Here is a 254,133-nt window from a genome sequence, read left to right as displayed (position 1 = left end):
CGGTTCTAGTTACGGGGCCGGATCATTGAAGTCCAGTTAATATCAGACAGAAGTGTTATCTCAGTGGAACGGGCGGGTTCAAAGGCCTGCACCCAGACAACGCAGTATTGTGAGTTTAGTGGTATTTCTTACTGCAGTGATTGATGACGCTTGACATTTTTTAACACGCATTTCATGGCACAGTGACGGTTTATTCTCATTTTAACGGGCTGGTTGTAAAACCCCGGGCACTGAACAGTTTTAACTTAACCCGGATTTTAAATCAGTCCAGACTCAGTATACAGGTGTGTTTTATTTTGTGTTTTCACGTATTTTTAAGGTTGAGTTTCAATAGAGAAATATTCTAATAAATTCGGTACAAAAGGAAATTTTAATTGTTCATAGTATTTATTTTATTTAGACAAACACTGCTTCTGCAGAACAACAGGTAATAAAAACCTTTAAACACAGTTATCATTAGCCTAATAATTGCTATTGTATTTTTATTTTGTATATGTTTGAGCCGTGATGGAAGTCCTCCTATCGGCTCCTATCGGCTCTCTCCGGGTTGAGGCCTCGTATCTCCTCCAACACGGTGACCGGAAGCACCGCGTGGCCTCTAATCGAGCTCTGCATGTGGCGCTTTGATTTCCTGCCCCAGGACAGCAACTTCCGCCGGAAACTAAAAACACATCTTTTGTTCCCATTATACGTTGAATAAAACCAGATTAGCGCTTCAGTGGCACTTGAATGGCACTTACTTATATTATTGCTTATGGTATTACTTATGGCATTACTTATATGGTATTTTTGTAGTTTGGCTTTCTTGAAGAAATATTACTTTCTTTATTCTTGCTGTTCTGAATTTGTACTCATGGTTGATGCTCTTATTGTAACTCGCTTTGGATAAAAGCTTCAGCTAAATGACATTTAATGTAATGTAAATGCATCTTTGTGATCTTTTAACGAAAAAATAACAACAAATACATGACGTCATTGGTCAAATCTAATACGAAGAAAATAGAAAAAGCTCATTAGTATCGTATCTCCAATCAAATATGTGAATGATTGTATTAGTTGTGATGGTTATTTTCCTCTAAATAATCAAAGTCCTCCTCACTGCATCGCTAGTTGTGGGATGTACTTGTTGCAGCTGCAGTGGATCAAAAGGCGCCAGGACGCGCGACCATTGTCCGGTGCGTAATGGCGCTTAACCTGCAATCCGCGTCCTGGCCCAACACTAAACAAATAGTCCGTTATTTAAATCTTCTTCCTTTCGAACATAAAGCCCAGGGTAACGTGAAACTGTCACCGCGGGCGGGGCGGCGGCGAGTGTCTGTCACATAATTGCAGCCTGCGGCACCAACCGACCGCCCGACCGGGACGAAGCTCCCCCGAACCCTGTCGTGTGTGCGCGGACTCACGGAGCCTGAGATCCAACATATGGATTAGTGCCAATTATTGTGTATATGATGTTATCGCATTATTATGGTGATATTAAGCAGAAGAGGACAGTTGAGTCAGAGTTTCCCCCGCCCTGTGATTATTATTCGTTGTTTACCATGCAGACACCCTGGGGTGCGCCTTCGCGTTTCCTTTGCCTCTGTCGGTTGGAGCAAGGCGCCGATAAGGCCCGTCTCGCTTCTCCTGATTGCCAAGATGGAGACACGAGCTGCAGTCTGAGCCGAAGGGGGAGCGTGGGGGGGGGGGGGGCGGGCTCGACTGTATACACACAGACACACACATACACACACGCACACAAAGTTCAGAAATTATGATTTTTTTTGCATTTATTGCACCTGTATTTGAGGAAAGAAGAGAGACTAAAACACTAAAGTGGCCATTATTATTATTATTATTTTATTTTGTTCTCAGCGCACTGAGCGGAGTCTTAGTGACACCTGTCCGCGCAACACCTGGCAGACGGGGCGGACCGTGCATGTGCGCATGCTCCGTCGTGTCCGACCTCTCTCATCTCTTAAAGCACTTGGCACGCGCACCTCCCTGTCAGTGGAGGTCGGGTCTTTGCTGGGTTCAGAGCAGCAGCAGCCGCCGCCGCAGCAGCATCCACCCGCGGGCTCTCCTCTCCACAGCTGGATTATATTTCTCGGCGCTTCGTCCGCTCCCGGCTCAGAGATGCCGCGCTCCTTCATGGTGAAGAGCAAGAAGGCGCACAGTTACCACCAGCCCCGCAGTTTGGAGGAGAACTACAGTCGGCTGGACACGCTACTAGCGCATATTTGCTCAGGTGTGTGCGAACTGATTCAGTTTTGTTGTTTTTTTATTATCTTTACTGCTTCAAATATGTCATCCGATGTTCCATTTCACTTCTTTTTTTAAATGCATGGCAACGATTGTAGAGGTCTTGCAGGAGAATTAAAAGATGACACACACAAAGGGTTGTTGCAACTATACTGATGGCAAGTCACTGTTTTTTTTACAGGTTAAAAGGACTGTTAAAAATGTCGAGTAGTTTATTGAAATAAATATTAAATAGTTTTCTGAAAAAAATGCGTGAACAAAAATCAAAGTGTAAATTCTGATGTTTATCCAGCTGGTCGATTTTGAGACTCCACGCTAATATAAAACAGTGATAAAGCTCTATATTCACTCTTTAATCACTGTTTTAAGAAAAAAGTACAATATATTAGGTTATATTGTCTTAACCATTTGGTAATTTTGCACACCCAATAATCCTGTTCCAAATAAAATATTATCGTGCCATCCTTTTAATCCAAGTGACCTTTATTATGATTTATAATATTGTTAAACCTCCAATATTATAACCGAAGATCACAGATGTGCAGTAATGTTTAAAAGCCCCCGCCCCCCCCCCCCCCCTCGTCACGATGCTGACTGCTTGTCCTCCCTCAGAAGCGGATCAGCTCCAAGACGACTCCGACGTGTCGGTGGACCAGTACGGCCTCTCTCCGGACTCCCACCTGGCCGACGCCGCAGATTTCTCCCCAAAGTCTCCGCTGAGCTGCGCCAACAGCATGTGCGGCCGCTCCCCGCTCTACGAGGACTTCTGGAGGCCTCCGTCCCCCTCTGCGTCCCCGGGTATACGCACCGCCAGCACACGGGCACATCACATCCTCATTATTATTATTTTACATTTTAATACTTGTTTGTTGAATTCGGATGATCACAGATCAGTTCCCTTAGAAAAAGTACATGGGGCCTTTGGTCTGTCACATTGTATATGGTCCTTATGGAACTATAGGCTGCTTTTAGGGTTTGATTGTTTATTTATAGTTGTATTTAAGCCTAAATATCATTATTATACAGCATACATCTGATATTATATCTAAACGGGATCGCCATCTGTGAATTCTCTGGAAGAACATTGGACACCTCTGCTCCCGGAAACGCTTTTTCATCTCTCCTCTTGTTCCTCTCTCCAGTGGATTCTGAGAAATCTCTCTCCCCGCTGGTGGACGAGACGCAGCCCTTCGCCATTCCCTTCCGGCCGTATGCCTGGAGCAGCTACCCGGGGCCGGGGCCGGGGCCCCTGGTGCAGCCGAGCCCCCACCCGGGCATGGAGGTGGAAAGGGGTCCGGCGGCGTTGTCCTTATACGGGGACCGGAGCACCCACTCGGCCCTGTACGCAGACCGGGCCCTGGTCGAGGAGACGTACGGGGACTACAGGAGGCACGCTGCGGCGCTGCGGTTCCCCGAGGGGGGCCTGCTGCACGGAAAGGGCCACACCGCGAAGGCCCCGTCGGACCTGCTGTGCTCCAGTCTGATCCTCAATGGCGCGTTCAAGTGCACCAAGTGCAGTAAGGTGAGGGTGGAGGCGCATGTTCTGCTTTGTGGGGATACATACATGGATGGGTAACGCAGCTTATGAACCGCCAGTGCTGGTCCTCTAAAATAAAAATAATATTTATATTGGTTTACGTAAAAAAAAATGGCGCTGCTTAAAAGAATGACATGATGCAAATGGTTGACTTTAAGACACACATGCTGACCTCTGACCTCAACGACAGGATTATTTAAAAGATATTTCATATCTGGAACTGGCCACAGGTTCAACTTAAACTCTCTTGTTATTTTGCAGGTGTTTTCTACTCCGCACGGGTTGGAGGTGCACGTGCGCAGATCGCACAGCGGCATCAGGCCGTTTGCGTGCGAAATCTGCGGCAAAACTTTCGGACACGGAGTCAGCCTGGAACAACACAAAGCCGTGCACTCTCAGGTGACCTCTCACACACAAATACACCCCCCAACCCCCCCCCCCCCTCACACACACTTTGAACCGCTTCCTGCAGCTCGCGCGCACCCCCTCCTCGTGTTGTTGTCAGTCTGCTTTTTCGGTCAGGATGGGCACGCTGACTCGAAATCATGACTAACCAACGCCCCCCCCCCTTCATGCGTCACCTTTCAGGAAAGGAGTTTCGACTGCAAGATATGCAGTAAAAGCTTCAAGAGGTCGTCCACTCTGTCGACGCACCTGCTCATCCACTCCGACACGAGGCCGTACCCCTGCCAGTACTGCGGGAAGAGGTTCCACCAGAAGTCCGACATGAAGAAACACACGTTCATCCACACAGGCAAGTGGAGAAGAACCCATAATGCAACACATGTAGTCACTATAGTGTTTATGTTTTCTTTACGCTTAAAAAATCTGTGCGTCATTTGCGCGTAAAGTCCCAGATTTTCCCGATGCACGACAAATGACGACATCATTTAGCTTCAATGAAATATACAAAAAAAGAGCCCCTTGTTTACATGTTTCCTAATTGTGTTGTGCAGGTGAGAAGCCACATAAATGCCAGGTGTGCGGCAAGTCGTTCAGCCAGAGCTCCAACCTCATCACGCACAGCCGGAAGCACACGGGATACAAGCCCTTCGGCTGCGACCTGTGCGGCAAAGGCTTCCAGAGGAAAGTGGACCTGAGGAGGCACAAAGAGACGCAGCACGGGCTGAAGTGACGCGCACCGTGCGCACACATGACGTCATCATGTTATCGGACTTCAGTATTTTTGAGTCGTTGTTCTCGAAAGGAGTGAGAGACATCTGACAGAGACGATTTTGTTCTTCTTTCTTGGATCAAGACTCACTTTGTAAAAAAAACAAAAAAACAGACTGAAAGACTGCGTTGGATATATATACTTTATATATTATATATATATATAATTATCTCGTTCGATATGCAGATTATTCATTTATTTTAATAAAGAAAACGAATAAGACGTTTGCAGACACTGATGATTCTACCATCCTACTGCTGATTGTTCTAAAAGTCCAGAAACCCAGAGATAAGCTGTGAACTGTGAATGAAAATGAAAGGTGGTGTTTGTTTTGAGGACTGATGTGAATCAGCGTCGGGGGGCCGCGGCCAGCTGTGTTCCCCACAACGAGAACCGAGTCGACGGTTTGAAGCCGACAGATAGAAATCTGCGCTTCTTCAAAAGAATCGAGGCGATTTGTTGTCAGTGCGGAGTCGTGCTGGCAAAACACACTTTGTGATTTAATAAAGAGTTACCGCCTCGCTCACGGAATTTTCCATTTTGCACCATGTTATTGTCAGAATCAACTTTTTTTGTCGTGAAGAATATATATGTACATATATATATATACATATTTAAAGATATATATTTGTTTATATATATTTATATATGTATGTATGTATATATATATATATATGTATATTCCCCCTCCTGGAAAGACAAGTAGAAAATAACTATTTGTTTCTGTTATTAACATTTTAAATGCAATAAAATATGAGAATTTAAATGATCAGGATGCCTTTTTCCTCCAATTGAAGGCTATACGTTTAGATCTCCACAGACTGAATATAATAATTAAAAACAGGCATAGCAAGTATAGCAACAGTTACCAGAATGTGTCTTTTATATAATATAAATGCTGCCATTGTTATTACTACCAGAAACGCATTTCGCTTTCCTAGTAATTCATATGTAATTAAACTGCTTCTTTATAGTCCGCCACGACACTTAAGAAGTGTTGAGGTGAATTACAGTTATTCTGTGATAAACATACAAACAAACACACAAAGGGCCAGGACGTTAAACACGCTGCTGCCGTGATTGTCATTTCCCCAGAGGCGACCATGTTTGTTTTGACCACTACAGCATGTGTTTGAACCCAAAACAGTCTGAGCAGATTTAACCGTCAACCAGATGGTTTTTTTCTCTCTCTCTCTTTTTTTACCCTCATCGCTGTTATTTAAAAAACGAAAAAAACTAGTTTTGTCAGTAAGCTGCAGACAAGCACCCACATGCAGCAGCTGCGACACACGAGGGTTTATGCTGGCAGAGAGTTTGAAATATAGTTGCTAAAATGTTATAAATGAGCCGACATATTTAATCCGAGGGGCTCCGGGTGGATTACAGGACATCCGCTTGAAATGAGGAATTAATAAAATCCCATTAAAACACCGGCAATTAAATCAATTTATGGAAAGTGGCCCAAAGAATGGATCCAAAAGACTTCCAATCAGTCATCATCAGAAGGTCATATATATATATATATATTCATAAATATGAAACAAATTAATCCATAAAAAAAAAAAAGCATTACCAGATAACCCCCCATCATGTTTATTCTTTAAATTTGTTTGCATTGATGCTTTAAAACTGCGGACTGGGTGAGTTTACACATTTTATTCTGGAGCCATCTCGAACAAGTTTACAAAATAAAAACCAAATAAAAAGCAGGAAGCAACAATCTGTTAGTCATCTTCCTTCAACATTGATTGAAATCACTGAATCAAAATGATTTTTTTTAATGCCTCACTTCCCCATCCCCTCAACAACACAAAAGAATCGTACAACATTCAGAGGCCTGAATATTTTAAACCCCGAGATGAACAGAAAAGGAGAACAGGGAGGCTCATTTGAGGCGAGACTTAATGGAGCGGAGCGCGTGGGCGCATGCGTCATTTTTCTTCTTCTTCGTCTCTTTAAATAAAAATAAGGTCGCCCTCGCATCAAGCCTTGACATAAAGGAGACACGACGCTGCAGTCTGAAACGTGTCCTCCTGTTGGACTCACGAGGTTTCCCATTAACCCTTAAAACAATCTCAGGTAGCCAGTGGGGTCACGTGTCCGGTGGGCGGGGCCTATTGGACACTACTATGACGCACACCAAACCGGAAGTCTCGGAACATGATCACTTATTGAAATGGTTTTTTTGGTGTGGAATAAACATACTTTTTTAAACTATAATGACAACATGTTATTTTTTGTTCCAAACCCTGATGAAGATATTGCTCTTATCAATGTTTACGTGTCGTATATATTCCCTATCGTGTCCCATAAAGTACAGGTAGGTGTGACGTCACTTCTCACAACTTTCTCTCAGCGGCTTATTGAAGAACCCGGATCAGAATGCAGACGCTCCCGACGCACAATCACGGAGAGAAGTCTTTCCAAGCAAAAACAATCTTCAAACGCGCCATTAGGCTGACCACATTTCCTCCAAGGTCACGAGTGGATTCCTTCCCCCTTAAAGCTTCACGCCACTGCCGCGAGGCATATCAAATATGAATAGAAGACCGATCGATCGGCGCGGGCGAGCAATCAGAGCCTTGCAGTCGAAAGGCTCCAAAATCCAAGCCTGCGTCTTGGTCCGTAAAGTGCACACACGTCTGTGCACACGGCCCCACATGCATACACCCGGACGTGCGACTGGATTAATGTCTCTTGACAGACATAGTTGTGCAATTCGAAAGTTCAGCGTCTGGGGTTTGTGGGTTTTTGTGGATGATTTATTATTAACACAAATTAAACATGAATAATGAAAGAGAAATTTTAGAGACACTTTGCTGTTTGATTTTTTTTCTCCTTTTTCTTTTTTTTAATAAACATCTACACCTTAATCTAGTTTCATTCTGAATCTGGATTGAACAACTCGGGCCTTTTATTGTCAGACAAATACCACGTAGAGGCCAAAAAGACACCAGGAGAGAATCTGATACCGCAGAGAAGAATACCTTTACAAATAATATTAACGTTTAGTTAAATTTAGTTAAAATCCCTGTCACACCCAAACAGCTGACAAGAGTAAATAGATAGAATCAGGCACACCTGGTGAATAGACAGAATGGTGCTCTGTGTAGATACGGGAAGACGCCACGAAGAGAGAGAGAGAGAGAGAGAGAGAGAGAGAGAGAGAGAGAGAGAGAGAGAGAGAGAGAGAGAGAGAGAGAGAGAGAGAGGGCACTGGTATTGTTTCCCTGAGGGCGAGCAGAGCTGTTGTGTATATTGTAATAATAATGTGGTATTTGCTCTTCAGCTGCGATCAGCAGATTTCACACAGGTCTGACGGGTTGCAGAGCGAGAGAGATAACCTGAGAGGGAGAGAGAGAGAGATTTCTATCAGCAAGCGTTGAAGAAAGAAATACAGATTATACATATACAGGACTGTCTCAGAAAATTAGAATATTGTGATGAAGTTCTTTATTTTCTGCAATGCAATTAAAAAAACAAAAATGTCATGCATTCTGGATTCATTACAAATCAACTGAAATATTGCAAGCCTTTTATTCTTTTAATATTGCTGATTATGGCTTACAGCTTAAGAAAATTCAAATATCCTATCTCTAAATATTAGAATATCATGAAAAAGTATACTAGTAGGGTATTAAACAAATCACTTGAATTGTCTAATTAACTCGAAACACCTGCAAGGGTTTCCTGAGCCTTGACAAACACTCAGCTGTTATAAATCTTTTTTTTACTTGGTCTGAGGAAATATTAAAATTTTATGAGATAGGATTTTAGAGTTTTCTTAAGCTGTAAGCCATAATCAGCAATATTAAAAGAATAAAAGGCTTGCAATATTTCAGTTGATTTGTAATGAATCCAGAATGCATGACATTTTTGTTTTTTAAATTGCATTACAGAAAATAAAGAACTTCATCACAATATTCTAATTTTCTGAGACAGTCCTGTATATGTAAAATAAAACTGTTCTCTTATATTCTGTTTGCCTATTTCCTTTGAGGAAACTTTCCGCACCAGAGAGACCTTTTCTGCTCACCTGTCCCCCCCCCCCCCTTCCCTCCCTCCCCCCCAGAGGTTGACACGCCAGCTAAGCTGGGACAGATGAAGGGAGGCAGGGCACATATAGGACATGGCTCTTTTGTTGCAGAGGCTTATTCATTATTCACCTGATCTGAGAAGAGGGAGAAAGAAAAAGAAAAAAAACAGACTGCAAAACCAACTGCACAGCTGTCACCGAGCAACAAGGCGGAGGCACAAATTATTCATGACTCGGCAAAAAAGAAAAGGCAGAAGAATGAGAGGAAAATAATAACAGGAGACACCAGCGAGGCAGCTGACAGGCTGAACAAGTGTGTGTGTGTGTGTGTGTGTGTGTGTGTGTGTGTGTCCATAGCTACACTGTCCCAGGACCCCAGCTACACACCATGCAGACTTTTTTAGTGTGGCATGTTTGCTGAGGACTTGCTGTTACATGTTTACACCATAAAAATAAAAAAAACATGTTTCCTAGTTTCACTTAGCTTGTGATGTTATAACGGCCACATTTAGGATGTATACGATAAATCTCACCCATTGCATTCTGGGTGAACATGAATTTGAACAGAATAAGTTGTTTCAACAATAGTTCACTGTACGATATTCACAGCATTAATATAGCAGCTATTTGCCGTGTAAAGGTATTGGAGTAATATCTACCTGATGGGAGAACGTGTGTCCCGTGTTTTAACCCGAGCCTCTCTGCTTCGTTTACAAAGCCGGATCTCGGAGGTGTGTGTCAGGATTATATTTCACCTGTTTTATCTTCAGAGACGATTCAAAATGTGATTGCTAACCTTTAAGGCGCTGACGAGGCCTCATATCTATTTTGAACCTCTTTTATTACGGTTCACCCTGACTTCCTCGACTGTTACCCATTTTATTATTTATTTTATTTGTCGTTTCTTCATGTCCACAGTCGTCTTTTATATTATATATTAAATCATATTTCATTGTTGTGGTTGTCTGTTCATAAATGCCCTCTATACATTTAGTGAAACCCCTTCCACGCATTTTCAATAATAATAATAATACCTTTCAGTTCAATATAATCTGACATAAATGCAGGCCGATGCAAGCGTGTGTGTGTGTGTGTGTACAGTGTGTACACAGTGTTGTTGTTTTCACTTTCCGGGCCTGTTTATAATGGCGCGTCCCGAGGTGTTTGTGTACGTGTGATTCTAAAGCCATGACCACACACACACACACACACACACACACACACACACACACACACACAAAGATGGCGGAGGCCAAATGAGTACCGACATCTTTTTTCTCCAGCCGCCGTGAAAGCTTTCCATTAGCCGGGTTCTGTTCCGAGGGAACAGAACAGCATGAGTCCATGGGGGACTGGTGGTGGGGGTCAGGGGGGCGGGGGCAGGCGGGATAGGGGGCCCACAGGTTTGATGAAAGAGTGTTAGGGGGGGGGGGGTGCTCAGGCTGCCTGTTCATTTAAAGACATGTTTATCCGGTTCATTTAGCATTACATATCACTCCACAATATGGATGTGAGCTGTCACTCAGGAATAAAAAAGGCTGCTCTGCCTCCGCTCAGTCAGAACGTGTGTGTGTGTGTGTGTGTGTGTGTGCGTGTGCTGCTCTCTGGGTGTTTTTTACACATATCATTTTATATTCTGAACTTGTGTTCAATCCTTTTAAAGCTTCTCCTCCTACACCACACACACACTCTCTCTCTCTCTCTCTCCCTCTCTCTCTCATCTCTTATCCAAAGTCATGTCTCTTAACATATGGATCCTGAAGGTGACATTAACAGGAGCCGCTCCGGCTAAAAGGCCCGGCAACACACGGAAAGCAACTCTTCTGAACACAAGTGACAAGATGGAGAGTTGTCGAAGCCTCAAAGGTTTTCCATGGCCGTGTCGGATGTGTGTGAGTGTGAAGCGTTACATGCTGTACGGTTAATGCGAGGATACGACTCTTCACTGTGCAGTGAAGTACTAATTAGGCTAACACCTTTATGGGAACGGTGGAAACTTTGAATATTAAAAGAAAATCGAGGTTGGCACACAAATGATACAGAGCCTTGTGTTCCGAAAAGTATTCCCCGTCATCTGAAGATTTCACATTTGACTGTTTATAATATTAAATCAAAGTATAAGAAAAGAAAGAAATGTTCGCTTTTATTGAACCCTTCTCTGGATTTGATCCATCCTTAGCCATTAGGGAGCAGTGGGCTGCAGTGAAGCGCCCGGGGAGCAACTGGGGGTTCAGTGCCTTGCACAAGGACACTTACGACATGCAACTAATGGGGAGAGCGGGGATGGAACCGGGTACGGGAGGCCCACTCCCCCCACTTAGCTACAGCCGACCCGTAACAGAAAAAGACAAAGTAAAAACGGATCCCGACAAAGTCATCCACACATCTTCAGAATTCCAATTCGCCCGAATCTGGAGGGTCCGACCTCTGGGGGAGTTGAAAAAGAAAAAAGAAACACTGAACGTCCCGCCTGGAGTCAAATCGTTAAGAAGATGGGAAGAGTGTGACGTGAATATGACTTTTTGTCCTTCACCAAAATCACGTTGCAGGAATCTGTTTCGCTCGTTGTGTTTCTCCGGGTGTGAAAAAGCCACATTGAATCTACTTTGATTCCTGTGACTGAATAAGTAAATAACACCTTTAAATGACCTTACATAAAGACACACATATATATATATATATTTTATATAAGGGCGAGCGAGGCGATGGGGGTTTCTATAAGAGGAGTACAAAATGACAAAGATTTTCTTCTCGGCCGCGATCAAATATTTATGCCGAGGCATTTAAGTAAAGTTACTTTTTGTGTTCTGATTTAATGAACGATTTGCGCGGTGGCGGTGCCGCGAGGCGCCGATGTCGGGTGTGCTGAAGCCTGAGCTAATGCCCATTCGGGGGTCTGCGTGGTCATGTGTCAGACTGCAGCAGGATCAAAGCGCAGTAATGACATTGCGGGGATCGCAGCATAAAGGAGGAGGACGGTAAGCACTTCCACAGCCCCAGAGGTTTACACCGGCCCCGAGGTTTTGGGGAGGATGAAGCGAGAAAGTGGCGGAAATAATGACTATATTTACACTACCGTTCAAAAGTTTGGGGTCACTTAGAAATGTCTTTATTTTTTAAAGAAAAGCACTGTTTTTTCAATAAAGATAACATTCATCAAAAATACACACTATACATTGTTAATGTGGTAAATGACTATTCTAGGTGGAAGTGTCTGGTTTCTAATGAAATATCTCCATAGGTGTATAGAGGCCCATTTCCATCAACGATCACTCCAGTGTTCTAATGGTACATTGTGTTTGCTAATCGCCTTAGAAGACTAATATCTGATTAGAAAACCCTTGTGCAATTATGTTAGCACAGCTGAAAACAGTTATGCTGGTGATATAAGCTATAACTGGCCTTCCTTTGAGCTTGAAGTTTGAAGAACAAAATTAATACTTCAAATATTAATCATTATTTCTAACCTTGTCAATGTCTTGACTATATTTTCTATTCAATTCATTTGATAAATAAAAGTGAGTTTTCATGGAAGACACAAAATTGTCTGGATGACCCCAAACTTTTGAACGGTAGTGTATGCGTTGTTGTCTTCCTGCTGGAGAAAATGTGTTTTTTTTCTTCTTTGTGAAAGATTGAAAGATGAAATGAAAGATTCATTTTTTTAGTCAAAATGCGAGCCGACGTGGGAAAAAGAACCGAAACGTGAACCCGGTCATCTCTTAAATCTTTTCATCGCGGGCCAGAATGCTGCCGATCACTCCACTTAGAGACGAGCCACTTTACAACCGGCCTGCGCTGGGTGGGATTGATCCAGAATGACAAAGCCACGGTCAAAGGAAATGGATCCCGGCGGTGGACTCCCATTCTCCCTCTGGCATCCCCTGAAACATTAATGACCCCAAGCTGAATCTGATCTGGCCTTCTTTACTCTGTGTTGTATCTTTACTCACTTAGCGTCATCTGAAGCAAAGAGAGAGAGGAATACTGATAAGCTGCGTCCCATAAACTGGGCCATGAACTTTATTTTTAGGATATTTAAACAAGATTAAAGTCCGCGCAAAATGTATAAATGGGAAGTAATACTAATTCATAATATAATATATGTGAAAAAAAAATTGATCTTCACGAGAAGAAGTGAAACAAAAGATTCCACGTGAAGTTTTAAAATTCAGAGAAGGGTTAGGGTTCGGAGATGACCTGAAAGGAAGCTGTGAGTGGGCAAAATGTGCCAGGAGACATCCGTGGCAGGTGAAATAGGAATTCTAACACTTGAGTGAACATTTAAACGGATAAAAGGAGTTGAGGGAGAAAAAAGAAAAAAAAGAGGCTAAAAGCCTCCATCGCTTCCAAACAAGACATCGGTACCCAAAACACAGTGTGTCAGCATCTTTAAACACCGGAGAGAAGGGGAGATGACAGAATCGTTTTGACAGCCAGTTCACATTGTAACATCTCCGATTCGTCCACCTTGGGGAGTTGCCGGGCAGCTTTGCAGCCCCCCCCCCCCCCCCCACGCCCAAGCAAACCAAGCCCCCGTGTGTGTGTAGGGCCGAGCGGCCACTTATCGATCCGAGTCCGACAGGGTGTCAGTCTCCACGGCCCAGAGACACAGCGAGGCCGGCAGCGGTTATCTGTGTCTGCGGAGGCGTCCGCTCTGTGTGTATTGATCGGGAACAACTCGACACAGGGACTTGTCATCAGAATGCCGATTCACAAAAGGCTGAGAAAGGCGGCGGATTCCACGTTGGTCCATCCAGGCAATATGGATTTGTTCCCCCCCCCCCCACACTTTCCCCCAGCGATGCTCAATACCAGAAACAGGCTGCAGCTCAGGAAACACTGAGGCGGCCTTTGTCTCACCTGGGGAGCTTTCACCTCGTGGTACACTGGCACATAAAGCGGCCTCCAGCCGTGTTGAGAGACTGGACGACATCAGCGCGGCAGCCCTTTTTTTTTTGCCGGAGCAGAAACGAATGTTTGACGAGACACGCTCGCACACTCAGACTGCCCCCCCCCCTCCCCCGCCATTGTTTGCTACAAGGGGCAAAGCTTTTACAAAAAGGGGGCCACGGTCAAGATCTTGTCCTGTGAGACCACCGTCGCCATTAGCTCACGGTTCACCGGGGTATCTCTCTGCCCCCCGAAAACACGTTGAGATATTCCAGACTCCACTTCCAGAATAGAAGAAATAGAGGACAAACGCAAATTGACCTCCACAGAACGAATGTGTGGGATTTAGGATCTACAAGAGAACTGAGAACTATGGTGGCCTTCAGGAAACATAAAGAGTGTCTGGTTTGGCAGCTTAACCCTTGTGTTGCCTTAGGGTCATTTTGACCCGAATCAATATTACACCCTCCCCCCGCCTTTGGGTCATTTTGACCCGATTCAATGTGTCACCCTCCTGTTACCTTTATATTTACTAACATATTTTACCCTTTGGGTTCAATTTGACGCCAGCAATTAAAACCTCCAGAAAATTATTAGAATTAATATTGTTTTCCAAGTTTAAGTGTGAGGCACTTTATGTTTGTTTGTTGACTACCGAAAGAACACCGACATTAAACATTGAATGGGGTCAAATTAATCCTAAGGCGGGGGGAGGGTGTAATATTGATTCGGGTCAAAATGACCCTAAGGCAACACAAGGGTTAAGAAACTCCATGGAAGAGTCTCCCTATAGATATGTATAGTTCAAGGTCCCTATAGATATGTATAGTTCAAGCTCCCTATAGATATGTATAGTTCAAGGTCCCTATAGATATGTATAGTTCAAGCTCCCTATAGATATGTATAGTTCAAGGTCCCTATATATATGTATAGTTCAATGTCCCTATATATATGTATAGTTCAAGCTCCCTCTGTAGATATGTATAGTTCAAGCTCCCTCTGTAGATATGTATAGTTCAAGCTCCCTGTATATATATAGTTCAAGCTCCCTGTGTAGATATGTATAGTTCAAGCTCCCTCTGTATATATGTATAGTTCAAGCTCCCTGTATATATATAGTTCAAGCTCCCTCTGTAGATATGTATAGTTCAAGCTCCCTATATATATGTATCGTTCAAGCTCCCTATAGATATGTATAGTTCAAGCTCCCTATAGATATGTATAGTTCAAGCTCCCTCTGTAGATATGTATAGTTCAAGCTCCCTGTATATATGTATGGTTCAAGCTCCCTCTGTAGATATGTATAGTTCAAGCTCCCTATGTATATTTGTAAAGTTCAAGCTCCCTCTGTAGATATGTATAGTTCAAGCTCCCTATGTATATTTGAAAAGTTCAAGCTCCCTCTGTAAATTTGTATTGCTCGGTCCAAGCGAACAAAAACACAACACACGAATGAAAACATTGTTATTATTTTCCATTTCTGCAAATAAGTCCCACTCCATCTCCTGTGTGGCCCTTTAAGTACGTCACACAGTGTGTGACTCAGATGGCTCCAGGAACGGCCGTCCATTGTTCTTTTCCCCGCTTATTGCTTCCTTTAAATGCACGGTGAGCCACACCAGTCGGGCTAAATGAAAACAAAAGACATACTTTCTGCGTGATTTGGAAGACATGCGAGATCCTTTAAATCAAATACAGTAAAGCGGCAATCACAAAAAGCAAATCTGAACGGTTTAAAAACACATCCGGCTCAGGAAGCAGGCAGTGGAGCTGAAGCAGGGCCCCGAGGGAGAGGCCCTGAACATGGCAGTTTTTCCTGACAAGCACAGCGGGGCCTGGGGAGGTTTTTTTTGGGGGGGGGGGGGGGGCTGGATAAATAGTTCACTTAGAACCTCTTGTTCTCTAAGAGGTCACCAAGGAAATGTGGGATGGAAGAACGGAGAGTCTTTATCTCGCTCTCGTAGGATTGCTGCTGGTTTGTACACTCGACTGCTCCACGAATAAATACTGCACTAGCCGCTGAATTTATATTCAGTCAATCTTTCAATAAAAGCACAAACTAATGCCACTGTGGTTTTGACGTGGAATTCAGCTAAATACAAACTCCGTCAGAAAAAAAGTGCATTTCATTTGTTTAAAAAAAATACTCACCCGGAGCTCATCAGGTGTTTGTTGTAGTCCAGCAAATTAAATATGAATGGATATGCGATATCGGTGACCCGAGATCCCCGTACGGCTGTGAGCGCCGCCGGCCGCTCCCCACACGCCTCCACGGCACGCGGAACTGTCACGCCGTGTCTTCACCGAACTTGAGGATCGCTCACGATATTCATTCATGGAAATGGATACGTGACTCGGGGGCCACCGAATAAATGTGGCCCGCAGGTAAATTGCAGGTGTCAGATTTCACGCCCGAGCAGATTCACCTCCTGACACAGTGGCACGGCTAGAACTACACAATAATAATCAGAATCATCATCGAAGCAAACCAAATCTAAGAGAAAACATTTGCCGACGTACAACAAAATAAAAGATTATATATATATACACATGTATATTTTCAAATGTATATATTGACTAACCCCAAAGGCAAAGCACCCCAGAAAAAAACCCTCTGGAGAGGTGTAGCTTGGATTTAATTCAGATTTGCACTAATATCTACCTTCACATCTGCAGTATAATAATAAGGATATCTGGAATGATAAGGATATCTGGAATAATAAGGATATCTGGAATGATAAAGATATCTCGAACGATAGGATATCTGGAATAATGCGGATATCTTGAATAATGCGGACATCTGGAATAATGCGGATATCTTGAATAATCAGGATATCTGGAAGAATAAGGATATCTGGAATAATAAGGATATCTTGTCATGGCTTGACAATAGACATTTAGTAACAGAAATGTTTGTCATATTCCTTTTATCCAAAACATTAAGGTACGAGTAGCACCCAAAAAGAGTGCTATTGTTTTACAAGGTTTCCCAAAAGTTCTCTTTAATCTCCCCCACCCCCCCAATATTCTCATTTCTTCATCTTTAAAAAAAATATTGTTAATCGTTTCCTTTATCCACCTGCTGTGTGTGTATCTGCAATGGAGGCTTGGATTGTGTGGGAGGTTAATGCTGGTTACCTGGTTACGATGAGTAAAGCTCATGCAGGCACTTGGGTCAGCTCAGGGGGCAGAGGGGGATTCAGTTGGATGCAATCTGCAACCTCACCACTAGGGGGCTCTAAATACTCCACAGTGGTCCTTTAACCTGGAGGTTGGCGGTTCGAGCCTCAACAGACGCTCTTAAATGCTAAAGATGAGTGATGATTTTAATATAGTTACAATTTTTTTTTCTTCAATAGCATAGAATGCCATAAAAAGTCACAAACAAATGTCAGTATACTAAGTTCATAAAATTCATAGTTTGTTTTCAATACAACCACTAAGTTGGTCCAAAATGAACCCAATAAAGAACTCAAATCTGTGAATACCAGTTCTACAAAGCTCAACTTGTAATTTAACCTTTATTTATTATTTATAGTTTGAAGCTTTCCGATTGGTTGGTTCTTACAGCAGCGCTCTCTATGACTCCCACATTTATTTATTCATGACTTTGTAGGACAGATTTTTTTTCCGGGAAAAAATCCTAGTATTTTAGTGACTTTACAGTGCATTAATTTCGCCATATATATACTGTATATATAACAATATAATATATATATGAATATACATATATATATATATATAAACTATATGTATCAGAAAAAATATATATAAAATAAAAACATATATAAAAATAAAAACATATATATAAGAAAATAATATATAAATATGTATGAAAATATGTATAAAAAAACAATATGTCTCAGAATATATATATATATATATAAAATAAAAATATTTATAAAACTAAAAACATATATATATATATATCAAAGTACATTCTATACTATGACTATATTATTATATTATAATATCATTGACTAACTGTATTCTGTATTTTGGCCATCGAGAGCCAAAAGAAGACATGAATAATATAATAAACACGTACCGATCCTCAATGTTATTTACTTTTTTGTGTTTTTATGCACTCGGCATCCACTGTCAAAACAAAGGCTCGTCAGCCGACAATTAAAAATGACAAAAATCAGGGACAAACACGGCGCACGCAGTGGCGTGCGCCGTGTTTGCTCTGCGTGGCCTTTTGTCTCCCGCTTTCATCGCTCAGCAATACGCAGAGCAAACCATGAGCGGCAGATGTCGGCTAAATCCGACCGTTCAAACACGCTTCTCCCTCTATTCATCTCTCAAATCAGGACTTCAGCGGCTGCTCTCGTGAAGCCGTCGGGCCGCAGCAGTCAGTCAGTGATTGTACTTCTATCATATTACACATGCACGCGAACGCTGGGGGGGAAAAGATGATCCCAGCCTTTGAAGCCTTTGTGCTTCCAGAGAGCAGCAATATGTTGTCATTAAGGCCGCCACGGAAAGGCATTCCTAATCCGACGGGCTCCTCCATTTAATTAGGAAATTAGAAAACTCAGCACCAGTCAAAAGGTGAATTTATTTGTCTGATATACTTTCAAAGCACAATGAGGCTCAGACCAGAGAGGCTCATGTTCGATAACAACACAAATGTCCCCTCTCTCCCAAAATCTGATGCAGAGGAACAAAGCAATAACTACAACACATACATTGGATTATTAGTTGAGCTTCTCCCAAATCCTAATGTTGTAATGCTCACTGAGAGGCCTTCCTATGACGTACAGCAACGTGTATTTGACAATAACAGAATCAGACATGATGGCTGGCTGATATGGACAACATTTTCTATCCGGATATGTCTTAAGGATGATGATGTATATATATATATATATATATATATATAAATATATAAATAATTAGCAGAAAATATGCTGAAATGTGATATATATATATATTTTTTTCTTCCTCCATTGGCCTACGTGTACACTCAAAAAAACGATTCAAGCCGTTCTTAGAGGTGACACATTTAAATATTGTTTGATACATTTAAATAAATCAATTACAAAACGAAGATATTTATTTTTGAATGGGTGTAACACAAAATGTATGAATACTTTCATTTATTAGATTTATTTAGGTTACACTCACAAAACCGATTCAAGCCCTTCTTCGAGGTGACACATTTAAATATTGTTTGATACATTTAAATAAATCAATTACAAAAATAGATATTTATATTTAATGGGTGGAACACAAAATATATGAATTCTTTCATTTATTAGATTTATTTAGGTTAGATGGTGTGCATATCAACTCAAAATAAATGTGTTTCATTGAGGACTACTCTTTGCGCATGCGCCAGCTGAAAATCAGTTGTTTACAAGGTGAAGACACTTTCAGGGCTGTACGGTGGTGCAGTGGCTACCACCATCGCCTCAAAGCCAAAGGTCTGTGGGTTCAATTCCCAGTTGGGGCTTTCCTTCTGTGTGGAGTTTGCATATTTTCTTAGTTAGTTAGTTTATATTTTGAGTTGGACAAACACAAATTAATTTAATTTAATGAATATCGTTATTTTATTTTAGATGTATTTGATACAAATGAGTTAGACTAACTTAATTACATTGTATTGCACTGATGTGCTAAATTTGAGTTGGAGTTGCATATAATTATTGGATGGAAAACCTGCCAACAATTTAATTGAGTTCATCCAATGAGTCATTTCTTTGAGTGTATGTACTGTATATATATATATATATCATTTAAATGGAGGAGAAAACATGCTGAAATGGGATAGATATATATTTTTTTCTCTCCTCTATTTAAACATGTATATATATATATATATATATATATCACATTGCAGCATGTTTTCTGCTAAGTCAATAATTTAATAGTCTATATAAAATAACCACATGGTAAATAAAGCCCCTTTTTTTTCATACGTGTGAATTAAAATACGAAACAACTGCAAACTACTGAGTATTTTCGGCACAGCGTGCAGCATTTAGTAGAATCTATTGGCAAACATGGAATTTTATATGAACAAGTATGTTTTCTGTTGTGTATAATCTCGTGAAAATAAGAAAAGTTTTTTTTTCTTTTTTTCTTAGAATGTGCCGTTTAAATCTGGAGTGCCACCGCTAATGTTGGACGGTAGCCCAGAAGGGCCAAACCAAACACCGGCTCATATTTCCCCGTTGGCACCTTCGTCCTCTGACATGCTTGGAGAGTTCTCGCTGGTCGCCTTTAAAAAACAACTTTAATGAAGGAAGCCGTTTCATATGAAATTATGGGATGACAATACATATTTCCAGTTATGCATTGACTGTTTGTGAACAATGCACATAAAGAGTATTTCAATCAGTTTGATTCAAACACAATCGGGCGTTCACCCATCAGCAGAATTATTATCAATTCAGATTTTCAGAGAAATTACAGTTAGTATGTGCTCGTTGTTATCGATTCGGCCAACGTAACGGTGTCCATGTCAATTACCCTGGTGCAGATACTGTATATTTGGGGTCTTTCCACCACTGCACTGAACTGAACGCGTTTGTGACAACTCCACGGCCGTCACCCACTCTCAACTGCTCCTTTTATGAGAGCGGCCTCGGCTGCTGGCTGATTGGCAATCAGCCAGCAGCCGAGGCCTAATCCGAGACTCCAATCCCAGAGCTGCCACAGCGTTATTTAATACTGATGCTTCCAGATGGTCGTGGCCACACAGAAGTGCTCTGGTTTAATCCTCTTACATGCCGAGCACAAAGGGAGATAAGAGGTTTATGTTCTGGTTCCTTACAGAGTCTCTCTCTTTCCCTCTTTCTCTCCCTCGCGTCACCAGGAGAGCCGCACATTTCATCATTTAGATTCCGCTGTATCTGGTTCTTATAGTTGCCGTCGGCCTCTATTGTGGAGCCTTGAATAAAGACATCCAATAGGATTGCCTGCGAGGGCGATGGAGACACCGATGACCAACGAAGACCAGGTGAAGGACATAATCCACCGATGGGTAAGTGGCGAGTATCATTTTAACACGGTTCAGATGAGGCCGTTAGAACTAACTCATTGTCGCCTTTTACGACGACAGAGGGAGACGACCTTCGAGCGACGGGGACTTTTGCGTGCACTTTTAAGAAATCGATGGAGATAAAACACCCACTTTGATCCATTAGTTGCTGGCAGTTTGCGTCGTGCCTCACGGCGTCCTCCTCGTCCGCTAACGAGGCTTATCAGAGTACCCCACCACCCAAAAAAAAGAAGAAAATAATCCGTTTCATTTCAATATTTGGCTCTTGTCCATGCTGAGAATACAAATCTGGTCCAACTAACAGGTGTTCTACCTCAAATTTTTTTTTTTTAAGCGAAATACCCCAGAGGATAATTTGAAGCCAGAGGACTACGAGCAGTTCAAGAGTTTAGGATCTGCCAGTCTCACGCAGGGGGACGGTGCACAACTCCTGGAATTCCTTCAGGAGGAGAAAAACCAGGTACCAGCTACACACACCTCACACACACACACACACCTCACACACACACTGCCGACAGCGGCGTTTTGGTGTTAAACTGTCACACAGCGTGAAAAAAAAAGTCCATGGTGTATGCTCTAATTGCAAAAAGTAGAAATTTGAATAACTACCATGACAATTTGTATTAATCGTAGTTTAAATGGGGGGTGGGAGGTTCTTCAAGGACTTTGTTATTTCCCGGCGTAACGAATAACAACACATTCAAGGCACTCCTTTTGGACGTTAGCATGAAAGTCTAACTCGTGATTACGTAATACATCGGATTCTTCCCCCTTCCACTTAGGGGATGGTGAGGTCGATGGGATGCGTTCTCATGGCGCCTCTTCTAACCCGAGTGGTTAAAAAGGAGGAGGAGAGTCTCGACCACTGCCAGGCCGCCATCACACACCTGACCACGGTACGGCTTCAAACCATTCTTCTAGAAACAATGGGCGCCTTCCTCCCCTCTCGATGTAAAGTCTGTTCTGTTGTGCAGACTTGCCGGCCAAATCCACTCGTGCACAGCTTGCTCGAACTCATTGAAGACATTGACCCGGGGGCCATTTCCGACACCGTGTTAGCCGTCATCCCGCACCTTCAAACAGGCAAGACGTTCACGCAAGAGACACCATTTTCTACATCAGAGGCTAATATTCTAAGAATTGTTAACATCTCCCACCGTACTAAATAATATATATATATATATATATATCTTTATTCCAGACTCATGGGTCCATAAAACAACAAACACAAACACAACAACAATATATAAAATACAATACGAGGACACCGGTCCAGCCATTGCAGCCAAAAAAAAATCACTCGGGATTAAAAAACATACAAACATTTGTTCCATTGCTTCCAGAAACAAGACGAATACCTGGTATCACTCCGTGCTGGGTCAGCCAAGGCTTTTATAACTACATTCTCTGAGACATTTAGTCGACATTTAAATTTATACATAAAATTCCTCAAAACAGCATGAAAAGTGGGAACATTCCGGCTCACAAACATCTGACTTGCACTTGTCCATCTCGGAAGCTTGAGCAGGATTCTGAAGGCATCATAGAAACACTTGTACACCTTTCAACAAAAAACCTCAACACAGCCTCCATGAAGGGAGGACTGGTGGCCGGACTTTGGTATACAGCTAATTTCTTCGTAATGTGGGGGTCTGTCGCCCCCTGCTGGTCATTCATGGGAACAACACCTCTCCTGCGTCCACCAGTGCTGCTGCAGCTGGACGGCGACAGGAAGGCGGCCTCTGTGGGCTCGGCGCTGAGCGGCCTGCACGGGCAGCTGGCCCGGCTGCCCGTGCCGTACACCCGGCCGCAGGAGGAGGCCGACGAGCACGGCCTGTGCCGCGGCTACGGCGCCCTGGCTGCGCTCGCCCGGCCGTTCGTGGAGGAGGTGAAGGGCGGAAACGGAGACCGCCACGAGGAGGCGGAGCTGAGGACGGAGCTGCTCAAGTTGTAAGCGTAGGAAACCCTGATCGGCTGGATTTAAAAGCAGAGTGATGGGTTGTTGTTCAATTATTATTCGAGGGGTTTTCGACTTGTTTGACATTTTGTTGTACTTTATTCATCATCCTCTATTTATGTGTCAATCTTTGTTTTTTACCTTCGCATTGAAAATGCGGAAGGTTATGTTTTGATCGCCGTGTATTTATTTATTTGTATGCGTGTTACTCGCAAAACTCAAAAGGTATTAAACCGAATCGCATGAAATTAGGTGGGATGATTGGTTATTATCCGGGGACCATTTGACTAGATTTTGGGATCGATCGGGTCAAAGGTCAAGGTCATGAAAAGGTCAAAATCTTCTTGAATCGCATGACATTTGGTGGGATGATTGGTTATTATCCGGGGACCATTTGATTAGATTTTGGGATCAATCGGGTCAAAGGTCATGAAAAGGTCAAAATCTTCTTTTTACCATAGCGTGGTCAATTTGTATCCAATTGGCATGCAACTAATGCAAAAATGTTCATAATTCAATACCCAATCTTGTGATATGCGAAGGTATGCGCTCTACCGAGTGCCCATTCTAGTATTTACCTGTTTTCGTGTACTTCCTAGGGTTAGAATCTGTGATCAGCACTAATGAGACTTATAAAAATGGCCCGCTTGTGACCTCTGAGGCACATTTGTGTTATTGGGCGAAAGAAAATAAACTGAATTGAATCTGCAGCTGCATGAGGAGCTTGAGGGAGCCGTTGCTCGAGGCTGAACTGAACCGGGACAGTAAATCTCCGTTGTGGCTCTTCGCAACCGAGATAATGGTAAGAGAGAGTTCCCGCGAGGGGGGGAGGGAGGGGGGGGGGGTCAGTTGGTTTTCCTCTCCAGCTTCCCGACCTCTGTTGTCACTGTGCGTTCGCCGCAGCGCTCGCTGCCTGCGATCCAAGAGCCCCCGTCGGAGCTCCTGTTCTTCAGCCCTCCGAAGACGAAGAAGAAGAGGAGCGCCCAGCTGGACGGCGCCGAGGCCGAGGAGGCCCGAGCCTGCGCGGCCTACCTGCTGCACGTGCAGCTCATCGGCATCGACAGCTTCCCGGCCGTGTTCAGGTGAGGCCGCGCTGCTCGAGCCGCGAACGCCGACGCACGGCGACCCCCCCCAAAAAACCCCACCCGTGACGTTGTTCCTCGCTTCCTGTCGTTCCAGCCCTCTGTTTGTTCTCCAGCGCAACCTGGACTACGTTGGTCAGCTCCTCAGTAGGTACGCCGTCGAGTACAACGAGAGTACGTCGCTCTCTTAAAGCTCGACTGAATTTCATCGTGTAATCTGTCATCTTGTTTCCCCCCCCCCCCCCCCCCCCGCTCCCCCGACAGCAAAAAGGAATCGCACTTGCTTAAAGGACTGGTAAGGCCACGTCCGCGCGCATACATAATAATGTAAAAGAAAGCGGAGGGGATTTTGTTCTTGGGCAAAGTCGGGTCTATTTGTTCCACACAGGCGCTGTTTGCCAAAAGCTTGGAGCGAGTGCCGGACCACAGCCTCGCCGTGGGTCTGCTGGAGCTGAAGAGCTTCTACAGCGCGCCGCGGGTAAGGCCGGCATGCCGCCGGGCCTCTGGTTCACGGTCTTTAAAAAGCAGCATTGAACACATCGTTAGAACGAGACGGCCGGGAGCGCTGATCTACGGATGTAGCCGATTCAATGTGTGTGTGTGTGTGTGTGTGTGTGTGTGTGTGTGTGTGTGTGTGTGCTGTTCATTCACAGAATCTGAGGGAAGTTCTTACCGACTGCCCGATGCAGCACTTGGTGAGTTAAAAAATTATGATTACGATGAGCCCAACGTGGTCTACATCTGAGGTCATGTAACACTCAATTTGTTGACTTTCTTTGTGTGTGTGTGTGTGTGTGTGTGTGTGTTCACCGCTTCCCCAGAGACAATCGGGACTCCAGGTCTTCCAGCTCTTCATCGATAAGTTAGATGCCGAAGCGAAGCACAAGTTCTTCAGGTGAGATATTTTACACATGATTAAAATTATTACTCAAACTGCAAACGCATTCTGCACCTACTATATATTGATGAATCTCTCATCCATATTCACATTTTTGGTAATTAGTTGGACTGCTTCAGCAGTCCAACTAATTACCAAAAATGTTAAAGGTGTTAAAGGTGTCATGTTAATGTTCACATAGCCTTCACCTATTACTGTATATTTTCAAATATTTTTTATCTTTTCAAATTTTCAAATGATTAATTTTTTTATGGAATAAAAAATGAATGGGATCCAATGGTGGAAATCTTCAAATCCGCTTAAACTTGTTCAACTTTAAAAGCTTACAATATCAGCATACATTCAGCTCAAGAAACAATTCCACTGTGGCAGCTATCTCCAATTTGGCCTTGGCTGCTGGTGATTGGCAATCAGTCAGCAGCCGAGGCCGCCCTCATCAAAGCTCTCAGGTGAGAGTGGAGCAGGAGAGTGAGCAGAGGCACAGTGTTGCGGTCGCTCTGGGTCGTGTGAACCACAATAAAGAATATGTTGTCAAACGGAACCTCTTTGGTCTTGGCTGATCCTTGGTGCTTTTGGGGGAAACCCACGGGCAACGGCGTGAGAGCTGCTACATCCACCTTTAAAATGTTGACTGAAGTGTTAGCTATAACTTTATAATTCATCTTCCCACAGTCCAAAGACATGCTCATGTTAATTGATCTCTAAATTGCCCATAGGTGTGAGTGTGAGTGTTTTTTTTATACTTTATTACATTTTTAATACTTTTAAACTTTTTTTATAACTTTTTACATTGTAACTTTTTTATAACTTTTCAGTACTTTTTTACTACTTTCTATCTTTTTTATTACTATTTAACTTTTTTATATGGAGGTTAGTTTTTTAGGTCAGATGGGTGGGGCTGCACGGTGGTGTAGTGGCTAGCACTGTAGCCTCACAGCGAGAGGGCTGTGGGTTCAATTCCCAGTCGGGGTGGTCCTTCTGTGAGGACCTTGCATGTTCTCCCCTTGGCAGCGTGGGTTCCCTCTCCAGCTTCCTCCCAAAGACATGCTCATGTTAATTAGTTGGAATGCACAATGGAGAAAGTCTTCAACTTTAAAAGCTTCTAAGATCTTCATATTTTCAGCTAAATCAATCTTTTTTTTATTTTATGTTCACAGAGCCTATTACTGTATATTTTCAAATATTTGTTATCCTTTCAAATTTTCAAATGATTAATTGTTTTATGGAATAAATAATGAATGGGATCCAATGGTGGAAATCTTCAAATCTGCTTAAACATGTTCAATTTTAAAAGCTTACAATATCTAGAGAAGCCTTAATGAGGGGAGAACTCCACCTTTCTGCTCAGTCATCTCCATTGAAAATCTGACAACAGTTTAACTTTTTTAAAGCAAACAGGAAAACTTTCTGAACTGTGATTAAACTCTCATTTCTAAACCTAAAAAACATGTTAGCCTAAATAACATGAAAGCCTTTAGGATCAGAGTTATGGTTCTCTGTCAAATCCAAAGGTTTTGACACGTTGCTTTGATCAGATTCAGAGCTGTCTGTCTCTGTCCCACAGGTGTTTGACGTTAGGCTAATCAGTGGCAGATCTCACACACACTCTTGTTTATCATACATTGCAAGCCACACACGCACAGACCAACGTTTGTGCGTGTGTGGCCCTGTGAGTGTGTCTTTAAATGGAGAGATATCAGAGGAGAACCAGCGTCAGAGTTTCTCAGGTCACATTTAAGCCACAAAAATAACAAACATATCGGCGCGTTCGGCTGAATCTTTCCTCTCTATTGATTCTACTATTTTAGTGATTTGATCATGTTTTGTTGACAGGGTTTAACAAATGCTTTTGTAGAATATCCACTCAGTGTTTAGATCTCATCTATCCTTCACCCTGGTTTCTCCCTCTCTATTTTTGTATTTATCTTTCTCCTTCTGACTCAATTTCTTTCTCTCTCTTGTTCTCATGTCTGACGTTTCCCCCTCTCTCTCATTTCTTGGATTGTGATTCATATCTTTGAATATTTAGAAGATAAAGTTTTGCTTATCTTTTCCAGTTATACATTTCAACCCAATATGTTTGTGCTTCAACATTTTCAGCTGGAAGTTTCCCTTTTTGATATGTTCAGATGTTTAAGCTATGTTCAGCCTATTTCAGCTGTTGGCAGCTATTTCCAGCTATGTTCAGCTTTAAAAAAAAAAAAAGAATTCAGCTATTTTCAAATATTTTCAGCAATTTATTTTGTCTTTTTCAGCTTCAAGCTTTCAGATGTTAGCATTCCAACGCATTTTCAGCAGGAAATGCATTTTCTAGTTGTTGTTGAACACATTACTCCCATAATAAATATCTGTAGTTTTCCACCCACTTCGAGCTCAAATCAATACATTTTCCTAATTGTATCAATATACCAGTAAGCGTGCTGCGGTGTTTATATTTAATACTATATTTCAATTTATGTTGTATTTTTCATTGCTGTATTTTCTGCTGCAACAACAAAAACAACACATCCTGTTTTCTGTTGCAGGTGCATGTTGAAAACCAGCAACCACGCCGGAGTGGAGAGTTACATAATCAAGAACATCAGGAATCAAGTTGAATTTTCTATGAAGGTGAGATTAAAAAAACAAACACAAAAGGAGACTTGCCGACATCACATCACCGTCCTCTATATTTGACCCTCGTATCTATTTCTGAAGTGACGCATGAGCTTCTGATTCCATTCAGTCGTTTAATCCGTGTCAACTCTCCTCCAGCCGGGGAACGCCGATAAAAGCTTCCTGGGGGCGGAGCTCCTCCCACTGATGGGTCTGGTGTTGTGCTTGCCTCAGGGGGCAGAGACCGATTTGCTCACCAGTATGGACAGGTAGGTAGCGGGCCTGCTCATACAGTACATGCTCTGGCCTACGTAAAAGATCATCAAGCTACATTCATGTTTGATTGAGGTGTAAACCTCCGTTACACAATACACTTCGGATCGAAATCCGGTTCCCGACCTCTGCGGCTACTCGCATTGTTTGCAAACCGTTCTTGACCTCCTCAAAGTTTGACTTCCCTGCAGAGATGCAAAGACGAGATAGCTTGTGAGGAGTGGAACGCTGCGTCCCGACCGAGCCGCTGAGCAATGCCCATGTCTTGTGTCTGTCCAGGATAATGGAGAGCCTGAATCTCCTGCGCTACCTCCTGCTCAGAGAAGCAGACCTGAGGAGCACCGTAAGTTTCAGACCTACTCGCAACACGCCCACAGCTCCTCCGCCTGGTTAACGCTCCCCCCCCCCACCCCGCCCGCCCTCAGACAGATGTGTGGGAAGAGCTGAGCGGGATCAAAGACGAATATCTGACGGTGCTGCGCGTGGGCCTCGGCATATCGAGAGGGTGTTACTCCTCTGAACTGAAGGCCCTGAGGGAGGACCGGAAGCTGAAAGCAAGAGGTTAGCTTTGGCTGCCAATCTGAGCAAAACAAAGCGACATTTAAATAACCGTGCACACCGACGGCTGAACAACAGACGAGTTTTTCACCCCGTGAATCGTCTCCGTTCTCCTCTCCAGAAGCCAGAGAGGCTTCCAGATCCAGCCGGTTGTTAAAAAGCATAACGGTGAGACACGAGGAAGGGTCCAACATGTCCCCAGAGGCCCAGCACCAGGTGAGGACACTTTCGTTCCTTTTGAATCGTTTAGATTTCGACCTCTTGTTGTTCTCAGGGTCAGCAAGCTGACTATTGCCGTGTGTCACAGGTGCTGCAGAGTGCTCTGGTGACCTTCGACCTGATGGAGAGTCTGATCTTCCGGATCGAAGAGATCGCAGAGGAGAAGCTGAAGATCCCAAACTGAATGCAGGGACCCAAGCGTCACTGAAGGCTGCCGGTTATTTTGAAGAAGAAAAAAAACCCCACCTTTTTATTTATTTTTTAATGATAAAAAAAAAAAGCATAAAACATTTTTTTAATGCCGAAATGTAAAAAAAAAAAAAAAACTGTACTAATATTGGAACTTTTTTTTAAATGGGCTTTTGTGTGTATTTACCAAGTCGTACTTGTACTGGGTTGGCATTAAAAAAAAAAGCGAGTGTTTAAGTGTGCGAGACGCTTGCTGGCTCACACATCAGAGGACGTCTCGGAGCATCTCCCACACGGGACTGCTTTCGATGACGCGAGCCCGAGCCCGAGCCATCCGGTCGCGGATGCTGTCCGCGTGGGGCTTACTGGTGGCCTGCACACAAGAGGGCGAACTTCAAAGCACCGCACGGGGACAACGGCTCGTCCAAAACATCAACGGCGACCAGATGACCTTTAGGGGGCGCCGCCCGTTTCTTTTACCTTGGCGATGGTCAACATGCCTTTCACGAGCTCGGTGTTGTTTCGCACCGGCAGGATCCTGAGATTACTGCCGAAGAATCTGAGAGGAGGAGGAGGAGGAGTACAAATAATGTATTGCGATGTTACCATCGCCACATTAATGTAAGTCCAGCTTAATCCCTTCCAGACGTACCTGTGTTGAATCATCGATAAGATCTCCAATTCCCTTTTCCCGTTAAAGGGGGAGTTTAGGAGCAGGAAACTGTTCCTGTGCACCTGCACAAACTTCTTTATCCTCTCAATCAGTCCGGACTCCTCAAAATGCTCGAGGAGGTCTTGGGGGTCGACCAACAGAAACGCGGTACCTGGTCGAATGACAAGCGGTCGCCGTTACTCGACCGCACGCAGAATTAAACCAGTTTACTGGGAACAAATGCACGTGTGTGTGCTCCGTCTGCAAGACGAGCACGTCAAAGACACACTGAGTGAATGCTCAGTGTGGTTAAAGGTCAGGCCAGTGTATTGTTCTTTGGGGTTAAAGGTCAGTGTACAATGCTCAGTGGGGTTAAAGGTCAGGCCAGTGTATTGGAGAGGGCTCAGTGAGGTTAAAGGTCAGGCCAGTGTATTGGAGAGGGCTCAGTGGGGTTAAAGGTCAGACCAGTGTATTGGAGAGGTTAAAGGTCAGGTGCTCCAGTGAGGTTAAAAGGGGTTAAGGTTGTATTGGAGAGGGCTCAGTGGGGTTAAAGGTCAGGCCAGTGTATTGGAGAGGGCTCAGTGGGGTTAAAGGTCAGGCCAGTGTATTGGAGAGGGCTCAGTGGGGTTAAAGGTCAGGCCAGTGTATTGGAGAGGGCTCAGTGAGGTTAAAGGTCAGACCAGTGTATTGGAGAGGGCTCAGCGGGGTTAAAGGTCAGACCAGTGTATTGGAGAGGGCTCAGCGGGGTTAAAGGTCAGGCCAGTGTACGTTGTTCTTTGGGGTTAAAGGTCAGTGTACAATGCTCAGTGGGGTTAAAGGTCAGGCCAGTGTATTGGAGAGGGCTCAGCGGGGTTAAAGGTCAGGCCAGTGTATTGGAGAGGGCTCAGCGGGGTTAAAGGTCAGGCCAGTGTATTGGAGAGGGCTTAAAGACATGTCGGGTTTACCTGACAGAGGGAAGATAAACGCTCCAGACTCCACACCGTCTGAAAATCGGATGCGGTGCTGCTGCGCGCTTAAAATCCGGGTCGTGTCGTGGTTCTGGTGTAAAACAAATAAATATCAATAGGAGGGAAGTTGAAACTGGTCAACGTTTCACCAACTGTAGTTTTTTTTCTCCCTCGCACGCATTTAGCGTTTAGTTAGTTGTTGGTACTATACCTTCAAGCTAGCTCCGTCAGTTAGTCTTCACACCTGCCGAGAGCAAACTAAGACGAAGAGAGACATAGAACCCCTACCTGGAGAGACGAGCTCACTATAATCGTTGTTCTCCACTGAGGAGTCGTTTCCGCGTGTGACGCCATGACCCACAGCTCCGTGAAGAAGAGTGTAACGAGTTCTGATGAGACCCCTCCACCTGTGTGGGGGGACCGCGGCACGAGCGCCAGGCTGTCGTGCCTACAGACGGCCACCAGAGGGCGCTGTTTCACCACTCAGCGTGTTGGCCGGAATGCAGGTTTCTCCACAGGTGTTTTTTATTTTTACGGTTGATATTTTGAGGAGACCACAGACGTTTCTTTATTAGTTTGGATAATTTCAGTCGTCAGTGTTTTCTTTTTGTCTTGTAAAGCATCTGTATAAACATTTTAGATTTGAACTTGCACAAGTGTACGATAAAAGCTCCACACCTGTCTCACGCAAACTTATTAAATATGCATGTACAACCAGTAAAATCAAAATGAGAATAAAGTGTCATTGACCCAACAGTAAGTACCACTTGTTTTTCTTCAATAAACACACATTTTTATTTTCAATATGACACTAAATGCAAGCCAGTAGGCCGATATTATTTTTTTCTTTAAGAAACTTCCGTCAACCATTTTCTCGGAAGACTGCCGTGAGAAAGTGGCTTTTTTTCTTACTCTATTCTTTTCTAGAGCTTCGAAGCAACATCAATTAAACAGACATAGAAAAATATCAGCATGCATAATAGCCCATTTGTCCAACAAAAAAACACACACAAAAAAAAACAGTCGACCGAGGGCATGATGAGAAATGCATACAAGCTGCTGCAAAACCCAGAGCTCTGCAGAGTCCAGGAGACAAATAAATAAGACGTGTCATAAAGAGAGATAGAACATTATAAATTATAATGAATTCAGACAAAGTTGATGTACAGACGTTCAAAGTTTGGAGAGACGGTGTGAACTGTCCTCTCTCTCTCATTGTGCAGTCAGTGATGCGTCTCCAGCTCCACGATGGTCCACTCCCCCTGAGGGGAGGCGGCGTCCTCCGGGGAGAAGCTGGTCACCGTGATGCTGGTGGACGAGTCCTCCATGGGCGAGATGAGCTCCGCCCAGCGCTTGAAGGTCTCCGGGGACAGGAAGCCCCGCGCGTCCAGGCAGTCGCGGGACAGCGACAGCGTCTGCTGGATCAGGTACTGGGCCAGGTTGAGCTCCTCGGGCACGGGGTGAATGACGCCCAGGTTGGACTCGCGGTCCGCGAGAAGCCGCCTGAGCAGGCTCCAGTCCCGCTCGGCGAACCCATCGTTCTCGTCGTCGTCGCCGCCGACCCCGACCCCGCTTCGCTCCTCTTCCTTCACACTAACGTCCCTGTCCGGGCAGCGCTCAAACGCTTCTCCCACATCCGTCTCGTAAATGGGAGAGAGGGCTTTGGACGGCCGGCGCTCATGTTTGCAGGTTTGATCCAATCTGTCACAACCATTGTCCCCTAAAAACAATCGACAATACTGCAGAGTGACAAACTGCACCACTGCTCCACAGTTCTTCTACACACACACACACACACTTCAGAGACTAGACGCTGGCCTCCGACAATAAAAACACAGAGAACCCGAAAGGTTTACCCTTAATGCAACTGTGTCCTTTCAAAGACAATCCACAGGGAAGTCGGGCGAAGACGGCGCAGAGCGGAAATCGGTGACTTTTTTTTTTTAATCCATTCGTCTGATAGTCACCGATTTCAGATATGGAAGTCGCCGGTGTACAGTTGCCTTAAAGGTAAAGCGAGTGGACCGCCAATCCGAGTGCATCTCTTTATCCACCTGTTCAAACAAAGTACGCCATGCACCGGTGAACTCGACCCTCCACGTGTCAGTCAGTAACAGCGTTGTGTGTGTGTGTTGTTTTTATATTTACATGCAGGTCTTTGGACCTAAATACTGTCACAAAAAAACTAGAAAAGATGTCACGCCACCGAGTTTCTTTTGGTAACAGGTCACCGTTTGATACCAGTGGACATGTTTGGGTGGACTCGAGGCAACGGGGCGGCGGCATTTTCTTTTTCTGAAAGTGGTGAAGTGAAAAGAGCGACACGGCCGGACCACGACTAGAGACACACACTTTACAGAGGAGGCGACTGGCACCACACACAGCTACTGAACAACATCAGTCTTCTTCAAAAGTAAAAGTCTATATATCCAGACACGTATACGTCTACTGGGTACGACACAAGGTAATGGAGAAGAACAAATAAAATAGAAATCATACACAAAAGTGATTGATGGTAGAGGGGAATGTAAAAATAATTTAATAATAATAATAATAAGCATGCATGTATGGAGTGCAGCGCGAAATAAAAATGTACAAAATAAACAGAAATAAACCTCAGGGACAGGTACATTCTCCAATAGGAATAGAAAATAAATTGAAAAAGAATTAACAGCAAGGAGATGCAAGGAGAAAGTTCCCCATACAAACACACTTTTCTGAGAAGCAGTGGCAGTTTAGCGTCGTCTATTCTGTGCCGTCGTTTTTTTAGGATTTAACCTGAACGTCACTCAAAGGAAATATCAAGGACATCTTTACATGTTTGTTATTTTACCTGAACACAAATGTAAAAAAAAAAAAAGGAAGTAAAAAACGTGTGCTACATATCGCAGTTGAACATCAACGCATCTTTTGAAATTCATTTCCAGATGTTCGTGTAATTACCGTCGACCAACAGACCATCGCTGAGAGCCAGAAGTTTGTGTTTCTTAAAAATGGCAAAAATACATGAAAAGCCAAAACACAGAAAAAAAAGCAACAGTCATAGCACCGTCTCCTGAGGGAGGGGGGGGGGGGGGCACGGGGCACGTTGACCACATTTTTAAGAAGCGCAAGCTTTTTAAATCGTCACCGCTGTCAGCTGGTCGATTTAATAGTAATTATACCGACACGCGACAATTGATTTGGCAACGATACATTGATGTTAAACGTGTATTTAAAGCACCTTTGACGATGTCAAATTATCTTCGGCGTAAAAAAAAAAAAATGGGCCAAAGACTTCCAAAAAAAGGAAGAACAAAAAATCTTATGCTTATGTACATACAAGTGCATTGGTATGACTATGTCACACGCCTTGTCGCAAGGCAGATACTGTATGACAAATACAAATCTATGATCAATCTTAATCAAACGTGCACTGCCCCCCCCTGCTTCCCGTGTTGTTGTTGTATAAACTGAGTTCCCATTGGCCTTCGTGCCCAAAAGGTCGATCGGTTGTTTAAAAATCTACAGTTTAGGTTACGTGTTACGACGAAACCACTCCATCTTTAAAAAGGATATGGATGTCGCAAATTCAAATTCGCAACGGCTACACGACCGCTGGGTGGAAATGAGCGGAAGCGTTAAGCTATGAAAACACGATGACGTCGTTTGAATTTGAACTCGTGGTTTTGAATGAGTTGCTGCTTTATATCCTTTTGCTCTGAAAGAGAGGGATGGGTAAGCTCTCGGGGTCGGAGCAGAGGAGGATGGGTCTGGCAGGGTTAACTAAACCTGCACTGATGGAGCTTAGGGATAAGAGATGGCGTTTAGGGGGGGGGGGGGGGGTCCGTAGATCATACATTACCTGCTGGAGATTGTGCATCGTTTACAGGAGAGTCGCCTGTCAGCTGAGGCTCATTTAAGTCTAGATGTAAATCTGCTTTCTTGCTCTCTGAGGGATTGGCGTGATTTCTGCGCGGCCCTCCGTTGTATTGTTCGGCGTGCCGCAGGTCCAAGTGGCACGGGCGCTCCTGGGGAGGGAGTTCCCTGGCGTCGGCGTCTGGGAGAGGCGGGCCCCCGGGCTTCCCTCCGCCGTCGCCGCCCTCCGCCCGCGCCGGCTCTCGGATCTCCGTGAGGAACACGGGGGATTTCTCGCTCTCGCCGCGGTCGGTCCGGGGCGCCGGCGGGTCGGACTCGAACACGTCGCAGGGGGTCGCGCCGTCGTCGGGCCGCCGGGGCGGAGTTTGGACGCCGCCCTCCTCCGAGCCCAGCTCCTCGCACTCGTCGACGGAGAGCAACACCGAGCGGCGGAAGCCGGACGTCGACTGGTAGTCGGGCTGCGGCTCGCTCTCCTGGTTCGCGGCGTCGTCGTCGAAGGCCAGGTTGACGATGCCCTGGAACAGCGGCGAGGGCTCGGTCGGCGGCGGCGGGCCCGGAACCACCTCGACTTTGGACCTCTCGTCTTCCGTTGCCTCCTCATCTTCGTCCTCCTCCTCAGAGGAAAAGCGCTGCGGGTCGGGCACGCTTTTCCCAGAGGCCTGGACCTCGGAGTGCTCCTCCTGGACCTCGTCGCGGTGCAACCAGGAGCGAGGGTGCTGCCTCGCCGCCGCCTCCTCCTCGCTGGTGGTCTCCGCCTCCCGCCCGCGCAGCCGCACCTCCACCCTCAAGCCGCCGTCGCACACCTTCAGCTCCTCGGGGGTGCTGGTGTCGCTGCTGCTGCGGCCCAGGAAGTCGTGGCAGCGCATGGTGCCGCATTTGGACACGCCCCTGTCGTTGGAGCAGTCGTCGTCCTGCGAGCCGCCGGCGTCGTAGTCCTCCGAGCGGGGCTTGATGTCGTCGGAGGACGTGGTGTGCGTGCTGCCGGTCTCTGACTCCGGGCTGACCTGGTGGTGGCCGCCGCTCCAGGAGGAGTCCTCTCCGGGAGCGCCGGTGCTTCCGGCGCCGCAGGGCGTCCCGTCGGCGGGGGGGGCTCCGCGTCTCTGGAGGAAGAGTTCGGGGAGCCGACCTCGCGAACCCCGCTGATGTGAACTGGGAGGACGCCGCTCGGAGACCGTCTGGCTTTACCCCCGTCGGCCGGTCGGCGAGCGTCTGCGGTCGCATCTTTGCCATGGGGCGGTTTGTGGGCCGCCGGGGAACTCGTGGCGTTCCGTGACTGGGCTTCAGACTTCCGCGGGCTCTGCTTAGGGCTCGCTTCTAGTTTAAGGCGGAGTGAATCCCCCCCGCCCTGGCTGGTCGTCTGTGCCGGCTGGTCAGAGAGCGCTACCTCTGTGCTTCCTGTATGTGCCGCGACATGCCCGGCGGCGTTTTCAGCTGGCGCGAGCTCACTCTGACCGTCTGAATTCTGACCGTTCGTCGCCTCTTTCCCTTTCGTTCCAGATTTCTTTGAGGCCGACGAAGCCGAGGTTCTGGAAGAAGCTTTCGGAGAAGCTTTCGGAGAAGCTTTCTCCGCGGATAAATCAGTGGCGCTTTTCGGCTTCGGTCCAGACTTGGCAGCCGCCGCTGATTGCTTTGAGGGGGATTGAGAGGCCTTTGGTGGTTTAGCGCTGGATTTAACGGACGCTCCAATCGCCGAAGCGGGTTTCGTGATCTTCTTCTTTTGAGCTTCGCTGGCTGCTTTGTCCGCCGCGGAGGATTTCAAACCATCTTTGCCGTCCTCTTTCCTGGGGGAGGATGGCTTTTTCACGGAGGACCCGTGCTTGGAGACTAACACAAAGACGGAGCAGGACGTTAACACATCGCACCAGGACACTGACGTGGGAATCGAGCCGGCGTGGGACCATCTCACCATGGTGGTCCGGTGGGCCTCTCCCCTTGGCGTCCGCCTTCGCCGCCGTCCCTCCGGTCTTTACTTTGGCACTTTCTCTCACACTTGACTTATTGGTAGGACTGTGATTGGTTGGATGGAAACAAACACCAGTCACCACACACACATCTTTACCAGAAGATCCCACATAATGAAAGCCTCTGACTCGCATCATCATTAACCCTCCTGTTGCCTTTAGGGTCAATTTGACCCCATTCAATGTTTAATGTCGGTGTTCTTTGGGGTCAATTTGACCCCAGGCTGTTTTTCACTGTGTCAAACATATAAGAAATTTCAACTTTTTTATATTTAAAGGGCTATTTAGGTAGTCAACAAACAAACATAAAGTACCTCACACTTAAACTTGGGAAACAATATTAATTCTAAGAATTTTCTGGAGGTTTTAATTGATGGGGTCAAATTGACCCCGAGGATAAAATATGTTAGTAAATGTGAAGGTGACAGGAGGGTTAAACATTATGCATGTTTGTATGTTACGGGGATAATAAACCACAAATTAACATTCATCACCAGAGGGGGGCAGCAAAGCCTTTTCTCCCTTTTTTTTCCCAAGGACAAGCCCTTTAGACATGAGCCGACTATCAATGCAAAGAATTTCAAGTTGTTTCTTGTGTCCTTGGGAAGGATGTTCCACCCTGATTATTTAAAAAACACAACTGGAGGATCAGGAGGAGAGAGAGCACATTGTTACAGTTTGAGATGTGCTGCGTGCCCAAGGTTGATGGGATTTTCATAATCGGACATCTTTGTTTACCCAGCTACAGTTTGATAGAATCTCCCTGAGGTTGTCCCGATAGTACGAATATTACAAGTCAGTTTTGACTAAATACATCATTTACAAATCATATATATTGCGTCACAAGTTGATGATAGAGGGGAGTTTAATGTCACCTGCTCTCCCAGAGTACCGTCACTCTGATGCGGCATCGAGCTAACTTTGGCTCTTACGCGTGCCATCTGTTTCTTTACACAGGGCGGCAATCAAAAAAGGATTTTGTTAATCTACCGGCTATTTGTTGGCTACCTTGCACTGTTTCCAGCTGCTTTCCAGGAAGACAGTGAAATATTAATGTGCTCCCGGGACGGTCGGCGTTAGGATGATGCGGCTCTTTTTTAAAGGGATACTTTTAACATCTTTGAAGGACAGATAAGAGGCGTGTTAGAAAGAAACGCGACACAGATGCTTTTTAACCTCCTGGTAAAAAACAACAACCAGGTGATACCGTCATCTTATTCGTCTCACATTCACAGGACCGAAGGTAGGTTTGGTTTTGCGTCCTCGGCCATGAATTAGTTTAGTTTAGTTTATTTCGATCAGCAAAATACACAAAAATCAAAAAGGGTCAAGGCTGAAGCTATCAAGCTTATAAGTGCTCTAACCTATGATTTCACGAAAAAACTTATTTCAGAGAACCATATACATATATATATATATATATATCTACATAAACATATATACATATACACATGTACATACATATACATTCACATACACATATACCTATACACACATAAATACACACACATACATATTTATGAATGCTTTAAGCGAATGGAGTTGCGTGTACTGGCATTGAGCTCATATTGCATTGAGGCCTGGCCATGTTAAAAACTGCATTGAGGATGCATGGCACTTAGACGTGTTCAGACTAAACTCAAATTCAGCCTTACGGGCTGCAGCGTGACCCGAAATCAGTCATTTTAGAGTCGGACCGTGGACCACAGTAAGACGTTTTTGTAAAATGTTTGGTACAATATTAGAAATAATTTAGCGATCCTTCAAGATTTTGATTCTTATGATATATCTTTGGGTTACTTAAACTTTTGTCCTCGGGATAGCGTCTGTATTTTACAAGTTCCAGGCACCGTTGAGTTCCAATTGGCCATATTTTGTCATTTTAATGCAGCCTCTTCAACAGAGATTGGTACTTATATACATATCAGATAGAAGGAATATCTCAAGTGAGTCATTTATTTATTTTTTTCCACAGTTGTATGAATCCCTTTCATTCATGTTGGCTTGAGAACAGGAACCACAGAAAATTGCCGGATTGTTAACTTGCTCCCTAAACACTTAAAAAAAAAAAAATCTCCCAAATCCTCAATTTAACTAAATCGCTTTTTAAAGGCCTCGGTCGGTAGAATGGCATTTAAGGTGGATCCACTCAACTGGAACACCACAGGGGAACACTTGGAGCCTTTTATCGTTGCAGCTCGCATTTGACTGACTGAATACACGAGACGCCGTGAGAAAGCAAACTGAAAAGCACCATAAAACCAGGGGTACGGCTCACCTGCTGATCTTTGCTGCATCGGATTTCTGAGGAGGTTTCGTGAGGGGGGATTTGGTCACCGCCTTGGCCTGGTGTCTGGGCTTCGCACCTAAAACACAGAAAACAAACCACATGCACAACCGTTAGTAGACGTTCGTCTAAGGCAGATAGTTTTGAGAATCAACCGACCCCAGTCCGACACGTTTGAACCTTAATTTACTGAAGAATTAAGAATGTGATCGTCAGGGTAGCGGGGACACGTAGTCAGGCAGGGCGACGCGAACTCACGTCACAGGCGAGTCCAGGGTGCAGCACAGTGGCACATACTGCGACAGGAAGCTTAAGGCCTACTAATATCATTCTGGTCCCCCTCCCCCTCCTTAAACCATCCTTAAAAACACCCCCTTCCTGTGGGTAAGCCCGACAGGCTTTGACCTCTGCTGTGAGTTTCTGCACTGCGTGTCATTTCCTCGTGAAAGCAACATTCAAACATGCCACCGCGCTCGTCTTTCACCAAGCCCTCTGGGCCACAACACAACATTCATCATACTAATGAGTCTGCGGATCCCTTCCAGAGCTCAGCTCCGGCGTTATGCCTGGGGGGCCGACGTGTCGACCCTTTCGCTCGTCTCCTCCGACGTCCTATATGGTAATCGGTGTCTGTCGCAAACGACGAAGCGTAAGGATGTCAATAAAGAGCGTGAACCTGGGATGGAGTGGGTGTCGTTGCGAGGGCTGCTGGCGCCGTTCTCTGGCGAGGCGCTGCCTGATGTGGATGAGGTGCTGGCCTGAGCTTTGCCGGTCCCAACGGAGCCCTCCGCCTTTCCCGCCGAGCTCTTCTGAGCCCTCATGGCTCCGGTCTGGCTCGTCGACGTGTAGCTCGGGGGAGATGTTTTCGGCCTCGCGCCGGAGTTCGACTTCTTTTCTGGCTCTCTGGCGCCATGCGATGAGCTTCTGGGGCCGTTGGCGCTGGCGACGTCCCGCCTGGCCCCCGCGGCACCTGTGCCGTTGACGACCGGCGCGGCGGCCGACGGCGCCTTTGCTTTTGCCGCCGCGCTCCGCTCTCCCGGCTTCTTGGCCTTGGGTGCGTGACCCTCTACCGGTTTGGTAGCCGTCTCGTCAGACTTCATGGCCGACGCGGCACTGCGGGAGACGGATGTCGCGTTGTTCTCGGACACCCTCTGTGTCCTGTGCACAGGAGGACTCTCAGGTGCAGACGAAGGGCATTTTACAGCCCTCGACTGCAAGGGGGGAGAGACAAAATTAGTCACGTAACCGCGAGACCGGATTAATCATCAAAGAACCAGAGCACGGTCAGATGAAACGGAATAACATTGGTACAGATTCCCACGAGGAGCAAACTACAGGAAAAGTGCTGACTAACATCACCTGAAAACCTCTGTGCTAAACATCCTGTTGGTTTTTTAAATTTTTATCGACTTGTAACAATTGGTTTCTTACTTTACGGGTGCATTAGAAGACACAGTCGCTCTTTCTTTCTACTTTGTGTCGTTCTGGGAACTTTTGCAAACGACCTGAACAAACTGGGAACTCATAATTGCCGATTGGTGTCGGCGCATAAAGCCTGAAGACGGGCAACGTTTGGGTTTCGACTGCATCGAGCCGCTTTGCCAGAGATCTGGAGGCGCTCCACTGCTCACGCCTCACATGTTGGCAATCCCTCTCTGGATCACTTCAGCCGGGCTGTTTAGAGAGGCCCTGTTGCTAATTCTCTCCTGTATCTCTCAGGGCGGGGCATTTTTGACATATGGCATCGGATGGCCACACACTGCCATCGCTGTCAGGGATTACACTCACATGGAATTCTCTGAGCTAAATATAGCCTCAAAAGTTGACATCGTCACGCTAAATCAGTCAGAGTGACACACTTCATTGTTTTCTCGTTTCTGAATCCTAATTATACCATAAATACAACATTAAATGTCAATGCATGGTTGAAAGATTACCTGCGAGCTAGTAAATACAGGCTTTTTGCCAAGTCTTCGATTGTCCCCTTTATCAATGGCATCTGTCGAAACAGGATGAGAGGAAGACCAAAGATCAGCCGTTAGCATGTGGCCTGCAAAACAAACCAAAACCAAGAACAAAGAAAAACAAAAAAAGAGGAAAAGGACTGCACCAATTGTACTTCCAAGACGCTGCTTGTTATGCGAGTTAGAGTCTCCATTCCAGTCATTCACAAATACCCATTTCCACCCCCTTTGTTTACCCTTTAGGAACCAAACAATTAATCACTGGATCGATCAGTCTGACAAGGGCTGCTCCAAACAAAGCACGGCCATTTCTATACCCAATATGGTACGATTTGAGAACAAACAGATTGTATTTTAGAAATCAAAAAGCAAAGGAGGTGAAATTGACTCTTGTTTGCATGAGAGACCTGGAATGCGATTTTACTGGCAAGAGATGTAGCAGTAATCACAACACGCCGACACCGGCAGCCAGATAAATTATTCATGCGGTGAATTTCAACAGATTACAGCAAAGAAAACAGCGAGATTGTGGAAGCTTCCAGTCGTGTTCAGAAACCACAAAGACTCCCACCCAGGAGAACTAGCATGGCGTGTCTGCTGCATTTACCGCGTTAGCAGACGCTCATCAGCCCAAGACAGTAAAAAAAAAAAAAAAGGTTGCTCACACGAAGAAATACATTTAAATAAACAGCACTGGGCAAACTGTAAATGGTCATGTTAGTCGTAGCCGGGCAGCTACGGAGAGAGAAGTCATTAAGTATTAAATCAGGCAACAGCGGATGCTCCGAGGGCTTCGGTTCATCTCCAATGATGCAGAGCCGCCGCTTCAGCACCAGGTTGGGGTATGGGAGGGGGGGGGGGAATATATACAATACACACATCCACACTGCAGCATTCATATCCTGCTGTGAGCGTCGGGAAAAAGAGACTTCCTCGCTCACCTGCCAGTATCCTCTCTCTGTGTTTGGAGGACAGGGTCTCCCATCCCTGCGTGTGGCGGACGGCGTAAAAGGTCTGAAGCAGGAAGGTCCACAGCCGACTGCGCAGCGTACAAATCTGTTGCCTGAACGGCTGACGGTAACACAGAGGAGAGGGAGTGAGAGGGAGGGAGGGAGGGGAGAAGAATGGAAAGGGGTGCGCTGAGGCACAAGCGAATCAGCAGCTGCTTGGAGAACCTTTCACCATGGCAACAAATACCCCTCCCTTCTTTTATCTGTCCTCCTCCCTCCTCCCTCCTCCCTCCTTCCCTCTCTGTTGCAGAATCCACTTGAGCTCCCTTGAGCGAAGTCACTGGCTGATGCCCATTCTCCCGTCTCCACGCCGGATTATAAAAATAGGGCTGGAAGGCAGGGGGAGGAGCCAGCTCCACCTCCTCCACTGCACTGACCACGCACACACACACAGATTAGTGAAGGCTGTGTCCCTCAGCCTAATCCATTCGGCCATCGCGTACGGTATTTACTGGGGTTATGTGCTTTAACTTGTGCAGCCAGGTCACTTTCCCCTGGAAGTCAGCGCACAGGGTTAGCGCTATACATTGCGTTAGTCTTTTAATCTCAACTGTTTAACGGATACGATTTTACAATTATTTTTGCCAATATTGACAACGCTTACAGCTTGAGACTTCAAATGTATCGTGTCAATTCCTCACTCGACTGCCATGTGCCAACATTGACACACTTGTTGACGCACCAACAAGAAATAATTGCGATACTGTCGGCACATCTATATTTAAAAAGACTTCCGAGGTGATGCACGAAGTTAACGGTTTGGAGGAATGATGCCATCTGGCATTCAAACAAACTTGTCATCATCAATCGCTCAACACTTAAGAGTTCTCAATAAGCAGAACTGCCACAGGTCAAATTCAAATGAAACACGTGATGACGTTCTCGAGACTTGATGGCCGCGTCATTTGTTTCACGTGTCGTTAAAAAGTCACCGGTGGAGTTTTCAATGCTTCGAGGAGTATTGTTTTCTACCAGTGTCTCCCGGTGTCGTTTATCCGGTGCACTGAAATTGTATCCGTGTCCATCGATAACCGACTCACTAAATATGCGTTTTAAGACTCAGAGGAAAATTAATAACACTCTCAAGAAAGCATTAAAATATCCACACGACCTTTGTGCTCCTCCTTATTTGACATTTGTCACGAAATTCCACAGTTGCCTAGTTTACATCAAACATTAATTCAACAACTGGTGGTACACCATAGAAAATGTATATGGATAATAATGTAATTTGTAATAGAGAGCAAATTAATGTATGGCTTTCATGCTTTCATACATTCATAGATATATATATATTAGGGCTGTCAGCGTTAATCTATGCGATTAATTTGGCCGCGTTAACGCACTAAAATATTTTAGCGCAACTTTGTTTACTTCCGGTGTGCCTTGAAGTCTTTACACTCCTGAGTGTCAAACCGCGGCAGTACGGTTTAACACTGTTTCTGTTATTTAAAAAATTATTTCTTTTTTTTTACTCATCTGGATGTTTCACTGAAGAAACAATTTATCATACACAATATTAAATACCTCGCTGGCACTTTATATGTAGGAGCCTCTTTAAAAACACAGCTCTGTGTGAAGTTTTGTCTTTAAAAAGAAAAAGAAAACAACTTTTAATCGCGATTAATGAATTTCAAAATGTGCGATTAATGAGTAAATTTTTTTTAATCGATTGACAGCCCTAATATATATACATATATACGCATATGTATGTATATATACATACATATATATATACACACATATATATATATATACATACATACATATATATATATATATATTCATGTATGGCCCAAGAACCACCATCATAGAAACCCTTTCTTGCCAAAGCAGAGCAGCGTTGGACCGATTCCACATCCTAGTTCGGAGCAGAGGTCAAGTCATGCTGACCCATTCAGACCGACCCTAAACACATATTTACCCCCAAGATCTGAAATGTCAAGTAAATGTGAGGATTGCAAAGGGAAAAGTTTTCACCTTTTATATGGCTGTCCACTTGTTTGCTTTGCATTGTTTTGCAAACTAGTGAAAATGGCATCCCGAGGATATGCAGTGCAGAGGACACGGATACATTTGGGGTAACGCGGATATTCAGCTGTAAGAATTAGAGTCGGCGGATGCGCGGCGACAAGAGGCCGAATCTGCGGCTGCATTGGCCGTAAAACAGGATCTGGCCGGCGGGGAGAACTCAGCTTTCTGGTCGATAAAGCGCGCAGTGAGAAATGAATTGTCTCGTGGACACATCTATCCTCCCTCCAGGCATTACAGCAATATTGCGTTCATGAGGATTGGACTACCCGAAAAATAATACGGATAATCCTTCCGGCAACGGCTGCCGCAGAGGCATAGCTTTCTTTTTTTTTAAGGCCGTTTCAAAGGCATCTCAGTCTTCCTCTGCAGAGAGAGTTAGATGGTGAAAGTTAGTTTACCTGGGGATCTCATCACTGTTGATGGTGAGAATTCACTTTACAATGACTTTGTTCTCACTGGTCTTAATGAACAGGACTAAATGGGACCAGAGCGGAGATGCGAGCGCAGCCTTTTTGGTCTCGGCGTGATGTCGGACTATGAAAAAGACAACCGGCTTCAGACACAGAGGATGTGCTTTGTGTCACCTCCTCTCGTTTTTGGCCCCCTTCCTCCTCCACGCCATCTCCCCACAGCGAGTGCACCGCAGCGTAAAGATCACAGCAGTTGTCGACGGTCACGCCTTCTCGGATGGCCGAACACAGCTTCTTCAACAACGTGGGCTCGCGGGTGATCTCTTCCCTCTGCAATGGAAGGTAACAAAGACACTCGTCAAAAGAGAAGGACGGAGCAACCTTCAGCAGAGTTGCGTCACTCCCAAGTGAAAGTGAGTGCATCGGCGCCGCCTCACCCTGCAGAGGTCCTGGAAGGCCCGAGTGAGGATGACTCCGGGGAGATGCTGGACGATGACATGCAGGCTCTCATCCTGTAGCTCTGTGGCGAGACTCCTCACCTGCTGGGCCCACTTGACTTCGGGGAGGCTGCCGATCAACTGCTCGGTGCCACAGAGCATCGTCACCGCGCTCTGCACCGTCTAAAACGGAGAACATCTGTCGGATGAGGAAACTCAGGCGAAAAAAACACAGAACAAAGTCAAGCGAACACAAGCCTGAACTAGAACGGGCACTCGATAGAGCGCATACCTTCGCATATCACAAGATTGGGCATTGAAAGATGAACATTTTGGCATTAGTTGCATGCCAATTGGATAAAAATTGACCGCGCTATCGTAAAAAGAAGATTTTGACCTTTTCATGACCTTGACCTTTGACACGATCGATCCCAAAATCTAATCAAATGGTCCCCGGATACTAACCAATCATCCCACCAAATTTCATGCGATTCAAGAAGATTTTGACCTTTTCATGACCTTGACCTTTGACCCGATCGATCCCAAAATCTAATCCAATGGTCCCCGGATAATAACCAATCATCCCACCAAATTTCATGCGATTTGGTTTAATACTTTTTGAGTTATGCGAGTAACACGCATACAAATAAATAAATCAATAAATAAATACACGGCGATCAAAACATAACCTTCCGCATTTTCAATGCGAAGGTAATAAGAAGCCAGGGTTTTTCCTGCATAGAGAAAATTTGGGCGCGCGCCTAAGCCGTTTTCCCGAGCGCCTATGACAAATCCCGAGCGCCTAAGGCAAAAAAAAAAGGTCCGCGATGAAAAAAAATTAATAAAAACTGTGTTCATCACGTGCATGTCAGCGAATATGGTTTCAAGTTGGCTACAGCCGAACCCTCGTTCTGTTTGGATCAATAGTAATCGAGTTCAGTGTGTCCCCTAGGTTTACAGCTTCAGAGGGGCGGGACTAGTGCCGCTGGCCATGTTGGTGCCCTAAGCTTAATTTAACACTGAGGTGTGCTCACCTGTGTGCGCGCATCACGGCTGAGCGAGGCGCGCGCCGGCATCGGAGCTCTGGCGCGCGCGAGCCGAGAAGAGTTGTTAAAAGGGGGCGGGGGGGGATGCGGAGATTTCACCCTGTTATAATGGTAGGAAATGGACCGAGCGGCCAGCTGCTGATCACTCACTCACTCAACAGCCCGACGTGCACGAATAGATGGTGCGCACCGAAGACCCATTTTGACCCAGGAAAAACCCTGGAAGCACTCTTTTTCTGTCTGGCATGTGACTTGTTGATCGGTGGAGGGGAGTCCCAGAACGTGTGCGATGGTTCTTGGCCAACTATGAATTTTAATATAGTACTGCCTTAGTACCCGCAGAGTGCACCCCTAAAAACTTTGATGGTGATGAAAGACAGACGCGAGATTCAATTACCAATTACACGGCTGGAATCACTCCCCGCCAGTCTGCATCCACATCATATGCCTAAATTAGTCCATCTTTAATAACTGAAAATGTAATAAAGGTCATGTTTGATTGGGTTATGTTTGGATTTCCTTCCTGTGGAGAACGGCTTGATGATATTTGTTGAAATTACACGAGCGCGGCCCTGCTGATGACTCTGGGAGGGAGGAACTCACCATGGTTTCAGCTACGGCCGTTAGACAGGCGACGTGGAGCTCCGGGGACAAGAGGGAGAAGTTCCTCTCGCACCAGGTCTTCACATAGTGATCAGCCACCCACCTGGAAATACACATTGTGTGAGGAGTATCTGTAGATCACTGCGTCTGGAGTCTCTGGGCAATATGACGATCTCCACATTAAAGCAGTCACACTTTTTTTTCCTGCAGTGAGAAAGAAAAAAAACCGGGAGTCTCGGGCTGCGACCCGCAGAGCGTTGCTCAGGAGAGGAAGAAAGAAGAAGAAAAGGATGAGAAGGTCGGTAACGCACTGCTGCACTGAAGCTCGATTCACCGTCATACTTGCATGATTCATCAAGACTCAGCCCAGACCCCCCCCCCACCCCACACACAATCATGAGCATAATTCAGAAGAATCAGCTGCAGGAGAGCTCACAATGAAATGTTCTCAATTTGTGCTCACAGGAAGAATCGAAAACAGGTTTCCAGTTGCATCTCATCCTAGGGCACGGCAATATACTATAAATAATAAAACATTGTTGACTGAACAGCAATCTTTCGAGAGATGCCGTAACTCCGATTCACTTCATTTAAAGGGAAGCGAATTTAAGCTAAAACACAAATTAGTGAGCAATTCATTTTAAAAAGCCTAAATATTGATACGTTTTTACGTCACAGAGTGGTGCATTGAATTACATAAAAGCAAATCACATTACACGACTAACCCCGAGAGACTTATAACACAGAAGTCTGACGCCGCATGCTGGTTACCAAGCAACAAGATGCGGAGGTAACTGTAGCGAGAATGGCGACAGGTTAACGCGTTGCCCTTTTGGATTTTTAAAGCAGCTTTTCAGGTCAAGTTTGACGAAAAAAGAAGGGGAAAAAAAAATCGCATTTCAGGAGCGTGAACCGATACATGGGGACTTTTCCAAATGATCGTGTTGATCATCTGAAACACATTTTAAGGGAAGCGACGACAGACACTCACCTCTTACACAGCATGTGGAGGTTTTGAAGGCCTAAGGTGTGCGTCAGCGACAGGCACTCGAGAACCGTTTTCTGAACCCCGTCAATCGGCTGCTGTGAAGTGAAAACAACGTTACTATTGACTCGGAGCATGCAGGCGCTTATAAAATCAACAAGTGTGAAGCCAAAGGAATAAAAACAACAAAAGGGGGGGGGCGGGGGGGTCGGAGGGATTTGTTCTTTGTGGTTTCAGCTGCGACAGTCCACAAACTGCCATGTCACTGTTGTTCTGGACTACAGAGGGATCACTGCACTGAAGTGATCGGATATATACGGCTACATGATGAGGTGCGATAAAGACACTTTGCATTCAGAGCGCGCGCGCGGCGCGGATCACGTCGAGGCCTCTCGGTATTGGCAGGTGGCTCATCAGCCGTTCTCTCCCGATACGGATCGTCTCACCTGAACTCCGGCGCTCTCTTCTACTAGATTTAAAAATCTGTGCAGCTCACTGTGTAGAACTTCCTGGAAGAATTTTACACGCGAGTTAAAACCCAGAATTATTGTGGTGCAACAAAACTTATTCTATGGCCTGACGGGAATAAATATATTATTCAATGTCTTTATGACTTTGACAAACCAAGGAAAACTGGACTGGTTAAATCACGGATGAGACCCGATCCACTTAGTGAAGTCGGGTTTGGCCCAAATTCTCGAGCAGTGTGGAATGAACCTGTTTTCGCGAGCACAAGCAGCATGTTTCACAGGGAACCGGCGTTAAATATTTTAATTTGGCCACGCGCAATGGTGGCATATCAAGTCTAATTTTATTCGTGTTTGTGTGGGTAGTACACTTATTTGATGTGAAGAAAAGCCTGAATTTAGATTTTTTATTTAGATTCAAAGACTTTGATTCAAATGTTTAAAGAGCGCAATATGAATGTAAAAGAATACATTTATTTTTTCTTAAGAGTGGATATGTGTTTCTTATGTGTGGATATTGAAAAGAACTATATTCAACATATTTGAAGAATCAAAAATGCTGCACATGTGAACCTACCTGACACATGCCGATAGAGAAGCAATAATAAGCCGGTGAAATCCCTCTTTTCACCTCTCACATTCGCTAGTTTTCCTCATGTATAGCTGACCTTGGGGAAGAAGCGGCAGTAGTCTCGGGTCAGAACCATCTCCACCACATCTTTCAGTCCCTCTAAACCCAACATGTCTGCTGCCAACACCACCTGACTATGGGGACAGGGGACACCAAACGCAGATACGGTTGTATTTTACGGCCCTGTGCGCAAATAACAGGGGACGGTCCACTCACATACAGTACCTGGCACTGGCTCCAGGCGGCAGATCCACAATGGCTCCATACATAAACTGGAGCAGGATCTCCATCTCATCCGGGCCTAAACTGGAACGGCCAACAAAACAACGCGTTATATTCTAATATTGTCTTTGTGTTAACATTCAGAGTTGTCCAAAGGCACCAGTCTAATATTATCTTGGTGAATTCAGGCAGAAATTTTTTCATTCCGTCGATACTGGAAAACACGACTGAGGACGCTGTAAACAACATACATATATCATGCAGCACTTAAGCCACGTGACTGCAGCTTGAGGCCCCCCCCCCTCCCCCCAGCACATCAAAGCGGCGCTCCTCACTCCGACAGCCAACAAGTCTTCCCCCGTTTCCCTCAGATCAGTAATGCTGAGACGGGTGACACGTCTCTCCCTGGAGGAAAAGAAATGGGCCGCATTCGCCTTTCCCCCGCTCTGAAAAGAGACTGGTGATGGTGGTGAGGCCATGGGTGGTGGTGGTGGGGGCTCTTCAGCAGAGAGTGGATGAGAAGACGTTTATGAGCTACCTTGCTTGGTAGAAAGTCCATTCGTAATTCCACCGGCAGTGGGTGGCTGCGCGTGGAGTTCAAACATGGCAATGTGAGTGAGTGAGTGAGTGACCCCCCCCCACCCCCCCTCCACCTCTGTTTTGCGAGGCCTGAATAATTTACGCGGCGCATGCAGTAATTCAGCCACATCGTTTGGGGAATGAAATGTCGCGCTGCTGCACCCGGCGTGGAGTCGTCGCCATCCGTTCCCCGGGCCCTGCTCTGCGAGAGGCCGACGCCGACGCCTTACCCTTGCAGAGTGATGCGCTGTCTGGAGCTCTCCATCCAGCTCCCGCTCAGCATGGCTCGGAAGTACTGGGACCGCGCGCACAGGATTGCCCTAGAAACCCAATAAAGCAGGCAGCGGCACGTCAGATCCACCCGCCGTGTTAATATTTCACATGTCTGTGAAGGGACATAAATATAGTGTGTGCTCTGGAGTGTTTCCCCCCCCGTCTCTGAAGATTGTGCTCCCAGATTTGGAAACATACTACTTAATTAGCTCCAGTAAAGAATAAAGCAGGTGATATTCTCAAGACGCAAACCAACAAACCACAATTGATCCACTGAGGAAAATTCGTAATTTGTGATGGATAAAATAAACTGAATTGAATCCCTCCAACAAGTACTACGTGCGTCTCAAAGCCGGATGCATCTCATTTCACTGGAGCTCCCGTGAAGCGATTAAACGCTCAATGAGACGTATCACGGGGCGACGTGAATATGACACTGTTGTTTACTACAAACACTGTCCTGCTGTCAGAAATACTTACCAGCAGGCCACAAGTAGAATAACCTGCAGCTGATTATTATGCCCAGTTTACACACCTCCTTGTTTGTGTAAAGCTTGCTAAATAGAAAGGGCAGTGCCCATCTGTTTTAAGAGATGGCTCAACTTAACCATTAAGTCTCCAGTAGGAACCAAAGGGCTCGAGGCCGAACGCCACGGACGGAGCAGGACATTCCCACGGTGCTGGGAGAGCCACAAACATATTGTTATATAGGATAACACAAGCTGTATCATCTTGAAACTCTTTACAGTGTGATGGGAGTCAGTGAAAGTATATGAAACTGAGGAATAATTTACGACAGTTAAATATCGGCCCACGGCAATACAGAGAAACCCACATACTGTGATCTCAGGTTCAGAAAAATAACTGCATACTGAAGAATAAAACCTAGGTATCAATATCAGTGCTACGAGAAACATATTAAAAATAACATTTAAAAGACATCACGACATTTTAACCCCAAAAAATGACAATAAATTGTATGCCAGAATATGGATGATATATTAAATTCATTGCCACGCTCCATTTTCTACGATGTGGAGCCGATGTGTTCCTTTCTTAGTAAGATAAATGAATCACTGAGCGGCAACATGTGTGAGAGGCGAGCTTTCTTCTACAAACCCAGATTGGAGGAAAAAGAGAAAACTCTAAGTCCACTTTTTTTTGTAACATGATTTTAGCAGTCCCGGATTATGGATGAGCGACTGAACACGCACGCATCAAAGGGTTGTGTCAACCAGCGTAGAGATTTGAAAAAAATTCAAATCAGCATTCAAACCCCTCATTCAAAACCCGTCCTGTGGACAATGTGACTGTTTAAGAGCGCTCTCTTTGACGCCTCTTGGGTCCTCTGTTCTTGTGTCGTGTTATTTCACTGTGCTCTACGCATTGGGCTGAGAAGCCTTGATCCCGTTCAAGAGATCACTGCTGCAGAGCAACCCCAAAAAAAAAAAAACACCCTCTGACGAGCTCTTGTTGGCTTGCTGCTCCCCTGAGCTGGGAGAAACCTGTCTCCATGGTTACCAGCGGCTACTCGACCTTCGCATCACTGAATGACCACGCACCGCTGCGAGTCGACAGGAGATGTGCGACCTCTGCAGTGTTTTGCACGGGATGCGATGTGCTGAAGGGAGCGCGCTCCCACGACGATGCCTGCCACATAAGATGGCTTTCATAGGAAAATAAAAAAACAAACAGAGTGCGCTTTGGGCTGCCAGACAAACGAATGAAATGGCTGAGGCCGCCGGAAAAGAAAGCTCTACCTGTGGCAGGAGAAGACCTGGTCTGCTACCTGGATGGTGATGTCACACTGCTCCCCCCTCTGGTACAGATCCAGCAAGTCCGCTCCGAGGCCCGAGGCCGGCTCGAGAGCAGCGCCTGGAGTAAAGGTTGAGACGTGTGATGAGGAGGGGGGGGACGGACGTGTGAGACACATGACATGGGTATTTATGTGTGCGTGAGAAAGTCCACTGAACCACTAAATATACTGCGAAGTGAACAAACTATGGAAAAGTATCCATATTGTGTCGGTAGCGGCAACTGGGATCCAAAATGAGATTAGCACCTAATTTGATTATGGCTGAGAATACATGATGTGGAGGGAGGGGGGGGGCACATAACCCAGAATAAACTTAACGGTCTTTAGTCTGTTTACCTGAGTCAGAGGAGCTATGAAGGTCTACCGGATCGGGAACAGGCGAATCACTTTTCGGTACCGAGCCCTCCGTGTCTGGGTTTATTTCAGACGAGCGTAGGCTCTGCTCCGCTGTGTACAGTCGCCTGGGGAGGGGGGGGAGAGAGGTAAAGGTTAATTAAAACTAGGCCTTTCTCACAATCACTTAAATTACAGTCTGACTTGATGCAATTCGACTTCAGTGACACAGAAAGCAAAGCCACAAGCCTGAGCAGGACTTTCTTTTTCGCCTGAGTGAAGCACATTTGGCATGAAGTACGTCTGAAATATGCAGCGGCATCCCAGCCTGTCCTGCCATGAAATAATAATAATCGCAGGCAACAAAAAAATCAAACCAGAGCTCTTTGTTGCATGTCCTTCCCCATCTCTCTCTGTCCCCGACGCTCCCCGTTGAATTAAAATGCAACACAAAAATAATTTCTGCTCGTGCACCGAGACGTTTCATTTGTTTTATACGACGTTTCTGCTTGAAAAAACATGTTTGTATTCCTAAAACCAAAGTAAAAAGGGTGTGGTTTTGATATCGGTCTACAATTTGAATGGAATCGTGACTAGCTCCTTTATCAAATTTAAATAAACAAATTCCGTTTTTCATGCAATAACATCTGTCTTACATGGACAGGAGAAAAGAGGTGAAAAGAAGTCAGACTTTGCAATAGTGCAACCGAACAATGTCGACTCTTTCTTCTTTCCCCCCCGATTATAAACCGCTAACGAGACACGAGCCAGTCGATCAAAAATGCTCAAGAGGCGCCGCACTGCAGAACCTCGACGAGACACTTACAGATGACTACAAACACCGACACACTTCAGGGCGCGCGTGCGTTTCAACGCTGACGTGAGAACGAAATGTTTTATTGAAGAGCTGCAGCATTTGCGACAGCCCTTGAAAAAACAGCAGCAGACCCCTGCAGACTGAAGATGGTGCACATGGCGCCCTCTGTCAGAGGGTCTGTGCAACTGCAACACGACAGGAGAGGGGAAACATGACCGGCGTTTCTCAATTCAAAGTACACGAGTACAGACTTGTGTTCTTTTGGACTCTTGGGAGTCCAGACTCCGGAGGACGGGACGACGGTCTTTCTGCGATTGGAACAGCAGCTGACTTGATGACGTCACCACATCAGCTGTTCTTGCTCCTGGGTTTACTCTAATTATTCACTGTAAATTATTTTTTACAGTCAAATAAACAAAACATCCTAAAATTACATTCCGTGACTCAACAACAGGAGTATTTATAAAAAGTCATCCGTCAGTAGTTTATTTTCTCCTCCGCTACTGTTTCCGGTTGCTGGTGAAATGCATTCTGGGATATATGCTGGCCAGAGTACGCACAAGTCTCCTCTGATGCATCCTCCGGAAAGTGGGAGGATCAAGTCACATCCGGGCATTTTGACCGTGCTTTGCGAGAAGCGAACTTTGAATTGGAACATGTACTCGGGCTGAGACTGATGACATTTCACGAGTCACGAGGACACAAGTAGAGGAAAGTACGCACAAGTATGCATATTGAGAAACGCCGAACATCTCTTCAACATCACCCACAAGAGAGCAGATGTGGAGTTTTCGCTTCCCGTGAAACTAGCGAGTGGTATTCAGAAAAGTTGTTACAGATTTTATTTTTTATTTCTCTCCAGGGGCAAATAGCGAAGTCTAAAACCCCAAAGCGGAAAAGAAACGGAAAAATATAAGCTGTATTTGACATTTCACCGCCTACCTGAGGAAATCTTTCAACCCGGACAGCTCATAGCCGGACAGGTGAACGATGGAGGGATCTTTGTGCGTCTGCCCACGCAGGACATGAGGAGCTCTGGCCAACAGCACGGCCCTGTGAGCTCGGAGAGAGCCAGACGCAGCAGACAGAGCGACATCGGCCTCCAGCTCCTCCTGCAGCAACCTGGGGAAACGCATTACAACACTGTATCGGGGGCAAATCCCTCAAAACTCTCTTTTACTCACGGATTAAAGTGTCTCCGATTGCACGTACATTCAAAAGTAAACATAAAAAGAGCTACTCGGCCAACCTCTACAATAACTATTTTACCCACTGAAGACGAACGCGAGCGCAGTCAAGCGCCCTGAGGCAGTCCGTGTCTTCTTCACCATCATCGTTATCTCTCGGCCCATCTGGGTGACCCAGAAACTGGGCCGCTAAAGGCCAACGGGGCGGTATGAGACTCAAGTGCTGGTGTCGCGTCCATTACCGTCAACCTCTCGTGAAAGTTGCCCAAACTGACAACGCACCGGTGCAACAAGCGGACTCGCTTCCAGTCATCTTGGTGGTTTACTTTGGCGTTTGCTCGAAGCCATGTTGTACATCCCGGATCCACTGATCCTGATATCTGAGGGGAGCCCCCCGCTCTTGTCTAATAACGCTATTCTGAAACAAAAGCGTGTTACGTGGCCCGAGTTCTAGGATGTAGACCTGTATGACACCTGATTATTGCACAGAATTTACACCTTAACTGATAGGTCTCATTTCTCCCAGTGAGGGAAACGTTTTATTAAACAATAGCGTTGCTGTAAAAAAAAAATCTTTGTAGGTTTCCACAGGATTCCTGATATTTTAAAGCGGTTTGACAAAAAGAAAAAAAATATTACGTTGCGGTCTAACTACTAGCGTAATTAAGTTTTCAAGTAGATCTTTGTCTTTCTCTGCAGAAGTTTACATAATATAAACTAGAATGGGCACTCGGTAGAGTGCATACCTTCGCATACCACAAGATTGGGCATTGAATTATGAACATTTTGGCATTAGTTGCATGCCAATTGGACACAAATGTATCGTGCTATGGTAAAAAAAGATGTTGACCTTTCCATGACCTTGACCTTTGACCCCAAAATCTAATCAAATGGTCCCCGGATAATAACCAATCAACCCACCAAATTTCATGCGATTCGGTTCAATACTTTTTGAGTTCTGCGAATAACACGCATACAAATAAATAAATAAATAAATGGCAATCAAAACATAACCTTCCGCATTTTCAATGCGAAGGTAATAAGTATTTAAAGCAATAAAAATAAGTAAAAGGTTATTAAATAAGTAAAAGTCATTTTGACGGTCTGGTTTATATTGCACTTCTTTTATAAAGTTCGGGGATCCACAAGAGAGATTACACACACTAAAGCATCGACGCTCTGCCTCTAGAGGATCATGCTGAACAGTGTCTAGGAGTTGATGACTGTGGTAACGTGAGCCACAGAGTGCAATAAAACTACAGTGACGCCGTTGGCCTCATTCAGGGACCACCCTTACCGTAATGACGCTATTTAAGGAGCAACGGAATCCGGCGGCGCCACGGGTTTTTGCACTCTGGGGCTCATGTTATCGCAGTTTCACGAGTGCTTTCATAAAGAAAGCAAGAGGCTCTTGCAACACAACTCTGTGAAGAGGACTCCTCCCGATCGGAGACATGACGGGCTCATTCTAAGCTTACGAAAAAACAGCGTTTATGGACACTTAACGATAAAAAAAAATAGATTTGATGTCTTCAGTAAAGGCTGATAACCCCTGAGAACGACATCATCACAAGCCACACAAGAGTTTGACACTCTTTGTGTCAAGAAAACTGAACTTAATGACTGAAATGTGCCCTTTAAAAAGAGTAAAGTGTTTGTATTTATTTATGTCAAACTTGTTTCATATGAGAGCAATGATCCCGATAACACTGGATGAACGAGCAGGTCTTTAAACCAGTTCAGTCATTCACAGGCTCCAGATAAGTTTTTTGCCTTTTACAGCGCGCATTGCTTTGTGTAGAGTGGGAACACTTTATGACACAGGCCTTTTCTTTATCTCCTTGACATTTGTCAATGATCAATGTTTTAATCTGTGCTTTTTTGTTTTGTTCAGTCACACGCCTCACCTGTAAAGGTCTGCAGATAAAGCCGATGATAAACATCTCCTCAGCTGCTCTTTGTGTTTGCGTTCCTTGACCTGGAGCTCCCTTGCGGCCTCCGTGGTGATCATAGTTCATCGGGTTCCCCGGCACAGAGACGAGACGCCTGTGGACTGGAAGAGCAGGGATGGATAAATCCTGGTGGCAACATTCAGAGGACGAACAAAACAGACACAACGAGCCACTTATGATGCAATTTAAGGCTTTCATATTCTGTAATCATCATGTCAACTTCACCTGACCCCCACCCGAGGTGACGCGACATGATTGGCTCCGCCGTCAGGAGTGCAGTACCATCTGTCACCACACACACTGACTTAGGTTTACCACCGATTGCAACCCAGAGAGGCGCTGTTTGCCCATTTGAAGGAAAGATCACGGCACATTTTGACAGGACGGGATGACCTCGGCAAACCGACACTAATTAATTAATTATTATTATGTGTGCGACGCAATTATTTAACCGTAACGTTATTGTTAAAATGGCCAAAACAGCTTGGCTATTAGAACACCAGCTTCCCCTCATCACCGAGGAGAAAACAACACCGATAACATCACCCAGAGTAGCCAACTCCCCTTTTTCAATATACAAGTGTCATGTATTACTAAATAAAACACACTCCGACACACTCACACGCACGCGAGGTTACCTACACTCACACATGTATCAGCGGTTCTCTCTGCTCGACACGTTATGTGCCGTAAGCTGAAAAACGTGACTCTCATCTTCCTCTCGTGGCTAGCATGCTAGCTTAGCTAACTCAAGCTACCGTTGCCCCGCTAGTAGTAGTCGTTTCTTTGACCCCTAAACGCTGAAAGACTGGCGATAAAAAAAACAGACCAGCCGGAATGAACAATGGCAAATGTCAGTCCTGAAGTGTGAGGTTCCGTTCCGAGGTTGAGTATCCCCATTGGGCTGACCCACTGACCGATGTTGTTGACATCCCCGCTACACGCTGTTCGCCACACAGCAGGACCGTATTTCGGAGGGGGAGTGGACAAGTCGTCACACCCGGAAGAGATGGCACATGCGCAGTGCAAACAAGGGAGGCTCCGTGCCCATGTGGCTTTCAATGCTGCGTTCGTGTACTGCAAACTGACCTCGTAATGTTAAATACTGTTTCAAAATGAACGCCTCTGGTCTGGTGGTAATGAGAAGGTTACGCGATCTGTCACCATCTATGAATATACATGTTGTATGTCCATCTGAATTATTGTACAACAATCTATATTCAGGTTATTAGTGAATGTAGGAAGCATTCAACACTATTTTCAGAAACAGTGACAATACAAATATGATGGCCTTTCATGTTTATGCCAAAAGAGTAGCAGGACACTGCAAGGAATCGAACCCCATCCCAGTAAACCAGGAGTACCATTACCAGTGCCCCTTTTCTTTCTTTTTGAGGCTTGTAATCTGTATGATATTCATATCGTCTGCCCTGAAAAACATGTTCCGATATTTCCGACTGCCATGGAAGGCAACAAAAGAGCTTACCCCTGATGTCATTGGCCTCTACTGCATCATTACTCCTACCCTATGTCAGCGAAAATGTAATTGAAAATGTTTGAATCAGCGTTAAAACAAAACACAGAAGATGTCAAACATGGTTTGATAGTGAGAACTACTGCAGAGTGATTTGGTGCAATGTTGATTTTTACAACTTTCCAAAGACATACTTTATAGGATTATGCAGAAACTAATGGGTCCATTAATTGTTAAGACAATTAATTAAAGCTTTATAAATGATAGAATAAGCCGCTAATGAGGAAAATATCCTTGAATGGTTTATATTGTTTCTGCTGGTTTGACAAAGACTTAATCATGTATTGCTTGAATGATCTCTTTGCTAGTGCAGCACTTACAAACCTGTTCATGTAACACTGATGAATACGCACCTCAGTGTAATTCCACATCAACAATTATGTTGGCATATAACATTGTCAAGAAGGAATATGAAAATCTAAATAAAGATGTTTGTTCTCCTGAGGAGACCCAAAATAACCCAATGCTGTGCCCCTCAGCTGTGCTAAATTTAAAAGTACATCCATTGCTATTTCTGGTGTTTTTAATTTCCTCTGTGTAAAATCTGGGAGTGACAGTAACACACAGAGGTCAAAAGGGCACGCCGCACAGCTTGAAACGCACCACTGTTATCATCCCCTCAAATAAAGAGCCGTGTGGTCCCAACAGATAGACACTTAGTTTATTCATTAAAAAATCAAATAGTGTAGACTTGGCTCAGTGAATTTTCAAAATGCAGTGTGTGCAGGAATAGATACAAAAAGAGTACAATAGACAGCCACATTTCTATACCGGAAGATCCAGATAACGACATTCTCTACATTTGAGTATCTGAGCAACAACAACAAAAAAGTATCCAAAATAAAAGAACTTCCTCAGACAACACAACCTGATCAAAGGGACACGGAGAGTCACAGCTACCCAACGGACTGCGGGCCCTAAGGAGAGTGGAGCGACCCGGTGAAACGCACAAGTACAACAATCTCTCAGGACATCTTTACAACACAAAAAGTTAAAGTTAAAAAAAGGCACCATACAATACAAGACACAAGGAGATTTGTTTGCCACACATTTTGAGATGCTGTAACTGACGAACTTTAAGGCGGGCGTCATGTGCAAAAGAAACATCTGGACTAAATGTGTCACCCATATGCTGCTCATGTGTCATCTCCAGTGACGTGTGCTTTGATTCTTTTCCTTTATTGACCAAAGGGATATTTGAATTGTGAACGATTTTAAGTAGGATTGCATTTTCACTACGTCGCCGGCATATTCCAGGCTTTCCGGGTGTGGCAAGCGTGGTGAGTGGTGGTGGTGGTGGGGGGAGGGGGGGGTGGGCTGGAGGAGGCCTCGCTGTGGATTTAGTTCCTGTGGCTTTTGCGTCCCTCTCCCTCCTTGAGGAAGGTCCATATGAGGGTGTTCACAATGTCGGGCTGGTCCTGCTGCAGCCAGTGGCTCGCCCCGGAAATGATGTTGAGACGGAAATGATTCCGGATGTACAGGCGGCATGCCTCGGCCATTTCCTGCTCCAAGAAGGCATCCTCCTCGCCCCACAGCAGCAGCACGGGAGACCGGACATGATTCTGGCTCAGGGGGAGGGAGCTAAGGAGAGGGAAAAAGGGTGTGTGTGTGTGTGGGGGGGAAGACCAAAAGGTTATTTTTCATGATAGATTTTAAAAGGGAAAATTCATCTTTAACCCTTGTGTTGCCTTAGGGTCATTTTGACCCGAATCAATATTACACCCTCCCCCCGCCTTAGGATTAATTTGACCCCATTCAATGTTTAATGTCGGTGTTCTTTCGGTAGTCAACAAACAAACATAAAGTGCCTCACACTTAAACTTGGAAAACAATATTAATTCTAATAATTTTCTGGAGGTTTTAATTGCTGGCGTCAAATTGAACCCAAAGGGTAAAATATGTTAGTAAATATAAAGGTAACAGGAGGGTGAAACATTGAATCGGGTCAAAATGACCCTAAGGCAACACAAGGGTTAAAAAGGTTAATATCTACAATTTAGGAAGACATGTTTTCACACAGGGTCACAGGATTGTTCATGCTGGCTCACTGTCATGACTTCCTGGGACACTTGAATCGAACAGGGCCGTTGTTAATATGATTAGCAACGAGTCTGGAAACACCTGCAGAGCTTGAATGCGTCTCCCCGAAAGTCACGAAGCTGAAGTGGAGCTACATAAAAATGCATGGTTGGCTGATGCCATGTGTTCACGTATTTGTGTCCCTGACGCTTATAGGTACAGAATGCGTTGCTTTTGCGGACTAATTGGGCACGAGTCATTGAAATCTGTTTTACATCGGCACACAACCGCTATTCTGAGATCACTCATTGCTCGAGAAGGGAGCAGATGGCGTGCAATGTGCACTTCACGTGTCAGAAATACATGCGCTGATATTCTTTTTCCTTTGATCCGCTGTGTGGCGTATCACTCCGAGCCAGCCAGCCCAGCCTCGCACGTACAGATGAAGGCGAGTGCGTGTCAATGGGTGTAAATGTAAACGTCCGCAGCAAAGACTGGAACGTCAAAAGGCCTTCGCCGGGCTCGGCCCGTTGGCGGGTGAAGAGTCTCTCACCTGAAGACGTTCCTGTAGTAGTTGAGGGCTCCGGTCAGAGCTCCCGGCTGGGACAGTGCATACAGGTAGGCCTCCATGTCCTCCGACGTGAGCCACCGGCCTTTCCTTCCGATGCCGGTGTTGCGGCTGGTGAACAGGGCCTTCAGAGCCTAGAGGCAGACGGAAAGCACCGGGGTGAATTCATGCGACTGGTACCGTCCGACCGAGAAAACATTGAAGAGTCAGAGTCAGGAGAGTTCCTCAGCGGAGGGAAATCGGTCCTCGTGACCTTCGGGGGCGCCGCTCTGGCACTCTGACTTACACGTCATCATGACATCATTCTACTTCTGAAAACTCCAAACACAGACATGAACCAACATTATCCCATAGTGCATATTACAAGCAAATATATAAATTCAACTTCACTCTTGAAGTTGGAATGAAGTTTAAAAAAGGCCAATATACGAGATATAACGTGTTTATTGGCCCGTGTTCCAGGTCATTCTGCTAAGCTAAGCTTTATGCTAAAATAAGCTAAGCTCAGCATAAAGAGATGTGAGAGTGGTGTCAATTGACCTTCATCATGTCATGTGGTCGTATCCTCTCACTCTCGGCATGAAAGCAAATAAGCACTTGGTCCAAAATGTGTTTGTTTTTTAAACACAAAATAAAAATTACAAAAACATAAATTGTGCACATGCTAACAACATGGATACTTATGTTTCAATACTGAGAATAACATTACTGCATTTGGGCCAAATCTATAATTGTACATGCATCCTTTTGTTTAGTCCAACCACCACATGCACTGAAACACACACACACACACACACACACACACACACACACACACACACACACACACACACACACACACACACACACACACACACACACACACACACACACACCACCTTGAAATCATTGATGGAGAGCATGAGCTCCGGGAAGCGGGGAAGCTGGAAGAAGAAGAAGTGGCTGGATTTCAGCAGCTGACTCGGGTGACGCAGAGCGTAATCTGGAGGAGAAAGAGGAGAGAAGTTCAGCTGTTTGTTCGCGGGTTAAACTCGAGGCCTGCGCCTCCCCTGGCTGCGGAGGTCGCGGGCGCGGTAGCTCCCAACGACATTTTTTAAATTTGAGTTCAACCAGCTGTCCCAGCTTCCCATTAGCCTCTTATAATTAGCCTCTCATCAACTTCCCCTTCAGGCAGGGAAGGATTTGCCAGATGGACGCAGACGAGCAATTGGAGTAATGATATTTACTAATGAATCATAATCATAATAATAACACAGGAATAATACAAAAGCCAAACCTGAGACTCTCTAATTAGGATGAATACAACTCTTTCGCAACATAAATAATCTGCTGTCTGGGGGGTGCATTGGAGTCAAAAAACTCACCTGTGAACACGGACGGATGGGGGCTGTTCAGGACGATGAGTTTGGTCACCATCTCTGGGTAGTGAATGGCGAACAGCCACGCTATGGTGCCACCCCAGTCGTGGCCAACCAGGCAACATCTGTTGTACCCTGTGAAGCGAAGCAAAACAGATCAACTGTTATCGTCTAGCAGACGGATATTAAGGCACGTCAGGGCCTGGAAAAACAAGACCGTTCTCACTTCTTTATGGCCGGCTTCCTCCCTCAGAGGACATTTACACCCATCAAATGGATGCATTTCATGCAGTCACGCCAAATGCAGATCAAGGTCAGGGCATCAGTCTGACGGATTCTGATCACATTATTGTTCCAACGACTGCAAACTAATCCTCTTGTACCTTTTACAGCCGCCGGTATGAATCACAACGGCACGTGCTCTTTAAAAAAAGATCGTCGTACAAGCCAAGTCCAGAAAAACACTTTTGGAAAGGGCCGTTTGTGGCGAGGAAAAGGGCAACGCTACTTGCCATGAACGGCGGAAGGTCAATCTTCTGATTGGCCGACTGGGGCGTGGACTATGTGGGCTCTGTGGTGTTCAAATTGCCCCCTGAAGTCCAATCACAGATCAGAGACCAGCAGGCGATCAATGGGAGTCTCCCACTTCCCCTTAAATGAACATTGAGTGAACCATTGGCAGCAATATGCATTATTGATGTTCAGAAATTAGCTTTAGACAGCGAGAACAATACGAGGAGCTTCAAAACATTAACGATACTAGACCTCTCTCAAAAGCACTTTCTCAGAGAGTGTAAATATTGAATCAGTAATGTGCTGCTTGAGAATATTTACACGTCGTTGTGGCTCTTCTGGGCCGGACTTTCGCTCGGTTGAAAACTGCCAAACGCAGACTGCCGTGGAATTATTTAAAGCGGAACGAGCCAATATTTTTATTAAAACCCTTGACTGTGTGTAATGAGCTGAACGGCGTGGCTCGTAGGGATAGTAGAGAAGCATCACCCGTCTCTGTAACAGTTTAGCTCCACACCTTCCTTATTGTATTAGTTGTTTTCATCCTGTCTCACTAACTATCATGTCATTCCAGATCCTGCTTCCCATCTCGTCAGTCCAACTCCCTTCACCTGCCTCTGATCACGCCCTCGTTAGTCCCTCATTACCTTCACCTGGTCTTCATGCCCATCTCACCTGTTGCCCATTCCTTCATTAGTGCCTGTCTACTAAAGTTCCCTCACTTGCCCTCTGCCAGATTGTCTTGTGTTTTCTGACCAAGCCCTCAAGCGTTCCACAGTGTGTTTGATTATTCTGTCTGTTCCGTTCCTGACGACGCTCTCAGTAAAGGATCTTCATTTCCATCATTGTCTCCTGAGTTGTGCATTTGGGTACACCCTAATCCCACCGTGACAGTCTCTGCAGTTCCACTCAGCTTTATAGAGCCTTTCAGCTTGTTGTTTTTGTGCATTTTTTCATAAACCAAATAAATTTTACAGTTTACAGATGCGACAGCCAGGGGGGAAAAAACAGCTAAAAACCCAGCCCAGCACCAAACACATGAACATCTGAGTAAACACCAACGCAACTTCAAATACATGCTTATACATTGCTTGATGTCATGCACCATGTACGATGTTTGAACATGCAGCGGTTTGCTTGTATGCTCGCTTCAAAGCCACGAGACTCCTTTGACAGAAACGGTGTGTTTTACCTTGCGTTTCAAACCAGAGACTTGAAGATCGATGAATCAATTGTGTAATAATTGTTGCTCTCCTGAAGGTTTCTTCCCTTTTTTCCCCCCTGAAGGGTTATTTGAGTTTTTCCTGATCCGATGCGAGGTTTTGGGGCAGGGATGTCTATGTGTACAGATTGTAAAGCACTCCGAGACTAATTTGTAATTTGTGAAATTGGGCTATTCAAATGAACTGAATTGAATTGAATAACACGAAAACAATCAACCCTATGGAGGCAGCGGTAGACCTGTAAAATGACGTTTTTTTGTCAAGGGCCTCTGGAGGCTCCGAAGAGAGCAGAGAGAGAGAGAACAGCTCCAGTTCCCTGAGGGGTTGTCTGGCAGCAGGTGAAAGGATGAAAATATTCTAAATATAGCCGACTTAACTGATATTGATGTTTTATTAGCTTTCTTTCTTGGTGTCTAATACATTTTGCTGCTGCTCGGGCTCTGTAGCTTCCCGCCAGTGTGTCTGCACAATGTGCCTCGTTCACTCACAATGAGCCACGACTGATGACGAGTTAATTTTGTTAAATTCAAGACACTGCCTCCTTGGAGTATTTTGGAGATCGCCAACTTGTTCTCCGCGTTCTCTCACCTAAGTATTCCACGATGTCCTTAACGTCGGTGACCAGGTTGTCGAAGCGGTAACTTTCGGTGGAGAGCGGCAGGTCGGACTCCCCGTAGCCGCGCATGTCGACGGCCACCACGCGGAACTCACTCTTGAACTCGCGCAGCTGGTAGCGCCAGGAGAACCTGCGAGTAAACAAAACACACGCAGTGGATTGCAGATTTATTTATTCATTTGGATTACTTGCAAGAAAATATTTTTAATTGACAAAAAAAATCGATACAGCAGAAGTGGCGATATCCTGACTTGTAGTTCTATAGCGTCAAACACCCAAAAACATTGGTTCATACATTCCCCATGATGAAAGTCAACAGTGTCTTTCATTTATTCATTCCACACCCACGATAACCCCGATGACATCATCAGGGGGGTTTTATTTTTCTAATACCTCCTCCTCCTCCTCCTCCCAGGATGCTGAGGCCCTGCCTGTGATTCTGATGAGTCAGTTTAAGACCCCAGCACTGAACCCTCAGATCTCAGAATACAATAGATGAGGTTTATAGCAGAATAAGCCCCTCGGCACCCCTCTGTCACACGCACACACTCTCTTCATTTTCTGAGCAGGAATTAGCACTTTTTTCTTTTCATAAAGAGTCATAAGAGTTCACCCCGATTGCATCACTCTTCAGCACGTCATCCCTGTGAAGAGTATATATATATATATATATATATACACACACACATATATATATATTCACAATAATAAATATATATATATTCACAATAATAAATATATATATATATACACACACACATATATATATATTCATAATAATATATATACACACACACACACATATATATATATTCACAGGGATGATAATACACATACACACACTATATAGGGGAAGTGAAGCAGAAAGAAGCTCCCCTCATCCGTTAATGAATCCCTGTCCTGTCAGCAGCTCTCATCTTATATTATATGGACGGACTTAAAGCTCTTGACAACCTCTTTGGCCCCGATAGGAGAGGCCCTCTGGACCATCTACTCTCTCTCTCTCTCTTCCATTTCATATCAGGAGGAAGGGATCTCGAACGCTTTGGATCTCCCTTTTTTTTCCGCTGGCGTGCAAAGGCTGCAGAAATGTAGAGAATTCCCAAATAGTCAAAGGGGACATTTTTTAGACCTACCAGAACTCCGGGAAGCCGTGCAAGAACAGCATGAGTGGCTTTCCTCTCTCTCCAGCAGCAACATAGTGGAACCTGAGGCCAGACTCCTGGAGGGGAGAAGAAGATAAGAAGAAAACACACATCAGGGCACATGACTTATCCATCACTTGCACAGCAGGAGACAAGTTGGCCTTTTACAATTACTAGTACTGAGGGAAGCTGCATGGAGAGTAATCGTGTAATTATCAGGAAAACAATAGAGGAAGTTTAGGAAAATAACCGGCATAGCCTTGTGATATCGCATACTTATGATTATTGGACTTCCCCAGACAATTTCATAACATTTTTAGTCCAGCTTCTCGGACACTGGAGACGCGATCTATCTTGGAACGCATCGCACACGCTTTTTTTCTTCTTCTTTATTCCTGTTTTTATTAGTCTGCTTCTTTATGTTTTTACTTTAGCCACGCGCATATCTTCAAAGAAGCATGAATCTTTGAGTCAACTTTCTCAAAGTCATCTCTGTTTTAGTTTTATCTGCATCGTGTCCCATCAGAAAGATCAAACGGGAAGTGGTGCTCTGAAGGAAGCTTTGGTTTAGAGCTAAAGTTATGGATCATATAAGACAGAAGCATGTGACTTAATGCATCAACTCGAGCCTACTGTACCTTTTTAGTCCTTGTACATTACCATTGTCTGCTACTTTGTTCTTCTACTTTGCACCATCTATTGCACTCATGGCTGCATTACATATATCCAACAGCTGCAGTAATGTATTTCACGTAAGATACGGAGCTTATCACACATCATGTACTGTTATTAACAGTTTACAGTAATTAAAATGAGCTCATGGACCAGCATTTAAATGCTTAATATCAACATCTCAATAATCCAATAATACGGGCCAACATAACAACAAATGAAGAGGGGGTACTTTTGGGTATACTTACAAACTATAGCAACACCCCTGTACATTTAGATGCACTGAATTTAATTGCTTCTTTACTATGACAACTGGTTTTGTGTGTGTGTGTGTGTGTGTGTGTGTGTGATCACATAACCGTGAACACATAAAGGTTGTTCTCGTGGCTCGCAGCACCGCCGCATGCTGGAGACGTGACGCGGAGGACCTGTTCTTTCAGCACAATCTGAGCGCAGCGTCAACAACAACAACACAAATAACAACAACAACAAACGTCTGAAAAAAATAAACAGACGCCTCGTGATTTGCTCAAAGATCCGGCCTGATTGTCTCCGCACGACTGCGACACGGCGGGCAGTGTGTTGCAGCATTTCACATGCAAGACACACACACACACACACACACACACAATGGGCTTTAAAAAAAAAAAAGATTATACACCTTACAGGGACCTGGACCAAGTGCACGCGTGCGCGTCTTACCTTGATCCGAACATAACAGTGTGTTCCCAAGGATGTGTCACTGAGACACGCCGGGGGAGTTTCACGGATCGCCCAGTGGAAGGTGGCCGTCGGCCTCAAGACGATGTTCCAGCAAAGTTTCAGCAGGGCCGCGGTGGTGCAGAGAGCACAGTAGCCGTAGATCAGGGACCAGTAGCCCAACACTCGGATCTTCAGCGCAAGTCGGATCAGAAATAACAGCAAGTTGTGTAGCACTCTCGCCATCTTTACATTGCCGCAGAGTAAAAACAAGAAAGAAAGAAAAAGAAGGGCACAACAAAATCAACCCGGATCAAGTTACCTATTGATTGGCTTGTTAATCGCTCGTCCTCGCGGTGTCTTTTAAAAACGCAGCCGCTGTGTGGTTACAGCTCGCACGCGCACTGGCTGAAGGGAGGATCCCGAGCCAACGCGGTTGAATGGGGCGGCTGCGAGAGCCACCGCGTCACTTTTCACGCTTGCGCGTTGAGAGCGGCGGCGCGGCGGCGCGACAGCGGCGGCGGCGGTCGTTCAGCGGGAGGCGGCGTTGTTGACGCTACGAGATGAAGTCCGAAAACGGGCGACGACGAGCCGCTCGGTGGCGTCTGGAGGGAAAGAGAAGAAGCTAACAAAGCACCGGGGGCTTCGCGCTACTGCTATGGCAACAAAAGACGAGCGTGCACGTGCACGTGCTCGTTGTTCCCCGTTATGACGTATTTCCCGGGGGTTTCAACTGTGTTCGCCGAACCTTTCTGGTTCGTTAAGCCGCTTAACCCTTGTGTTGCCTTAGGGTCATTTTGACCCGAATCAATATTACACCCTCCCCCCGCCTTTGGGTCATTTTGACCCGATTCAATGTTTCACCCTCCTGTTACCTTTATATTTACTAACATATTTTACCCTTTGGGTTCAATTTGATGCCAGCAATTAAAACCTCCAGAAAATTATTAGAATTAATATTGTTTTCCAAGTTTAAGTGTGAGGCACTTTATGTTTGTTTGTTGACTACCGAAAGAACACCGACATTAAACATTGAATGGGGTCAAATTAATCCTAAGGCGGGGGGAGGGTGTAATATTGATTCGGGTCAAAATGACCCTAAGGCAACACAAGGGTTAAGCGGTTGCTATAGGCGATCTTAATTAGCAGGTGGCCGTCATGTGACGGGCAGCGCGTGCATATATTAAAGGGGGAGACTTGCCAGGTGAACAGCTGGGGTTAAAACATATGACCCCTGTAATTTACACAATCGATTACCAATTTACATACCTGCAAACTCATGAGGGGTGAAAAGGGTGACAATGGGGGGGGGGGGGTGCTCCACACCACGTTGTTTGATGACACCTCAAAGCTTTTAGAACTACGGTCTTTTGATTGTTCTGACCGCAAATCTAAATAATAATAACAAACATTTAAAGAAAAAAAGGTCCTCTGAATAATTCAGTGATCGGGCCCTAAGAATGGTAATAACAACTTTACATTATCATTATATATAATATGGTTAAAGTCGTTCATGAACCAATTTCCTATTTTTTTGGAGCCTACTTGTGTGCTCTGCTGAGCTTTGAGCCTGTTCCATAATTCTGTTCGATGAGCCTGTTCCATAATTCTGTTCCATGACTCTGTTCCATGACTCTGTTCCTTCGACGTGTCCCATCAAAGATGTTTTATTGCGAAGATCACCACATCGCATGTTCACCTTGTCTCACTCCAATCTCATAAACGCCGGCCGTCAATTTACCCCAAACAAAAACTCTTCGGCTCAGAATCAGAATCAGAATCAGAAACAGGTTTATTGCCAAAGAATGAATGTTTTCACAAACAAACGAGGAATTTTTTTTGGTGGAAGGTGCAACATTTGGACATGACAAACAACAATCAACGCAAGGAGGAGGAGGTGGGAGGAAGAGGGAGGAGGAGGAAGAGGAAGGAGCGGGAAGAAGGAGGAGAGAGGATTTTAGTCCAGCTTCACGGACACTGGAGACGCGATCTATCTTGGAACGCATCGCACACGCTTTTTTTCTTCTTCTTTATTCCTGTTTTTATTAGTCTGCTTCTTTATGTTTTTACTTTAGCCACGCGCATATCTTCAAAGAAGCATGAATCTTTGAGTCAACTTTCTCAAAGTCATCTCTGTTTTAGTTTTATCTGCATCGTGTCCCATCAGAAAGATCAAACGGGAAGTGGTGCTCTGAAGGAAGCTTTGGTTTAGAGCTAAAGTTATGGATCATATAAGACAGAAGCATGTGACTTAATGCATCAACTCGAGCCTACTGTACCTTTTTAGTCCTTGTACATTACCATTGTCTGCTACTTTGTTCTTCTACTTTGCACCATCTATTGCACTCATGGCTGCATTACATATATCCAACAGCTGCAGTAATGTATTTCACGTAAGATACGGAGCTTATCACACATCATGTACTGTTATTAACAGTTTACAGTAATTAAAATGAGCTCATGGACCAGCATTTAAATGCTTAATATCAACATCTCAATAATCCAATAATACGGGCCAACATAACAACAAATGAAGAGGGGGTACTTTTGGGTATACTTACAAACTATAGCAACACCCCTGTACATTTAGATGCACTGAATTTAATTGCTTCTTTACTATGACAACTGGTTTTGTGTGTGTGTGTGTGTGTGTGTGTGTGTGTGTGTGTGTGTGATCACATAACCGTGAACACATAAAGGTTGTTCTCGTGGCTCGCAGCACCGCCGCATGCTGGAGACGTGACGCGGAGGACCTGTTCTTTCAGCACCATCTGAGCGCAGCGTCAACAACAACAACAACACAAATAACAACAACAACAAACGTCTGAAAAAAATAAACAGACGCCTCGTGATTTGCTCAAAGATCCGGCCTGATTGTCTCCGCACGACTGCGACACGACGGGCAGTGTGTTGCAGCATTTCACATGCAAGACACACACACACACACACACACACAATGGGCTTTAAAAAAAAAAAAGATTATACACCTTACAGGGATCTGGACCAAGTGCACGCGTGCGCGTCTTACCTTGATCCGAACATAACAGTGTGTTCCCAAGGACGTGTCACTGAGACACGCCGGGGGAGTTTCACGGATCGCCCAGTGGAAGGTGGCCGTCGGCCTCAAGACGATGTTCCAGCAAAGTTTCAGCAGGGCCGCGGTGGTGCAGAGAGCACAGTAGCCGTAGATCAGGGACCAGTAGCCCAACACTCGGATCTTCAGCGCAAGTCGGATCAGAAATAACAGCAAGTTGTGTAGCACTCTCGCCATCTTTACATTGCCGCAGAGTAAAAACAAGAAAGAAAGAAAAAGAAGGGCACAACAAAATCAACCCGGATCAAGTTACCTATTGATTGGCTTGTTAATCGCTCGTCCTCGCGGTGTCTTTTAAAAACGCAGCCGCTGTGTGGTTACAGCTCGCACGCGCACTGGCTGAAGGGAGGATCCCGAGCCAACGCGGTTGAATGGGGCGGCTGCGAGAGCCACCGCGTCACTTTTCACGCTTGCGCGTTGAGAGCGGCGGCGCGGCGGCGCGACAGCGGCGGCGGCGGTCGTTCAGCGGGAGGCGGCGTTGTTGACGCTACGAGATGAAGTCCGAAAACGGGCGACGACGAGCCGCTCGGTGGCGTCTGGAGGGAAAGAGAAGAAGCTAACAAAGCACCGGGGGCTTCGCGCTACTGCTATGGCAACAAAAGACGAGCGTGCACGTGCTCGTTGTTCCCCGTTATGACGTATTTCCCGGGGGTTTCAACTGTGTTCGCCGAACCTTTCTGGTTCGTTAAGCCGCTTAACCCTTGTGTTGCCTTAGGGTCATTTTGACCCGAATCAATATTACACCCTCCCCCCGCCTTTGGGTCATTTTGACCCGATTCAATGTTTCACCCTCCTGTTACCTTTATATTTACTAACATATTTTACCCTTTGGGTTCAATTTGATGCCAGCAATTAAAACCTCCAGAAAATTATTAGAATTAATATTGTTTTCCAAGTTTAAGTGTGAGGCACTTTATGTTTGTTTGTTGACTACCGAAAGAACACCGACATTAAACATTGAATGGGGTCAAATTAATCCTAAGGCGGGGGAGGTGTAATATTGATTCGGGTCAAAATGACCCTAAGGCAACACAAGGGTTAAGCGGTTGCTATAGGCGATCTTAATTAGCAGGTGGCCGTCATGTGACGGGCAGCGCGTGCATATATTAAAGGGGGAGACTTGCCAGGTGAACAGCTGGGGTTAAAACATATGACCCCTGTAATTTACACAATCGATTACCAATTTACATACCTGCAAACTCATGAGGGGTGAAAAGGGTGACAATGGGGGGGGGGGGGTGCTCCACACCACGTTGTTTGATGACACCTCAAAGCTTTTAGAACTACGGTCTTTTGATTGTTCTGACCGCAAATCTAAATAATAATAACAAACATTTAAAGAAAAAAAGGTCCTCTGAATAATTCAGTGATCGGGCCCTAAGAATGGTAATAACAACTTTACATTATCATTATATATAATATGGTTAAAGTCGTTCATGAACCAATTTCCTATTTTTTTGGAGCCTACTTGTGTGCTCTGCTGAGCTTTGAGCCTGTTCCATAATTCTGTTCGATGAGCCTGTTCCATAATTCTGTTCGATGAGTCTGTTCCATGACTGTTCCTTCGACGTGTCCCATCAAAGATGTTTTATTGCGAAGATCACCACATCGCATGTTCACCTTGTCTCACTCCAATCTCATAAACGCCGGCCGTCCAATTTACCCCCCCCCCCCCCCCCCCCCCCAAACAAAAACTCTTCGGCTCAGAATCAGAATCAGAATCAGAAACAGGTTTATTGCCAAAGAATGAATGTTTTCACAAACAATCGAGTAATTTTTTATGGTGGAAGTTGCAACATTTGGACATGACAATCAACAATCAACGCAAGGAGGGAGGAGGAGGAAGGGAGGAGGAGGAGGAGGAAAGGGAGGAAGAAGGAGGAGAGGAAGGTGGAAGAAGAGGTGGTAGTCCTGGGGTGACAGTCAGTCAGTCCGGGGTCCATTGATGAGCCCGACCGCCGTCGGAAAAAGCTATTGGTGTGGCGGGAGGTCGTGGTCATGATGGACGCAGCCTCCTCCCGAGGGAGGGACTCGAACAGGAGTGTCCAGGGTGGGAGGGTCGGCGACAATCTTTCTGGCCTTCAGTGACCTGGAAGTGAACAGGACCTGGAGGAAGGCAGATTGCAGCCGATAACCTCTCGGCCGGCCGGATGATGCTCTGCAGCCTGCGCGCTTCTTTGGCTGTGGCTACAGGGTGCCAGTCGGTGATGGAGGAGCAGATGATGGACACAACGATGGCGAACTGTACCATCATCTTCCCTGGCAGGTTGAATTTCCTAGCCTGCCTGAGGAAGAACTCGGAAGAATCTGCATCTGCTGGGCCTTCTTGGAGATGGAGATGTTCAGCTCCCACTTGAGGTCCTGGGAGATGATGGAGCCCAGGAAGCGGTAGGACTCCACAGCGTCGACGGGGAGTCACACAGGATGAAGGGGCGGTGGGGCTGCATTCCTCCTGAAATCCACAACCATCTCCACTGTCTTCAGGCGTTGAGCTCCAGGTTGTTCTGGCTGCACCAGGTCACCAGGTGGTCAGTCTCCCACCTGTAGGCGGTCTCGTCCCGCCAGAGATGAGTCCAATGAGGGTGGTGTCATCCGCGAACTTTAGGAGCTTGACGGACTGGTGACTGGAGGTGCAGCTGTTGGTGTACAGGAGAACAGCAGAGGGAGAACACAGCCTTGGGGAACCCGTGCTGGTGGTCCGGGAGCCTGAGACGTGTTTCCCCAGCCTCACGTGCTGCTTCCTGTCGGTCAGGAAGTCTGTGATCCACCTGCAGGTGGAGTCGGGCACGTGCAGCTGGGAGAGCTTGTCCTGCAACAGGGACGGGATGATGGAATTGAAGGCAGAGCTGAAGTCCACAAACAGGATCCTGGCGTAGGTTCCTCGGGAGTCCAGATGCTGGAGGATGTAGTGAAGGGCCATGTTGACTGCATCGTCTGCAGACCTGTTGGCTCTGATGGCGAACTGCATGGGGTCCAGGAGTGGGTCGGTGATGGTCTTGAGGTGTGACAGGACCAGCGTTCAAGGACTTCATGACCACAGAGGTCAGGCGGCCTGTAGTCATTGAGTCCTGTGATCTTGGGTTTTTGGGGACGGGGATGATGGTGGAGGCCTTGAAGCAGGCTGGAACGTGGCATGTCTCCAGGAGGTGTTGAAGATGTCGGTGAACACCGGAGACAGCTGGTCCGCACAGTGCTTCAGGGTGGAGGGGGAGACGGAGTCCGGGCCCGCTGCTTTGCGGGGGTTCTGCTTTTTAAACAGCCTGTTGACTGCTCTCTCCAGGATGACGAGGGGCGTCGCTGAGTTGATGGAGGGTGCTCCAGAGGTGTGAGCCCCTGATGGGCTGGGGGAGGGTGGGCTGATGGTCTGTGGCTTGTTGGTGGGGCTGTGGGGGATCTACACTATTCACGTGGATGACCTATTTTGATTTCAAAACGGCGAATTTCGCCGAACGGTGACAAGTTTGCAGGTATGAATTTACGTTTGCTTGTTACACATTTTAGGATAATGTACGTTTAATTGGTCTGGAAGAAGACATGTTATCAAAGTGAAGTATAGCCCCAAATCCACCTCTGCATATTTATACACACACACACACATATACATCATTTACATGATATATATATATAAGGGTTTATTCATGAAGTAATGAAGATTGCTTGGTGAAAATAGCTTTATTGAGTTTTTTCTAAAAATTGCTAAAAAAGAGAGAAAGAAAGACATTCTTATTTATTTAGCATATACAAACTGTAACATACAGAACATGTTGAGAATCTCCAAAAAATAAACTTTGGAACAGCCAGAACTGTATGAACAACAAAGTGCAGTGTGTGGACAGTTAACACATTTATGGTATTTTCAAGTAGTCAGGCAAATAAGGAACTGAGAATATTTACTTTGGTTCCACACTGGAAATTGTTGATGAGGACCTTCCGACCTTTCATTCAAAATAAGTTTTGATTCTTGTGCAATGAAAATTATAAATAAAAACAAAGTCATACGTGCATTGTACCGTAAAGATATAAAACTGGTGTTTTGTCTCCATATAATATATATATGAAGACTGGTGGTAAGGGTTCATCAAAGTGCATAACGGAGCAGAAGAACGAAACAACACTGCACATTTCAGCAAACAAGACGAGGTGGCAAAGTGTAAACTAAAGTGTATGAATGCATTAATTAGCTTGTCATAAACAACTGTTTTCACATCAACATGTGGAGAAAGAGAGCCGAAAAACACGCCTGAAAGAGAACATCAGGGAAGGAATTTTTAAAGTGCGACACCCCGATCATCTCAAACTCAACAGTGCAGACGCTGACTATTCATTTAAAATGCAAACCAAGGGGCCCATTTATGTTTTATAGAACAGTTAACGTTTTATTTTCTAGTCTCCAGGACGTAAATACGATTGATGCTGAAGTGGTCTTTTGTGCCCGAGAAAGAGCCAACAGCTCGAGCTATTCAACGAGGCCGCGCGCACGGCGGTCTGTCACTCCAGGCCGAGTTCAAATAAGGTCATGATGTCCCGCTGCATAGAGATATCAATCCCAGACATCTAGAAAAGAGGAAGAACAATTTGTAATCTAACAATCAGAAAGGCCATTTCACCGACACCGGAACAACAGAATGGCACCGGGACATGGATGAGGGGAACTCACGGCCTCCAGCCTGCGTCGTTCTTGCTCTTTTCTGCGCGCCAGCTCCCTTTCCCCGTCCACCAGGGACTGTGTGGGGAGAGGCGGAGCTTCTGCGGGGGACTTCAGCTGCTCCGCGTCTTTCGGAGCGTCCAGGGCGGCTTTGGTGCCGAGGCTCTCTGGCGAATTGGGATCCTCCTTGACGGGTTGGGGATTGGTTTCTGCTCTACACGGGCCGGGGAAGCTAGAGGGAGGGAGAATGTCCTCGTTGATGGGAAACATTCCTCTGGAACCCACCAGGTTTTCACAGAGAAATAAAAGAAAAGTCGGACGCGTTCGCCGAATACCTGCTCTTTTCGGGAACCTCCGTCTCTGCGGCGGCGCCCATCAGTTTCTCCTTCAGGGCTTTGTCTTGCGCCTCCTTTTTTATGGCCACCTTGCGGAACTTCTGGAAGCTCTCCTTCGACGACTTGATTGCAGTGACCGACTGCCGCACCACTTTCGCCCAGGACTCTGCATTTTTCAGAACGATGTCCTACACAAGACAAATCAATGGCGTTCCCGACAATGAAAATTCACGTGGACGCCCCCTTCAATTCTAAACAACAACAACAACAGCAAATGTGTTGGTACTTTCAGAGGGAATATACCACGTAACCATTTCCTTCGTCTTTCTTGCCACTCACTGGAAACAGCCATCGACGCATTGTTTAAATGAGCAATACAATAATTCTTCTTTGTAGCCTCCATGTTGTTTTCACAATATATCATGTGGATATATATAAGCACTATGACTTAAATAAAGCTCATGGGAACTTCTGAAGAGGTAACACTCGTTTGTAATCGTATAAGATGCTGACCTTTTTGGGAATTGGGATTTTCCCCTCTCCGGCAGAGTTACTCGGTGTGTTGGTGTGCAGCACATTGGTCAGTTGTCTGCTGAGGAAATCCTCAGAGTATCTGGAATCTGGCACAATCCATGTAAAAATAAGTGTCCTTCTGAAGGATTGGTAACAAATAAAAAAAAAGTAGATCTCAGACTCACGGTTTTCCGGTGACCTACTGAACCGGGTTTCCTCTTTGGACCGTAGCGGGCTGTCTCTCAGAGGGGACAGCACCGGGCCCTGCTGGATGGGAAAGATATGGTTCAGATTTAAAATATTTAGGGAACATTGCAGAATATTAAAGACCAAACAAACTGAAATACTACGCTTATCATAAAAACGATCCATGACATAAAACTGTGAAGAAGACTTCGTATAGGAACATGCTACTATATGTCCTGTTGCTTTTTGAAATAAATATTTTTACTTTCTTCAGATATTCCTTGAATAAATTCCTACAAAGATCATTTAACTTATAATTTTGTGTTGTTAGAAATAAACAGAATGTTGGCGTGAATACTGAGACACAACTTAACACTGAAGTAGTGACACTGCCAAAGAAATTGTAGACATGTTGGCAATATATAGATATAATTTAAGATTATCTACTTAATATAAGGACACTGTGATGCACCCGATCTGAGACTTTCTGTTGCTCTACTATAAAACAGAACAAGCTTTTTTGTTGTTGTTTTTGCTGTGTAAGCACAGCCAGGGCCGGCCTCTGTAAATGCAGCTTGATCTGGCGTATGATACAGCACGAACTTGATAGCTACCAGTATGTATTGTTTTTCAGGTGCAATCACACTGTAAGATAATACTATACCAGGTCAGCACAAAGGACACAAAGAACCTCTAGCAGTAGACTAACTGACTTGTATGATACACGGAACAAGACTCATCACAGGAAGTGTGCGTCACAACATTCATTTTCATTACAAGTACCTCAAACCTGGTGGGATTCCAGTCCAGCAAAACTCCCGGAGATGCCATGGGGGATAAAAGGGCAGCCAGATCTATCAAATGGCAAAGGGCAGATATTGATATTCAGCGCATGGCGAGCCTTCACACGCCTGAGAGCGAGAGCTAGCGGACAGTTAATGAGACGGAACGTCGCCGGGTCGATGGCTCACTGAACCGTAGCTCTCCTGCTCAGCCCTGTTCGAAGCGAGAACAGGGGTATCGCTGAATTAAAACCCCAAAATACTAATACTCGTGTAAATTGTTCAGAGTCAATAACTATTTAAACGGCCTTAATGGTTTCCACTTCAGCACCAATAAGAGAAACAAGTAACCTGATATCACATTAAAGCATTTCTGAAGGAAAATAAATAAATAAATACTGTTGTTAAAATCTTTTTTTGTGACAAATCTTAATTCGCTCTTAGTTGAGGGAGGGATGCAAGCAGTACCTGTGGGATATATATTCAGCTCATGGTCTACGTTGCGGTGCGTTGGGTGGCATTTGGCTTCGGTCACTGGGGGCTGCGCGGCAGGAGAGGGCCGCTTGCTGGAGGCGGAGTGGCTCACCTTTGACTGAAGGAGAAATGAAATGTCTTACTTTTCATGCCAATCAATCAGTACGGCGCTCTCGCCGTGAAACTCTTTATTACGGCTGAGTTCACCTCCGTCTTCACCTTTTGGCAAGAGTCTTTACTTTTTGTCTTCTTTGACTTTGGCACTGAAAGACATGCAGTCATAATTCTCATCAGTAATGTGGACGGACATCTATACATCTAGCGGACAGGTACGAATCTATAAAATCGCTAAAAATCGATTATTAAAATAGTTGGCAACGACTTTCATTATCAACTTGTTGTGTGGCGCGATTATCACGCCACTCAATCAGTCGCAGAGATGTTTGAGTATAACAATTTTTTTGTTGAGCGCAGAGCATAATGCTGAGTTGCGAAAGCCAGTCAGCAGTGAGATGCTCCGCCGTTGGTGCATCTAACCGGCTGCTGCTGCTCTATTGGCGCTGGAGGCGGCGGTCATCCAGACGTAGTCGGTGAAAGAGACCGAGCCGTGTGAGCCTACGGGTGATGTCATGAACCCAAACACGAGGGCGTTAGATGTTCCGATGTTTGTGGGATGTCCTCAACAAGTATAAAGCAGAACTAGTGGTTAGTTCTTCAAGGGTGGATGGAGGAAATGATAACGGTTTTCACGGAACAAAGCAACAGAGATAAGCCCCGCCCCCTTTTACGATGCAAACAAATCAGATAGTCGGGCGAATAAACTCACGCGAGTAAAGCGATGTCAGTTCTGGTTTTGAACAAAGGGTTGAAAAATAATGTTTTCTAAAATTATTTATCCCATTCATTGATTAATAGGAAAGAAAATAGTTGCAGCCCTACATATATCCCTGATGTAACACAACAATTACCTGACAAGGATCATTGGCGAAATAAAGTAGACAACTATTTCCAAACACAAAAGAAAATAAATAGATAAACAGATCACTAAATCCTATATTAGGATTTACACTTGGACTTTTGTATACAAAACTCCCTGGATTCCCTAAATAACATTTATATGTGAACTTGATTCATCTTAAATTCAGCGAACCGGATTCAGAGTCACTGCTATCGGACGAGCCGGAATGGCTGCTGCTGCTGCCAGAGCTGGATGACGAGCTGCTGCTGCTGCATTCACTGAGGTATGAAGGGCAGCCAAGGGCAGGAGCTGCTATGATTTGAGCTGGTAACAGGGGGGAAAAAAGATCATTTATAATTTTACACTCACATGTGGAAGCGTAGAATAGTAATAAAATTCAGATCTTACGTAATGGCTTTCTTTTCTTAACCAAGTGCTGCTCTTTGCTGGCAACCTGCGGCGTCCCAGCATCCTTCAGTTTGCCAGTCGGCAAAACTCCTGTGGGCTTCACCGGCTTGTTTTCTGCAGGACGGAAGAGATAACAACCCTCCGATCAGGGCTGCTCCCGCATGTTGTTTACATGTTTTCACCGCTCAATAGTGCCGTTTCCTGATTCAGTTTTAAGATTTCTTGGGTAAAACGCTGCATTTGTCACCGATACTTTTTACCCAGCTGCCCAATCACAGTGGAGGAGGGGCGGGTATATAAATTGATCTGAACCTGAACCAAACGATTGTTTCCAAATTCCAATAACCAAAGAGCGGCAGGCCCTCTCTCCCTTCGTTCTCATCCTTGTGCCGACATTTGTACTTCTGCCAATATTCCGCACCACAACAACTAGACGCAGCCGGAGCAGCTGATAAAAATACTGCGCCAGCTAAGCACTTTCAACTGGGAAAAAATTTATAATTTTTAAAATCGCTTTGGACACTAATTGCACATTTTATGTTTAAATCTAAAAAACAGTTTAAAGCTAGAGAGCAGGAGTTTTTTTAACATATATATCATATTGCCCTGAGACAAATTAGCGTGCACAATGCTGAATGAGCCGACCACCGCCAGAGAAAGCTCTCTAGATTTCCTTGTGGTGTGTGTGGCGTCTGTCCCACTCTAGCTTTAACCTTTGGGTCAATTTGACCCCATTTAATGTTTAACGTCGGTGTTCTTTGGGGTCAATTTGACCCCAGGCTGTTTTTCACTGTGTCAAACATAAAAGAAATATCAACTTTTTTATATATTTAAAGGGCTATTTAGGTAGCCAACAAACAAACATAAAGTACCTCACACTTAAACTTGGAAAACAATATTAATTCTAATAATTTTCTGGAGGTTTTAATTGCTGGGGTCAAATTGACCCGAGGGTAAAATATGTCAGTAAATATAAAGGTAACAGGAGGGTTAAACATTGAATGGGGTCAAATTGACCCGAAGGTAACAGGAGGGTTAACAGAGCCGCTGTGAGCTGTACTTACTGCGAGTGTCCTTGTTGCACTTCTTCAGACATGCTGCAACAAACCTCTGCAGGGCTCTCAGCGTGGAGGACTTGAGCATCTCAAAGTCCACCTCGATCTCCTCCACATCGGAGTCTCGTGGGAAGGACTCCCGGGCGTGAATGATCGTCACCAACTTGCCCAGTTTGTCACCGGGCAGCTGGTCGATGTCCAACTTCAGCTGTTTCTTCTCCTGGTAGGTGACCGGTGTTGATGCGACGTCATCCTTGCGCGTCGAAGTCACGCCATGACTGCTGTGTCTGCCGCCATGCCTGGACATTAATAATAAAACATCTAGTGTTATTTGTAGCACATGAGGAATACTTTGTTCAACAATATCAGAAACCATATTAAAACTCACAAAGTAGAGCTCTTGCGGTTCGCCAATTTCTCTTCAACAGACTTGTGTTTTGAGGACTTGTGCTTTAGTCGAGCGATATCCTTGTCTTTGGCTCTTTTTTCCTTTTTCAACTTGTCCTTCTTCTTGGGTTTAATCACGGGCACTTGGGTGAATCTCTTCAGCTCATTGTGGACAGATTTCAACTGAAAAGCCAGCCGTCAATGGGCCAATTAGGTCAAATGCACTGAAAAGAATAACTTTTCAAACGCAATTTGCACGGTTTACAGGCATGAATGTATAGCAACCTGCTCCTCCAGACTGGCCAGCTGCAGGGACACCTCCTCGGAGGCCCCCTCTGCCTCCGAGGAGCTCTCGCTTTCAGAGGCTGAACTCTGACACCTGTCTTTTTTTCCATGGTGAACTCGCTGCTGAGGTCTGGGACAACTCTCCTCCTGAGTGACCTTCAGGTATCGGGCCTCGAAAACTTCCTGTTGATACAAACACCGATGTTATTGTAGCGGATTACAGAAATGATCATATTGATGCCAATGCATTGACTTAGGGACGGCCTAGAATCACAATCCATATTCCATTTTCCAGTGTGCAGTAGAAATAAACCATGACGTTTCACTGAAAGATGAAAAAAAAATATTGTTCCAAATATTCCTGCCAATAAACACAATGTTTTATGGATCTTTTGACCACTTTGGAGCAATTACTTCACATTCTGTTGATGTTTATTTAAATTGTTGATGTTTTTAAGTAAAATGATTTGCCGGCGGGTCACCATTTCGGTAGTAATGCGTGTGATGTGATGTACGGTCCCTGCTGACGGTTTCACACGATACTGATCCAGTTAGTGGTGGTTAAACGCCAGGAGATGGAGCAATGTGCCAACAAAAAAAGGCAAAGGAGGAAGGAGCCTGCCACAGGGTTCATACACATTTTTGACCGAAGGTTTCCCATGACTTCAAACCAAATTTCCACGAACAAACATTTTGTGTATCTCGGCGTATCCATAAAAAAAGTGAGAATTTAGTATTTAAACTAACAATGTGAATTCCAAGGCATACAGTATAAACTTTAATGACACAAATGAATCAGAGACAATAGTTTGATTAAAAGAATAAACATGTGTTTTTTCCAGTTAAGGTGCGTTCACAAATTTCCACTGAAAGTATGAGTGTGTATGCCGCCTTATATTTTGAGCATCGTTCTTTTAAAAGCATACTAATTATTTAAAACTCAGCATAAACGCACATAAGAATATAACAAATGTCCATGACTTTTCCAAAGCTTTTGGGATTATTTTTTTTCAGGACTTTTCCTGGCCTGGAAATAAACATTTACAAATTCCATGACTTTTCCTGGTTTTCCATGACCGTACGAGCCCTGCTGCTCGCAAGCACGCAGGATGTCAACAATATAGCTTTCAACATGTCTGGGATGGTTTTTGAAGAGGAGAGTACATCCAGCACACCTTTTAGGCTTCAAGGACACTGAATGCATTTTTGGTGGGAAACATTGAAAGTACAATCTATACCTGCAGTTTCCGTGCCTTGTCGGCCACCTCGTGCATCGGCGGGTTGTATTTGTAACAGTTGGAGAACATCAGTCGGACATCAGCGGCAAACTCCTTTGCGCTTGCATACTCTCGTTGATCCATTTTCCTCTGAAGAAATGACACTTTGTTATTAAAACTGATCGGACTCGGATAGAAGTGTTGTAATGCGTGTCGTAAATCATCCTACCCTCATGCTGCTCAGATCCATAGGCTGCTTGATGATGTCATGGTAGTCGTGCAAGCCAAACGTGTGCGCGTCAACGGGGGTGTAGAAGGGCCACGCATACGCATAGTGTCTCTTTGAGAGCATCTCCTTCAGGATGTCATTACAGCACCGGAGCTGCTCAGACAGTCGGGTCTTTTTGCTCTCAGAGGCAGGCAAGTCTTTCTTTGGGGGTTTGATGGGCCTGTTGCTGCCTCTCCTTGAGAATAACATGCAAGGTGCCGAGTGATCCTCAGCAAGGGAGGTGTCACCGCCGGTGATGACTGAGTCCGCTTTCCTCTTAAAACCCTTTTTTATCTGAATATTCGGAGAGAGAGATTGAAAAAACCCCATTGAGGACAAAGAATCAAAAAATTGGTTGAGCATTTTGACTTTTCAAAGTTTGATTCAAAGTATAGTAAACGTAAAGTAAAAATGTAATTTTTTTTGGTAATCTGGTATGAATGTAGAGTTTTGTGTGTTTTGTGTTCTCGCCACGCCACCACAAAACAAGCTACTAATGGCCTGCGGCATCAACACTTTTATTTGACCTATTTTCTTCAAATAGGAGGGGAAATAACAACAACAATTCAACTAGGATATTCAGGTCAACATATTTTGGTTTCTTATCTTACTGAAATAACAAATCAAGCATCAAACCTGTGTCATAAAAACTAGGACAACCACTCCTAGTGACAATCTGGTGTTTTCACACCCTTAGAAACAGTCAATTTCATTGTTTAAAGTCAGTTATAAACCAATAAATTACTCACTGTTGCATCAATTTGAGAGAGCTGAGCGGGTGGGATGTATTGACTCATCTCAGGCTGAATGACCATCACAGTCTGCTGGAGAACAACCTCTGACACAAGGGACCTCTGCTTTAGAGCATCTGCATGACACCAGGGAGAGTGAATAAGTGCACAGGTAATTGGATAAAAAACATTTTAATTGTGAAATTAGGCTACACAATTAACTTCCATTAATGTTTGGGGCAGTTAATAATCCCATGTTGTAAGTCATTTTGTTATTGTAGAGCAGGTCTAAGAGCAATATAAATCCTGTTAAAGTATGGAAACGCTCAATCCATGGAGATATCAGAAATTAGCGACCTAAGATATCAGAAATTCACTACCTAAAAATAGGCTCACAAAAAGTATATACATATCAGCTATTTTTAGAATATGAACTGAAATTTAGCTTGAGTGTTTTTTCCTACGATCTCTTCAAAGCTGGTAGCTTTAAAGAGATTTTTCTTTTTCTAAACATTTTGCTGCTGCCCCCCATCCACAGCACGAGCTGACCGCCATCTACCGTGTAAAACAATAACCACGGATAAGAACCTCGTCAACCCCACTTCAATTAAGCCAACTTCTCCTTTAAACACACCTGCAGTAATCAATCCAGTATTATACTTTGAACAAATATTGGTAAATACTGCTACTAAAAAAAAATATATACACACACATAAAGATATATATACACATACACACCTCATTGTGAGCATCTTCAGGGAGTGTTAATGTGCAAGATACCTGCATGAGTCTTTCTCCCCTTCACTGCTTCCTTCGTCGTGATGGCTCTGGTGTCACACTCATCCTTGGGCATCGTGGACAACTTCTGCAAAAAAAGCTTCTCCAGAGTCTGTGCCATAAAAACAATGTCATCTCCAGGCTGTGAAAAGAGAATTAATTTATTATAATGCAATGAAAAGCATGATGCATGCCTTCTTTTGCCTCGCTCGCTTGAACAAGATATAATCTTCAGCCGTGCAAAAGCCCATAAAAAAAAACAAAGTCATTAAAAGTCATTTAGGGGCAGGTGAGTATAAATGACCTCATCTGCATTCGGGATTAGTGAACAATGTCAGTTCACAGGCCTACTGTTACATTACTAATCTTGCAGTACGAGCATGTCGGGATGGACAGTATCCTCTTACCCGATTGTACACATAGCAGTTGGTGAACATGGTATTGAAGTCTCGGATACACGGAAGTGCTTGCCAGTAGTATTTGTTCTGAAGGCGCTTCTTAATAGTAGTCAGATCCATCGGCGTCGTTACGATCGTATAATAATCCTGAAAGACAACAAATACGTTGGCATGAATACACCCGACGCATTTCCTTTCCAGACCCAGAGATGGGTTGGATGCTGCAATAACCAGCGTGTTACTTACTGGGAGACGCAGTGCCACCGCATCCACTGGCAGGCGAAAGGGCCACGAAAGGTTATGTTTCCATAAAGCTTTGATCACCACCTTCTCCAGGTACTGGAGCTGGTTGGTCACACGTCCAGGACTCTTGGGGTTCACGACCTCGGGCGGAGGCGGGTTTCCGCCGACAGAGGGACGGACTTTCACATCAGTCATCGTGTTGTCCGAAGGCCATGAATGGGGAAACGGTTGGTCGTGTGCTTTGCTGCAACTTAGTGTTCATCACACGTTGTCCTAGACAAGAAGTGGAGAGTAGTTTCCAATGGGTCAGTGAAAATGTACATTTGGGATTAGTTTGTACATTTCTTTTAAATGTTACGCAATCACAGTCTCTCCATAATAAGACATCAGTGCTGAAACCTAGTCTGCCTTAAATGTGACGTCCTTGAATCTGGCGGTGCCTACGTTACCCACAATGCAACTTGACTGCTGACAGTTCATTACATTGGGATAAATTCTGCTAGTAGCAGCTAATGTAGCCTTAGGGATATTGTGTTTGCCAAATAATCCAGTGAGAAGACCAAAATAAACAAAAAAAGATGCTCATTCAATTTGTTTAATTATGTAGAGAAATCACAAATTTATAGAATTAGCATATTCATTATTTGGTTATGGCCAAAATCAAAAGGTCAATGTGACCTTTAACCACCAGATATCTAATAAATTCATCACCGAGTCCAAGGGGACATTTATGGCAACATTTAAAGAAATTCGCTCAGGGGCATTCTGGAGATTTCCCCGAGAATGTGCTCGACGTGAGGTCAGTGACCTCGAGCTCCCAAATCTATATCAGTTCATCATCTAGCCCAAGTGAACATTTTTTAGCCATATTTGAAGGAAGTGTTTGAGAAATGTGGCCTCTGGCCACAACATGCATACAAATAGAAATGCTTATTTGTGACCTATTTCTTTTGTCGAGTAGGGAAATCAAAGTTGTTGGTTTTGGGTTTTCCCGATAGGTTTTGCAGAGAATAACTCACACAAAAGTATGAAATAGTTTTAGGTTTGTCCAGCGTCTCTCCTAAAACAGTTGTTTTTGTTTTATTTGTTGTTAAACTGTGTTGAACTCATTTAGCGGTACAGGATTTCAGTTGGGTACGACTTTAAGAAACATCTCTCGTAATACAAAGTCTGATCCTAAACCAGTTCAACGCGAGACAAGTACGGATCAATGAGCCAGCAGCTCGGATGTGATCACCGATGGGCATATTATATATTTATATATATATTTAGACTGCAACAACATCCCAAAACACCTGCTGGTAAACTGAAACCAATAGTGAAAAACGAAAAAAAGAAAATAAGTACTTGAAGTTCAAAGATATCAACAATTCCCCAATATGTCTTCATTATGTCTGTGCACTTAAAAACTCCCTGAAAAAAACCTAATAAATCTCAGAATGACACTAACGGTATATTTGAATTGCCAAACACAAGCAGTGAGCCCAGGAGCATCTTTCCTGTTAAACACGGGTAACAGTGCCACCTAGAGCACATGTCAGACAGTGGTCCATTCAGAAGTGCATCTCAACTAAAACTAACAAATAATACATGCATGTTTTGAACAAGCGTTTGAGACACATTGACATATAATTACGTAAAAACATGGTTCAAGTGTATTTCTGCCTTCTGGAAACTGAGGTTTTTAAAAAAAAGAGAGGAAAAAACAGCCGTTTTTAAAAAATACACCTAAAATACTAGATACACGACATTCAGAATCCAAATAACAGTGCAGGTCCAAAAAAGAAAGAGAGGGCCCGTAAAACAAATACATTTGTATTGAAGACTTTCAAAATCATGGTTCTCACTCTGCAAGTCGAAAACAGTCTTAAAATAAATATTTTCCATAAACAAGCAAACCAAAATAAGTTTACATTGCAAGTTGTTTTTTATTTTCTTTTTATTCTTTAAAAATAAAAAAAGACAAGAAAATACTTTCATACATTAATAATTTCCAGTGAAGTCCAGCGCATCATAGTTCTGTCCATTTGTTGGGCGCACGTGACCCACACTTGGGTGATTAAATGATGAGTTCCTCAGTTTCACATGTCTTGCTGTCACAATGATCTGCTCACGAGTTTGTCATTAACTTAGGACATCGGGAGTCAAATGCTATTTGACGTTCACAATTATTTCACACAGAAGGCATTATTCTGAAAATGTCAAAATAAATAAATAATAAAGTACTCATATTCTAATAAGATAAGTTTAAGTAAAATTGCTATACATTTACTGGTTATAATAGTTATTCTTAACACTGTTAATCTCTTACTGTCCAGTATTCAAAAGTAGCAGATGTAATTTGGTAAATAGAGACTGCGATAAGCTCTGTCTCCAATCAAAGAATCAACATACCAACCAATCCAACCAAAACGAAGACAGTGTAATTGTTCAAATATGATGTCATAAAAATAACTGTCTAATGGATAAAGGTCTTGTGACACACATGATGATAGGTGCTGCAACATATATGTTGTAACATTAGTCAAGGAGGTAAGCTTCGGCAGACTGGACAATGTCAAATTCAACAAAAGGGAGCTATGACAAAACTTTGAAATGGAAAAAAAAGCATCAGGGATATTGAAAATGTAGAAAGTTAAAGTGACTTTATCACAGATATACGAGACATGAACTAAAGTGGTGATGGCAATGCTCAAAGCAAAAAGTGGTGGAACGAGCTCCCCACTGACATCAGGACAGCAGAAAGTCTCTACAGCTTCCGCCGGAAACTAAAAACACATCTTTTCCGACTATATCTGGATTAAAACACAGATTAGCACTTCAGTGGCACTTAAATGGCTCTTATTATGGTACTTTTGGAGTTCGCCTATGTTGAGGAAATGTTACTTCCTGTATTCTTGTTGTTCTTAGTTTGTGCTCTAGGTTGAAATGCACTTATTGTAAGTCGTTTTGGATAAAAGCGTCTGCTAAATGACATGTAATGTAAAAAAAAAAGCAATGGAAACATTCCAGTGATTTAATCATACACTTTTACAATTCTCTCATTATGTTTGTTGTTTAACTGTATTATCACATAAAAAATACCCACAGCTTGCAAAAATGTGTCCTGCATTTGAATACAAACCTAATAATCCTGAATGGCATTTAAATGACCAACCAGTACGTGGGAGACGAGTCAGAAGCGAGCAAGGTAACTCAATAACTTCCATGACAGCAGACTGTGTTGCGTTCAGAGTTCCCCGCCAGCGCAATGGCGATGTTACAAACCATACGAGACTGAACCACAACTTCACCTGCATTTAAAAATTAATAAAAACTACGTGACCCCTCGAGCCGTAAAGCAGGGAAGCAGCCTGCGCTGTTGACAGCGCTGTGGCACCACGTGCAGCCAGCGCCACGCCCACCGGCTACTTTAGCAACACGTGTTAGCCACTGAGCTCCACATAGCCGACAGCCTGTTACCGCTAACGAGGGCATTGCGCTTTTTAACGCTTAGTTTTGAAAAAAAATAAGATATATATATGTTAACAGTGACTGTTTAATACAATTTCATCTGACTAGTCATGTATAAAGGACGAAATAGTGTCCCGCGCAGTCACGTCAACTAGTTTGCTATGGTTAAGATATTTAATAAATGCTAAAGTTGAGAGGGAAATTTGACCACATTAGCCTGCGTGCTAGCTAGCGCTAACTGAAATAGCCGTAACATATTACTTTAGCGATTATCTTGGCAACAGCCACGTGTTTTACATTTGCACCCGCTGTAATACTTTGTTGTGTCCACCTCAATAAGGCCGGCACTCATCACTTTACGCGAGCATAGCTTACCACCGTTAGCGTTAGCTTAGCTAGCCATCGGTTGGGTTCACCTCACGGTCTCGTTGACAACTTAAGACGGGGTTTACAGAGGTTTCGCACGGCAGTATGTCAACACGAGCAACCGCGACGGGAGCTCGCGTTTGGAAAACAAGTCATTTAGTGAGCAATAATGTTGTCGTGCTAGCATTACCTGACGAGATACCTCGAGCTCTTGCGTTCAACTCTTCAGTTGCAGACGTCTCTACGGCAACTGCCTCTCATTTATACCCCTGTGTTCGCGGCGCTACAACTGATTGGTCAAAACACTACCTGCACGTGTTACGTTCCTTTTCTGAAGGAAAAAGAGCGCCTGGAACATTTAGTTTCTTGCAACAAGAAGAAAAAAAAAGCAACCCAGTGTGTTTCCTGCAGATGTGAAGCCACCTTTTTTTTAAAAGCATTCAATAAACATTTTTGTTAAGTTGTTTCAAACAAAATAGCAACTCGATTGCATGGATGCATCCTGGAGGATTATCGATTGGTACGAATACTGACTGATCGGAGTAAAGTCACCGACCCTTCCGAAAATAAAGCCACTCGTTGGGGTGCCTCCCCGGTGCAGACTGACTGAACGTATGAGTCGGTCGGGACGGAAGACTGCATGTGGGCGGAGTGGTGGTTTCACGTGCTGACGGAGAAGCGGAAAACTCAGATTCGCTGAACACGTTGACGTTACCGGCCTCTATCTACCTGTAAAGTCACCTGAATACTTGTGTGATATGCCTTTATTGTGTTATCCTATTACAGGTTATAGAAAATCACACATTGTATGCAATAAATAAACATCTTCTGTGACCCCTCAAATTAGCATTAAAGATGACTGCATTTTTAGATAATTTGTTGTTCTTTCTGGTACGGTTAAGTCGGGAAATGCGAGACGTCAGAACGAGCATGACCCAGCATGTATAATCACGAATGTTTGAGGAATACTATTTCTTAGTATTGCATGTAGAGTTCACAGTATTTACATTATTGGGGGGGTTGTGTGTTTTCCCAGGGTAACCAGAACGAGGCATGCGTTTACTTCCTGTGAGCTCGAAATACGGAGAAAATCCTGCGTTTTGCTTTTGAAGAAAACACGATCACCCACGATGGTGAGGACACTGGATTGAATTTAGAAACTGTTATGTAATTGTCACTATACGTCAATAAGTATGCCAAGATTGGTGAAACCAGCTTATGCAAAATACAACATTGATGAGCACAACTCCTCCTATGCATTCTGAAACAAGAGGAACTTTGATCATAATGTAATGTTATATTTCCTTGTAGGCTCTTCATGAATTAAATGTGAAGATCTCATTTTATCATATGTAGGCTTTCACTGTCTATTATCAACACATTGAAGAATAACAAAAATAAAAACGTTAAAGCTCGGGCAATATCCAACATTTTATGTAGCTACAATAGAAAACTCTTAATAAATCAAAGAGGCTTGCAAAACTTTGCCCTTGTGAAAACCCAATATTCTTTGGTATAAATGAAAGGACTTCATATTTAAGATTATCATGATCGTTTACATCTTTTGGCCGCCAGATGGAGCCATGTGCAAAACATTTTTGGGGTTTATAGTGTCCTGCAAAAGAGGTTTGAATGGCAGAAGTCTGTAGAATGTTGTTGTGGTTTTTGTTTCGAATACCCCAAAAAGTGGTTGATTAAAAAAATATGTGCAGTCTTCCATTGTGAAGTGACACAATATTATTTCACTCCCCAAAGCAAACACACAGAAGTTGGTGCATGGCTCCATTGCGGGCAAACATGTTTACCCATTCCTTCATAGCTAACACACTACATGAAATACAGACTGTCCCAAGAAGGATTGGTGCCCCCCCCCCCCCTCCCTCTGAGTCCACAATACTATAGCACAGTACATACATGACAGTGTTGCAGGGGGAGATTTAGAAAGTGAAAGGCATGGCATTATTAGATTTCCTAAATGGGTTTTGAATCTGACCGTTCATACTGACCCAGTGTCTGTTCCCCTGACAATGACAGGAAGCTCGTTCAGAAGGGAGCAGCTCATACAGGAAAGGGCTCTGCCCCCTGATGTTTCGAATGTGAGGAGTAACAACAGCTATTTGTTTTTAAATGAATGCCTATAAACTCCTCACACCAAGTGAGGGAACAAGCGACGCTCAACCGAGTACATTTACTCAAATAAAAAAATACTGTTATTGTCTTGGTCTGCAGGCTCCATAAGAGGGGCAAGTATACTCTTACAGGGCAAATGGAATGCACGTGAAAGTCTATGTGAGTACATTCCACTCAATCTGGTAAGCACAAACATACTGAGCCGGCGGGAGAGATCACGACAGAGATACAGTCAACAAACAATTTTCAACATTTGAATGACGAAACTGGATGCGACAGGGGGCAGTATGAATCTGTTAATATCTGGCTTTATATCTAAGTTTATTCTTAATGTGCCCCACATGTTTGTTTTTGTTGGTAAAAGATGGGGAATCTGTTAAAAACAAAATGAAGATGTTTGGAGTGGCCTAGTATAAGCGTGTGGTTTACTTTCTAAATGAATTAAAAAGACAGTCGGCATTTGAATAGAATCCAGTTGGATTTTTTCCTTTGATTCAGTCCATAAATCTTGCAAGACAAAGAAGAATATGCTGCCCAGCCATGGCAATCATCTCATCTTTCCTGCTACCGATAGGTATCTTCAATCAAAGTGAAAACAGAAACGTTCTACCAAGAGACAGCTGTGAGTACATGCAACACTGGATTTGTCCCTCTCACTGTGGCTGTGATGCGATTAAGGGGCAGCGGATTGCTCTGGAACCTCAATAACTTCCTGTAGCTGAAGTCAGTCGCAGTCCAATAACAACCTCTGCCCAAATCCAAGACATTCAGTGTCCCGAAGACGAGACAAAGAAGAGAAGATTCTCACAGGTTATCCTAAAATGTCTTTTTTTGGTCTATAGCTTTTTTTTATGCCTGTATCTATGTTGTAGCTTGTACTTTCTCCAGTTTTGCCACTCTGTAAAGCGCTTAATTTATGAGACTGTGCTCTAACCCTGTATTAAAACGTTTGATTATGTTTATTAAACTAGTATTTAACTGCATTTCTTTGCCCCTTTGTAAAAATTAACGTCTTGCTTCTTTTTTTCCTTCAAATTCTGACTCAGCAGAATGGAATTGCAGCATATTAAACATGATTCCTATTTAAGTACCTCATTAATTTCTATAAGGCTGTCAATAGAGTCGGCGGTTGAATGCATCGTGGTTAATGTGGTGGTGAATTGATCTGCTATATGTATACTCATTCACGACATGCACTCTAATAGCCATGTACACCATGCCAGTAAGATGAAACATATTGTTAGAACATGAACCCTTATACGTCTATATTCTGTCTTTATTGGCTGTGACACAATCCATCCAAACTCTGACGTCATGTGTTTTTCTATGACCCCTTGGCGCACAGCTCAACCAAACTCACGCGAGCAGGAAGTGTGTGTTGAAGTGTCCCCTCGCCTGCACGCCAAGTTGCTTCTCTCATAGCCATTGGCAGTTGCACGCCTCTGATTGGCTCGCACCCCTCGCCTTTTTTACAGAATGTGTTGAGTTTATTGCTGATGAACAGAAAGTTTGGAAGAGCCATATGCTTCTCACTCAGATGTGGACGTTTATCGTGTTATGGCGGCCCTTCTTTGGGTGTTGCTCTCATATTATGTCACGGCAGTGTCCTGGTCGTGGGGAGAACACTATTTCTTTAAAGGAGACATCATTATTTCCAGGTTCCAATATGTTGGGCTTTCTAATGGAACATGTTTGCGTGCTTGAATGTATATAAAAAAAAACTATACCCCGTCAGCTGGTTGGATTCCGATTCGATTAAACTTTATTCTCATTGCAAGTACGAAGACAACACTATGCAGTTTTAGCATCTAACCAGAAGTGCAATAAGAAGCAGTAAAAGTGCAGTGCAACATCTATTTCTCCATGGATTATATATATATTAGATTAGATTTGATTCGACATTCCTTTATTAGTCCCACAGTGGGGACATTTCAGGATCACAGCAGCGGGTGCACATTAGAGCATTAATAAAAGATATAAATAAAACAAAACACTTATTCTTTTTTTTATATCCTAAATATACTTTTTTATATATACTAAATATACTTTTTTCAGTATTTATGTTGCTGCTTTAAAATATACTTTTTTTTTAAAGACACAGGGCCCTTAAATATATATTCATATGCATTAAACAATATTAAACATTTCCAAATGGCTCTTCGTATTTGAAAAAACAGGTATGCAGATACCTGTTCTATAATTGGCGGCACGCATGCGCACTGAGCTCGTTGTCTTGACAGCCGGTGCAATCAACTGGGTCAATACGAGCTCGGGGACACGCGGCGCATTGAGTGCGTGCTTGATGCCCCGTTACGCTGCTCTCTATTCCCTTTCCCCTCAGCTGTGTTCACAACACTAACACAGTGCAAATAAACAAAGTGGAACACTACCGGAGACATGCATATGTATGAGATGGAGAATAATGTGATCCCTTTGAGCGCTTTTTCTTGTCAGCTCTCAGAAGCGGCATGCAGCGCGCGTGTGTGTGTGCGCGCGCGCGTGTGTGTGTTTTTCCACAACAACATCAACAACAAAAGTTTCCATCCCTCTTGTCACAGGTGCCATCTTGTTAGCGGCGAATCACTGAGCTGACATTTATGTTGTAGGCAGCCTACCCATGTCTCACGCGCGGCGTGTTCTCTTCGCTGGAAGTCTTCGGGTATCACACGCCGTGTTTGTTCATGGAGAGATATCACACAGCAGGAATCACTCCGCACACAGTTTAGCGCCTGTGATTCCGGGTGGCGGGGTGGTGAAAGTTGAAAGCACGTGACAAAAAAACTCTTCTTTTTTTTTTTACATCCTGTGATCCTAATATTAGAATATTTACCCCAGTCACCCCAAATATAACATGCGGAGCCACGATATATGCAATTGATGTTTTGTTGTGTTTACATGCGTAATCATATCCGTTCTTGTATGCACTTCTTGTATTTAAAATAAATAAAAACTCCATTTTCAAAATGGTGGTCTCATCCTTCTTAGTGTTTGAGAAATAAAAGAAGAAAAAACACACAATGAAACAGAAAAAAGAAGACAGGATAGAGGCCAAGTAGCATAATATTTGATTGGCAATATAGTAGTGGTATGACACATAAGTCAAACAGTAATGAAAGCTATCTGCATTAATGGTTTCTACCTCCGCAGTCCATCTCACATTATAAATTACATCTGCACATAAAGTACCAAAAGCAATGATGTACAAAAGTAAATGTGAAAGCATTTATATGGAGGTTGAATTCACTAATTATGGAAGTTTAAATGAGTGTATTGTAAGGGTATTGCTGTGTGTGATGTAACCTCTCTCTGCAGCCAACCCATAACCCATACAGAACTTAAACAGTAAAATAACCACATGACCTCCATAACAATGCCATATGGAAACATAACTTGTGGTTACCTGTGCTCTACTCACAATTTGAGCACTTTAAACTACATAGCAGAAATTCATTATTCTTGATGAATGCTATTCCAGAAGCTGCAGATCATTGGCAATATATTATGTCAAAAAAGGTATTAACCGACATATTTAATCCGAGCATCTCCAATGCTGCCCAGACAGATGTTGCTCTTGGGAAACCCAAAGCATGCACATGTCGGCTCTGTTCTCACTCCTTTGATGGCAAATGGTAAGGCCGAGTGTTATAGAGCATATGGTGTGAGTGTGTTTGTGTGTGCGTGTGAATAAAGTTATTTTAAACAGCCAACATTTTTAATTGTCATGTTAGAAAAAGCCCAGGCTTTGCTGATAACATTAACGATGGCTCTGTCTGGCGGTGACTGCTTTGTGTCAAGTTCCCTACTGTAGTTCTGCCTCTGAGGTTTGGGCTAAAGTCACTTAACTGAAGGTATGAGACAACAGCATCGGACAAGGACTTCAAACAGCAACGCTCAAGGCAGATGATTACACCGATGACGCAAATAAAGTCTGGCCAGTGTTGTTTCTCATGGGCTAATCGTCAAAAAGGTTAAAGGTCACTTACAGTATTCCCTTTATCCTAACTGCACATTTTGAAGTGCACAAAACATACTACTATAGAGTAATACTATTGATAATTGCACTGCAAAGTATATAAAGAAATATACATATATACACTGTTTAGTGTTTTCTTATTTTTCAGGAGTGTTCTTTACTTAATCTTATTGCTGAACCTGCTCTGTGGCACTCATTTGAACAACTTTATACACTAATGGCTGCTTAAAACAAAGCCTTTACTAAGCAGCAGTGTTCATAAGGGACTGTACATGTTTTTAAATGTGGTGATTTTGATGTCTCAATGTTGAGTAAATGTTTGTTTTTGATGTGGTCAAACATGATCAGAAATACACATATGACAAAACATATATTGGTCCCTGAAGGCATCCCATTTGGAAACCAGCGCTGCTTTAATCTGTGGCAATGCATTCACATTTTATAAACAGAATCGATGTGAAAAAGCAAAATGTACAAAATAGTATCCGATCACATGAGGACGCAAAGTATGAATACTCAATTCGAGTAATAACACTTTATTCTTCATAAATGCAGTATGCAAAGGGGTATTTCTTCGCTCAAATGATAACCAGAATTATGTAATTTCCATGCAGATAGACTTTTTCTTTTTCACCAGTAAGCTATGTCAGCAACAATCGGTGCTTCATGGAAGTGTGCAATGATTCGTTAAAAAAAAAAAGACTTCGCCAGACATTCCCATAATCTGGCATCAAGGACCTCCATCCGGATAGAGATCACTCCGTGGGCTCTCTTGTGATAAGAGTGACCCATAGCAAGCCCACACAATAACATTTTTCTTTTTCGTTGAAAGTTTTGCATTGAGTTGCACATCTGGTCTGCACTGTAAAAGCAGTGAGGTCGTGTCAGCACGCGGCCATGCCATGCCTCCGGGACAAAACATGTTGAAACGTGACGATTCAGAAGAAGGGGATCATGGGACCCGCCGCCACCCTCGCAGGGGACTCAAGGAGCCCGCGCACCCCGGCTTTGCGAAGCTCCGCCAGCGGCAGCAGCAGCAGCAGCAGCCCAGCTCGCGCAGAGACCTCAGCCTCCTCCCTCGAAGCCCCGCCCCCCAAATGAAGCCCCCTAGTCCAAAGAAGAAGAAGAGAAGGAGATAGATAACAGTGAAGTGTTAAAAACTTTGAGCGAGAGTGGCCGTTTATGCAGACCGCTGCTTTTACACACACGCATATATAAATATATATATTTATAAAACGCGTCAGCTTTGTCCGCAGCTGTTTTCCTGACCCAACGGGACTGAGGGAGCGTGAGAGCCGAGAGGAGAAGGACTTTTATATCCGCATCCACCGGAGCGACATCGACTTCAACTTCAAGTTTCCTCGCTCCACTTTCTGGAGCTTCTTCAAGGTACGTTCCGACAGACGGGTTTCCACTGAACGTCACATTGTTTATGGATTATATGTGCGATTAAAGAAACCGCCACTGTGCACGGTGCATGTGAATGGTAACACAACTCATTTATATAACTACATGTATAGTTTATATCATTACCTGCTGTGTTAACTCGGCAGCCCGTATAAACCAAGCTGGATATCTGTCCCCTGAATGCATCTTGAAGCTAAGTTTACTGCTGTTGGCTAAGTCACGTTGATATAGCTTTTATTTTTTTAATGAGAAAACGGTAAATAAACACGCAACGCCCCGGCCAAACAGAGTATTTGTATCCAGCGCGTACAGACAGAGAGAGAGATACGGTCCTGCGTGATGAAACGCGACCGACACACATATATTTAAAGATATATTCAGAGATATGTTCAGGGGAAAGTCGACATGACTTTATTTTGACTTGGTGGTGACTACCGCTGTGCATGTATGTAGTGCACAGTGTGGAGACATAGGCAGAGTGTTATGATTCACTGCAGGTTACTGATGCATACTTACAGTCAGGGGTATTTAGGAAGACTCATTTTAATGCAACGTTCTCATATGTGAAACAATCGGTTGTATTCATGACTAATATAGAGCTGCAAACAGCAGTGATTCATATATTGGTATGTCTGTAGGAGGATTTATGTGTTTATTGATGGATCCTTGATAATCAGGGATGTCATGAAAACGATGTAAAAAAAGCTCATGGGGATGTTTTCATGTTACTTTGCAGCAGGTCCTCACATTTGAGAAGATGGTGTGAGCAAATGTTGTTAAAAAAACAAAACAAATATATATATATATATATATATATATATATATATATATATATATATGTATATTTATATATTCTGGGTATATATCTATATATATATATTTATACATATATATATACACATATATATGTATATATATATACAAATATATGTTACAAGTAGATATATATGTGTGTATTTCTTCAATCTGCAGTACTTTAAATCAATATCAATTCTAATACTTTAAAATCACAGAGTATGAAATTATGAAAATAAAATTGTGTTGCTATTATTATTATTCTGACTCGCAGCAAAATGGACCTGTTGCTTGTGTTATAGTTCACACGTATCCAAAGATCTGTCTGCGTGGGGACTCACTTGGCAGAGGTGCACATCATGCCCAGGTGTGAAATCCATCCAGGGTCTCAAAAGTTCTGCTAGAAATGGGGCTACGATAAAGTCTCGCCAGTAAGTCAGTCAGAGAGAGAGAGGAGGAGGAGAGGGGGGGGTGCTGAGTGTCTGTTTTGGTAGGTTTGTCCTTTCTCAGCCTGTGATTGAGGAGCTTGTTTCAGGTTCATTCACCACGTCATCGGACCACAGGCAAGTCCAGATGAAGATGTCAGATACAACAAAAGGCAGCATGTAACACACACACACACACACACACACACGGAGACACATTTGCCGCCACAGCCTTTTGTGCTGCTGCTCTCCTCATTCACGGCTTTGTGATCACGGTAACACAGTATGTGCCCTCTGGACCCGCCAACACTTAACTGCAGCATACGGCGTACGCGATGACACCGACACGAGCCGGGCCCCTAACATCGACGCGACCACAAGTATGAAGCTCGGTTTTCCATAATATACGCTGCTGCGGTCGAGTCCCCAGGTCTTGCATGTTGTGATGTACTTTCCAGATCTTCCAGTTGCTCGGCTGAGACGGTCAGGGTTAAAGAGAAGTCACGTGAGGTGATTTGAGCTGTTGCTGCAACAATACCTTTTTTGGGGGGGGGTACGCTCTGTTGCCCCAAAACGTGACTTAAACAGTCAAATTCTGACCCAGTCTTCACCCGACAGAGCGAGGGACCTCTCACGTTCAGTCTTAGCCTTTGATTTTTTTTTTTTTTTTTTTTACCTCACACCAACTGCACAGTTTGCCTTCGTTCAGTCAAGAGAGGAGATGAAGGTCAACCAGAGGCGTAAAATCAAACAGAGGGCACTGGCTCTCCCCCGACGAGCAGAAAGTGTAATATTTGTCATGATCTTCCAAAATGACTCCCTTGGCCCCGGCAGCTTCCGCGCTGTGAAAGGCCCCTTTGTCCACGTGCAAACTGCGGAGCGCTGCACCTTTTTTAGTGGCTTGTGTGCATCACTTCCCATGCACCCCGCTACGGTTCACCACGAGTTGAGAGAGGACGCACATCTGTTTCTTCCGGGTGCAATTCTTGTCAAGAATATATATTACAACCGGCCTGTGACTAGAATTAGTCAGAGCCCAAAACATATCGCTTAAAATGATTTCACCAGCATAAAGTTGTCCCAGTTTAATCTTTCATTTATCCTTTGATCCTTGATGGGCATAGATTACTAAATCTTTTTTTACTATTTTATATGTAACAGGGTCCAAATGTACACCTTCTTTAATCTGCTCTTTTTGAATATCGGCTTCTCTACTCTGCATCCCTCTGTGGATGCAGCGGCAATGTTATCTTTAAATCTGATGTCTTTCCTCTTTTCTTTTTGGTCAACTTAAAAAAACCCAAAAAAATCTGAAGTGGTGATGTCAAACTTACCGGAACACAACTGGTAGTAACCTCAGCGCTCCACACCTCAGCCCGCGATTAAAATCCCCATACAGAGTGATGCAAGGAGGGCAGTAACAACAGATGGGAGGGGGGGTCAACTCAATGGCGTTCTTAAGCAATCCATGGTTGGTTCACTTTCTACGTGACCACTAGAATCGAAGTGACAGTCGGTTTCAACAAAAAAATTTCACACGAGCAACATTTGAGTTCAACTTAAAATTCATAAAGTCACACGACACTTTGTCGCACAAACTTAGTTGGCGCCTCGTTTAAGAGAAACGCTGCACGTCCTTTTTCGTGGACAAAAGTGCACGGAGCCGTTGCTGCGTCCTGGTCGTCCGAGGTTCGAGGTTACATTAGCAAAGTTAAAGCTGGAGGAGACGTCACGCTGATCGGCGTGGCGGCACTAAGCCGCTTAATTAAAGAGCTGTCATAACCTGTGGCATGTTCCAAAGTGAGCCGGCTCCTCCCAAGGGGAGGTGCTTGCGGTGTCCGTGACCCCTCCAACCCTAATTACCCCCCCCCCCCGCAATATACCCCTACCCTGGCTCCAAACTTCTGCTTCTCTTGTCTCATTCCATCACACCCACAGGGCTTGTAAGATAGATAGATAGATAGATAGATATATACTTTATTAATCCCCAAGGGGAAATTTGTCAAAAGGGGAAATTTGTAAAGCCGAGCCCGGCGCCCCGCCGACTAGTCCTACGCCGCTTCTCCCGGTTGACTTTTCCCTCTCTGCTCTTGTTTCACTTCTTGCAGCTGCGGCTTTGAAGCTCGAATTCCCGACGACCGCTTCGACCGGGGTCCAACCGTCGCGAGGAGGAACTGCTGGAGAAGCTGCCCGATCCGCTCGCCACCCTCGTACCGGAAGCTGCGGGATGGCGAGAAGATCCCCCGTTCCCTGGTTGCTCCTCGCAACCTGCTGCCTGGCGTCTGCAGGTATGTGATTGGATAACTTCAATTCTCATTGGTCACATTTGCAACTGTGGTATCAGGAATACGAGACAGCCCTGTGCTCCGGGCCCCCCGCGGGGATGTGTTGTCAGACAACCGACAACTTCGCCCACACCCCTGCGACTTTCCACTGTTTCTTCTCGCGTGCCTTTCGAGACGGTGCTTGTCAAGAGTCGCAAGCGAGGGGGGGATTTACGTTCAATAAAGCGCTGACAAGTTCAATCTGAGTATACAAACACTCAGCGGGCCTCCGCGTATCTGTCAGATTGGTTGGATTGAGGCTCGGCGACTTGCCAAGTGCCTTTGTAACCTGACAGCAGTTAAACTGGCAAACCGAGAGAGAGGGAAAGTAGCCAAGTTAAAGTGCAACAAAGGCGTAGGCAGGAAGTGTGTGTGTCAGTGTGTCGTATCGGTTACCGTAAGGCCCTGGCACTGATGTCACGACTTTCCCCGTCGGAACTTTATCTCAATTGGTGAGAAATGCTGCAGCTCTCCCTTTGAGGTTGGAAATATTATACTCCCAATCGGTGAATGTGAGCAACAGTTTCCCCAGAGAGCTTAGAGCCTTTTATCCGTAGCACCCTACCACTTACTTTACTTCATCAACTTCATCTTCTCAAGTGTGCTCATCTTACGTTTCTGGCTGCTCGACGGGAGGCAGTGACTGGCCGAGGGACCGACTGACTGCACTGAAACAAAATGATGAATGAATTAGTTTAATCTAATAATAACCCCTCATATACATCTGTCATTCTTTTATTGGTTTATACCATTACACAGTGTTTCAAACTTTTTGAGGATGAAGTCTTTTCCCGATAGAAAACAGACACAATTGGATAAAAACAAAAATGAAACAACATTGGGCCTATTTTTGTCGACCATTCTGAAGCTGCTGTTTGATTGAGGTTCAACGATACACACACTGCACCGTTTACAGATAGCACAGACAATAAGGACGTACAGCTGGACCTAACGTGTCGGTCAAATGTCATTTTTGATCAGACGAAAGGCGGAGAATCACCAAGGTTATCGCAATGAATCCTTTGAGGGGGGGGGGGGGCTGCATCTCATGAGAGAACGTCACGGTAATCCAATAGCTGTGGGTGCATTCCAGTCTGAACCAAAACACGCTGGACTATTTGATTAGGGCACATCATCTGAGGACCATGTATGTTTGCACTAACATCCTGACCCCTGAATGTCAGCCCGCCGGTGGCGTGAGGTGAAAGTCATGAAGTCATTAGGGTGCATCCTCTGGGGACCATCAATGTCTGTGTTCACTTTCAGGGCGAGCCCTCCGACAACAGACATTGCCGGAGAGCCCTGCTGCTCGTGCGGTTCGGAGAAACAAGGCTTATACGTTGCATATTATTGCTTTAACATTATAGCCTTGTTTGGTGTGGTAATAAAAACAGTGGGATCGGCCAATCAGATTTGGCAGCTCTGCGTGGCTCTGCAAATATAGAAATGGCGTATAAATTACATGGCGGAAAGTCCAATTGAAATGGGTCGTTCAAAATTGTTTTTCTCAGCAGTAATGACACAGTTATTATTCATTCTTTATTTCATTGAGTTTCTTATCGCAGAAATAAATGTCCTGCTTTCCAGTGAGGAGTTGTGTTGTGGTCAGAAAGGATTGGAGTTTCAAGTTATCGGTGGAGTTGACCTCTATTATCGAGGATATGTTCCTCATCCACGCAGGCTTTTAAAATGTCATCCGCAGCTGCTTTTCAAAATGTTCAACCGACACTCGACCGCACGGTGTGATAAAAAAAATAAAAAATAAAAAGTGAATAAGAAATCTGTCAAGTTGGCAACAATAAATATCCCACACTGTGAATCTGGTGTGTATACGTTCCTCTTATTCCAGTCGAGATTTTCTTGTTTGCAGAGACTGAGCTCCCTCCGGCTTGAATCTGCAACACCCCGTGTCGTTCTTCCGCGGTGGAACGGGAATAATTACCCCCCCGCCCCCGGGTACAGGAGGAGGCACGCCGCACAGCCAGCGCTCCCAAAAAAAAGTGCTTGCGTTTGTTTTGTTTTCTTGGTGGGCCCTCAGTCTGATTGCCGCCATAGGTTTATTATTCCCAATGTTCGCTTCTATTCTCCGGAGGCTTGAACCCCACCGCTGACTTTTCTCCTCGAAACAATAGCCGTGGAGTGCGTACCCAGCAAACGTCGTTTTCTCCCACAATGCCAGGATCTCCCAACACAATGAAGTCACGCATAACGTTTTTCCCTCTAAATTCTACCTCATACGGCTCAACGCATTGTCGTGGGGGCAGATATTTACAGATAGACATCCAAGTCCCCCCCCCCCTCCCCCCACAGCGAGTTCACTCTGTGATTCAAAGACGAATCTTCAGATGCTCTCGAACAAATATTTAAAGACTTTAAAATCATTCTTCCATCTTCATCAGGTCAAATTGAATTCCACTTTTTTAGTTTCTACCACTTCGGCCTATCTTTCACCTCTCGCTCTCTCTTTCTGTCTATTCCTATCATCTCGCAGCATCTGTGTAAACAGTCACATCTGCCCCTCTGAAATTGTCAGGAGAGCTCTTACGTAATGTTTGGATTAGTCTGCAGCGAGTCTTCTCTCTGCGTAATGCTATCCAGGATCTGGGCCTCCCATAACTCCTAGAAAGTCAGGCCGAGAGCACCTTGACGTCCATATTTCAAGGCTCCGTTCTGCTCCTTCACTCACTTATTTTTTTCTCTTCTTTTTCTTCGCTGTTTATAACTTTTTTCCTCCATGTTCTTACCACCGGTTTGTGGTTGCCTCTCTCTGGCTTGCCAAAACGTTTACTTTCTGAATCCTGGGCTGAGTTTCGGTTTTTCTGAGGAATAGAGAGTCTGGCAGGAGCAATTTGCCAAATATCAATTTGAGGCACTCGCCAGAGACATTAACCGGCAGGATGCTGGTTGTACTGTAGGCACAACGCCGGGCCGGTGACTCACTGAAAAACACTCCAGTGTTACCACTTCCTCCTCCTCCTCCTCCTCCTCCTCCTCTCAAGCCTTTTCCTTGATTTTACTTATGGATCGGTTTGATTACATTACATGTCATTTAGCGACTTACAAGTGCATTGAACCGTGAGTACAAACTCAGAACAACAAGAATCAACAAAATATGATTTTTTCAAGAAAGCCAAACTACAAAAAAAAGTAATATCATAAGTAATACCATAAGTAATACCATAAGTAATACCATGAGTAATACTATAAGTAATAACAAAAGTAATAACATAATTAATAACATAAGTAATACCATAAGTAATAACATAATTAATAACATAAGTAATACCATAAGTAATACTATAAGTAATACCATGAGTAATACTATAAGTAATAACATAAGTAATTACATAAGTAATAACATAAGTAATAACATAAGTAAGTGATATTCAAGTGCCACTGAAGTGCTCATCTGTTTTTATTCAAGGTATAGCCGGAAAAGATGTGTTTTTACTTTCCAGTGGAAGATGTAGAGACTCCTGACGTCAGCTGGGAGCTGGTTCCACCAATGAGGAGCCAGGACAGCAAACAGTCTGGATTTTTTCGAGTGATTAGCTCGAAGTGACGGAGTCACAAGTCGATCGGTAGATGCCGAGCGGAGCGAACGGGCTGGATGTAGTCGGGACCCGATCTGTTCGCAGCACAGTACCCATTTACGAATGTTTTGAAGCGGATGCGGGCAGCCACTGGTAACCAGTGGAGGGACGGAGGAGCGGAGGAGTGTGGGTGAATTTAGGCTGAAGACCAGTCGAGCGGCTGCATTCTGGATGATCTGCAGAGGTCGGATGGCCTTAGCAGGGAGACCTGCCAGGAGGGAGTGACCGTAGTCTAGGCGTGAAATGACCACAGCCTGGAACAGAGCCTGGACCACAGCCTGGACCACAGTCTGGACCAGAGCCTGGAACAGAGCCTGGACCAGGGCCTGACCGCAGCCTGAAACAGGGCCTGACCGCAGTCTGGAACAGAGCCTGGACCAGGGCCTGGACCAGAGCCTGGACCAGAGCCTGGACCACAGCCTGGAACAGAGCCTGGACCAGAGCCTGGATCACAGCCTGGATCACAGCCTGGACCAGAGCCTGGACCACAGCCTGGAACAGAGTCTGGACCAGAGCCTGGAACAGAGCCTGGATCACAGCCTGGACCAGAGCCTGGACTAGAGTCTGTGCCGCCTTCTGAGTAAGAAGAGGACGTATTCTCCTGATGTTGTCCCGTGTTGCCGCGGTAATGTCGGCAGTCTAACACAGAGTTGTTGAAAGTGGTAGTGAGGTCGTGGTTGACCTCTCAGGTCGGGTCGTTGATGAATGATGGAGCTATTAGTGCAAATCTGTCGTCGTCTGCTCCTTGTGGAACCGCACACATTTACAACGGGTTAATATGACAATAACTGGAGAAGGGGAATTGAATTGTGCTCATATATATATATACGTTTCAACCTCCTGCAGCAACGTAAACAACGTTCTCTCCGTTTGCATTTTTTTGGTATACCCTTGGCAGTCAGTCACTGTGATGCCCCCCCCCCTCCCCCCCGCCCCTTCCCTTGTACAGTTGAGTAAAAAGCGTCGTCTCTATACGCGCAATGCTTTCACAAGGCCAGCAAGAAGAGGGGGGTGGCGAGGGGGGCCGTCTTAAAAATGCATTGTGCAACCGCTGTAATGTGAGAGGTGGGGTGGAGAGGGAGGAGGAAGAGGAGGAAGAGAGAGAGAGAAAGAGAGAGAGGCGGGCGTGGGTCGTCCCGTCCAACTCGACACACTCTGCACACGCACGGCGAGCCAAGTCGACGAGAGTCGCTTCCAGCGCACTCAACCAGATGTTGCCCCGTGATTCACGCAAGGAGCCTCAGCGGTTGGGATGTTTACATAGCAACGTGTGTGTGTGTGTGTGTGTGTGTGTGTTTGAGGCCTTTCCGTTTGTGTATTTTGCCCAATGAATATAGGTCACCCTGGTATCGCCCGGTGTAATTGACAATCAGGGTGTGAATTGGATCGGGAGAACGTCCGCTGTGATTTACTTGTCTCTGTGACCGCCGCTCGAGGAAGAGCGAGCGGACAGGTCTTCACTTCACGGAGAGACTCCTCTCTCCTCTCTCCTCTCTCCTCTCTCCTCCCTCCAGCTCTTTCGTATCTCGTCCGCCTCCCGCTAAGGAGACGCTGACGCAAATGTGCTGGAGTAAAACGAATCCCGCCCTTCTTTCCCTCTCTCTCTCTCTCTCTCTCTCTCCCTAGTTCCAGTAAGCAGGCGTGTAAATAATTTCGGTCGGAGACAGTAATGGGAGACAGCTGTGGCGATCGTGTGTTTTCCATTGTGTTTCAGAGTGCTATAATAATAAAAAACTAAAGAAGAAGAAAACGAAAAAGAAAAAAAAGCCACTGGAGCTGGGGAGAGTTAGAGTCAGAGAGTCATGCAGAGTGTTACTTCACTGAGGAAAGAAAGTAGTAATCCTAGAGTAATTGGACTACCCCCCCCCCCCCCCCACCCACACGAAGAAATGATGCTATTGCATCGTGTTGGAAGAGGTGTCGTTTCTTATTTTATTTAACTTAATGAGGCTGCAGAGGTGCCAGCGTTCTCAGCACACACAACTCTTTATCTGCAAAAATGGAGTCCTAATACGGGATTCTAGCCGGAGGCTTCCAGGTGGTGTCTCTCATCAGACGAGCCCCTCCTGGGGCCTCACCTTCCCCGCTCCTTTCCCACCAGACGAGTGCCGTTGAAAGACGTTGTCCCACATTTGGACGGGTCTTTTTGGAAAAACACGAGTGTCCGTCCCCAAAAAAAAAGAACTGCAGTTAAGTTTATGCATTAATCCGTCACTTTGCCCCAAAAAAAGACATTTGGGTTGAATCACACAATTGGAAATGCTCTCTTTTTTCCACTTGTTTGTAAAATCTTTTTATTTCACATTTCTAATTGAGACATCGTCGTTGTGGTCTGTTTGTAGTCGAAATAATACCCATTAGCTACAGTGGTATGCCCTTTTAAACAGCTCTGTAATAGGCTGTTATGGGAGCTGGTATAAAGCCCTGTCATTATTTGAAGCATCTGCACAATAAAAATGTTTTATATTTATAGAAGTGACTATTTAGTGTGTTAGATTCCCTCAACATGGCGTTTATCATCTGCCACCTTTTTAGATCAAAATTTTTTTTCTTTTTTTTGACTGAACTTCTATTCGTAGCGTCTTCATTGTTTAGTGACTGTTCAAACAAGCCTATTATTACACGTCACACTTTTCCGTTTGAGAGCCATCCAGCGAAGAGGCCTCCCCGGCGTCCTCTTGTGCGTGTTAAAACACGACGGCTGCGCGGCATGTGACAGGTCATTCTTCTCTCTTTTTTTTCTTTTCGCCCTCCCCTTTCCTGAAGATGAAGAACCCCGGAGGAATGTAGCTCCCTCCCTCCGAGCTTGTGTGAAAACGCTGTCCGCCGTTGCCCTTTCTCACCTCGCTGGCTCTTTCACACTCGGCTCACACACTGGCACAAAGGGCCACCATTGTTTGGCTCTTCGCTCTCCGCTGATGGCGACCTGCTGCTTCTTCTCAAAAGCCCCCGCTATCGCGTCCGAGCGATGATGTTTTCGTAAAAAGATATCACAGGATCGCGGGAAGGCCTTTCTTTGTAAAGCTGCTATTTTATTGTTTTTTTGTGTTTTTTTTAAACAAGTCACTGCACTAAATCTGCTTGCTTTCATTGATCTAGCTCAATCCTCTCCACATGCCCTCTTGGATGTTACATTCCAGAACAGAAAAGGTCAAATCGGGCTATTTTTGATATCCATAAACGATATCTGTCTGATCTCGATCGAGGCATGGGCGAAATGTGCACGAGTCATTACGAATGTGAGTGCACTGGGATTCTTCAGTGTTGTGCATGATCTACAACATGGCTTCTCTGACTTACAGCCAGGAACTCGACAAGCAGCCTTCAAGCTGTCAGCGAGCCCGTCCAACATATTGACTTTCCATCACTGACGGCGGTGGATAATAAGAATATATACACTTTTATTTATCCCCAAGGGGAAATTAGTTCTCTGCATTTAACCCATCCTTAGTTATTAAGGAGCTAAATACTGCACGTTGAGGATTTAGACCATCCAACGCAAAAAGGAACTAGAACGGGCACTCGGTAGAGCGCATACCTTCGCATATCACAAGATTGGGCATTGAATTATGAACATTTTGGCATTAGTTGCATGCCAATTGGATAGAAATTGACCGCGCTATGGTAAAAAGAAGATTTTGACCTTTTCATGACCTTGACCTTTGACCCGATCGATCCCAAAATCTAATCAAATGGTCCCCGGATAATAACCAATCATCCCACCAAATTTCATGCGATTCGGTTTAATACTTTTTTAGTTATGCGACTAAAACGCATACAAATAAATAAATAAATACACGGCGATCAAAACATAACCGTCCGCATTTTCAATGCGAAGGTAATGAGGCCGGGAACAAGTTGGACAGCACTAGTGACCCCAGGGCACACCTTACCCCCCCCCTTCAACATGCTTTTTGCGGGCATCTGTGATTGATGATGATGAGACGCCCGCCGTTTCTCTTCATCTCCCCGTTTTATTTCTCCCCGCACTTCTGCTCGGATACTTTTTACTCATTTTTTTGTGCCCAGTAAAAAAAAAAATCCAATTTCTATGGTTTTCTATATGCGCCAATCATCGCGAGCGTCCTTTAACGAGCGCAACCCCGTGATTGGCTCACTGCCGCGGCAGCTGCAACCCAGACAAGCAGCTCTGAACACGGAGATGTTTTGAGCTTACTGGGCTGACGGTACGCTTTTTAGTTTTTTTGCAGAGTATTTCTCTTTATCTCACCTCTGGCCACAGGTGGAACACACAACTCACATTCACATGCTATCAGTTTCACTGCAAGGCCACCGGTGCACAGCCCATGTTCATTATCAAACAAAATGAGATGGACAAAAATCTACTTTGCATCCGACGGTGCTCCCTCGCGATGACTTATGAAGAAATATACTTCACGTTTTGACTTTGCTTAACAACTGGAAACGTTGCTACTCCAAAACTGTACAGCTGTAGTTCACTGATACTGAACATATAGGTGCTTGGCTACTTAACCATTTACTGCTTTTTTTTTTAGAGACGCCTACAGCCAGTTCTCGTTTGGTGACTTGTGCTGACAGCTTTTCTTGCTCCCCGATATTAACGGTCCAGACAGCACATGTCAGCGCCCATCAGCAAAGACATGCGGCGACGGAACAGCCAGTAAAGTCTTTAGTCGCATGCACACATGCTCGGCGGTCTCACTTTACACAGTGGCTCCTGTGTTCCTCTGGGAATTAGCCTTGTCATGCATCTCTTCAAAGCCCCCTCTGATTTACGTCTGCATTCAGAGGCAGTGGGAAATGTGCCCGCTTCCATCTCCTCGGCTTGTCTGTGTCTTCTCGTGCCGCTCGTAATTGGCCAGTTTTTAAAAATTTTTATTTAACTAATGGTGATGGTTTACCAACATGTGCACACTTCATCTGTCAGGGCTGATGAATAATAACCAGGCTCACTGTCAGTAACGGGAAGGTGTTGCATGTAACGACTGCATCTTCATTAAACAGAACAGCACTTCCTTTTTGTAGATCAATTACAAATAAACCAAGTACTTTTAAATTTAAAAACAAATAGTTTACACACCCCCCCCCCCACACACACACAAAACACATAACTAAAGCCATTCCTGACAACCTCAGTTGTAGTTTGTGTTTATTGCTACTTAGCAAATGTTGGTATGCTACGATGCTAAGCTAAGATGTGGCAACAAACACACGCCTGCTAAACATGAGCATGTTAGCTCCGCCCCTGTCGTCAGCATTCAGCTGCAGCCTCGCGGAGCCGCCGGCGTGGCTGCAGATGCTTCGTCTTGTTTTTTGGAAAACTATAGCATCATTATAACCCCCCCACATTCCCCTTATTAATAATGTACTACATTGGTATAATCTATAATACGAACATACAGTCACTCTCATGCAATATACATTAATTCTTGCCATTTACATTTGCATAGAGTACACATTACCCCTATGCTTCATAATACATTAATAACAATATCAATATTCTCCCATATATTTTCTATTATAATATCTTTCTATATGTATTAATTTAAAACATAAGACCTCTGCAGATGTTATCAAAGTAAACTATTACAACCTAACAATGTATACCAGCGCAGGAATGAGCATTCATATCTTCCCTTCATATACTTGCTCTGCGTGCACATCCATGCCTCCACATTTCCCATAGAGATTAATTAAAGTCCATTTAAACAGACGTTTTTTTTCTCCATTTGCATGCCAGCTGACAGCATCATGGACCAGCAGAGTGTGCTTTGGGTGTTATGGAGTTCCACACTGGCTTTCCAGGATATGCGACTTCAGATTTCACACTTTGAGGGTTGAGTTTACAACTTCCCCCAGTGGACTTCAGGCTCACCCGTTCCCTCCTCCCTTCATCCCGTTGCAGCTTCCTCCTCTTTTGCCTTCAAGGGATAAATCCTTTTCATCGGCAACCCACACTACCCTTATGATGAAAACTTCCTGTCGTAGTGGCTCAAGATTCAGGGGTGAGTGGGGCTGCGCTAATGTCAACACTGCAGAGCCAGCGATTATTATTTTTTTAGTACAAAGCCCCCTGAGGAAAAACAAAAGCGGGCAGAATGTTACGTTCCTTAAACTGGCTTGTGCGGTTCATGGGAATCATGCCCCGCGGTGAAATAGAAGAGACCAGAGGATTCATTTAATCCTGTAGTTCATATGGAAACTGGGATATCTCAGGTATAGGGACGAGAAATATAGAAACAAAGAGGCCCCTTTGTGCTATTGTAATTAAATCGGCCTTATTATATATCTTTCCATTATTGGACATTCAGTTTCATTATTGTCCTTTTTTTTTCACAATAGGAAATAAAAACATTGTTATTGTCCGTTGACATGTGCGATGTGATCTTCACTGCTCTGACTTTCTTATGAATCTGGAGAAACAAGATTAGCCTGCATGCTAATTTTGGGAACTAGAAACACACACACACACACACACACACACACACACACACACACACACACACACACACACACACACACACACACACACACACACACACACACACACACACACACACACACACACACACACACACACACACACACACACACACACACACACACACACACACACATGTTGGGGAGGTTCTGTTTGTTTATCTTTGGAAATGGCTTTGTGGGAATATCAGATTTGTCCCGAACTGGCACACAGAGTGACATCACGTCCGGTGCCCACAGCGTCTCAGTGTGTGAAGCAACAGGAAGTGCGTTCTTTGGAGGCGGAGACGCTCGTCTCTGGTGGAGATATTGATGCTTTCACCTCACAGGGACGGTCATGCTTTCGTGGTCTCTCAGTTTGAAATTGAAAGATAAATAAACATGGTCCACTTTAGTATTTTAATGTAATTACTTTACAATATTATGTTTTTGAATGTCTGATGTGACAGTAAACTGATTTTTCTTAATGTTTTAGACTTTTGGTTGGGAAAAATAAGTCCTCTGAAGACATCACATTGGGCTCATGTGATGAGCATTCTTCTGTATTTTATAGATCAAATGAAAACATGTCGTTATTAGTCTAATATTTTTCGCAAACACTAATAATGTGAGTATCCTTTGTTGATAACATTGTGTGCATTCTTCAGGTTTATATTTTCTTCATTTTTATGTTCATCTTCTGAGCAAAATAATTAATGTTCCATTATGTTGGTGGAGTAACCACAGCAACCGTGTGACTAATATATAATGTGTGTAGCAATAGGACATCAGCAGACATGTGTGTATAATATAACATATTCAGAAGGACAAACGCAGAACTCTTTGGAGAATTACAAATTCATTGCAGTCGTATTTCTTCTGCGGCTGCAGGCCGGCTCTGCTTTCCTTAAAAGTTCTTGTAATCCTCGTCTGGTCGAATTTCACTGAAGTTTTTCGCAATCGCTGAAAAAAACTGACCGTTCTCATACAGCGATTGGTTTCTTCTAAAAACGGTGGCAGGGATTTGAATCGCTGTCCTTTTATCACACGTTAGGAACAGACTGGAAAACAACATATTGGAAGGACACATCAGCACTTGAATCATAAAAGAGGTTATATGTCCAAAAGGGGGCTGCCAAAGAATGAGAACTGTCTAGTGACATCACCGTCTGGATCCCACATTGTTTAAATATATCGAGAGTGAGTATTTATACGATGCTCCCTCTTAATTTAGATTTACGATGTTCCCTTACCGTCTCAGCTCCGAGACTATGACAGACAATCCTACACACATTTTAGGCAATACAAATGAACTAAATGTTAATATTCCAGAAAATATATATTCCTCTCGCACGTGGTCTTGTAATGCCAAATCTGGTGTTGCTCTTTGAATCAGCCCGTGTATATTTAGTGCAGATCCCCCTAAAAGGCATAAGTGAAGAAATAAACATTTCGCTGTGGGTGGCCGGGAGAAAAAGAGTTACTTTAAGGTGGTGCGTCAGTCACAAGTCTTTCATCTAATGCCGAGTATCGTCACGCTATTATTATTAATATTAATATTATTATTATTATTATCATCATCATCATCATTATTATCATTATTATTATTATTATTATTCTTATATTATGTAAAATATGCTACAGTGTTATTATTATTTTTATTTAAACGGACCATGTACAGTTACAAAATAAATGTCACCGTTTGATGCACTGTACCGGATTGTAGCTATACAGCTACATTGCATTAGTAATCCCTTGACAGACCATAATAAACATAAAACAATAACAAACAGTCCAGGATAAGACACAATACAACAGTATATGTGGTAAGAAGAACACAAAATACAGTACAGCACATTAAAAGTAAGTACCACATACTATTAAAAGTAAGTAATAAAAACCATTAAAAGTAAGTAATACGAGCTATAATAATTGTGCTCAATGAGTACAGCGCTGACCAGCTTTAAACTGATTTTTGAGGATTATTTTGTGCTGATAGAGCTGCAGCTCTTCCCCACGTCAGGCATGTTGTTCATGATAACCAGTGAGTTGAAGAAGTATTAAGATAAGGTGGTTTGGGCAACTGAAAAGGGCGGATGGAAGTAACTAAAACCACCAAACTCCTCTCACACTTTTTGAGATGTGGTTTTACACCTGTGACATTTGCGGGAGGGTTCTTAAAAACGCTGCATCAGCATGCGAACTCTAAAGAAGTCCTCACCCTCGACAAGAAGGATTGCGGACACGCTGGGATGTGACGAGGTGATCTCGCAGGATCCGAATCCGAATAGCTGCTTGGTAACAAGCATCTCTTGATAGACATCGGTGGCTAAATAAAGTCTGATCTATTTCTGATCCTCGGTTTGTTTGCTCTCGATACGGCAGCGATCAGAAACAAGCACAGCGTTGTGTGAAACCGCAGGGCACAGCAAGCCGGTGGGTGGTACTACCCATCTTTTCTTTCTCCCTTTCAGAGTTTCAGATCATTCCTCGGTTGAAACGGAGTCACAACTCCCAGCATGCAAAGCTCCAAGCTTAATTTAAATGAATTGTGATTTGTGACTTGACCGCACGGCTGGACAGGGAGGTGGGATTCATGAGATGTTGATCAGGAAGATCAGGATCTGACCATCTGGTCCCTATTGGCCTAGCTGTTGCTGATTTAGACTCAGTTCTAGGAGAAATAGGCTCACGCATCAACGATATGAATTGAAAGGCAAGAAATTGGTTGGTGGAGCACTCTTGCTTTTTTAAAATTTTTACATTTATATTTTATTAGTGTTCAGAATCTCACATACACATATTTACATTTTTCAGATTCTTTGTATAAAGAGAAGTAAAAAAACAAAAAAATAAACACATATGCAAATAAAGAAACATCACTCCTGCTTTTTCAAGTCAAAATAGATGTAACGGATAATGAAGGTATAGGATCGTTCATCTTTATAGCACGATGAAAAACTGCGGATCAGATTTCGCCTCACCAGAGTTTTTTTGTTTTTTTAAAATGAATGTGAAGCCCAAAATGTGCACTGCATTTCCCTTTTTTTTGGTTTAATCATTTTCATATATTGAAGAGCTGAGGTTTTGGGGGTATTAGTCCGTAGCTCACCACAATACAGTTAGCTGTCTGGTAAGTTTCACTTAACATCTAAGGTCCCTCGAGTGGGGAGCGTCAAGCCGCAAAGGCGTCTAGAATGGACACCACAGATTTAGAGTTTTTGCCTATTTCACTGCGGGATATATTAGATGGGTCATACGCTCCGCGCCGCTCGTCTTTCGCGCGGTTGGTACTCCCATGTCCCTGAAGACGTTCAATAAATTTGAGCGATTGCTGTTCCAGCTGGAGTATCAGATTGTCGGTTCTGGCTGTATCTGTTGGGTTTTACATTAACGTCTGAGAGAGTGTCTGGCCGGACGAACAGCAGCCCTCTCATTTCTCTGCTGTGGGCGTTCGGCAGCCGGACAGGACGTACTCTGTCCCCCATCGATGACCAAAGAAAACATGGCGGGAGAGGAGGGGGGCAGACAAGGTGACAGAAGATATAAAGCTGTGATCCAACAGTTGCGAGCTTTTTATTTTTTCTCCTATTCATCTCTTTGTTTTCCTGCCCGATGAGGCTGCAGGCCTGATGGTTCGAGCACATGCGACGGCGTTGGGACCGGAGTGACGAAGGCCTCGTGCTTTTTAGTTTTCTGTCGTCCTGATCCAATGACGTAAACGCACACGGCTTATTTGAAAGCGTCGATTGAATTAAAAACGGTGGTGTCACGACTCAAAAACAGGACCCAAGAGCACGACTCCAAAGTTCAGGGCAATCAAAAAGGGTTTATACAAACAGAGGAAGTCCCCAAAAATTCCAAAAAAACAAAGTACAACTTAAAGTTGCTGCTGAGCAGGGAACAAAGATCGGGTTTAGAAAAACAGAAAATCACAGGTATGCTGGAAAAAGACTTGATCATAGTATAAAACAAAATCACAGCTATGCTGGAAAAGCAAACCAGGACAAAAGACTACACTATCAAGAACAACACTTACTTAGACTAGAACGATCAGGAAGAGACAAGACGATCTGACACAAGACACAGGGAGACACAGGCTTAAAATACATGAGGAAATGGGGAACAGGTGGACACAATCAGGGGTGGAGCAGGCAATCACACTAACGAGGAAACACCTGGGCAGGAAATAAAGTTTCTGAAACGAGAGAGGACACTTACTACAAAATAAAAGCGGACATGGAAAACAGGACTAAAACCTAAAACTTAACATAACCTCCTCCACACACGTCACTTTAACATGCACTTTTAACTTAAACACACGTCACATGTAACATACACGTTAACTTAAACATACATGTCTCTTGAAACGCACACCTAAACACACACCTAAACACTTTAACGTTATTTGTTTATCTTTGTTTATCTTTATCTTATTTGTTTATCTTTATTTATCTTCATCTTATCTTATACTTAAGTTAATACACACTTTGCACTGTTGCTGTCGCGTTGATTGTTGTTTGTCATGTCAAATGTTGCACCTTTCGCCAAATAAATTCCTCGTTTGTGTAAACATTCCTGGCAATAAACGGATTCTGATTCTGATTCTGAGATATGACAGGTGGTTATTTGAGGAAATATACATAGATACAATAGGATTTGTTTTTGGTGTTTTTGGTTTAGCTGTCCGCAATCGACCTGTTTTAGTTAAGTTTTACGGCTCTCACTATCGTAGGCAGCTGTTTTCAGGGTATAATATATATACAGTGTATAAATATATGCTTGTGTTGCTCTGTTTTTTTCTGGATGTAAACAACCCTGCGCTATAACTCTTAACTACGTCTATTTAAAGGTGACCTGAAGGTCAGTGGTGAGATCAGCTGATGGATGCTCAGGCTAGAAACTGTTGTTAGAGTGGCACCTGAGGAAATACAATATTTACATATTCACAAAGTAAGGGTGTTCCATCAAGGCCGATTGGTGGAAGCACTGTCGGTCGATATTGATCGTCAATCTTTTATGTTGGTCTTTATCATTCAGTTCCATTTCAAAGTCCATCCATTATAAGTATTAGAAATAGCCTTCTGTCAGTGACTTAGTTGTGCCTAAACAGAGAGCTGGCGCGACGAGGACACACACACACACACACACACACACACACACAGACACAAACACACACACACACACTAAGATTTTGGTTTGCTCGAGATTGAAGCATTGCACAGACACAAACATGTCTCTCTTAAACTCAACAAAAGCACTATATCATAACACTTTTCTATGCACACTGCCCTTTTCTGTTGTATTTTTAAGCAATAAAACCCCCCCAAAAACAGATCATTGCCCAATGTGTATTGTAATGTTGTGTCAGTCTCCCAGAAAGAGCTACGTGTTTCTTTGTTGGTCTGGCAGTTGTTTGTTATTCTCCATGTGCGAGGGGGGAAAAAGTGAGTTGGAGTGCCCTCAGACATGTTTGTGGGAGTGAGGCTTGATGACATGGTTAGGCTTCAGGTCCTTCGGGAGGAAAAGGGAGGAGGAGAGGGGTGGGGGGGGGGGGGGGATAAAGCAGGGGGGTTGAAATATTGATGCAGCACAGGTTTTTACCATTAAGAAGCCTTGTTCTTTTATCACCATGTTTTATTATCTACGTAAGCTCCCCGATACGAGTTCATCTCCCCGGAGTGATTCACAGTCGACGGGAGGCAGCACAAAGTTCAGGTTGAGACATCTGTCGAGGGCTTGGGATTCATCTCAACGGACAAATATGGTAAGAATAAAGCCTCTGTTCCTTCTCACAACAAGGAGAGGGGAGCCGCGCCGCACATAATCTCTGGCTTCGTGGCTCATGCACCGTCGACTTATTGGAAAGCATGTGAAGGGAGAAACTACAGCAATGTGTACAATACGGTTCTCCCCCCCCCCCCCTCAGCCGTACCCCACAGTGGAGGATTCTTACAACATTGTTGTTTAACCGCCTTTCACTCGGATTCTTTAACGCTTTCCAAATGTTCCATCTGATTGCAATTGGCAGCCTTGTGCGCGTGAAGCGCGATGTGTTTTGAAACGCGAGCGGGCCTCGGCTGGCACAGGGCCGTGGGGGTAAAAAATACGAGGTCTGACCCCGGTGGAAAGAAAGAAGGGAAAAAAACATTCCCACAGTATACGTGTCTCTCTAATGGAAACGGGCTGTTTGGTACCTCGCTCTCTTTGTGTGTGTGCCACCCCGGCTTCGTGTGAGAATGGGTGTGTACTCGTGGATGTGCGGGTTACACCCCGAATGTGACTGAGGTCACTGAACTGTTGATTACAGCTGACTGTGCAGAACACCGATAGAGACCCGACTGGCGGAGGTTTTACTTGGCTGTCCGGGCCCAGAGAGAAAGAGATGGTGATAAGCCTCTATCCAGAACCCTTTTATGGAATTTCATGGCCAATAAAGATCAGTTATGATAATGAACAGATTGTTATGAACAAATTAGTTCATATAAGCGAAAACGTCCTTCGTGGGATTGCCACTATGAGAAGCAGCCAGTTGAACATTTTAGTTGAGTCGTGCTTATGTTTCCACAGTCGATGCAGATTTAGAAAACAAGTTTATTATGATAAGAAAGACATTTATTCATTATCTTTTCGTTTCTGCATAAATGTAGCATCGCACATCTATAATGTTGTCCCTGTTTTCAAAAAAGGAAAAAGATATCACGTTTTTTAAATTTCATGCATTCCTCTTCCGTCAAAATCTGCCTACATTGCCCACAATGCAAAAGGACTGCCGACAATCGTGTGCGCTTATTTTAACAACAGCCAATGTAGGCTACAGTCTGGTAATCTTAACGTCTTTCAAACTCCACATCGCCAGACTCTTTCGCATTTTTGTTCAGGCTGGAAGTCTTTCAATCGAGGCGGACTCGAGTGACATCACTTGAGGCAGACGTCGTGCAGCTCTCTCTGGAGACACTCGAGGCTTTACACAACTTTAAAATTCACATATGCAGTAGCACTACCGCAGACCCATAAAATAACTTAAATGTTTAGTTCCCCTCTTAAAGTGTGGACAATTTAAACAACATTTTCTATCTACACGTGACGTTAATATTTTCACAGGAGAGAAAATGGTCTGACTTGTGACCTTTTGAGAAACCTCTGCACCAGCAATTTGCTGATTAACAATATATATAATATATATATTATTTATAATATATATATATATAATATATATATATGTAATATATATAATGCAGGGCCGATATTATTTATACAATATATATTATATATATATATATATATAATATATATATTATATATATAATGCAGGACCGATATTATTTATACAATATATATATATATATATATATTATATATATTATATATATGTTATATATATATTATTGACAATATGCCTCACGTGTTCCTCAGCTGGTGGCCAGCCTGAGAGACACGACATTGTCCGGAGGAAAAACCTAAATTGAGAAAAATAAAAAGTGCATGTGCTGAATTATTTTGTTTGTGTGAAATGTGTTGGCATTCGTTGATTTTCACAACGAGGGGTTTACTTTGAACATTTGTCCGACGTCGTTCTCGTCTTCGCCCGCAGGGCCGATGTTCCGCAGCCCGTGCGAGCTGCTGCCGGTGGGGGCGGGACACCCGGTGCAGGCCACGCTGAGGAGCTTCACCGCCCTGTCGGGCTGCGCCAGCCGGGCCACCACGGGCCTCCCCCAGGAGGTCCACATCATCAACCTGAGAGGACATGCTCCAGAGGGACCAGGCAGCAAGCAGGCTGACGTGAGTCACTCTTCGTGAAAGATCGGAACTTGGGAGTCATATCGTCTACCACCGTAATTAACTCCTCAAAAAAAAAGAAGAGATAAAATTTAGCAAACAAGGGAGACATTTTTACTATCGGCGTGTATTTTTTTTACGGCAACTGCTTTAAAAAAACAACCTGTATCCTATTTTAATATTCATCTTTCTCTCTGGATGGCCAATACCGGCTGACATGAAAGACCCGTTCCAACCGGTCCAGTTGAACACACACCGAATGCTTTTTTATTTTTTTTTTCCACTTTTTTTCCACCAATGTTCAAAACAATTCTCAATTGGATGAAAGCATGGCTGTTGTCACAGGAGGCTGAACTAGATACAGCAGGCCTCACGATCAGATGAGTCCACCTTTACCTAACTCGTGACTTTCTAGAGGGGTGAAAAAAACAAAAACAAGACACGGATTATTAGTCACTCATCTAAGTGTCTGCACGGAGGTATTTTTCCAAACCGTCTATTTGTTTTGAGAAGATCTCTTCAGTACCGCTCACTCAAACTGTCAACACATCCCCCGACTGTGGGCCACAGGTTGGTGGCGGGTTTCGAGACCACTCCCTGTCTTCAGGTTTTGACAGCACGCGTCTTGGCAGGACGCCTCAAAAGTTATAGCCATAGTTGGAGGATGAATCATGGCCCCCACGGCCTCCGATAACCTTAAAACAGTCCCACCACAACTCCCCCCCCCCCCCTCTCCAGTCACTGTAGTGCGAAAAGCAGCATGTGCACACATGCCATTGCAGTTGTGCTGCTGATGCAGGCCTAGACATCGCCTCGGCCAAACGCAGTCATGTTTGCGTTTGCCGCGTCAGCAGATAAATACTGAAAGGACTTTTAGTGTTGAAGGCTGCGGTTGTTCTGAACTCAAATGATGAAGACAACAAAACAAAGTCTCTTGTTTTAATCTTTCATGTTTACGGCATGCAATGTGGGAGAGTAGGACCAAGTTGACTTTCTATTTTCCTACAGACGAGCCGTGTATTCCAGTTAATATGAGTATTTCTTGAATTATAAATACTCTGTCCGCATGTGGAACAAACAGTCACAGTTATTAGGAATGGACTGATTTGTTTCACGCAGAAAAAAAGTAGAAAAAAAAGAAGTTAACAGACGTGTAACAAACATACACTCACCTCTGAAGGAAAGGAGGCAAAACACAACAAATAAATACATCATTATAATTGAGAAACGTTTTTATTTTGAACAAAGATGTTTTAGAACAGAAAACGAAGAACTCTTTCTTTTCAGCCGTGCAATTTATGTCGCAAAAACAAAAATGTCCTGGCGTGTTCAGCCAAGTATACTTGCATCAAAGTGGATTAGGATAAGACCAAGATCAATATTTACACAGATCAGATACATTTTGTGGCCCTTTTATGAAATTTTATGATTGAGCGCAATCTCTACATACAATTTTCAGGTTTTAAATTTAAGTACACCTCTGTTGAAGCTGCCACAGCCCTTGAGCCTGGCTGTCTAAATCGTAGCTTCACGGACCAGGTAATGGTGACTGACAAGGGAGTGAAACAGGATTCTCTTGTCCAAAGTTAAACATAGTCTTCATTATTTAATTAAACGCATCTAAAAAACGTAAGAAGGAGCATATGTATTTGACATTGTTAATTGCATTTGTTCTCAACAGACGTTTATGGCATAATCAGCTCAGTAAATGACCGCTCGCAGCACAACTGTAACAGATAGTCCAGTAAAAACCTTCTGGGAAATCCATCTTCTCAACTCCATTTAACCAGCTGTTGGTAACCCATCACCTCCGTGGTCAAGTGAGGACGTTAGCGGAGGAGGCAGCCATCCAGCTTCCTTTAAGTGCTCGGCCTTCAACGAGGCTGTCGGAGGTCACGCTGATCTGTGATCTGTTAAGACATCAGGCGCTGATCATCCTGCGTCCACATTTGGGGGCAAAGGATGCTCTCACGTGAAGAGACTGTGACAAAACAGGACCACGGCGCACTTTATCACTCACCTCAATGTCAGTCTAAAGCGTGAAACGTATTCCTGGTTTCTGAAAAAGGCAACCCGAAGCGATGCCTGGGCCGCGGGGCTGACTGTGTGTGTGCGCCTGTGGCCGTCTGAGGGTTAAACGGCTGCAGGAGAACCCGCCGTGCCCCCCCCCCCCCCAGTGACTCGTCACTCAGGCGTCTGCAAAAGCCACGCCCGTTGCGACGCGGCGTGTACGTGCGCTAATGCGTAGAAAAAGGCGTGTGGGCGGGGGTGGGCGGGCGCGGTCATGGTCTACGGCGTGTGAGGCCTCCCTGCCTGAACACGGGGCGAAAGTGGCAGCCAGAGTTCTCCGGCGAGAGCAATGAATTGTTTCCTGTCTGCGCCGTTGAACCCGTTTAGTATTAACGGGGTGTGGGGGGGGTACAAGCTGTTATCCGCGGGTAAATAAATGCCCAGCTGGACCTGACTCAGGATACACACTTTGGCTCCCGGCCAACCAACACACCGCAGCTGAGCTATTAAGTGCAACGGAACACCTTTGGCGGTGGCTGCGCCGTCGCGCTTTGGCCCCCCGGGGACACGCTGACACTCACAGGGCCGGCAGTCGCCGTGGAACAACAGAGCAGGAGGAGAAAATATGTCGATCATTCATCCGAGTAGCACGAAGCTAGAAATACCCACCGTAATATTTCGGATGGTATTCTGTAGGGGCGTACGGGCCATGTGCTCAACGCTGAGAGTACAGCCGTCTGTATGATTGTTAAGTTAAACGGAGTCGAGAATAAATCCAATTTTCTTTTATTGTTCTTGATGGAAGTGTGACCATCAGTGTTCATTTAATTTAATAAAGGTGTTGCTTGTTTAAAATCCTGTAACTATCAGGCTCTTGTTTCAACATGAAGCGTACGTTCGCAAGCATTCCCTCACACAATGCCCTCTGAGCATTGCCAGACCACAATGAGGCAGATTTGCGGGCTGGCTTTATTTGGCCAATTTTTGCAATTCCGAACCAACAATTTTCTTCTTCTTTTTTTTTTCCGCGTACATGCTTTTACTCAACGTCTCTTTCAGACAATCGGCTGTTTGTTTCTTAGATTCCTGAACAGAAAATGACCAGTACCGCCACTGCCTCCTCGCCTGTACAATCATTTTTTATTTTATTTTAAGTGTTATTCCCTGAGAGGGATGCTTTCCTCTGCGGAGGACGGGAAATTACTTTAAGTATAAATAAATAGATCAATGCATGAATGAATACAGAAATAAATTTTAAAAATGCAGTTTTTAAAATTATAAATAAATACAGGAATAAATAAGTAAATGCTTAAATAGATGTATAAATAAATACATAAAGGAATACATAAATATAAGTTATACCTAAACAGGAATCATTAAATAAATGTATACATAAATACATAAAGGAATAAATAAATATAAGTTATACCTAAACAGGAATCATTAAATAAATGTATAAATAAATAAATAAAGGAATAAATAAATAAAAGTTATACCTAAACAAGAATCATTAAATACATACATTTCTAGATTTCTGTATTTCTTCATTTATTTATGTCTGTATTATGTGTCCACACATATCTCTTCATTTATTTTCCAGCACCCAAAATCATAGCAACAGCTGCAGGGCCAGGTAGTGATTTCCTCAAATAATAGCAGAATCTTTTTTCACATTTTCAGAACGTTCAATTAGGGTGTATAAAAAAGATCGGGATCTTCTCGAGTGAGAGAGAACAAACGAGAGTTCCAGTCAAGGGGAGATCTGCTGTTAACTCGACTTACGGCTCAAATTTCAGCCAAGCTTTAATCCCCGGAGGATTCAGAAACAAAATATATTTTTGTCGGGTTGACTCGTGACCTGAAGGTGTTGGTGTTTTGCCACTTAAGTCCTACCAAAACAATGACCTCATCCTGAAGTGTTTTTACAAAAGAATTTCAGTTCAGGTATCACGTTTGAAAATGTTTCCATATGTTCCTCCTGTCACATGCTCGCGTGGCCTTTTGCACCCTGCAACCCACCACCACATGCAAACTATAGCAGACACCCAGTCCCCCCCCCCCCCCAGTTACTGCAAACGGTCGACTCAAGCGGCTCAAAACAAGTGGCCTGTCTGTGGAGACAGCCTGGTGAAGGGGCAGAAAATAAACATAAGGGGCCGGTGATATCTGCCATCTCGCCCTAATCAGCTTACCAAAGGCCAACATCAAACACAGCCACTGGCTCCGAATCAGGGTGAGGCAGAGCAGATGATTGCTTTATCAGCTGGAATTCGCGAGATATCTTTTGACTGTGCGAAGTGACTCGCTGGAGGAGCTCACCGGGAACAAACAGCTGGCGAGGGCACAGCGTCAGATAAGAGTAGAGGGCTCGTGCACGGGACAGAGCGCACACACACACACACACACACGCACACACACACAAACTCAAAACAGAATTAGTCGCACGTTAATGTCGTTCAGTCGTGCATTTTAGTTTGTTTTCCCTCTGGTGTTCTCCAGATGTGAATATATTTTATAATGAAGGCAGAACATCCAAAGTCACAGAGGAAAATTCAAAAATGGAACATCGACCCAAAGATAATTAATTGGCCGTGTGACCTCTGAGATTGAAGCCATATTACAAACCATTGTTTGTGCTTGGACACACATACACACATACACACAGAAACACAAACAGAAACACACATAAACACACACAGACACAGACATATACACAGACACAAACACACATACACACAGACACACACAGAAACACAAACAGAAACACACACACACACAGAAACACACACAGACACAGACATATACACAGACACAAACACACAGACACACACACATACACACAGACACACAGACATACACACACTTACACAGACAGACACGCACACACACACACACAAACAGAAACACACACAGAAACACAAACAGAAACACACACACACACAGAAACACACACAGACACAGACATATACACAGACACAAACACACAGACACACACACACACAGACACATACACATACACACAGACACACAGACATACACACACTTACACACACACACACACACACAGACACACAAAGACACACAGACACACACACACAGACACACACAGACACACAAAGACACACACACACCCCGGTCAACACATATTATGAAGTTATATACAGTTTTTGCCTATTGCTTACACACGTTTTGCTAAATTTGGCTCATTGTGTCAAAACTCTACACACAAGCAAAGAAGACACCACACTGGGAAATAAACCATTCACATCTATGTCAAATTGAAACTCAGCTTTCAAAACCTAACAATCCTTTGTCAAAATGTCACTCTGATGACAAAATGATGCCCACTTGCATCATATGAAGACACTTTCAGATCAGCAGCAACACACTAGTCTACTTTATATAAAAAACTGCAGTCCTTTGTTTTCAATGTTTTTATTCAGTTCCATAGAGGGCATATTTTCACAACAACCAAAAAAATGAAATATTGAATTCAAAATCATTACATTAGTATATTTTACAGTACAGTACATTTAGTTCAATCAAAAATAAAACAAACAATACACTACTGTAAACACAGAAAAACACAATTGTGCGCAAGTGGGCTTATGGATCCTGCCATCTGTTGGGGTCTGGCCACCGGATCTCATCAACATCACAAGCAATGTCTTCTCTCGCTAAGCATCGGGGAAAATATCCCCTTGAGTGGCGAATCCATCCCTGGATTGACCTCACCTCCATGTCTCCGCAGGCCTGTTCCATTGCCTGCAGAAGAGGCATACGGGCATGTGGTTGGCGGTCATATACCTGCCATCTCCAAACGGAAAATAATTCCTCTATAGAATTTAGAAATGGCGAGTAAGGGGGCAAGTACAGAACTTCAAATTGATCATGGTTGGTGAACCAGTTCTGGACCAGAGCGGCCCGATGGAAACTAACATTATCCCAGACAACAACAAACCTGGGCTGCTCTGGTCCATCCTGTACAACTGCATCATGAAGTGCATCTATAAATGTGATGATGTGTTGCGCATTGTAGGGACCCCGTTTGGCATGATGGTGCAGTCGCCCTCGAAGACTCATGGCACCACACAATGTGATGTTTCCCCCACGCTGCCCCGGGACGTACAAAATTGCTCTTTGGCCAATTATATTTGGTCCCCGTTGTCTGTTTTTGCTAAGGTTGAAACCAGCCTCGTCAATGTAAATACATTCATGCGGCTGGGATCTCCATCCATGTCCAAGATTCTCTGTAACAAAATGTTTTGTCGCTGGCTGATTGGTGTTCAGTTTTGGAAGTAAGTGTTTTCAGGTGTGTGTCTATGTCTTTTCAATTTACCAATGTGTGTTGTATTTTGAATACAGGTGTTTTCCCAATGGTACCCTGAGATTTCATTTTTGAACTAAGTGTCTTATGTATGAAATAGTGTGTCGTGTCTAGGAGCAAGTGTGTTACAGAAAGGAGCAAGTGTGTTACAGAATTGCAACTAAAGTGCAAAGCAGCGCTTTTGTTTCAGGTATGGTTACACTTTGTTTAAGGTATAGTAACAACAACTTCAAGTTATGTTACTTTGGTTTAAGCATGTGTCTATAGTGTTCAAGCAACGGACAAAAACTGTAAGTAAATATACAACAAATACAAAGATTTTGTTGCGCAAAAAAATGTACTTTAATTCCTGTTTGCCTTTAACCGGCGTGTTCTCGGTCCACCCTCCTGACCCCCCCCCGACCCCCACCTCCTCCACGCTCTGTTCCTTTGCTCAGCGTGTCCTGCCCCTTCTGCCATATCGCTCACACATCGCTATCCGGCTGCTCCCCTTCTCACGTCGACATCTTTCCAGGCTGTTTTTCCAGCAGCCTGGCGTTCCAAATGCCGCTCGCAGACAGATTGACATCGCAGTACAGGATTAGAAGGAGGAGGGGGAGGGGGGGAGGGGGGGAGGGGGCGCTCCAGGTAGCATCCACACTTGAATATGTGGGTGGCGCTGATAAGAGCGGTCAAACGATGGGTTTTTTCGGTCCGGCTCCCACTACCCCCCCCCCTCGTGAGCTCTCGGTGATCCAGAAACAACCAAGATCCAGACAGACAAGACGCACGCACATGCACAGGCATCAGATAACGCCGTGTGATTGGTCCCAGGCGAGTGTGCCTCTCTCTTCCCGGAGACGTGACTTCTCTGCTCTCAGCAAGCCCTCTCCGTTGTCTTGGATGGATGTAGTTCCATTTTGAGTATCTCCTTTCTTTAAAAAAAAAAAAAAAAAAATCCCCAGTGGTTGTTGTTCACGCTGTGGAATACATTGTGCTCTCTTTGATTATCATTTCCCGGGAGGGAGAGAGTGTTTTCCGAGATAAGTCCCACATTTTTGGGCTAATTAAAGGATGTTTGGTTTTTTTCTCTCCACATCAACACAATCGCCCGGCGCTTGATCCGCCCCGTCAATAGAGGAAAAGATACCGAACCCCCGACTGCAGGGTGCCTGCTGCTCAATATCGTGAAAGTATCGCACCGCTGCGTCGTTTATGAACGTGAAACTTGGCCCGAAAGGTCATGAAATTGCAGCCGCGTCGCTCAAGACGGAGGACAAACAAAGCGGGCGTTATAATTACAGTGTCCCGGGGCATCGGCACGTTGGAGACTCAACTCATGTGGCTTTTGGTCTACACTTAAGGCCAGTGCGTGATTCATCGTTTGGGCTGTTTCCTCCAGTTGTTGCTTTTGCTTTGCTGTTGATTTAAGAGCTTAAAGTCAAAAAGCCGTCTTGTTTCTTTTTTAACATTTCCATTGTTTACAAAAAGACTACCACCGCAAACAGGAGGCTCCCAGACCACGCTGCTTCAGCTGTCGTCCCCTGTGTGGTGTGTCGTTTCAGTAACGTGATAGGATAGCGCGGACAGCCCCCCTCCCCCTTTCCCGAAAATGTAATGCACACCGGACCCCCCCAAATCCCTGTGCCAGCCTCCTGATAATCAATCAGGCGTAGCCTCCTTAAGGTAGCCACATCTCCGTGCCACCGGATCCTCGCCAACGCCATGAGAGGCACTCGGATGCCCGGCGTTTCTGCACCTCGTCTCTCCACACCTCGGCCGCGGGACTCAGGCCGCCGGGGACCGAGTGTATTTTCTTAAATGGGACTTCTGTCATATACGAGATCCGATCTCGCTCGTACATGGACCTCGTGCCGAGGTCGCCCGGCTGGCACTTTGGAGTTTGGCTCTCGGTGAGGTGTGGACGGCATGCGGGCACGATTACAAACACACACGTCACATCATCTGGAGCTCGTCTACCGAGGAGAGTGAAAAGAAGTAGAGGAGGGAAAAACTCTCTTCAGTTGCTGCGGATGAAAACTAAACACGTGATTCCTAAAAGCTTTTTAAATAACAAAATAGCCGCGGGTTTTGTAATCACTGCATCGGCAGGAGCTTTGTTAGCGGCTATTCCCCAATAAAACAAACACCCGTACTAATACTGCAGGGAGGAAGAGGAGGCATGCAAAAAATCCCCTCCTTTTATTCGACCACGGTTCACCACCCGTCTCTGTCAGACCTCATGGCGGCATCTCCGCGGGCAGAAGAGGAGATGCACGCCAGCTGCCGCTGCCGCCGAGTCCATTGCTTACATTGTGCAACCCGGCTCTCGTCAGAACTGATCACGCTCGGCACCCTCACTGTTTACTCGCCAACATTTTTGGATGGCCACGTTCGCTCTTCCTCGCCGCCGGTGCTTCTTGGCACTTCCTCTCCTCCTCAGCACTCTGTTTACGCCTTGTGTTTTTCAGGTGACTCACGTCTCCTGGAAATGTTTCTGTCTGACTTTTTCCTCCTCTTTTACAACTCTCTCTCTCTCTCCCCCCCATCGCTCCCATTCTTCGTCCGCCTCTCTCTTCCAACTCTCGTGGCCAGGGCCTTAAAGCCAAGCCAGGTATGATGATATCTTGATTGTTGTTATTCTCAGAGGAGCGATGCGCTCACTTTTTCCAGAGTCTGGACTCAGAGGGGAGCAAAATATGCAATAAATAAATAAGTAAATAAGAGAGAGAGCGAGAGGGAGAGAGAGATGTGAGTCTCTGAGTCTCCGATCTATTTGTTTGGATCATCATCCAGTTTGCTTAATAGATAACTGTTCAGTTACTTCTTCCATTTTCCTCTCTCGGAGGGACTTTTTAATGATTTGCGCGACACTTTCATCTAAACACATCTCTAAACACTCTTTTGTGTCGCTCCCCTCCAGGGCTCATATCTGTGGAGCACTGGTAATTAGGCTTTGATGCTTCATGTTCACTCCGTCTCTTGTTAAATAGCTTCATGCGGCATCACAGTGATGAGTCTCTGAACGCAGCCTCTGAACGTAGCGCATCTCCCAGAAGATTAAAAAGTCACACTTTCCTGGAAAGAATCGAGAGCAGTAGTCTGGCAGGTGAGCACAGTGTGTGTTTGTGAGTGTGTGTGTGAGAGAAAGAGAGAGAGTGAGAGAGATAGAGAGAGATTTTTAATATCTTCTCTGCCGAGGCCATTATTTATGCTCTGCTCAGCACTGAGCGAGATAATGTGTGCTTGCTGAGGTTCAGAGCGCGCGTTTGACCTTTGACCTTGAACAATGCCACCAGAAGGTTCATTTAGCAGCGGTTCTGTGAGCTTTCGATCGTATCGCATCAATCCTCATCGGCAGGTGGAGTTTGCACCTGTATCATTATTGGTTACATGTAATGTATTATTTTTTTCTTATTTTTCCTTTCAGCAATCATCAGAGAGAAGTTTGGTTTGAAGTGCAATATTTATTTTATTCCAAGACCTGGATGAATTATATGAAGCTTCCGCTAGTTACGTTAGCTTAGCATAAAGCCTGGAAACAGGAGGAAACATTTAGCTTGGCTCCATCCAACAGGGACAAAGTCCATCGACCAGCACCTCTAAAGCTCACTCATCTGTTATACCTGGGTATATCTTGAGAGCACTTTGGGTTTTTTTGCCCAGCAACAGACTCCAGGGGTACCCCACTGTGACGACACGATAGGTTGATTAAAGGTTTTCCAGCATACAAGCACAAACTCATTCTCTAAAAGAAACTGTATCTCTGAGGACCCCCTAATGAAACCATTCACAGCTTTTACAGTTAGAAGCTCCAGAAATGATCTAACGTGCTGGGAAAGTTCAACTGGAAGATTCAGAGACTGGTCTTCACTATCTCCCAACTTTCAGTAACCTAAGCTCGCTCGTCGTGAAATCGCTCCCGAATGAGGCGGCTCCGTGATCTCCCTCTCCTATCTCGGGAAAGACTCACTAGCATGTTGATGACTCAGAGTGGAGCCTCTGGCATCAACAGGACAGACGCAGGCATACAAAGACATTTTAAAACACATCAATCCGACAGAACATGGGATTATTACCGGAGGGGATAAGGCTTGCAGAATCAGTAACTTATTTTAAATCACTTCTTAAAACCCATTTTTATTGGATTGGATTCAATCTATTGTCATTGCAAAGAGTACAGGTACACATGCAACAAAATGTATTCTCTGCATTTAACCCATCCTTAGTTATTAAGGAACAGTGGGCTGCAGTGATGCGCCTGGGGAGCAACTGAGGGTTCAGTGCCTTGCTCAAGGACACTTCGACTTGCAACTAATGGGGAGAGCGGGGATCGAACCGACAACCTTGGGGTTGCAGGACGACCCCCTTACCCCACTGAGCTTCAGCCTCCCCCTTATAGAACAGCTTTTAAGTGATCTAGTCTTTTTATGCAGAAAGTTGGTTCTCCTAATTTAGTTTGTCTGTTTTAAATTTATTTTTAATTTATTTGGTTTTTAATTCATTTTAGATTTTTAATTTTAATTTTAATAGATACTTTTAAATGTAATATTGGTTTCTTGCTATTCCACTTTTTTTGCTTTGACTCTCTGTGGAGCACTTTGTAAACATTGTTTTTAAAGGTGCTATATAAATAAAGTTATTATTATTATTATAATTATTATAATAGCGTGACAGTACCAGCGGCAACACTCCTGATTTTCATTGGTCGTCTTCAACGCCATCATCCTAATTACAGATAGCTGGTTCCATTTTCAGTGGAACAAAAGCGACCTGTGACTCGTTAAGTCCCCTCAGGGGTTGTCCACTGTCTGTATAATACGAATCCTTGTGGTTCCGATGAGTCATTTGCGGCCCGTCGCCGCTGACGCACGGGACGGGGCTGAATGTGATTAGTGGAGCGAGTTTGAAGGAGAGTGTCCGACAGATCGCCGTAGCCTCTGGAGTACCGCCTCTCATCAAAGCGAGTCACAGATGGCGTCAATGGCAATGTTACCAATTAAGTAGCACTATTTAAAAGCTGCGCTGATCCGCAAAGGAGGACGACGGAAAGCCGAGATCACTTTAAGCCGACAGCACGCTCAGGCCATTAACCACCTGACTCGATTGGGTCCAAATGGTGGAAACAAGAAAACAACAGTCTTATGTCCCAAAGCATTTAAGTTCCCCCCCCCACCCCCTTTCTCTGAAAACAAAATCTATTTTAAATGGCAGGCTGAGAACCAAAAGGCATAGCTGCGTGGTGTAGGGATAGTAACAGGGACCTGCCGCTAACTACCCCCCCCCCCCCACCCCCTGCTAACAAAGAACTCCACTGTGTGAAAGTTCAGACCCCGCTGAGGCTTCGTATCAGAGCGAAGCAAAGTGCCTTTTAGGGAGAACGCAGCATGCCGCCTTTGTGAGTTTATCAGCAGAAGGAGTGCATAAACAACCACAGAATGCCCGATAAAGAAGAACAATCTACAGCACGGCACAGTGGAGTAACCGTAGAGCCTGGTGGGTTTTGGTCGTGTTTCCGCGTGAAACCGGGATCACGTGACGCGCCGTGGACCTCTCGTCCGCGCTGTACCTTTTTGTATACAAGGTGTGTTGTGTCTTTATGCTAATCCCTTTCTTTTGCCGTACCCAGGTTGAGCTGCATCTGAAGCCGATCCAGTCTCTGCTGCGCCACCAGAAGCCGCTGGTCTTAGTGCTCCACTCCCCCCAGCCACTGATCTGGAAGATCAAGACGGAGAACCTGGCGCCGGGCGTGAAGCGGACCTTTCATGTGAGTTCAGCGTTTACTCGAAAGCCTTTAAATCCTCACTTCCCTAAAACGGCGTCTTCACATTTCCTCACGTGCTTTAAACCGCGCTCTCGTTTCAGGAGCCGCTTTGCAATAAGAGGTCCGCCGCGATAATGACGCACTCATGCACGGCCACCGTGGCGAGGCATTCGTTTCGTTGGTTTTATCCGCACATCGCTGTTTAGCTAAAGCCGTGCTGTCTTCTCGGGAAGCTGGCAGACAAATTATTCACATTGCGTGATCGTGAGCTAGTTTTACAAGTTGGATTAATACGAATGCTCTTTGAGTCATATCAAATGATTCTGTCTGTAATTGTGAGTCTTTTATTTTCTCTCATTATTTTTGCCAAACTCAAACCAGTATCGCTCCCTACCAACGTGGTGTGAAAAAAATGTTATGTACAAAGATGTAATGTGCCCTGTCAGCTTTATTCACGCCCTATAACCATGGGGCCATATGCCCCCCCCCATCCTCCCGTCCTCCCTCTTGTTGATAGCTTGGCCGCTGTTCAAATCAGACAGGGTGTATCCGAATAACACGGAAACCCTAACAACTGGGAATGCGTGGTTGCAAACACAAAACCACTAAAGCTATGGAGCGGATCCATCACCCACCGGTATTTGCTGAAATATAGAATATTTGTTGTTTGTAAAATGATGCATCTTAAAGGTCACATTTCTGGTGTCCGATCTGAGATGAAACTGATCCAGATGTGCAACAGCAGCAAGACACTCATTCAAAGCCGACCTAAAGTGAGACAACGTGGCTTTTGCAGAACAGCGGCCCCTGTGGTTAAACGTGGTAGTTACAGGACAATGGCACATTTTAAACGTAATTTCCCCAAGATCCTCTTCAAGTTTTATTTTCTGTGGACTAGAGCACGAGTTGAGAACAGTCCTAACTGACTAATTGGGGTCAGGTTTGCTAACACCAGCGGCCATATGCTGCTGGTCAGACCGGGCCAACGGGCAGCTGGAAGAATTGAAATCGCTCGAATTTAATTTTGGCGACAACGTGTTTGTTAACTTCTTTGAAAAGTTGCAGTGTGTCACTTCCGTCATGAGGTGCCACGGATGTCGCAGCGAGAGAGGACCCAAATGCCGACATAACTTCTGCAAAAACCAATATTTAATCCAACAAACTAGCCAGGACGACAAAACACGGACCAAACGGTACGAAGCCACACTGGGAATGAGACAAACAGGGTTTACATACACAGGCAGGCGGAGGTGATTGGACAACGGGGAACGAGACACAGGTGAACACAATGAGGGCGGGGCCAGCAATCACACAGGAGGAAACAATCAGGACCAGGGCAGACAACCACAGGGAGACAGACGACACAAGGACTTCAAAATAAGACACAAATCAAGACACAAACTCCGGGTCGTGACAACTTTAAAGTAATAAAAATAGCTCAACAGAGTTGGGATCAGAGTGCACATGGGATACGTCAGTGCAGTTGGAGCCTGGTCCCCTGGAGAGCCAGCTTCTTTTTTTTTCGTAAAGGCACCAGGGGGCCCCGCTGGGAAACTTAATACAACATTTAAAAATGGATTTATTGCACATGTTCAAAGCCCGTGTATCACATGAGAAAAGCATAACAAAATGAGACCCAGAAGCCTCAGCCTGGGCTTAACTACACGATATTGCGATGAAAACCTTTTTCTCTTTTTCTTCTGTTCATACCTTTATATGCTCAGAAGGCTTTTAAAAAATATTTTTGGGATTCCCAGAAGTAATCACTTTCAATTGTATGTTAACACCACAGCATTCTCCAAGAATGCAGTACATCAGGTACACAAATGATTTCCACATGGGGGCCCGGTGATTACTTGTTTAGCCTTCACGTGCAAAAGAAAAAACACTCTGCCCCCCCCCCCCCATCCTCGTGCTATGCACAGGCTCGCACAAACACACACACACACACACAAACACACGCGCACGCGCACACACGTTGTGCTCCCACTTCCATTGAAAGATCCTTTTCCCGTGCACGAGTCGGACCGCAGCTGTCAGAGAGCAACACGAAGACACATTCGGCCCGAAGTGCCTCCCTTTAATTAATATTTCCTGTACTAATGGAAATAAATGCTCTCTTGTCAAAGGAAAGAGTATCACTTTGCGCGGATGGCCTGCTTGTGTTTTCCTAAGCTGCGATAATGTGCGTTTCCAGCAGGCCTGCATCACAGTAAATGTCTCCCCTTGTCAGTGGTGGCAGACAGAAAACAGCTGACAGCCATCATTGAAGCCAACAGAGCTGTTGCTGTGTGTCGAATGATGTCGGACAACAGTGCCTTTGCGGGTCAAGGCGCCTTTTACATCTTCTCAATCTCCCATGAGCAAAAGGCTTCCATGAATGTACTTCTTGAACGGCGCATCTCCGTATTAGAGGAATATGTGTATTCAGAGTAATTTGATCTGACTGGAGGCTGAGCTGAGGTTTGGCCCTGCGGTATGATGCCTGTCTGACGTTCATGATGATTTTTGAGTGGGGCCCGGAGAGATAATAGGGAGTCCTAACAGTGAGGTAGGAGGCCTCTGCAGTCAGACAAGCTGTGATGTATTGTGTCCCTGTGGCGCTGCAAGCTGTCGTCATCTCATCCACCAACCTGAGAACCTCATGGGGTCCCAGTCTTCTCTCCACTGTGACCTCCTTGACATGTCACCCGACTCAAATAGCACGCCACATCCTGCTGGGAGAACAATCGGCGGGCCAAAAAATTGCATTGCATCATCATATTTTACGTGGAAGTTGCGAAAGGCTCTCAAAGTCTGAATGTTTGTAGCTCTGTATTTATAGTTACTTAATTTGATTTATACTTTACTTAATTTCATTGTATGTTTTTACAATGACAATAAACATTCTTACCTTACCTAATGTTATAAAAACTGTATTTCAGAAATATACATTTGAGTAAACATCCTGCCAGCTTGATCAAACTGGATATTCAATCTGTTACCCTTTGTTTAGTTTTAAAACATTTGTTTTCACATACACTACCGTTCAAAAGTTTAGGGTCAGACAATTTCGTGTTTTCAATAAAAACTCACACTTTAATTTATCAAATGAATTGCAAAATGAATAGAAAATATAGTCAAGACATTGACAAGGTTAGAAATAAAGATTTTCCTTTGAAATATGCATTTTGTTCTTCAAACTTGTCGCTCAAAGGAAGGCTAGTTTTAAAGCTTCTCTCACCAGCATACAGTAACTGTTTTCAGCTGTGCTAACATAATTGTACAAGGGTTTTATAACCCTCCATTCGTCTTCTAAGGCGATTAGCAAACACAATGTACCATTAGAACACTGCATATGGACCTCTATACACCTATGTAGATATTTCATTAAAAAACAGACCTTTCCACGTAGAATAGTCATTTACCACATTGACAATGTATAAAGTGTATTACTGATTAATTTAACCCTTGTGTTGCCTTAGGGTCATTTTGACCCGAATCAATATTACACCCTCCCCCCGCCGTTGGGTCATTTTGACCCGATTCAATGTTTCACCCTCCTGTTACCTTTATATTTACTAACATATTTTACCCTTTGGGTTCAATTTGACGCCAGCAATTAAAACCTCCAGAAAATTATTAGAATTAATATTGTTTTCCAAGTTTAAGTGTGAGGCACTTTATGTTTGTTTGTTGACTACCGAAAGAACACCGACATTAAACATTGAATGGGGTCAAATTAATCCTAAGGCGGGGGGAGGGTGTAATATTGATTCGGGTCAAAATGACCCTAAGGCAACACAAGGGTTAATGTTATCTTCATTCATAAAAACAGTGCTTTTCTTTGAAAAATATGGACATTTCTTAGTGACCCCAAACTTTTGAACGGTATTGTATTCGACTCCTTTCTTCACAGGAATTGTACAAAGTTGACAAAATATGTCCATGTATATTCTTACGAGTTACAATTCCTCTGCATTGAGGAGTTGCATGTTGGTCTCTGCCTTACATCTCGTAACACTCGTTTACTATAAAGACTATCTTCTTCATACGCCCCCTGGTGGTTCGGAGATATACTGCAACACACATTAAGTTTCGCGTAGACAACTTTGTGCTCGTAGCGAGTATAAACAAGACTTCCTCAAAGGTTCCTTCAGAAAGATTTTGACAAAGGCCGTCGACTGTTGAAACAACAATTGCAGATTAAATAGCGTTAGCCAGTTAATTAATTGAGCTAGCGTTAGCTTCACAGGAAGAAAACATTTCTGGATGACACATAACATTTTTTATTTCCATGTATATGGTTATTAAATGAGAACCATCTTAAAGGGGCTTTCGATATGTACTTAATGGCTATTAGCTAACACCTTTAGGTTTTTTATTATTATTTAGATTTAGCATCTTTCTGATGCTATGATGTCATGTTTTATGGGGCATCTTCTGGTTTAGTTTGTTCCATGTAGTGTGTTTCTTGTCTGTTGCGCTCTGTGGACTCTGTCTATTGTTCTCTGTATGAATTTTTTGGTGGCAATTGAGTTTCCCCACTGGGGATTAATAGAGTTTTCTAATCTAATCTAATGTCCGCGGGGAGATTATAGGTTAATAGAGTCAAGAGGAGCTGGTTTTAAACATAACACTTCCGAGCAGAAACCCACAGCCAGACCTCGCTCGCTCTGCCTTTCCATCGGAAAGAGGCTGTTTCCTTGGGCTAATTGGACTCGGCCCTGCCAGTCCTAGTTTCCTGGTCCCAGTGCTCTTGGCTCGGTGCACACAGATGGGCTGGCTGGAAAAGCTTCAGAGACTCCGAGCGAACTGTTGTTGTTGGCCGCCGGAGCCTGCCGCCTTTTTAAAACTCCAGAATCCAGACTTTTGTTGTAAAACGTGTTCTGCGGAGTCCTCCGTGTCAATTAGCGGCAGGCCGGAGGCATCGTGGGTCAAAAGTGGATATATGAACATTGAAATCATGCCGAATGTGATTTTACCATGCGACGCTCTAAGGTTCCCAAGTGAGACTCGTGCGCACAGTGAGCTTTGTTGAACTTCGCGGCCAAGTGCACACATTTATTTTCTGACGGTTCGGGAAGTAGGGCGATGTCGCTCGCCCGAAGGACTCTATCTGCATCGAATGTTTCGTGACACCGAATGGAACAAGTCTGTAAAGACTTTTGCTGTTGGCTTGCGTTGCCTATTGTTTGTTCGCCAAGCTTTTTGCTTTTGCACTCCCGCGTCTCTCTCGCGGTACGAGGTCGATCGAGGTCGATCACCCCTCGCACAAAGCTCTCTGCTCGCCGCGGCGGTTCATGGAAACTGCTGTCGTCTTTTTTTTTTTTTTGGGAGACAGGAATGGCAGATGATCGCTCCCCGAGTGGTGCTGAACCATATGCTATTGTTTTCCCTGACTATTTCCCCGAACACACGCACGTTTTCTGCAGCGGGTGGAGTGATTGGCGCCACCCCTCCCCGCCCCCGCGTCTCATCAAGAAGCGACGAGATCAAAGCATTTAGCACATTAATATCGCCGGAGATTTCATGCACACATCATCTATCAACCCCCCTTCTCTCAACTTTCCATCCCCCTCCTCTGTTTGCAACACCTCTTAATTTCTAAACAGCCTTTTGCTATTTCCCAGACTCAGGGTGTTGCCTAGTGGAGGATTACAGCTGTATTATAATTGATCTCAAACATTTGGCACGCCATCTCTTTTTTTTTTACTGCTCATATGGCCGTGCTGTGTGGATCCTTACAGGAAGAAAGGGACGGAAATATACTTTCATGATATTTGAATTGTACTTTAAACGGATATACTACTGAACTATCAGTGGTTAAAGGAAAATTCCTTCCTGCAAATAACCTTCCAAACGTAAATTACATGAGTTTCTATCATTACGAACATGAAAGCAAAGAGTCTCGGTCCCCGATGGTATGTAACCAACTTTTCCTGGACATTCTTTGTTTGGCTCCCGCTGTCTGCCAAGTCTGAGGAATTCCTCTTAAGTCGAGGTTACATCCCCGCTTTCCTGCATTTCTTAACTTCAGAACACAGTACAAGGCCGACAAACATCCACATTCAAAACACTTTCTGGCAGTGACGCTAACGGATTGCTTCGTAAGACGTGAGCTCTATTTTCACATCGGGAGGTTGTGCTTTCGTTGGCGGTGGGCTTGAACTCGGCTCTTGGACCTTTTTCGGCTCAACGTGTGTACGTCAGCAACGAATGCAACAGTATTTAGAGAGTGACAGATAATGTCAATTATAAGCACTTTTGTAGGTTTATATTAACAGTATATATTCCTCTTAATGAAATACATAGTTTTATCCTTTTCCAGCACTTCAGGGGCTTTATTCTCCTGAAGCTGAACGCAAACACAAAGGGGTCATGACCAGCACATTTGATCAGTTTTGGTGCCTCCAGGCGTCACCACATACTCTTATGTAAGAAATGGAAGTCGTCCAAATGACGTTTTGAGGTCCTCAAAGTTTGACATTGTGGTTTTTTAGCTGTCGGTATCTTTTTTTCTTTGGCAACCAGAAGCGACTAAGAGGAGCTAAACTCCACCGTTCGCTCATTTGGACCCAAAATATTACAGTTAACATTCATGAACTGAAAAAGTATCGGAATCAGAAAACTGTTTATTGCCAAGTACATGACAAATACGAGGAGTTCGAGTTGGGGTTCAAGTTGTGAGATGAAAACGGACGATGGCTGTCAATCAAAAGGTAGCCCCGCCCTTTAAACTAGCGACCGAGACCGTAAACTCATGTTCACAATGTTTCAATGAATCAAGTAGAGAAGAAGAGTCAGATTCTCAGAGACTTCTATTCAAACAGACTTCTTATTATTTCAACCAGAGGAGTTGCAATAGCCAGCAGGTTTTTTTCTAATAAGCCTGCTGGCTATTAGAAAGAATGCAGGTTAAAGGCTCCTCCGCACTTGGCCTCACTCTTCCTCTCAACTCACGTTTCCTTTGTTGCCAGGAAACTACGAAACATACAAAATAAATAATAATCATAGTGCTGCACCAGAGGAAAATGTATAAGTATTTTGGGTCTGTCAACTGAGGGGAGACGGAGAGAGAAAGGGCGGGGGGGGGGGGGGGGGTAGAGTTTGTTAAAGCCCACAGTCGGTCCCTCACTTCCCTGGTTCAAATTCCTGAGGTTTTTCAGCGCTCTGCAAGGCCTGGAGCTAATTTGGCTTTGAGGCTTTCCCCTCTAATTCTTTGAAACTAATTACACTAGTATTCATGCAATTAAACTGATAAACTCTTCTCCTGAGCTTGGCAAGGTTACATAGCAACCCCCTGGCCCCCTCCTCCTCCTCCTCCTCCTCCTCCTCCTCCTCACACGATTAGGACACCCCCATCCCCGCCATCTTTCTCGCCATCAACCTGAGTTCTTCTCCAGAGTCCGTGTCCTTCCTCGGCCCAAGCATTCAGTCTGATGACGATGCCAGGAACACCGAGTGGGGAGCGCCCAGAGGTCAGACAGATGTTGCGCGTGAGGGAGACATGAACAAGTCATGTCTGAAAGAAACCTCAACAGCACCCAAAGGGATGTTATTCTGTCCGGTAGAAATGTCGGGACTGGGACGGCTTCATAACATCGTCACAAAGAAGTCGCCTGCTTGAGTTTTTCGTGGATATTTATCCCATCTGAAATGAAGCGTGTGAGCCGGGCGTGGTGCCGCCTCAATAAGGCTTGGGACAGCCCCCCCCCCCTAATTTTAGTTTTCCATTTGACCTGTTATGAGAGTGTGGCCCCGCCCACCTGTCTGTCAGTCTGCCTGCCTGCGTCACATATTTGTGTCTTCCACCCCTGTGGCCATTCTGATGCAGCGCGCGGTGCAAACACAGGAAACCAGACGACGACATTGTGCGGAGGAACACGTGTACAACACGCATTTCGTAAGACGCTTTGAAATAACGATTCGGGATGGAGTGTGAAGGAGGGCTCTCACCGATGTTTAGAGAGCACGTTTAATTTGGGAAAAACTGAGCCCGCAGCTTTGCCCTCTTCTTCGGTTGACTTCCATGTGCATATCCTTCTCTACACAGAGCTCACCGTCGGCTGTAATCATGAAATGTTAAACCGTGAAGTGAAACACGGTATATTTTAGTACATGAATCAACTTGAAATAGATGCTTAATATAATAAAAAACCCATGCAGTTATCATTTACTATCACGTTGCACTGAGCTCTTCTTGTCCTCTTCCTCCCCAAGGTATCCGAGGGCTCGGAGGTCCACTTCCAGCCGGAAACTTCTCCCTCTCCTGCCAGATCCAGAAGGAGACCCTTCCCCACGGCAACGAGCACCTCCTCAACTGGGCCCAGAGGAAGTACAGGGCCGTCACCTCGTTCTCTGAGCTCAGGATCACTCGAGACATCTACATCAAAGTCGGAGAAGGTGCGTGCTAGATTCCCAAAATTCCCAACATATAACATCCAGACGAACATGAAAGCAAAGAGTCTCGGTCCCCGATGGTATGTAACCAACTTTTCCTGGACATTCTTTGTTTGGCTCCCGCTGTCTGCCAAGTCTGAGGAATTCCTCTTAAGTCGAGGTTACATCCCCGCTTTCCTGCATTTCTTAACTTCAGAACACAGTACAAGGCCGACAAACATCCACATTCAAAACACTTTCTGGCAGTGACGCTAACGGATTGCTTCGTAAGACGTGAGCTCTATTTTCACATCGGGAGGTTGTGCTTTCGTTGGCGGTGGGCTTGAACTCGGCTCTTGGACCTTTTTCGGCTCAACGTGTGTACGTCAGCAACGAATGCAACAGTATTTAGAGAGTGACAGATAATGTCAATTATAAGCACTTTTGTAGGTTTATATTAACAGTATATATTCCTCTTAATGAAATACATAGTTTTATCCTTTTCCAGCACTTCAGGGGCTTTATTCTCCTGAAGCTGAACGCAAACACAAAGGGGTCATGACCAGCACATTTGATCAGTTTTGGTGCCTCCAGGCGTCACCACATACTCTTATGTAAGAAATGGAAGTCGTCCAAATGACGTTTTGAGGTCCTCAAAGTTTGACATTGTGGTTTTTTAGCTGTCGGTATCTTTTTTTCTTTGGCAACCAGAAGCGACTAAGAGGAGCTAAACTCCACCGTTCGCTCATTTGGACCCAAAATATTACAGTTAACATTCATGAACTGAAAAGTATCGGAATCAGAAAACTGTTTATTGCCAAGTACATGACAAATACGAGGAGTTCGAGTTGGGGTTCAAGTTGTGAGATGAAAACGGACGATGGCTGTCAATCAAAAGGTAGCCCGCCTTTAAACTAGCGACCGAGACCGTAAACTCATGTTCAAAATGTTTCAATGAATCAAGTAGAGAAGAAGAGTCAGATTCTCAGAGACTTCTATTCAAACAGACTTCTTATTATTTCAACCAGAGGAGTTGCAATAGCCAGCAGGTTTTTTTCTAATAAGCCTGCTGGCTATTAGAAAGAATGCAGGTTAAAGGCTCCTCCGCACTTGGCCTCACTCTTCCTCTCAACTCACGTTTCCTTTGTTGCCAGGAAACTACGAAACATACAAAATAAATAATAATCATAGTGCTGCACCAGAGGAAAATGTATAAGTATTTTGGGTCTGTCAACTGAGGGGAGACGGAGAGAGAAAGGGCGGGGGGGGGGGGGGGGTAGAGTTTGTTAAAGCCCACAGTCGGTCCCTCACTTCCCTGGTTCAAATTCCTGAGGTTTTTCAGCGCTCTGCAAGGCCTGGAGCTAATTTGGCTTTGAGGCTTTCCCCTCTAATTCTTTGAAACTAATTACACTAGTATTCATGCAATTAAACTGATAAACTCTTCTCCTGAGCTTGGCAAGGTTACATAGCAACCCCCTGGCCCCCCCTCCTCCTCCTCCTCCTCCTCCTCCTCCTCCTCACACGATTAGGACACCCCCATCCCCGCCATCTTTCTCGCCATCAACCTGAGTTCTTCTCCAGAGTCCGTGTCCTTCCTCGGCCCAAGCATTCAGTCTGATGACGATGCCAGGAACACCGAGTGGGGAGCGCCCAGAGGTCAGACAGATGTTGCGCGTGAGGGAGACATGAACAAGTCATGTCTGAAAGAAACCTCAACAGCACCCAAAGGGATGTTATTCTGTCCGGTAGAAATGTCGGGACTGGGACGGCTTCATAACATCGTCACAAAGAAGTCGCCTGCTTGAGTTTTTCGTGGATATTTATCCCATCTGAAATGAAGCGTGTGAGCCGGGCGTGGTGCCGCCTCAATAAGGCTTGGGACAGCCCCCCCCCCCTAATTTTAGTTTTCCATTTGACCTGTTATGAGAGTGTGGCCCCGCCCACCTGTCTGTCAGTCTGCCTGCCTGCGTCACATATTTGTGTCTTCCACCCCTGTGGCCATTCTGATGCAGCGCGCGGTGCAAACACAGGAAACCAGACGACGTATTGTGCGGAGGAACACGTGTACAAATACGCATTTCGTAAGACGCTTTGAAATAACGGTTCGGGATGGAGTGTGAAGGAGGGCTCTCACCGATGTTTAGAGAGCACGTTTAATTTGGGAAAAACTGAGCCCCGCAGCTTTCGTCCTCTTCTTCGGTTGACTTCCATGTGCATATCCTTCTCTACACAGAGCTCACCGTCGGCTGTAATCATGAAATGTTAAACCGTGAAGTGAAACACGGTATATTTTAGTACATGAATCAACTTGAAATAGATGCTTAATATAATAAAAAACCCATGCAGTTATCATTTACTATCACGTTGCACTGAGCTCTTCTTGTCCTCTTTCCCTCCCCCAAGGTATCCGAGGGCTCGGAGGTCCACTTCCAGCCGGGAAACTTCTCCCTCTCCTGCCAGATCCAGAAGGAGACCCTTCCCCACGGCAACGAGCACCTCCTCAACTGGGCCCAGAGGAAGTACAGGGCCGTCACCTCGTTCTCTGAGCTCAGGATCACTCGAGACATCTACATCAAAGTCGGAGAAGGTGCGTGCTAGATTCCCAAAATTTCCAACATATAACATCCAGACGAAATCCAGACTGTTTGCTGTCCTGGCTCCTCATTGGTGGAACGAGCTCCCCGCTGACATCAGGACAGCAGAAAGTCTCTACAGCTTCCGCCGGAAACTCAAAACACATCTTTTCCGACTACATCTGGATTAAAACACAGATTAGCACTTCAGTGGCACTTAAATTAAATTAAATTATTATGGTACTTTTGTAGTTCGACTATGTTGAGGAAATGTTACTTTCTGTATTCTTGTTGTTCTTAGTTTGTACTCTAGGTTGATGCACTTATTGTAAGTCGCTTTGGATAAAAGCGTCTGCTAAATGACATGTAATGTAATGTAATAGTTACACCGCAGGTTTCTGTAGGGGTGATGTTCTGGTATCGGAGCATCATCGCTACATAACAAAAAGTTTTGAAAGAGTTTAAAATAACAACATGTATCCATAATTCACACTTATTACATTTAAGCCTTTAAGCACCGCCTCACTTAATGTGCATGTTGCTTGTGCGTGCACGTCTTTTTGTTGCATGCATGATCCAAAACAAAGCAGGGACCTGCTTATAAAAAAACAATTCTCCCGTGGAAAAACTCCAAAGGGGGTCTTGTACATAATAGAGGACAATATGTTTTCGGGGGTTGTCTATCACCGTGAAGGCGATGTGCCAGGAATGTCAAAACATTTTCTTCACTTGGGGCTCATGGACTCGGTGGTCAAAGGTCACTGGGATCTCACAAAACATGTGTTTGCCCGTCCCCCCAAGAATGTATATGATAATTACAACAATTTCTCATAAATGTCTAATAGGATAATAAATGATCAGGTGATGACAACTTGGTCAGTCTGCCTGCATGACTGGTTGGAGGAGGCAGAACACCACAAGGTTGTCATGCTAGTTTAGTTTAGTTTAGTTTATTTGATCAGCAAAATATACAAAAATCAAAATTCAGCAAAAGAAGAAAGTGGCTCACCGAAAGGGTCAAAGCTGAAGCTATCAAGCTTATAAGTGCCCTAACCTATGATTTCACGAAAAAACTTATTTCAGAGAACCATATACATATCCCTATATATATACATAAACATATATACATATACACATGTACATACATATACATATATATACACATACATACATATTCACACACACATATATACATATACACACACACATACATAAATACACACACATACACACACATAAATACACACACATATTTACATAAAACAATAAATAAAACAAAAAACTTGTCCCCATTAACCGTTACTTATGATGCTTCATCAATGCTGATCCGCCTGTACTTCTCCAGAGTCATGTCTTTAAATTTTTTCTTGAATATCACCACATTTTTTACTTTCTTTGATGTCATCAGTTAAAATATTCCACTGTTTCACCCCACAGACAGATGTGCACATGCTTTTTAGAGTCGTATGAACAATTGGCTGTTTGAAATTCCATCTCCCTCTTAAATCATACTCTCCTTCTCTATCTCTAAAAATCTTTTGAATATTGCCAGGAAGTAAATTACATTTAGCTTTGTACAGAATTTGTGTGTATGTATGTGAGGTAACGTGAAAATGTGGCCACAAATACAGATGCAGAAGAAAGAGTAGCATATTTAGGATGCTGTTTAGGACTTTGGAGTGTTCATTTGCTCTCAGACAGACTGATTGGAAACGTCTGAGTCTCTTTTTCCAAGTGTTATTCTGCAGAGATGAGCAGGTGATAGATCATTGCTATCACATTTACCCAATAAGTCAGGTGAGGAAGAAGAGGAGGGAGGACAACCGCCAGCTTCTCAACGTAGGCTCGTGATTGATGTCCTCACGTCGGCGTGTCTCTCCGCTGGCAGGCCCGGAGAACGGACGGCACGTCCAACTTTCGCATCGCATCAGCTCTCAGACGGGAGACATCTTGACTTTTTATGAGCGTCCTCCGCCACGTGGGAAATGGAACGAGGCTCCGCGTCTGGAGGGAAATAGCGTGGCTCCCACCGCTGCCGCTGATAAGTTCCGCCTCTTGTGTTTGTCGGTTGCCGTGGAGCACAGGGCTGTTGCTCAGCCTGCGGGCGCTCGGTCGGTGTCATTAGAGGGGCTGCGGTTTGGCAACAACAACAAAAACACACAACCTAGAGTGCCGCAGTGTTTACTCCGTTAGTTTTCCACTCCTCCACGTCGTCCGGCCGCGTGTCGCGAAGACGGACGGACCCTCACTCTGCTTCCCCAACCAGGCCGGCGCTCTAGGTCTCCCCCTCTCGGCTCCTTTCGAGAGCCACTAGGGCTCCGGATAGGAAAGGAGCCAACTTTCAGTTTACACTTTGTCCGAGGCTCTGTTTGCCAAATAAGGAAGCAGCTGTCTTGTGTGCGCTGAGATGGGGGGGGGGGGGGGGGGTTAAGTCTAAGCGGTTAAACCCCAAAAAAAGTGAAAAGTGGAGACAAATTAAATGTGCTTACGCATATTATTGTCCTGGTATTGTGGCGGAATTCTGTACTCTGACCCCCCCCCCCACCGGCACAGGAGGCAAAAAAAAAAAAAGGCTGTGTTTCTCTTTATGGGAGGTCAAAAATAGCCCCACGGAACCCCCGACCGGTAACACAAACAATCTCTCCTCTCTCAGATCCGCTGTTTTCTGGCACCTGCAAGATTGATACCAAGTTCCTGTCTCTGAACTACCTGGGCGGCTACGTGGAGCCACAGGCATCAACGGGTTGCGTCCTCTCCGGGCCCGACAAAGACCAAGAGGTCCACATCGTTGAGCTCCAAGCCCCAAACTCCAGCAGGTGAGCAGCCCGAGCCGAGAAAACATGTCGTCGTGGTTTATTTGTCGAAGGTCAAGACGCTCTCACTCGAGATCTCTTGAGGAATTTGTTTTGGATGGTAACTCGCATCAAGGGGGGTGGTTGGGGGTGGGGGGTGGAGAAGGATATTCCAAAACTGGGTCTCGAACTCCATGTTTGCCAGATTATCTGCTCACTCCCCCAGTGGAGTGATTCTTTAGTTCTCCCAATAGAGAGCAGATCTGGGAACATGTCCAGTGTCTATCCTGTCTCGGTCTGCATTTTATTTGTTTTAAATCTGGGAATGCGACCATTTTTTATAATTTTTTTAATTAGTTGGCCAGACAGACACAAGAGGCGTGATAACTGCGTAGACCTCGCAGTCCAAAAATTTCATTCCCCCCCCCCCCCCCCTTCTTTCCCTCCCTGCAGTGCTTTCCAGGTGGACGTCATCGTGGACCTGCGACCTCTGGAGGACGACGGGCCGCTGCATCGCGACGTCGCCTTGCTGCTCAAGTGCACCAAGTCTGTCAACTGGGTCATCAAGGCCCACGGCGTGATCGGAAAGCTGGAAGTGGTGGTAAGCGAGCAGCACTACACACACACACACACACACACACACACAAATGTCCAGGAACATCCGCACGGCTCAGATTTAAGCGTGCGTGTCATGTCAGAAAGAAACTGTGACACCTCACGGCGGCAGCTCCAGGCATCGTCGGCACATTTCGAGAGCCAGGGGCGAGGTGGGAGTGTCACACATGTGATCAGAGCCGAGACCACTGCTGCACTTTAACTGCACAGGGAGCCGCTCCCCCCGTCAGGAGCTCCTCGCCACGCACAACAACACCAACACTGGCTATCCACTGCGATACGTCACAATGCCCTTAGAAATCTGGTTTTATACTTATGAAAGCTGAGGATAAGTATTGATATTAAATCTTCATTAGTGCTGTTTAAGTCTCCCAGGGCCCTTTAGGAACTATAATAATATGACACCTATGTACACAACTGTAGATCATGTCTATGGGGAATTGGCAGTCGTCCAAACACAAACTGTAAATCGCTCCAGGGATGGAATTTTAAACCTTGGCTTTCTGAGAGTGCATTAACACCGAAGCAGACGGCTAATGTCGTGCATTTATCAAAATATTTCATTCTGCCAGAGACTTTTGGTATTTTTACCTTCGCATTGAAAATGCGGAAGGTTATGCTTTGATCGCCGTGTATTTGTATGCGTGCGTGTTATTCGCATAAGTCAAAAAGTATGAGTCGCATGAAATTTGGTGGGATGATTGGTTATTATCCGGGGACCATTTGATTAGATTTTGGGATCGATCGGGTCAAATGTCAATGTCAAGGTCATGAAAAGGTCAACATCTTCTTTTTACCATAGCACGGTCAATTTGTATCCAATTGGCATGCAACTAATGCCAAAATGTTCATAATTCAATGCCCAATCTTGTGATATGCGAAGGTATGCGCTCTACCGAGTGCCCGTTCTAGTTTATACTGTTCTTATGCTGAATATTTGAAGGTTCCCAACCGATTTGTGTGTTGTCACACCCACTTGACACTTTTACCCCTGTACAACAATGTTTGTGTCATGAATGTAGATCATTTTTGACAAGATAACTCCACGACCAGATGTACTATCGGGATAAAACTTTATTCAGACATTCGTAATCCACCGAGGTGGAATCCTTCTGAATTTGGTGAGCTGCGGATTCCCAGCACCATTTTTTTGTTTCCTTGTATCTCTGAAGCTCAGAAGTGTTTTGAAAACATGTTTACAAGTTACCAAAGTTCATAAGTGTGTGTTTGAAGGGTTTGTTTGTTGCCCCCGCACGTTATCAACAACAACAACAACAACCACAGGCAGATGGTCAGTCTCAGGTTTTGTTCCCAAAAAGCTGACATTCAAGACTCTCTATTTGACAGCGATGACAAGGGGGATGCTGGGCTTGCGCAACCAGTGTTTTGGAAGAGTGACAACAATTTCTGTGATACGATAGCCTCGTAAATAACGACGCCTCACTTCGGTCAGAGATCTGCTTCTCGTCGCCGTTGCTCAAGAGCAGTGAATGTGTGGGAAATGGCTGTGCGAATGAATCAGCGCTGCATGTTGAGTAGCGGGGGCAAGACCCGACTTTTAGGAGCAAGCCGACACGCCCATCGCCTCAAACACATGATTCACACTTGGCGCGGAATGAGAGCAGGACTCTACTTGAAAGTCGGATACCTGCGGAGCAGTGAATCATGTCTTTTGTTCCCGAAGATCTCAAAAAGGATCTGTCGTAAATATATCGTGTTTTTTTCGATAAGACGAGCTAAATCCCGACTCTGCTTTCTTCTCCACAGGCCTCGGATACCGTGAGTGTCAGCATGAACACGGAGAGACTGATGCACGTGTCCAAATCCCCCAAGCAGCGCCTGCCATCGGGGCCACAGGCCTTGATCAAGTGGGCAGGGGACCACGGCTACGGTCCAGTCACGTCTTACACCAGCACTCCCGTGGCTAACCACTTCAACATCCGCCTCAGAGAGCCAGGTAAACTGGAGAAACATCCCCAGAAATATAAATAGTGTGTGCAGGTAAATTATAGCTGGGCTTTTAGCAGCTGCTGCTAATTTATTGTAACGCGCACATTTGCACATTTTACAGTCATTATAGAGAAACTCTGTGTGAAATTGTGAGAGGGTTTTCTAGTCGTGGTCCAGTGTGATTTCCCAGCCATAACAATGTATGACTTCCAGATGTGGTGGATCCTATGAGGGGCATCCTGCCTCCAGAGCTCTTCATCCTGCGCGACCCCGGTCCCCACGCGAGAGCCGGGGCCGCGGCCCGCCGCTCCGCTCTGCCCTTTCCCTTCCCCCCGCCCGCCGGCCTGCCCTTCCTCTCCCTGCCCTTCTCCCCCCTCGACGACCGGCCCTGGGAGCACGGGGAGCCCGAGGAGCACCAGGGCGCTCTGAGCGTGGGCCTCAGCGTGCAGTGCGAGGACACGAGGATGGTGGTCAGCATCGATAAAGAAACCCTGCAAGTGAGTGTGCAGCGGGATATTTTTTTGCCTGCAAACATATTATAATAAGACAACTTTAACACACATAACACCGAAAACACCCAAACTAGAAACAGACATCTTATCTATAAATACCATATAACATTTTAAAAACTTTTTACAACTATTTACCACAAAAAATATTCATTTATTCATTTTAGTAAGAAGATTAGGCCATACTGTAGCTCTAACCAGGGAATTGTGTTTTTCTTATTTTAAATAATAGCAATCGTAATAGATAAATAAGTTTTCTGTCATTCAGCTAATCAATTGAGCAAAATTATATATATTATAAAATTATACATATTCATATTAGTGCTGTGAAAAATAACGCGTTAACTCAGTTAATCCAATTACAGGTTTAACTAGTTTTTTTTTTTTTTCGCATTTAACGCATGCGCAGAATGAGCTTCCAATCCGTCTGTTGTTGGTCGTTGGGACGAAAAAAAAGTCACTTGCAAAATGAGCTTCCAATACACCACTTCAATCTGAACTCTGTCCGCTCTCATGCAGACGGTCTGTTCATCGGTAATGATCCTTCCGCAGGTTCACCTCCGGAAACCTTGTTACGACTTTTACTTCCTGTAGATCAGGGGTCTCAACACGTCGATCGCGACCTGCCAGTCGATCGCGGCGTAGTGTCGGTAGATCGCATGACATTAAAGAGATTGGCCCGCCCCTGACATGTTCTCTATAGCACGTCTTTGTTCTTTTATTAAACTAAACGTCTGTTGTTGATCGTATCTCCACAGCAGCATGTCATCTCTGTCTCTACGCATTGCGTTAACACTTATCGATCTCCGTCTGGCGCGCCACAGAGCTCCGTGCGCGCGCATCGGGACCGAGTAAAAAAAACGTCACTTGTCAATCTGTCCACCTTTAGATTGTATCATGGTGGAGTTAATGGTTGACAAACAAGAGAAAATGCTCTGTTTAACCCTCCTGTTACCTTTACATTTACTAACATATTTTACCCTCGGGGTCAATTTGACCCCAGCAATTAAAACCTCCAGAAAATTATTAGAATTAATATTGTTTCCCAAGTTTAAGTGTGAGGTACTTTATGTTTGTTTGTTGACTACCTAAATAGCCCTTTAAATAAATAAAAAGTTGATATTTCTGATATGTTTGACACAGTGAAAAACAGCCTGGGGTCAAATTGACCCCAAAGAACACCGACATTAAACATTGAATGGGGTCAAATTGACCCGAAAGGGAACAGGAGGGTTAAACATTCTGTTTAGGATGAAGATGTATTAATGTTCCATATGGAAGAAAACTGCTAAATAACTGCTGAGTTGCAGCACCATTGTATAGAAGAATGTATAAATGTATATATCCGTCTTTTGTCATAAATCTCTATGTTCTCACAAAATATACCGAGAATATCGGTAATATGTGATTAATCATGATTAATCCACAAAAACCTGTGATTAACCCGATTAAAAATGTTAATCGTTTCACAGCCCTAATTCATATATGTATATATATATATACATATATTCATATATATGTATATGTATATATATATATATATATATTCTTATATATATGTATATATATATATATATACATATATATATGAATTCTTTTCAGGGTCCGATCAGTCGCATTAGCCTCTGAGTATTTTTTCTTTATTATTTTTTACATTTTCTCCCCATGCGACGCAGTCTTAATGTGACAAATTGTGACGAGACAAACAGAAAACAACAAAACATGGAGGACACCAAAGAGAATGTGTCAGGACCAATTAGGAGCCAGAATGAATCTCCTCTGCACTGTGATGAAAAAAATGCCAACATAAACCTCCATGCTGTTGTTTTTTTCTTTTTTATGTGAAAATCATCTAAAGCTGGTACTTTATTACACCACAATCCTCAGTGTGGTAACACATCTAAAGGTCACTTGTCGATTTATATGAGGCCCTTCCGCTGCAGAGATCGGAATTGGCTGCCGATAAACGGATTAAAGTACACAAGTAAAATAAAAAAGAAATGCGGTGCAATGAGAAATGTTGTCATTAATCTATAACTTTTTATTGAAATGCCAGCCTCCCCGTTAAAACAAAAGCCGACATTGAAGCAAGAAGCACAGCGTTGCCCCGGCATTTGGCGTCTGAGCGCGGGGCTGGCCCACATCACAGACTGGAAACTGGCGTGGACTGTAATTAGGAGAAGCTGGAGCTGGAGCTCGACCACCTTGTGGGATTTGTTTATTCCTGGGAACTCAAAAATCTCACACCACTTTGCTTTTTTTAATATCTTTTTATTCTGAAAATGGGTTAATAGTCAAGGGAAAGCTTGCCTTTTTTGATGTTGATCCAATGTTTCCATTTGTGTTTTGACGTTTCCTCAGGCGAACGGCTTCGCTCATGCCAACCTCACTCTTCAAGACCCGGCTTGCAAAGCAAAAGTGAATGCCACCCACTACACGCTGGAGACTCCTCTGACCGGCTGTCTGACCACCGTGTTTCCCATGCAGGGGAGCCCGATGGCCCTCCACATCAACTCTGTGAGTCCAGCACCATCATTACGTGTTCACTCTCACACACGTCATGCAAACAAAGCTGCTTCAACTGAACCATGTGACGGGACCCGGAGTTTATAATAGAGATACGAAGACGGTCCGTCTGTCCCTCCGTCCATCTGTCCTTCCGTCTGTCTGTCCATCCGTCTGTCCATCCGTCTGTCCCTCGGTCCGATCTTCCGTCTGTCCTTCCGTCCGATCTTCTGTCCGTCCATCTTTCCATCCCTCCGTCCTTCCGTCTGTCTCTCTGTCCGTTCTTCTGTCCGATCTTTCGTCCGTCCTTCCGTCTGTCCTTCCGAACTTCCGTCCGTCCTTCTGTCCGTCCTTCCGATCTTCTGTCCGTCCTTCCATCTGTCCTTCCGATCTTCCGTCGGTCCTTCCGTCTGTCCTTCCGTCCGATCTTCCGTCCGTCCATCTTTCCATCCCTCCGTCCTTCCGTCTGTCTCTCTGTCCGTTCTTCCGTCCGATCTTTCGTCCGTCCTTCCGTCTGTCCTTCCGAACTTCCGATCTTCCGTCCGTGCTTCCGTCTGTCCTTCCGTCCGATCTTCCGTCCGTCCTTACGTCTGTCCTTCCGATCTTCCGTCCGTCTTTCCGTCCGATTTTCCCTCCGATTTTCCCTCCGTCCTTCCGTCTGTCTCTCCATCAGTCTCTCCGTCCTTCTGATCGTCCTTTTGTCCTTTTGAAACACAATAAAGTGTTTCCAACTGAAACAGACAGACCCAACACTCGTCCTCACCCTTATCCGTAGCAAAGCGATCCGCATCCATGGTATTTGCTTTGTGTACTTAGTTCGTTGAAATTGTAATTACTGAAAAAAAGAAATGATTCGGCTTCATACATTTTTCTTTTTTAAATTATTGACAGGTAGATAACACAGTAAACGTGCACTTTAACTGATATTTACATTGTTTTTCATCTCTTTGTTGACATAAACAAACAGATAACAAACCCACCCCACCCACAGCTACACCCACCTACAGTACAGGAAAATAAATACATACAAAATAGATACAAAGAGGCGTCGCACATTGTTCCGCGGTGACAGCGCCCTCTACGTTAGCGCTGCTCCTCTCAAGGGGGAAGTGAGTTTCTGGCTCCAACTGACAACGTCAATACTTTGATGCATGCCGTGAAATATCATCGCCTCGATTCCAACGTGGGCGGTCGACCAACGATGTCAGCCATTGCTTTGCTCGTCTTGGTGGAAACCCTTGTTGAGTATGGAGGACTCAAAATGACTTAAGTATAAATAAATAAATAAATGCATGAATAAATATAGGAATCAATAAATAAATGCTTAAATAAATGTATAAATAAATAAATAAATGCTTAAATAAATGTATAAATAAATAAATAAATACAGGAATGAATACATATAAGTTATAAATCAACAGGACATCATTAAATAAATATATTTCTACATTTCTGTATTTCTTCATTTATTTATTTCTCTATTTATGTGTCCACACGTATTTCTTCATTTATTTATTTATTTATACATTTATTTATACATTTTTTAAAGCATTTATTTATAAATTTATTTAAGCATTTATTTATTTATTCCTATATTTATTCATGCATTTATTTATTTATTTATACTTAAGTCATTTTGAGTCCTCCATAGTTGAGTGGAAGCTAGTCAGCACAGCTTTAATCGCTCATGGTACATAACCGAGGCGTCCTGGGCTTGTTGATCATGTGACATCCTCCAGTCAGCCGAGCATCGCGGAAGTTGACGTCATGTTTTCCGAGCGACGGCAGCTAGAAGTTGTCGAGCCCACTCAGAGGCTCGACGCTGAAGCGCTTTTCCCACAAATTGTTTTCTTTGTCTTTTTTCTTTTTCTGGATGAATGGAGACTGCAAAGAAATATGTCAAGTTGAAAGCGCCGGTGAACAGCGTGGGATTCAGCGTTCGCGTCCGACATGCCGAGTCGTCTTCATTATTGTGGAATGCATTCATTCAGATGTGTTTGTTCCGACAAGCGACGATGAATCACTTCCTCTGCGACCTTGTCGAGATCTTTTGTGTGAGGGAAATCTGCTGTCCGATGCCGATTTGAGAACCCGGGCACGGGTCCAAGGTCGTCTTTTGTGTTTGCACTTGAATGCAGGGATAACCTCTGACCTCGAGTCAAAAGAGATACAAATGGGTCATTGTCTGGGACCCAACACAGATCATTGGCCTGTTGTTTCTGCTGTCCTGTGACACGTTGATTTCATTCCACAGAGGCACCAACGGCACATCACCTCACAAATTTGTTGCAGGCTCAAGAAAAACACTCTCACACTGAGATCGCCCTCTCGCCTCATTGACTCTAAATGAACTCAAAGCGCCGGCCCTCATGTCAGACCCCTTGACATTCTTCCTCCCCACTGAGAAATAAAAAGTACATTTTATGTTTTCGCCCACTGTCCCGCTGCTGAAACCACGGGACATTCCCACATTTTAAAATCCAACTATTCGGTTGCAAAATGTCCTTTTTGGCAACTCCTCCTCCAAGATTTGAATCTCCGTGTCTTTGGCTTACGGAACACGAATCCTAACCCTAAATAAAATAATACAAATCTGGAAAGGATTTTCGTGAACGTTTTTTCCCTTTTTTACTCACTAGCTGACGCCGCGAAGGGTTTTTTGTTGAGTAACCTGCGTCTGTGGATTACAGGTCCTGATCAGTCACACGGAGAATAAGGACGGGAGTGGCAGGCCGCTGGATTACGAGGATCTGGAACCCGGAGACGTGCTGTTCCAGAGAGACCCGCCGGAGTTAGAGAGGACGTTCACGGAGCCGGCGGAGCGCCACTCCGTCATAGTGGTGAGAATCATTGTGGCTCTCTCTTTTTTTTGGGGGGGGGGGGGGGGGAGTTGACAAGTCCAGACCAACGATCATCTCCGTCACTATGTAAATCATTCAGAGCTGGAAGAAAGTCCATTTCCCCTGGTGCACATAAAGACTCCTCTTGCAATCTCCTCATCTTTCCATGTCTGTTTTATCGACTTGACCTGACATTTTCCATTTTTGAAGTTTCTCCATTGTATTCCCTCTACGAACGTATTTTCCTTTTTGTCTCATCTGAACCATTGTTCCCACTTATTGATCTTGTTCATACAGTTTGTGTTTCTTCCCCATTTTTTGATCCGACCTAATGTGATCAAACACTGAGAGACACACACATACATGCACACACACACACACACACACACACACACACACACACACACACACACACACACACACACACACACGCACACACACTCACAGGGCGAAGGTGCTTAGCAGTGGTATCAGGTGTCAGAACTCTGCTGATATTCCCGTCGTCTCGTTCTCCTTCTAGTTCAACTGCACGTACCGAAAGAACCAGAAAACCTCGGCGACGCTTCCCAGGATCGTACCGGGACCCGGCAGGCCGCCGGCGAGCAACGCGACGTTCACCATGGAGATGTACGACACGCTGCCGTTCAGAAACCCCTCGCGCCAGGCCTTCTACACCGTCTCGCAAAAGCAGCAGGTCTTCGTGGAGGTACGCCTTTTATACATCATTGTTTTGCGCCGGGGGAACGTGCCGCGCTTGTTGTGCAGATTAAGGCGCTGTTTGTCTGGTGCAGTGTGTGCTTTTGCTCCCAAATGAAAGGCTGTCGTAAGAACGCTGTGCTTTCTGTCTGGGGCTTCAAACACTTTGATCTCTCAGTGTGGCATCCGCATAGTACATTTTTTTTTTATGTTCTCGTCCTTCATATTCTTTGCATCGCCTCCTCTCTCCTGTCTCGGGGTCCGGTCTGGTCTGCCTCAAAATCCTTCACTTTCGCAACACAATTATGAAGTTCATGTTAGAGATGGCAAAGACTCGCACTCTGAGGTCATCTGACAGGATGATTAATGACAATATCGGTGGGAGGTGCTTCGCGAACAGCGTGGACGCTGAGCCAGCTGGTCACAAAGGGTTTTCTGTGTGTCAAGCTGACACGACGAATTCATTTTTCAGCCATTTTCATCTGCACCTGATGAATAATAGCCCAATATTCACACTTTTAACGGCGTCCTCCTGCCGTTTGGTTCTGTTTGGCGAGTTTATGAGAGCGATCTTGGCATTAAATATGCGTCCATAAATCCCCCAAAAAATGAGCAGAAAGACGCTTAACAAGCTCCGAAGAGCTGACGTACACTGGGTTTGTCATCATCATTACAGAATATAACATGATCTATTGTTCCTGTACAAAATATTAATTAGCGAAAGGAACGATATGAGGAAACACTACTACTCTGTTATTTTTTCTTTTTTTATATTAGGGATTTCAAATATTCAGCATAAGAACAGTATAAACTAGAACGGGCACTCGGTAGATCGCATACCTTCGCATATCACAAGATTGGGCATTGAATTATGAACATGTTGGCATTAGTTGCATGCCAATTGGATAAAAATTGACCGCGCTATGGTAAAAAGAAGATTTTTACCTTTTCTTGACCTTGACCTTTGACCCGATCGATCCCAAAATCTAATCAAATGTTTCCCGAATAATAACCAATCATCCCACCAAATTTCATGCGATTCGGTTTAATACTTTTTGAGTTATGCGAGTAACACGCATACAAATAAATAAATAAATACACGGCGATCAAAACATAACCTTCCGCATTTTCAATGCGAAGGTTATAGGCGGTACTTTTTATCAGCCTAGCATTGCATTCACGCTCAACTTAAGTCACTAACACTCAATTTCGCCTGTCCGTCATCTTAGTTACACAAAGCATGTGGACTTCACTTCTGACACATGATAAGTAACTGAAGAATACGTTTTAAAAAAGACAAACGTTTTCCTCTTCTCCTTCAGGTCACATCTGCTGCCTCCGACCCGGAGCTGGGCTTCACCCTCATATCGTGCTTCATTTCCCCCAACTCCAACCCCAGCGTGGCCTCGGGCTACACTCTCATCGAGACCGTGTGCCCCACGGACTACTCCGTCCAGTACTACCCTCAGAGGGACTTCCCGGTGCCTCACGCACCGTCGGAGAAGAAGATCTTCAGCTTCATCTTCGACTCAAAGTTCAACATGTCGCTGCTTTTCCTGCACTGCGAGATGTCTCTGTGCTCCAGGAGACCTCGGAACAACCAGAGACTACCCACGGTACGCGCGGCAATCCTCGCCTAAATGACTCATCGTCTTTTGGCCTCTGATTTGATTGCACGGTTTTCCCGCGGCGTAGAGTATTAGCAGTGTTTTTCGTTTGGGGGAGATCTCGGTGAGGCAGTGCTCCATCTTTTGCTCCGGTTGGCTCGAGCCGTTCATTCAGTATTCGGTCTGCACCCTGAAGCTAAGCAGGAAACATGAATCAATGTCACGTTTGCCAAGTATCCAGCTGCAGAAGCATCTTTCTTTTTTCGTCTTACTGTGTTGTTATCTATCTAGCTTACAATCTTTTGCGAGCACTTACCGCCATCTTTTCTTTTACATCTTTTCCCCTAAAAATGTGAAGTAGAGGAAGCAAATAAAGTTGCGGCTGACTTGTAGTTCTAGTTGTCATAATCTGATTTCCTATCATGCTCAAGAGTTTGTCATTTGTTGGTTTTCTAAGTGTACGCATTTTTTTTTTCTGTAAAAATCGCAGGGTCTAAAATATTTTTTTACAGAGTGACGTGTGTCTTTTTTGGGGTTATGGATGGAGGGATTTCTCCATTGTAAGTTTTAAGTTAAAGTCAATTCTGTCCACACAGTGCCTGCAACCCAGTGAGACGTGCGATTCTCTTTCTGTGGACAACATCCTGGCGATGATGATGAACTCCAAGACGACGACCAAGCCGCTGGTCGTGGTGGATGGACCTGATCAGGAAACAGGTCAGCAGAAAAACACAGTTTACACTTCCTGAGATCTCGTGCCACGAGCTCCACATGCACGTGGGTTTTTTAAAAGCTCCTGTCACTATCATCCACGTTTTTCTTACATTTTCTCCGGCACTATGAATGATGAATTAATCTCTGACTTACATTTATGAGTATAAAGTGTGATAAGGGAAATGGGCTCAAGGTCTGAGGGCGAAGCAGCCAGAGAAAGCTTCGTCCAATAAACCACAAAAACACTTTGCTTCACTTCCCCACATCTGGTCACCCTTAGCGTCAGTGTGTGTGATTGTGTATGTGCCCATGTGTCTGTTTACATTAATGTCTGTATACAATAGGTGTGTGTGTGTGTGTGTGGGTAATAGCATGTGGTTGAATTTAGTAGAAGGATTTGTGACCGGTCTCTACTGAGGGAGAGGTGGAAAAAAGAGGAATCATACAGCACCAAGATCCAGTTGTTTTCACTTAGAGACTTCACTGTGGCTTCCCCTTTCCACAGGAGAAGGGGAGGAGGGTGTGTTTGTGTGTGTGTGTTTGTGTGTGTGTGTGTGTGTGTGGAGAGTGGAGGTCCCCTTGTCGTCTTTGGGAGCCCAGCCAGAGCCCTAAAGGCCCCTCGATCATCACTTGTTTAGCCGCTCATTGTACTGCCGAGTCTCCAGGGGCTGTGAGTGTAATCGAAGGGAGGGAGCAGCCTGCAGATGTGTGTGTGTGTGTGTGTGTGGGGGGGGGGGGGCAGCCTGAGGTAACCAGGGTCACATTTGACTAATTATGACCTAAGCTGAGATGCGGGGGATATCACGAGTGCCCTGATCTCTGGTGAACGACCCAGAGCTTTACAAATCATTATCCCCTCTGAGCAATCACGTCAACGTTGTCCTAGTGGTCAGTTTGACTCCAACGGCAACGACTTATTTAATTTAATATACATCACGTCATTTTAATCGGTGTGAGCTGGAGCCGATACCGGCCTCTTGAAGGCCAGCGTGGATGTACTGGGTGGCTTGATTTGAACAGAGTGTCACGTGCATCTCTGGTCGCCACTTGAGGAAGTGCAGACATTCTGCCCGAAGTGGGTGGTTTTATTATTTTTTAATACCCTTTTTTTAATGCACTTTTTCTTTTCGCACAGAAGTCCCAGTGTTGACTCTGAAACTCGGAGACTCTGAAACTTCCAGTAATGAGTGAATGAGCTCCACTAGTCCAGAGCAGGCACTGGCCAGCGCATTACGATGCCATCTCCACGGTGTTTATTTACCAGGGAACAGATACAGTAAACACAAATATGCTAATAAAAACACAGACCCAAACAAAAACAACTCTATTTAAAAGGCATCTCTTTTGCAAAACAAGCTGATTTTTTATCCAAAAGAGTTCCACTTGATATAGAAATCAAGAAGGGGCCACTTTTGGCCAACTTGGTGCATGGAAAAATATAACTGCCTCAAAGCCCGACCATCAGAAGTAGATTTACGGCTCCACAATAAATTTGATTGGATCTGGTAACGTTCAGGAAAGGTTGAAAAGTATAATAGATATTTTATTTCCTCAAGGGGAAATTTGTCGAGTCAGTAGCAGCAACACAACTGTTGTCTCAGCCTCATAGGGCAGAATGTATCTATTCTCCTGTATCTGTGGCTGAGGATGAGGGAGAGAAAGGAGAAAGTACCTCTGTCCCTGAGGGAGGTGAGGGAGGTGGGGGGGTGGTGGTATGGTTGTGGACCAGTTTCTTCAACGACTCCTCTTCCACCTCCAGGTGCTGCCCAGCTGGCAGCCGATGATGGAGAGCCAGCCTTCAAACCAGTTTGTTAAGACGGCTGGTGTCGGGCTCGATGCTGCTCCCCAGCACAAAGTGCCGCATTGTGGCTCCTCCCTGAAGTCACCACACTCTCATCTTTCTCAGCATCTTGCTGCACAGTTTTCTCATAGGCTTCAAAAGAAAGACTCATCCCCTGCTCTACTCCTCTCAGGTCTCCGGTTCATTCGGACGTCGGCGGAGACGCTGTACAGTACTCCTCCCTCCACTCCCCACTCCCCCGCTCAGGACACTCAGAGGGAGCTGTCGCCTCCCCCTGAAGTCCACCCACCTCTCTGGTCATTCTGGCCACAGCTCACGCAGGGTTTCATCGCGGCCTTTACAAATACAAAGTCACTCACCACCCTGTCTCCCTCCTCCCATCCCATCTACACACCCGACCACTGCAGAATCATCAGCAGATGCATGACTGGTATGACTGTGTTGTGTGTTGTGTCAGTCACTGGTGCAGGTGAGAAGGAAGACAGAGAACCACCTGTGGGTTCACTGGATCACTGCCACCACAGCACATGCCCATTCTGACAAACTGTGGTCTGCCTGCCTGAGAGGTAGTGTGAGTGAGAGATGGTGGTGGGCCACACACACTGCCACCAGCTTCTCACTCAGCAGCAGGCACTGGAGAGACATGAGTTCCAGACTCCTGCGAGCAGCAGCTGGATAGAGATGATGGTGGTCCCATGATGAGGGCTGGTAAACAATTAGCAGAGGGTCCAACGATGATTTCACGATGTGGCCGGAGGGGCCAAGGTGGGCCCAGCACCTTCATCACATTTCATGGAGGGGAGAGTGGATCGGTAGTCGCCGAGGCCAGATGGTGCTGACTTTGGGACAGGACAGGGACCAGGCACGATTCCACAGCACTGGGACTTCCCCAGCCTCAGGTTGACAGACAGCTGGGTGCAGGTGGAAGGGTGGCAGGGACCTTAGGGATCTGGGGCTGATGCCTGCAGGACCTGTGCAGCCCAGCTGTTCTCTAGCTGTCTCTGTCCGTCACCCAGGGAGGGCCAGGGAGAGAGAGGAGTGGAGGAGAGAGCATTGTTGATGTGCAGGTAGCAGGGGCCAGAGGGGGAGGAGGGGAGGGGAGGTGTGATGTGTGGGAGAGACGGGAGGAGGCTGGGAGGTGAAGAACTGGAAAAAAAAAAAGCTCGTCTCTTCTCCAGGGGAGCCTCCTGGCTGTCTCCCTCCCCCTTGAAGCCAGTTATCTGCTTCATGCCAGACCACACCTCCCTTGTGTTGTTCAGCTGGAGCTGCCTCTCCAGCTCTCTCCTGTAGGAGTCCCCTCCTCCTGAGCTGCCCTTCAGGTTGCGCTTGCCTTTTCTCCTCTTCCTCTCCTCCAGACCAGCCAGCAGCTTCATGTCGAAGCAGATCCCCCAGATCCAGGGTTGGGCTTGTTGTGTTGTTGGGGAAGTCCGTCCGGGGATGGTGATGGTGGTGTTCACACAACTTGGATGTGATCCGTGATGCAGTCGGTCATACTGTTGATGTCTCCCCGTCATGTCGTCACACAGCACATCCCAGTCGACTCCCAGTCCAAGTAGTTAGAGCAGAGCGCCATAGACCCAGACCTCACAGTCCTGGTGGTCACCGCACCCCTTTCCTTCACACCAGAGAACATGGTGGAGTCAGCCGGGTCAGGTCATCAGACCTGCGAGGGGGGGGAAGGTGGCGCGCTATGCGCCCTTAGTATTAGCATACAGCAAGTCGCGAGGGGTTGGCAGTGCCGATTGTATTGTTGCACCACTGCGAGCAGGATTGCGTCAGCAAAGAATAGAGGATCAAGATGGAAAACCTATAATAAGTCTAGTTTATTGACATCACAATTCAACCGTGATGTAATCCACTTCAAAAGAAACCCCTCAGTAACGGGGTTGTTGTGGTTAAATCTACTGGCCGGGCCGAACCTGCAGCGTTTGCAATGAGATCGCTCTTCTGTGTGTATTACTTAGTTGTTGTTCTCAAACTACTTCTCGGTTTGGATTCCAGCTCCAGCAGACGGCGGCCGTTAGAGAAGTTAGCATCGCATTGGTTCCCCCTAAAAGTCAATGGAGTTTTTTTCCCATTGGAGTTTTGGGTTATTGCAGGAAAGCTAACACAATACTTTTGATGCTTTGTTCAGCAACGAGAACTGAACACAAGTTTACCCCTTTTAAGATTTTTTTGAAGTGTGGACGTAAAAAGCTGAAGATAGGCTACGAGCAAATACACCACGACCACATGAGCTCGAGTATACGCAACAGGTCTGTAAGGCGGACTAGTTTGTGAATTTTTTATGACACTTAAAAGCTTAATTATATTCACTGACATATCTTATGTCGTGGAATCAAAAACGTTAAAATCTCCTCACCTTGTGTTAACCGCACACCTTATTTTAGGCACCTAACCAAAACCGATAAAAACTACAACCCAAAAAACACCTTGACTTTGAGACGTGGTCACCGGAAGGGCAACAAAAAAAAAAAAACGCTGACTCACTCCCTCGTTTCAGGACTCATTCCTGCAGCGCTCTGTTACAGTAACGAGCTTCAGAAGTACGAACAGCCGGGCCCATCCCTGTGAGGAGGGGTCAGCGTTAAGCAAAAACACACTCGCTCAATTCCACAGCGAGAAAAGCTTACGTAAACAAAAGATGTTCATAAAGATATATGATATACGCTCCAGCTCTGGCGGCGGCTTCAAGCTGCAAACACAAGTTGTGAGTTTGACTCCCTGCGTGCTGTCTGGTTCTGGTAAAGGAGAAAACGGCCCCCCGGTGGCTTCATTTAAAAAAAGCTTTGAGCATTGAGTTTCATCGCTTCTTAGACGAGAGTCGTGTAAATTCCCCCTGTCCGTCAAGCTCCTCCCCCTCTCTTCTCTATCGGTCACACGGGACAGATAACGCCGGAGTGATTTGGCGAGGACGGCCGGGCGCTCCGCAGAAAGGACGTCTGATATTAAACCCCTCCCCCCCGGCTGATGACCCGTCATCATCCATTTATGCGATATGAAAACCCCCGAGGTGTCCAGTCCGAGAATAGCTCCCGTTGTTCCGGAGTCTCGGACGCTCACCCGGCTATCGCCTCTTGAGTTTTGCCCGTTTTTTTTTCTCGTTGCGATATCGAGGCCAATTTCACTTATAAAAAGCCTTTAAGATGTCTTAAAATACACCTTGTAAGTAGGGAGCCAGGAGGCTCATCCTTTAGGAGGCACGTCAGCTGACGGAGGGGTCACTCTCTCGCGGCGTCTTTCCCGGTTCAAGTTTCTGTGTCACATTCCTCAGAAAGCTGCTTATCAACACAGGACAATATCAGTCCTGTTGCCGGTCCTCCGGCCCGGGGCTGACTTTGAGTAATTAAAATGGATCTCTCCAAACCATGCATCACTATAACATGACGGGCAACACCCATTGACATGTCCTCATTTGTTCTTGTTTTGCAGTAACTCCTTCTCAGAGAGCGACCCAAAGCCCAGAAGGTCCTTACGGTGACGGTAAGTCCCTCGACATCATTACATTACATTCAGCCAAAGAGACTTACAATCATTACATTCGTACACCGTAGACACAGCTACAGGGTTAAGTGTCTTGCTCAAGAACACATCGACTAGGGCGGGGATTGAACCACCAACCCTCTGATTGAAAGACGGTACTGCTAACCACCGACCCACAGTTACCAAGCGTTCCCCTCTCCATTATCCTTGCTGTCTCTTTGCATATATGAACTAGAACGGGCACTCGGTAGAGTGCATACCTTCGCATATCACAAGATTGGACATTGGATTATGAACATGTTGGCATTAGTTGCATGCTAATTGGATAACAATTGACCGTGCTATGGTAAAAAGAAGATTTTGACCTATCCATGACCTTGACCTTAGACCCGATCGATTCCAACATTTAATCAAATGGTCCCAAGATAATAACCAATCATCCCACTAAATTTCATGCGATTCAAGAATAGGTTGACCTTTTCATGACCTTGACCTTTGACCCGATCGATCCCAAAATCTAATCAAATGGTCCCCGGATAATAACCAATCATCCCACCAAATTTCATGCGATTCGGTTTAAAACTTTGTTTGTTCTGCGAATAACACGCATACAAATAAATAAATAAATAAATACACGGCGATCAAAACATAACCTTCTGCATTTTCAATGCAAAGGTAATTATATGGAGCCCCAAGAATGTTCAGTGGTAAATAAACCAATAAGACATCGATAATGAAATTCTAATTATGAATTCGTCTCGTTAAAATTCGCTTGACAGATAAATGGAAAACATGGGAAATGGAAAACATGCCCTAAAAAAAAAAAGATACATCTTTTATGTTTTGGCATTCTTATTAATTAACAAATGATTGGCTCATCACACAATGTTCTCATGCTATCACTCATGTGTAATGTCTGTTTACTCATTGGCGGTTGGGCACTTCGGGGCTCCGTGAACTCGAACGTTTTTAAACGTTTTCCCGAGTTGTCCCGTCGACGTGTATGAACCCCGCGCGGCGCTTTTGTCTCCCCGCAGACGCGCTGTACGTGCTGGACACGCCGACGGTGGTGGGGATCGCCTTCGCCGCCTTCGTGATCGGCGCCCTGTTGACCGGAGCCCTGTGGTTCATCTACTCACACACAAGTAGGTGCCTTACCAGCTGCTCCACCCCCTCCCCCCCCGCCGACTCGCCCTCTATGCATTAATGAGAAAGATAAGACGCAAGAGGAATGTCCGAGTGTCCCGCTGCCAGCGACGTGCCTGCTGGGAATGCCAAACATCCTGCTGCTGACAGAGGCCGGTTCACAATAACAGATTGACTCCTCTACTGTAAATATATCCTGTTGGTCAGCAGCGAGGTTCTCCTCTCTTTCCTGCCTTTGAATGTTTTTCGGGAGCTGCGGGGTGGTCGGCGAGTATTCTCAGTACAATGGCTGGAGACGAGTTGGAAATACGCCTCGTTGGGTTGAGGGGCCCTCACAGGAAAAGACACACAATCCGTCTATTAGATGCCAAGATCTTCCCCGTGGTCCCTAGCCCACTGACCCCTGGGGAGGAAGTGTGCTCCCAAGCAGCCCTCTGGAGGTCACCGTTGCATGAAGCTGCCCTGTTCTCACTGGCTGGTGATCCGCCGTTGCCGCGGCCGTCCATGAACGTCTCTCATGAACGGGGTCAGGATGTTTGGGTCGGGTCTTTTCAGGCAAATACAACGATTTACGCTCAGTTGACTGTTTGGACGAAGCTCACAGTTGGACGGTGTTAAATGGCGTAGATTAACAAAGGACGGTCGCGAGCGTGGCGAAGATCCAAGTCACGTCCGTAAGTGTTTTCAAGACCAGCTGTCAGGTTTTAAGTGCCTTTGATCTTCAACACAATATTGGTATTGGCTCCGCTTTAGAAAGCCACTTTATTTCAGCTTCATGGGTTTCCTAGAGTGCCTTATTGGCAGCTTTTCCAAAAGAAAATAGAAGAGAACATGCGCAGAGAAACAGGTGTAAGGATGGTCGCGCTGGAAAGACCTTCGCAACACGTTCCTGTTGTTGTTATTGAAATGGGATCCTCGCCGGGCGTGTCACACTTCCTTGGCCTTGCATGGCCTTACATGGCCTTGCATGGCCTTACATGGCAATGCATTGGCAGTTCCATGTGAAACAACCACCAAAAATAAAGTGTATTTTAGACCACAGAGAGATGAAACATGAAAACAGATCTGGGTCTTTCCCCCTACGACTCTGAGGACAATGGCCTCTTGAGAAAGATTTTTTTAGGTTGCTTGCACATTATATTTGAGGCTTTGTATCCGATGCGGTTTGATTCCATACAAGGCAATGAGAAGTGTAGCGCTTTTGAAAAGCACCCCACGATGCATTATTTGACATTTTGCTCGTTACCTTGGCGCGTTCGGAAGGTCCGCACGCCGTGTCTGGCGAGGTGTCGGCTCAAAAATGGTGAAACAACATGCGAACGGACGATTCTGAGCCGGTTGTGAAAACAAGGCTGAATAATACACACACGGGGAGAAATTTCACACATTATTAGGCTCTGAAATCCAAACACACGCTGACAAGATTATAGAATAATACGGATCAAACGCTGCGCTGAAGTGAGGTCAGCGGTTTTATAGACTACACAGCTTCATTTTCTTTGCCACGCTAGCGGCTAACATGCCCAAAAGATGGCGTCTAGTGCCTTCGGTGGACCTTTCCTCAAGCTTGTATTTTTATTCCACTCAGAATGAATTGTCGCTTTGAATTCTGATCAAAATGTGTTCAATACTTTGGTTTAATACCAAATACATGGACAGTTATAACTATTCCCATCCGCCTCAGCTGCACTTTGTCTTTAGTACTATTAAGCTAATGTTAGCATCATAAGAAGCTAAATCATGGTGTGAACACGTCACAGAGCAAACATTTTATAATGTCCACGTCTCATCAAATTGATCATTGGAAGCGTGTTATTATGATAACCAAATTGACATTTGCAGATTTCCCACATTATTATAAAGTAATGTAACAGACAGTTTTACTGTATGTCATCAACCATTTCAAAATACACAACAGGACAGTTTCAAATGCTTTTTTTAATGACTGTACAAATGTAATGACTGTACGGTGTAAAAATGCGTTGGCTTGTTGGCGTTCCCTTTGGACCAATACGTGGCGTTGGGGCGGCGTAGCGGAAAGGGGGAATAGCATGCTGCGCGAGATCCGTGGCGCCCACAGTCGAGACGCGGCGGGGTCAGACGACAAATAACGTGACGGCAGTGGTGCTAACTGGATGCTAAGTCTCAGTGCAATTCCACATGTTTAACAGACAGGAGCATAAACTATCGAAGCCCATAGTCACAGACATATTCATAAAATACAGTATCGGGTGTAAAATAAAAAAGAAATCTTAAAAAGATTCTTCCCACCGCGCTAAATATTAGCATGTGTGCTTCACTGCGAGCATGTTAGCATGCTAACATTAGCTAACATTAGCATCTCGCTCAAAGCAGCGCTGTGTCTAGCTATTTCTCTCTCTCTCTTTCTCTCTCGCTCTCTTTCTCTCTGCAAAGAGTAAACAGTGTCTATCGAGGTTTATGACCAATTAAATGATTTAACGCACGCACATATACACGTTTTCACTTGTCAAATCAGTGAGTTAGGGAGCTTTCTGTGCGGACACTTGAAAGATGTTGAAAGTTTGGAGTTTTAACTGCATGTGCCAAGAGATACTGGGGATGGGCTTCTGCTTTTTTATTTTTTTGCTTTCCACCTCCGACCGCTTTTTCAACAACCGCATGAAGAGTTTTCATACACAGTATTCATACACGTCCTTTTATCTCGGGAGAAAGATGAATATTAGACCGCGGGATTTACATTCCCCCCCCGACAGACGAGGTGGATCTTTGTTTCGTAGAGCCGTCGGCCCCGCGGGGGGAAAAGACCGCCGGCAGCTCGGCTCTGGTAAACATTAGAAGGACCGAGGGGCCCCAAAAGAGGGAGCGTCATGTAAGATCGCCCGCGGACACATATGGCTGTCAAACACACACAAACACACACACACACACACGCACACACACAGATTGGAAAATCGTTGCCAAAGAGAGCGAGCCAGGAAGCAAACAAGGGAAACGCTGCACTAATAACTGTGAATGCCGAATGCTCGCATGAAAATAAGACGTGGCTCCGTTTCAAAAGCAAACTCATCGCCAGTCGGTAGAAACGCTTTCCGAAACATTCATAAGCACTTTCAGTCGCCTCATCATTTTAAGCGTCGGATCCCGAGAGTCGACCAAACAAGATGCTTATTTGGACTTAGAACAATAAACCATTCAGTGGTTTGAGGTCCTGTCCCTGCGTCTGTTCTGCTTTATCTACTCAAGCCAGGCTAATTGAATCCAGATTACTTAAGAAAATGACGTAAATCATATCTCTCTCTCTCTCTCTCTCTCGCTCTCTCTCTTCTCTGGCTCTCCCAGCATCTAAAAACACTTTTTGTGGATCTGTGGCAGATTACCCTCGAGGATGTTGACGGTTTCGCACCAAACGGAGTTGCCGAGTGGCAACGGCGTCGCATATTCACCAAAAAAAAGTGCCTCGTGCTGAACATTTGATGTTTTTTAACACAAATGTGTGAGTCCTCAAAAGGCTTTGTACAGAATGTTCGGATGAAGAATTTTAGCTCGAGTGTGATGTGCATCGTGAACAGTGTGGAGACTAAACGGCGAAACTGTAACCAAAACGGTTCGCCGTTCTCCCGCCTGCCTCGGCTAACGCGTATGCATTTTGTTTTTTCTATCTCCATCCCACCCTCTCCCCCTCCCTCTCTCTGTGTCCAAGGTGAGGCAGCCGGCACACAGCAGGTCAAAAAGCCCCAGAAGCCCCAGAAGCCCCAGAAGCCCCAGAAGCCCCAGCCGGCCTCGGAGAACAGCAGCGCGGCCCACAGTATCGGCAGCACACAGAGCACGCCGTGCTCCAGCAGCAGCACCGCGTAGCCCCGGACGCTACCTGGGGGGTGGGGGGGGTTATTGATCTCCTCCCATGGGGATGGGTTATGATAGAAAGAGAAAAAAAAGTATCGTTTAAAAAAAGGAAAAAAGCACGCACTATACCACTGGTGTCCTGGTGTTACTGGTGTGTAAGAGTAGCATCCCAGCCTGGCAGCCGACAGAAACTACAAGAAAGAAATGTGAGTTCATTTTCTCTTCCAACCGAAGTGCTTTTTTGTTTTTTGTTGCTTGCTTGCTTTTTTTCCTTTCTGACCACAACATAGCCTTTTTTGTTTTGACCCTAAATGGTGAGATTCACGGTGTTCCTAGCGGGAAGGTTCACTCCCAATAGCGAGGCTTGTCTGCAGTGATGTCAGTATTAGGAAGTGGGATGTTTGAGGGCTGGACTGGAACACTTCACAACGCGCAACCCTGAAAGGTGGCGAGGGAGCGAAGCAACCACTATTATTAACATGCGGACAAAAGTGCAGTATGAACGGGAGTCGTCATCTCGACGCACACACACACACACACACACACAGAGAGAGAGAGAGAGAGAGCGACTGGCTTTTGAAAGATTGCAACACAGTGTAGGTATTGAATGTATACAGAAGAATAGATGCCAAAAAATGTGAATGGAAAATGTGAAAGACATGCTGATAAAATGCCACATTCTGTAAAGTATGCATACTTCCCTTCTAATGGACTTATACACACAGACTGGTAAGGCGTATTTTTTTTTTTACCAGCGCTCTCTGTACGGCAGTTGTAGTTGATGTGACACAACTTCACCGGGGCATTGTGGGTTCCTTTTCCCCAGTCGCTGTTGAGGGAATAATAGTGCAACATTTTGTGGGAATACGTTTGTTTTGCTTGACGTCCAAAAGATCCGACACACCCCTCTCACGTCTGTGCTTCACGTGCCGAGCTCCACACAGGAGGTGATGAGCTTAGCTCGGCATTAAGAAGGGGAAAAAAAAGTTGAGGGGAACGGTTTGCTCAGAGAAATAGTTCAAACCTAATAGAAACTATTCCTCTGGGCTTGCTATCCCCCCCAACCCACACACACACACACACACACACACTTCCAGTTGTTATGCTAATCACAATCGACGTACAGACATTAGAGTGTTTTCCCTCTTTGTGTCTCACTTCAAATTTGTCGAATAAGAATATATTTCTAAAATTTGCTAAACTGTTCCTTCAACGCCTGTATATTCCTGTTAATATTGTAAATACTAAAATGTCCTTTTGAGGCAGAGCGCGTGCAAATGCTGGTCTTGTATACTTGGTTTAATCGGTGTGAGATGCAAATTAACCCCGTCCCTCATTTAAAAAAATGATCAAATATGAATCAGGATGCTGAACACACTTTAACGATAGAGTACAATCTACAAACATCAATTTAAAATCATGGCTTCGTAGAGCTGATTTGGGTCCGACTGTCACCAGGGCCGCTCATTAATAGCGTCTTTATTCATGGGATGAAGAAAAACATCCAATGTTTACATTTGAGAACATGTAATGAGAAATTAAAGATGACCAATAACTTCACAGCTCGGGTTGGTAATGTTCTTCCGTTGGATCTTTAAAATAAAATCTTGCACACTCTTGCTAGTTTCTCTGCATTACCAACCCTTTGCTTAAAATGATGATTATTGTTCTGTACACACTCAGCTGATTGTGCATTAGACAGAGTAGATTTGTTTTTACATTATAAAGCCAGACAGTGTACAGATTATGTTTTTTATTTTTTATTTCTTGTTTAAATCTTGGCACTGACGGTGCGTTGAATAAGCTGTCGACGAAGCTCATTGTTACGGATATATACGGATATATATTTTCATGTTTTTTTTTTTTTCAAACTGCAATTCCACGACTAACCCCACCGTCTCCGAATGATATGAATGTTTACTGCCGTGCCTTCCTATAACCGGTATGCGTATTGTTTTTACAGACCTTTGCATTTGAGAAGGGAACTTTCCATTTAAGGATTTAACCAGAACCAGAAAAACAGAATGTATATTATCTCCAAGCTTTTTAGCTTTTCATTTTCTTTCTTATGTAAACATGTGTAAAGCTTTCTACAGAGGGAACAGAGTCTAAATATATATAAATATATATATTTGTGTATAAAATTATATTTTGGAATATATTTACCAAGAGAAGTTTATCGTCTTCTATGTGGGTATGTACTGTGAAGTGTGATTGGCTCACACGTGTTTATGGGGGATTTATTCTGATTATTCATTTAAGCCTCGTGGCATGTTTTGTGGCACTTTAACTGTTGAAAATGACATAACAAATCTATAATAATAATTATTGTTATTATTATTTTGATATATTCACCTACATTTGAAATATTCCAGTCATCAATATTGACAAACGTTGACACTGCGCTGACCTGTTTATATGCTTTTGAAACTATATATTTCAATTGTTGCTGAAAGATTTGTCACAAAACGTGTTATGAGTTTGTAATAACTGTTTTATATACAATGCAGGTCATTTCTTCTGTCCGTGGAATATAGCTCCTCGTGTTTTCATTATAGTTTGTCATTATCGTTTTATCTCATGTTTTGTTTGGCCAAGCTTTTCCTAAAATATTTTCATATGAAGTAAAGAAAACCTGTCATAGCAAACGAATATATCATAAACAAAAATGTCCCATTCTTGAAGATAAGTTGATGTCATAAATATTTGAACATAGCATCAGTTAAATAATGGAGTAAAGCGCCACACAAACATTTTATGATGAATTTTACAGCTTCAAAATATGATGGACTTGCTACGATCCAAGAGTTGGAAGTAATGGTTGCAATGCATCCTGGTACATGTAGGCAGAACTCAGCTTTCTGGGTCAACATGTCACGCACTGAGGATCTCATTGTTTTAACAACAACACTGACTGGACATCCACACACAAAAATGTCCCTCCTGAGTTACCGTAGTTACCATAATAAACGCCCACATCATAATTACATGAACCACCCCCTTCAAACTACTAAGGGGAAGAGGGCAGCATCAGCTTATGTAATAAGCGTGTAATAAGCATCTGTTAGAATGACGGGTTGGAGAACAACATCTCGAGTGTCACTTTGTTTCTGGAAAGAAACCGTTATCGATAACATAAGGACCACTTTGGTTCTGTTTTGTTTTCTTGGGTCCACGCCGCAGCCCTCGGCTCGAGGACAGTAAACACGCAGCAGTGAAACGTTGCTGTTGTCAAGCGGGAGCGAAACCTGCGCCGCGGCCTATAATCAGCGGTCATTGTGGGATGACGGCTCTCTGACATTCCTCGAGCTTTGGGGGTTTCACGCAACCCCCTTCTCCCTCGTGTAATTATCCCCCCCGACCCCACTTGTGGCACGCTGTTCAGTGGCCGAGCCTCCGCTCATGTTCTGGATCTCACTGGAGATCATTCGAGGATGTTCTTCTCGAGTTGCCGCTCGTATGGCCACATTCCTCCATGCCTTCTGCCCCCAGGACGACCGTGAATATGTCGAAAGTATACGCAATAAGGAATAATGATGCTGAACCAGACACAAGGAGCAGTGTTATAGAGTAGTACGTCACGATAATGACCTGAAAACGTTCGGCTGTAATCGGAGCACAAACCCATAGTGTAGTTATCGATTGTATTTTTTTATTTCATTTTTAACCATTTGACTACCTCATGTTTCTCTATGAATGTGCATTATGCGTGCTACGTTGTGTGTCTGTGTGTGTGTGTTTGTGTGTGTGGGTGTGTGTGCGTGTGTGTGTTTGAGCTCGAGAAACGCTGATTAAGGGGCCCTGCATGGTTTTATTGCAGTTTCACATTTATTTTTCAAAGTCAAAGAAAAAACGATGAAGAATTTGAACTTTCCCTTGTTGCCAAGATTTCCTTTTTGTTTTTTCGTTTGTTTTTTTCGGGGAGGGGAGTGTTGTAAAATGTGTAAAACTTTGATACGGCGTTATTGATTTTTTTAATGACATTTTTCCCATTTGTTTTATATATATATGCTGTATATAGACACGATAGCTGTATACCCATTATGTCCAATAAAATCTCTAATAATGTACACAAGTTTGTTTGTTTTATGATTTCCAAATGCGCGAGGTCACATGGACACAAACACACACACACACACACCTGAGTGGGTTCGGGGCAATGAGCTGTAATAACGGCGTGTAGCGGTGAAGTCATGACTCGTCTCTGGTGATCTCATACCGGGGTGATACAGACCATGCAGATTCCTGACCGGGGGGGGTCGCTTTGTATTAGATCATAGCTCCTTGGAGACGGCTGACCCCCTCCCTCAGAGGGGTTTATAATCTGTACACGTATGACAACATCTGCCCATCGGTTCAGAGAAAAATAAACCTGAGCGGGGAGAACAAAAAGAAGAAACCTGAGGGAGAACAACAGAGGAGGATCCCTCTATCAGGATGGATACGAGTAATATAGATGTCATGTGTGAAGAATGAACAATATAAATTACAATATATTCAATTCATATGACAGAAATGATTCATATAATAAGAGCGGTGGGCATGATGAAAAAGTGCCCACTATAATAACAGCAACAGTGGATGGAGGATGCAGTATTGGTAATTGTATTACGTAAGCATGCTCACATTAACGCTCTGACTTATTATTAAAGACAAATATTCTCTATAGTTTATAATGATCTAATGTGCACCCATTGCTGTGATCCTGAAATTTCCCCTCTGTGGGACTAATAAAGGAATATCTAATCTAGTCTAATCTAATATTCTCAAATGAGCTGTGCTTTTAAAGTTACCACTTACAGTCATGCTTTCCCTAAATCTCTTTTATGTAAACCCAATATCTCATTTTTAAAGCATGTATCTGCAACAATAGCCAAATGATTTCCAACGTTTATACAGTTATTCAGTTCAGGCGCGGCTCCCCGGAGATATCACCCGAATCTAACTTTCAACAAGGCATCAAATTCCTTCTCTGCTCCAGAGTTAATATCTTTTTTCCCGTCGAGGCTATTATTTGAAACTGTATAGCCCCTGAGCTAACGCTAGCCTCCCATCACAGCTGGTTCTTACGCTGCACCAACATATGACAACGGTTCATTCTGCCAGAATCCATAAAAACATTCCCATTTTGCTGAATTGCAGAGCGTGTTTTCCTTGTGGCACATGGGTACGGCATGTGTGTATATTTCTTTTTTAGACATCTGAGACCCTCTTGCTCACTGCTGTGTGTTCCTCCAGTAGGAAGAAAAAAAAGTCTCTGTAGTCTAAAATTACATTGCTCATAATGAAAAGGCTCAATCATAACCAGCTTTATACCACAAACATCTCCCACCCAATTAATATGAAAGTATTTTTTTCCCCCTCTGTACTCCCTTTCTCCTTCATCTCCAAATTACAACCACACACACAAACACACGCACACACACACAGAAAAAAATATATGAGAAAAAAAGGGAATAATGAGGCACGCAGCCTTCACTCTGACTTATCTGCGTAAGCTGTTTATATTTCTGCTTTTTTAAAATGGGGGACGGTGAAAGGGAACAAAGAAAGCAATGTCCAAAGATTCCTTTAAAAAAAAGAAGAAGAAGAAACTCTCCACCGGCCTGTGGCGCGTGTGGTGCGCTATCCTCTCTCACACATCACGAGTCACGAGCTTGCGATCGCGTGGACCTGCTCCCCTGTGAAAGGGTGGTTGGTAGTTTGAGATTTAAGTCCTGACCTTTGAGGAGCAACACACATCGCTCATTGACGCGCGGCCATCTTGTGGCCTCGACCTCAAAGAGGCTCCCACACCAGAACGTTTGCCATGGGTTCGAGTCTCTGGGGGCAGTTTATTTTTTTTAACATAATGTAAACCCAGTAAGAAAAATGTCGCAGCAGAAAGAGAAATCCTTCGCGTTGAGCGTTATTTTTTCTTCTTCGTGTGGGCATATATATGCTCAAAATATTATTTATATACAAAACGATCAAAAGATGTACATTAATTAGTGTATAGAAGTCAGGAAATGTATTGTATGTCGCTAAATGCGCCGATGGTGATTCAACTGGTCCGATGCTTATTACAGAGTTGATCGACAAGACTGCAAAGTTAATAATGTTGAGCAGCTTCAGACGGTCCTACAGAGATGCACTGTTATCATTATTCATGTTCCAGAACATGTGTGTGCATTGTATGCAGGGCTTTATGGGATGGGGGTCCGTAGCCGCTACACGTGCACCGGAGCGAGCACCAAGATGAAGTGCGGTGAAAAAAACAGCAATGTAGACATTTTTGCAGATTTATTTAAGTTTTTCTTTTTTAATAAATTTGCACAAATTTCTAAATTTCAGTTTTTTTCTGTCAAGATGGGGTGCTGAGTGTACATTAATGATAAATAAAATGAACTTTTTTGATTTTAGAAAATGGCTGCAATGAAACAAAGAGGGAAACATGTAAAGGGGTATGAATACCATCCTGTAATTTGTCTGTAAGTCACTGTAAGTGGTCAAAATATTTGAAAAAAGAGAAAGAAAGAAAAATGTAAAAATAAAGAAATATATATTATTCAGTTGTGTCTATCAGCTCATTTATGCGGCTATATTTTAAAAATCATATTATCGCACAGATCTAGAGAAATAAGTTAAACTCCTGGGTGGGTTTCAGCCTTCTGAGTGACTTATGCTCCAAAAGCTCTCAAAGGAGGACGGCCGTTGTTTATTTCTAATAGTGAGACTTTTTGCAGTGCTCATTTGGATTCGAGCCAAAAGCAGCACATCAGCTGTGGAGCAGCCGGTGCTGCCTGTGTGTTTCAACAGCATTATATTTCTACCAAAGCAACCTCAGGCAGTCAAAGAAAAATAATGTGCATTTCAGTGCAAGAGTCCAAAAGTGTCATGTACATGTACTTTTTATCTCATTATAATTTAGCAGTAATGAAAAGGAGAAAAACAACAGTGCCACTTCTTATAATCCGGGGACTAATATGAAGTTATTTAAAAGACAGATTGTCTGGAAGACTATATTTTGGGGCTGGTTGGTCTCCCCTGTGGGGATGTTTGGGTCGCTCCATCGGGTTTATCTTGGCATGAAGTGAGGGTGTGAAGTGTTATTGACACGTTTGATAACAATTATTCAAATAGAAAGCATATTTCTCTTCTTTTTTTAAAAACAACACACAAAAACCTGTTCACTGAGTGTCTTTTCCATCTGAGAGCCCCCCCCCCCCCCCCGTAAAACGTGTTAACTGTCAGATCTCACCGTGAAACTCGCTCTGTTGACGACTTACATCAAGACGATTGTCTTCTGTGTCATCAGTTTTTCCGCAAATGTGTATGAATATGCAAATGAGGCGTTACCTTATTAAAAATATGATAATTTTCATACATTTCCACAACAGAAGTTTCATTTTTTTCTTGATGTGTTAGAGTCAAATGTTTTAACTGGAGGGATTGTGTATATATTTTTTTGTTTCACTCTATAAATCAGAAAATAGTTTTCTCCCATTTTGGCAAGTGTTTTTTTCGAAATTAAAAGTCATAAATCAGGCTGTGAATGATATATGATATATTACGCAGTAATATTCTGAATTGAACTGGAAAGTTTGGTGTATGAAGCAGAGAAAAAACTCATTTTGAGAAAAAGATTTGTCTGGAAGAAGACCTTATGGAAACCAAATAGCCCAACATCTTAAAATTGACCAACTTAATACAAAAAAGGTATGTGTTGTATTCCTGGTACATTTGGAGCTGCAGAAGGCCAAACTCATTAAGATGTGTTTTTCCATCCAGAAACCTGCACACAGAACCGCCCTGCCGGGCCTCCAGAGTGCAGAACTACACTGCAACCAAACCAAATAAACCCGGTCCAAGTACCCGCTCCTAAATGATAACCAGATGTCTGCCCTCAACTAATAATCAGAGAAAAAAAATCCAGAACTGTGCTGCCATTGGTCCAGTGGAAGTCCCAGCTGATCAGGGAAAGCTGTCATCCAGAAACAGATGTGCGGAGGTGAATGGAGCAGAGGTGTAGTTAAAGAAAATAGTCTAATACAGCCTGGAAAGGAAAAGAGGGAAAGATGTGGGCTGATACTGACAGAAGGGAACCAGAATCTTAGTGGAGAAAAAAAAGAAGAAAAAAAAGAAAGTTTGATGAAAGCAAATCCTAATTAAATCATATTCAATTTGATCAATTCAGCAATAAAATGTAATTTAGTCAGTGGACTTGAACACCTGGTGTTGTGGCTATAGCCTCGTCTCCCCCACAGCAAGAGGAGTTGGGGGTTCCATTCCCAGACTAGACGGGCCTTCTATGTACTCCACCTGGCAGCGTTGGGTTCTCTGCAGGTTCTCCGGCTTCCTCCCCGCAGTCAGATTAATTGATAACTCTAAATTGTCCCCTATTGGTGCTGGAGGTGAGCGTGATTGGCTGTCGGTCCCGATATGTCTCTGTGGCCTCACAGCTGGGAATTGGTTCCGGAAGGCAATGGATGGCCTTGGACACGAGTCAGACTGGAATGACTTCACGCACAACAAAAAGGAGAAGACAATGTAACTTTGATTCAATTACGTTTCCTTCAATCAGCCCAACAGAGGCCAATTGCATAAGCAGGACGGGCTGTGGAGCCACACGATGTGGATCATCATGCTAACATGTGAGGAAGAAACCATCGTCGAAGGTCCATCCCTCGAGGGACGCTCTGCGTTGGCAGACACGCTGCCGTAAAGACTCCCAGAGGAGTCGTCTTCTCCATCTCAATAACGGCCGCCGGCCTTAACGCGCTCTCGGGTTCCTTCGAAGTTCAATAACATCTTCGCAGACAAGCTGGACCCCCCCCCCCACCCACCCCTCCTCATCCCGACTGTGAACTGCGACTGTTCACGGCTGCTTCTTTTTACTCACGCGAGCTGTCGGGAGGCGCTTCCGAACGCCTGACAAGAAACCCACGGATTTCTTGTAAAAAAAAAAAAAAAGGGGCCACCGATGGCGTCGGCGTAAACAGAACCGTCCACGCTCCGCTTTCCCCCGGCAGAGAGTCGGCACCCTATATGGTCAGCATAGTAAAAACACTCCGGGGCGAAGGGGCCTTAAAACGAATGATTCAACAGGGACCTCTGTTAATGGAAGCGTCACCGTCTCGAGGTTTCACTTTTTCTCGTCTTTTTTGTTTTTTGTTTTGTCCATGCAGACGTTTTGCGTCGTCTGCTGGAGGCCAGCTGCACAAAAGTCTGAAAACAAAATCGAACTAGAATGGGCACTCGGTAGAACGCATACCTTCGCATATCACAAGATTGGGCATTGAATTATGAACATTTTGGCATTAGTTTCATGCCAATTGGACACAAATGTATCGTGCTATGGTAAAAAAAAACATGTTGACCTTTCCATGACCTTGACCTTGACCTTTGACCCGATTGATCCCAAAATCTAATCAAATGGTCCCCGGATAATAACCAATCATCCCACCAAATTTCATGCCATTCAAGAAGATTTGACCTGTTCATGACCTTTGACCTTGACCTTTGACACGATTGATCCCAAAATCTAATCAACTGGTCCCCGGATAATAACCAATCATCCCACCAAATTCCATGCGATTCGGTTCAATACTTTTTGAGTTCTGCGAATAACACACATACAAATAAATAAATAAATAAATAAATACACAGCGATCAAAACATAACCTTCCACATTTTCAATGCGAAGGTAAAAATGGACCCTAAAAAAAAAAAAGGCCTCGTGTGCAGTACAGTAAGCGTGCGTGGAATAGCACGCCTCGGCGACCCGATCGATCGTCCCGTATGCAGGACTCCTCCTCCTCCGCCGGCCGGCAGCTGTCGCTCGACCATCAGCTATTTTTTCGGTTTGTTAGGAATACACACGTGTGTTTAAAAAGAAATGTCTGCGTTCTTCCCCCTGTAATGAGGGGAAGGAGGGAGGGAGGGGGGGGGGGGGGGGTTTACTGGCGCTGCCATAAATCAGACATGGATGCGACGCAGAGCGGAGCGCCGTGACCTCGACCGGCGCCCTTTGTGGGAGCGTACGCTACAGGAGGCGTCGGTCGGGTAGAACCTGCTAACGCGTTACCCAGCTGCTCCCACACCCCCGCGCTCTCGTTACGGAGGTCTCGCATGAAGCCGGCCCGATTCGAAAAATGTCTACAGTGAAGCACGTCTCTGAATCGAAATGTTGTTTTTTGTGTGTGTGTGCGATGAGTTGAAGTTCAAAAGCGGATGCGAGCGACCTTCGCTTTGTGTTGATCTTAGAGGTCACTGTGCAGAGGAGCTGGGAGTGTTTCCTGGTTCTGGTTCTCCCTTCCCCCGTTCCGATTGGCCCACGGGGTTGAGGATTGTAGGCCGCAGCCGAGCTGGATCCGGGTCTCTTTGCTGATGTAGAGTCCGAGCTGAAGGAGTTTCCCGGTGAACCTGCGCCGTCGTGTTGGATTTTTGCCACGCCTAATTCTGACCACGTCGATGGTCTCGTCCGAATCCAGTCCAAATGTATTTATTGAACACATTTAAAAGAATAAAAACAGACCAAAGTATCTTATCCTGGTCCACGGCTTTAAGCAAAAATATTCAACAATATATATAAAATTGTAACATAATAGAATACACCTTATATAATATCTGGAGATGTATGAGGGTGCGGGGTGGGTGTCGCCATCAGTGGGAGGGGGGTAAATTAACAGTATGTGTGTGTTTGTATTAGGGTATGCAGGTAGGTGCATATATATGTTAATATGTGCGCAGGTTTTTGCATGTCTACCCGTATTTATATATATATATATATATTCTTTTTTTATTTATTTTAATGTTTTTTTTCTGAGTACCTTTGTATACGTACAATGTGTACATATTTTCCTTTGCATGTGCATATCTCTAAAACCAATAAAAGATTTGATAAAAAAAAAAAAAACTGTTGACCAAAGTGCTGCTTCATCCAATATAGGAAAGACACACAAAAAAAGCCCAGCAAAACAACATAATATTAACGCAAAAAAACATAATAGAAAGAAAATAGAAAGAAAAGGTCATAAAGTGTTGAATTGAGACAGTTTCATAACAGTTCAAAAGTTCTCACAGTAACTTCAATTTGTCTAGAATTTCTACCGAAGAACTTCCCCTCCTTCCTCTGACCTGATGTGCACGTGTGTGTGTGTGTGTGTGTGTGTGTGTTTCCACTGTCTCCAGCATCCCACCTGTTCCGGTCACATGACTCTCACTTTCACCCGCTCACCTGTTTCCACTTCCCCCTCACCGCCGTATATGACCAGCCCATTTCCACTCCATTTCCTGCCAGATCATCAACCCCAAACATGCGCCTCTCACCTTCCCCGTAGGCTCGGTTCAGACCGCCTCCCCACGCCGCTGAGCTCTTTTATTTTCCTTTGGTCACTGAACCCGTCCTGTCTGCCTTTCATAATCCAGGCCCAAACTCAGAAGCTCAATGAGTTAGATGTGCAAAAAAAACACACACGAATAAAGTCATGCATTAAGGGAAGTTATGTCGTTAGAGCTATCAAAACTAGACGACCTGTCCTAGAGTTTCACTGAATGAGGCTCATGAGAGTTAAAGGGCAAACAAACAAGCGAGCGACGACCTTGAGATGAGAAAATAACACTTGGCAAGACTTGAAGTTAACTCGTGCAACATGATTGTTCTGAGACATTCAGGAGGCTTTATGTGTCCCACAAGCTCTAATATATAACCTCCGCTCATAAGAAAAGCACATTTCCATATCTGAAGGCCCAAATTGACCTTCTGACATCCACTGGACTGACCTTCATCCATGAAAAAAAGGAAAAAGAGACGTGTCTTTGTAAAATCTAGACTGCCTGCTATGACCAGATGGTTCAGTCGCCTACATATATATATATATATATATATATATATATATATATATATATATATATACATACATATATATGTAGTTGAGTCTATATATATATACTTAAGTATATATATATATATACATAACTATATATATTCATATATATATACCTAATTATATATATAGTTAAGTATATATATATAGTTAAGTATATATATAGTTAAGTATATATATATACTTAACTATATATATATACTTTAGTATATATATATAATTAGGTATATATATATGAATATATATATAGTTAAGTATATATATAGAGTTAAGTATATATATAGAGTTAAGTATATATATATATGTATATATATATTGTTAAGTATATATATATACATATATATATGCATATATATAGTTAAGTATATATATATACATATATATATATATATAGTTAAGTATATATATATAGAGTTAAGTAGAGTTTTCTTTCTTCTTTTTATGGGCATAATGTAATAATACTGTCAACGTAATGCGACCTTGGACTTGTTTTGTACATTAAAAACCTTTATTACTAATTGGATAAAATACGTATTTATTGATTACCTCCATCTCCGTTGCGGAAGAGGCGCTGTGCTTCCTGCGACGTCTTTCTCCACCTGCAATGTGTTTGACTTTTCAAACGCAATGGCCAGCGCAGCCCACATCCTGTGCTTACCCTTCACAATAAAAGCACCAGACATACACTATTTACCAGAGGGAACTCCAGTTCACAAACTCCAGTTTGCAGCCAAAAATGTGGTTTAGAGTAATAATATGATTTAAGATGCCGATGACAGTGACGCATTGACGGTTATGATCCAACATGCAGTTCAATCAGGGAGAGCCCAGTCGGATTAAGGAAGGATGTTTATCGTGAACAGATGATATGACACGATGAAGTCTCAGAGTCTTTGGCGCTTGGGGAGATTTGTCATCGAGATGATCGATTGTGATGCAATATCAATATCCCTTTGATATCCTTCTTCTAATGTGGATATTTAAAGATTGGTCCTGACCAACAAGCCATTGACTACCAGTCTGATGAATACTATAAACATAGATTTGAATGCATACTGAATGAATGCATATCAATGTGTAAATTGCTCCTTTAATTACTTTTACTTTTACTCTAAAATGTAACTTAAATCCGACCGTTAAAACGACCACCCAAGCCTGAAGAGGTTTCACACTTCCCAGCATGTGAAATGAACCGGCCGACCTTGGCGCACCGCGGTGACCTTTCCTGACCGCGTGGGCCCACACATTGATGTGTGTGTGTGTGTGTGTGCGCTTGGGATTTCAAAGCAAACCCTCGGAGGCGCCAGCGAGCTGTGGCTCTGATGTCCGTGTCCACTGCAGTCCTTCAACATCTCCATCGGTGCCCCGCGGGAACTAAAATGCATCGCTCCTGCGCTTGATTCCTGGACTTCAGAGGTCGGTTTGACTTGCAGATGAAAGTCTCTGGCGTGGACCGCATCAAGACCGCCCCCCCCCCCCACCCCACATGTTCTATCTGATCCGTTTGAACTGTGAACTTTCTTTTGACCCTTTGTTGTGTCCCCCTTTAATACGTCTCTTTACACAATCCCCGTTCAGAAATAACGGTCTTGATGTGCACACGGCACGATTACTGTAACCACTAACAACCGCTAACAGCCCAACCCCAAGGACTTCCAAACATCGATGTTATTTGCACTTTACCTGCAGCTTCTAAAACAAACAAACACAGATGCAATCAGGTTCTGAATTAATTACGCTTTTAGTTGAAATATTCCAGTGTGACTTTGATACCAATCAAACTAATGTGTGACTATTAACAGGATAAAAAAAAATAAAAAAAACCTCACACAATGCCAGCATAGTCCAGGGTCTGTATCACAGCATCTGATACGCTGCGGTGGCAAGGAAATGTAGTGTAGAGAAAAATGCAGTCCACTCAGAGCGGAAGGGGGGAGTGTGTCTGTGTGTGTGTGTGTGTGGGGGGCTTCTTGGCTATAAAGTGTGCGGTCAATGGCTGCGGCGCTCGTGTGGTTGCAGGGCCGCACCGAACCTCCGTTCCCAGGGGTAAAAAAAAACAACGCAATCACGTGGGCAGTCCTTAATATCCGGGCTCTGTCGTGATGAAAACTGCAGCGTATACACTAAAAGCCCCACCCCCCACCCCCACCCCCGATCTTATAAAGCACATGTTTTGCCGTCAGATAAGCCACAACTGACAATTAGGCTGCTGGCTCGCTCTCCCACACACATTTTCCTGAGCCTGGTTCAGATTTTTTTAATTTTTATTTTTTTAAACGCAATCGTAGTGAAAAAAGTGTCGGCCTAGTCCTATACACATTTTTAATAGCTGTTAGAAATGTTGACTCTCTGGGGAATCAACCCTGTGAGTAGCGACCTTGTTATTGGGTTTTCGACGTGCGTGGCCCAGTCGTCCATCTTATCTGAGCCAGATGTTTCCAGGTCGAGGCCGTTTTCGTCCCTGTGACTTAGAGGGGTGTTAAGCAAAGGAAATTACATCAGCTGTCTTCGGCTTCTCCGACTCACCGCTGTCACGTGGAGCCTCGCATTCGGCGCGGTAAACAGGAAATTGATCATGAGAACAACAAATTATTTTCAATGAGTTCCATGAGCTGCAGAAAACTGAACAAAAGGTGTATTGTCTTGTTCTACCACCGAGTAATTGGGGAAGATTGAAGAGTAAAATCACTACAAAAGCATTTCTAAGTATAAGTACAACGCTTTTTTTGGTGCAAATGTGGTCATCTGTTGTTGAGAATAAAAAGGACGCGCGCCATTTCCCCCCAGACTTCTCCTCGTCTGCGTGATAGTCTACCTGCAGTTCCCCCGCCGAGCGGCAACAACATCTGTATGCTGGAGAGACTTGGCTGCCGGATGCAGAGGGAGGAAAATAAAATATGGTGAAAGGATGGCGGACTCACAGATGCTGCAATGCAGATTGCAATGCTAATAACACAAGTGCAAGGGCAGGAGAGAGAGAGAGAGAGAGAGAGAGAGGGATCCAGATGTGTGGAGGATGCAACTCCCAGAGGAGTGGTGTCGGGACGGAAAGGGAATAATTCATCCTCGGATTGGACGCTGCCAATCGGTCGCCGTCGATGTCTGGGGATCAGCCTCAGACGAACACCGGCCCCATCAATCCCGAGCGGCGTCAAGACGGCGCGAACGAAAACTTCTCCAAGAGCAGAAAACCACGAGAGCAGACGGCGTGTTGCTCGCCTCTGATCGGGAACGCACTTGTCTCGCTCACCAGCTCCACACCTGCAGCAGCAAACGGCACGCCGTCAAGGCAGCAGTGGGTCAAAAAGTGGAAAAAAACACACGCTTTTTTTCATGTATAAGTACATATGAGTACATATAAGTATGGATAAGTTGCTCCTTATGGTATTTGCCAGTTTGCGAGAGTCCTCCCCATCTGAAAGGTTCCCGTATCGTCTACTTCTCGCCTCAGATGTTTACAGAAACATATTTCAGTGATTGTTGAGCCCGTTGAGGGAGAAGGTTTGTGAACGTTGAAAAGAGTTGAGCCAAAAAAACAAGCGCCGCCCACTGGTTGGGTCGCACTGGTAACGTCAAACTGAATTACGGTTTCCGAAGACGTCGAGATGAGGAATTAGACAACGGAGAGAAGTAATCTTGATCGATGTTTGACGGTTTGATTTCCGTGGAGATCGGGAAGCTGAGAGTCCTCGGCTCTGATTGGTGGCTTCTCTTTCGGCCTGGTGGAAACTTGGAAAGGCCGCGAGCAGCGCGGAAAGGAGGCGGAGGAAGCTGAGTTCCCTCACCAATCATCAAAAATGTGATATTTCTAAAAGTCAGCAACAGCAGCTTTAACCCTTGTGTTGCCTTCGGGTCATTTTGACCCGATTCAATATTTAACCCTCCTGTCGCCTTCGGGTCAATTTGACCCGATTCAATGTTTAATGTCGGTGTTCTTTCGGGAGTCAACAAACAAACATAAAGTACCTCACACTTAAACTTGGAAAACAATATTAATTCTAATAATTTTCTGGAGATTTTAATAGCTGGGGTGAAACATTGAATCGGGTCAAATTGACCCGAAGGCAACACAAGGGTTAACTAACCACTTTAATTCATGGAGTAATGGGTAACATTATACTGTCTAATCCCGGTTTCTGAAACCCGAATACGATGTTTAAATGTACCTGGGAGACTCCAAAAGGCCGAAAGGGCAACACATCCACAGTATTTCTCCTGCAGCTGCTCCTCAAGGCCAGCTGGGAGATGTAGTCCTTCCACCGAGTCCTGGCCAACAAACCGGCATTTCCATCCATCGAGCGAGTTATGCTTGGAACGCGTCCAGAAAGAGGCGTGGCGTCACTCAACAGCTTCAAATGAACCACAGGTTCTCAAAGAGCCCGCAGCCGGAGCGGCGTGGCTCGGGTTGCAACGCCCCCCCCCCACCCCACCCCACCCTCGGATGGCACAAAGTGTGGTCTCCGCTGCTGCCGGAGATGTGTTCGTTGGCGCCGCAGAGGGCCGGCGGTAGCACACCGGAGAGGCAGAGGAGGTTTGTGTTGGATGGGAACCGGCAGATGGCGAGGGCAACGGAACGTTGGGCTGAGCTCAGCCTGCGTGATGATGAGGAGGGGGGATGAAAGGGATGAAGGGGGGACATGAGGGGGGGGGGGACAGCGGCAGGGAGACGAACCATGGGCTCAGAGAGTTGTGTTGAAGGACAAAGAGTGTGTGCGGTCCGAATCCTCTTCTAATTCGAATAAAAGGTGATGAGGGGATCGACTCTGGCTTCGTCACAGTCTCGGTCAGGATCAGCCGGAACCAGGGCCCCAAAAATGTGTGTGTGTGTGTGTGTGTGTTGAGACACACATGAAGCTGTCACTGTGAGCTCTTCAGGACAGTGTGAGATGACATAAAACACACCACCCACACACACACACGCACACACCTACACACACACACACACACACACACACACACACACACACACACACACACACACACACACACACACACACACACACACACACACACTATGCTACAAAAGCAGTTGCGAGTGCGTGGCTGCATGCATCCAATAATAACACCGGTCTACATTATATATGCTTGTTATATTACGCATGGTTAAAGCAGCATCCGCAGAGCTCGTCTCATCACCGTCATAAGGGGGGGGGGGGCGTCACGGAGGAGGAAGCGCTCGTCTGCAGCGCCCTCTGGTGGAGACCAGCGGCCTGCAGCAGGAGGGAGGAACGCGCTTCTGCTCGTCGTGGTCAATCATAAAGGACCAGAGGAGTGTGTTCGTGCACAGTGCGCATGCTCCCCTTCTGCACGGACGCTCTATGGTAATGTGGGTCATACCTGAGAGAAGGAAATGGTCACCTTTGAAGTTATATTTTTGCTTTTGGCAGATTGTACAGAAGTATTTACCCAAGAATCACAATATATAACACATTACTTTTTTTGCGTGTCTTTCTCCAGATATTACACACATTCAAACACCCAGTTCCTCTTTCACAACAGCTGCTGCACGTTTCCCCACATTGGTTGGAAGGAGTCCATTTAAACCCCAAAACTTGAGCAAACTTTGGTCTCAGAATTCATGCAAACACAGTGCAGTGTGCTTTGTAAATGCAAAGGCCTCAAGCACAGACAGACAGACAGACAGACAGAGAGACAGAGAGAGACACACACATATATATATGTTTTTCCCCTCATGTTTTCATTGTGAGTGCAAAGAAACTCAGTTCACTCTTGGCTCTTATAACTTCTCTGGCAGGGGAATCCTTAAAACAGCCCCCCCCCCCCCATTACCTCTCAATAAAAATTGAGCGAAACAGTAAATAAATTAGCCGCGCGAAGAAGAAAAGAGCTCAAAGACTGTCAATCAATTATCCCATTAGTGGAAGAGCTTCACCCCCAAACAGGCCGTCGTTGTGCTCGCGTGTGACGACCGGCTCAAGCGGGCCGAGCGTGTTCTCGTCTCGTCTAGTCGGGATAACAAGGCCCGAAGAAAAACAGTTATTTCCCCCGCGTGCTAAAGCATTAGCTTAACAACAGAGCCGGGGGTCGTCCGCTATATTAGCGTTCGCGGGAGGCAACGTGCAGCTCCTCGCGGTAATGAGCGCGCCGCACCGCGCCCTGACACCGACTCCAAAGATCCCCCCCCCTCTTGTTTCTCTTCCTCCAGATACTGTATGTAGCGAGGAGCAAACAAATCTCGTTGCCCGACTTCAAAGCACCGCTCGCTCTCCAGTGGGCAAAACTAATCAGCCCGTGTTAGTGGCCCCGAGGTCTTCCCGCTCTTTTTTTCTCCCTTTCCTTATTCGTAGTGTTGCCGCCCCCCCCACCCAGCGAGGCAACATGAAAGGGAAAGCATGGGCTCTCCGTCTTTCGCAATTTGTTTGTGTCAATCTCGCTCGCTTGAGCGTGTTTACAGAGATCAATTCCCCGACTGCGAGGGGCCCGACATTGTGTCAAAAATGAATAATTTTAATCACGATAACCTTAAACTTTCTGTTTTTGCCATAATTGCCTCTGTCGTACTCTTCCAGTTGTTGTTCTTTCTCTCTCTCGCTCTCTCTCTCTCCGTCAAAGACACATGGATGAAAGTGGAGCTTGTTTATTTCGGTGACAAAGTAAATTTCCTAATGACTTTGACCTTCGGTCGCTCACATATTTAGAGAGGAGGCGTTTGTCTTTGAGGCCCCTGATGGCTTCTCATCTATCCCGATGTCATATGCGCAGTTTTTGTTTTTTTTAAAAGAAGAAAAATTACTCTGAAGCATTTTAAATGACTACAAAGTTCACACAGATTACTTCCCCCTCGCCCTCTACTTAGCCCTTAAATCTGCGGCAGCGTTGCCTTCCCACTACAAAAAGGGCTTAAGAAGTCGCTCGAGATACGTGGATATATCTGCGCCCCGCACGGCTCATCAATGAATTATGACTCTCCAACAGACGCCGCCGTGTGAGATCTGCTTCGCTGATGCAAAATTACATCAACATCAAAGAAGTGCTCTTAAAAGTGCTAGTTTAGAAGAATTAATATTTGATGGCGTTGAAAAGCCTGCAAAACCACACAGGCAACGAGCGCCTGGTAATCTCTTAAGAATATTGAAAGCCCTAATATGCCATATTTACTGATATTAAGGATTAAAACAGCATATAATATGCGTTTAAAAAGCGTTTTGCATATCAAAATACAATTTGTGAGGAGTGATTTAATGGTAGTTAATAACTCATTTCAAAAGGCAGAGCAGGAGTGGACACAGCAGGCTTCCCTCTGCCCCCTTGTGGTGGATTTATGGAACTGCAGGGGTTCAAACATCATGACATATATGGTGTTATATAAATATAAACTTGACGTGGTTCATGTTAGAGTTGTATTTTTGGAGTATTACTCCTCATTATAATGTCTGCCGTGGTTCTGGAGGAGCACCGTCGAGTCTTCTCTAGATTAGGCCGAGTACACGACTGTTGCACACGACCCGGTGAGTCCATCTCCTAGGAGCCCCTCGTATATGCGGCCTAATGATTTTTATTTTTTAACGATTATTCTCGATTAAATTATTGAATTCCTGTTTATTGTGTGGTCGTGTTTTTTCTGTTTTGCCCGTCGTGTTCCCGTGAGAGTTTCTTGTTCACAGGTCTCTCTTGGTAAAAGACGTTTTAAATCGCAGTGACACCGGCTGATGAATTAAAGACCAGATGAAATAAATACATAAATAAGAAATCGGACCGCGTTACAAAATGGGTCGCGTGGAGTTTGAGAAGAGACACAGAACTAAAATTCAAAATATTGCCTTTTTTTCTTCTTCTCCTTATGATCTGTCTCCTCTGAGGCCTCTGACCTTTGGGATGTACGACCAGTGCAGTACTGGAGCAGTATTTTAAAAACATAAAAACACAGTATATACTCTGCTGCATAATGAATACTTTTACGTTACAATACTGTTTTTTTTATTTTGCACTTCTGGAGTGCCAAACCAAACTCTGAAAATGTGATGACCCGTCATTTTTGTGTGGCCAGCCTGGATCAGAACGCATGAAATTCAACAAGCCAATCAGATTCGGCCAATCTGAGTATCTCCACCCAACTCCATGACAGAAATAACATGTTTCCTGAATTTTAAACATGTTCCAGTAAAAAATCAAAGCACAATATGAACCTGTATACGAGCATGATATACATCTCCATCAATCAAAGGCTCGTAATACTTTTCCCGCCTCTGCAACGACGGATACTGTCATACTGTGACCACGGGTGAGCTTGAAATAATTAATGTCAGGGAGTTCAAGGTTTTTTTTATCGGGGGGGCATATATGGACACACATTATGACAGGTCCCAGTAGGAAAAGCCAAGGTGTAAATAATGCATGAACACATGTCAATGAGTAGCAAAATGGAGAAAAAAAGGTCATCACCGATGCAGACGTGGGACTCACGTTTGAACTAAGGCATCATTTATGATGAGGAAAATGAATTTCAAGCAGCGACGAGCGGCCCGGTGCCGACCTTGAATTCCAAACCAAGGCCTCCAACAGCCTTTCATTAGTGAGCCGTTTTCACCTGAGAGAGAGAGAGAGAGAGAGAGAGAGACGGGCCAGCATCTGAGTGAGTGAACTCGGTAATTCATCTTACTGTCTTGTGCCCTCGTGATTTAAACTTCTCTGCCTCTCTTTGTTAACTAGCTTCAGTATAATGATGTAGTTTTCTGTGATGTTCTGACACCACGGCTGGAGGCAGGAGTTTAGTCAGCAGCATGCAGGATCAAGAAAGAAGGAGAAAAGAAAGAGAAAAGAAAAAAAAGGGAACCACTGAAAAATTGAGAAAAATGGCTCGCTGTACCCCAAGGTAGGAAATAAATTGCAGACGATAACTTGTGAAGCGGAGACACAAACAGCATAATAAATTGTTTGAGTTTTTTTTGTGTGCTCTCATTTCGTGGAGCAAAATCAAACTTTGGAGTGCACAGTTGGCAGGCCATTAAAAGAATTACTTCATGCTCTGAAAACAGAGGGCTTGTGTCAATCCCCATTTCTTCGCCGCAGATAGACAACGCACTCCTCGCGACGGCTTTGTGTTGTCTGCCATCTGGGCGGGTGCTCCGATAAGCTCAGATCACAGCCAGGCGAGCACAAATACAGTAAGTGACTTGGAAACAGCTTTGAAAGAAACACATCTCTGTTGAATGAGCAGCCAAAGCGTGTGCTAAAACACACTGTAGCGTGTGGGGGGAGGGAATGAATATTAATGCACAAATATTACAGTTTCTCTCAATATATCAATATTAATGATTAATGATCCGCATTCCACACTTTAAATAATTGAGCAAAATAAATAAATAAGTCATATTTTGGCCCACTCTAATGCATATTCAGCGGGTTTGGAGAGTTGTCTGCGGACTGTTTTGTGTTGATAATAGCAGTCACTGGAGCAAAGTACATTCAAAGATGTGTTATAGTTGTTTGCTTAATCCAATCAATTTTTTATATGGATATGAAAATGAGAATTACCACTCAATTCAACCACTTCAGAATCTCTCCCACACACACACACACACACACACACACACACACACACACACACACACACACACACACACACACACACACACACACACACACACACACACACACACACACACACACACACACACACACACAGTGTTTTCCTCAGTGTTCCACACAATAAAAGTGTATCATGGTTTTGGTGTTTAGTGGAATAACAACCGGGTTTTGTGGTATAGCATGCGTGGACTCAGAGGAGTGATGGTAACCGCGCAGCGGCGATTGTATTCACACCAAGGCCTCCTCCACTTTCCAGTCAGTTTAACATTTGACAAAAAGCCACGCGGACATTTGATCGCCTTCTAATAAGATGGCCGGGACATACAAATTAAACATATTGGCTCGTCACGGCGGCAATCAGAAATGAAGCTAACCATGCGCTTAAAGCTCGCGTTTCTGGTCCATCCCATTAAGTCAAACAACATTAAAAGAAGTGATCTTAGTGAGAGAGAAAAAACAATCGCATTGACGCTGACACAACCAGGTTTGAAAGGCCTGATGGTTTCTAGTGGAATAATGGAAATGACACTTGGGCAGGGGAAAGAAGCAAACATGTGACATGATTAATAATGGATTCCCAGCATGCATTCTGCGATTGTAATGAGGGTCAAAGTGGGACATATATAAATAACTATAAGCTTTATAAGCAGTAGGATATTCTTTTATTCTCACATGCAGTGAAACCTTCATTTCATTTGGGGGGGGGGGGGGGGGGGGGAATTCAGATCATTAAATAAAAAACCTTTCTGTCCCACTGTGGTCGACATGGCTGTGGGTTGTTTTAACTCCGGAGAGAGCAACTGCTTTTCACTGTTTACAGTCGCACAAGCTGACTCAAATACATAATAAACTGCGATAATATTTAATAGTATTAAATGAAGGTTTACTTACATGATAATACAGTGTTCTCAATAGGCAAAGCCTGTCTCCGTGCGAGAAAGTAGGCCCAATGTCGTTGGTTAATTCAGGTCAAGGTCATGCCCTCTTATCCCCATCACAAACTTAAAAAAAAAAAGTATTGTGATGATACATTTTGTAATCCTTAATTCACCTTCGTTAGTTATGGCTAGTTAGCTATCTGGTCTGGTGTTGCATGGCGGTGAGCTACTTATAAGTGGACATAAAGGACTCGGTGTGCAGTTTTGGGTGACGCTCATTCCTCCACCTCCGCCGTGAACGTCCCTCTCCTCTGGACCAGTGCAACCTGCCCGCTTTTTAAACCAAAATGGCGACAGTCTGAAAGCGAGGGAGGACGGGGGTAAAACGGTTGTTTTGTGCAATGACAAACTTGAGGACACGACTCGTCGTCCCGAGGTAAGTGCCCCGCACCACGGACCGCTGTCCGGTTTTTTTCGATGTGCGCAGGGATACGTCGCAGACCAGGTGCGGTCATTAGTGGGGGATGAGTCGCTGTCGTGGATCGATATGGAGATTTAGTTATCTAAACTAAAAAACGCTGCAGTGGTCGAGGACCGGGAGGAAGCTGCTGCTGCTGCCGCCGCCGCCGCCGCCGCCTCCACGTTTGCAGCATACCGGTGCGGAGGGGCTCAGTCGGTGGGCAGAGCAGCTAGCTGACTGTCGCATAGCCGGTCCGAACAAAGTCAGGCAGCTCTCCGCTCTCCAGCTCAATAGTTCCAGTTTGTACTCAAGGACAGTTACTAGTAATGGCAACACGGGGGGAAAAAGAGCCTTTTAATTAAATGTATGCCCGTTTAAAAATGAGCCACTAGAAACAGAGAGCCACTGTGGGAGCGTGAGGCGGATTCTAGTGCCCCATAAGGTATGGAAGTTAGAAGTGGTGCTGGTGGATAAAGCAAAGTTCAACTCTAACCGACCTGCAGGTGGAGACGAGGTGGCACTGCAGGGGAGGAAACAAGAAGGTCAGAGCAAGAAACACAAGCTGAAAGATCTGGATTTAATCTTATGGAAGTTATTCAATGCAAAGCTACTAAGTCTGCATTTTTATTTATTTATATTTACTCGAACTCTAACTGATGGAATTTTAGACAAGTGTTAAACACCGACCAACTTCTACCCATCTGTCCAAAATCATTCCCTACACTATATTTATATATATATTTATATATATATATATATATATTTTAAATCCCACAATGCATTGCGCTTTTATAGAAGCTCAATTACAGATCTGTCATACTTTAACGGGACAGAACTGACGTGTGTTTTGTTTGGACCCAGCAGAGGGTCCTAATTGGCAAGTAGAATCAAAATACATGTGTCTTTATAAATATATTTTGCAATTGTTTCCTCAAATGAGCACGCCTTGTAAGCGCCGTGTGGGGGGGACATGTGCGTGATCCAGACTAATATCTGTGTCGTGGCAGTGAACTTGGCACACAGGGCCCCGCCAACTAGCGGCGGAATGTGCAGACACTCGCCAGACATGCGTGTAGTAGCCCCGCCGCTAGCGGAGATGCTACACGGGTACCCACTAACTGTATCAAAGAGACATAAATGTGCATTTGTGAATAAATATCAACAGACTAGACTCCCCTTTTCATTTCACATGCCCAGCCACACATCTGCATCTACATCTGGTCTCCTGCGACCACTCGGAATCGTTGCGCCAATAATTCGTGAAAAGAATACGCCAATAGGTGACTGTCAATCGCGAGCGAAAGAGCTGACTTGGCAGAGATAACGAGCGCGGCCGTGTTGTTTTTCCCCCCGCCGCAGACATCGCATCTTCGTGTCCCCGCCGTCGGCTCAGGATCGGAGCTTTGCGGAGCGAAGGCCCAGGTGAGCGAGCCCGCCGCTCTCTGCGGGGCGTCTGAAGACGAGCATCTCGTCTCCATTGGAGGGAGTCGGCGGGCAGCTTAGCGGGCCGGCGTCGGCTGTATCAGCGCACCGCCCGAGAGTGAAGGAGTCACCCCTCGACTCAATAAATGAGACGGTCGAGGCGCGTTATCCACAAATTGATTATGTGTCACTTGACGAGGTCAAATATTTTAACCAAGCTGCCTGAAGTCCCTGAATGCTCGGCATAGTAAGCAGCTCTGTGTTCTCTGTTGGCTTGGCCGGCTGCTTGCGCAGCTATAAATGAAGACACCGGGGACTACTTAAATAGGAGTACACTGGCCTGAATTAGTAACCCAGCTGAGGAGCAGCTGAGGAGATGGGATATTTTAGTAATCAGGTGGGTCTACCAAGAACATTGAGGTCTGCAGAAATATATCAGCGGCGTTGGGGGGGGGGGGGGCGGGATTAGGGCGGCGTGCCTTCAGAGAATCACATCGGCGGAATCGTTTCAACTCGTTAAATCATCCGCATTTTTAATTCACAACTGTCGCGGTTGTTTCTCTCGGTGACGAACGCCTCATTTGAGCCGTTCATTTCCCCCCCCCGTTTTTGGAAACATTTTCATTCGTTGATTCGGCCGAAAACGGTGAAAAAACATCCGTCGCACTTCCAAAACTCCAGCATTATGTCAGCGGGCGCTTGTTTCATTCCAAAAGGTCAGTTCAGAAGGACACAAGTCAGCAAATAGTTGTAAATACATTTGGTTGTTGATCGATTAATTTGCAAATCCCTTCAGCTCTAGTTTCCGTGTTGAATACATCGTGCCCATCAACCCACTACCTTGTCCAAACATTTTCATTTTGATGTTGTGAGGGGTAATTAAAGTTACAACAAGGAAATGTAATGTTGTGTTGAGTGTGGCGCTCCCTGTGGACAAAAGTGGAAGTGTTTCTGAGCACCAGAGGCCCTTTTTCAGAAAACCTCTAATTTTTACTGCAGCAGGCGTCTTCTTCTTGTTTACGTATACAGGTCATATAGAGGCATCCGTAATTAAATTGAGGCCGTTTCATAACCAGTTAAAATGTCCTACATAATGTTTTAAACTGACATACATAAGTCAACTTACTTTTATACTTATTTGACCCCTAACCGTGATATCTTACTAAACCTAACCAAATGGTTTTGTTGCCTTAACCCAATCAAAGGGGGTAAATTCACAACGTTAACCGTGTTGTTGAAGTAAAAATGGCGTGAAAGTACGCAAAGTGTGGTGAGGGAGAAAGTTTTTGCTGCAGAAATTGGGTCCGTGTGGAGACCCAAACAAATTACCAATTTAAAGCAACAACAATAAAAACACCCACAAAGGTTTCAGCATTACATTACATTACATGTCATTTAGCAGACGCTTTTATCCAAAGCGAACTACTACAGCATCAACTAACTCCATAACAATCCCTCGAGTGGATGTCCTCAGCTTTCACTTGTGGGTCCCAAAACAGCGGCTGGTTATCGGGGGGACGGATTCCCAGAGGCAGAGTGTGTCGGATGTAATCATGAAATCTCATTGAAACCTGAAATGTCTATTTCTTTTTTTGCTTTTTACAGACAATCACAGGGATCTGTGCAGTGAGCAGCTCTGGTGACGTATAGTTAAGAGAACACTCTCTCTCTGTTCCAGTCGCGTTTCCTCAGAGCCATGCGGTGGAATCGGTGCCTCGACATAGACTCGTGAGTACACATTCGTTTCCTTTCTTTCTCACTTTCTTGTTAAACATGACTATGGCAGTCTCCCCCCCCCCCCCTCCTCTTCCTCTCGCTCCAACTCAACGAACACTGTGTTTGCAGAATATCGTCTCCCATCAGAAGCTCTTGGCTTATGACTCAGACGGGAATCTCAACAAGGTGACCCCCCCCCCCCATCCCTCTTTTCATTCTAATCGCCGCTGAGTGTTGATTGCGTTCAAAAAAAATTAAAAAGCAAGAAAAATGAGTGTCATGCGTGCGTCTAATGCTCTCGTTATTAAGCGCCGGCGTCATTATAATCGCAATGGCGGAGCTAAAATGTGACCCCGGCTCCGAAGAGGTGTGATCATTCAGAGGCACAGTCGTACGTCTCCTTCGCCAGCTTGACACCTGAAACTGTAGCTCGGATGTGTGAAATGCTCTGAAACTGTGTGCTGGGTGTGATTACCAGTCAAATTAAATCTGAGATGTCAGTTACATGTCAGTGCTTCCACTTCTACACTTGGCAGGTTGCTGGGAGTGACAAGCCGGCTGTTGATTATTCTCCAGTGTGAAACAAAATCACTGACACACAAGTGTTTATGATGCTCCAGTCTTTGTTTAAAATGCTTTCTTTTTTTTCTCTTTTTTTATCTGCTCAAGGTTTTCAAAAAAGCAGTGCCATGCATTAGAATCATTTAAATCGGTGGTTTCAAGTGTTGCTCAAGGTCGTTTGAGGTGACGCAGGTTTTTATTTACGTCCGTAATTTACGAAATAGTTATCGTGTCAGAGTTTAGTGCTGGTCCCGATAAACAACAACGACCTTGCACACACAGGAAGCTGTGCGTCTATCGAAGTTACTCTATTGATGTATTTTATTTTTACTCTATAATGTTGGCCCTTTTTAAAAAGAGGATCTCTCCATGGCCTCTAATCTTCCCTATGGGTGTCACTTTTTTTTTTAAACCCTTGTGTTGCCTTCGGGTCAATTTGACCCGATTCAATGTCCTTTCCTGTAGCTCGGGTCAATATGACCCGATTCAATGTTTAACCCTCCTGTTACCTTTATATTTACTAACATATTTTACCCTTGAGGTCAATATGACCCCAGCTATTAAAATCTCCAGAAAATTATTAGAATTAATATTGTTTTCCAAGTTTAAGTGTGAGGTACTTTATGTTTGTTTGTTGACTCCCGAAAGAACACCGACATTAAACATTGAATCGGGTCAAATTGACCCGAAGGCGACAGGAGGGTTAAATATTGAATCGGGTCAAAATGACCCGAAGGCAACACAAGGGTTAAAGGAAAGAAAATTGATCATTTGAGTCATTTTTCCAACAAAAACGCTCGAGATTCTCGACATGAAACTTTTCAACATGAAGATGTTCGGCGTTTCTTGGTCTCAAGTGTCAGTAAAAGTATCTTTAGGGTTTGAAGGTCTTTTCAAACTGTTGTTTTTCTCATGAGTACTTTCACACAGACTTGATTGTTATCCGCCGAATAAGCAACGTCATTTTTTTTTTTTAACGGGAAAAGGACAATTTTAATGAAATAAAGGCATCAACCAATCACGTTGTGCGGAACAGACATATGCAAAACATACCCGACGGAATACAACAACATGGAGGGTCTGTAATCCAAATCAGGGCAGCAAACTTTTAGCACTTCAACCTTGACAAAGGCAGCGCAGACTAGATTCACTCTTTCCGTTCTTACCTTTCACAATAAAAGCCCAAGACAAGTTTATCAAATTCAGTCAAGAGCCTTCCCTAAAAGAGAACTAAAGTAGCTCACAGTAGCTTCGGCCCGACGCCAGGAGCTCTGGGCCAATAGGATTCTGGTAGTCGGTTCCTCTGCCTGCACAAATGTTTTGTCAACCTTCTATTGCAAATAAGTATTTCTCCTTTTCTCGTAGTTTGTTGATTCTTCACTATTTTAAGACTAAACAAACAAAACAAAAAGCGTTTTAATCCAAATAAGTATTGTCTTTGATAATGAAACCATTGTATTGCAGCTATTATTCAGATTCTTATTCATTTCTCCGCTTCTTAACTTCAATACTACTGAACTGTCTTCATCCAGTTTTTTTAAACAAAACCCCTCGAATGAGCCGGTTCATGTCGTGATATAACATCCAAACTCGGATGTTCTCTTCACTGCAGAGTTTTCTTGGGATATTTACTTATGTAAAATTGTTTAGCACTGCTTTCAAAAATAAATTGTGACTTCTTCTCAGAGAGAAACAAATGTACACTTTTATTGATCCCCGTGGGGAAATTCTTCTCTGCATTTGACCCATCCTTAGTTGATGAGGAGCAGAGGGCTGCAGTGAAGCGCCCAAGGAGCAACTAGGGGGGGAGGGGTTCAGTGTCTTGCTCAAGGACACTTCAGCAGCCGACCCAGGAACTCGTTTTTTAAGGATTTCCGCACCATAAACCTAAAGGAGGGGGCCGGGCAGGTGAGACCGCTTTGGTCCACGAAAGCCGGAGCGAAGCACCCGGTCAAGAGCTGCAGACGTCTTCCATCCGGCCGAATGCTCGGCCTCTGCAGTCTCACTGCGGTTATGGAGCGTTTCCTCCACTAAGGGGCAGAATATGATCACTGATGCACTCAGCCCTCCTCACGGGGGAAGATGCATTGGAAAGCAGCATCAGTTCAATGTGCACTGTGTAGTCTCATTAAATTAAAATAATAATACATCGAAATTATATAGGGAAGTGGGAAGAATAGCTTATTTTAAAAAATAAATTGTTGTCATAAAAGGAAACCTGGAAGTAAATCATGGATTGATATAGCATGCAGTTATGACTGAAGAATATACTGATCTATTACAATAATAATGATAATATATATTTTTTTAAATTGTAATAATTTGGACTAAACGAATAATTAGATCCCGATGTCCAGGCTATATATTTATTCTATTTCAGGTCTGATCAAAATGACAAATCAGAATTTATCCCCTCGGAACATTTCAGGAGTCCGAGCGCCGTCCGTCTCCGAGGGTTCGGATTAGCGAGCTTCTGTTGTGCATGAGCTGCGAGGCGGCTCACCCTTCCTGTGATACCTATCTAAGGTTGAGCTCAGCACTTTCCTCATTAATTTCCCACTTATTCTGCGAGTTGGCTGTGATATTCTCGAGACTCGAGCAACGCGGGGGCACAGGTTAGGCACAATTATGCTGACGGAGGGCTTTTTTTTCCTTCTTCTTTTTTTACAGCTATGCTCAATGAAATGTGGAGTACAGGATTAGATGTGTAGAAAGTTACATAGTGATTAACCTTCATTTGAGTTCCCTCGGTGATCTCTCGACGGCAAATCCTCCCGCCGTCAGGCACGCTTCCCCGCCTTGATAAGTGACCTTCAAAATGATAGATCGAGGCATTCCCGCTTCTTCTTCTTTATGCTTTCGAAGCATTTGTTTGGCCTTTCAGGTAGTTCAAACGCTTCCTTAAACTACACTTCCATTCCTTTCCTATCGATTCAGAGGGAACTTAAAGTTCCTCTGTAGTTTCTGACCACTAGAGGCGCTATGGAGCACCGTGAAATAATTTAATTTAATAGTTTTATTACACCTTGAATTATTTAATTTTTTTAATTAAGGTGTCAGTCAGTAAAGTTTAAGTTAGCATACTAAGCGACATGGGAAAACGAGTCTTGCAGTTTATCTATTTGTATTTTACATGGCCGCAGGGTCACTCTGTTGGTGATGCCCGGTACTGTAATGACTAAAAGCACTGCAAAAGATAAAAAGGAAAATAAATATATGAATGGTTTTTTTTCCGCGGGGTACACGCTTATCAGTTTTGTAGTTGAAGCAGATCAAACGTATCATTGGCGTCGCTGTGTGAACGCAGTTGATCCATTCAGGGTCAAATGTTTGTTCTCAAGAAAACCAGGCACTGCAACTGAGATCTCCATCTCTTTGTTTATTGATGGCAACAGCGACTCGACGTCTGCCAGTGGGGCAGAGATTGTTTTAACCAGTTTCCCCCACAAATCCACTTGTTTCATGAATAATCTAGAAATACATGTCAGTCATTTCAAACGAGACAAAAACAGATTTCATCACCAGAAAGACATGTCGATTTTTTGGACAATTCTATTAACAAGCGTCTTTTTCTTTGAGAATATTGTTTTACCATGTTTTTATTTCTATTTGTTCCAATAAAATACAAATTCTTGCATTTAGTTTGTTTGTGTTTTCTGATGTGTTGTCGGCTGTTATTGCAATCCAACCTTTAATGGTTGAAATTGCGTGGAAACGACGTCTTCATTTCCATCCAGCTCAGCGTTCCTTTCTAACAATAGCTGTGAAGAAAAGCAATCCTGTTAATCCGCAAATGATATAGGAAAAAAATAATTATGAACGAAAGCTCAAACATCACAGTTGCTGAGCTCCATTTAAATCAATTAAATGTATTGATGCCATCATTTTCTAGTGATTATGCACAGACATTTAACGCTATCTGATCTGTATTGTTTCAAGCCACGACATTCTAATCGCCGCTAATCCTTCTTTCTCGGACGCGGCGAGGCCGCTTTCGGGTTTCCGATGCCGCCTCGTGTTCTTCCTGTCCGCCCGTGGCCGCAGAAACCGGCTTTTTTCCCGCAACAATGGCGGCCTCCCTCCTTTGCCCCTCCGAGGAAAAAAAATGACATTTTCTTTGAGCCCCCTTTGATTCGGCCCGATTTGTTTTGATGTGAGGAGTGAGTGGTTTTTAAAATCTCCTTAACTCCCCGGGCCTGGCCCAGCCTCCCACAGGGTTAATGACCGCAGCCTGGCCCCCGCGTTGAATAATACAGACGCTCGCGAGGTGGAAGGGAGGAGGCCACGGGGTTAGACACGGGCCCTCCTCCTACAGTACACCTCCATTGATAAGATTGCATTAATTGGTATGAATAGAGAGGAGGTTTTTTTTTCTCCTTCCTCCTTCCTCTCTCCCTCTCCTTGTATACATTTACCATTATACTCATTAGCTTCCCGTTGCCTCCCAGCGAGCTTCTCCTCCACATCCCCCGGGGTCTCCTGGGAGGCAATTTGCATCTCTCCATGGTGTCCCTTTGGGGTTATTGAGGAAATATTAGCCCCTTTTCTTCTGTGGCCCGACCCCTTTGATTTATTTGGAGCCGGGGCGGATGGAGTGGCACTCGCACGTTAATGACTGGCGTTGATACAGGGCCCCTGGTGCAAGACGACTCATTGATCTGGGTTGAAAAGGTACAATTGACAAGCGGCGCTGAATAATCGCCTTACATGCGTATGTCAATGTGTGTGTGTGTGTGGACCTTGGGAAATGACGAGGGGGGAATCCTGTCGCTGTCGAGGCCGCAGTTCTCAAGCTGTCCACTTAGAGTCCGTCCGCCCCCCCCATAGAGGTGGATAAATGGCCTCTTCTTTTGTGTCGTGCACGCCGCCGCGTTCCGCGTGACTCCTCGGCCCCGCGGCGGTCCTTCGACTCTCTGACCGCGGCGCTCATGCTCACGCCGGAGCCGCTCGCAGCGCCCTAAACCCAAATCCGAGGCTCGCACTCGGCACACTTGATCCAGCTCCTGTTTAGAGTTGTTTGTCCCGTTGCTAATAATAGAACTCAAGGTGCCTGCTGAGGGCTCACTGCCGTTGCCATTAGTGACCGCGAGGCCCATGCTCTCTCTCTCTCTCCGCCCCCTCTCTAAATCCTGCCGCGGTGCACTCGCACATTATGTTTTAAAGAAAGATAATGAGAGGTTTCATCCTAATACCTGCGATACTTGACATGCCTCCCGAGTTTTAAGCTCACTGATGTCTGCTGAGCAATGTGGAGCCCGTCCTCAATTTGGAGAGCAGCTTGACACCCGGCTCCCTTTCATCTGAATGGTCACATGTCTGCGGCAAAGCGGCGGCAACCAAGTTTGATATATATTAATAAACGCATTCCCAGCCGCCCCCCCTTAAAATCCCCGGCAACAACTCCTGTCTTGCCTGGTGTTTGTACTCTTTTTCGGCTGTATGCTAATCGTAACATTTAATAAAAGTCAACACCGTATAACAAAAATATACCCGGCGCCGCGGCCTGCTGCATCTCCTCTGCGTACACTTAGATCACATTAGAGGTTACGTGCATCAATTGCGCAGCTCATGCATATTGTTGCGCGGTGGGTGGGTCGGGGGGGGGTCAACGCGGGGGGAAAAAAATGGAAATGTGCCATTTCAACGAGCCGGCGCAGCGTGCCAAAAGTGGGCAAGCAGGGTAGCGCCGGCGGTGATGGTCGGGGTTTGTTTTCCTCTCGGCGTCGGGAGATGAGAAGTCGTGTTTCTAAACAGAGCAGATATGATGTTTATGAGAACCATCTGCTCCGGCAGCCCGCTGCCCTCCTCGACGCGAGAGCCGCCTCATTAAAACGGTCACATGCCTGAGCAATTTCTTCTTCTCGCCCCCCCTTATTTACTTTCTATATATTTTTTCTTTTAAAGGAGTCGAGTTTAAAACTAACAAAGCCTTGGGAAATCCCCATCAGACACCCCTCCCTTAATCCATTTAATTTTGAAAGGTATTGTTTAAAGCTTTAAAGTTTATATCGTTTAATCCCCCTCCAACACTACGGGCAGCAAATGAGGCCGTGTCAGCAGCCTGAGCAGATCTAATCTACTCCACACAACAGAAAATCCTCCCAAGACAAGGTTGCATGGGGTTTGCTGTGAACTCACTGTTTGATGTTCCTACCTGCTATTGAACATGACTTCTGTCTTAACCCGACTGTCACTCGCTCCCTGTCCCCTTTTATCACCCCCAATGTTCCCCGCTTCACCTTTTTATCATCAGTAAATCTACCGTCACAGCCGCCTCGCTCGGTACGCTTTTCCTTTTTTTGGGGGGGTTAAGAGAGGAGAGAAAAGAAGTTTGTTGTGGGCAGATTTTTTTAGAATATGTGTTGGACGAAGGTTTATTTTTTGGGGGGGGGGTTCGCCAATTTCTGTCACCTGTGGCTCAAGGCACCACTCCCACCAGTTTAACCCTCGTCCTGTCTCCATGTCTTTTTATTACATTTTTTTCGTAAATGTCCACTGAATGTGGATGTATTTATTTTGTATGTGCATATACCTTCACTTTTTCTATACTTTTAAACAATGTATTAGTTCAAACAATATAGTACTAGTAGCAGTAAAATACTATATCATTTTAATAAATTAATAAATAAATGTGCAGCTACAGCCAGAAGCTGGTATGCTTAGCTTAGCTTAGCATAGGGGTCGGTGGTGGGGAAACGGCTGGACTGGCTCTGTCGGAAGGAAACTAAATACGCTGAAGACAACTCGTCGTTTATTTTGTGATTTTCCTTTCCTTTATTTCTACACATTAAACCAACAAGATATGAAGTATTGATCTAGGAGCTGGATTTGTATTACCCGTGGTCCTGTGCGGCCTACGCGGCCACTCTTCCCCTCTCTGTAACTCACTGTAATCTCTCATGCAGCATTTGGTTCATCAGTCTGTGGAAAAAGTTAAATATTCCTGGATATTGTTGTCTATATTCCTGAGACAAATTGGTATCCAGTCAGAAGTGAACGCCTGATGGGTAGCAGATGTAGAGTGATTTTCCTTTTTCTGAGTACATCTCGGATGCCTTGATGATGGCAGCTTATTAGCTCAATGACACGTAATGAAACGCGTGTGTACGAGACACAACAAGGCAAATCGGCCGGTGAGTCGAGAAGTCACAATTAAAACCCTCGTGACTTTCACAAAATCAAACGATTGGTCCGGTTTATTTTCCAAGGATATACTTTTGGTTAATAAACGTCATAAAAAAAATGTAAATGGGGTTTTGAATGAGATTTTGAGAAGAAACATGAAGCTTCCTGTTTCACTTTGGCTCTCTGTTACCAAAAGTCTAGTTTTTTCTCCTCAATACTTTCCAGTATTCATGGTAAGCTAGGCTCGCTGGCTGCAGCTTCATATTCAAAAGACGGATGTCATTGCTATTCTATGTTCTCGAGTAAGAGTAGATCCCAAAAATGTGGAACTATTCCTTTTTAAAGTTACCACTCCCAGTGGTACTTTTTTTTTCTTCTTCTGTGAATCACCAAATATTCTTAAAGCATGCATTAGCGTTAAATTTTCCTCCAATAAAGAACATAATTTTATTTGCAAAACACCTCCTCTGGTACTCACACATTTCCCCTTTAATGTATTACTTGAGTCGTATAACTCTGTATCTATTTTCACTCAAGCAGTAAATTACATTGTTTAGTTATCAAAGGCTTTGCGTAATTACATTTGTGCAATTCAGGATGACAGGGCTGATAGTGTCTGCACAAGACGCTGGCATACATAATCACAGCCAAAATCCCATTAGGGAGAATGGAGTCCATTATTATGGAAATGACCTTTGGGTGACAAGAATTCAGTGGGATAAAAGAGTGCGTCATCCAGACAAAGGCAGCGTGTGAAGCCCCTCTCTTTATTATCCTCCCGTGCAAATGTAAGAAATCTGGGGGTATTTTGTGAAATCTGCAGTGGCCGTGTTTCTTTACGTCGCTCCGTTAATCACATTGAGGGAAAACTAATATTTAGCTTTTGGTGTATTTAGTTAATTTCTTCCCGCTCGCCTTCTGCCTTTTTTCGATAGTGAGTGGAGAACCGCGTGGGCTCAGACGGTAGAAGAAGAACGAAACATTGTTTTTCTTTTCCCCCCCCCCGCTGTGGCACCTTTCTCCGAGAGAACGTACGTACCTCACCTTGGGATTACCGGAATGTCAAGCCCAATCTCCGTCTGTTTGTTTTCGAGCCTCGCTTTGATACTCTCACGCCGAAGAGGTGGCTTCATAAATTCCCATCGTGTCAAATAAATCAATGGATCTCCCATTAGCCGGGGAAGTTGCGTAACGCGGTACTTGAGGGACCCGCGCCACCTCCTTGTTTCGACGTTTCTCCAGCAAGAGGAGTATGAGGTGGGCTTGTTGATCCACACAGACAGCTCCAGCAGGTTGAAATGGTTTGGCTGACTGGTCCCAGTTGGTTCTCGGCGCTGTCTCCACTGTGTGCTGGCAGCCCGGGTCTTCAGTCGAACGAGGAGAAGGATTTTGCCTCCAACACTCGCAGCCTTCACAAAGCCGACAGCGGCAAACTCAACCCGCGTGTTGTCCCCCGCAAGACTCGAGTTTGGCTATTTCGGTAGTTTGCATGAAATAATTTATGAAAATAAATGTCCCTGTTTGTGGTGGACAGCTGGACTTCATCTTGGCTTGCAACTAAATCATACACTCTTCCAAGGCAACTTTGTCTAATGGCTTGTTTTGTTCCACCAACAGTCCAAAAAACCCCAAAATGTACAAATTGATATAAAACGGAATACAAGCTACAAATATTCCCAGCAGCAAAACGTTTTGGCAATAATTCCTGTCATACAAGTCATTCCACTACAAAAAGACAGACATCAACTGTCCCTTCAACTTCTTCCTTTGTCCCGATGTCAGTCCCCTTGCATCTTCACTATAGGGTTTGGTACGGAAATCCGGTGCCGATATGGATTTAGAAGATTAGTACCGAAAGGTGGATTGCAAGTATTGCATTTATAAATGTAAGCTAACAAATAATAAATTAGGCATTGTAACCATGTTTAAGCTAGCTCCGAGCTAGCCCACGAGCTAGCGCGAGCTACGAGCGCAACAGTCTGATCTCCATTTTCTTTCAGTGCGGCCATGAGAACGGCTTTTACAGGGAATTTGGCCAAAGAGGTTTTTAATGTCGTCATTGTCAATCGTCGTTTTGCGCTTTTTTCTTCTTCTCCAAGTATCAGTTCAGCCACCGTTTAGGCACCGGTATCGTTTCAAAAGCACCGGTTTTGCACCGGTATCGGAATAAAACCAAACGATACCCGTTCCTAATCTTTACGTGTCATTCGGTTTACATCCTATACAGCAGCTACATGTTGTTCTTTTTTATTTGTCTTGCTTTAAGGCCACTTGCCACATGTAATGTGAGAGTCCCACACGAGCGCCCACGGTTATATTTAGTGCACTTTATGTCTTGAGAATTGTAAAAACAAATGGTATCTGCTTTCAAGAGCAAAAAAAAAAATGAATTCAGGCAAGCATACTCTTCCAGGCAAAGGGGAATGTCATTTGTGTTGATGAAATGAGCTTGTGCACAGCGGAGAACGGCTGCAAGATGAAAGAGAACAGGAACCTGACATGCGGCGAGGCTGCGTGCCAGACTCCAAGCCACGCCGATGTGAGTACATGGCACGATTCCCAGCCCACCGGCTCTCGGAGCTAAGATCGTGTTCAGCGGCATGACTTGAAGTGATTCAAATTATATTTCTCTGTTGGTACAAATTAAAGCTTTTATTGTTGCGAGCCTGCAGTTTTTCCATGTACACCTGCTGCGACCTAATGCAATCCAGTGAGTGCAACGGCCTAATAAATCCTGTCTAGCAGATCTGTTCTGTTGGATTGCAACACAATGTACCCGAATAATGTCCAACCCTGGACAGATTAATAGAAACGCCTCTCACTAACGTTGTAAGCTTCACCGAGATGGAGCTATTTCGCGGTGTCGGGTCACATCCGATTGCACAGATGCAGCTAATAAACTGACAACCATATTGGACCAGATGTTGACAGTATCTTTTTAGAAAAAAATAATTCTCAAACCTAAAGAAAGCTAAAGGACGAGGCCTAATACATAACTGTGTTTTCTATCGTCTGAGAGTACACAATGACGAGGATCTCATCGACAGAAAGCGAAAAGGCGAGCGTCCGGGGGAAACGAACAAACAGGGGTTGGTAAAAGCTCACATCAGATTGATCTGTGCATGCAGCTTAACTGTATTAAAGATCATAATCCCCGTAAATATCTCCAGGCAAGGCAGAGTCCGCCTTTTAACATCGACGAAATGAAGTGAAATGGAAGCAAAGAAGTGCACGAAGAATTGCATCGCAACCCTTGTTTGTTATATACATATATATATAGACGCGTGTTGTGTGAGCTGGCTGCTAATGAGGCTCCGCACACATTTCAAAACCCAAGATATTTTGATGGTTTTGCCACCCCGCCGTTTGGGGGGCAACGGAGAAGTCCTCTTTTTAAATGGAGAGCGTCTGTTCCCCCCCTTCGAACCCTTTTTACACCACAACAGATGGGGAGAATATGGAGCTCGGAAGGTTTTACCTCGGAGGTGGTAACAGTGAAGCCACTCATTAACACTGAATTTACCACTTCGTTAGCGACGCAGCTTCCTGTAGCGCGCGACCAGCCCTGGATGTCAAAACCCACTGAGTGCACATTCTGAGCTGAATCAACCCTGGACGGCAGATTGTAATCTGTCACGAGATGCAGCTCGCACCCATTTAATCATATTCGGATTCTATTTAATTACTGGGTTTGGCTCAAAAAGTATGACAAATAAAAAAAAGAGGTATTTGTATGTGTGTGTGTGTGTGTGTGTGCGCAGAGGCGTAATATTTTCTTCATACGGGGCCCTGTGTTTGTGTTTTAGACAGATTGTGTGCCTGCCAATTTGTCAGGATTCGAGTAACAACAGTCTCATGCTGGGATCCGTGTTGGCACCATCACGGAGTGATAAGACGCAATATGATCTCATTGGAGGTGTACTTTGTTCCCATGGAAATTGGTCAATTTTAGCAGACGACTGAGAACTTTAGGCGGGGGAAGCAGGGGCAGGTTGCGTCCCAGAGGCACGCTCTCATAATTAAGCATCCTCGCCAGGGTATTCAGGGCTAACAGCAGGGTTTGTTGTGAATAGAGGTGGCGAAAGAGGGTGTTGGGGAAATCATAATGCGGCGCAGAATAACACCGCTCTGGTTTTATGGAGACATTTTTTCTTCTTCTTTCTTCTTCTTCTTTTTTTTTCTTTCTTTTTTAACAGTACCACATTACCAGCGTGAAAGAAACGAGCTAGACTTTATTAAAACCTGTTGTGCGAGAGTGTTTCATTTTGTTATTTACATCTGCATTATTTCCTCTTTTGCACATTGTCTCCGGCTGGTTGAAAACGGCGTCCGAGTAAAATCTATATTAGGCTCTTAAAAAAAAAAAGCGACGCCGGCTTGGAAATGAATAGAAACATGAAGTGCACTTGATAAATTTCTGATTTATTCTTCATGTTTTTCAGAACGGACTGGTGCTATGTCTGATCTGGGGCGAAATGCACGAGAGGACAAAGACGTGCAATGGGTGTCTGACAGCCCAGGTCGAACTCGGGAGCCATTACAGAGTCACACATTCTCCCCGAAGAACAATGCTGCAGGTCTGTCCTCGGATGAACACGAAAACCCTTTAAATGGAACCCAGCCGAATCCATTTGTATACAGCGGGGTCCCCGCTGTTCCCCATGCAGGCAATTCATTGCCTTCAGGAGCACTTGTTAATGGACCTGGTTCACACCCCACCTCAGAGGTACACTGTGTCCTGAACAAAGGCACAGTTTTATCCAACAATGTCCTGTATGCCGCGTGGCAATCGGGGAAGGACACGAGCCCCGAGGTGTTACCACCACCTAGTGAGCTTCAATCAGACGCTCGGAAGAACACAGCGGGGCCCGTCGTGAAAACACCGGCCACGCGGCCGGGTGTCAACGCGCCGCCGTCTCGCTCCGAGGACAATGAGTCCAAACTGGCCCGTCCCGCATTGTCGGGTGCGGGCGGCGCGGAGCAAATGCACAGAAGCCAACCTTTGACAAAGCCGACCACGGAAACACGATCTCGCCGGGGCGCGGAGCGGTCCGAGAGCTCCTCGGATGATTACGAGGAAGCCGAGTGGGATTTAGCGAGGGAGTGCCTTTTGCGCGGCGACAGGAGGCTCGAGACCAGAGTGATGCACCGCGGGGACGGGAAGCACAACACGCGTGCAAAAAGCACGCCGGGCTCTCTGGGAAAGGTCAACGGCAGCTTAAATCACACGTGCAGAAGTTTGGGTTTCCTCTGCGGCGCCAAACGTGACGATTCTTCGGGTGCCCGCTCTGAGATCACATATTCCGCGGTGCCGCTCAAAGCTCTTTCCAGGAACACGGCGTCAGACTCGCAGCGCCGCATTTACAGCGCGGCGGCGGCACGGCGAGGCTTTAATGAGGGAAATGATCCCGAAGACGAAGACAATCGCGGAGCCGAAGCGGAACCGTCGACGGCGGAGCGAGCGGAACGGGATCCGCTTTCCTTCTCGTGCAATGTTAATTTCAAGGAGAGGATGCATTTCCATAGACATATGATGTATCATTTAGGCGAGAATAATCAGGGGAGCAGCGGGAACGCCTCGCAGCCCTTCGTATGCGGGGAGTGTGGGCGTTTGTTCTGTGATCGCGACTCCCTCGCGAGGCACATCGTTATTCACCGAGACGGGCTGGAAAAACTTCTGGAGGGAATCGAAGATCTCAAGAACACCAAACTGGAAGACGGGGCCGCCGCCGCGCCACGCCCTTGTTGCCCACCGGGTTGCGATTGCCCTAAAATGTCCGTCCAGCACGCCAAAACGCACGACAATCTGAAGCACTACTACTTCTGCGAGGAGTGCGACTACGTTACGCTGACGCGGCAGGCGCTCGAGGAGCACCTGCTCGGCGCACACGTCAGCGGCCGCGGGGAAACGGCCCGCGTTCCGCGTTCGCTCGGTAGTTCCGAAAAGGTCGCTGACCGGCCCGAACCAAATCGACACAAGTCGACCCATTCCCCCCACCGTCCCGGCGGAAAAGGGGATTTTTACGCTCAAGAGTCCAACGACCAAAGCGTAGCTCCTCCCCCCCAGTTTAAGTGCCGCGTCGGCTGCATCGACGACGCGCCGCCGCCGTCTCTGTGGCGAGTCGACGGGCACGGGAAGTTACTCCCGCAGCCGACGGAGAAACCCGTCGTGGCAACCGATCTCGCCCGCGTGGAGGAAGCCTCCGCAAACAGCGACGGCCGCCAGGCTTTTGGCAGCTGGAAGCAAACGACGTGTCCCGCGACCCTCGGTTTCTCGCCGTCTGCCAGAAATCTTAAATCAGAGCAGATGTTCCGTCGGGGCGCCGGCAACGACCCGGCGAGCGGGAGCTTCCGAGCGCAGGCGAGCCAAAATTCCCCGTCGATGAGAAAAGTAGCGGCGCCCTCGCACAACACTGCCGACGATACGAACGGCGGCGTTTCGCCGCGGTGTTGCCGGAGGCTCGCGAAACCGTCCGCGGAGGAAGGCTGCGAGGGCGGCGGTACATGTAGCGATGGCGCCGGCGGAGCCACGGGCGGCTTCTCGGAGAGCGAGAATGCGAGGAACCCGTACGCTCGGAGGTACTTCACAAAGAGGCAGAGGTTTCCAACCAAAGGCCGAAGCCCCCGCGTGCCCGAGGATGAAGAGGACGGAGGTGAAGACTGCAGTGACATCGAGCAACTCGTCATCAAGGAGGAGTACGTCGAGGCCGCGGCGCGTGGGGGTCCCCCGGGGTCGCCTCGTGCGTCTTCGGGGGAACGCTTCGACGCTTCCCCCACACCGGGGGCGGAGCACAAGCGCTGTCCCTACTGCCCGGCCCTGTTTGAGTCCGGAGTGGGCTTGTCCAATCACGTGCGAGGCCACCTCCACAGGGTCGGCTTGAGCTACGACGCGCGGCACATGGTCTCGCCGGAGCAAGTGGCGTCGCGGGACCATCAGCCGCGGATCCGCAGAAGGATCCCCAGTGGAGCGAAGAAAATGAGGAAAGGTACAAGTGTTGGTGCCCGATTTACTTTTACATTAGTCGAGACGGCGCTTATTTGACGAATAAAAAAAAATGCGATCAACGTTTTGGATTTGGGGGTCCGGAGGTCAGCGTTGTGGAATATCGTGTCCTGCTGCACACCACACACCACTTCAGACAGAAATATCCCTGTTGGTAGGATTTTTAACATTTATTTTTGCGGTTTATGCCCAAATATTTCTGCAAAGCCCAACGACGTTCTCGTTCAGCCTCGGATGCAATTTGAGTCAAGTGCTAATTGGTAAGCGTTGATGTGCTAAAGCGCGCTAAAGTTACCATGGCAGCCATGACGCCTGCTCAACGCGTCTGTGTTGTGGTCGTGAGCCGACGCTCACCCCGAAGCTCCCGGTGGTAATTCTCTATGTTTACAGGAGCAACTCCTATCAGATTGTCATTACCTTCGCATTGAAAATGCGGAAGGTAATGTTTTGATCGCCGTGTATTTGTATGCGTGCGTGTTATTCGCATAAGTCAAAAAGTATTAAACCGAATCGCATGAAATTTGGTGGGATGATTGGTTATTATCCGGGGACCATTTGATTATATGTTGGGATCGATCGGGTCAAAGTTCAAGGTCATGAAAAGGTCAAAATCTTCTTTTTACCATAGCACGGTCAATTTGTATCCAATTGGCATGCAACTAATGCCAAAATGTTCATAATTCAATGCCCAATCTTGTGATATGCGAAGGTATGCGGTCTACCGAGTGCCCGTTCTAGTTTTTTTTTCTTTTTTCTGTGCAAACATTAATATTACTGGCGCTTTAGAGGTACAGCTGGTTTACGTGAGCAGCTAAAAGTGCAAACTAGGGTGTTTTTTCGGAGGGCGGGCTGCACCAAAGACATCGGTCGGCAGTGCGGAGCGGTGACCGCCGGCTAACCCAAGCGGCCGCAACAGAGAAACTTGAGTTTTACGTGCATTATAAAAGGTTGAACATCCTGTAAACAATTTGATTTGGCTGCAAAATTGACTCAAATTTAGATCTTTATGACCTGCGGTTTCTAAAGCCTTTACAAGCGAATTGGCCTTCAAAATTTCACGTTCCAAAAATTCAGAGGTGCGCTCCCAAAGCTCCGCGACCACGTAATTTGGCACAAACAAAGCTTCCCGCACTAAACTGCATGCGAGGGGCGTCCAAGCGATGTAAACAAAGCACCAGAAGCTCAGATTACAACACGGAGAAGGAGACTTCCTTCCCAGATACTCATTCCTCCACGATATATATTTACACAGCGAATAGTTGTATGCTGCTATATTAATGCTCTGAGTCCCGTTTATTGAACCTTTTTTTTCCTATGTATTTTTTATTTTGGAAATATTGACAGGTCCATAACACAGGAAACATGTACTTTAATATTACCATTGTGAACAGATAACAAACACACTGGTACAGCCACCTAGAGTAAAGGAAAAATAAATACATAAAAAATAGATGTCAAGAGGTCAGCTCAGAGCTAGACGTCAACATATGTGACTAAACACACACACATCTGGTACATCTGTATGAGGACACACTGGCATCACTCTACAGAGTAAATACACAGTTATTACATCACACAAGTAATATATCTGAAGAAATTAAATGACTATGATTGGCCAGTAGACAGAAACCAGAGCGTCCACATTGTTGGTTATCTAACAGTCAGATTAATACATGAATTAAAAAACATATATATATATATATATATATATATATTATTGAACCTTTTTAAGGCTTTTCTGATACAAAGCAATCCAACATTATTAATTGTAGCTTGCTGTTTGTGTTCTTTCAAACCAATGTTTTCTTATTCTCTTATATCTGATATTACAGCTGTGAAGCCAGAAACTCAAGGAGCGCACAAATGTCCCCTGTGCTGGGGTTGGTTCGATACCAAGACCGGCCTCTCCAACCACGTGAGGGGACACCTGAAGCGAATCGGCGGCAGCGTCGCCGGCACCGGCAAGTCCCCGCTGGGCGGCCTGAACGAACTGCTGCGAGACGAGAAGGAGCATCAGAGCGTCCTCCAGGTCCTCGGCGAAAGCCGATCGGCCTCGCGGATCGGCGACGGCGGCGTGGTCCTGATGCGCATGGGCATCCCGGTGGGAATCCAGTTGGAGATGAGGAGTCCACGTCCCGCGTCGGTCGACGGCTTTGTGCCAAAACGGGAAGCGGAGGCCTTCCCGGAGACGGGGCTCCGCCGGCAGGTCGAAGCACAGAGTGTGGAGCTAACGGCGAGAAGCAACCTCCAAGCCCACGCCCCCAGGAAGCTCTGTGATGTCACCAAAGACTGCACGGAGGAACCAAACGGGGCTCACGGTATTCAATTCAATTCAATTCAGTTTATTTGTATAGCCCAATTTCACAAATTACAAATTTGTCTCGGAGTGCTTTACAATCTGTACACATAGACATCCCTGCCCCAATGTATGGAGTCTCATGCACTATATACTACGATTTCATAAACCTGGGGGGGGGGGGGGGGGGTATGCTTGTTTTAGCATTGCTAGTAGATTTTAACAGGATGAGGCGAAACAGTAGCGGATGAATCTTAACGATGTGGAAAATGGTCAGCATTTATGTAAAGTATTGTTTGATTTGTAGATATTTGGTTAAAACCACTCGGATGCATGAAGCATTACAATACATGCTCCCCTCATCTTTACCGGGGAAGAAAAAAGACCATGCAACAGGTCGGTCATGAGTAATTCCTCTATAAATTAAGTTGACTATCAATAGCGTGCACACTCATGTTCGGTCCTCTGATTGGCGTCCACATTTAATGACGCATTGTCCGGTATCTCTTCCCAGAAAGCAGGTGGATGCCAGTTAAACAATAGATCACAATCATTTAATGTATTTATTTATCATTTACAGGGAAAAAACGACAACAACACAAATACAGTAGATTGAATGTCGCCAAAGTGCTTTTGAAGTTCGTATTAAAAAATCATGACGTCCTCTTGATGTTCAGCGTGACGCTCGTCATCCGTGTGGCCGCAATTTAGTTAATGTCTTTCCAATTCAAAAACTTTCTGTGCCGGTATACTGAGAAAGATGAGATTTAAAAATATATATAAAAAAAGGTACAGATTTAAACATCCCATCGCTGTAATGTCCTCATGAAGATGTCTTTCTCTGTGCGTCCGGTGCTGAAAAGCTGATTTTATGTGACAGTGATAATTACACCGCCCTTTCATCACGGAGCCGCCGATCACATCCTATCGGCACCGAAAAATAACTTATTTTGTATCAATATTTATAAATTATATTAGTTAAAATAATTATAATAAAGCAAAAATCATTTTAATTTGCAGGGATCTTTTGGGATCACTCCTTCACAAATATTCTGGTTCACAGGCGACGGGCCACCGCCGCTCTTCTGTCGGAGGACTCGCACGTCTGTGATATTCTCGAGTACTTTATGAATCCTCTGCGACTCTGGTGTATGTGAAAACAGCTCCCCCCCCATTCCCCACCTCCTCCCACCCTGAAGATGCAAGATTGTGTTAAACTTCGCCATGTAACACTTTTCAGACAGGAGAGCGCAAATCAGACGCTTCAAATGAAAGCAGGTGGAGGAGCACACTGGGACTAACAGTTTTGCTTGATAATGAAATTACCGCGTGAACTCGCAACGCAATCCCACGTCCCACTTTTTTCCTTCAACAATACGGCACCACTCCAAACCGCGGGAGTATCAGCGAAACTGCATTCGCGACATCGTCCGATCCCTCGCATGATTTTCAAACCTACGATTTGATTTTTTAATCCTCTTTGAGTTTGATTTTGTTATTTTCTTTCTTCCAACGTTCTAATCTTTCAGGGGAATGTGATTCAAATGAGATTTGTATTCAGTGTGACGGCGCCTTCCCTGGGCTTCCCGGTCATCTTCGAGCCTACGCACACGGGAAGAGGATTGCCATATTTGAAGGACCAGGTACATCTCGTGGTGGACGTGGATTAGAATAATAAATGTCAATACTGGGATTATTTTTATTTATGCCTCTTGCTAGTGATTGCTGAATGCGTTTCCTCAGATAAAGCAGCGGTTTGTCTTTTTAGACGACGATTATAAACCGAAGAAGCCGAGACCTGGGCTGAAGAAGAAGATGCTGCCCTCCTTGGACGCCGAGATTTACACGCTCACCTGCAGGTACATTCAGGGGAAGGTTACATGCATACGCGTCCCTGAAGAAAGTGTGCACTATCCCTGTTCCGACAGCCTCGGCACGCCTACATCCCTCACTACGACAATGCTCGCACCGGGCCGCAACCTCCACTGAAATGTGATGCCGAGAAGCAGAAGTGCTTTTTGAAACTGCATTATCTCCACTGACCACCAGGGGGCGACTCCTCTGGTTGCAAAAAAAGACATCTGATTGTATAGAAATCTATAAATGACCCTGCTTTCTACTCTAGATTTATGACGACATTGTCGGTGGGGTAAATTAACTGGCCTACCCAAAGTTTGACTGGACCTTTTGTAAGAAATGCTGGTTCCCACCGCTGCCATTTATTCCTTTTTTTCTTCCATTACCCGAAGTTGCATATCAGCCGATGCCGAGTACCGATCCGACGGCAGCGCGCTCACAACAGCCACAGACGGGTTCATGACTCCCTCACTCGTTTATATTCCTGTGAAAACGTCTCCTTCAAACAACTATTCATGACAGAGTCTCTCCCCAAAAACTCCCACCGTACGACATTACACCTGACCACATCGTGATCGCGATCGGACTTACCTTCGACCCCGATACTCATTTTATAATCAATGGACCTTGAACTCATCATAATATACCTGGTGTATGAGAATATGTATCTGGATGCAGGGAAGCAAACATCATACACTGAAACACAGCCTACATTTCACACTGGATGAAGAGGATGAAGACTCTAAAAACGGTGACTTGGCTTCTCTCTCTCTCTCTCTGCAGATTCTGCGACCTCGTCTTCCAGGGTCCCTTGTCCATCCAGGAGGACTGGATCAAGCACTTACAGAGGCACCTTCTGCACACCGGCGTGCCCCACTCAGGGACCGGGATGCTGGAGGTTCTGGGTCTCCATCACAACATGCACACGAGTGAGCGCCCAGATCTCGAGTAGAGAACCTCCAGCTGCCCAACATTTGCACATTGTTTCTATAATCATAGTTTTAGGAACATTTAAGAGATAATCTAGACTAATTTGAAAATAGTATATTGATAATATTGTATATACATTAGCAAAAACTTTATATAAGATATTTAATGCAATGCTTTGCCTTATAAAATTAAGCTCATCCGACTAGTAGGGTGGATCTTGTATTGACTGCTGGTTTACTGAAGCTGGTCTGGCAGTGCAGAACTGCCATCGTTAGAAAAAACACATTGTTCTCCTGTGTTTGTCACGATAAAGAAAAGTGCCTTGTTAAAAAGCATTTTGTTATAATGACAACAAAAATATCCAAATATCTCAATTTCCTGTAACTTTTGATTGTCGTAAAGAGAACACTTCTCATTATAAAAAGAAACCTTTTCTCAATAGCTTACACTCTCCTTTTTCACGAGAATTATGTCTTTCTTTTCTTTTTGTCACAACAAGAAGTGTTAAAAGGAGCATGCATTGGCAAAACACACGAGCATTTCAATTGAGTTCACGCCTCGCTTTTCTTCTCGAGACGACATGAAATCAAACGGCGCTCCGGTTGTTAAGCAGTGTGTCGTTAAGCTTGGCGGCGTTTCACCTCCGCGCCGCCCGCATCAGAGGGAGCGTCTCTTAATCAAAGCCACGTTCATTATGTCGGGACGGCGTGTTCTGTCGCTGTTCGGCTGCTTAACCTTCACCCATCAGCTCTGAAACCCGGCTCTCATTACAGCCGCGATGGCAAACATCTTTTTATAATGAGGAATACTCTCGAGTTATAACAAGAAAACCCATCCAGTTATAACAACAACAACAACAACAATGAAGTGTTGCTGGAATCATGTATGTTCTCATTGTGGCAGCTCTGTATCTCCGTAAAGCTCGGACTCAAAATGGGTCGTTCTTGGTTGGGTCGGTTATTTTTTTTTTTTTTAGAGTAACACTGGAAGACTTTTTCCTTCTTTTTTTTAAGCACAGAGACAGTTTGGCCTATATTATTTTTCTTTAAAGTTACATATAGAAAGAAGACATTCGTATATATATATATTATATATGTAATATATATATTTATACATATATACATATTATATATGTAATATATATATACATATATAATATATATACAGTATATATATAATATATATATTTATATATCTACACATATATATTGTTGCTTTAATATATATATATATATAGCAACAATATGAATGTATGTGTTCATGCCAATCTCATGATAAAGAAATATTTAGCTTTTTAATCACCTTTTTCAAATTTGTAGACTTGTAGTGCTTCCGAACATATACAATTGTGAATTTCTAGAAAATATCTTACTTCCCTACTCAGGCTTGATAGTGTTTAGACTTGGGCTCAGATTCTAAGACCACATTTTGTAGATGTTTGTATAGAAACCAGTGAGTATTATTAGTAAACCGTGCATGATTTTAAAGTGTCACTAAATGTAAACCAATAGCGTGAATGATTGTTAAATCGACCAGATAAACAAAAGCATTTATTAGTGATACTGTGTTAAGTTCTAATCAAATATGGAATATATGGGTATCTGGTGTCTTCATAGTTGGTATTTACTACACCGACGGTTTGAGTCCAGTGAGCGAGCCGCTCGTCTTTGAGATTCAGAAAACAAAAGACTTCAATTTGGAAAGAGAACAAGGAGCCACAAGTCATCGGACCGCCGGGGTCAGGAGTGAAAAAGAATTCTGGTGAATTAATAATTACAGGACGGTGAATTTTCTGATCTTCAGATATTCTTATTTTTCTTGTGAACGTCAATACGGAGAGCCGACCAGACGCAGACGGGCAGGACGAGGACGGCTCCCCGTGTGGTCCCCAACATACCATCTGTGCTTTTTCAATTTTATTCTGCTTTATCTGTAATAAAACAATAACTCTTATGGTCATGTCAATAAATGATGATTCTGCTTTCTCCAGTAACTCTTGGATGTGACTATACTGACTTGAGTTTAAGCTTGGTAAGGACTTAACTTCTGCTGCCCCAAACCTCCAGTGGCAGTCGGGTCATATAAGGGAGGGGGGGGGGGGGAATCCCAACAAGTCCCTGAACCCTCCTGTTACCTTCAAATGTACTAACATCTTTTATCCTCGGGGTCAATTTGACCCCAGCAATTAAAAAAAAAAAAAAATTAGAAAAATTATTATTTTTATTGTTTAAAGAGTGGTAGTTTACTTTTTTTTTGTGTTTTACTAATAGCCCTTTAAATAAATAAAAAAAAAAATATTTCTTATGTTTTACAGTGAAAAACAAGCCTGGGGTCAAAAAACCCCAAAAGAACACACATGCATTACAAGTTGTGTACAGGACATGAAAAATATATTTTTCCCAGTTGTCTCCAATAAATTAGGAAAAAATTAAATAATAAGCAAACAAAATGATGTCATTCATTTATTTAGAGACATTAAACATTGAATGGGGTCAAATTGACCCCAACGGTAATAGGAGGGTTAACATTAAAGGGAAGGCCGACAGAGAAGGCGTGTCTACGGTTGTGACGGCGGCATTAAAACGTGCAATGTGTCGTCTCAAGAGAAAGTTCTGATTAAAGGTTGAGCCTCACACAACGAAGCATCGAGTTCGGCCATCTTCGTTTTTTGCGGAACGCGGTAGAGACGCCGGTTGCGTCTGCTAGCGGCCCGTCAATCACAGTAAGCCTGCTCTAAAGCATCGTTTACAAAATGAACATCGCGAAGACTCGAAACTAGCCATTGAGACCATAAACTCACAATGTTTATGGTCTTTACAATGTTTTCTGAGGTACGGAGGAGTCGCCCCCTGCTGGCCTGTAGAGAGAATGCAAGTAGACCCTTCCGCATCAGCGGAGGCCTCAAACATGCGGGCCTATTTTATTTTTATTTTAAAGCCAAATGCACATATTTCAGAGTCATGTTGCACCATTATACCCAACAGGAAGTGATCTTTAAGGCTATGTGCTGTTTTAAACTCCAGTTTTTCAGCGTTTCCAGGCTGAGTATGTGATGTATCCGCCGCTTGTAGCCACTCCTGGGTTTTCTACTTACTCGTGGCAAAGGGGGCTAACCCCGCAGTTTATCTTGGGCAGTATTTAAAGCAGCGATCAAAGCTGTACAAACCAATTGTCATCACGCGTCTCCGGAGGGAATTTTGAAGTACATTAATGCTCCTTTTTTGGGAAATAATTGTGCCACTCTGTGACTTCATTAGGTCTCCTGGCTGTTTCAAAAGATGTTCTCTCTGGAGGTTGAAAGCCACATCGCCGGCAGACAGCGTCCCAAGGGGGCCGAATGAATAAAAAAAAAGAAAGAAGGGGAGATTATAATGAGATTGAGTTAGCCATGACCAGAATTGGGCTTTTCATTATTCCACTGGCTGAAGAGAGACAAGAGAGAGGGACAAGGCTGACATAAAGAAAATGTGTTGTTGCAGGACCCACACTCGCCATCTGCCACGGGGGTCCAATGGGAGGCAGCCAATGGGTGCTCGTCATCGCCGTGGGTATCAAAGAGGCCTCCTCTCTGGAGATTGCTCCATTAAAACTGCAAATCTAACCCCTGTATGCACAACACAGAGAACCTGCAACACTTGCTCCTGATTTATCACATTCAGACGTGAACACTGGGGAACTTTGGACGGCGTCTTGTTTTTGGTGCGTTTACCGGCCAAAAGAAGGGAAGTTTCGATGAGAAGTTATTTCGTTTGATTACTTTTGTCTTTTTCCCCCCCTTGTGTTTCTCCCACATTCAGTTGCCGTGATCCCGAGATCAGGAGCATTGATCACGACCTGTCCTTCTGCCAGTTGTTCGGCAGTGCCACAGACTGCCTGTGTGAGGAAGGGAAGGAGAGAAACAAATCAATAGCTTTCCATTATCTGGTCGGGCAGTGTCACTGGCCCGTCAATGATCCCGTTACAGCGGCGGTACAAGGGGGTGACACGGGCCCAGCGCTCGATTCGCTGCTGACAAGAGGAAAACATGCTGACAGGCACCGGGAACAAGTTGGAACACAGATTTGCACTTCAAGCAGCCGTCCGAGGAGACGTGTCGTGCAAGGCCACCGCGCGCGGCAAGGGGGTCGAGCTCAGCTGGGATGGGGTGGGAGGCTTGAGTGTGTGTGTGTGTGTGTGTGTTGAGGGGAACATGGGGGGGGGGGGGGTGCCAGCCAGCCTCCTTCTACTGTCTGACAGTCTAGCTCTCTAACACAAACGCTTTTATCCTCCTATAAATTATTCACCTCTGGATACACCAAAGGAAAAAACTCAGTTGCACTGATTGTGGCTGAGGGGAAATTCATATGAAAAAAAAAACCTAAGGCCCAGTCTGCTCGGGCCACTCCTACACACACACACACACACACACAGCACACTGTGTTTGTGTGTGTGTGTGTGTGTGTGTCAATCACCTGCTTTGCGTCGTACAGTGTGCGTAAACACGCTGTGAGGTCATCCGTGGCAAAAGAAGAAAGAAAGAAAATCATTTAAAAAAAGATAATTTTGGGGGGTGGGAGGCTGTTGCGTCATATGACCGTTGCATGGTATTGCATAATCTTTTTTTAAGTGCACTCATTTGGTCCATGACTTCTTGGCAAACAAAGAACACACAGGCGTCTGACCCGCGTCAAGTCAGAGAAAATGAAGGAAGATATCAACTGTCTGTGGAAGGAACAGGAATCGATATATTTGACAAGGATCAAATGTGCTTCAGATGAGCCCTCTTGCCCCCCCCCCCCCCCCCCCACGTCAAACCTCTTTACTTTTGTTTGTCCACGTGTGGCTGATCAGATGCCTCCTGATTGTTGGGATCACATAGCAACAGGATTTAATAGTTTATAGGACAGTGCTCTCGCCCCCCCCCCCTTTGAAGCAGCCATATATAATTATTCAAACAGATGTATGTCAACATGGCTTTCATTCAAGCTCCCATTGTCTGAACTTACAGGCCTTGGGACATCGTGTGACCTCACGCTGCCTGTTAATATACATTCCCTTTTTTTCTCTTCTTCCTCCTCTTTTTATTTTTATTTTACCAATTACACATACATATGTGTACATTCTTCCCTCTTTATGCGGTGCACATCAGTCCATAATGACTGGGGAATTCAGGTTAATATGTTGACAAGCTTTAACAACAGCGGGTCATGTTGCACAACACGCATGGCTGGCTCCGTTCACTCCAGCAGCTGACAGGTCCTAATCACGCGCTGCCCTAAAGGAACTGGGGGGCAAAGGGGGGGCTTTAATCACTGCGTTATGGACCGGCGCGCGAGGGCTTCAAATTGAGACGTAATTAAAGTCAAAGTTGTAATAATTGTTTCGGCTAATTGGGCAGACAAGTGCGTTATGGCTATATGTGGTTAGATTATATAACTGTAATTACATTGGAGTTGAAGGATATATTTGGTTTCTTCTTTAAAAAAAAAAGAAGACACAAAAATAGATATGACAACATGAACATTCATGTTCCAAATGAATAAAAAATAAATAAAAAAGGATCAGTGTTGCTCATATAGCCTGATGCCACAGCGGATGGGTGCATTTTTATGTATATTTATGTATTAAATGTCATTATTTAATGCTCAAAATGCACCCAAAAAAGGATTGTTTTTGTTCACGTTTCAAATAATTAATAATAATAATAACAATAATAAGAATTCTAACTTATATAGCGCTTTTATAAATACACAAAGACGCTTAAATTAAGTAATTTAATTAATTTACGTGGCATTATTACGACGCGTCGCTTGCATCATCATCATCATCATCACCATCATCATCATCATCATCATCGTCGTCGTCGTTGTGTCATTTACAGTAAGGGAGATTAATAATGCAGCCGACAATATGTCCCGGTCTCGACGTGCTCGGTGGAGACGCCGCACCTTTCGGCAACATCATTATTTCCTATTAATTACTCGCGGACCGGATGCCTTTGGAAACGGAGCCGCAGTCGGTGTGACGGGGGAACCGGTCAGGGAGCAGCTGCCCTCCATCCCGCAGGGCTCAGGCTGACCTCCTTTTTTTCCTCTTTTTTTTTTTTTTTACATCACTAAACTGGAGGCTTGACAGGCCGTCGTGTGCAAGCGCGGAGGCTTTATTATTGTTATTTGGATGAGGGGAGAAATGTAAAATATGAGCCTGAAATGACGAGTCAGGCACGATTGCCGGTATAATCGTAAATTGACGAGAAAAACAAACAAACCCAAACAAAACAAATCTTAACGCGTCTGTTCTGGGGCCCGTGTGTCCGTATAGTCATCCATCACCGGACAGCTTTAATAAGGACTCTCATCCACACGGATTCAGTCACATTGTGTCCACCTTGGTACCACTTCCTGTTTCACACAACAACAACAACAAACAACAACAACAACAAATACGATTAACATCATAGTGCTTTAAATCCCGCAATCATTCACACAAAAAGTGGATGTTTACAGTTGTGATTGCATCGGGTGATCACTTAGAGGGGGCGTGAAACGGCTCTGTGGGATTCAAAGAAGTGTTCGCTAACCACCGGGGCCCTGAGCTTCAGGCGCGCTGGCGCCGCGGTGCGGTGTCGCCCCTCGGCCGCCAGGGGGCGCTGCTCATTTCGTCGTGAGAGCCCAGGAGGGGCGAGACGCACAAAGTGGTTACACTGGAACTGATGGCAAACAATGATAATGGCATGAATGGAAAGGGGGCAAAACAAATGTAATGAAACTAATTCGACAAAATAAAAGTCGCGGATTCAGCTTCATCGAAGGCAAAATGTTGCATTTCATTTTTATTTTATTTCCTCTAATTTTCAAGCTGTCTGAGCAGTTTATTGTGATAAAAAACATCATTATTTCATGAATGATGTCTCTCTCACACACACGCGCACAAACACACACATACACACGCACACACACACACACACACACACACACACACACACACACACACGCGCACAAACACACACATACACACGCACACACACACACACTGCAGCCTTCTTCGTCTGCATGTTGAAGGACAGTGTGTATCACTGATGCAGTAATCAAGCTTCCAGAACTCTTATTTTTAAATGTTTGTATTTTATTTACAGGCGATTTCTCTCCGTTTCCATCACTCAGCTATGGCGACTGAAAAGATGAACATGCGTGCCTTGCTCTCAGGACGCATCAGTCGGCAAGAGATGCACATATTGTCTCAACATCACATCAGTAATCAAACAGATCCCAGAAGAAAAAAGAGAGGAACAAAATCCATGCTTTTGACGCATTTGAGGGAGACATTTAATTACAACCGCGGGTGTAACTGAAGAAAGAAAGAAACAATATATAGCAGGCGACAAATGACTATACAGAGCAAATGACAAAACATGAGGGGGAATAACTGACAGATGAAACGACGGAGGATGTGCAGCTAACAGGCAAAACGCGGCGGTACAAAGCCGCGCGCACCTTTGAGAGCAAGAGTTTGTTTTATTGCACTTCTCCCGGGTTGCATCTCTTGTCGATTTGCAGAAGAAGAACAAAAGTGTGTGTGCGTGTGTGTGTTGGGGGGGATAAGTGAACATGCCCTGTTTAAGAAACAAACATGCAGATTAGATGGGATTCTGACAACACACAGCTCAGACTTCATGTCCCACAGCTCACATCTCAACAATATATATATATATATATATATTATTTTTTATTTTCTTTTAAAGAAACCAACTCATTGCGGTAGACAACACTTACCGTCTCTCTGTCTGTAAAATAAGTAAATACAAGTAAATGCAAATAATGAGGTGACGTGGAAATAAATAGAAGAAATTAAGACAAACTGGTACCAAACTCTGGTCCGCTTAAGACCCAATGGGTGGCACCGTGCGTAAAATAACAACAACAAATTGATGGCGCGATAAACATTGACGGATTTGGTGCACAGGTGTTATTATTAGTAGTATTATTTTCTAAAATTAAACGCCCCAAAAGTCTGCGTTCATATTCAGTGACGCGCGGTGGGTTTGGGCGTCGCCAGCAGGAAGCCTCTCTAAAGAAGAAAGCCTCTCACAGGGCGCGTGTACAGCGTTTACTTCAAGTGCACAGGGTTGTCACCTGTTCGGTGCTAGCAGGCTACATGTCACACACACACACACACACACACACACCTACACACACACACACACACATCACACACACGCACACACACACAGAGCCTCATTCACTCACCTTCCACGATGCTCCACCGTGGACTGTTTGCCACGACACGCGCGGGCCTATGCAGCCGAACACATACTTATACAGCCACAGAATACACGCGCGCGCGCACGCACGAGACGCGCACACACACACACACACACACACACACACACACACACACACACACACACACACACACACACACACACACACACACACATAAGCTCATACGGGTGTGATATATATTTGATATTCGGAAAAATGAGCGTTCAAATTCCATAACTCCAATATCATTAATTATGAGGCTTATGTGTGTCATCATCCACGTTAATTTTTTATTTTATTAGTTTTAGAAAAGAAAGCAAACAACAACAACACACACACACACACACATTTTTTAACGTTTATGTTCAATTTGTAGAATGACAACAAAAAAGTTATTTTGCCTTTCTATTACAAATGAATATTTATATATATATATATTTTTATTTTTTTAATAAATAAAAATAACTTTTCAGGTGTCACGTGCACGATTGATTTTCCTTCTTACACACAGCGCCAAACACATACATAAATAATAGATACATACATGAATAACTTAATTGAAATACATTTAAGTTTTTTTTATTTTTATCCTCTTGGGTCTCCGGATTAAAGAGTCTCGTGACAGGTAGCAGAGTTTCGGGCGTAAAAAGTCGTAAAATACAAGTTAAAACCGGTTGCAGGCGCTTTGTTAATCGATACTCAGCGAATCGAACTACTCCGAGAGTCTCGCGGGAGTTTGCGAAGTGAGTGACGGGAAGTTCTGAGAAAGCTGGTGATCGAACGCATACTGCCGCCATGTTTTACCGGCGTCACTCGCGTGGACGTGGACGGGAGCCTCGGACTGACCGAGGGGCAGCGGATGAACAGAAGGTAAAGCGACATCACAGCCTTCCTTCATGCACAACGCGTCCTCATATTGTTCAGAGGGCTCCGGTGCCACCGTGACTTGCTCATTTGGAATTACCGAGGGCCACATCTGCCTCCTGTTCGGGTTCAGCGGTTCCCCCGACCCGGTGGTCCGGACTCCCAACAGGTCTCGAGACACATCTGAAGGGTCACCAGCTGATTGGGGGACATGAGACAGTCACACACAAAAATATTCTCTGGGCTCACCTTCGATCTCAGTTATTTGTATGTGCGGTATATGTTCTTTGTTGTCGTGACATCACAACCAGTTTTGAGCCAATCACGGGGCTCCCAGCATGAACCAAGGTGTGAAGCCTCCAGCGCACAGCCAACCTCCGACATTCACAATGAAACATGATTACAGATTCCAACGAGGTAGTAATGTTTATCTATCGTTATTGTGAACTAATTCACGAAATAATCACACACAAAATACTATTTAAAGTATTTATTTCTTCTTCAAATGCGTCCGGAGACGATCGTTAGCCCAAAAAACCAGTTTGGGGACCGCTGTCCTCGTCCGTGAGAATATTTTTACACATCAGAGAATAACCAGCGCATGTTTGTTGATCTCCTGAAATAACAATGTGAGCTTCTCCAAATTAAAAAATGTGTTTCCAGTAATCCGCCAATGAAGAACGACTTCCTCGTAACCTGCGGACCGGTGTCACGTAATCTTTGCGCTGTGTTTTGAAATCGTACACGTTTTTTCATTTCTTCTTCTTCTTTGTTTTGTGTGTGTGTGTGTGCCGAATCTCCCGCTCTGTAACAGTAGCGTTGTCGTGGTGGCGGCGGCGTCCCCCCCACAGGCCCCCGACGCTACACGCTGCTGTGCATTAGACCCCCCCCTCCCCCCCCACCCCCCGGCTGCCTCATTATTCCATTCTCCTCCACCATCCAAGGTTGATCTAATCGCCAGACCAACAAGCGGGATGTGTGAGAGAACAAACAACGGGGACCAAATGAACAAATGATTAGTATGCTGCCAAAAAAAAAAGTACAACACGTTTCTTATTTAGCATTTAGATAACTCTCCGTCCTGAGGAGCGAGCTTCAAAGTTGAACTCAGTTTAGGCGAGGGGGGATTAATTCTCTCCGCTGCATGCTTCGTTGAATCTCTCATTACCAAACTTTGTCTGTATTGATGTTAGATTTGATTGAAGATTAGAGCATTTAGCAAAATCTTGCTTTTCCGCGTGTGCCGGGCTTTCCCGAGCGCGGCGCGCCGCTCGCTGGTCAATACCCTCACTTTTATCCAGCGTCTGCTTCATTTAAACTTAATCAACTCCATCAATGAACTGGAACAGCCAAACATCCCCCGGAACAATATCTTTTGTTGGATAATGCTTTGGTCTTATTCCCAACCGGGCGGCGATAAACCCGAAATTACACTATGATGAACTATTTCAATCAATATGATAATGGAAATTGGCTTTGGTGACTCTTTGCAGGGCTTAAGGAGGCAGGCTAAAGCCTATGTGGCATTAATACATCTCCATGCTCTCTCCCTGCTGTTGCCACCCCCCTACCTCACTTTATTGTCCCATCTTTTCAGTGACATTGACTGCACCATATTGCAAAGCGCCTGCTAGTTTAATGATCTATCTGCACCGGGGAATGCTTGCGCCGAAATGGATGCACAAGCCGCCGGTCTCATGCATTGTTTCTCCAACTAAATTATCGGCTCTGTACTTTGTTTCCTGTAGTGGCTCAGCGGGGGTGTAGATCAATCATCGATGGCACTGCCGTAAAGCAGCCACAACGCGACTTTCCCCGCTGCTCATTTGGACATTTTGTCCTTGTGTGGGATCCAGTGCCTGTTATAGGCTTCGGTTCATCATATTTATACTGCCACCAAAAGACCAATTTCGCAAGCCGCGGCGAGGAGAAAACGCGTGCTTCCCATCTGTTGCAGACTCATAAATATGCCACCTTCTGGGACAATCCAGGAGTGATCATGATGATCAACTGCCAAGTGATATGACTTACCATAAACCTGTTTATTTGAAAAGTTTCCCCCTCAGCCAATAATTGTCAAATTTATTTCAGCATCTATTCTCATTTTCCTTTTTCTCGAGGTGATTTATAAAAGCGCCGCCGTTGTTGTTTTTTCTTCTTCTTCTTTTCTTCTTTCCTCAACCGACATTTCATTATCATTTCTGAGGGCGGCGTTGGCGCGCGGAGACGGATGCCTTTGTGTTTGTTTCACGCAGAAGCGAGCAGTTATCGCCGAAGCTGAAACTCGCAGCTGTCCTTCGGCGGGCGAGTCACTGAACAGCTCGGTGTCGTTTTGAACGGCAAGCGGCGGCGGAGTTGCGTTCATGTTTTTTTCATGTTTAGTTTGTAATTGCACGGAAGCCAGCAGCATTAAAATGATGGAATATCCACGCATGCAGGTCGGTGAGTGGATCACATATTCAGTACATTTGTATTTCTCACATAGCGGCCACCAAGGGCCCTTTTAATTACCTGAACGTGTCAGTCCCAGGTTTCCTTATACCATTTGTAACAGGAAGAATACATAAGGAAAATACAAAATACAAACTCACTGAATGGTAGGAAATCCCCTTTTTTAAAGAACAAAAAAACAACGTGATCTCACAAAATACTTGAAATGATCACGACAAAAAAAGAAGGAAAAAAAATCACATTGGTTTTAGGCAAAGATGGTCGACAGCAAAACTGATGCATTAGGAGCCCCGCCAAGTGGCACGCACTTCCTGTCTCCGAAGTGGGCGTGGTCATGGTGTTGTACATCTTGTGGACAGATGAAAGCAGATTGAGCTCTATTCAAATAATATAATAATAATATTTGAACAGCTAACAACCATATCTAACGTTAGGAAAAAAAATATTTTGCGAACCTCAGCGGAGACATCTTGCGAAATTTTTTGATCTGAAAAAATGCAATTTTTTTGGAAGATATTTGAAGAATGGGTAAAAAAATTATGATGTTTACGCTCACTTCTCCCATTGGAGTTAATGGTCTCTGCCTCCTAAAGGGGCAGGGCAGTGCTGAAACCCATGTGACCTAGTCAGTGACTCAGTCAGTGACTCACTCAGACATTTCTGAAATACATCCATTGGTTATCCGGGCTCGGGTCGCGGTGGCAGCAGGCCCGGCAGGCCGACCCAGACTCGCCTCTCACCCCTGCAACACTTTCCAGTTCATTCTGGGGGATCTGGAGGCGTTTCCAGACCAGCTGGGAGATATAATCCCTCCAGCGTGTTCTGGGTCTTCCCCGGGGTCTCCTACCAGATGGGACTGGAACACCTCTAATGCTCCTCACCGTCTCTCTGAGCCCGACCACCCTACGGAGGAAACTCATTTCGGCCATTCGTATCCGAGACCTCGTTCCAGAGTTCTGTAAATTGAGAGCTTTGCCTCAGCCGCACCGACCCGCCTGTCCATCTCCCGCTCCATCTGACCCTCACTCGTGTACAAGACCCCGATATACTTGAACTCCTTCGCTTTGGGTGAGGCACTCTGTCCCCACCTGGAGGGAGCGATCCGCCGGTTTCTGGCAGACCGCCACGGCCTCAGATTCGGAGGTTTGCAAGTCTCTCAACCCAGCCAACCCAAATGAATTTTTTTTAATTCACTATATTTTATACTGCCCAATATCACAATTTACGAATTTACAATCTGTACACACACAACATCCCTGACCTTTGACCTCAAATCAGGTCAGGAAAAAGAGAACAAAAATAGAAGAAAAAAAAACTTTCACAGGGAAAAAAGGGAAGAAACATTCAGGAGAGAAACAGAGGAGGACCCCTCTCCAGGATGGACAGAAGCAATAGATGTCATGTGACCAGAAGGATTCATTACAGAGTTACATAAACACATTCAATGAATATGACAGAGTGTATGAATAGTTCACAATAGGCATGGACCACGATCCAGACCTCCACGATCCTTCACCACGGCCGCCCCAAACTCCTCCCATCAGCCTGGCAATGCTTACACACTGGTGACGTTAACATAACATTAAAGCACCAACTTGATATGCTCCATGTTTGTAGTCCATTTGCTGCTCAACATGTAGACTCCAGAATCTGCTTCCTGATGGTACACGGGACGCCTTTAACTTCGTATCCACAGTTTAATGAGTTAGTTTTATGGTGGAGGACGGTCCCTGAGAGTGAAGGATACTCGCCGCCTCCCTCTAGATAGATAGATAGATAGATAGATATATTTATTTGTCGTTTGCCAGAGTACAGGTACAAAAGCATCGAAATTACAAGAAAGGGTGGATGAAAGATTACAGCATAACATGAGGGAAGAAGGCGAGAAAAAACACCAACCCCCCGACTATGCCCCGAGAGGGGTACAGTGTGGGAGCAGGAAAAAAACACCTTAGCACATAAGCACATACATTTTAGACATGACTTGCAACGAGTAGGAAGGGGGGAGGGGAGGTAATCCAACAACTGGGTGATCTAAGCCCATCCATTGGGGGCAGAAGGTAACCAGCACCGACAAGCAGCCAGCCAGTCCGGCGCCAACACAGCAGCGCCAGCCACAGACCCCGTCCTGTCACACTGGGGGTAAAAAGCAGGCGAAGGCGTGGGATGGGGGGAGGGGGGTAGTGAATGCAATCAGTATTATTGAAAGTTCGTGTGTGCGTGTTCTGGTATGTCGTCCTCCCCCAGGCCACAACAGACAGAGTTCTCAGTCCGCAAGATGGTCGTTGCCATGGAGATAGCCTTGAAAGGTCCTGGGAGAAAACAACCACAGGTGTCTGTGGATAGGGGGAAGGGAATGAGAGAGGTTCTCACTTCAGCGATCTTCAGGGGAGTTGTTGTTCCAGTAACGGCCTTGGCCAAGGCCCGTTCTGGTTGAGGGAGCCCTGAGCAGATAAGATTGGGATTGTTTGGTCTTCCAGCAGCTACATCCAATTTGCGCACCTACTATTCCACCACTTTCCTCCCATTTCAAATCGATCCAATTTCGTCGGGCAGCCTTAGCGGGCTTTTAACGGCTGTCACCGTTTCCTTAATTTTCCGATAAACCAGGGCAACGCCAAATCCAAACAGCAGAAATCCTGTAATCATAGTTCCGAATAGGTAGATGTCATCTACGTCCTCCACGGAAAGGCTGCTAGGCACACGACACGTCCATCGTGTAACCAGCTGCAACGTCCCGGCAGGACGGGCAGGTTCCCCCGAACCCAAGCTTCTCGTCGAGAAGACGGTGTCAATTGCGTTGAGAGACCAGTTGATCAGATGATCAGTTGATCGGTCCATGGTTTTTAGTTCGAAGAGCGATGAGGAGAGAGTCTCTCAAGTATAAAACAAGACAAGACATGACGAGAGAAGCCAAGCAGGGAAGGGAAGGTCATGGGGAGGAGAGGGAGAGAAAATGCGACCGCCTTCGAAGAGAGCCAAAAAAGAAGACCTCTAACCTCTAACCTCCCGCCTCCTGTGTCAATTAGCCCGTCTTGCATCTCCCCCCCCCCCCCCCGACTGGAGCCGCTTCCGTGTCACCGTAATCCAGCTAACATGAAAAAGCAGACGTGTCGTTTGACACTTTTTTGAATATGTCGTTTGCCTTTGTTTCCATGTTTTTACTCGCGGTGCCGGGGATGATTTGCGAGGACAGACATGCACAACAGACACGGCTGCTTGAACATCAAAGGGCCCCGCGCCGCAGTATTAGAAACGGCATGTGTGTGTGTTTTCTGTTGAAGCAACTCTGCTCACACACACACACACATACACACATACACACAAAGCTGCCATAGGAAAGCATCCAACGCAGCCCAGAATATAAAATCGTACAGGCCTTTTCCCCCCTGCTTTGTCTGTCTTCTTTCCCATTCTCTTAGGTGAACGGGGCCTGAGCGATGGAGCCGGAACCTTTTATCTCACCCAGTGAGTGTAAATAGCTGTCGTGTTTGATTGACGGTCTGACGTGCACACGCGTGATGCCCAGGAAGAGGGGAAGAGACTCTGTACATGATGGCTCTCCCGTCTTCCAACCGAAGATGTGATGAATGAGTAATTACACCAAAACCAACTGCATTTCCTCAGATGAGCTTTCTCCGGGTTTATGCAGACGCATTTGCATAAATTCCATAACAGCTCACATCGTACACGATCGGATCCACGTTATTGGCTTTACATAATATCTGGCTAATATATATATCTTTGCAGTCATAAAACGGTGTTAGTACATAAAACCGAAACCATCTCCTCTTTGGCTCTGGTGTAGCTTGGATTTACATTTCATGATCGCTAACGGTGATATGACATGTGTTATGGGGCTCAGCCGATGAGCAAACTGCATGCTACATATACACTACCGTTCAAAAGTTTGGGATCACCCAGACAATTTCGTGTCTTCCATGAAAAATCACACTTTTATTTATCAAATGAATATAAAATATAGTCAAGACATTGACAAGTTTAGAAATAATGATTAATATTTGAAATATTAATTTTGTTCTACAAACTTCAAGCTCAAAGGAAGGCCAGTTGTATAGCTTATATCACCAGCATAACTGTTTTCAGCTGTGCTAACATAATTGCACAAGGGTTTTCTAATCAGATATTAGTCTTCTAAGGCGATTAGCAAACACAATGTACCATTAGAACACTGGAGTGATAGTTGATGGAAATGGGCCTCTATACACCTCTGGAGATATTTCATTAGAAACCAGACGTTTCCACCTAGAATAGTCATTTACCACATTAACAATGTAGAGAGTGTATTTCTGATTAATTTAATGTTATCTTTATTGAAAAAACAGTGCTTTTCTTTGAAAAATAAAGTCATTTCTAAGTGATCCCAAACTTTTGAACGGTAGTGTAGGTTTAGACCTGAACATGTGTCCTGGGTCAGCAGACGTTATTGAAAAGTAACGGATGAAAGGAGTTACTGTGAGGTAGAAATAGAGTAGAAATAGAAACAGTCGCTCAAAATTTAGAGTGACACCTCAAGTTCATACGGATGGTGCCAGAGGATGCATCCTAAAGACTTGGAATCTAGTGCCATCATCAGGTCAGCATTTTATTTTGTGTAATACTTTGGTTTATGTCTTAATACCTGCCACACTATTCCAGTCAGTTTCAGTGCGTATTACCAAATGTTGTGATGCTAACAGGCTAAATTAAGATGTTCAGGTTCATACTTGTATTTTGACTTCCTCTTGAAATGCATTTGAGATGCTTCAATAAAAACAAAAGAAAACATTCTTGCTCTCCTGCTGTCCGTCTGGATGTGCCGTGTTCACCCTGTGCCTGAAACGCTGCATTGTCGCTCGCGCCTGTCTCTTTAAGAAGCCCACTTTACCCAAACCTAACTAAAGTAATCAAATTTGGCTACTAAGTCCTTCACATGGCAGTGTTCTAAAAATAGAGCTCGGACGTGAACACCTGCAGACACAATTGTTTTGGTTTCCAACTCAGTGTCCTGGAGTCCAGCAGCAACACAACGAGGTCTCTGTTTGATGTGAAGGACTGGATGTATCGTTTCAGCGTATACATTATGCAGCGAGCGTTGTGACGGCTGTGTATCCTGACACACGTTTCTCACAGTCGGCCTCACGGTGTTGACGCCGACGCATTTCACAATGGGCTTTTCGCTTTGATTTGACCCACAAAAAGAAAAAAAGCATTAAAAAAACACTCATCTGCAGTCCAATGTTGGAATTTGGCGAGAAGGAAACAGTTTAACTAAAGAGAATATATGCATAATATGAAAAGCAGATGAAAAAAAAAATGAAATTATGTTCCTGATTGGGTTAAGTATTTCTCTGCCAGCACACGCCAGCTACCACTAGAACCCGTCCCAAATGGGCGGCTTCCAAGCCCGGGCGAGGCCCCAGAAAAACGTCACATCAGAACGGTGCCATCTCCCGCTACGTCTCTTTTTCCTCAGATCCACGGCCAGTCCGCCGTCCCCCTCTTTCCCCTCTTTTTCCCCTCGTCTATGCCGCGTTCAGCCCCCCCGTCCCAGATAATGGATCTCAGCCTCTGTCTGCCAAAGGGTCCGTGGCTGCCCGGGAGTAATGACCTGAGGGGGTACTTTGTGACAACCAGGGTATAATAATGCCTCCAGCCACGGACAAAGCAGACCCTCGGGGTCAATTTTTAAATACTTTTATGTGTTTCACCGAGGGTAGGAGTCATTTGTTTTTATTGCAGGCCATATACTACACACACACGGCAGACACAACACATTTATTCTGTCTAACAAGGGATATAAAGTGTGGCAAAATATTGTTTATTTCAACAAAGCGCGGTTGCGTTTTTTGACGGAACCGCACTCGCGCTGACCTATCGCTGCCGATGAAACATCTTCCACTTTTTAGACATAATTTATCCGTCAGATGTCTGTAGGCCGTGGTCCCTCGGATCAAAACGGTGCTATTGAGGCACGCGGGGGGAGTGTGGAATCACCTGCGAATGAAAGGCTTCTCCTAATAGGTTAATTGTAACAAAAGCACAGGGTCTCGCCCCATTGAACAGAAAAGGCTCGTGGAACACAGGCCTGTGGAAATGATGTCAAACAATGTGCTGCCTGCTCTCCCCTGCAGGGCCAGAGTGAGTCTGTCAGCAGTTAAATGCTTACCTCCCACCCCTCCCCGAACACTCAACAATCAATTTACCTCCTCGGGGTCTATGAACCCAAAGATTTGACCTTCCAGACTCGAGCTTTGTTCACCGCCCCCACCCCTCCTAATCTCTCACACCTCAAAGACGACTTATTAGAACACAGACACAAAAAAGGTGTTTTGAAGTCGCTTTTTAAATATAGAGGCAAATGTTTCAAATTGGGGAGGGAAACTTGTAATTTCATTATGAATTCAGTGTTTGTCAAGAAACCATACAGTCAATGAATCAAAGTTTTATTACAGACTCAAGGTCTCCAGATAGTAAAAAACATTAAAATATAATAAAATAAATACAAAATCACAAGTAAAAAAACAAACAAAGAACTACACATGCGTTATAAATAGACGGCTGTACCAGTGTCTCCACAGCTGGGACTGGTATTGTCTTTTAATTTTATATTTGATAAAAACATGATGATCTCATTTTCAGTCATCAACCCGGCAGATACATTTGTACATTAAATCTCTTAAAACCGCTTTGAATGTCTTGACTCCTGCAGTCACAAACATCTCACTGGCACTAGTCCACCTCGGTCTCTTCAACGGCGACTCAGATTCCTCTTCTTTTCTTTCTCTGATGTATAATTGCGACTTGATGATAGACACCACGATGCAATTCAATATATTCAATATATATGCTCAGATTTTTTTCAGGAGTAGTTTGATTTATTGGAATTATTGGCCTTTTTTTTATATAGTTAGATGAAAAAAGATGATAGACCCCACGAAGCTACAGCTAACAGCCAGTTAGTCACGGTTAAAGTCTGGAGACGGAGAGAAACTCCGTCAAACACATAATAAAACAACATGTCTTTTTTTCAACACTTTTAAAAATAGATTGAACAAACAACACAAAACAAAAAAAGTAATAATACAAAACATGTATATATAGGGGTATACATCGTTCTCTCTGACTCTCGGCAAGAGAGCACAATTCCCAAAATATCAAACCTTTTTCTGGAATCTAATTGTAGCAAATGACAGCGTACACACACTTTTGTTTTGGCAGGTTGTGCTGACAGAGGAAACCGTTTATGAAAGATGTCACCACTGAGTCCTACTCCATAGCCTGCCAGCCAGGTAAGTCTGCCACGACGCTGTAATAGAAAAACAAAGCCAAATCCTGACGAATGACTACTGAGTTAACGGTAATGACCTTGTGAAGAGACACAAATGAATCCATCTCACTGACAAAGAAACGTATGAAAACAGCACAGCAGTTTTTCCTACCTGTATATTTTACTGTTGATTTACCTTTATGTTGATGGGTACACAGCCCCGGGATGTCTCTGTGTCAATCAAAGGCTTTAAATCCCAAAATGTATTCAGTCCCCCTCCTATTTGTACAGTAACCAATGGTGAGAGTGCACGCCCAGCAAGGTACCAGCTAATTGGGCATACTGGGAATAAAACAAAAAAGAAGGAGGGAAAAAAAGCAGCACCATTTTCTCTGATGTGATATATTGAAACTGTTGATGGTTCAACACAAAGATTTCTTTCTGTTGTCGTGAAACAGTGTCTGCTTTGAAAGATTATCTTTAGGGAGTTTTTTTGCTTCTCGGTTCATGGTGTTTTAGTTCATGGTGGAGAAAGAAAGACGGGAAATATTGTGAAGGAGACTGCGACACGGGCCCATCGACCGACTCCAAATCACTTCACGTCACTCGCTGATCCCGGGACACGGAGTTTGGATTCAGTTCACCTTTTCATTTCATAAACATTTGAATGGATTGTTTTCGGGGTCATTCAAAGTCCCCAGAAGCTGAATCCTAATGCTGCGTTCGTATCAAAAGCGGTGAGAATTTTCCGCGCGAGTAGCTCCCAGGCAAAGTCAATGCTCAGACGCGAATGATCGCGATTTACGAGAATTTTCGCCGGCCGGCGCGAATGACGCAAATTGCGCGAAGCGAATATTCGCAATGTTTTTGGTGTGAACGCAGTTGGTGATCTCTTTTCTATTTCTCTCTCACCCAGTAGCAGGTCAGAATGTTAAATTATCCTGTGAAATATATCAACATCTCATGTAATCCTGACATTTCCCCACTGTGGGACTAATAAATGAATATCTAACCTAATCTAATCTAATGGAATGGTACGAACCGTTTGTAAAAACATTCCCAGAGGAATAGTCCAGCAAATGACTATTCTAGGTGGAAACGTCTGGTTTCTAATGAAATATCTCCATAGGTGTATAGAGGCCCTTTTACAGCAACGATCACTCCAGTGTTCTAATGGTACATTGTGTTTGCTAATCGCCTTAGAAGACTAATGTCTGATTAGAAAACCCGTGCAATTATGTTAGCACAGCTGAAAACAGTTATGCTGGTGATATAAGCTATACAACTGGCCTTCCTTTGAGCTTGAAGTTTGAAGAACAAAATTAATATTTCAAATATTAATCATTATTTCTAACCTTGTCAATGTCTTGACTATATTTTATATTCATTTGATAAATAAAAGTGTGATTTTTCATGGAAGACACAAAATTGTCTGGGTGATCCCAAACTTTTGAACGGTAGTGTATATATATGTTTATGTATATATATATATATATAGGTATATGTATATGGTTCTCTGAAATAAGTTTTTTCGTGAAATCATAGTTTGATTGATGATAGCTTCAGCCTTGACCCTTTCGGTCAGCCACTTTCTTCTTTTGTTGAAATTTACATTTTTGTATATTATTGCTGATCGAAATAAACTAAACTAAACTAAACTAAATATAACATTTAGTTTAAAAGCTACTGTAAATAGCCTACATGTCTCAATTGTTTTCTACATTACTCTTCCTTTGCTCCTGGGATTGACGCTTTACCGTTTGCTCTTGTCTGACTTAAGATGCTCATATAGAAGAAAACTTCCATCGTATACAAGTAATAGTGTAAGTGTAATAGCGCGGCGCGTCAGCCTCTGACATCGTTCTCTCTGGCACTCGGTTTGTTTTTCCAGCGCCACGCTAACCATTAGGAGAGCGCCGTAGAGTTTTGTGTTGGTGGAGTTTTCACTTGCTGAGGGGAAGACAGAGCGGTCGAGGTTGTATCCACGTGGGGGAAGAGCTGCGGCAGCAGAACTCAGCTGGAGTGGGTTACTTGAGGGAACGCTCCGGGAGTGGGAACAGAGCCAAAAGAGCGAGCGAAACATACTTCACTTTATTGATTTTGTCGATCGTCTTAAATGAGGGGCACTCCAGGCCAAAGGCTCACCTCTGCATTTTTCTCTCTCTCTCTGCTGCTGCTCGGGCAAGACAACAAGCAGCAGTTGCAGGAACTTGAATAGAGAGAGAGAGGAATGATGTCCATACAGCATGTGTAAGGGGAAAGGTGTGTGTGTGTGTGTGTGTGTGAGAGTCTGTTTCAGTGAACTTCTCACTAAAGTTTAAGATTTCAGAAAGTGTCGGATATCAACCTTTCGCCGACGGTGTGTGAGTGTGCGAGGTGTGCGGCGTCGGCGAACCCATTTTGTGGATCTCATGCATCATCTTGAAGTCCAGAAACGAGATGGTGTGTGTGTGTGTGTGTGTGTGCCGCCCCCATTCGCAGATCATGACCTTTCGCTTTACACCAGAGATGCACAGAGATTGCTGCTTATTTATCAACTGTGACTCGGTTATGAATGGCTTCTCGAGGCAAATATTGATTGAGTCAAGCGTGGCGTCACTCGGCTTAAAGCAAATGTCCATAAGCAATTACGGCTCGTGGTCTCGTATTATTTTCCATGTTTGCTTTGGCTGACATACTCATTTGTTTTATATTCCCATACGTCCTGTCAGGCGGGACAGGGTTTTTCTTTGCGTGCAGCCATTGTCGATAGTTATTCAATAACCAGGACCCTGAAGTTTTCGCCTCTGGCCCTGAAGACGCAACATTTGAATCATTGTAGAGTTTACCGTTGAACTCCAGACCATACATTTTTAAAGATTTAAAAGATTTTTGTTAAGCGTCAATTGTTAAACATTATAACTATGCACTAGAGGTAGATACAATGGAATACTATATTTATATATATAATATTATTCTATTATATATATATTTAACATTATTATATATTTTTAAAATATATATATATTTAATAGTATTCTATTATATATACTGTATATAATATTATCCTATTTTGTATATATATATAATATTATTCTATTTCATATATATAATATATATACAGGACTGTCTCAGAAAATTAGAATATTGTGATAAAGTTCTTTATTTTCTGTAATGCAATAAAAAACATCAAATCAACAAAAATGAAATATTGCAAGCCTTTTTTTAATTATTTTAAATATTTGCAGCTTAAGAAAACTCAAATATCCTATCTCTAAATATATAAATATATCAAAAAAAAGAAAAGTATAGAAGTTACAAAAAAAACAAATCACTTAATTACTCGAAACACCAACACAAAGGTTTCCTTTTCCTGGACAAAACACACAGCTTATAAAAATTTTTTTTTTTTGTCTGCTGAATATTAAATTTTAAATTTATGAGATTTTTTTTTTTTCTTAAGCTGTAAGCCATTATTAAATATTAAAAGAATAAAAGGCTTGCAATATTTCAGTTGATTTGTAATGAATCCAGAATGCATGACATTTTTGTTTTTTTAATTGCATTACAGAAAATAAAGAACTTTATCACAATATTCTAATTTTCTGAGACAGTCCTGTATATATATATATAATAGGGGAACGTTTTTCTGTGCTCACCTTAAATCTCAGTTATAATTATTTACATTTTTACATTTGTAAGCATTCCAATGAGGATGAAAGATTAGATTTTTAACATGAATGTTGTTAGCCAACAACACAATTATTATTCAAAGCAAAGCATTTCCATACGCCTGAGAATATGCTTGCAGGGAATCTCCAAATACAGGACATCTCATTTGCTTGTTGCAGTAAAAACCCTGTAAATCCAACAACACTGCCGTAAAACATTTTGAGAAAACTCTCTTAATAGCTGAGGAATTACACATGAACACAAATCTGGGGAAGAACTGGAAGAAAATGAGCCGCCATTACTGCTTGTGTAGCAAAGATAGCGTTCGTGGTTAGTCAATAAACTAACTGTGGTGAAATCTACATATTCATTTTCTTTTCTATAGAACTGGAAATTGGAGTTCTGCGTTTTCTTTTTTTTCACAAAAGTTAATAATTATATGAGAAGATACTCAGTAGTATACACATATCTTGTTATTGAGATATTTATAACCTATAATCAAAGAGGACATTGGTCGTATTGCCCTACCACAACGTTGTCCTTGTAAACAAACAAAATAAATCGTCAATTTTAATAACTGAATAATTGTCGAGGTCGCTTTTTGGCTCCAGCTTCTGAATTCTGAGGATTTATTCAGCATTTTTCTTATTTCTATACATGATAATAAACTGAATTTCCTTTATAGGTTTTAGTGCATCGGTTGGACAAAGCAAGCAGGATAATAATGCGATGCACATTTCTTATTATCATAGCACGCTTTTTCAAACCGACGGTTAATCTCACTTGTAAAATAAATAAATAATAAAAGGCCGATTATCCGATGATGAAAATAATCTTTAGTGGATGCCTTGGAGCATGTCTTGCTCTTTTTCCACTAATTGGTGCAATGAGTCGTATTTCATTATAATACATTACTGAGCGCTCACTGCTTGGAAATCTCAAGTGTTGAAATCTCTGTCAGGTCTTCATTTGCTCTTCATGTTGCGCCTCGTGTTAAATCTGCCTCCGCTGTTATACCTCCGGTTGCCATTGTTGTGGATCGTGACATATGTTTTAGGATGTTTGATATTAAACCTGTTTAAAAAAAATCTTTGTTGGTTTTAAATCTCCCTGTTATCCTTTATGATTGCCTTATCTCAGACAATAACAGTTTAGCCGTGTTGAGGGAATGGATCAGATTCTTTTGGCAGGGTCCCCCCCCCCCCCTCTCCCCTTCCTGCATCCTCTTGTTGTCGTCGTCCTACTTATCCTCTTCATCTGCTTCTCTGTTAAAACAACCCTAAGCTCCCTTATCTTTTGTCCCCCCCCCCCCCCCCTCATTTTCATTACACGAAATCCCAAAGAAACCACCGGGCAGGATCAGTCGGTCCCAGTCAGCTCAACGGTTTCCCCTCTTCTTTATTAAAGTGTAATCAAACATCGGTTTAAGTGGAAAATAAATATCCAGATCTAATAAGCTGCTCAGCCGGATCATGTAAATGCAAATTTTCAAGCTGGTTCCAATCCGTCCCGCCGAGGGGGAGAACAAGGCCCCGGCGATCGCCTCCTCCGCCCGCGACTGTAAATCAAGGGAAATAATGGCTGGATAATGACCGGTTTGCGGTCTCGAGCAGATTGAATGATAACAAACGGCGTGTGTAGCATGCAGCTTTCCATTTAACATCCTATCACGGGGAAAGCCGGCGAACAGCTTGGCGCGCCTCATTAAAGAGGGTTGTCGAGAAGCCTTGTAAATTTATTTGCGAGGAGCGGAAAAAAAAATTCACAAGACAAATTTCCTGATAGGGGAAGACGAGGTTTATTTCCTTTATTTCCTTTATTTACCCGCCCATGGGGGCCTCCTGACGCCCAACTCGGGGAGCCGCGAGGATCTGAGAGGACCGGTGGGCCCAGCCGTCTGTTTTCTTATGTGATGGAGTGAGAGTGTGAATGAAAAAAGGGAAGAAAAACCCACTTAAAGGAGCTAAATAATAATTTATAAGACATATAAATTGCCCGGTTTTCTTGTTAGCGGAGATGCTGATTTAGCTGCTAATTGATGACAGAAAGTGTCAAACGGGGTGGCAGATATTGATGGTGCTGACTTCTGTCAGGTGAGGGAAGCAGAAGAAGAAATTAGCTTTCTTCTAGTGAAGGTGCAAAGACAATCTGACGGCCCCTCCCTTCTCTTGTCTGATATTTACCCAAAACACATTAAACAGATAAAAAAAAAAGATTTAAAAAAAGGAGAAGAAAACGATAAACTCCGGATTATGAACCCTGTCTCTTCGTCTCGTGCTCACATGTCTTCCCTTCTCCCCCCCTCCCCCCCTCTCTTCCTCTAAGATGTCTCTGTGATTGATTAACGTGTTTGTTTGAAGACATTCACAATGTTTTCTCGCACAATAAATGAAAGAAAAAAACACAACAACAACAACAACAAACGGGTGCAGTAATACGTGGATGCGAGAGCTCGGGCACGCACAAAGACAACCGAACCGGCTGCGGGCGAGAGAGGCAGCGAGAGAGAGAGAGAGAGAGAGAGAGAGAGAGAGAGAGACATGGATAAAGACTGACTGACTGATCTCTGGAGGGCATCCTCCTCTAACCCTGCCTTGACTCCCCTCCCTTCTCTCCCGAGCATTAGAGTGAACAGTAATTAGGCTTTGATACTCTGGCAAATGAACAGTAATTAGAGAGCAGCGACTGTGGATCCTCAGCCCGGGCCGCTCATTGAATATTCACACCGTTATTGAACGTTAAGATTAGCTCGCCGCTGTTGTGCACAAACAGTGTGGCATGGCAACGGCCCTTTGCAGATGGTGTTAGGGGGATGGTGAAGGCTGCCTGTGTGTGTGTGTGTGTGTGTGTGCACGAGTAGACAGGTCGCCCGAGCCCGGCGGACCCTCAGAGGGGATTTTCTGGTTATTAGATCCTTGCCAGATCATGGGCCAATTATAAAGAAAACTGTCAGTCAAGGCAAAGTGGCTATGTGATTAGCGGAAAAGGACAAAATCAGGTGAGGAGTGTGAATCCTTCTGCAGGCAGCTTTGATTTGCTAATAAGAGGGAGAAGTGGGGCGGGGGAGAAGGGGGACTGGGGCGGGGTCCCCAGCTGTAGTCCTGCTTTGCTCTCTTCATTTTCCCCGTGACCTTCTTAGCGCTGCCGGCCTAATCTGCGCTGCAGAGGAGACATAAAGAATGGCTCTCTAGAGGCTTCTTTTTTTCCTCTTTCTCTGGTTCCTGGCTCCCCAATGAGGCACAAGGGGGTTAGCCACCAAAAAACGGGAGCAGTACCCTCTACTCCCAACCAGAGGGACATGAGTAATCAAACAGTTCCTTCAGCGCGACAGGGGCCAAATGCTGCTTAATTACCCTAATAGTTTTTAAAGACTTTTTTCTTTACTCCTGATAAAAAAAGAAGAGGAACAACACTTGAAGCTATATCTCAGAGAGAAGGAGGAGTGAGAGGATAAGAGGAGGGCGGGAGAATCGCTTGTCTCTGAGAGCATCACGCGGCTCGAGTCCGCTCACATTTCTAAAAAGGCCCGACAGTGTATCCTAATTTAGTGGCTGGTGACCACGGCTGCTGACATTGAGGGGCGTGGCAGGGCCTCTGTTTTTTTTCCTCTTTTTTTGTTCTTCTTCTTTTTTTTGGTTGCATTTTCTCCCCCGGTTGTGGTTTCCGGCTGTGGGGAGAAGCGAGCAGCAGAGGGGAGACAGGCAGCACAGTGCCAGCGCTATAATGAAGCGCGGCAGACAGCAGGCCTGACAGCTCTGGCAGGTGATGCATGGAGCCCATGCTAATTCTTCAGCGAGCCAGTGATGGATCCTGAAATCTTGACCACACATCCCATTAGCCCCTGTCTGTGACAGGAGAATAAAGATATAAAATATATATATATATATTAAAAAATCTGGGGGAAGTTGGGAGAAGAAGAAGGGGGTGTGGGGGTGTTGGGGGGGGGGGGGGACACATGGACAGCCAGTCAAAGGACCTTACGCAAACCTCCGAGTCCTCTGCAATATTTTCAGCAGCAAAGTTATTGATGACTTAACCTCTGGGGTGCAGGTTATGGGTGATGGATACTGTGCATCCGCAGCACGGAACAGCAGAGGATAACAAGGTAGACAGTGAATCACCTGCCTGCAGCTGGTAAAAATAGAACATGACATGTTGTACGGCGCACACGCGCTGTACACTCCACCGCAAGTTCTAAAGAGATGAGCAACAAAAACGGGCTTTCCTGTAAATAGATTAGCTCGGTGAATGGCTTTTTTACTATATATGCTCTCAGTCCCCCACCGCCGCCGAGCTCCGGCGTCCCAGCGCTACGAATGTAAGGACTGTTTATTAAGGCTGTCCCTGCAAACTCCTCTGCGACCTCCACCTGCTTTTTCCAGGAGTAAAAAACAAACGGAAAAAGAATCAGGAAACGAGAGTAAAAAAGGCCGATGGAGGAGGAGGAGGAGGAGGGCGTGTGTGTGGAACTCCTCAGCCATCACGCACTCAGGTGTGTTTACTATACATCTTTTGTCTTCCTGTGCAGGATAAGGCTAATATTTGTGACAAGTTTGGTGTGAGATATAAATGACCCAGTCCCGATACAAATAGGGGAAACCGGCAGCGAGCCCGGGCCCCCGAAATCCCCCCCCGCCCCGGCCCTGTTTTCCTCGGGGTTGACAAATGGCGCGGCGCGAGTTCCAGGGGAAACTGAGAGGTTACTGTGACAGACAAGGAGCACAATTATCACACCATGATGAAAGAGCGGCGGCGAGCGTCCGTCGCGCCCGTTAATTACCGTCCTTTTTCCACCAGCCTCTAATGTGAGGAAAAACACGCGATGACAAGTGTGTAAAAGAGCAAGCACTAAATTACTGTCAGGAGAAATAAACGGAGGATCGCGCGGCCCGCACAGTGATTTACGGGGGCAATTAGTCACCGCCCCACGGAGATGCTGAGGACAGCAGTGTGGTGGGAGTGTGTCAGGGAGAGAGGGAGAGGGAGAGAGACACCCCTACGCTCCACCCACACCACGAAAGAAATGGGATGGGAAGTGGGAGAATGTTCTCCGAGTGACCTTTTCGTCTGGCGGAGGGCCTCTCGTCCAACTTTTCCCCGGCATTGAAGAAGTTCGGGAAAAAAACGCACGCTCAAGCAAACGACACGCTGCCTCACATCAGTGCCACGTTGTCGTATGCATGTGTGTATCGTGAAGGAATGAAAGGAGCGACATCGAGGGGCGATGTGGAGCAGATGTAGGTCACCGTTGCTTGTTTTATGCTGAAGTCGGTTGATTACGGCGCAGGTGTAAGACGAGCTAAAGCGATGTCTGTCGTTACCCCATCAGTCTCGAGTCGAAATGTGTCGGCGTGCTTGAAATGCTAAACGTCAAAAAAAAAAAGAGCTCCCCTCCATCGAACATCAATGGGCTCTAATTGTTTCTAAACGTGACACAAGTTGAGATACTTCAGTTTAAAGCTGTCGTCGCATCTCAAAAGTGATGCTTGATTCCTCATCTCGTCTCAGCTTCTAAGACGAGGGGGGGGGGGGGGTCGCCTCGCCGTCGTCACATGTTCCTCACGTTTTCACGCTCGGCCACGGAAAAAAACAAAAAAAACTAGAGCCCTTTCATCGCGCATTAAAATACCTGCTGTACTTTTAAAGGGAAGCGAAAAACCATTTGGGAATAGGCCCGAGCTGCGTGGAGGAGAGCCCATTGATTTGTAATGGGCGATGACAGACAGTGTCACATCATCTTTGTTAATTTCACTCATTCCGAGCCATTGAACAAACATGGCACGCCCCCCCCCATCCCCCCCCCCCACGCGTTTTTCCTTTTGTTTCTTTTTTTTTCTGAAGAGAGACATTTCTGAAGTGACGGGGGGGCTATTGTCGAATAAATCTGAAGTGTGCCTTGTTAAGAAATTGTCACACCGTGTGATATCTTAACAGACGTGTGATGAAGTAAAGTAAAGAAGGAGAAGAGGAGGAGGGGGGGGGGGGAGATTTATCTTAATATATCCATCACAGCCAACTAAAGACAATTACAGTCGAGCACCTTAAAGTAAAACCCTCAAACATAGACTCTTGACTCGCGAGGCTTTTGAAGCGTTCGCTTCACTTACCGCTGACGCGCCACGACAACTGCCATCGGAGGATATATTGACACTTTAATCCGCCTCGTCATGCTCGTGTACATATTTAGAGCGAGCGTCTGAACACGCATTTAAGGACAAATAATAACACCGGCAGTGAGCTGTTGTGGGCAGTGTGATATGAAGTAGGAGGGAGGAGGAGGAGGAGGAGAAGGAGGGGGTGATGGTGGTGGGGGGGGTTACATTCTCCGGGCCATACAAATCCAGTAGGGGCGAGTGAGTGGGCTCGCTAGGTTGAGCCACGTTTCCAGGTCAGTGGCCTTGAGCATGCTTGGTTACAGCTGCCTTGCCCATTCTTATTGGCAAAGGTGCCATAAGACGGGGTTGCGAGGGGCCATAAGTGGTGAGGAGGAAGCGGCGGAGAAGCTAACCAGGAGAGGACCATATGCATGTGCAGTAGTCTGCTTCCCTCAGGCTCTCTCGTTCTCTCTCTCTCTCTCTCGCTCCCTCACACATCCCCTCACTTCACTGCATTATCCACTCCTTTGCCAGGGCTATAAGTGCCAGGACGTCAGACTTCCTCAAGCTGTCAGCCTTGCTTTTCCCCCGGAACAACACCATGTGAGATTGGAGGAGAATAGGAGAACGAGAGAGAGAGAAAAAAAACGGAAGAAAAAAAACAAACAGCTGGTGAAGCTGCAGAGCGACGAGTGGAGAAACAAACGCAAAACAAAGATGTAGCTTTTATGGCTGCATGGACCTTTTAAAAAAACTTTTACTCTTCACCACATAAAGTTATAGACTGAACCATTTCTAAAAATATTGTCTTGACCATTGTGATTTGACAGATGTTCACAGTCTCTGTTATTTCCTCCTGGCTTTGACGTTGTGCTGGGGTTTCAATCAGCTGCACTGTCATCCACACTTCATATTCACGAGTACACTTTATTCCACTAGATAAGGGTGTAAGTTTAGATAATTTAAGCAACAATGCAACAAATTAATCGCAAAAAACCCGCCCAAGGCTAGCTCTGGGTCATCAGAGCATGCAGGCTAACTCTTTGCCCATTTCTTTGTGCTAAGCTAAGCTAACCGTCAGCCGGCTGAAGTCCTACGTTCAACGGACAGATATGATCCTGGTATTCCTCCTCTCCTCTAATACTGCCGCTCAGCGTGTATCTCAAGGTGTCAAACTACTCCTTTACGTTTAACAGGTAAGGCTTTTCACAGATATTGTCATACACACTTCCCTGCTAGCTTGTTGTTGCCAAAAATATTTAGCGTGACACTTTGTCAAATTCATTGGATTCCCGCAGATTTTGGTTGCAAAACCTCCGCAGAAAATGTAGAGTTTATGTTTAAAATACACTGTGTGTATAACAGATTGATATTTGGGGTCACAATGAAGAAAATACACACAGGTTGTTTTTCTATCCATTAGCTTAGCTCTTCACAAATCCGTGCATTCTCAAAATACTCTCCACAAAACCCCCATCGGGGATTTAAATTTGTAATACTTTCGTTTGAATCAATGTTAAGTTCGTTCTTATCAAATGAATTTAGCCTCCGTTATCTACAAACCTTGTTATTTCTTGTTTTTCACGGAAAGCTATTTAAAAATGCATCGTGGCTTTTCATCATGAAAGAGATGCGAGTGTAAAAAACACACTCTTCCACTTTTTTACGTTTTTATGGCTGCTGGTGTTCTGCGAAAAACCAGGCTTTGAAATAATTAAACTCACTAACTGGCTATGAAATAACAGACAGTCAAGGAGATAGGGGGGTAAAAAAAACACACACAAAAACTAGGGTGCATTAATCAATATGGGCAATGGGGGAAGGCCACATGTAATAAATAATACAATAACAAGCCTAACTAATGAGCTGTTGCTACGGTGCACCTCACAGAACAGTCCCTTTGTATGAATCCCTGCTAATAATCTTGGGGAGCCGGCGGATGATGAAGTGTTGCCATAAGGCAACACCTGGGCAATTAAAGCGGCGGATTCTTTTGCACCCAACATTAATTTCAGCTCTTTAGAAAGGCCCGATGAGCACGCTAATAATCTAGTCTACTTGACTCCGTGTCTAGCTGAAACAGAGCATCTAATTAGGTAAAGGTAATTAATTAGAGATAAACGGAGCTAATCAGGGCCCGTTAGCAGTCCCACTTTCTTGGCATTAAGACACGCACGCAGCCTCCCGCTCTCTCATTGGCCGCCCCGTGGTCCACTCGGCGAACATGAAAAATAGATGTTTTTAATAGAGACTCTGTGATCTGACAATGAACCGGTCTGCTCCCTCAAGATCGAGATGTCGTTCTTCTGCTCCTCTAATGATCTCCTTAGCCGCTGAATTTCTTGCTAAATTACTGTTTTATTAAATGTGAAGCTGCTTCTCTGGAATAACACTGATGGTTGTTACTCGTGGTCTAATTGGGGTTAGTTTAGGTGCATAACAGAATGGGATGTAGACGTAGCAGCAGCTACATCACATCGAAATGTGATAGAAACATCATAGTAGAATAGCTATAATAGAGCGCGAACGACAAGTCAATCAACAGAAAATTAATTCGCTAATGTTATGTAATTGATTTAAGCTGGTTCAAGCAAAAACGGCAAACCAATTCAGACTCTTAATGAAGACGATTTGCTGCTTTTATTTGTCTTACGTGATAGAACAAATATTATCTTTGGATTTCAACAAATTTGAATAAACAATTTGAACATGTCAACTTAAACTCTGTAAAAAAAGAATTTTGTCTGATCTATTTATAGACCAAATAATGAATTGTTAAAGTTAAAAGCCCATGTAAAATAACATTTCTTCCTTCTTCTTTAATACATAAATGGAAATACCAATTGAACACCCTTTATAAAGACCTACACTGTGCAGCCTGCCAGTGGCCGAGAGTACAATATTTAACAAGAACTAGTATCAGAAAAAACATGAATGTGATTTTGTCTCCTCTTACCCAATATGTCATGAGGGAACATCAGGCCCCAGACAGTAAAAGAAATCCAACTTTTTGCTCTAATTATAATATGAAAGGCAAAGGGGGGGTGCAATGCATACACGGGGAATGGAACGGTTGCTTCGGCGTTACGTCGACGCAACAGCAGCATGAAGACCCTTGTGCTTCCACTCGTGTACCTATCATGTCCAATTTCTTTCCAATAGATATTCCAGTCTGTGCATGCGTGCAAATACTGTTTGAAAGTGGAAATTTAATGGTTATTGTAATGAATGTTGACTCGGCAGATCAGAAAGAGCGTCGAGGAAGGAAGCGCCGCGGATCCTGTGAGGAGGGGAGGTTTTGTTTAGATGCTCGGCTGTCGTTGGGTTTCACGAGGAAGGAATGATTTGGGGGAAACATGATTATTTTATTTATTTGTTCCCCCTTCTGCTTTCCCTCCTACACAAGGGAGTCGTCTGCTACAAGAAGGCAGGGCGCTCCCTCGACACGCATCATTAGAAGGTTTTTTACAAGCGACAAGCAGGCTATTTGGCTGTCATTGGGATTGTTTGAAGAGAATATGTTTCTGCACCAGACTCCAGGGAGCCCCACATCAGGAGAAAAGTAGATCACCCTTGAGCACTTGACACCGCTGTTATGCATTTGTCAATATTAAGGCTAAGAGGTTGGTCCAGTGTGTGTAAATTGGGAGTTTGGCGCCGTCGCGCGCCTCACATGCGAGTTGACCTCTGACCCGGCATGTCACTCAACCGCTCACCTTGTTGCGGCTAATTGCTGCGTTCAGCCTCGCCAGCGCTGCTCAATTATACCAAAAAACACTGAGCGATTTATAATTGTCTTTCGAGTGCGCCAGCTACGGTTGTCGTTGCTGCTTAGCAGGTATTGATCTCAGTATATATACGCACAACATTTGGATGTTTTATCAAGCGCATATCAAACTTTCTCAAAGCGTAAACACAGGGCTTTTTTCAAATAAAGCGTGCCAGACGGCAGTGAACAGGCGGCACGTCGTGCGCACGCATGATGGACTGTCATATCCTGAGCGCGGCCCATAATGCAACCATCACCGGTCCAAAGTACAGGGTGTGTGCAGCGTTTACAATTGAAATGAGGCAGAGTGTCGGCATAGGGATCCTCATTATATCATTTCCCCGAGGGCCGAGGGCAACGCTTCCGTTGGCGGGTTTCCACAAAGACAGAGACGAGTAACAGTTTGGTTTCAACACCCAATCTCCAAATGGCTTTTTTGAAAAAGGGAATGGAGACGGAAAGCAAGAGGAAGGGGGGGGAGGGGAGGGGGGGTGGTTAGAGATGCGTGTCGTTGTCTGCGATTCTGCTTCATTTGTCTGCTGCTCACCATGGGCGAAACAGGCAAACGTGGCACCCGGGTCACATCTGATTCCCCGTCGGAGACGAGACGGTGAAAGGATGGGCAGCAGCGCGAGGCAGCAGCGCGAGGCAGCACTGCAGCGAACCGCCTTGTCCAAAAGGATCTGCATCAGTGGCGCTGATTGTGAGGCACCCGCTGGCGCTGTTTAGATAGTTTGACTACATCGAGCTCCGCTTCCAGACGGCTCTTACTGGTGCGATTAGAGGAGGGCGAAGATGAAAGGTGTTCGGTGTATTTTTAAAATTGTTGATTTTCCGTGTAATGATAGCTGGCGCAATTAAGCGCCGGCTTCAGGCTCTGCATGTCCTTGTGAGAGGGAGAAAAATAAGACATCTTTTATTCGTGTGTGTGTTTGTGTGTGCGTACAAGTCTATGCTTCGGATAGATTTCCTACTTTGATATTAGAATTTTGATTGCATGCACCACACTGATTTTTTAAATTTTCTTCTATTCAAGATGTAACGAGTTTGTTTACAAAGGTGATCTCCATTGACATATATTCCGTTCATGTATTGTATTAAATTAGTCCAGATGTATAGCGGTACGATGTTATTAACCCAAAAAGCCGTTGCAAAAAAAGAAAATTGTAACAGAAAGAAAACATCTATTAATGAAGTTATTTCTCTGCTTCATATTTCTATCAGACACCAGTGACCTGACGTTGTTTCTTGAAATGAAGTTGCCTGACATCACATTTTTCCTCTTTGATTGAAACATAAGTCTGAGTTTTCTTTGTTTTCCAATATATAGTTTTATTTTCACGTTGTGGATGACGGGACATTGTGTGATGGTGTGAGCTTTAAAAGTGATGGGGATGGGGATGGGGATGGGTGGGTGGGTGGGTGGGAGGGATCTAACCTGTAGGGGAGATTGTCAAAGGGGCTAAATTTGCCATGAAAGCCTTTGTGCTGTTCCACGGCGTTCACTTCTGCTAAATGTAATCACTTTAAATAATGTCAGTGACATCTTGTGAAGTATTTGGTGGAAGAAAAGGCACGATGTAGGGCAGGCATCTCAGTGTGTGATCCCGACTGTCTGTGCGTTATCTTCTCTTTCATTAGAGATGAGCAGCCTCGGGTTGGATTGGCGGGAGGGGGGGTGGGGGGCGTGAGGGGGTTGGATGCAGAGGGTGGGCAGTGGGTGCGGGAGGGGGTGGCTTCTCACTGAAAAAAAAAAAAATGATGAATAGGAATATGAAGAGGGCTCCAGCGTTTGCCTGGAAGACAAAAGTGACTGATGATTAGCTTAATATTTGTTGCACAATGCAACACTGGCGGAACATTGTGAACATTTATTGCTAGTGCCAGCCACTTTCGGCAAGCATTTCATCACACCCAACTCTGGCCCTGTGAAATCCCATGTTATTTCACAAACAGTCAGCGTGTTAGAGTAGCAGGAGAGAGGGAAAAAAAGAGAGAGAGAGAGAGAACATGTTATCGGCGGCTGCCTGATGTGCCTTCTATACCTTGAGGCACGGCGCTGGAAATTTCAGCGTGAACTTTCGACACTTAAATGCTAAAATGCGACTGATTTGGGATGATAATAGGCGCCCTAATAGAAGCTGATCCTTTGCAATGGCTTGGAGTCTTATAGCACGCAGCCGTAATGCGATGTGAGTCGACAGTTCGGGAGGGGAGGGGGGGGGGGTTGGGGGAAGAAGGTGGGAAAAAAACTGTAGAAAGGCACAAATAGTGAGAGATAACACAACACACAGCCCTCCTCGCTGGCTGAGAGGGAAACGTGCAGTGCTCCGCTATGCATCGGGGTCGGTCGGAGGTAGCAGCCGATTGGAGCGAGGGAGCAGGAGACGGGGGGGGGGGAGACAGTAAGTGGAGTTGGCAGAGTGAGGATCCAGGGCAAAGGGGGCTTGACGGTGTAAGAACGGAGCTGACCCCTCAGCCCTCTAAGATCCACGAATGGACGGAGGCGTCGGACGGGACAGGCCTGGAGTCAGAGACCTGCTCAAGGTTGACAACAGCTGGGGTCAACCTTCAGCACACCCGACTGTAAACAAGTTGCTGAAAGCAACCTAAAGGGCTCGGATCACGGCCGCTTCCCTGGTAATTCTTCACGTATTGCCATGCTGAGTTGGCCCTCGATATTCGAGAGCTGCCTCAAAGGGAAAACACTCTTGTAAAATGCACCACGCCAGTGTTGCAGCAACAGCAGCATTAATGATATAGGATGAACTTGGAGATGAGAATCCTAAAGGTCTGGTTCACCCATATTTCAAGAGAAGCACATGTGGTATGACTTGCCTCCAGTGGTATTTAGCCATTCAGATCATGTGGGTTATATTCCGGAACGCAATGGACTTAACTTAAATGAAGAAATAGTTTCCATGAAAACTGTGGAGACGGGAAAAAAAAAAGTTATGTTATTGTTAAATACTGTGAGCAACACGCACACAATTCCACTCACCTCCGTTTTATTGGCGGTTGAGGCTGGAATCTTGGAACGTATATATATATATATATATGTATATATATCAAAACTAGACCAAGTAAAACCAAAATTGAGCGTGAAAGTTCATCCTTGACCATGGAAATAGCAGTTTGACAAACAAACAACCTTTAAGGATAAGGCCAGCGTTATTCTGCGGGGATATTTGTCTCACTGCCAACAAAAAAAACAAAAAGCAATGTGTTAGTTTGTCTATAAATTTATGGACTTTCATACCGTGTCTGTGGAACCTCGCCTCAAGCCCATTGCGTCCTCCAGAAGTTTAATATAAATATTATTTAAAAGACATTCTAAAACAGTTGGGCACTGTCTTTTTGGCTCAAACAGGAGTAAATAGTGAAATTGTTGGGAACTATTTTTAGCGACGTATATTTTTTAGCTGCATTTGAACAGCGCGGGCACTGTGCCCGTGATAGCGGTGAAGGAACGTGTCGCCCGGTGCAACAGTGGGACTCGTGGATGTGTGTTAATGTTTAGACATGTATTGGAATGAAACGTGTTTGGCCTCGGCTGCACAGACAACGCTGGGAATATAAATTATTCGGTGATCTTCTATACTCGTCTTAATCCTCTTCTTCAAAACTATAACAATGTCAAAACCACATTTAAATGCATGGCTAGATACCAAAGAGATGAGAACGACGGCTTCCTTTTGAATGTAATGTGGTGAACAAAACCTGTAACTCTTTATTGAGGGATACCCAACAGAGACAAATGAGATGGAAACAAAGCGGGACTGCATATGTATTGACTTGGCAGCAGGCGAGCTGCTCCATAAGAGCACATTTATATGAGACGAGCTGTCCCGACTTGTGATAAATCGAAAGAACGGCACAAGCAGGCTCAATTATTGCGGAGATAAATGCGTCTGTCCTCTGACAAGGAGGAGAATGTGTTAAACCCCCCCCCCCCCAACTTCTGCTTATCTGCATTGTTCATCATCTCATCAACACGTGGGGGTCCGATGGTGACCATGTCCTAGGCGAAAAGACACTTTGTCACGAGTTTTAATTAGTAATGGGGGATCTCAAGGGGATGAGTCTCACATAGGGGGACATGTGTATCTGTGAATATATGCATGTATAAAAATAATCATCCTTTTTATGTTGGCTGATGACGAACAATGCAGCATTTCACCAGTTTAAAGCATCCTCACACACACACACACACACATCTCGCCTGACGGAAGCCAGCAGCAGTGACGCACACGCTCGCATTATTATTATTTCTGATGCATTTAATATCCTCGGTTTAAGCTTTGAAGACCATCTTTGGGGAATATTTAATCTAACCATTCTCTGTTGCCCCCGATTCCTCTCTCCGACAAAACTTTGTTAATTAGCCCCATACCTATAGGCAGAGTTTTAATTTTCTGAGCTTTTCCCTGATATTATTAAAGATGCTGCTGACTCTTCCCACCCGGCCTCCTCCTCCTTCTCCTCCTTCCCCTGCTCTGTTGTCTTGTTATCCCAATGTGCCATTGGCGCTTTCTTCTCGCATGTAAATTTGGGCCAAGCGGTTTTCCAGCATCCTCCCATCCCATTAATGGTTGTGGCCCACGGTTGGCCCTCCGCGCAGGTTGAAGCAAAGTCTTTGACTGTTTCTGAATGTCTCCTTAAGGCCCTCTTAGCTCGGTCCACACCAGTGCTGTCTTTTCAGGAGTTATCGCAGCACCCTTGTTCTCTAGTAGTTCAAAGTCTTCACAAATCCAGCTGTCAAACTAAAGTTAGGCATGGGACCTTTTAGAATGTATTTTAGAAATCAATACGGCTTCCAAAGGGCCCCCCGCCTCCCTTTTTTTACTTTGCTCTGCATTTTATAAACTTAACACAAATTCCCTCAGAGTCTGACTTAATTTAGCTGATGCTTCTTTTTGCCTGCAATATCCATTACAGCTAATTCCATGAAATTAGCAAAAACACTGTTTAAACATAGTTGGCATAACGCAGTGCTTTAATATAATCTACCCACAACACAGAATTATGTTTATGTATTTATCTAATCATATATTTTGGCTTGGGGTGGCTTGATGGTGCCAATAAATTGAATAACAAGATAATATTGAAATATATATATATCAAAATGTTATAAAAACAAATGAAAATGGAAGAACGGACTTGACTTGTGTTGCAAAAACCTTGTTGACGCCACATTATTCCAGAAGCAGTAGTACAAGTAGAAGCAGTGGAAGCAATAGTGGTAGAAGAAATAGCACGAGAAGTATTAGTAGTAGGCTAGTACTAGTAGTACTAGTAGTAGTAGTAGTAGTAGTAGTAGTAGCAATAGCAATATAAGTAGTAGCAGTAGTAGCAGTTACTGCTACTACTACAACAACTACGACTAGTACTACTACTACTAATACTTCTAGTGCTATTTCTTCTACCACAGTAGCAGTAGCAGCAGCAGTAGTAGCAGTAGCAGTAGTAGTAGCAGTAGTAGCAGTAGCAGTAGCAGTAGCAGTAGCAGTAGTAGTAGCAGAAGTAGCAGTAGCAGTAGCAGTAGCAGCAGTAGTAACAGCAGTAGCAGCAGTAGTAGTCAGCAGTAGCAGTAGCAGCAGCAGTAGTAGCAGCAGCAGTAGTAGCAGCAGTAGTAGTAGCAGCAGCAGTAGTAGCAGCAGTAGTAGTAGCAGTAGCAGTAGTAGCAGTAGTAACAGCAGTAGTAGCAGTAGTAGTAGCAGTAGCAGTAGCAGTAGTAGCAGTAGCAGTAGTATCAGTCGTAGTAGTAAAGCTAAGAAGCAGGAGATTATTTTGTAACGAGGCACAGCCACAAGGCCAATGAGGAATATATTTGTTATTAATAAGCACCCTGTAATATAGGACCAAGACAAGTCCTTTCCTCAGTACACAGAACAGGCGACTCTGCAGACTCACGAGGAACGCTTTAATGAAGCAAATCCATCGTGTTTACAGAGTGCACTTTCTTTTTCACAGTGTAGCAACCATGCGGCTCATCTCTAAGCATTACATTACTAATGGCACACTAATAACATGATTCAAACTCTTACAAGCACTGCTGCGGATGAGTTGAATTTAAATAGTTTAGCTGGATGAACTCCCACTTCTACAAAACAGTCGAGTGTCTTTTGAATAATTGCGTTCTCGGGCCTTTGATTTGCCTCTGACTTTAAGAATATGAAGCGATAACCCCTGGCTATGTGATCCGCACTAAAGGACTGCTTTACATTGCCAAAGGGGCAATGCCGGGTTCTCCCCCATCACATGAGCGGATGTTATTCACAACAATATGCAAAGTACCAGCACCTGGGACTCTCAGAAGGAAGTATACTTCAGCATTAAATCACTGGAAAGTCATTATTCAAAGAAGTTCGATATTTTTGTTTTCATGGCACACTAAAACGCATGATTTATCTTCATTGAATAGGTAATACTGTGCCGCATATCATAACCCTGGGCGAGCGTTATATTTCACGTCGAAGCAATTTCCAGCATCTATAAGCAGCTGTAAGACGACGCCGTGGCTGCATGAGGGAACATTTTATGTGAGTGTCTCCTCCGTCTGTCTAATGAAGAGTAAGAAGTCCAAAGTCTCTGTTGCTCGCAGCGCGGAGAAAACGAAGACCTTTTACATCCCGTCTCGCCTCAGTGGCTTTCGTGTATCGCTCTGCAAAGTGCCGGTCAGTTTTGTCTCGAGGCGCTTGTGTGCAGAAGAGGTGTATTCTGTAAGCCCCTATCTAGACAGAGCGAAGCAGAGAGGGTGAGAGAGAGAGAGAGAGAGAGTGCCGTGTTGGAAGAAGCTATTTCTTCTGACACTGCACCCAGGCAGGCTTTAACAATGCTGTAAAGCATAATGACAGCAGCTCTCAACAGCGCCATGATCACAGGCAGTAAAACTATGCAGATGGTGGCAGATGATCGCTGCCCTGTGAGCAGAATACAAATGTCTGCAGACCGATAAGAGCAAACCGGTGGATCCCGTTAGGACAAAGGCGCAGTAATGGCCGCCTCCGGGATAATACATAGCCGTCTGCCTTGGCCGCTCTTACGGCCGCAAACTTTTCATTTGTGCAAAGTTGTTGAAGTTGTTCGCGGAGAGTTGCACCAAAAAAAAACGACACTGTGCTCGTGTCGCCCGTTAAAATCCCATATGAAGGGTAAAGTGTGTTCCCATTGTACGTCCTATATGTGTTAATGCAGCTGGATATTTACTGAGGCACTTCGGGTTAAGTACCCTGAGATACACAGCGGCGTGCGTCCCATCTGGGATTCCAACCTTCTGGTCACAAGTCTGCTCTTTTAAATATCCCTGCTAATTGGGCTGTGGGTAGATTTCATAAAAGTGTTCATGTGACCAGCTTTCCCCTGGTTAGCGGTGTCAGATGCAATGTTTGATCATGCTGCTCTGTAACAAGTACATTGTCTTATATCAGGATTATAACACAAGGCCCCAGAGCGTCCACAGCACACAATGTCACACGGAAATTAGGTTAATTTGTTTGTGTATATTAACACACGTTTTCTTATGTTTTATTACTTGGAGGTATAATCAAAATTATTTATCCAACATATAAAATAGGACTTTCGCTATTTTCTGTGGCGCTACATATAGCCCTTAAATGCATTCGCACTCATTAGTTACTGCCCTATATAGCACTTTGCATTGTCAGTGGCGGAGTCCGCCATTCCCCGAGCTGGATGGAATTGGCGTTCATTCCCACAGAGGACTCACAGGAGACGAGGCACGCACGAGCTGCAAGAAATTCAATAGGTCGTAATTGTAAATGTGTCAAGTAACAAGGTACTCCCGAAGAGCGGAAATGCCGGTCAAGGGAACGCTGAAGAGGAAATATATATATATTTGTAGCGGTAAAAGTATAGCCACAGCGATCTATAAAGAAGTCTGTATCAAGGGGAACGAGGGGAAGGATAAAAAACCCTCTGAAAGTCCGCAGTTACTGGTCTTGTCGTTTTGTTTAAGTGGCAATCCTTAACATTTCAGTCTCTAGATTTGCTATTTGAGTGGATGCAAAGAAAGTGAGCTTTAAGTTTTAAAGCTGCCTATTCGAATACTCAGTTTGAATATCTTATGGAGAAGAACTGTATTACAGTCTTTTTTTCCGGTACTACAACAATATGTCATACTACAAATAGTCAGTTTAATCAATCACCGTTGTGTTACCTCATTCGGCACTCTAGAGACAGTGGTTATGAATAGTGACTCAACAAAAAGACTTTGAGTATTGTTAAGAAGTTCCCTCAAGTCCCAAACAGGTTTTCACGAAATCAACCGAGATATATTCAATCGAATCAGATGATACATTTTGATCAGATTTTTATTTCAGTATAATTCTGGGAAACCAAACAGGAATATCCGGTGTTGTATAATTTTTGTGCAAAGTGTGTTCCGACTGCGATCGGTCAGTGAATCCAAACAAAAGCACTTGTTCTGTCACTTTGTGTCAATGCAACATCCCCGCTGTGATCGGGCATGCACCGCCGTGTTGGTGTGTGACAAGCCTTGACAAAAGCATGTGGCAGAAATGGGTCACTGTATCCCAAATTAAGCAATGGCCGACAAATACAGCCGCGAAGCTTTTTTTTTGGGTTGCATTGAAATCAGCCGCCTGTGTGTTTCCGAGGGAAAGTCGATGCCATCCTCACACCTCACGAATATTAACATATTGTGTGGATGAAAATTGATTTGTTAGTCATCAAATAATTTGTCCTGAATGTGAAGGAGACGATAGCTTCATTAATCTGGCACGTATTAATCACGTGGCGCCTCGTTATTTCAAACAGAGAGTCTCTCCCACCGGGAGGTCGCTGCCGGCAAACTTAGCTTTTGTCGTGCAATTCACGGAGCAAAACAAGTATGCGTTAGCTTGAATTTATTGAAAGCTGGAATACACCTTGTTTTGTAGACGGCGTGAAGTGTGTGACGCGGCATTGCAATAACCTTTGACCTCTGAATCCTGACTGAACTGTGCATAATTGGTTGGTCAGCTCCTCTGCTAATTAGCGTAGCATTAATGTGTGTGGCCCTGGGCGAGTGTGGTGCCAGAGTTGCTTCAGGGTGGGCGGGGGTGGGGGGTTGATGGCGGTGGGGGCTGGCGTGGCTCCGTGGAGCGGCCACCATTAACACCGGCCTTCAGGCAGCCTGCTGGGAGGTGAGAGCGCTCTAGAAACCGGTCCGGTTCTTTTCCGAGCGAGGGCTCCGCGCTCCCTCCCACCCCGATCCATATCTCGGATGTCCTTGCGAGGGAGCGGTGGCGGCGGCGGCGGCGTCCCAGAAGCTCCTCCGCGGCGGCTTCCTGCGCTGTAAACTCGTGACGGGCATGCGAGCCCTGCCACTCCTCAGCGGGCCGCCCTCGCCGCCGGCAGGGCAGCGCGAACGGTGACTGATGTTGGCACGCGACGTGCTGCCAAGTGCCCCGGCCCCTGTGCCCAATCACGGATGTTGATTTCAATTAGCTCAATCACATGCTCCAATACTGACCTCCCACATTCAAGGGCTTTCGTGTCTTTAAGTTTGCGTTTAGTTCGCCTCAAACCCGGCCGGGGTCAACTTGTTTGGTGCCGGTGACGCTCCGGGTGATGGCGCGTTGCTTCGGCCCGAGACATTTCAGCGGTGGCCTGCCGGGGCCTCGTTGGTCATCAGGAGATACGGGGTGAAAAGAAGGGGGTTGGGCTAATGATGTGAAAGCTACCCCGATAATCAGTCTGAACAGGGGTTGGTCCTGATGGCTGGTGGCTGCCTGGCGGCGGCTTGATTGATGCTGGCCGGCGCTCCCATACACAGCGCTGCCATGTGGACCCCACTGTGTAAACACTGTCACTGTGGTGAATCTCTTCGTGCCTCAAAGCCTGGATCAGTGGCAGGCTTTGTAATCTGCAGCCATGGCCAAAAGGAGACATGTGGGGGGGGTTTGGGGGGTTACACGACTTGGATTACATATCGGTAAGGTTTAGGGATTTTCACGGACACAAAATGTATCTTTCAGGTGAAATACTTCAGTGATAGCGTCGTCGTTTTTCATGTTTTTCCAGGTGTTATTTTTGCCCCCGCCCCCCAAAAAATAGAAGCACCTACTTACCACAGACCTGCCTCAGTTTTACAGCCTTTTATCGTGTCTTAGCAATGAATTTCTTTGCTACCGGAGCCCATTGTCTGTCGCCCAGCGGGGGGAGGCTATTTCTTTAAATATCCTCAATGTCACTGCCATGCGAGCGTAGGTCGGCTCTGGGGCCCGCAGACCAGAGCAGCGCTCTGCCGTCGCAGCCCATCCCAAACGCTGAGCTCACAGCCAGAGATAAGTGCTTCTCCAGAGATGGCCCCTTCTCTCTCCCTCAAATTGCCCTCCACATCGGTGTGAGAATGTCCGCGACGTGCATGTTTTAACATGTGACCATTAATCACAGCGAGACAGTCAATTAAAGCCATCAGCGCCGCGGGGGCCGGAGCCAGAAGCTCGCGCCGGCAAAATGATATGCGGACACATCAGAGGGCGCTTTCTACTTTTTGTGTGCTTTGCGATGAATCGCTAATTTCCCAAAGTGGATGTGGACCGACTTCCAGGATGGCGTGGAGTGGACGGCTCAATATCACATCAGTTTGTCTTATTTCATGTTGTTTAGATGATTTATTTTGAATGTACATTGCGGGGCTCGACAGTAAACGTTGCCAGATTGCCATCGGCAACTGTTTTGAGAAATTGGCAACCAATTCTTGGCCTTTGGCTTCCATCAGTCGCAAACGCTTTTGACACCTTTACTGACTTCACGGACTTCTAGGTATCAGATAAAATGATTAAAATAATTTTCTTGGGTTGTTTGAACACATTTTAAATATTAAACTGATGTGTAAGTGCTTAGTATCTTAATCATTTAAAATATAAGTTGATTAAAAATGGCAACCATAGTTTCTTTTTCGGCAACTAAAAGCTGATGCTTATGAAAGGTAATGGTTTGTATTTATGGACATGATATATCATTGTAGAATTGACTTTCCTATTACCATAAATTATCCTATATTTATGTTGTCTAAAGTACGCTTACATTCAACGCAAAAAAATTGAGTTATTGTTAAAATTAGTGTTTCAATAATCTGATGCATAACATGGCTTTAAATGTCACTTTGGTTGTTATATAATGTGTTTGTATGTATATTTTATACAATATGAATATATATGGCTACCAGGAAATACTCTTTTTTAATGAATTTACAATTCATGGTTTCACGCCCATTAGTTTTTGTACATAGTTTAATTGAGTCAAATCGTTAACATAACAATATCTCAATGTGAACAAGTAAAAGTCATGCCTTTAAAATGTCACGAAAGTTTTAACATGTACTTCAAGTATTGAAAGTAGAAGTACTTACAGCTGACTTTGCCCGTCAGTTTTCTATCATTACTCATGAGTTCATAGGATCATTATTACTGATTAATTAACATGCAGACACCATTTTCTTTCTGGAAACTCATGTGATCAATGTTTTAAGCTGGCAATGCATGATATTTAATAAACATCATGAGTTTTAAAATGTAAAACGTTTATGTTATATGTCTTTTTATCTTAACAAAAAAAAAATGATCAAGATATTCCCATAGTGATTCAAATTCTTGTATCTTCATGATAATATTACGTTACATCTGCTCCATTACGAAAATAACGTTTTAGCTGAGCCATGTACTTTGGTACCAGGTACCACGTTACTTTGGTTCCACGTTACTTTGGTTCCACGTTACTTTGGTTCCACGTTACTTTGGTTCCATGTTACTTTGGTTCCATGTTAATTTGGTTCCACGTTACTTTGGTTCCACGTTACTTTGGTTCCATATTACTTTGGTTCCATGTTACTTTGGTTCCACATTACTTTGGTTCCATGTACCATGTTACTTTGGTTCCATGTACCATGTTACTTTGGTTCCGCATTACTTTGGTTCCATGTACCATGTTACATTGGTTCCATGTTACTTTGGTTCCACGTTACTTTGGTTCCACGTCACTTTGGTTCCACGTTACTTTGGTTCCATGTTACTTTGGTTCCATGTTACTTTGGTTCCATGTTACTTTGGTTCCATGTTACTTTGGTTCCACGTTACTTTGGTTCCACGTTACTTTGGTTCCACGTTACTTTGGTTCCATGTTACTTTGGTTCCACGTTACTTTGGTGCCATGTTACTTTAGTTCCACGTTACTTTGGTTCCACGTTACTTTGGTTCCACGTTACTTTGATTCCACGTTACTTTGGTTCCACGTTACTTTGGTTCCACGTTACTTTGGTTCAACGTTACTTTGGTTCAACGTTACTTTGGTTCTACGTTACTTTGGTTCCATGTTACTTTGGTTCCACGTTACTTTGGTTCCATGTTACTTTGGTTCCATGTTTCATGTTACTTTGGTGCCGCGTTACTTTAGTTTTGTGTTACTTTGGTACCGCGTTACTTTGGTTTTGTGTTACTTTGGTTCCATGTTTCATGTTACTTTTGTACCGTGTTACTTTAGTTTCGTGTTACTTTGGTACCGCGTTACTTTGGTTTTGTGTTCCTTTGGTTCTACGTTACTTTGGCACCGACTCCCCCCTAAATATTCCTCTGAAACGTAGTGGAGTAGAAGAGTTACCGAGGAAGAACCTCAAAACGTTCCTACATCCCACCAGCATTTACTACGTCGGTTAACATCGGACTTCCTTGCAGATAATTATTTTCCAACCAAAAAAGGAGAAACCCGCTGACACGAGAAGTTTAAACACCACAAAAACACGTCAATCAAACCGCAGAAGCGACATTTAACCACGCGGTTAAGAAAAGATACCTCTCAGGTCATCAGTGCGGCCCTGCTCTTTTATTCCCTCTCTCCATCTGTCAGCGGCGCCTTTGTCACCGGCTATAGATAGAGATGTCAAGAGGGACCCGTGGGTCGCCGGGTCGGGCCACCTCTTCACTTCTGTTGACCTTCAGACAGACAGATTTATACACCGTCGGGCCTCGGTTTCCGAGTCTCGGGCACTCCCGCCACAGCCGCCGCCTCTCAGCGATCGGAGGCAACCGTAATAAAGACGTCAGGCTTTGACCCCTGTCACTCTTCATTTCGCCGGTAATTGTCACCATTGCTGAATAACGCCCCGGTTTCAAACCGACGCATTAGCCAAATGAGAAGGCTCTGATGGGTGGCCCCTCGGTCCGACTGTCACAGGCGGGCTGCCTCGGCTCATTTGCCAGCATAACCGCAGTAAATGACTTGTGGCTCATTTGCAGATTGTTGTCAGCAAGATGGAGCGCAGTTTACCCGTTTGACAGGTTAGTTAGCAGTCCAAGGACTTGTGAAAAATCACACATCCCCCCCCCCCCACCCCCAACCTCCCAATTTGAGTCTTGTGATTCACCTCCAGCTGCAGCACCCACATGGCATGTGTCATATTCGACACGATAAGAAAAAACACCTGACCTCGGATTTTAAAGACTGAACGCGTTTTTTGTTTCTCATTATTGCGAATAACAAACTCAAGAAGCATCCTCGGTACGCTGCGTGAATTTCGCGGCGAAACGAGGAGAAGAAGGGGCGGCGGCGATCGCGAGACCAGAAGGTCTCGGCTAACAAGCCAACAAATAAACGTGAGTTATCCTCCCGCGCCGCAGCTTTCTCATCTCTCTTTTTTCGTCACCCCATGTGGGTAAACAAGCGGTTGACACAAGTTAATTATTAATTA

At 44.6% G+C, this 254,133-nt stretch overlaps 8 protein-coding genes and 1 long non-coding RNA gene across 18 annotated transcripts; 5 read left to right on the top strand and 4 right to left on the bottom strand.

Moving 5' to 3' along the window:
- The first annotated feature begins 2,017 nt into the window (after positions 1–2,017).
- Positions 2,018–5,174, top strand: gfi1ab (growth factor independent 1A transcription repressor b). Its single transcript, XM_056414106.1, has 6 exons — positions 2,018–2,227; positions 2,854–3,039; positions 3,384–3,763; positions 4,040–4,177; positions 4,367–4,532; positions 4,735–5,174. Exons 1-6 carry the CDS (start codon positions 2,116–2,118, stop codon positions 4,911–4,913), a joined length of 1,161 nt encoding a protein of 386 aa, XP_056270081.1. The 5' UTR covers positions 2,018–2,115; the 3' UTR covers positions 4,914–5,174.
- A 15,489-nt stretch (positions 5,175–20,663) lies between these two features.
- LOC130193513 (glomulin-like) lies at positions 20,664–28,898 on the top strand. 2 transcript variants are annotated; one of them, XM_056413996.1, is made up of 18 exons: positions 20,670–20,872; positions 21,225–21,350; positions 21,673–21,786; positions 21,865–21,973; positions 22,597–22,840; positions 23,559–23,649; positions 23,751–23,929; positions 24,027–24,080; positions 24,194–24,224; positions 24,318–24,407; positions 24,583–24,624; positions 24,751–24,824; positions 27,353–27,437; positions 27,582–27,691; positions 27,975–28,038; positions 28,121–28,256; positions 28,375–28,469; positions 28,561–28,898. In XM_056413996.1, exons 1-18 carry the CDS (start codon positions 20,819–20,821, stop codon positions 28,654–28,656), a joined length of 1,794 nt encoding a protein of 597 aa, XP_056269971.1. In that variant the 5' UTR covers positions 20,670–20,818; the 3' UTR covers positions 28,657–28,898. The 2 variants fall into 2 exon arrangements, with proteins under 2 accessions (XP_056269972.1, XP_056269971.1); XM_056413997.1 differs by lacking the exons at positions 27,975–28,038; positions 28,121–28,256; positions 28,375–28,469; positions 28,561–28,898 and adding an exon at positions 27,871–27,960 and having other exon boundaries at positions 20,664–20,872.
- Positions 28,899–28,925: 27 nt separating this feature from the next.
- LOC130193514 (protein SPO16 homolog) lies at positions 28,926–30,962 on the bottom strand. Of its 2 annotated transcripts, XM_056413999.1 has the most exons (5): positions 30,549–30,962; positions 30,258–30,351; positions 29,314–29,485; positions 29,142–29,220; positions 28,926–29,034 (listed from the first exon to the last, which is right to left on the bottom strand). In XM_056413999.1, the coding sequence occupies exons 1-5, from the start codon at positions 30,612–30,614 to the stop codon at positions 28,927–28,929; spliced, it is 519 nt and encodes a 172-aa protein (XP_056269974.1). In that variant the 5' UTR covers positions 30,615–30,962; the 3' UTR covers position 28,926. The 2 variants fall into 2 exon arrangements, with proteins under 2 accessions (XP_056269974.1, XP_056269973.1); XM_056413998.1 differs by having other exon boundaries at positions 29,142–29,485.
- Positions 29,395–31,016, top strand: LOC130193515 (uncharacterized). The gene is made up of 2 exons (XR_008831657.1): positions 29,395–29,793; positions 29,849–31,016. It is a non-coding gene; the product is annotated as an uncharacterized LOC130193515 (long non-coding RNA).
- An 11-nt stretch (positions 31,017–31,027) lies between these two features.
- Positions 31,028–56,084, bottom strand: btbd8 (BTB domain containing 8). The gene is given in 20 exon segments (XM_056413995.1): positions 31,028–31,980; positions 34,105–35,197; positions 35,200–35,942; positions 36,025–36,125; positions 38,358–38,445; positions 39,043–39,577; positions 40,304–40,365; positions 41,272–41,401; positions 43,959–44,114; positions 44,222–44,404; positions 45,871–45,973; positions 46,862–46,953; positions 47,991–48,087; positions 48,179–48,259; positions 48,985–49,074; positions 50,788–50,902; positions 51,180–51,304; positions 52,936–53,115; positions 55,088–55,233; positions 55,962–56,084. Coding segments are annotated over 19 exon segments (4,575 nt in total). The 5' UTR covers positions 55,192–55,233; positions 55,962–56,084; the 3' UTR covers positions 31,028–31,483.
- Positions 56,085–57,305: 1,221 nt separating this feature from the next.
- Positions 57,306–69,133, bottom strand: ephx4 (epoxide hydrolase 4). 2 transcript variants are annotated; one of them, XM_056415380.1, is made up of 7 exons: positions 68,508–69,133; positions 64,100–64,185; positions 62,936–63,093; positions 60,618–60,746; positions 60,132–60,235; positions 59,239–59,387; positions 57,306–58,247 (listed from the first exon to the last, which is right to left on the bottom strand). In XM_056415380.1, exons 1-7 carry the CDS (start codon positions 68,748–68,750, stop codon positions 58,007–58,009), a joined length of 1,110 nt encoding a protein of 369 aa, XP_056271355.1. In that variant the 5' UTR covers positions 68,751–69,133; the 3' UTR covers positions 57,306–58,006. The 2 variants fall into 2 exon arrangements, with proteins under 2 accessions (XP_056271355.1, XP_056271354.1); XM_056415379.1 differs by lacking the exon at positions 68,508–69,133 and adding an exon at positions 65,483–66,086.
- A 3,093-nt stretch (positions 69,134–72,226) lies between these two features.
- Positions 72,227–86,671, bottom strand: brdt (bromodomain, testis-specific). Of its 6 annotated transcripts, none has more exons than XM_056415299.1 (20): positions 86,245–86,671; positions 82,239–82,508; positions 82,002–82,139; positions 81,598–81,736; positions 80,836–80,954; positions 80,048–80,380; positions 79,840–79,968; positions 78,602–78,784; positions 78,318–78,499; positions 77,939–78,228; positions 76,875–76,988; positions 76,659–76,790; positions 75,716–75,771; positions 75,503–75,626; positions 75,036–75,106; positions 74,252–74,333; positions 74,067–74,173; positions 73,554–73,741; positions 73,231–73,450; positions 72,227–73,127 (listed from the first exon to the last, which is right to left on the bottom strand). In XM_056415299.1, the coding sequence occupies exons 2-20, from the start codon at positions 82,428–82,430 to the stop codon at positions 73,062–73,064; spliced, it is 2,865 nt and encodes a 954-aa protein (XP_056271274.1). In that variant the 5' UTR covers positions 82,431–82,508; positions 86,245–86,671; the 3' UTR covers positions 72,227–73,061. The 6 variants fall into 6 exon arrangements, 5 of the variants coding, with proteins under 5 accessions (XP_056271274.1, XP_056271275.1, XP_056271271.1 ...); XM_056415300.1 differs by having other exon boundaries at positions 74,252–74,330; XM_056415296.1 differs by having other exon boundaries at positions 74,067–74,333.
- Positions 86,672–93,323: 6,652 nt separating this feature from the next.
- Positions 93,324–166,493, top strand: tgfbr3 (transforming growth factor, beta receptor III). Its single transcript, XM_056414482.1, has 17 exons — positions 93,324–93,546; positions 96,893–97,072; positions 114,737–114,924; positions 126,867–127,004; positions 137,766–137,949; positions 140,589–140,751; positions 141,181–141,328; positions 143,110–143,299; positions 143,506–143,789; positions 146,163–146,318; positions 148,997–149,146; positions 149,667–149,852; positions 151,165–151,458; positions 152,046–152,166; positions 157,397–157,447; positions 158,485–158,592; positions 162,276–166,493. The coding sequence occupies exons 2-17, from the start codon at positions 97,012–97,014 to the stop codon at positions 162,428–162,430; spliced, it is 2,577 nt and encodes an 858-aa protein (XP_056270457.1). The 5' UTR covers positions 93,324–93,546; positions 96,893–97,011; the 3' UTR covers positions 162,431–166,493.
- An 18,606-nt stretch (positions 166,494–185,099) lies between these two features.
- znf644b (zinc finger protein 644b) lies at positions 185,100–209,144 on the top strand. Of its 2 annotated transcripts, XM_056414794.1 has the most exons (7): positions 185,100–185,148; positions 188,200–188,322; positions 200,439–202,982; positions 204,832–205,317; positions 206,825–206,938; positions 207,064–207,154; positions 207,936–209,144. In XM_056414794.1, exons 3-7 carry the CDS (start codon positions 200,453–200,455, stop codon positions 208,102–208,104), a joined length of 3,390 nt encoding a protein of 1,129 aa, XP_056270769.1. In that variant the 5' UTR covers positions 185,100–185,148; positions 188,200–188,322; positions 200,439–200,452; the 3' UTR covers positions 208,105–209,144. The 2 variants fall into 2 exon arrangements, with proteins under 2 accessions (XP_056270769.1, XP_056270770.1); XM_056414795.1 differs by lacking the exons at positions 207,064–207,154; positions 207,936–209,144 and having other exon boundaries at positions 206,857–206,929.
- The last annotated feature ends 44,989 nt before the right edge of the window (positions 209,145–254,133 follow it).

This window comes from Pseudoliparis swirei, chromosome 5 (genome assembly GCF_029220125.1).
Source record: "Pseudoliparis swirei isolate HS2019 ecotype Mariana Trench chromosome 5, NWPU_hadal_v1, whole genome shotgun sequence".
In the NCBI taxonomy this organism is placed as follows: domain Eukaryota; kingdom Metazoa; phylum Chordata; class Actinopteri; order Perciformes; family Liparidae; genus Pseudoliparis; species Pseudoliparis swirei.
The sequence above is the reverse complement of the archived record's forward strand: the minus strand, read 5'-3'. Positions and strand labels throughout refer to the sequence as shown.

Excerpts from the sequence above, each read along its gene's own strand:
- gfi1ab (XM_056414106.1), top strand. The coding sequence starts at position 2,116 with ATGCCGCGCTCCTTCATGGTGAAGAGCAAGAAGGCGCACAGTTACCAC. Across the intron at positions 2,228-2,853 it reads ACTAGCGCATATTTGCTCAG|AAGCGGATCAGCTCCAAGAC; the intron begins GTGTGTGCGAAC and ends GTCCTCCCTCAG. Across the intron at positions 3,040-3,383 it reads GTCCCCCTCTGCGTCCCCGG|TGGATTCTGAGAAATCTCTC; the intron begins GTATACGCACCG and ends TCCTCTCTCCAG.
- LOC130193513 (XM_056413996.1), top strand. The coding sequence starts at position 20,819 with ATGGAGACACCGATGACCAACGAAGACCAGGTGAAGGACATAATCCAC. Across the intron at positions 22,841-23,558 it reads AGGACGGAGCTGCTCAAGTT|CTGCATGAGGAGCTTGAGGG; the intron begins GTAAGCGTAGGA and ends TTGAATCTGCAG. Across the intron at positions 28,470-28,560 it reads CCCCAGAGGCCCAGCACCAG|GTGCTGCAGAGTGCTCTGGT; the intron begins GTGAGGACACTT and ends CGTGTGTCACAG.
- LOC130193514 (XM_056413998.1), bottom strand. The coding sequence starts at position 30,614 with ATGGCGTCACACGCGGAAACGACTCCTCAGTGGAGAACAACGATTATA. Across the intron at positions 30,352-30,548 it reads TAGTGAGCTCGTCTCTCCAG|AACCACGACACGACCCGGAT; the intron begins GTAGGGGTTCTA and ends GTTTTACACCAG. Across the intron at positions 29,035-29,141 it reads GCATGTTGACCATCGCCAAG|GCCACCAGTAAGCCCCACGC; the intron begins GTAAAAGAAACG and ends TCTTGTGTGCAG.
- ephx4 (XM_056415380.1), bottom strand. The coding sequence starts at position 68,750 with ATGGCGAGAGTGCTACACAACTTGCTGTTATTTCTGATCCGACTTGCG. Across the intron at positions 63,094-64,099 it reads CACGGCTTCCCGGAGTTCTG|GTTCTCCTGGCGCTACCAGC; the intron begins GTAGGTCTAAAA and ends GTTTACTCGCAG. Across the intron at positions 59,388-60,131 it reads TCTCCATCAATGATTTCAAG|GCTCTGAAGGCCCTGTTCAC; the intron begins GTGGTGTGTGTG and ends GTCTGCCTCTAG.
- brdt (XM_056415296.1), bottom strand. The coding sequence starts at position 82,430 with ATGACTGATGTGAAAGTCCGTCCCTCTGTCGGCGGAAACCCGCCTCCG. Across the intron at positions 75,772-76,658 it reads TAGCAGTGACTCTGAATCCG|TGCCAAAGTCAAAGAAGACA; the intron begins GTTCGCTGAATT and ends CATGTCTTTCAG. Across the intron at positions 75,107-75,502 it reads GCTGAATATATATCCCACAG|ATCTGGCTGCCCTTTTATCC; the intron begins GTACTGCTTGCA and ends GCCATTTGATAG.
- tgfbr3 (XM_056414482.1), top strand. The coding sequence starts at position 97,012 with ATGGCGAGAAGATCCCCCGTTCCCTGGTTGCTCCTCGCAACCTGCTGC. Across the intron at positions 149,147-149,666 it reads AGCGCCACTCCGTCATAGTG|TTCAACTGCACGTACCGAAA; the intron begins GTGAGAATCATT and ends TTCTCCTTCTAG. Across the intron at positions 157,448-158,484 it reads AGAAGGTCCTTACGGTGACG|ACGCGCTGTACGTGCTGGAC; the intron begins GTAAGTCCCTCG and ends GTCTCCCCGCAG.
- znf644b (XM_056414794.1), top strand. The coding sequence starts at position 200,453 with ATGTCTGATCTGGGGCGAAATGCACGAGAGGACAAAGACGTGCAATGG. Across the intron at positions 202,983-204,831 it reads AGCGAAGAAAATGAGGAAAG|CTGTGAAGCCAGAAACTCAA; the intron begins GTACAAGTGTTG and ends CTGATATTACAG. Across the intron at positions 205,318-206,824 it reads GGAACCAAACGGGGCTCACG|GGGAATGTGATTCAAATGAG; the intron begins GTATTCAATTCA and ends CTAATCTTTCAG.